Source organism: Mesocricetus auratus, unplaced genomic scaffold (genome assembly GCF_017639785.1).
Source record: "Mesocricetus auratus isolate SY011 unplaced genomic scaffold, BCM_Maur_2.0 Super-Scaffold_6730, whole genome shotgun sequence".
Classification (NCBI taxonomy): Eukaryota; Metazoa; Chordata; class Mammalia; order Rodentia; family Cricetidae; genus Mesocricetus; species Mesocricetus auratus.
In genome coordinates, this window is record NW_024429184.1 from 58,530,139 (window position 1) to 58,818,496 (window position 288,358).

At 38.6% G+C, this 288,358-nt stretch overlaps 1 protein-coding gene across 2 annotated transcripts; it reads right to left on the minus strand.

Moving 5' to 3' along the window:
* Positions 1-52,289: 52,289 nt before the first annotated feature.
* On the minus strand, positions 52,290-192,052 carry Hnf4g (hepatocyte nuclear factor 4 gamma). Of its 2 annotated transcripts, XM_040741404.1 has the most exons (12): positions 191,775-192,052; positions 129,058-129,116; positions 114,605-114,717; positions 74,532-74,703; positions 71,329-71,423; positions 68,604-68,710; positions 66,931-67,086; positions 63,945-64,032; positions 60,129-60,281; positions 59,790-60,026; positions 58,690-58,812; positions 52,290-55,049 (listed from the first exon to the last, which is right to left on the minus strand). In XM_040741404.1, the coding sequence occupies exons 4-12, from the start codon at positions 74,675-74,677 to the stop codon at positions 54,928-54,930; spliced, it is 1,227 nt and encodes a 408-aa protein (XP_040597338.1). In that variant the 5' UTR covers positions 74,678-74,703; positions 114,605-114,717; positions 129,058-129,116; positions 191,775-192,052; the 3' UTR covers positions 52,290-54,927. The 2 variants fall into 2 exon arrangements, with proteins under 2 accessions (XP_040597338.1, XP_040597337.1); XM_040741403.1 differs by lacking the exons at positions 114,605-114,717; positions 129,058-129,116; positions 191,775-192,052 and adding an exon at positions 78,482-78,685.
* Positions 192,053-288,358: the final 96,306 nt, after the last annotated feature.

Below are 288,358 nucleotides of genomic sequence, written 5' to 3' on the forward strand. Positions count from 1 at the left end.
AAAATGACACCAGAAAACTGTTAGGACTGATAAACACTTTCAGCAAAGTAGGAAGACACAACATTTACAAATCAGAGTTTCCTTCACAAACCAATGATGAACATGCTGAGAAAAAAATAGGTCAATCTCATTCACAATAGCTTTAAAAATGGCTGGAAATAAACCCAACCAAGGAAGTGAAAATATATCACAGTGAAATTTTTACAGTGATGAAGAAAAAGATTGAAAAAGACACTAGAAGATGAAAAGGATTCACTGGCATATGGATCAGCAGAACTAGTATCACAAAATTTTTCTCAGACAAATAGTAACCCATAGACTCAGCACAGTATCCCTCAAAATTCCAATGACATTCACCACAGAAGTAAAAATAATAATAAGATTCATACAGAGGCCATAATGCTTTGGAAAACCAATCCCTAGCAAAGACTAAATTTCTTTTAAAAATTCTGCAAGTATCACAAACCTAATTTCAAAATCTAATACTGAGCTTAATATACTACCATGGAAACAGGGAGACAAATGGAATAGATGGAGGACAAACAGAAACAAATCCACAGAGCTACAGACATACAATTTTGACAGGGATAGCAAAGGCACAGTAGGGAAAAACAGTCCCTTCAGCAAAGGATGCTGGGAAAGTTTCCACTTGTGGAAAAAGGAAACCAGATGGTCATCTCCCATTCTCTCCAAAATCCATTCCAAAAAGGCAAAGGCCTTAATGTTAGTCCTGGTATATGAAAGAGTGGAAACACTAAGATGTTGACATAGATAAGGACCTTCTGAAAAGAATCCTGGTAGCTTGGAAAATAATATGAAGAACTAACAAGTGAAATTGCATAAAATATAAAAGCACCTGCACAGCAACGGAGTCTATGACTGAATGAAGGATGCATGTGACATGGAAGACAGTCTTCTAGGTGTGTAAGAACCAAAGAGTAGCATCTGGAACATATAAAGTGTTGCATAAAAAGTAAGTGACCCTGAGACTGATATTGAGGTTCAAGCTGAAGATAATGGAAGCAAATCAGCCAACCTACTAGAGAGCTCTTACCTCTAAAAGGGCTGGGGTGTTCCTATTCTCAATGTGGCTGGAGATTGAATGCCTGGTACTGAGACCTTGCTTCTGTCTTATCTACCTCCCTAATGCTGGGATTAAAGGTGTGTGATCCCAGGTGCTGAGATCATCTTTGTGTGAGCTGTTTCTCTTTAGAACTGGGTCAATTTGTAGATCTGGGTGGCCTTGGACTCACAGAGATTCATCTACCTCTTAATCCTGAGTCCTAGGATTAAAGGTGTGTACCACTACCTCCTAGCTTCTGACTGCTGGAATTAAAAGGCCTGTGTCTGGATTCTATGACTTTGCTCTCTGAATCATCAGCTGAGCTTTAATAAATCATAAATAATACATTGCTACAATAAAGAATTCAAAAATGACAAAAAACAAAACAAGCAATCAGTAAAGATTAAAGACAAGTAGTCAATAAATGAATGAAAAAAATTTATTTTAGAACTCTAAATTAAATACAGCACAGAATGTTCATCACACATAAAAAGAAAAGCACAATGCTTATCTCTTTCTCCTTAGGAGGGATTGTGTAGAGCTAAAATAGTTCATTTGCTGTCTCCATCTCGGCAGAATAAAATATACTATTTATTTTTTGCAAAACTGAGCAGATCAGGTACAAGTACATCCTAGGCAAGTTCTTCAGCACTGAACTATGTGTTGCAACCTGATGGTCTTGAAACAGAGGTCATTTGTACAGCCCAGTCTGGCTTTGACATTTGTCCTGTACCAGCATCCAGAATGCTAGATGCTAAGACTGTATATGTGTGCCACATTCGACCCAGTTTCTCTTTAGTAGTTACTTGAATTCATTCTTGCTTCTTTTCCTTCTTAATTTATCTTTAAGCAGTATTGCTGCTCTTTTAAAAGATATATGCCTTTTTTCACACTTATACTGCCTTTAAGTCCTCATTGTTTAGTCCTCTGATCTTTTGAGAGGAATTTTACTTCTATAAATGCTCCCCTGAAAGACTATCCAACTTTTTCTACTTTTCCATTAATTCTGGGAGGATATTTGAACATGTATCTGGACAGATCATTTTCTTGATAGGTTGTAGCATGACCTCAAATCTGCTCAGTGGCACAGGTGCCTAGAAGCGCCTTTCATTTATCTCACTTGAAAAGACAAGAGGTATTCCTGAAGTGGCGCAAGATGGCAAGCCTCACAGAGTGGATGGTTTCAAGAGTGAAAATGAAAAGCTAAAAATTGGAAACCATTTAAAGAATCACCTACTCATATAACATTGTCTAGGGTCTGGAGCTTACGTTCTCGAGGAGAGAAGAGCAGAGGTGAGGATGTGTATTTCATTAGTTGTTCTGTTCTCAGAAGATGTAGGAGAGCTAGGAATCCCTGGCACTTAGCAATTGTGCTTATTAAAATGGCAAGGCAAGCAGAGGGGACTAGAAGCTACAGAAAGATGCTACCAAGTAGGATGCTTAGGGGAATTTTATCACTAATGCAGACATGTCACATGTTAATAGCTTACAAATATTTTTACAGAAAAACTAAAGGATTGGGATCTGAATAAATGGCCCATCTGTTAACAGCACTGACTACTCTTCCAAAGGGCCCAGGTTTGGTTCCTAGCACCTATGTGGAGGCACTTATCTGCAATTCAGTGTCAAGGAATCTCATATTCTTTTTTCCCCCCCTGGGGTACTGGACACACACTGTACACGGATATATGTGCACACAGAACACCCATACATATAAAATCTTTAAAAATGACTTCAGAGCCTGGCATTGGTGGTGCACATCTTTAATCCCAGCACTCCGAAGGCAGAGGTAGGCAGATCTCTGTGAGTTCAAGGCCAGCCTGGTTTATAGAGCGGGTTCCAGGACAGCCTCCAAAACAATACAGAGAAACCCTTTCTTGAAAAACAAAAAAAAATGACTTCAGAGGTTTTGAATAGTAAGTACAAGACTGTATTTTTGTGAATTGATCATACCCCAAATACAGTTATTTTGACTGTATATACATTGCCAAAAAATAAAAAACTCACAATAATATATTCTAGCATGTAAATTATTCACACATTTCCTATTACTCATATTTGGTTTACACACTAAAATTGTAGTTAAGCTATTAATGACATTAAATGATCTTAGCATATTCACTTCTTTTTAAATTTACCAATTAAAAGGACTTTTGGCAAAGTTTGGAACATCTTTCAAGTTTTTCATAGAGGATAATCACCTTGATTTCTGTGATCCAATACTATAAATTGCATCTAAGATTCCTAGAGGAACAAAACTAGATATGTTAAGATAGCAAAGACTATATGACAGTATTTGGAAATGCTTTTTATTTCTGTTACAATATATTTTTTCGCTTGAATATTATATTTATTCACACATCACATGTCTCACATCAACTATATTTCTAACCAATCAGCATAAGAAAAATAATCATCTAACAAATAAGCAAAAGGATCCAAGGGGCCATGGTATAATATACCATGACCATATAAGTGTAATGTGGGTACCTCTGCATTCAGATCAGGGTTTTGTGTCTTGCTGATAATCTTGATCTGCTTATACAACAAAGGGTAGTGGCCAACTGCACACCAGAGCTCCAGCTCATTTCCAAACAGTCAGTGCTTGCTGTTGATATGGCATGGGGTCTCTTGGTTAGTTGGTGGATAAGAGTCTCCTTCATGACTTGAACAGCATCTCATGCTCAGTGGATTGCAGTGCTCTGTTCTGGTGTCCTCCTTTGTGGATTTTATGTTTGCTCTGAGCTTTCCTCTATGTTTATCTAACAGCCACATACACATCAATTTATCAATCTGTTGCCTTACAAGATTATCACTCCCTCCAGACCGGTTACAACTTCTTTTTAACATGCTCCTTACATTCCATCCCCCAATGCCTGAAATGACCTCCACATTAAAGGCATCGCTTAGGCCACACAGTGCAGGCATGTACAATGTGTTACATTTTCTTCTATTCTATTGGAGTGTGTATTTTCTTTCTTCCTTTCTTTATATATATATATATATATACATATATATATATAATTTTTAAATTTAAATTCGAAACAAGGGTGCTTCACATGTCAATTCCAGGTCCCTCTCTGTTTCCCTCCCCTCCTTCCGTGCCCTCCCACAAACCTCCCTAATATCCCCTCATTTCCCCAGGGAGGATAAGGCCCTCTATGGGGGTGTCCATAGTCTGTCATTTCATCCAAGGCAGGGCCTAGACCCTCCCCCAAGATTTCAGGGTGACAGTGCATTTCTCATTGTTGGATGGAAGTTCAAAGTCCATTTGTATACCCGGGATAAATACTGATCTATTACCCAAGGTTCAATAGATTACCTAAGCCTCCTCACTGACACCCACATTCAGGGGGTCTTGATCAGTCCCATGATAGATTCCCAGGCATCAGTCTGGGATTCAAGAGCTAACCCTTGTCAGCTCAGCTGTTTCTGGGATTAAGCCAGCCCAGTCTTAATGCCTTTGGTCATCAGTCCTCCCCCTCTGTCACTGGCTTTCTTGAGTTCAGCTTAGTGCTTAGCCATGGGAGTCTGCCTCTGCTTCCATCAGCCACTGAATGAAGGTTCTGTTTCCCAGACTCTCTGGCAATGGGATTGTAGGCTGGCACTCCCCAGATCTATGTCTAAAATACATATATGAGAAATTACATGCCATGTTTCTCTTTTTGTGTCTGGGTTACCTCTCTCAGGATGGTTTCTTCTAGTTTCATCCATTTGCTTGCAAATTTCAGGATTTCATTGTTTTTTTCTACTGAATAGTACTCCATTGTGTAAGTGTACCACATTTTCTCTATCCACTCTTCAGTTGAGGAGCATCTAGGTTGCTTCCAAGTTCTGGCTATTGCAAATAATGCTGCTATGAACATTGTGGAACAGACATCCTTGTTGTATGAATGGGCATCTTTTGGATATATGCCTAAGAGTGGAGTTGCTGGGTCTTGTGGTAGGTTTATTCCCATTTTTCTGAGAAATCTCCATACTGACTTCCAAAGTGGCTGTACAAGTTGACACTCCCACCAGCAATGGAGGAGTGTTCCCCTTTCACCACATCCTCTCCAGCATAAATTGTCATTGGTGTTTTTATTTTAGCCATTCTGACAGGAGTGAGATGGTATCTCAGAGTTCTTTTGGTTTGCATTTCACAGATGGCTAAGGATGTTAAGCACTTTCCTAAGTGTCTCTCAACCATTTTAGATTCCTCTATTGGGTATTCTCTATTTAATTCTTTAGCCCACTTTTTAATTGGATCCTTTGGTGTTTTGGAGACTTGCTTCTTGAGTTCTTTGTAAATTTTGGAGATCAACCCTCTGTCAGATGTGGGGTTAGTGAATATTTTTTCCCATTCTGTAGGCTTCCTTTTTTCTTGCTGACTGTGTCCTTTGCCTTACAGAAGCTTCTCAGTTTCAGGAAGTCCCATTTATTAATTGTTGATCTCACAGTCTGTGCTACTGGAGTTATGTTCAGGAAGCTGTCTCCTGTACCAATTCGTTCAAGGGTACCACCCACTTTCTCTTCTAAGAGGTTCAGTGTGGCTGGATTTATGTTGAGGTCTTTGATCCATTTGGATGTAAGTTTTGTGCATTGCGATAGACATGGATCAATCTTCATTCTTCTACATGCTAGCCTCCAGTTATTCCAGCAGCATTTGTTGAAGATGCTTTGCTTTTTCCATTGTATATTTTTAGGTTCTTTGTCAAAGATCAGATGTTCATACATGTGTGGCTTAATATCAGGGTTTTCAATTCAATTCCATTGGTCTACCTGTCTGTTTTTGTGCCAATACCAAGCTGTTTTCAGGACTATAGCTCTATAATAGAGCTTGAGGTCAGGGATGGTGATGCCTCGACGTTGCTTGTTGATCAGGGTTGTTTTGACTATCCTGGGTCTTTTGTTTTTCCATACAAAATTGATTATTGTTCTTTCAAGGTCTGTGAATAATTGTGCTGGTATTTTAATTGGGATGGCATTGAATCTGTAGATTGCTTTTGGCAGGATTGCCATTTTTACTACATTGATCCTACCTATCCAAGAGCATGGGAGATCTTTCCATTTTCTGAGGGCTTCTTTAATTTCTTTCTTTAAAGACTCAAAGTTCTTGTGATACAGGTCTTTCACTTGTTTGGTTAGCACAAGATATCTTAAACATGATGTTCTAACCACCTATAGTATTACTTCTGCCAGTCATTAGCCCCATATAGACCTTCATTGAGCATCTTCTGCAAGCTCTAACCACAGTGAATGGATTGCAGCCGTAAAAATGTATATGTCTCAGACACTGAGATACTTCTTGTTAATATTCAACATGTGGCTACCGTGAAATGTTTGGTGGTGTTATTGTTTTCCCTGATTCTCACGCTTGAATTGATGCCACTCTTAATATGTTTTCATGGGGGTGCTTATTAGTTTATTCGATTGTTAAGAAGGAAATGATCAGTGTGGTAAAGTCATGGGAACCACTGATAGCCCATTCTTTAAAAAATCTTTAAAAATATCATACAAGTACTTCAACAAATACTTATAAATCAGGATGGAAATAATTTGCTAATTTATACTTTTCCTTTGTGTCTCTGATTACTCATCATTTCAGCTTTACCTCTTTTAATTTATTTTCCCTATGTCGAGCTTTCTTTTCTCTTTCTTCTCCATTCCATTTTTATCTTTCTTCCTTCCCTCCGGGCCTCCTATACATCAGTCACAGCTACTGCTTCACACAGATAAAATTGAACTCAATAAAAAGCACAAGCCCTTGTTTGAATCTTGAATATGTGGGTTCTCATGTCTTTTTGTATGCTAGGACCAATCATTATACTTGAGATATATCCTCCTTTGTGTTTTGACAGTTACAAAAATCTAGGTCTATCCGAAGTCTATTTTTGTCATTCCATAGAGTTACTTGATTTTTTTATAATTTAATTCAGGAGATTTGAATATATTTTCAAGTGATATTTTCAAGATTCATTTCATGACCTAAATATTATATATGCAATATATAATATGCAATTTTGTAGAGTCTATTAATTTCAGGAAATTTTTTAAACTTTCATTTGGTTTATGTTTTGTGATATCTTATTTAAAGTCAGGAAGTATGTGTCATATATACCCACAAACAACCTAAAATTATCTTTCCTAACAATTGAATATGTTTCACATTGTTGATTATGGTTTGTTTATTGTTGCTGTTGTAATTGTTTGTTTATTGTTGCTGTTGTAATAACTGGCAGAAGGCTAAAAACAGTTTAGTATTTGGTTTATCTATTTCTATAATAACACTGAGTACAGAAGAATTACTGAAGATGAACAATGACCATAGAGAAAGGGAAACTGACATATTTGTTTATTTGATTTAACTGAAAAAATATTTAATGATTTATATGCCAACATATAGCTCACATTTTGTCCATGTATAACATAAAAGTGGCCCGCACATTTTTTTAAAATGCCACAGTCTTACAGAGAATGTTATTTTTTCCATTAGAACACAAGCTATTAAATTCATTATCCATTTAGGTTTCCTTGTGCATGCAATCTATCTCTTTGTTTTGCCTCTATTAATGCCACATTGAGAAACTGAATCTGTTTTCTAAGTTAGTCTCTAACCTCTTTTATTATTTGAAAGAGAGTTTAATGCTTGGAAAGTTACTCAGGGAAATAGAATTCCCTTCCTAAAATTTTCCATCAAACAAGCATCAGTATTGCAAGCATGTTCACCAGTGAGCCCCTGGCCTACTTTGAAGAATTACACAACAAAATGACTGAGGTCTTCACAGGGCTTCTCTGAAACTCAGTTAATTCATATGTTACAGGTGGCACTGATCCTAAATTAAAAGCCAGTGCTGTGCAACACTCACAGTATACAGTGGGCAGGGAGGGATTGATTTGTCTGGGTTATGAAGTTTAGAGATGTTGGAAAAACAAATTCTTAGAAAAGCAAATCGATTTTAGGTACATTAAAACATTCTCATATAACTCCAAAGCAGACTATATTTTCAGTATTAAACTGTTACTTATTTCAAAGAGAAACTAGTTTATGATACACAATTTGCATATGTTGAAAGAGCTACATGGGTGTTCAGTGTTGGACTTGTACCAGGGTTGAAATAATCTGAAAAATCTGAAAAAGAGAGCAGTGCTGTTTAGATATAAAATGAAGAGAAAGATGCAATATTAAATGTCAGTCTCTCAACCTTCTCCCTCATGATCTGTCTTCTGATTTCGTAACTTAATAACTACCGTGCTCCAGTTTGGATTCTCCTCTCTATACCATTGTCTACAAGACTAGACTCTTCCTCCAGGAAAAATTATGGGTGATTACAAGACTCACATCATATGATTTCCTTTTGGGACATGTTATCCTAAGCTTGCTGCAATTCCATGTCTTAAAGAGCAGTTTTACACATTTTGCCTATGCTGTAGTTCTTCATAAGGGACAAGTAGACCCTTTCCATTGACTCCCTTGTGACAAAATCATGAAGTTTGTGATTGGTTTGTAAACTTTTAAATTGAATTACAAACCTCATATATAAAAGTGTCTGAAATGTAAACACAGATTAATTCTCCTAAATAAAATAGTCATATCAAGAAATAAAACATTAGGGATGTCCCAAGGCTCTTGGTATGTACTATTTTAAATACTACAACCACTATTTTGGCTTCTAACACCATTAATGACATTTGACTGTTCTTCAACTCTCTTCTGCAGAGTATATATCCTTTAGTGCTTGACATATTTCACTCAAAATCATGCCTTTGTGATAAATATGTATCCGTGCATGGCTAATTCATCTTAGCACTGTAGATAAGTGGGGCAGACCCTGGTTTGAAACTATTGCTAATGGTGGTCCTATAAATAGTTTATATGTTTGTTGAAAAACATTTTCTGCATATTCTGTTAGGCTATCTATCTAGAAGTTAAATTATCACATTAAAGGTCTTTATATCTACATATGTATTCATTTAGAAAAGTCATCTTGAAAAATATTTTTCCAAGTAATTTTTCAACAAGTCCGCTAATACTACTTAATCTCTCAGCTTGATCTGCATCCTCAGGAACATAAGATATTTTCAGCCCTTTATTCCAGCTATTCATGTCCATGTGTGCTTGTATTGTGAGGTACTGTGATAGTCCATTTTCCTGATTACTATGGATTTCAACCTCCCCCCAAAAAACTTTTGCCTTGCTTATAAATCCTTGGGTAGAGGAGGGGCCCCTTGAATCCCTCCTCTAATAACAGAATATTACTGAAGTCAATCTTCTGTGTTCTTCTGCAAGTGACCTCAGCTGCTGAAATTGTGAAGGGGCAGTGTCCTTACCTGACTGCTCAGAGTACAGCATTCTATAACATTATCATTTTTCACAATACTTTGATTTGTTTCAGCCCTTTGAAACTATTGAAATATGTTATATGATCCAGGTAGTCAATATTGCTAAATGTTTTGTGTACATTTGCAAAACTATAGATTCTTTTGTTGTTAGTGCTTTTTATGTGTCTCTGGGTTTTTTAATTTCAAGTTAGCTTTTCTTCTTCCCGTATAAGCTGTGTCTTTATTTGTAATCTATGATGTACTGAAAATATAAGTTTTTAATGTGATGGTGGGATTATTTTTCATTCTTTAGTTTTGCAAAATTTTGTTTTATACACTTGGAATCCATATCATCAGCTTCCTATTGTAAAAAATATTAATTATTATCCTTTTCTGCCAAACACTACTATACTTAGGTTTGGAAAAAAATTCATTTTTTCTCACCTTACGTATAAAACCTTTATACAAATCCTTCCATCCTACATTTCAAAACTCGATGGCTCAAAAATGTGACCCTTCCCCCCTTTTCTTTGTGCAGATTCCTCTTTAAATAGAGCAGATCAGGAAAGACTGTGAGGACAGACCCTAGTCAATGAGCAAAAGGTGGGGTCACCATTGGTTTTAAAGTAGAAACCAAGGGCATTTTCCACATTAGTGTGCTCCCGGTCTCGTGTCTGCGCACACTGTATCCTCTTAATCAAGGGGATGGTTTCACTTTGTCAAAACTACTTTGATTGGAGTGGGGGTCTCATTCTATGTGAACATAAACTTGTTCCTTATGCTAGCAATCTAGACTTGGTCGTTTTGATACATTGATTATCTTTTGAATTTGAATGCTCCCTTGTGTCTGTTTCAGACAATAGATTATGCTTAATTATGATACTTTCATGGTATCACTTTCATTGTTTATTTTTCCATGTAATCTCAGTAAGACAGGATAAAATGACAAAAAAACAAAGAAACAACAATATAAAACTTGTGAAAAGAGAAGGGTTCTTTGTCCTAGATTTTGATATCTAAGAAACAAAAACTCCAGCACAATTAACAACATCTGCTATCAAGACTGCTGACACAGATTTTAACATTCCTTCCATATACAGATATTTTCTGCTGTGACCCAAGTTTAAGGTCTGGAGCATTATGATTTTGAGCAGGGCCTCAATCCTTTTCACAACCGTTGCCTGAGAAGCTCAAAAACAAAACTTCACTTTGTTCACAGCAAAGAAGTCCTACCTTCCTACATCCACAAAGGCTATACTTTTCCCAGTCAAATACACCTCAGGAACCACCCATTGATAAGAGAGTAACTTCAAACAGAAGCAGAACCCTATATATGACTGTCATAAAGCAATGAGCTGCTACTGCTCTTTGAGAAGCCCACATGCACTGGGGTGTGTGGATATGTTTTACTTTCTTATGAATGCCTTTCCCCCTAACTCTCATGCTTAAGGCTAAATTAGTACCCAACTGTCTTTCATAACTGAAAAGATGCTGAAAATCTTTTAGCATTTGGTTTGGCCTGTGTCAGTGTTCCTAAAACTCTAGGAGACCTCTTTAGGCAGCTTATGGTAACACTAGAGAAATGTGCCCTACTACCTGTATCACAAAACACTTACCCCAGGATTCAGGAAATTGAAGAAAGTAGGATCATGATTTCAAAGTCAATCTGGAATATAGCTGTATGGTTGCATAAGGAGGCCTTGCCTCAAAAATACACAAAGAAAAATTAACATAAGAGCAAAACAACTTAAGGATATTTTGATATGTCATTGGAGCTGCTGATGCAAAATCTATAGAAATGGGGAGGGGGCTACATTTTTTTGGTTGGTTTTGGTATTACTTAAAGCTTCTTATGAAATAATTTATTTACTTGGGAATATATACAGTAGAATACTTCATTTAAAAAGAATATGTTTTGGAATTCTGTTTGCATACAACGAGAAAGCTAGGCTCACCTTTTTTTTTGCCATGATACGTACAACTCTAACTACTAAAACTTAAATAAAAATTCCAGTCAATGTTACACTCCAAAAGTTTCAAATATATTCAAGCAATTTTCTAGAAAATGAAGCTTATAAATATTTTAGGTAGAAAAATATTTTATATAAAGAAACATATCAGAAATAGAAAGATTTAAAACTATGCATTAAGGAAGTTAGCAAAAAGTGCTTAGTATAATTATTCCTATTTTATAACATGAAAAAGTGTGATTGTTTGATATTATAAGATTTGTTCTGTTTAGAATTTGTCATATTGTTTTATAACATCAGCATGTAATTTTAAAGTATATAATAAAAATCAATATGCATATTTGAAGTTGTAACATTATGACCCTTAAACAGTTTCAAAAATTAATGTAACTTAAGTCCATAAAACATAAATTAATTTATTAGATTATCAGAATTAGTTTAGAGATTAAGAAGCTTATTCAATAATTCAATTTTGTATTAAAAATGTGAGTTTCCTCAAAATGCTCATTAAAATTTGCTAGATTTAGAAGCAAAATAAAATGATGTATGTTGGTCTTAAAAATGAATGAGCTATTGTTTTATTTGTTTATAAGAAAGTCAATTTCAATAACAGTCTAATCCCAAATAATAATGTTCATGTGATTAAAGGTTGTTTTAGTTAGAGTTTCCATTGATGTGATAAATACCTTGACCAAGACCAACTTGTAAAGACAGAGTTTGTTTCTGCTTAATCTTAGTCCATCACTGAGGGTGTAGGGGAGCTTCAAAATTTCAAGATTTCAAGGCAGTAACCAGGACACAAGACCTGAAGCAGAAAACATGGAGGAGTGCTACTTATTAGCTTGCTCTTCCTGGCACACTTGATTTGTTTTCTTACACACCTTGAGGCTGCTCACCACGGGAAGCACTACTCACAATGGTATGGGCCTTCACACATGAGCTATTAACCAAGTAAATGAAGCCAGTGCCCTACAGACTTGCCCACAGACCGATCTTACAGAGAATATTTTTTTAATCAATTAAGAACCTCTTCACCATGATGACTCTGGCTTGTTATCAAAAACCAAGTCAGCACAGGAGTTGAAGCTACGGAATCATAGAGAACTTATTTATTTTCCTTGAATAATTCCTACTTCCAAAAGTGTTAGCAAAGAAGCTTCCCAAGTTTTTGTTATGGAATATGGAAGGCACACATTGAATTCAGGATCCTACAAGCAAGAATGATATATGTATATATCTGCAATCATTTAAAGTGCCCCACATAAGATCTTGAAACTATCTCCCTAAAGCTACCAAAGATCTAAAGCTTATGTCAGTTGCAATCCTGTGTACTGTTTTACATTTTTTATTTTTTTCTCTCATACATCTTGAAGTGGCTTCTCCTTTCACTTCTCCCAGTTCTCTCCCCACCCCCAACTTAGCTCTCCCTGAGATAGATTGTTCCTTGGTGTCCATTCAGAAAACAGGAGGCCTCCCTGGGAAATCAACACAACAGGGCAAAACAAGATGCAAAAAGACTAGGCACAAATCCTCCTACAAAGCTGGATGAGGCAACCCCTGGAGGAGAAAAGGAGCCCCAAGAGAAGGCAAAACGCCCATTGTTAGGAGTCTCACAAAACATAAGTACAGAGGGCCTAGCACAGAACCCTGCAGGCTCTATGATTGCCTCTTCAGTCTGTGTGAGCCACTATGAGCCCTGTTTAGTGGAGTCTGTGGGCCATGAGCTTCTCAAGTCCTCGACAACTCTGGATCCTACAATCCTTCTTCCTCCTCTTCTGTGAAGTTTTTAGCGCTCTACATAATAATCGTCTGTGTGTCTCTGTTTCTGCTCCCATCAGATGCCTGGAGGCCTCTCATATGATTGGACTGGGAGCATAGAAGAATATCATTAGGAATCATTTCAATGACTTTTTCTTTTCTTACCAGTAGAGTTTGGTTCTGCCTTCAGTCTTGGAGCCATCCAGCTTACAGTTGCTGGCCACCCAGGTAGTGTTAGGCATGGGCTCCTTCTGGTGGTATGGGCCTCAAGATAAACTAGTCATTGGTGGGTCAATTCTACAAGTTCTGAGCCACCATTACTCTGGCATATTTTGTAAGAAGGACAGGGTGTGGGTTGAAGGTTTTGTGACTGGGTTGGTGTCCCAGTCCCAACACTGGAAGCCTTGCCTGGTTACAGAACATAGCTGGATCAGGTTCTGTATCCTCCATTACTAATAGTCCTCCACAAGGGTGACCCTCAGAGGTTCTAAGAAGTTTCCACTTTTGTAGGTTTCCATATCACCCCCCCAAATTCCACCAATTCTAGTCGTCTGTCCCCATAATTTCTCCCTGTTTCCTGTTCCCATCCCCATCCTCTCTTTTTGCTTATTCTATTCATTTGCCTACAAATACCATAATGCCATTTTTAAACAACTGAGTAATATTCCATTGTGTAAATGTATCCCATTTTCTTTATCTGTTTTTGGTTGAGGGACATTTGAGTTGTTTCCAGTTGTGGCTATTATGAATAAAGCTACTATGAACATAGGTGACCAAGAATCCTTGTGGTAGGATTAAGTGTCCTTTGGGTAAAGGACCAAGAGTGCTATAGCTTGATAATTGGGTAAATTCTTTACCAGTTTTTTGAGGAACCACCACATTGATTTCCATACTGACTATAAAGTTTGTACTTCCACCAGTTTGAGCTTTCACTTGTGATTAAGATCCCAGCCATTCTGACAGGTATAACATGGAATCTCAGAGTCATTTAGATTTGCATTTCCCTGATGGCTAAGAATATTGGACATCTTCTTAAATGTTTTTGACCATTTGAGATTCTATAGCCCCTAAGAAATTGAAGCAGTGATTAAAATTCTTCCAAGCAAAGATAGTCAAAGACTAGATGGTGTTAGTGCAGAATTCCACTAGACACTGAAATAAGAGTGAAAACTCACACTTCTCCACAACTGACAGTGTAGAGTTCATGAGATTCCACAAGCTTAGTTCATCTGTCTCTAGATATCTCCATCGCGTACTTGTTTGTGTGTAAGAAAATAATAATATTTTAAAATAAGGAAGCATGGATGATGGTGGGAGAACTATTAAAAGATGGGACTGAACTCAAGCTCCTAGGTTTGGCAACAAGCATCTTTGTCTGCTGAGCCATGTCTCTAGGCTCATCTTTTCATTTTGTATGAACATGTATTTCACAAGGTTTTTAATTTTAATACAATCAAATGTATTATTTTGATTAGTATTTACTCCATGCTTCATGTTTCTGGAGTTGGTTTTTAATTACACTTTATGTTAATACTATATGGAATTTTGTTACTTTACATTGTACATTTGAAGTTGTTTTTGTGAAGAATGTAAGATCTGTGTCTAAATGCAGTCTCTTTATTTGCAGGTGAACATTCAGTTATTTCAGCAATATTTTTTTGAAAAGACAGTTTTTTTCTCCAATGTTCTGTCTTTGTTATCAAGTCAAAAATGAGTTGAGGTCATTCAAGTGAGTCTACTTCTGAGCTCGCTGTTCTGCCACATTTGTCTATGTGATGTTTGAATAAGAATGTCCCACACAGGCACAGATATTTGAATACTTGTTCCTCTAATGGTTGAGCTGTTTAGGCAGGTGGTGCACTCTTGGTGGAGAAAGTATGTCCCTGGATTCAGATTGTGAGAGCTTGTGGCCTCATTTTTCTTTCAGATCACTCTTTCTGCTTCATGAGCACAAAATATTTGATCACTCAGCTTCCTCCTCTGACTGCCTGCCGCCATACCATGTTTTCCCTACCACTTGTGAACTTACCTCTGAAACTATCAGCCAAAATAAACTCTATTCCATAAGTTCTTTTGGTCATGGTGTTTTTTCACAGTAATAGAGTACCACTAATACATTCTGTTTACCTGGAATTCCTATTCTTGCATGAATCAGTATCTTGATTGACACCCTTCTGAAGGTCTTCTAATTTCCATGTTGTCTTCTTCCCCTTTCATGTTGGTTAGTCGATCTTGGTGTTTCGTCTCTTCATCTATCTTTACCTTGAATTTTGCCTATACTCACAAATAATGAATTGGAATCTAAGTAATATATCTTTGATTATGCTACCTTAACATAGTCAAACTGACAATACTGAATATTACCAACCACAATCTTGAATATGCTGATATTTACTAATACGTAGATTTATTTACTTTTAAATTTTAATTTATTAGATATTTTTAACTTTTCTGTATGTATTTCACATCTATATTTCAGTCATTTTCTGTCTCCTTTTTAGTTTGGAAAGTTGCTATTGATGCACTTCTGTTCACAGATTCTTTCCTCTGACATACTGATTGTCTTAAGATGTCCATTAAGGACATTTCTCCCCTCTCGGTGTTCTCTTGCTGTCTCTCTCATTTTATGAGATAGAATCTTTCCTGGTATCCCATGATGGCCTAGAATCCAGCCAAAAGTATCCTCAACCATAAAGAAATCCTCCTGCTCATCCTTCTAAGTGCTAGGATTACACCACATGTTAGGTACTTTTGCAGTGGTGTTGATGTCTACAGATTCATGACTAAGAATGGGCACCTCATAGTGATACATTCTGGCAGGGATGGGATTGTGGGAGAGGATTCAGTTTTCAATAACAGACTGACCATTGGGAGTTGGACCATGCTCCAGTGAGTAGATGGGTAACGCAAACTGGACTTGGTGGGCTTGTTTGTGGGGACACAGGTGGAGGAGGGTACACGATGGGTGAATGTCCTTCTGTATATATGTTTCTCTTATTGGTTGATGAATAAAACACTGATTGGTCAGTAGCCAGGCAGGAATTATAGGAGAGCTACCAGACAAGGAAAATTCTGGGGAGAGACCATGGAGAAAAGCTGCCAGGGAGATGTAGCTGAGGAAGGAGTAACATTTCAGGACCTTTCTTCAGTAAGATAAGACCATGTGGAAATACTTAGATTAATGGAAATGGTTTAATAATTAAGATGGAGCTATCCAGTAAGAAGCCTAAGCCATCATCCAAATAGTTTATAAAGTAACATAATTCTTTGTGTGTTTATTTGTGGCTAATCAGCTGCAGGACCAGGAAGAAAAGAAACTTCAGCTACAACCCACAAGATCAATTTTTCAGTAAAACACTTATTCTTCTTCCATGGTAACATCTTAGTCCAATTCCATAGATTTCTCAAAGCCTCTAACATATTAAATAAAGAAAAATACGTTTAATTTTCAAAATGTATAAAAAACAAACTATTGTAAATTTAATAATATATTGTAAATAATATGAAATTTGAAGGAGTATCTTCACTTTCATATTCATTGCTGCAAAATTTTCATGGATTTTAAGTTGTTAGAATACATAAAAGAATGAATTTGTTTCGAAGTTTTGTAAATTACTTTCAAAAGAAGGCTAAAGTTGGCATATGGTTTTATCTGGGTGTACCTAGTAATCAGCAGAGTCTTGGACCCAACAGATTTCGGAGAATCCACAGTCAGTCCTCAGAATCCATAGGAGATGAGTACTCGGAGCTCTCAGTAACTGTAGAAAAGTGTAAGAAATGGAGAGATGCTTGTGTCCGGCGCTCAGAAAACTGCACTGCTCTAATTATTTGTGGCGCCTGGAGTGGCAAGTTCTCAATATGTCACTCAAACGTAAGCATTGTCACTTACGACGTGGTCTGTTTGTCCGGGCTCTTTTTAGCTGCAGGTTTCAGGTGCACCACCACTTCTGAATGGGGATTAGCCACTTCGTTGATCTTCCCAGCCAAGCATTTCTTATTTAATAAAAAAATGAATGGAAGTAGATATTGCACATCACTTTGAAATTATTATTCATATGTTCAAAAGCTTTAACCTTTGCGGCGTAGAACTATTTGTTTTTCATTTCATACTCCAGTAGGTATCATGTTCTTAGTCATGTTTATAAGCTGCTGGCCCATAGGTCTTCAGGGAGATTATGCAAAGACTGCATGCTTCACCAGAGAATACACATAATATTGTCTTATTTGGCCACATATGAAAAAGCATATGCAATATATTTAGGGGTTCCTTCTATACTTTTTTCAGTTTTGATCGATACTTGATTGAGTGGATCATTTTTAAAACAAGGATTCTACTCTCTTTTATCTTATGCCTTGTTGTTCACACCATTACAAATACTTTCAAATATCATTTCTGAGTATTTACTAATCTCCAGATTCCAAGAAAATAATATTTTATCAATGTTCTCAGTTTGTCCTAATTATAATGGAATTAGTTTAAGCAGCATAATTTTTTGTTTTATTTTGGAAGTTAACATTCAGGACAAATTTGCAAATAATTCTATAGCTACTGCACTTCAGACTGCACATTGAGTCTAAACTGACTGAACCCTTAATCTCTGTGGCACAGTGCATCCTAATGCATATCACATTCCATTTTATAAATATTAATGACTTATTAGTCTTTCTCACTATATTTCAAACTCAAAAACAATAAAACTGTCTTTTTGCTTCTGAGTATATCTCCTTAGTTCATTTCTTGACCTGAGCATGTACAAAATAAATATTTGTGAGGTATTATGTTTAAATGGTTAAATTTTTTTTGGTTATAAGAGACAGGGTTTCTCTGTATTGTTTTGGAGGCTGTCGGTCCAGCCTAGCCTCGGACTCACAGAGATCCACCTGCCTCTGCCTCCCAAGTGCTGGGATTAAAGGCATGAGCCACTACCGCCTGGCTAAATGGTTAAAATTTTTAAAATTGCATTATGCACTTTCTTCTAGAATTACTATGATGTCTTTTATGAGCGATTTTCTTCCCATGTATTATAGAGAAATGAGTCAATTCTAAGGATCTTTAATAACAGGGGCTCTTATACTTCTGAAATCTTATTCTGTGTGTGTCTTATGATGCTGTGAGAAGGTATCTCAGAATTTCCTTGTCCAGTGACTGGGTGGGTTGGACTCAGCATTGAAACAACAGCATAATCTCCCTTGGGGAAAAAGAAATTCAACACTGGGAGAAGATCAGTGTTTATTTACAGAAAAGGACATCTTTATACAACAACATCATTAGGAGTCATTTTAGTGCTTTATTCTTTTAGTAGAACAATGGTATTTGTTTTTCCTAGACCCATGGACTATCGAGTGTCATGTTCTTTTCCATCCAAGTAGTGTAGGTATGAGTTTCAACTTGTGGGGTGACCTTAAGTAAAATTAGTTGGTTACCCCACCTAATTGTGCCACGATTGCATTAACATCTCTTGCAGGAAGGACATCTGTAGGTCAAAGGGGGCAAAGTGCCTTCTTATATCAAAGACATTAACCAATAGGAGTGAAGAATTTATGTAAGCAGCAACTCAACTTCTCTTGTTTCAATATATTATGTAAGTGGAGTCATTCTGTAAAAGGTCCTTGCATTGTTTGGAGTGTTCTCAGGGGACTCCTGTAGACAACTACACAATTAAATATAACCCATTCCCAGTACTGGAGGCTCCATTTGGTAACAAGAAATGCTCATTTAGGAATCTGTCTCCCCAAATGTTTGGCAATTTCTTATCAATCAACTCTGTATATGTATATAGTTTAGGAATCTTCTACTGTATTAAGCTTCAGCAATGTTCCTTGATAGTACTTAATTTTAGATTTCTTTCCTTATGTTCCCCCCTGTCCTTTTCTTAATCCCACTCTCCACTGAACTATCCCTTTCCATCTTCTCCATTCATTGCTAACTATTCTATGACCCTTCCTAGATAGATCTGTTACTTTATTCCTTTACTTTATCCTGACTTCTCTTGTTCTAGAGAATGCAGATTGCTTACCATTAACTTAAGAGCTAATATCTAGATGTAAACAAATAGCTACCATATTTGATTTTCTGGGTCTGGGTTACCTTACACGGGGTGACTTTTCTAGTTGCATCCATTTGCCCGCAAATTTCATACTGCCATTTTAGCAGCTGAGTAGTATTCCATTGTGTAAATATACCCCATTTTCTTTATTCATTATACCGCTAAGGGACATCCGGGTTGTTCCCTTTTTCTGGCTCTTGAGTAGCACAGTAATGAACATGATTGAGCAAGTGTTATTGTGGTAGGATGAAATTGTCCTTTGGATATATGCTCAAGTGGTATAGCTGGATATTGAAGTGGATCACATCGCATCTTCCTGAGGAACCACAACACTGACTGGCATAGTGGCTGTAAAAATTTGCAGTTCCCACTTACTCCACATCCTCTCCAGCACTGACTGTCACTTGCTTCATTTATATTAATCATTCTGAGTGGAGTAAGATGAAAACTCAAAGAAGTTTTTATTTTTATCTTCTTTATGGCTAAAGACATTGGATAGTAGGTTTCTATAGGATGTATAGTTGGTAAAATACATATTTTCTATTCTGTAGGCTGTTGTTTTACCCTTTGACTTACAAAAGCTTTTCTGTTTCATGATGTCCCATTCATCATTTGTTGATCTTAGTGCCTGCATTAACAATGTTCTGTTTAGAAAGTCTTTTCCTGCACCAATGAGTTCAAGGCTATTCCCCACTTTCTCTTTTATCAGTTTCAGTGTTCCTGGCATTATGTTGTAGTTTCTGATAAGTGTGGAGTTATTTTGTTCAATATAATAAATATGGTTCTTTTTTATTCTTCTACATGTGGCAATCATGTTTGAACAGCATCATTTGTTGAAGTTGCTGTCTGTTTTCCAGTGTGTTTCTGATTTCTTTATCAAAAATTGGGAATCGAACAGTATGCAGCTTTATACCTGAGTCTCTAATTCAATTTCTTCACTCACTGTCAATGCCTTGCTGTTTTTCTTTCCTAAGGTTGTGTAGTACAACTTGAAATAAGGGATTATGATCCATCCCACAGTTCTTATATGATTCAGAATTGTTTTAGCTATCCTGTCTTTGTGTGTAAATTATCTTTTCAAGATCTGGGAAGAATTGGGTTGTAATTTTGATAGGGATTGCATTGAATTTATAGATTGCTTTTGGTAGGATGATCATTTTTGCTATATTAATCATATGGAACAATTACCATCTGAAATCTTTCCTTCTGATATCTTCTTCATTTTCTTTCTCCAATGACTTGCAGTTTTTATCATGTAAGCCTTTCACTTGCTTGGTTAGAGTTACCAATATTTGACATCATTTGAGATTAGTGTGAAACGTGTTGTTTCCCTAATTTCTTTCTCTGTTCATTTGTCAATTTTTTATTGTTGTTGTTGTTGTTGTTTTGTTTTTCGAGACAGGGTTTCTCTGTAACTTTGGAGGCAATCCTGAAACTAGCTCTTATAAACCAGGCTGGTCTCGAACTCACAGAAATCTGCCTGCCTCTGCCTCCTGAGTGCTGGGTTTAAAGGCATGTAGCACCACCACCTGACTTCATTTGTCATTTTTATAAAGAGAAGTTACTGATTTTGTGGTTGTTTTTTAAAATTAATTAATTTAATTTTTGTTTTCAATACATGTTGACCACAGTTTACTCTCCCTCCACTTCTCCTAGTTCCCCACTACCACCTCCTTCTCCCCCGGATCCACTTTCCCTCCATTTCCTTTCAGAAGAAAGTAGGACTCCCAGGGATATCAACCAACTATTGCACAACAATATGCACTAAGATTAAATACAAAGCCTCTAGTGAAGGCTGGAAAAGGCAACACAGTAAGAGGAAAAGGTTCCCAAGAGCAGAGGAAAGAGTCTGAGACACCTCCCTTCCTATTGTTACAAATCCCCACATTAACACCAAGCTAACAAACATAATGTGATGCAGAGGACCTTCAAAAGACCCATGCAGACTCTGTGATTGCCCCATTTAGTCTCTGTGAACCCTGCTTAGTTGATTCTATGGGCTATGTTCTATTTATGTTCTTGACCCCTCTGGATCCTCCAACTCTTCATCCCTGAGCTCCAAGTGGTTCCCTGAGCTCCAAATAGAGGAACCCAATGTAAAGATCTCCAATCTGTGGTTCTCTGTATCTTCTCCTGTCAGCTGCCAATGAAAGCCTCTCTAGTGACAATTGGACTAGGCACCAATACATGAGTATATAAAAATATGACTAGGAATCATTTCATTCATATTTTTTCTTTTACAGGTTTCTGGACTATCCATTGGTTTGCCAGTCCCACCTCATCCCTCCTGTTCCCATTCTCACATACCCCAGTCCACTCACAAAGTCTATTCTATTTCTCCATCTCAAGGAGATCCATGCAACTCCTTAGAGCCCTCTTTTCTTTAGGCTCTCTGGGTCTGTGTATTGAAGCATGATTATCATTTACTTAACAGCTAATATCCACCTGCAAGTTAGTACATACCATGTTTGCCTATCTGGATATTGTTTATATCACTCAGCATGATTTTTTTTCGAATTTCATCCATTAGCCTGCAAATTTCATATCATATTTTTAACAGCCAAGTAATAATACATTGTATAGATATACCACAACTTTATCCATTCTTCAGTTGAGGGACATCTAGGCTGTTTTCAGTTTGTGGCTATTATGAAAAAAGCTGCTATGAGCATAGTTGAGCAAGTGTCCTTGCGTTAGGATGGAATATCCTTTGGGTCTATGTCCAATATTGGTATAAAACAGTTTTTGGTAGATAAATTCCCACTTTCCTGAGAAGCATCCATATTGCTTTCCATAATGGTTGTACAAATTTACACTACCACCAGCAAAGGAGGGGGTATTTCTCTTCATCCACATACTTGCCAGCATGAGCTGTCACTTGAGAAATTGATCCTAGCCATTCTGACAGATGTAAGATGGAATCTTGTAGGAAGAAGCCGTGTGCCGCCATTAGCCATGTGACTTTTAGAGGCACATACAGATGAGGTAATAAAAGAGTGGTTTACCACACTGCGAACCACAACCACTTTGGGCATGACTAAAGACATATACGGACGGATGTAAAGACGTATACGGACGTAGGTGGTGAACTACGTCACTAGCCAGGCCCACTTTTGGGCATGGCTAGGGGTGTTACAGGGGAAGGTATAAAAGACTGAACAACGGAAGTCTCAGTCTCTTTTTCCGGCGTTCAGCCTCCAGTTCAGCAGCGGAAAACTACTCGGCTCATCTGGGTTACTTGTTTGGTCTCTTGTGAGTAATTTCTACAATAAATACTTAGTTTTACTTTCAGCAAGTGTGCCGTTTATTATTGCAGCATCATTTTGGTGTCAGAAGTTTCAGAATCCAGATCCAGGCCCCCAGAAAAGCGTCTGCTCCTCTGCCAGACCAGGCACATATGGACTCTCCTTTAGGCACGATTCCTGCCACCGGGAACCAGCACCTTCTACCTGCCAGTAAGGTTAGATGGTATTCCGAGATTATTCTCGCGGCCACGTGCTCTTTCACTGGCAGCCTGCTGATTTCGGCCTGAATAAAACTCCACTGGTAAAAAACTTAACTGCTTCATACAATGTCAATTAACATTACGATGCAGGGTGTTAAGAATATTCTTGTTTTTTGTATGGATGGGATTTTAGAAAGTGTTGAGGACCTACCTGAAAGGTACTTCCTACCCACTATGGTGATTATTAGTTTCATAATCAATATAATTTTGCTAAAGAAATGGTTCAAAAATAGGGTGAGACTTATACAGGTTTGACGGTCATCACAGGATGGTAATGAAATCTTAGTACAAAGAATTCGGGAAATGGAAAATTCCTTGCAGGATAGTAAGGAAGGTTTAGTAGAAAATATTAAGGATATTAAAAATGATAATGTAGGTCTGACAAACAGGTTTAAAGAGACAGAACACAAAATTGAATTACTTTCAGGAAAAATGTGTTCAACAGACAGAATAGAAAAAGTGGAACATAATGTTGAAACGTTTAACCAAAAAAACTGTTCCATGTTTGATGATTTCACTAGCAAACTACAAAGACTGGAACATAAGATTGAAATGCTAACAGGAAAGATTTGTTCCATGTCTGAGAGCAATGACAAACTAGCTGATAGAACGTCATTTCTGGAAGGCAGTTTACATGTCATTGAGATAATTTCTAAGGATGAGAATATTAAATATTTGGAATCACATGTAAATGATGAATGCAAAAAAATGAAAGATTCCATGATGTCCTTAGAAAATTATTTGTCCCAAGAACTTCAAGAACTCAGAGAAGCAAACTCCCCCAGGAGGAGTAGACGCCAGGAAATAATCAAATTGAGGGCTGAAATCAATAAAGTAGAAACCAGGAAAACAATACAAACAATCAATGCAATGAAGAGTTGGTTCTTTGAGAAAATCAACAAGATAGACAAACCTTTGTCCAAACTTACCAAACAGCAGAGAGTGAACACGCAAATTAACAAAATCAGAAATGAAAAGGGGGACATAACAACAGACTCTGAGGAAATCCAGAGAATCATTAGATCATACTTTGAAAACCTGTACTCCACAAAATTCGAAAATTTAAAGAAAATGGATGACTTCCTGGATAGCTATCACTTGCCAAAACTAAATCAAGAACAGATAAGCAATTTAAATAGACCTATAACCCCTATGGAAATAGAAGCAGTCATCAAAAGTCTCCCAACCAAAAAAAGTCCAGGTCCAGATGGCCTCAGTGCAGAATTCTACCAGAAATTCAAAGAACAGCTTATACCAATTCTTCTCAAAGTGTTCCACACAATAGAAGCAGAAGGGTCTTTGCCAAACTCTTTCTATGAGGCTTCAATAACCTTGAGCCCCAAGCCACACAAAGATACAACTAAGAAAGAGAACTTCAGACCAATATCCCTCATGAACATTGATGCAAAAATACTCAATAAAATACTGGCAAATCGGATCCAAGAACACATCAAAACAATCATTCACACGATCAAGTAGGTTTCATCCCAGGGATGCAGGGATGGTTCAACATACGAAAATCCATCAATGTAATCCACCATATAAACAAGCTGAAAAACAAAAATCACATGATCATCTCACTAGATGCTGAAAAAGCCTTTGACAAAATCCAACATCCCTTCATGATAAAGGTCTTGGAGAGATCTGGGATAACAGGGACATACTTAAATATAATAAAAGCTATATACAGTAAACCAACAGCCAACATCAAACTAAATGGACAGAAACTCAATGCAATTCCTCTAAAATCAGGAACAAAACAAGGCTGTCCACTCTCTCCATACCTTTTCAACATGGTTCTTGAAGTTCTAACTATTGCCATACGACAACAAAGGGGGATCAAGGGGATACAAATTGGGAAGGAAGAGGTCAAACTTTCACTGTTTGCAGACGATATGATAGTTTACATCAATGACCCAAAGAACTCTACCAGGGAACTCTTACAGCTGATTAACACCTTCAGCAAAGTGGCAGGCTACAAGATCAACTCAAGAAAATCAGTAGCCCTACTATATACAGATGATAAAAGGGCTGAAAAAGAAATCAGAGAAACATCACCCTTTACAATTGCCACAAACAACATAAAATACCTTGGGGTAACGCTAACCAAACAAGTGAAAGACCTGTATCGCAAGAACTTTGAATCTTTAAAGAAAGAAATTAAAGAAGCCCTCAGAAAATGGAAAGATCTCCCATGCTCTTGGATAGGTAGGATCAATGGAGTAAAAATGGCAATCCTGCCAAAAGCAATCTAAAGATTCAATGCAATCCCCATTAAAATACCAGCACAATTCTTCACAGACCTTGAAAGAACAATAATCAATTTTGTATGGAAAACCCAAAGACCCAGGATAGCCAAAACAACCCTGTTCAACAAGGCAATGTCCGGAGGCATCACCATCCCTGACCTCAAGCTCTATTATAGCCCTGAAAACAGCTTGGTATTGGCACAAAAATAGACAGGTAGACCAATGGAATTGAATTGAAAACCTGGGTATTAACCCACACACGTATGAGCATCTGATCTTTGACAAAGAAGCAAAAATTTACAATGGAATAAAGAATGCATCTTCAACAAATGGTGCTGGCATAACTGGAGATCGGCATGTAGAAGAATGCGGATCGATCCATGTTTATCGCCATGCACAAAACTTAAGTCCAAATGGATCAAAGACCTCAACATAAATCCAGCCACACTGAACCTCTTAGAAGAGAAAGTGGGTGGTACCCTTGAACAAATTGGTACAGGAGACGGCTTCCTGAACATAACACCAGTAACACAGACAGTGAGATCAACAATTAATAAATGGGACCTACTGAAACTGAAAAGCTTCTGCAAGGCAAAGGACACATCAGCAAGACAAAAAGGCAGCCCACAGAATGGGAAAAAATATTCACTAATCCCACATCTGACAGAGGGTTGATTTCCAAAACTTACAAAGAACTCAAGAAGAAAGTCTCCAAAACATCAAAGGACCCAATTAAAAAGTGGGCTGCAGAACTAAATAGAGAAGTTTCAATAGAGGAGTGTAAAATGGCTGAGAGGCACTTGAGAAAGTGCTCAACATCCTTAGCCATCCGGGAAATGCAAATCAAAACAACTCTGAGATACCATCTCACTCCTGTCAGAATGGCTAAAATCAAAAACACCAATGACAATTTATGCTGGAGAGGATGTGGTGAAAGGGGGACACTCCTCCATTGCTGGTGGGAGTGCCAACTGGTTCAGCCACTTTGGAAATCAGTATGGAGATTCCTCAGAAAAATGGGAATAAACTTACCACAAGACCCAGCAACTCCACTCTTACGCCTATATCCAAAAGATGCCCATTCATACAACAAAGATGTCTGTTCCACTATGTTCATAGCAGCTTTATTTGTAATAGCCAGAATTTGGAAGCAACCTAGATGTCCCTCAACTGAAGAGTGGATAGAGAAAATGTGGTACATTTACACAATGGAGTACTATTCAGCAGAAAAAACAATGGAATCATGAGATTCACAGGCAAATGGATGACACTAGAAGAAACCATCCTGAGTGAGGTAACCCAGTCACAAAAAGAGAAACATGGCATGTACTCTCTCATATATGGATTTTAGACATAGATCCGGGGAGTGCCAGCCTATGGCCAGAGGGTCTGGGAAACAGAAACTTCATTTAGTGGCTGATCGAAGAAGAGGCAGACTCCCTTGGTTAAGTACTGAGCTGAACTCAAGAAAGCCAGTAACAGAGAGGGAGGACTGATGACCAAAGGGATTAAGACTGGGCTGGTTTAACCCCCAGAAACAGCTGACCAGACAAAGGTTAACTCTTGAATCCCAGGCATCAGCCTGGGAATCTAGCATGGGACTGATCAAGACCCCCTGAATCTGGGTGTCAGTGAGGAGGCCTAGGTAATCTATTGAGCCTTGGGCAGCAGATCAGTACCCATCCCAAGTATACACACAGACTTTGGACTCCCATAGAACAATGTGAGGTGCACTCTCACCCTGAACTCTTGGGGAAGGGTCTAGGCCCTGCCCTATATGAAATGACAGACTATGGACACCCTCATGGAAGGCCTCACCCTCCCTGGGGGAATGAGGGGATAAAGGGGGGGGGTTGGGGGAGGGCATGGGAGAGGGGAGGGAAAGGGAGAGGGACCTGGAACTGACTTGTGAAGCAACCTTGTTTCTTATCTAAATTTAAACTGGGAAAAAAAAAGAACTCAGAGAAACAATGATGAATAGACAGCAGGTTTTAGAAGACATCCAATCTGATACTTCAGAATCAGACATACAGGTAACAGGTCAGGACAGGAGTTTCCCAACACCTCTCAAATGCCAGAAAGATCTCCCTAAGTTTGCTTTACATTCACCTATGGTTTTCCCAGTATCTGTAACAGAAAAACCAGCAACAAAAAAGCACTCATATGGTCTAATTGCTTATCAATGGAAACCTATACAGATGAAGGACCTAAAGGAAATGAAGGAGGCCACTGTTTTGTATGGTCTTAATTCTCCCTATGTCAGAGAGCTCCTAACCTCATTGGCCACTGCAAATAGAGTAACCCAAAAAAACTGGGCCCAATTAGCCTTGGCAGTGCTCAAAATTCTTGTCAAATTCAATGGAGAGCTTTATGGAGGCAAGAGGCGAAAGCCTTAGAGATTCAGGAATTAAAGAAAGGTCATGAAGCACCCCAAGACAAGATTCTTGGGGAGGGTGCTTACCCTGACATGCAGGTTCAGTCTGCATATGACGAGCACATGTTGTCTTTATGCTGTACAGCTGCTTTGAATGCTTTGGATAAGGTTTGTGAAACAGGAGAGATAATGCAACCCTATACCAAGGTGGTACAGGGTCCAAGGAAAAGATTCACTGAATTTTTAGAGATATTATCCAGAGCAAAAGAAGTACAAGTAGCAAATTCAGAATCTAGGTGACTCCTTATAGAATCTTTGGCATATGAGAACGCAAATCCACAATGCAGGCAGGTAATTTAGCCATTAAAAATAAGATCAGTGCCATTGGAGGAATGGGTCTTATATACAGCAAACCTTGAATGTAAAATCAGGATACGGGAGCTTGGGTAGGTGAAGCTATTTCTACAGGCTTGAGGAGACACCAGGATGCCAAATACCCTTCCCGTGATGATATAGAGTCCTGGGTAGGGGAGGCAATCTCCAAAAATTTTAACAGACATAAAGATGCCACATGCTTTAACTGTGGTAAAATAGGACATCTGAGTAGGAACTGTAGACAACGCATTCCTAGAAATAATGATTTCACCAGGAATGCATCAAACAGAAGGCCTCAGCCTCCTGGTCTCTGCAGTAGGTGTGGAAAGGGCAAACATTGGAACATCGAATGCTGATCAACTACACATAGACAAGGTAGACCTTTACAGCTGGGAAACGTGATTCAGGGCCTCAAGCAGGCCCTGAAAAGAAAGATTATCTGGTCATTCACAGTGACAGTGGAGGACAATTAGAAGATCCACTGCCCATTGTAAGTAATGGATAATACATTAGCTCCAGAAGATGAATCAATTATATCAGGAGGAAATACAAAACGTATATTTTGGCAAACTTCTATACAATATCATAGACCCAAGTTACCAATTAAAGTAAATAATATGGTGATTAATGGTATTTTATACACCAGAAGTGATGTCACCATCATTAATCAGAAGTCCTGGCCCCCAAATTGGGCTTTAAAAGAGGTTAACGTTCAATTCTTAGGGATTGGAACCCTATCGCAAGTTAAACAGAGCGTTAGATGGATTGACTTTATTGAGCCAGAAGGACAGAGAGGAAGGTTAAAGCCATATGTTGCAGATATTGCTATAAACCTCTGGAGTCGTGATCTATTACAGCAATGGAATATGCAGATTAACATTCCTCCTGTATCAGCTAGGAATTATAGACAAGCTCTTGGTGGTAGAAAGAATATAGTAAGGCAGTACAGAAAACAGATGCCAAATGTAAAGACTGTACAGAAGCAGGATGCTAGTGCTAAACCTACAGAACAACCAAAAGCTCTATCCTTAAAATGGCTGACAGATGAACCTGTCTGGGTGGGTCAATGGCCTATGACATCTGAGAAGTTAGAGGCTTTGGAGAAGTTAGCTCAGGAACAGCTAGATACTGGACATATTGAGGAATCAACTAGTACATGGAATTCACCTGTTTATGTTGTCAAGCAGAAGTCTGTAAAGTGGAGAATGGTTACTGATCTTAGAGCCATCAACAGGGTAATTCAGCCTATGGGGTCTCTACAACCTGGGATGCCATTACCTTCTCTAATACCTAAGGATTGGCCAATTATAGTTATAGACTTAAAAGATTGCTTCTTCACCATACTGTTACAAGAAAACGATAGAGAAAAGTTGGCCTTCATGGTACCTACCTATAACAATTCCGGACCGGTACAGAGATTCCAGTGGAAGGTACTACCTCAAGGTATGTTAAATAGCCCAACTTTGTGTCAATATTTTGTGATAAACCTCTAGAAATAATTCATAAAAAATTTCCACATTCATTAATATTCAAATAAGGATACTTTGGAAAAGATGTTTGAAGCAGTAAAGGAAACTTTTCCTCACTGGGGATTACAAATTGCCACAGAAAAAAAAATACAAAGAGGAGAATCTATTAAATATTTAAGTTATAAAATAGACGCTCAGAAAATTAGACCACAGAAAGTACAGATCAGAAGAGGTCATTACCGGACTCTTAATGATCTTCAAAAACTATTAGGAGAAATCTCTCAATTACAGACAATTATTGGTGTTGAAGGGAATTATTTAAAACACCTGAAAATGGCTTTAAAAGGAGATAAAGACGTAAACAGCCCACGAGTACTATCAGCTAAAGCTGAAAAAGAATTAGAATGGGTAGAAAAGAGAAAATTAGAAGCACATGTGGGCCGTGTGGATCCAAAGCTGGACTGTATTCTGGTTATTTTACCATCTAGAGAATACCCCTCAGGAATATTAATGCAAAGGGAAGACATCATACTAGAATGGGTATTTCTGCCACCTAAACAGAATAAAAAATTGAAAACATATATATAAAAGATCTCCAATTTGATATTAAAAGGTAAGTTAAGGCTTCATCAACTGACTGGGAAAGACCCAGCTGAAATTATTGTACCTTTAACGAATGAGGAAATTTCCCTCTTATGGAAGGATAATGAGTGACTTTTGGGAACTATTAGTAATAACTATCCCAAAACAGAGAGAATCAAATATATATAAAAAAAATTTGGATTCTTCCGCGTATTGTGAGGCAAACACCTATTTCTGGAGTTCTTACCTTCTACACGGATGCAAACAAATCAGGTAAGGCAGGGTATAAATCATGAAATATACAACTCCATACAAAAGGCAGAGTTATATGCCTTTCGCATGGTACTTAAAGACTTTAGAGAGCCTCTCAATATAGTCACGTATTCTCAGTATGCAGAAAGGGTTGTCTTGCACATTGAGACTGTAGAATTTGTTCCTGATAGTACAGAATTAACCTTATTGTTTTTATAATTAGAGGAAACTATAAGAAACAGAATTCATCCTATATATATAACACACATCAGATTCCATACAGGTCTGCCAGGTCCTCTGGCACAAGGCAATGATGAAATTGATTGTTTTTAGTAGATAATGTGTTGGAAGCTTCAGAATTTCATAAGAAACACCATGTTAACAGCAAAGGCTTAAATAAGGATTTTTCTATCACCTGGCAACAAGCCAAAGAAATAGTAAGAAACTGCCCCAGTTACTCATTCTATAACCAAACTCCATTGCCAATAGGTTGTAATCCTAAAGGCATTCACAGAAATGAACTTTTGCAAATGGATGTATTTCACTTCCCAGAATTTGGCAGTTGGAAATATCTACACCATACCATAGACACGTTCTCAGTCTTCCAATGGGCTACTGCTCTAAGCTCTGAAAAAGCTGATTCTGTTATTTTACACACATCTAAGAGATGATGGCTGTTATGGGTATACCTAAAACAATAAAAACTGACAATGCTCCAGCATATGTCTCCAGTAAATTGAAACAATTTTTCAAATATTTTAATTTAAAACATGTAACTGGTATACCTTACAATCCCACAGGACAAGCAGTGATTGAAAGATCTAACCAAAGCTTAAAAGAAATGCTTCCTAAACAGCCAGGGAGAACAAAGACCCCTAAACACAGGTTACATAATGCTTTACTAACGTTGAATTTTCTTAATGCTGATGAAAAAGGACAAATTGCAGCAGGAAGACACTGGACTACAGAGAAGACTTCTGAACTGAACCAACCGGTGTATTTTAAGGATGTTATGACCTCAGTCTGGAAATCAGGATATGTCTTACGTTGGGGAAGGGGTTATGCTTTTGTTTCCACAGGAGAAGAAAAGCTTTGGGTTCCATCAAAATTAATTAAGATTTGATCAGAAAAGAAGACATCTCAGGAGGAGGAAGATAACAGCTCATCTACAAATTCATATTCTACCATGGGTAAAGTGACCTACTAAAAGGAAAGAGAAGTGTTTTGTTTTTTGTCTTCACAGGTAAACTCAGCAAAGAATACTGGACATATGGATTCCTGAAGAAGAATGAATAGCTACCCTGAGGACCATCAAACAAACAATAACTCACTGTGTGGTATCAAAGTCTAAATCTCTCTCTATTGTTTTTCATAGTACCCTTTTATCTTTGTTTCTTCATATACTTCAGTCCCCATTTATTTAACTGAAGCTGTCTTTGGGGTTCGATTGGCTCTACTACTCTAAATTCAAGCATATTATTTAAATAAATTCAGAATTTCTATATTATATCAAAGAGCCATTGATATAAGACAGAAGAAAATAAAATTAGGGACTGTTATCTGTGGACTTTTTTTGAAAAGTCTAATTTCCTTCATGTTTACCATCTTCCCTATTGTCATCTCTTCCGGCATGCATACATATGAAAGTTAAAATATTTCCTTGTTAACATTAATGTTTGAGTTTTCCAGAGAACAAGGGATTTCCTGACAGCAATCTTCAACTGCTTCAGAAAGAGAAAGAGTATGGATCTACTTCCTTGACTTCACCTGATTCGACTGGAGGCATCTGAACTGCCACACATCATTGACTCCTCTTGACAAGCACTATCCTGAAACTGGCTTGAGACTACATCACTCGACACAACTCCAGACCAAGGAACTGAAACAGCACATCTTCTACAATCTGGCCAGAGTTTCAGATGAGACCTTCAATCAACACTAGAACCCCAGTCAGGAACTTCAATCAAGCATCTCCTGCCGTACAGAGACTGTCTGATCTACTGAGATTTTGTTACACTAACATTTTTCTTCTCACAGGTCTCCATGAGATTATCATCGTCCCATCTCAATAGGAAGTAGTTTTGAGAATTCCATGCCCTCTCTCCCTACTATTGATATTATAGCATAGTTTACCCCTGTTAGTGTTAGTTTTCAATTATTTTAGAGTTGGGATTGGAAGGAGGTGTTCAGACTTGGTTGTTTCTTTCAGATAAGTTTAGGTTTAGATGGGATAGATGTTTGATACATTTTGTTCATTGACACAAGTTAGTTGTTTTAAGTTTAAATATCCTTTTTAAGACTAAAACGGGAATTGTAGGAGGAAGCCGTGTGCTGCCATTAGCCATGTGACTTTTTTTTAAATTTTATTTTCCAGTTTAAATTTAGATAAGAAACAAGGTTGCTTCACAAGTCAGTTCCAGGTCCCTCTCCCATTCCCTCCCTTCCTCCCGTGCCCTCCCCCAACCCCCCCCCGTTATCCCCTCATTTCTCCAGGGAGGGTGAGGCCCTCCATGGGGGTATGCATAGTGTGTCATTTCATATAGGGCAGGGCCTAGACCCTTCCCCAAGAGTTCAGGGTGAGAGTGCACCTCACATTGTTCTATGGGAGTCCAAAGCCATGTGACTTTTAAAGGCGCATACAGATGAGGTAATAAAAGAGCGGTTTACCACACCGCTAACCACACCCACTTTAGACATGACTAAAGACGTATACGGACGTAGGCGGTGAACTATGTCACTAGCCAGGCCCACTTTTGCGCATGGCTAGGGGCGTTACAGGGGAAGGTATAAAAGACTGAACAACCAAAGTCTGGGTCTCTTTTTCCGGTTTTCAGCTTCCATTTCGACGGTGGAAAACTACTTGGCTCATCTGGGTTACTTGTTTGGTATCTTGTGAGTAATTTCTACAATAAATACTTAGTTTTACTTTCAGTAAGTGTGCTGTTTATCATTGCAGCATCAGAATCTCAAAGTAGTCTTGATTTGATTTTCCTGATGGCTATGGTTGTTGCACATTTCTTTAGGCGTTACTTAGCTATTTCAGTTTCCTTTATTGAGAATTCACTGTTTAGATCTGTACCCCCTTTAAAGTGGGCTATTAGTTTTATTGATATCTAGTTTATTGAATTCTTTATATGGTTTGGATGTTAGCCGTCTATTAGATGTGGAGTTGATGAAAATTTTTCCCATTTTGTAGGCTGTTGTTTTGTTCCATCGGCGGTATCCTTTGCTTTTCAGAAGGTTTTCTGTTTCATGAGGTACCATGTATTAACTGTCAATCTTAGCACTTGTGAGGTTGGTATTCTATTTAGAAAGTTGTCTCCTGTACCAATGCCTTCAGGGCTATTCCTCAGTTTCTCTTCTATCAGGTTAAGTTTATCTAGCTGTATGTTGGGGCCTTGATGTACTTGAATTTTTTGTGTGGTGATAAATATGAATCTATTTGCATTATTCTACATGTAGACATCCAGTTAGACAAGCACTATTTGGTGAAGATGCTTTTTTTTTTAAATAGAATAATTCTGGCTTCTTCATAAAAAAATGGGAGGTCTCACCTATGCCTCTGTGTGTATGTTTCTCTTATTAGTTGATGAATAAAACACTGTTTTGCCAATGAAGCAGGAAGATAGGTGGAACTAGGAGACAAGGGGAACTCTGGGAAAGGTAGGCAGAGGGAACCCGCCTCAGAGTTGCCATGCTGCCAAAGGAGTACCAACTTGCTGGGGCATTACTGGGTAAGTCACAGCATCGTAGCAATATGTAGATTGATAGAAATGGGTTGATAATTAAGAGAGAGCTAGACAATAAGAAGCCCTATACTTTGACCAACAGTTTCATAATTAATATAGCATTTGTGTGATTATTTGGGAAAGAGAAGGGTGGTGGGACGCATGTGGACAAGAATCTCCATAACAACCCTCCCTGGGGAGTGGATGGGGGATGAAATGGCAGGATGGTGGGTGCATGGGAGCGCAGGAAGAAGAGGAAACTGGGATTGGCATGTAAAATAAGATTGTTTTTAATAAAATAAAAATTTATTTTAAAAAATCCACAGAAAGAAGGAATTATATCTGTGTCTTCAATTCAATGTATTTGATCAACCTATCTATTTTTATGTAAATACCATTTGGCTTTGTTATTATAGCTCTGTAGAAAAAGCTTAAAATCAGAGATAAGACACCTCATGAACTTCTTTTATAGTTCAGGTTGTTTGGCCATTTTTCTAGGTTGATCCTACTGATCCATGAGCATAGACGATCTTTCCATCTTATGATACCTTCTTCAATCTATTTCTTCAAAAACTTGAAATTTTTATCAAACAAGTCTTTCACTTGATTGGTTAGAGTTTCCCCATGATTTTTGACATTATTTGTGACTATTATGATGGGTGTTGTTTCTCTGATTTCTTTCTCAACTAGTTTCTCATTTGTATATAGGAGGCCTAATGAGTATTTTTGAATTAATTTCCTATGTATCCCCCTCACTGAAACTGTTTATCAGCTGTAGGATTTCCCTGCTAGAATTTTAGGTTTCACTTATGTATATTATTGTATCATCTTTGAATATCAAGACTTTGCATTTTTCTTTCTGATTTGTATCCCTTTGATCTCTGTCAGTTGTCTTACTGCTCTGGCTTGTACTCTGAACACTATATTGAATAGATAAGGAGACAGTGAACACCCTTGTGTTGTTCTTCATTTTATGGGATAGTTTGAGTTTCTCTCCATTTAATTTGATGTTGGCTATAGACTTGGTGTAAATTACCTTTACTATGTTTAGGTATGTTCCCTATATATCCATTCTCTGAAAGACTTTTTATCATGATAGTTTTGAATTTCATCATACGCTTTTTCATCACTTAGTCAGATGACCATGTGTTTTTTATTCATTTCTTTCAGTTTGTTTATATGTTAGATTACATTGGCTGATTTTTATTTTTATGTGTTGAAGCATCCCTTCTTTTCTTGTCATCTTCCTCCTTTGTCATGGCAGATGAACTTTTGATGCATTCTTGAATTCAATTTGCAAGTATCTTATTGAATATGTTTGCATGTATGCTCATAAAGAAAATTGATCTTAATTCAATTTCTTTGTTGAATATTTGTTTCATTTTTATTATCAGAGCAGCTATGGCTTTACAAAATAAAAACAACAATGTTCCTTCTGTTTCTATTTTGTGGAATAATTTGAGGAGTATTGGACTTAACTTTTCTTTGAAAGTCTGGTAGAATTCTGCTAGAATTCTGCATTAAACCTTCTTGTTCTGTTATTGAGAATTTATTTTATATATTTTATTTTACTTTATATTAAATTTAAAATGGCATACCAATTTGAGGTCCCTCTACCTCCCATTTTCTTACTCCACCCAAAATTCTCAACCCCTCATCCATATCTCAGAGAGGGCAGGTCTTCCATTGAGAATCACCAAAGTCTGTCACGTCAGATGGGGCAGGATCCAGGCCCTCCCCCAATATCTAGGTTGAGCCAGGCATCCCTCTATAGGGAATGGGTCCCAAAAAGCCAGTTCACACACTGGGATGAATAGTAGCACCATTGCCAGTGGGCCCACAAGCTCCCCAACTGTCAACTGTATTCAAGGGGCCAAGTCCTCTTCAGGTTTCCCAGGTGTCAGTTCAGAGCCAGTGAATTTCTGTGTGCTCAGGTCAGCTGTCTCTGTGGGTTTTTCCATCATGGTGTTGACCCCTTTGCTTGTATTTTGACTAATCTCTGCCATCATCTGGACTCTGAGAGTTTAGTCCACTGCTTAGCTATGGATATCTGCATTTGCCTCCATCATTCAGTAGATGATGGCTCTATGATGGCAATTAAGGTAGTCATCAATCTGCTTATAGCAGAAAGACAATTAAGGTTTATGCTCACTGGTAATTTCTCCAGTGCCAGATTTCTTCTTAACCCAATAATGGTTCCCTCTATCAAGGTATCTCTTTCCTTGTTCTCCCTCTGTGCCCATTCCCCAACTCCACCTTCCTGTTCTGCTCCCCACTTCCCCTCCTCTCTCTCCTACCACACTCCCCCAGCACTCCCAATTTACTCAGGAGCTCTTGTCTAATTGCCCTTCTTAGGGTAGTGTCTGTGTATGTTTCTCTTCTGGTTCTCCTTGTTTCCTGGCTTCTCTGGGCTTGTAGACTGTAGGCTGGCTATCTTTTGCTAATATGTTTAATATCCATATTTGTCTTTTTGTGTCTGGATTACCTCACTCAGGATGGTTTCTTATAGTCCATTCATTTTCCTCTGAATCTCAAGATGTCATTATTTTCTTTTGCTATACTCTATTTCTATTCAGTCACTCCATTGTATATACATACCACATTTTCTTTATCCATTCTTCAGGGGGCATCCTTTAGTTATATGCCTAAGAGTGGTAGTGCTGGGTCTTGAGATAGATTGATTCCCAATTTTCTGACAAACTGCCATACTGATTTCCAAAGTGGCTGTACAAGTTTGCACTGCTACCAGAAATAGATGAATGTTCCCCTTACTCCACATCCTCTCCAGCATAGGCTTTCATTACAGTCTTTGATCTTAGCCTTTCTGACAGGTATAAGATGGTATCTCAGAGTTGTTTTGATTTGTATTTCCATGATGGCTAAAGATTCTGAGCAATTCCTTAAGTGTCCTTTGGCTTCTTCTGTTGATAATTCTCTATTTATGTCTGTACCCCTTTTTTAATTGTATTATATGGCATTGTGGTATCTAGATTCTTCAGCTCTTTGTAAAATTTTAGAGATTGGCACTCTGTCAGATATCAGATCTTTTCCCATTCTGTAGGGTGCTGCTTTGTCTTGTCAATTGTGTTCTTTGCCTTACAGAAACTTCTCAGTTTCAGGAGATCCCATTTATCAATTGTAGATTTCATTGTCTATGTTACTGTGTTATGTTCAGGAAGTGGTCTTCTGTGCAAATGCTTTCAAGGATACTTCCCACTTTCTCTTCTAAGAGGGTCAATATGAATGGAATTATATTGAGGTCTTTGATGTGTCTGTATTAAATTTTGTGCATGCTGATATATATGGATCTATTTGCATTCTTCTACACATCAGCATCCATTTATGCCAGCACAATTTGTGGAAGATGGTTTTTTACCATTGTATGAATTTAGTTTCCTTGACATAAATCAGTTATTCATAAGTATGTGGATTAATACCAGGATCTTCAATTTTATTCCATTGTTCTGTTTTTGTGCCACTATCAAGCTGTTTTTATTACTAAATCTCTATGTAAGATCTTGAATTCAGACATGGTGATGCTTCCTCTGGAAGTTCCTTTATTATACAGAACTGTTTTTGTTTTTCCTTATGAAGTTGAGTATTGTGTTTTCAAGATTTGTGAAGAATTACACTGGGAAAATTATGGGCATTGTATTGAATCTGTAGATTGATTTTGGTAAAATTGCCATTTTACTTGTTGATACTACCTATCCAAAGGAGTGAGAGATCTTTCCATTTTCTGATATCTTCTTCAATGTCTTACTTTAAAGATATAAATTTCTTGTCATACAGGGTTTTCACTTGTTTCGTTAGAGTTACCCCCCAAGATATTATATGTAGTTTTTGGCTATTGTGAAGGGTGAAATTTCTCTGATTTCATTCTCAATCCATTTATCATCTGTATATAGGAGAGACAATGATGTTTTTTGAGTTAATATTGTATCCTGCCACTTTACTTTAGGTTTTTATCAGCTGTAGGAGTTCCCTCATAGAATTTTTTGGATCATTATTTAATATATCATATCATCTGCAAATAATAAAAATTTAACTTTTATCTTTCCAATTTGTATTCACTTTATCTCCTTTGGTTGTCTTATTGCTCTAGCTAGAATTTCAAGTACTATATTAAATAGATAGGGAAAGAGAAGACAGCCTTGGCTTGTTCCTGATTTTAGTGTTATAGCTTTGAGTTTCTCTCTACTTAGTTTGATATTAGCTGATGGCTTGTTGTATATTGTCTTTATCATGTTTAGATATGTTCCTTTTATCTGTGATCTCTTGAAGAACTTTATTATGACATGGTGTTGGATTTTGTCAAAGGCTTTTTCAGCACCTACTGAGATTACCATGTGTTTTTCTTTTTAGTTTTTGCATAAATGGTAGATTACATTGACAGATTTTCATATGTTGAACCTTCCCTGCAGATCTGCAATGAAGCCTCCTTGATCATGGTGGATGATTCTTCTGATGTATTCTTGGATTCAGTTTGCCAGTGTGTTTGTTTGTTTGTTTTGGTTTTGGTTTGGTTTTTGAGAAAGGGTTTCTCTGTATTGCTTTGGAGCCTGTCCTGGAACTCACTCTGGAGACCAGGATTTTATTGAGTATTTTTGCATCAATGTTCATGGGGGAGATTGGTCTATAATTTTCTTTCGTAGTTGTGTCTTTATGTTGGTTGAGAAATAGGGCAACTATAGTCTTGTAAAAAGAGTTGGGCAATGTGTCTTCAGTTTCTATTCTGTGGAACAATTTGAGGAGTATTGATATTAGATCTTCTTTGAATTACTGGTAGAATTCTGCACTGAAACCATCTGGCATTGGGGTTTTTGTTTGTTTGTTTGTTTGGGAAGACTTTTGAAGACTGTTTCTACTTCCTTAAGGGTTATAGGTCTATTTAAATTGTTTATCTGTTCTTGGTTCAATTTTGATATGTGATACCTATCCAGAAAATTGTGTGTTTCCTTTAAACTTCCAATTTTGTGGAGTACAGATTTTTGAAGTGTGACCTGATGATTCTCTGGATTTTCTCAGTGTCTGTTCTTATGCCCCCCTTTTCATTTCTGATTTTATTCATTTGGTTACTCTTTCTCTGACTTTTGGTTAGTTCAGATAATCATTTGTCATTCTTGTAGATTTTCTTGAAGAACCAACTAAATTCCTTGGGTGTAGTTTTCCCTATAATGCCTTCTGTAGGGCTGCATTTGTGGATATGTATTCTTTATATCTGGTTTTGTCATGGAATATCTTGTTTTCTCCAGATTGAAAGGTTTGCTGAGTATAGTAGTTTGGGATAGCATCCTTGGTATCTCAGTGTCAGTAGAACATGTATCCAGGACCTTCTGGCTTTCAGAGTTTCCATTGGGAAGTCAAGTGTGATAGGTCTACCTTTATATGTTTCTTGACCTTTTTCCTTTGCAGATCTTAATATTCTTTCTTTATTTTATATGTTTGTTGTTTGGATTATTATGTGGTGAAGGAACTTTTTTCTTTACAGTCCAGTCTATTTGGTGTCCTGTAAGCTTCTGGCACTTTCATGGGCATGTCCCTCTTTAGGTTGGGAAAATTTCTTCTATGGTTTTGTTGAATATATTTTGTGCTCCTTTAAGTTGGACTTCTTCACCTTCTTCTATCCCAGTTATTCTTAGGTATTGGCTTTTCATAGTGTACAAGATTTCCTTGATCTTTTGTATCAAGAATTTGTTGGATATAACATTTGCTTGGTTGATGAATCTAATTACTGCTTCTATTTCACTGGAGGGTTATAAATGTTTATCTGATTTTGATTTATTTTGGTAAGTGATACCTATGAAGAATATTACTATTCATTTTAGAAGTTCCAATTTGGTGAACAATAGGTTTTTCATGTATGTCCCAAGGATTCTTTGAATTTTCCTGGTATCTGCTGTTATTTCCCCCTTTTTGTTTCTGATTTTGGATATTCTGTCTGTGTCCTTTAGTTAGTTTAGATAAGGGTTTACCTGTCTTCTTGATTTTCTCAAACAACCAATAGTTGTTTTCTTGATTCTTTGTATTTTTCTCTGTTTATATTTTATTTATTTTTACTCTCAGTTTAAATAGCTCTTGCTGTCTACTCCTCTGGTTGTGCTTGCTTCTTTTTGTTCAAGAGCTTTCAGGTGTGTTTCTAAGTTGCTAGCATTAGATCTCTCCAATTTTTTAAATGAGCTTAATGCTATTATCTTTTCTTTGAACACCTCTTTTACAGTGTCCCATAAGTTTGCATGTGCTATGTATTCATTTTCATTGAATTCTAGGAAGTCTTTCATTTCTTTATTTCTGTTTTGAATCAATAGTCATTTAGTAGAGAGTTACTCATTTTCCATGAGTTTTTAGGTTTTCTGTTGTTGTTGATATCCAGTGTCAATCTGTGGTGGTCTGATAGGATGCAGGGAGTTATTTCAGTTTTCTTGTATCTGTTGAGAATTGTTTGTGACTGTGTATGTAGTAAGTTTTGAAGAAAGTTCCATGAGGTGCTGAGAAAAAGGTGTAATCTTTTGTATTTCTGTAGCTATCTGTTCAGCCCATTGGTTCATTATATCTGTAGCTTCTATATCTCTCTGTTTAGTTTTTGTCTGCTGTCCTGTCCGTTGCCAAGAGTGTGGTATTGAAGTTTCCCACTATCATTTTCTGAGGGACAATGTGTGTGATGTAAGCTTTAGTAATTTTTTTTACAAATGTGGATTCTCTTGTATTTGGGCATAGGTGATAAGAATTTAAACATCAGGTTGGTTGATTTTTTTTCTTTGCTGATTATGAAAAGTCTTTCCTCAATTCTTTTGATTAAGTTTGGCTCGAAGTCTACCTTTTTAGATATTAGAATGGCTCCACCAGCAAGTTTCTTAGGTTCATTTGCTTGAAAACCTTTTTCCAGCCCTGTATTCTGAGACAAGGTCTGTTTTTGATATTGAGGTATGTTTCTTGTATGCATCAGAAAGGTGGATCTTATTTTCAAATCCATTCTGTTAGTCTGTCATCTCTTTTTTTTTTTTTTTTTTTTGGAATTGAGCCTATTGATGTTGAGAGCTATCAATGTCCAATGATTGTTAGTTCCAGTTTTTGGCTGTTGATGGTGTTGTGTATGTGTGTCTCTATGACAGTGTGTGTGTGTTTGTGTGTGTGTGTGTGTTCCTCTTCTAATGGTTTTCTGGTGTGCGATTATTTATTTCCTATGTTATACTGGTTGTTGTTAACCTCTATGTGTTATAGTTTTCCTTCTATTACTTTATATAGGGCTGGATTTGTGGATAGATATTACTTAAATTTGACTTTATAATGGAATATCTTTTCCTCCTATGATGACTGAAATTTTGTTGGGTAGAGTAGTTTGGGCTGGAATCTGTGGTCTCTTATAGTCTGTAGCACATCTGTTCAGGCCCTTCTGGCTTTTATAGTCTCCATTGAGATGTTAGGTGTAATCCTAATAGGTTTGCTTTTGTGTTACTTGTTCTTTTTTCCTTGCAGCTTTTAATACTCTTTGTTCTGTATATTTAGTGTTTTGATTTCTATGTGGTGAGAAAACTTGCTTTTCTGGCCCAATCTAATTAGTATTCTGTATGTTTCTTGTATTTTTGTAGGTATTTCCTTTTTTAACTTACGAAAATTTTCTTCAAGGATTTGACTGAATATATTTTCTGGGTCTTTGAGGTGGGATTCTTCTCCTTCTTCTATTCCTTTTATTCTCAGGTTTTTGTCTTGTCATAGTACCCCAGATTTCCTGGATGTTTTAAGTCAGGAAATTTTTGTATGTAACATTTTCATTGACAGAAGTATCTTCTTTTGTCATAGGTAACTTTTTCTTCTATCTCAATGCCTGAGATTCTCTGTTCCATTTCTTGCAATCTGTTAGTGATGAATGCATATATATTTCCTCCTTGCTTACCTAGATTTTTCGGTTTGAGAATCCCTTCTTTGTGTTTTCCTTATTTTTTCTTTTTCCCAGTCTAGATCTTGAACAGTTTTATTTGTTTCCTTAATCTATTTCTTTTTCTTGGTTTTGTTTAAGGGATTTATTTATTTATTTTACCCAGTTTATTGTTTCTCTTTTCCTCAGTTTCCTTAAAGGATTTATTCATTTCCTCTTTAAGGACCTCAATTATCTTCACAAGTTTGGTTTAAAGGTCTTTTTTCTTGTAATTTAGCTATGTTGTAATATCCAAGAGTTGCTATAGTAGGATAGCTGGGCTCTGGTGGTGACATATTGCCTTGGCTGTTTTTTGATTATTTTTTTATGCTGGCCTGTAGGCATCTGGGTTTGGGACAATTCTAAGTCTAGGTGCAGATTTATTTGTTTGTGTTTGTTGGTGGGTGTTTTTCTCATTATTTCCTTTGTCCTTTCTGACTTTCTGGTTACTGTTGCTTTGACTCATGGGAACCTGTGTCATTCCTGGTAGAGAGGAAATCTGTACCCCAGTTGGGAGCTTGGACAAAGTGATATGGAAGGGGTGTAGATTGGGGATAAAGTTGGGGTGGCCCCAGGGGAGTAGGGAAATTTAGTAGGCAAATGGCCTATCTGTACTTCTAGAGGCCAGAAATTTGCTGATTGAGTTTATTAACTATAAGTTAACTGGTGGAATTATAAGAATCACTTGTATATATCATCTGTAAATAAAGATACTTTGATCCAATTTGTATCACCTTCATCATCTTCAGTTGTCTTATTGTTCTAGGTGAGAACTCAAGTACTATATAGAGAGACTAGACATCCTTGTATTGTTCCTGATTTAGTGGTAATGCATTGCATTTCTTTCCATTTAGGTTATTGCTTGCTGTAGGCCTGTTATAAATTGCCTTTACTATGTCAAAATATGTCCCTTGTATCCCAAGAAGGGGTATTGGATTTTGTCCAATGACTTTTCTACATCAACTAAGGTGATGTAGTTTTTGTCTTTAGTTTGTTTATTTGGTGGGTTTTGCTTCTCAATTTATGTTTGTTTGTTGAACATTTCTGTATCCCTGGGAAAAAGCCTGCTTGATAATGGTGGATGACATTTTTTATGTGTTCTTCAATTTGGAATGGCAATTATTTTATTGAAATTTTTTGTGACCTCATATACTGATTTGGGTAATGTTCTTTCTGTTTATAATTTGCATTGGTATTAACTATTCTTATTAGTCTGATAGAATTTTGTGCAAAATCCATATGTGTCTGGCCTTTTTGGTTTGGTAGACTTTTAATTACTGCTCCTATTACACTGGGGCTTACAGGTATGTTTATATTCCTTAACTGATAATGATTTTGTTTTGATAAGGGGTATGTATTAAAATATATTACCCATTGGGTGGGGGACTGGGGGACTTGGCGGGGAGGTTGGGGGAGGAGGGGCAGGAGAGGGAGCTGGGATTGACATGTGAAACAAGATTGTTTCTAACCTAAATAAAAAAATTTAAAAAAGAATATCAGGTAGAAAAAAATATAGTTTCAAGGAGTTTGAGAAATTCAAAAGTCTTTACAATAGCCATAAACAGCATCAAATATTTGGGGATGATGTTAACCAAGGAAGTGAAAGACCTGTATATCAAGAACTTTGAGTCTTTAAATAAAGAAATCAAAGAGGATACCAGAAAATGGTAAGATGCTCTTGGGTTGGTAGGATCAACATAATAAAAATGGCAATCTTTCCAAAAGCAGTCTACAGATTCAATGCAATCGCTATCAAAATTCCATCACAATTATTCAAAGACCTGGAAAGAACAATAATCAACTTTCTATGAAAAAACAAAAGGCCCAGGATAGCCAAAACATCCCTATACAATAAAGGAACTTCAGGAGGCATCACCATACCTGACTTCAAGCTCTATTATAGAGCTATAGTCCTGAAAACAGCTTGGTATTGGCACAAAAATAGGCAAGTAGACCAATGGAACCGAATTGAAAACACTGATTTTAACCCACACACCTATGAACACTTGATGTTTGACAAAGAAGCTAAAACTATACAATGGAAAAAAGAACGCATCTTCAACAAATGGTGCTGGCATAACTGGGTACTGGTATGCAGAAGACTGCAGATAGATCCATGTTTATCGCCTTGTACAAAACTTAAGTCCAAATGGATCAAAGATCTCAACATAAATCCAGCCACACTGAAACTTTTAGAAGAGAAAGTGGGAGATACTCTTCAATGAGTTGGTACAAGAGACCACTTCCTGAACATAACACCAGTGGCACAAACACTGAGATCGACAATTAACAAATGGGACCTCATGAAACTGAAAAGCTTCTGTAAGGCAAAGGACACAGTCAACAAGACAAAAAGGCAGTCCACAGAATGGGAAAAGATATTCACTAACCCTACATCTGACAGAGGGCTAATCTCCAAAATTTACAAAAATTCAAGAAGCAAGTCTCTAAAACACCAAAGGATCCAATTAAAAGGTGGGCTACAGAACTACATAGAGAATTCTCAATTGAGGAAGCTAAAATGGCCAAGAGACACTTAGCCATCAGGGAAATGAAAATCAAAACAACTCTGAGATACCATCTTACTCCTGTTAGAATGGCTGAAATCAAAAACACCGAAGACAATTTATGCTGGAGAGGATGTGGAGAGAGGGGAACAATCCTCCACTGCTGGTGGGAGTGCCAACTCGTACATCCACTTTGGAAATCAGTATGGAGATTCCTCAGGAAAATGGGAATCAATCTACCACAAGACCCAGCAATTCTGCTCTTAGGCATATATCCAAAAGAGGCAAATTCATACAACAAGGGTATCTGCTCCACTATGTTCATAGCAGCATTATTTGTAATAGCCAGAACCTGGAAGCAACCTAGATGCCCCTCAACTGAAGAGTGGATAGAGAAAATGTGGTACATTTACACAATGGAGTATTACTCAGCAGAAAAACACAATGGAATCTTGAAATTCACAGGTAAATGGATAGCACTGGAAGAAATCATCCTGAGTGAGGTAACCCAGTCTCAAAAAGACAAACATGGTATGTACTCACTCATATATGGATTTTAGACATGGATCAGGATAGTGCCAGTCTGCACTTCCACTGATAGAGAGTCTGGGAAACAGGAAAGAACCTAAAAGATATGCATAGTACCCAAGAGAAGAGGAAGGAGGCTAGATCCTCTGAACATATGGGGAACACAGCGAGGGGTGGGGGGAGTGGGAGCTGGGAAGAAGAGAGGGGGAGAATAGGAAGAGAGAGTAGGTTATGGGGGAACAGGAAGGTTGAGTGGGGGGGGTAGAATAGAGGGAAGAAGGAATCATAGGTTAGAAGACAGATCAGGCACCAGTGTGACCTCTAGTGATCTAAAGGTATGACACCGATTGACAAGCTAAGCAATAGTGCAGAGACCACCTCGAATGCCCATTCCTGATAATGAACTTGATGCCTATAACCATCCAGGAGCCTTCATCCAGTGACTGATGGAAGCAGAGGCAAACACCCACAATTAAACATTGAACTGAACCCAAGGAACCCAGTGACACAGAGAGAGGGGTGATGAGCAAATTGGCAAAGAATGGGCTGGCAAAACCAGCAGAGACAGCTGATCTGAACAGGGGAGAGCTCTTGGACCCCAGACCGACAGCAGGCAGGCCAGCATGGGACTGATCCGGTCTCCCCAAATGTTAGTGTCAGTGAGGAGGCCTGGGCAACCTATGGGGCCCTGAGCAGTGGATCACAGACATCTGCCTGCCTCTGAAGGTGTGTGCCAACACTGCCTGACCCAGTTTCCATTATTTTGTGTGACTTTTTGTTGATATCTAGCTCTAATCCATGATGTTTAGATAGGATGGAGAGTTTTATTTTGATGTCTTGACTCTGTTAAGACTTGCTTTATGTCCATGTATGTAGTTAGTTTTGGCTATAGTGGATATAGTTCCATGAGCGTCTGAGAAAAGGTGTATTTTCTTGTGTTTGGGTCAAATATTATGTAAATATCTGTCAGGTTCATTTGGTTTATAACTATACTCCCGAATTTCTCTGCTTAGATTTTGTCTGGACAAACTGTCTGTTAGAGAGAGTAGCGTGTTGTAGTCTGGCACTATCAGTGTGTGAGGTCAATATGTTATTTAAGCTGTAGTGGTGCTTATTTTATGAACTTGGGAACCCTTATGCTAGGTGCATAGAATTTAAGAATTGCTGTATCCTTTTGGTGGATTTTTCCCTTAATGAATATTTAGGGTCCCCTATTTCTTCTGATTAATTTTGGTTTAAATCTATTTGTTCAGATATTAAAATAGCCACACCAGTTTTCTTAGTTCCATTTGACTGGAAAATCTTTTTCTGCCTTTTTACCCTGAGGTTATGTCTATCCTTGATGTGTAAGTTTTTTTTGATAGAGCAGAAAATGGATAGTGCTAATCATCTAGTTTATTAATCTGTATCTTCTGTTGATAAAATAGAGACCATTGATAAAGGGGTTTAAACCGGTGTTTTTTGATTTCTTTTATTTTTGTTGTGAGATGTGTGTGTGTGTGTGTTTGTGTGTGTGTGTTTCTCCATTTCTCCTCTTTTGATTTGCTGGTCTGGGATTATTTATTCCTTGTGTTTTCTTGGCTATGATTAACTTCCTCAGATTGAGGTTTATCTTCTAGTGCTTTCTGTAAGACTGGATTTGTAAACATGGAATGTCTTATTTTCTCTACCTATTGTGATGGAAAGTTTTTCTGGGTATAAACGTCTGGGTTAGAATCTGTGGTCTCTTGAAATCTGTAGCACAACTGTCTAGGCCCTTGTGGTTTTTAGAGTCTCCATTGAGAAGTAATGTGGAATTCTAACAGGTCTGTCTTTTTTCATTACATGGCATTTTTTCTTTGCGGGTTTTAATATTCTTTATTTGTGGATGAATGAAGGTGAATATCTTTTAAAAGAAAGACATTCTAATGTGCAGGGTCTACAATGATGTTCCAGGGGGTCATAGAAGACTAGAACTGAAGGGCGTTCTTCATTCTTATGGTGCAGAAGAAGAGGGATGAATGATTAGAAAGCAGGTAGAGGGAAGTAGATTCTAGAATCAAATTTGGTGGGTGGGGGAGACAGAAACCAGAAGAAATATATATATATATGAAATCTTAGAAGAGTGAAATCAGCAGCATGCTTTGAAACAGCTAAGTTCCTTGGAAAGAATCTCATTTATACCACTTTTATGGTTTTAGCATCAGGCCAAATCAACAAAAAATAAAAAAAATGAGAACCTGACTGTTGTTAGGTATGGGTGAAGCAGTTTGATGTAGATATGAGGAATAGGTGCTTCATCTGCAAGGATCTGAACCAGGCCATGGGTTGAGGACCAGTTGGACAGCAAGAAAGGAACAGAGAGAGGGAACAAAAAGACTATTTGGGGATCCAGAGTCCAAGAGGCCAGAGGGATTGAGTAACTTAAAAGGCAAAAGCAGCTAGAAAAGGGAAACCTACTCTAGTCCGTGAGTTGGAGAGTCAAGGGTAGGGATGTCTACCAGGATAGCTTTGCAATATAGACGGTTGCTTTCACAAAGAGCTGCAGTCTCGGCTCACCTATTAAAGAACTTTTGAGTTTTATGAGCTAAAGCCTTTAGTGGGAAGATTGATGCCCTCTTGGTTTACTTCACACTGTCCCAGCATAAAAGAGGGGGTTTCCCATTAAAAATTGCTGTCACTTTTCAGCATATGCCCTGCCTGCACTATTCATGCCACTGAATGAGTTGTTTCTTGTGTTGAAAATTCCTTTATCTTATAATTAGATAACTAACTTTAAATTCATTTTTTAAAGTTTTCAAGACATGGGCAGAAAGAATGTAGAATTTTTTGACAAAATATCACAAGAAATGGACCTTAGCCCAGTGTCTGATAGAATTCCTGTTCCTCTCTTGTACTAGATGTTTTCCTGTTGGTGTGATAATACACTGACCAAAAAAGCAACTTGAGGAGGACAGGGTTTATTTGGCTTAGATTTCCATGTCACAGTGCATCATAGAAGGAAGTATGGACAGAACTTCAAGCTGAAGCAAAAAGCAGAAACCATGGAGAAAATCTCCTTACTGACTTGTGTAGGGAGAGGTCTAAGTACCTGTAGTGCTTACCATGCCCATTTGGGTGTGTTCATAAGTATGTAGAATGAACCGGTTCTAAAGCGCTAAAAAGACCTAGGGGGAAGAGACACTTTCTCTTTGGGTTCCGGTTTTGGCCTGGAGAGCAGCATGTGGACCTTTGGTTCTCGGCTTTCTTGGCTTCTCATGTAAGTGATTTCTTCCTCAATAAAATATCATAACATTCTTCTTTTGTGTATCTTAATATTTCTACATTATACTTGCAATTTATAAAACCCAGTACCACCTGATCAGAAGTGGAACTGTCAACAGAGGGTTGGATATCAATCATTCTTCAAGAAAATACCCCACAGACATGCTCACTTGCCATTTTGATGGAAGCAAATCTTCAGCTGACATTCCATATTTAGGTAACTCTTGTTTGTGTCTAATTGACACAAATTAACAAGCATTTCTTGATGCTCATGATCAAGACCTCCAAGGTCAACATTTCTCTTAACATTCTTTCCTTCTGACATCCCATCCAAATGGTCCAATGTGCTCTGCTCACTGTCTATTCAAGTTCTTTGTTAGCTTGATATCCTTGTTAAGGTTGTTAGTATTTAGTCATTTGTGCTGGCCTGCCTTTGGAGTTCTGACAGGATATGACCTCAGATGCTAACACTAAGACACTAAGAACACCATCTGTGCACATTCACTATGCTCCCTTTTACAAGGGCCCTGCTCATCTCCCATCCCCCCTTCCTTTCTCTCTCCCCCCTCCTCTCTCTCTCTGCCTCTCTTTCCTCTCTTCCATTACTCCTGTCTCCCTCCCCCCTGTTCCCCCCATTTTATGATCCCTTTTCCCTAATAAAAAACTCTGTTGCGTGGTGTCTTTTCTCTGGAGTTGCATTTGGTTTGATGAAACATCATGACAAAAGCAAGTTGAGGAGAAAAGGCTTTATTTGGCTTTCACTTCTATATCACTGTTTATTATAAACTGGAGTCAGAACAGGATCTCAAATAGGGTGTGACCCTGGAGGCAGAAGCTGGGGCAAAGGTCACGAAGGAGTGCTGCTTACTCACTTGCTCAGCCTGCTTTCTTATAGAACTCAGGACCACCACCAGCCCAGTGATGGCACTGTCCATAGTGACCACCCTCCATTAATCACCAATTAAGAAAGTGCCCTACAGGCTTGTCTAAAGCCCAATCTTATGGAGGAATTTTTCAACTGAGACTCCCTCCTCTAGCTTGTGTCAAGTTGATTTAAAACTAGCCAGCATAGCGGGGCATTCCAAACTCTTCAGTATTCACTTTGCAAACCAGTTCAAAAGACCTAAGAGCCATATAGCCATTCACTCCCATGATTCATGTCTAAAATCCATATATGAGTGAGTACATACCATGTTTGTCTTTTTGTGACTGGGTTACTTCACTCAGGATGGTTTCTTCTAGTGCCAGCCATTTCCTTGCAAATTTCAGAATTCCGTTGTTTTTGCTACTGAATAGTATTCCATTGTGTAAATACACCACATTTTCTCTATCCACTCTTCAGTTGAGGGGCATCTAGGTTGCTTCCAGGTTCTGGCTATTACAAATAATGATGCTATAAACATAGTAGAACAGTGTGCATCTTTTGGGTATATGCATAACCATGGAATTGCTGGGTCTTTCAGTGGACTGATTCCCATGTTCCTGAGGAATCTCCATACTGATTTCCATAGTGGCTGTACAACTTGGCACTCCTACCAGGAGTGGAGGAGTGTTTCCCTTTCTCCACATCCTCTCCAGCATAAACTGTCATTGGTGTTTTTTATTTTAGCCACTCAGAGTTGTTTTGATTTGCATTTCCCTGATTGCTAGGGATGTTGAGCACTTTCTTTAGTGTCTCTCAGCAATTTTAGTTTCCTCTATTGAGAATTCTCTATTTAGTTCTGTAGCTCACTTTTTAATTGGATCTTTGGTGCTTTGGAGACTTGCTTCTTAAGCTCTTTGTAGATTTTGTAGATCAGTCCTCTGTCAGATGTGGGATTAGTGAATATCTTTTCCCATTCTGTGTGCTGCCTTTTTGTCTTGTTGGCTGTGTCCTTTATCTTGCAGAAACTTTTCAGCTTCAGTAGGTCCCATTTATTAACTGTCGGTCTCAGTGTCTGTGCTACTGGTGTTATGTTCAGGAAGCTGTCTCCTGTACCAATTCGTTCAAGGGTACCTCCCACTTTCTCTTCTAACAGGTTCAGTGTGGCTGGATTTAAGTTGGGGTCTTTGATCCATTTGGACTTAAGTTTGTGCATGGCGATAGACATGGATCTATCTGCTGTCTTCTATATGCCAGAATCCAGTTATGCCAGCACCATTTGTTAAAAATGCCTTTTTTTTTCCATTGTATAATTTTAGCTTCTTGGTAAAAACCAAGTGTTCATATGTATGTGTGTTAATATCAGGGTTTTCTATTCTATTCTATTGGTCTACCTGTCTATTTTTGTGCCAATACCAAGCTGTTTTCAGAAATATAGCTCTACAATAGAGCTTGAAGTCAGGGATGGTGATGCCTCCAGACGTTGCCAATCCCACTGCCAGAGAGGCAGGGAAACAGGAAGGACCCTAAGAGAGATATACATGGTACCCCAGAGAAGGAGGAATGAGTCAAGATCTCCTGAGCATATTGGGAGCACAGGGTGGAGGAGGGGAAAGGGAGCCAGGAAAAAGAGAGGGAGACAAGAGGAAGGGAGAGAAGGACATGGGGGAGCAGGAAAGTTGAGTTGGGGGATGAATAGAGGAGAGCAGGATGAGAGATACCATAATAGAGGGAGCCATTCTAGTTTGAGGGAAGATCTGGCACTAATGAGAACTCCAGAGATGTACAAGGATGACACCAACTGGCAAACTAAACCGTAGTAAAGACTACTTTAAATGCCCCTCCCTAATAATGATTTGGATGACTCTCTTACATACCATCCTAGAACCTCCATCAAGTGACAGATGGAAACAGAGGCAGACACCCACAGCTAAACACTGAACTGAACTCCTGGAACCCAGTGAAAGAGAGGGAGGAGTGATGAGCAAAGGGGTCAAGACTGGGCTGGTGAATCCCAGAGAAACAGCTGACCTGAACAAGGGGGAGATATTAGACTCCAGCCTGATGGCTGAGAGGCCATCATGGGACTGATCCAGACCCCCTGAATGTGGGTGTCAGTGAAGAGAGTCAAGCAATCTATGGGGTTTTGGGGTAGTAAATCCATATGTATCCCTGGCACACATGGACTTTGGGGACCCATCCCACAATGAGGGATGCTTTCTCAATCTGGACACTTTGGGGAGGGCCTGGGCCCTCCCGGGAACAAAATGACAGACTCTAGAAATCCCACATGGAGGGCCTTACCCTCGCTAGGGAATGGGGTGGGGATTGAGTGGGGTGCTGGGGGGGCCTGGGAGGAGGGAGTGGGCGTGGAGGTGAGGGAGAGGGAGCTGGGACTGACATGGGAAGCAATCTTGTTTCTAATTTAAATATATAAAAAAAGTGTAAAAAAAAAAAGAACCATACAGCCAGGCTTGTCACAGCCTGGTGCCACAGCTTGGCACCAGTTTTCTACACCCTCATTGCTGTGCTAATGTACTCTTTCAGCAGCAACTTTGAGAAGGAAGGACTGATTCTGGCTCACAGTTTGTGGTTACAGTTCACCTTGGCAGGGAACCATAAGCATCAGAACGTGAGGCAGCTGCTTACACTGCAACCATTCATGAAGAGGGAGCAAGGAGCGTGCACAGGAAGCCTTCCATTTTGAAATGGAACCCAGGGAACTGTGCTGCCTGCTTTTAGGGTTGCTCTTTTCACCTCAATCAACCTAGTCTAGATGATTCCTCACAGGTGTGTCCAGAGGCTAACCTATTCCGATGATTACCTATCAGGTGTGCAAAGAGGATGACCTATTCCATGGAACCCCTCGTGTGTACAGAGACTAACCTAATCCATGGAATCTCTCTCAGGTATGCCCAGAGGATGACCTAATCCATGGAATGGAGTGTTTCCCAGGTGTGTCAAGAGGTTTGCCTCTTGAGTGATTCTAGGTTTTGTCGATTTTATAATCAATATTAATCATCACATTGGCCATCATAATTTATAAACTTTATACCCCAAATGCATAAATGTAAATACCTCGATGTAATGGTTTGAATTATATGTCCACCCCTTTCCCCACTGACTTGGGTTTTGAATAATGGGTCCCCAGTTGGTGGAACTGTTTGAGTAGGTTTTGAAAGATTTGCTGGAAGAAGTATGCCTTTTGCGCAGGCTCTGAGAGTTTAAAGAGTCTCAGCTTTTGGCTTATTCTACTTCATGGCTACTGTTCAGGATACAGACTTGTTACTAGAGGGTCATGCCTGCCACTATGCCTGCTTCTTCCTCTACTACCATGGTGAAGGACTTTGATCCCTCTGGAACCAAAAGCCCAAATAAACTCTTTCTTCTATAACTTGCCTTGTTTTTTGTGGTTGATCACAGAAATAAAAAAGCAACTACTATGTAAGGCTAGCAATTTATATACTATGGTATTCACCCAGGATATTTAGGTCATTTCAGGGCATCTATGTCAATTACTGGTACCAAATCAGAAATCAAACACAGCTTTACAAATAGAGGTATATATAAGAATTATCTTTTCCCTCAGAGTCTAAGTCTTTCAATACTAGGAGATGAGCTTTTCTTCCTCCAGTGAAACACAATGAAAACATGATGGACAATGTATTTCTAAAATTATGATAATAGTTTTAAATACTGATGAAGCATCCCATTTTAGCTATATTTTCTCAGTTTTTATTTAGAAAGCTCAGTAAAGCAGGCATCACAGTTTAGAAATATTTTAATCTCACTGTAATCCAACATTTAAAAAACTACTCATTTCTGATTTTCAACAATGAAATTTATAAAAATAATTTTTGCATTTATAAAATGAATTGATATATCACAATAAATTATTTATATCTATCACCTGAAAAAGTGTATTATATAAAAGCAATGACTTTTCTTAACAATATCATGATAATACACTGAAAATATCAATTTTTCTTTGTCTACCATTTCTGGTAGCTTGACATATAAAAATACTATAGTACAAATTCCCTGGCCATAGATATTAAGACAAAATTATTAGCAATAATTTCTAATTTCTCCTTAGTAAATCTTTACGAGTACATTATTCACAACAATATAAATTTTATGATTTTTATTCTAAAATTATTTTCTATGGTCTGAATGCCCATATGTCTCCTCATTTATGTTTCAAGGAAGCCAAATGTGTGATGTTATGCAAAGGCGGGATGCTAGCAGGTGAAGAGGTCATGAGGGCAGGCCTTCATGAGTGAGAATGGTGTTCTTGCAAAAGTGGTCCCCTGAGAGCTCTCACAATCGGCATCTACAGATCAGAGAGAGAATCTGATAATTCTTGCTCTTGGGCTTTGTTATGAGCAGAACTATGAGAAATAAATTTCCATTGTTTATTCTTCCCAGCATATGACATTTTGTTATGGTGACCAAGATAGAGCATATTTTTCTTGTAGGAGAATAACATTAAATAAGTAAATAAAAACCTACAGATGATATTTGTACTCATGAAATTTAGTAACTTACTTATTTTGTGAAACAAGAGTAATATTTCAAAATATAAGAATTAAGGAACCTTCCATCTCCTTCTCTCTCTCTTCCTCCTCACTCCACCAACACTATATTTTAGTTTCACAAGGATAATAGCATTTGAAGAAATACAGTTGGCTCTGAGAAACTGCTGATAGTTGTCATATTACTTTACTTTTAGAGCCAAGTTAGTTAATATTAAAATGATCTTTGCACTTGTAGGTAGGTGGAAATTATGACTCATAATCAGAGAAACTGTGAAGGTCCCTGGAAAAACTTTAACCAAAATCTTGCAGCTTCAGATGCTTTTTTCATTTGATATGTGCTCAATTTCGTCTACTTAAAAAATAATATTTACAATTTCATATTCAACAATTTCGACTACTTCTGTAAATATGAGAGGAAAAAACAAGAGAGGCAAGAAGAAAGAGAGTAGGAGCCATTGCTGCTTCATGAGGTGTCCTATCATTGATGATTTTAAAATAAACACAAGGTGTGGGTAATCTTAAGTAGTTGGGGTACTTCTCAGTCTAGAAGTAGATGTTCAATATATTCCTTTGTTGCGAAACTTCCTAAGTCATCAAAACAATCTAGTGTACTTTTCATCATCTTCAGGGTTTTAGGTGAAGATGTGAGGATTGCAAAAGGTACAAAGCTGGTTTCTTGTCCTCGTTGCAAATACTGTAAACAGTTTTGTACTTGTTAGCCTCTACGAGTGCTATGGCAAATACTATTCCATGGTCTGTCCCTGTATATTATTAAAACCACACTGTAGACTTTCATGTGTTGTTTTCTTACCCAGTCTCATTAAAGCCAACCAGAGCTGGGTTGGCACAAATGTGTTCAATATAATTTCTCACAGAGTTGTGGAACTTTAATTAACACAGGTCCCTATAGAAAGACTCTCATGGCTTCCCGGAGAGCTGGTGTGGGGATGCACTAAGTTCTAATGAATGCCCTTTTGGTTGAACCATTGTTTAGTATGTCTTTGTTTTACTTTGGCTTGTATCCTAACTGAAAAAAGCAACATGTCTTCCCTTAGCTTAGCTCTTCAAATAAAGTCACATTGCAGAGAACCAGTCATCCTTAAAATGGCTTTAGTTCTCTACATTTAACATAGAAACATTTTCTGCAGGCAAAAGAAGGCTCTGATGTATTATCCTTCAAAGAGACGCTCTATTCTACAGCTACTGTTCACCTTTTCCAATCTTCAAGTTTACAATTTATTCTTTAAAATATTTGCTTACTTTTTATATTACCTAGTATTTCTAATCTACTTTTATCCAAAAAGAACACTTAATTCTACATTACATCACAACAAAGCAATTATTTACAGATTTAAATTAACATTATGAAAAAAAATGAAAGCCATACATAAGATCCCAGTAGTTTGGGCACAGTGCAGGGATAGTTGGAAACAATACACTATAAAACAACTTCAAATTGAAATATACATACGTTGCATGTGAAAGCTTGACTTTACAGCAACAATAAACATAATGTGTTTACAAACAAGAAAATAGGATACCACCTTACAACAGCACCATGAAGAAGCCTTGACAAAAAGTTGGCAAAAGTACCATCCTGAGACATTTCAAGACCAATGTGTTTCACGTTTACACAGTACCATTCAGAAGCAAGCACATTCTCACAACGGCTTTTGTTTAGAGAGGGGCTGGTGTGAAATGACGGAAGCTTGATTTGCAGTGATTTTGTAGTGTTCTTGTCCAGAGCTCTGAGGTGGGGAAGGGAGTGGAGTTTCTGGAGTTGCTGAAAAGGAAGCACAGAATCGTGTATGTAATAGCAGTCACGCTGCCTCACCACACAAAGTCCTACATAATGGCAATATTCATTATTATATTTTGAGTAAAAGGTTACATGTAGACTATTGATGCTTATAATGAATTATCAGGCCACTGACATACTAATGGCAACGCATCCGCCCTCCCTTCCCAAATACAGCTAACCAATGATAGGTGATCATGCTAAGCAATCTGTTTTCACTTCAAGACGTTCCAAGAAGTAGAAAAAGCAATCTTCATAACATCTGCAGTCAAGATGTGCATAAAACTATAATATAAGGGGCTTGTATTTGACTAGTTCATACATATGAGATGATCTAAAAACTAAAATTCAGTTATTTGCAAGACTTTTGAAAGCCAAGCCACAGTCTGTAGCCTCTCCAGCACCCTAGTTTGTTGCTTCACAATCCTATTACAATTGAGCTGGCCTGATCCTTCCCTTTCAATGCTAAGAGCAAGTCTGCATAATTGAATAGAAAGCAACTAAACATAAAAAAATTCAATTGAAATTTTTTGAAACATAGTTTGAATATTTTATTGTATAGTAAAGTATTCCTTCCTATCATGAAATTTTGCCATATTATAAAATAAAATCTATTATATTCTTAAATTTTAGAAAATAGAATATTTGATAAAGCTAGCAGAAAACAAAACATTTACTCACATTCTGAACTTATAGATTTTTCAGTTCTTAAAGAATGCCTATGAAAACAAGAGCAATCTCCTTTGGGCCTTTGGGCTAGTGTCCATTAATACCTTATATTATTGCTAAGTATGGATTATCAGATACTGCAAAAATGGCATTTTTAATGTTGTTTGGTTGAAGAGAAATAGAGAAAATGGTTTAAAAGTTTTAGGGATCTTCCTTAAAGACCAAGAAAACACTGACTTTTTAAATTGGTGTTTAACCTCTGTCTAGCTTTGCATGTAGTACAAACGGGTTCAAGCAAAGTCAATTTTTCCTTTACAATCAAGTCTCATACCTGTGGCTCTGAACAAGACAGAAGAATGGAAGTAGTGATGAGGCAATTCTTAAATGCTGAACAGCAGCATTTTAAAGGTGAAGGAATTTACATCCAGTCGAGTTTTCAAACTCTGTCACCTGGTGCCTAGGATGCTTAATGTGTTGCTAATGTGTTTTAATTTCTGAGTTTATAAATAACAAGTTTCCAGGGGACAGAATTCTATAGCCTTTCTGGCATTGTGTTGGGCAATCCTTCTCTCTGTCCATTAGTATTTATGAAATGAAATATAGAATTACAAGGGGATGAGAGAGTGCAATAGATGGGTGAACATTATTGAAATTGTTTATACAGATGTGTTTATATATCATAAATACATTATTTTTCAACATACTTTCTAACAAAATGTATAATTTAAATGGATCATATTATTTTTAGCATGTATAGTTTTTCCTGACTTATTTTTGTTTCTGAAACTATCACTGGTGCCAATAAAATATATGATAATAAAATATCCATCAGTGCTTATTTCTGAAGGGCAGAATGATAAGAGACCATTCTGTGACCTCAACTTTCCCTGCCATAGACTAATAGTCTAGAGGAACTCCCAAATGGTACACTAACATTATAATTAGTTATTAAAGAATATGGTATATTCAGTAGGAAATGCAAATATGCATAAATTATATCGCAATAATTAAAGCCAGTGAAGTGAATTAGCTTATTTGGTATTGGAAAAAGATAGATGAAAGGTAAATTATGGATTAGTAGGTAGAAATTCATAAGCAATGATTTTGTTTTGTTATGAGGCATTTCCCTCAGGTTGACAGCTTAGCCTCCAGCAGCTGGTGCTTTGGAAGTGGTGGAAACTTCAGCCTTGCAAGTAGATCTCTGGGCAGTGTCGCTGGAATGTGACTTGTTCCTGTCCTGTTGCTATCTTTTGTTCTCTGCTGCTTGGCTGCTGGGAAAGGAGAGCTCTGCTGCACCAAGCCCTGTCTTGTAGAATTTTCATAAGTAGCCTCATCTTGTACAATTATTGTATGCCAGAATTCTAGTTACCACAGTTTAGTTAAAATGTACTACTCTTTTAACAACATGGTTTAAAAATCCAGTCACCATGGATTTTTATGTCTCTGTCTGTGATGGGTCACTGACATCTTTTATTTAGTCTAGGCAGATGACACAGTGTGTGGTTCTCTTATTTCTTATCCCTGCAATGATAAACTCAGGTATCCATTTACAAAAAAAAAATGTATAATTGACAGGAGAATTGACGAGCAGTGATGAAAATCAATGAGGAAACAATAAAGCCAAAAACAGAAATTCAAATCTACACAGGACCATAGCAGAAATAGCTCTGCAGACACTATTGCTATTCAAAGTATAAACGTGCATCTAGGAATTTAGCGAGAAATACTTGTCTGTGTAAGTGAAGGAAATGCTGTTGATTTACAAAAAGGAAAAAAAAAAGAAAAGAGGAGCCATGAAAGGGAAAAAAAAGTCCTGATAAATAAATTTTCACAGCTACTTCAGAACATTGACCATGGAAAAGATAAGATGCAGGAAGCTAATTCAAGCTTCTGAAGGGGTAAAACCAAACACCATGAGGGCAAAACATTTCCTTTCTGTCAGGACACGGTCCAGGAATAGAATCCAAAGAGGAGAATCCTGAGCATTTGTGAGAAAGCTCCAAGAAAAGAAGACAAGAGTCTTGTGCCAGAGGCTTCTTCAAAAAAGGAAAGTGCTCTTGAAATGTGTTTTGTGCTCTTCCCAGGTGGAGAGGATGCGAGTGAGTTTAGTTCAGATTACCTGTTATTGCTTATTTTTGTTATTCAATTAAACACTTGAACAATCCTTTGTATGACTCTAAGGAAAAAAACATGTATTTGCCACGTGTGATTGGTCCTTGTGACTGTATATGGCTGGAACTCGTGAGAACTTCACTTACCTTTCTTAACTCTCAAGTACAAAATATGCCAAACTCGGAGTAAAACTGGCTAGGGAATGAAGTACCCCACCCCATCTATCAGCTCCATTCTCTCAGATCACCTCGCACCCCCAGAATGGTGACACTCTTCTGGTGCAAGGAGGTAGCAAGGACTGCTCAAACTACTCTGTTATATTTTTAACAGCAAAATTACAATTTGTTACTCTCACTCTTTCTGATACCTTAGAGTTACCTAAGTCAATATCACAAGTTTATTTTATTCAATTTCTTTATACACTTTCAATCTGTAGTAAAGAGTTTTTAATATTTTGCCAATTTTAAAGGTCATGAGCAACCATAGTTGCCCCACTGTTTATTACAATTCGTTGGTATAGTTTAGATTTTTATGGCTGTTTTTGTATGGACCTACACTGACGCCAGCCACCAAGGCAGTAAATATCAGTATGCTTTATGCTTCCCAGCCTTATATAATAGAAAATGTTAAGTTTTTACATCTTCAATTTGGAATCCAAATTCATACATTGAGAGAGTAACTAATGAACTGAGTATTTAATTCTCACACAGCTAAGTACAGTAGAAGAAATCCTACCTAAGATCTGCAGTTCCTGGGAAGTAACAGTTTCCTATCTTGAGTTATAGTATCCCAAAATAACTAAAGTTAAGAGATGTTACAGAAGAAAATTTCCCAAGATACTTACAGATCTGGTCTGAGTGAACCAGTGTGGACATGGGACCTAAAAGTATTGTTTGTCCCGTTAGTGGATCCTGAGACAAATGTGGGTGCATTGGGTGATGGAGATGGCTACCATCATTGGCAGCACCTACAAAAGATGCATAAACGTTTGCATTAGTGACATTTACTATTGCTTTACCTTGACCCATGTTTCCAGTGACAGTTTAAATACTGCTATCTGCAAAGTGCTTTTGGAAAATTCAAAAACAAATGGAGAGAGCTCCCCCCATGTTAAAGACAATGTCAGCTTTCATGGTGAATTGGAAAACTGAACGCTATATCATAATAATGAGTATTAATAATGGACCTTGTGTGCTGTTTCCTGGAATCATTAGGTTTTTCTGCCTGTTGTTAAGGCAATTCCAAGAATCACTTACCTCAAGTTTATAGTATTTGGATTCACCCTAATGGCATGAACAACTTTTATTTCAGAAAGATGTCATTAGGAACACATTAAGGACCAGAAAACTAAAAATAAATACAGTGACTTTACAAGGAAATTTAATCTAAATCAGAACATAAAATAACGATTCCTTAAGTTATTCCTGACATTTATTGCAACCCTGAAGTCGCATTTTCTTCTTCTACTAGTTTATGACAATTAATTGCTTCAGGAGCAAAATGTTCATTTTTAAGCCATGTGATTCGTACATGGGCTAGGCAGCAATTTATTTTTTGTTTTCGAATTTTTAAGAAGCTAAAGAACAAAATGTAAAAAACAATTCTATACTCCTCGGTGCCCTAAAAGCAGGGACTATATCCTATTTACCACACACAGAAGGGTCTGAGACCTGAAGTCAATGGGGCTGTACCCATAAGTGATGCCAAAGGCTGGTTAAAATGGGCATTTGAATCTGTTCAAGACCTTTCGTCTTCCTCAGACTGTGCAGAGTTTCTAAACGTAACAAATTAGATTTCGTGCACCCTGTTAGAAGTCCAAAAGAAAGAACGAATGGGAACCTCTAAGTAATGAAGTAACTAGGCCAAAGGAAATAAAGGGGGCACCTTGTTCTAATGCATGGGCAGTCAAACTCAGCAATTAGAGAAATGTGCCGGTTCACTCACCACCCAGTAGCATTTCCTGAAGGAGGTTGTCAATCTTGACCATGCCGAAGAGTTTGACAAACTGAATTTGCTCGATCATCTGCCACGTGATGCTCTGCAGTGTTGGCAGCAGCAAGAGCAGCTCTCCGAACCTGCCTCGGGAGTCATACTGCCGGTCATTGATGTAGTCCTCCAGGCTGATCTGCACCTGGAACCGCATGTTCTTAATTTTCACGGGGTCACTCAGGCCCTTTGCATCTGGGGAGGGAATAGACACAGGCACACTTAGGGCTAAAGGCACCAGGATGAAATGGAATAGTTTAGGTTTCATGCTACGACTTTTCAATTTTGAAAACAAACCTGGGTCAAAGAACACAATGGCCTTCAAACATGCATACTCATTGTCATCTATCTGGATCTCTTGGAATGGTCTAACCAGCTCATCGAGGACTCGATTGGCCACACGGCTGACTTCAACTTCACAGCTGTTACGGTGGATGACATAGTTGTTTCCTGAGAGAAAATGAAGAATTAACCCCCTTCTCTGCTGAAATGTTGAATACTGTTTGCCTTTTTATGTATCAGCCTTCAAAATGGTCTATTGAGGAAGGGACTGTGTTGGGTATTGCACCTTTCTGTAGCACGGAGTTAGGGAGGCGAGAACATCAGGACACTCAAAGAATCCAGAAAGATAATGTGCCCGCGTGCGTTTTAACAGCCTCAGTCACTGGTGATAACAAAAAAGCACAGACTCATAACCAGCTAATAATTGACAGGGGAGAATCGGCCGATAATGATTAGCCTTCCTCTGTGTCAGGCCTCCATTAGGGCCCCACTCATTAATGAGCTTTACACGGAACCTGAAGAATTCGACTCGCTAACAATGGATTGAAGCCAGCCAGCGTGCTTTGCTGCTCTTAGGAACCGATCAGATGCAGTTTAAACCAGCTTAAGTTGGGCGAAAATTAGCACTTCGGATTATTTCTTTCGCTTTTAATTTCTGTGTGTTGGGGGTGGGGTGGGAGTTTGGGGTTTCCAGGCCTGTGATAGATTACAGTCTATGCATAGAAGTCAGAGGGCAACCTCACCATCTATCTTGTTTAATACGGTAAATCTTTGCCGTTCCGTATTGATGCCAGGATAGTGGACCTATGAGCATCCAAGTAGCCTCCCTCTTTTGTCACCATCTACCAGTAGGAGCACTGAGCTTATACACGCCAACTATAGCACCTGACTTTACATGGGTCTTGGGGATTTATACACAAATCTTCACAATTGTGTGAGAAGAACTTGACCAACTCAGCCATCTTCTCAGGCTGTTCTTCCTTGTTATGCCCCTGGTTTTTTATGACAACTTGATATAGGCTAGAGTCATCTGAGAAGAAGGAACCTCATTTGAAAAGAAATCCATCCATACGATCTGGCTATATACAAGCCTGTTAGGCAGTTTCATCGTTGTTGACTGATGTGGGAGGGCCCAGACCACTGTGGGTGATTCCACTTCTAAGCTGGGGGTCCTGAGTTCTATAACAATGCTGGTTGCGCAAGCCGTGGAAAGCAAGCCAGTAGGCCGCTCCCCTGCAAACCTCTGCATCAGCTCCTGCATCGAGGCCCCTGCCTTGCTTGAGCTCCTGGCCTGACTTCCTTCAATGAAGAACAGTGATGAGGAAGTGTAAACCAAGTGCACCCTTTCTCCCCAAGTGCTTTTGATCAATGTTGTATCACAGCCATGGAAATCCTAACTAAGACACTTAGGGTCTTCAAATAGAGGTGACTTGAGCAATTTAGTCAACTGAATTTAAGGGATTTCAGAAATGTGATACAGCAGGCCCAGTTAATCCATCCATATCTTTTTATCTTAGATATTCTCTGGCTGTAATAGTGAAAATATTTATCATAGTTTCTAAAATAAAGTTAGATTGCTCTACCCTGGTGTCACATGAGAACACATTTTTAATTATCCCACTTAGGTGAAGGTGATCATTATTGTTTGGATGTTGAATATCTCTAAAATTATGTATTAAATTTTTGAACAGCATCACTAGGAAATAGTGAAACCTTTAAAACTGGGGCCCAGAGGGAGGGGTTATTTCCCTGAAGTCATGTTCTTTTTGTTTTTATTTAGATTCTATTTTCCCTCCATGGGTGTTTGATGTCCATGTCTCTCTGTGCCGCACATACGTGCTGGGCCCACAAGGAAGCCAGAAAAAGGCGTCAGATCACCTTGAACTGGAATGACAGATGGTTATGAGCCACCTTGTGGGTACTGGGAATCAAACTCTGACTCTCTGGAAGGACAGTCAATATGCAACCACTGAGCCATCTCTCCAGCCCTGAAGTGTCCCATTGAAGGGATTATACAGACACCGGCCTTCTCGCTCTTCTTGATATAAATAGTGTCCTCTGTAAAACAGGCCTGTGTGGTGTTCTGTGCTGTGACAGACCTAACGCTACAAGGCACGGCACCTCTGATCTGAAACGTCTGAAACTGGAGCCACATAAATATTTCACCATTGTTTCTTTGGTTGGTGGGTTTTTTGTTTGTTTGTCTGTTTTGTTTTGTTTTGTTTTTCCGAGACAGGGCTTCTCTGTGTAGTCCAGCAATCCTAAACTTGCTCTGTAGATCAGGCTGGCCTTAAACTTAAAGATCTGCCTGCTTCTGCCTCTTGAGTTCTGGGATTAAAGGTGTGCACCACCACCACCTGGCTTAACCTTTCCCCTTTTTAAGTTATTTCAGATATTTTGCCAAAGTTCTGTATGTCAAAAAAAAAATCAGATCACTGAAGTGATAACCTTTCTCCCTGCTCCCCTCTCAGTTTTCGTGATATGTGAGGGACAAAAATATTGTATATAGTTAAAGTGTGCAAATGTAATGCTTGTATATACACATAAATGGAGAGAGAAATGATTACCACAGCCACACAAACTGAACAAAACTACTGTTGCATATACTTATTTTTGTGTGTTTTATTCTGTCATGTGAAAATAACTAACCTAGTTATTAAAAAGAAACAATGAAGAATGGGGTATAGAATGTTTACTTTCCAGGGTATATTGTAAAATGGTTTACAGAAAGGACAGGATTTGCAGTGTGCGGTAGACATTCAACCAAAGTGTTTAGCTGGGGTCCAGGGCACTTTCTGTGGTTCCATTATGGTTTAGAATTCCAGGTCTTGGCTGCCTGGCTTTCCATCATGATCAAAACATTCCCTTCCTCTATTTCTTCATTGCAGAACAAGCAGGATAGTAGGGTTTTATTTCAGTGATTAAATGAGAGTGCATGTTAGCACAATGCACTTAAAGCAGAGCATTTAATAAATATTAACCTTCAATAAATATTAGCTACTCTTACACTGTGTCCCATTCGTTTACATTTGGGACCAAAATGTCACTCAGAACCTAATCTTTAGAGTTACCAGGACAGGGCTGAGACAATTTGTAGTGAAAACAATGGGTTTTCTTATGCCTTTTTTACCCTTTTCACTCTGTTCTACTTTTGCTGCTCCTTGCAATTATACTACCAGCATTTTTCAGACATTGCCTAACATTTTAAAAATAATTATCTTATGGTGTGTTATGATCAGTAAAATCATAGGAAATAAATATGTTCCTTGGCAGGCTATAAACTAACTAGCCTACTAAGTAGTCTACAACAGAATGAAAGGACTTGGGGATTCAATACTTGGACATTTAAATGGTTATTCTTTGTCTTCAAAAATTTTAAACAAAAGTCAGCATCAGGCTTATGGAGCAAAACCTCTATTGCATTTTTAAATTTTAATGTCTCCATATCATCACAGCACTCTGAACTTACATTCAATCAAAACAAAGAAAAGTAGGGCCAGCTAGACCACTTAGTGAGTAAAGGGGGTGGAATCCAAGCAGGAGGACCTGATTCCATATCAGGGGCACACAGGATTGAAAAAGAGAACAACTCCAGCAATTTGTTCTCTGAAAGCCCAAGGTACCACACACACACACACACACACACACACACACACACACACACACACACTGCACACACCACACTAGAACTGAATGAGAACATAATGAATGGCATTCCTTTTTAAAATCAGAGCACCATTTCCCAATGGCTGTGTGCTTTATACATGCAGAATAGATCCCACATACTGTACATATAAAATATGCTTGATTTCTTCTTTTAAAAAATCTTACCCAAAAGCAAAATATCTTTATACATCATGGATCTTTTTGTGGCTCCAAGCAGTAAGTGTTCTCCAGCGTGAGCTCTCAACAGGGCCACCTTAATGAAAGTTTCCAAGATGCACAATTAATTATAAAACATAATGATTAAAAGACAGTGCAAGGTGAGTCTGATTAACTTTACAGTCTTCCTTAAGCCTGACTCGTTTTTTGCCTTGTTTTGTTCTGACATACAATATTCATATATACTTAAAATGAGGAGGCTTTCTAGGTTTCTCTCAGCATGTCAGAAATGTTTGCTTTGCAGGTAGCCAAGAAGAGCAAATCTTCTATTTTTTTGAGGTGAGTAGAACAGAACAGGCTTGAGTTCATACCCTAGATTGGTGGACTGCTCCTTGTTTTCCTGTTTAACCTTTCATACATTTGCTAGTAGGTTTGGATTTCACTTGTTTGCATATATAAGATCAATTACCAAATGCACCCCCAAGAATTAAATGTTGTAATGTGTATAAGCATGGTTTGCTGATAATAAATTAAATAAACAAAAGTCCTTAAAAAGAAGAAGGAAATAGTTTTGGCTCCTGCCTGTTTCTAGTTTGGATATCTTACTTATAGCAGTGAACATTCAACAGAGGTTCATTCTTACACTCGGTTGTATGCTGGGCCTCATCAGTAAGAACCAGAGGAAGCAAGACAAGTGTAACATGTCCCAAATGATTGTTTCTCCTATGTCTTCTGCACAGTAGTAGGTGGAACTATTATCCAAATATGATTGTCTGCATCCAAACAGGAGTCTATTTGAAGTGCTCTCCAACTATTCAGTGATGTTTATTAAAGTGTCAGCCAAATCCATCCACTGCCTTTCTTCCCTGTGGATTCCTTCTGGTCCGGGCTGTCACTTGTCTGCTGTACCACTCCAGCATACTCGGTGGCTTTTGCAAAATTTCTTTATTACTTCTCCAGGGCTGACGCATCTTTGTAATAGCTTCTCATATACACATATGAGAACTCTCAAATGAGTTTATGAGAAACTTGGTCAAAATCACAGCTCCACTAAAAATGTTTTGGTGGCTTCATATTGTCCTTCAAATCAAATCCAGATTTCTAAGTTATGGCCTTCCAGGTGACATGAGGTGAGCAGACATTACCTCCTTTGCCTCCCGCCCCATCCCTGCTTTATCTTGCAGCAATTACTGTTCACGCTGCTCCACTTGCCTGAGAACCTTTGAACACAGTGTTGTTCATGCACTCAGAATTCTTCTCCCTTGACTTTGGCCCCTACCATTCCGGTCTTGGGGGATGTCTTCTCTCATTCCCACCACAGTCTTTCCATCCCACCCCGATTCATCCTCCAAGGCATCCTGCTCCATTTTATGCAATTTCGTAGAACTGATTTCCACCTAGAGTCAACTTACTCTTAATTTGTATATTTTTTTTTATTGTCAGTCTCTCCCAAACAGACCACAAAGTTTATGAGACCAGTGAAGCAATCTGCACTTTTACTGCAGGATCCCTTCAGAACATAACTGAAACCAGTAGTCTCCTAATAAATAGTCATCTCATGGATTTATGGATGGAATAAACCAATCTGGGGTCCAGTTTCAGGAACTGTAAAATGAAGATAACACCTACCCCACAGAGCTCCTAAAAAATTAAATGGAATAATATAGTTGATCATACATTTGAGAGAATGTTCCCTAGTATCTTACTGATAAAAGGTATTCACTAGCTATAACTACTAATGTTATGTTTTTAATATTAATGAGCAGTAAACAAAGACTTTTTCACTAGTTACTGATCTCCAATTTCCCAATATTTCAGCCACTGTCTTTATATATATAGTCAGCAGGTTTAAAGAAGAATGATAATAAAAATATAAAGCTGATAAATAACACAGCCCTACTTATATTGCTTGGGGTGAGACTGGCAGGTTTTAGCAATTTAGCATTATTCACTCTGGCCTAATCTTCTGAACCAAGCTATCTTTACGACATGCCAATAACTGTGACTCAGTCCAGGAAGGGAGTTACAAAACACTGTAAGAGTGATTTCAAGTTTCATGGAAACTTTTCCTGTCACCAAGTAAAATAAATACCTTCCTAGAAATATAACTGCTACCTTCCTATGGTGATTCTACTCCATTCTGGCATGTGAATATTTCCCTCTTCCTTATTTTTACACAATCACACTTGGTCTTTCTTCATTTGTGTGGTTTCCTTGTGTCAGTGACTGTACTGGTCAGAGTGTATAGACACACTGAGTAAAACTCTTAGTTTGGTTAATTTTTTCAGTGTGAAAGAAATATGAAATTTAAGACTATTTTCATCTACAAAAAGGTATACACTCTTTAGAAAGAAAAGCTAAAAGTGACTCAAATCCAAGTAAAGCTTTGTTTACTAATGAGGAAATCCAAGGTTCTAATTATTAATTAAGGTTTTTTAAATATAAATATGCCAAGTTTAAAAATGCAAGTATTAGAAAAAAAGACTTTCTTATTTCTTGTAGATTTCAGATGTGGAATCTGTGGACATTGTGCCACATCTATATTTCAAGACAATAACTGCAAGGATAAAACTGCTAGAATGAAAGAAAAATATTACATGTTAATTATATAAAGGATCCACCGGGTCACCAGCACAACCTACTTGTTTCTGTCAAGGGGTTGCCAGACATTTCTGAAGAATCTAATTCAGTGCCTTCAGGAAACTCAAGACACCACAACACACCATCTCCTTCCTCCAGCTTACCCAACATTTACCACTCTAATAGCCAGAAAACCTCAAGAGTGTATTTATTTGCTGTTTATCTTTATTCTTCATCTAAATATTTAAATTTCAAGACTGCTGAAGATTGTCTTGATCAACTCTTAACCAATCAGTAATTTTTCTAGAGCCGGACTATACACAAGGAAGTACTGTCTTTTGACAGAATAAGGACAAGACCTTAGCAAATATCAAAAGCGCTTTGTAAGGGAGCCATGGTTCCTTTTAAATCATACCTGGTCATCCAAGGGCAGTTCACAGAAGGCAGGGATGTACTTGGCCCATTCCACCAGGACTAAGAGCTGCTGCTTCATAGATTCACAAACGTCACTTATGCTTGCAATCTTCTTAACGTTTATGTCAGTATTTGCACTGGGGCTAGGGACTGAGATCTAGTGTTAAAAAAAACATTGTATTAGTTTATCATTGAGACTACTGGATAGCCAACAATCCTTCTCTTTACTGTGACTGTTTTTATAAAGTAAAGAGCATGGAAGCTAAAATTATCATTATCATAGTACTTTCCTATATATTAAACATTTTTTTAATTTGAGAAACAAAATCCTTATTGGCTTAAAGCTAAATTGAAAATATGCATATATCAATCCACACTCTGAGAGCATAATTCTATTTTAAGTACCAAATCTGTAAACCAAATTAGTCTTTTGAAGGAGTTTTGTAGTTCAAACTGGCTACATAACAAAATTGATAGTAACCACAAGAAATAAACTCTGTGATTATTTTTAGCTAAAAATCATATTTTTATTAAGTAAGCCCTTCTTTAATTTTTTGATTTTTTTATGAAAAATTAGCTAGTGAATAAAATTTATAAAAGGTGGGAACATTTAGGGAAGAAACTAGAAATATTTATGTCACATTAAAACAAGGCCATAAAAATAAAATTACAGGAACAAACTTTTGACTCGGCAATGATGAAATGCTTAACGTTTTTAAATTACACTTATCTTTTGACTATATGAAAGTATAAATGAGAACTTAAAATGCTTCCTCCTAAAAAAAGCAAATACTACCTCATTAAATTTTTGTAAAATTAATTTTAACCATAGATTCACATGTGTACGTGTGTGTATGCATGCATATATTTGTCTTGTGAACCCAGATGTTTACTTACAGCTCCCCTTTAAGTCATTCTCTAAATGCTTTATTGGATCATCAAGTAATCTTCAAGTAATAGTGATGATAATAGGATGTTAACCTCATCATATTACTCCTGTGTTATCAAGAATGAAAGTAGACTCACTGCCTCCTTATAGGGCCTGATTAACTATATAGCTATTTCATAATTTGCTTTGTCATTGAAAAGCACCTTGAGTATTTCCAATAAAGGCAATGCTAAAATATAGTTTCTTCAAAAGATTATTATATCAAACTCTTAAATGATTGGTTTTATTTGTAAAATGAATGATTTACCATTTTAACTTTATACCTGATATTCTTACTCTAAAATTGATGATTGAAATTGACTTTGTTTCCTATTTTGTGAATTCTGCCTTTAATTCTTGTAGTAAAACCTGTTCCCTAAGGAATTCATGAATTGACTTCTTGAGTTCAGAAATAATTTTTAAGGAAAGAAACTCTGATAGCAACCCCCCCCCAAATTGCAGCAGTTGACTTCATAGATTTCTACAATAAAATATTGTCACTAAAGCATCATGATGTGTTTTACTTTTACTCAGCCTCTTAATAATCATCCAAACAATTTAAAGATAGGGTCTTGTTCAAAAAACAACTTAAAACAGTTCTCCTATTGCTTTCAAAATGATGCATCTGAATTTGTATAGATGGACTTTAGCAGTGAGCACAAAACAATGAACTCGATTCCCAGCACTTCGCATCAGCAGACACTGGATTCTACTGGACAGAGGCAGTGTTGAGGTGTGGTGGGTACCTGGCGGGACCGAACTTCAGCTTGTGCCAGAGTGTTTATGGAGGGAATGTTACTGCCATCAAACGTGCTTCTTCTGGTGCTTATTCTGTCACGTTCATTTTGAACAGCTAAGGAAGAAAATCACAGGTATTATTAGTTAGATCTCTGATGTAGGCTAAGAGATGGTCTTTCAAAATGCAAAATGTGAACAATAAGACTGCCTTTCTTTAAATTCTTGGGCCATATTCAAAGATAGGAATAGCCAAGCTTGTAACCCAAGCTCAGAAAATACAGTTTCTTGGAATTTGTGATGGGTTGTATGTTGGGAACTTTCAGTTCCCCAGTTTTGACATGCTGTGTTTTTAATAACATGGCTTTCTATTCTCTTACAGATAATAAAACTATAAGTGAACTAGAGGAGGAATATAACCTGCCAGATTGGCCACGTTAAAGATGAAAACAGCCACTGTCAGGGCAAGTGAGTAGTAGATTCTGAAATTCCTATTTTCTCTTAACTATAAAATGCTACCACAATAGAGAATAAATCCATTTTAGTTAAGGTGACCTTAAGCAAATCGTAACCTCTTATAAAGCAATGTTTACAGATGTAAGCTTTAGAATTATTGCATGATTTGAAGTACCTCCCTAGAAGACAGATACCTGAATATCTGCTTCTCAGAAAGATGAAATCATCCCTTACATTATATAAAATATCTCTGAGAGAGGTAGGCCTGGTTCCTTGATTCATAAAGGAAAGAATAAATAATGGACATGTCTAAAACGATTATTGAAAACCAAATTTTTATTCATAAGAATAAAAAGGAAGTGTTAGCACATATATTTGCATAAATACTCATGTAAAAAGGGTCAGATATTGAAGTTATATTGTAAAAATAAGGGCATAAAATGATCTTTCATTAATCAAAGATTAAAAAAAGAGAAAGAAAATGAAACAAGACCTATAGCTCCTCAATTATTTAGGTTAATGCTATAATCAGTTCTGTTAGAAATATGATGATACCAAACCAACAAAATTTTCTCCAGCAATGAAATCCACCAATTTCTACACCAATGCCACAGAGAAAAAGAAGAGTGGGCTTTCATCTAAACAGACATCTTTTGGATGAATCAGATATTTATCATCTTACATTAAAAATCATACTTACTGATAGTTTATTTTTAATTGTTTCAATTTATGTGGAAAAACATGCACAGAGATGAAACACCAATACATTCCTCTGCTTTTCTAAATTTCATTCATATAATCAAACTTTATAAAAAGGCTGAAATATATAGTAAGCATTTACAATATTTTCACTGCTCTCGTTTTATATAAAATCGCATTTCTGTTTCCACTTAATTACTATCGATATTAAGCTCTCTTATTTATTGAAGAGTAAGCTGCATCAATTTTGAAACCTCAAAAATTACTTTCCACTGTACTTTGTAAAATTAAATCATCATTTTATGAACAGTAGAAGATGTAATTTCACTATTTTCAAATGTAATTTTATTTCATAAATTGTAAGACTCGAAAGGGAAATGCAGGCTTGGTGTTGTTTGCAATTTTATAAGGTAAAGATTGGTCTTCAGGTAATAAGGAAAAAGGATACTTGATAAATTATGCAATTATTCCTATCAACTACCTAATGGAGCTTCTAGGACATTAGCTATGTCATTTGCGAAAGGAGAAATTGCCTCTTTAATTTAGTGAATTTTACCTTTGTAATATTCTTAAGATTAGCATCTCAATAAAAGCTAACCAAATTTCCACAATTTTAAATTATTGAATTAAGAGAAAAATAGCTACATCTGAGAGGGATTTCCTGTATTTTATAAATCTGCAGCATCATTATTTAACTTAATGTTATTTTTTTAAGCTTGTAATATACTTATGGAAAACAGTTCTTTGCATGTGACAGACACAGGCAGACAACCAACTACAGGCATAGTTTTTTGGTTTTACGAGATAGGGTGTCTCTGTATTGTTTTGGAGGCTGTCGGTCCAGCCCAGCCTCGAACTCACAGAGGTCTGCCTGCCTCTGCCTCCCGAGTGCTGGGATTAAAGGTGTGTGCCACCACCGCCCGACTCAGGCAAAAAATCTTACAGCTGCTACATCTGCCAGATTTAGAACATATGTAACACTCTTGTCTCTAAACATCGTAGTGAGAAAGGATAGAATGAAATGACTTAATATGATGAAAAAAAACCCAACATACACTAATACCATAACTACACTCCTTATTATTCAGTAGACTCTAAGTTTCTCAAGGAGGATTGTCTTATCTATGAAGTTCACAATTCAAATCTCAGTACCTGAATAGCATTTGAAAAACAGCAAACTCTAACAAATATTTTTAAATAGAGAAATGAATAAAGATGATATGTCGTCAATTTTCATGCGATGAGTTAGTATACTTGGCCGTTATTAAGAATGAAAATTGTACACTTTATAATACATTCACACCTTTAATCCATAGACTTTTTAAGATCTATAGATTTTGCCTATGTAGAGAGTGGTGTCAGAATCAGAGCAGGTGAACTCCAGTTCTGTACTTACTGACTGCACATCCTTGAGCTAAATTTTTTTAACTCTAGGAACTCTTTGACAGATTCCTCATTAATATATTGAGGGAAACCAGAGCTTATTAAGTAGGTTATGTAATTAATGAGAATTCTTGCACATTGTTATCACTTTTCATCAATAATGTTAATCATCATCATGATCATCATTATTGCTATTACCTTCTTTTTTCATTCCTGCTCTAAAACACTTTCGTAATCGACAGTATCTACATTGATTCCTTTTGTCCTTGTCAACAACACATTGGCGACTGAACCTATAACAGGAAGCACACATTAGTTCACAAAACACCACTTATCAAAAAAAGCTCACAAGCAAACAATTAGACTTTAGGCAATTACAGTCAAATCAGGCTCAAAATATAAAGCATGAATAAATCCAATTCCTTAAGAAACTGAACATCTCATGGCGGGCACATACATGGCAATATACAGCACACCTCTCGGTCAATCTTCATAGTAACATAAAACTGAATGACTGCATCATTTGGGACTAGTGTACATGATATGAGTCATGAAAGTCAAACGTAGCTTTAAAATCTTTGTCATATAAATTTTTGGTGTTTATTGCCAAATGATTTCAGGATTGTGGAAAATGTATCATGATTCATAGCTTTTACACTTAGGTGTTTTTTTCTTTAACTTTTTAAAATTCTATTAATTTTAAATGCCTTAGAGTTGGATTGAGATTTACCACAAATAACAAATTACTCACCATTGAGGACAGCACTGAGAAAGTTACTTCTTCTTAACAATGTATCAGTTTATTCTTTTTAAACAACCCAGAATGGGTGGGGAAAAACATGTGTTGCTGAAGATATAAAACTATATTGGAACCATTGTATGATATGGGATAGACTAGTAAATGCTACTGCTGCTTTGGAAGAATGTTTAGTGGTTTTTCAAAAAGTTGAAAACAGAGCTACACCTAGGGCACAGAACTTCCAAGCTGTGTATATACCCAAGAAAAATGAAACCTATGTCTAGAATAGCATTTTCTTAGTGAGCAAAATGTTGCAGTGATGAACAGATAAAAATCCCAGACAATGGCATAGTACTATTTGTTGATACATAGGAATGAAGCACCAGCAGCCATGCTACACTGTTGATGAACCTTGAAAACACTTCTTAATGCAGTATCCAGAGAGGCAAATATACAGAAACAGAAGGCAGATTAACACTTTCCTCATGCTGCCACAGATATGGGAAACTGGAGGACACCCAAGTAGGGACTTCTTTGTAGAGGAATTAAGTGCTGTTCTTAGTGATAGTGATAGTCACCCAGTTCTGCATATGCTAAAATCCAAATTCATAGCTACAGAAGATGCTATTGTCTCATTTCTTACAGTTGATTATTAAATGATGAGGATAATAGGATGTGTTCTGTGATCTATTAAAATTTATGGACAGTAAAATAAGAACAAAGTTACAAGTGAACTGTGCTTTTAGAGTAAGAAAAGTCAAAATACCTTTTTTGTTTAATATGAGATGAATAGACTAAGAGGAGGAAATCAGTTGGTCAAAAACCATAAGAAGTATATATCTAGTTAACATTAAACAACAAAAATAGAAGAAACATGTATCACTAAGCTCCTGACATGTTCAAGATCTTGGTATAGGCACAGAAAAGGTGAATGTTTGCTAATTTTCCATTCAAGGAAATTGCAAACTAAGAAGTACACAGAAACATTAACAAATGTTATAGAGAAAATCCTATCAATAGAATTGAAGTAGAAGATTTACGTCCTTTAGAAAGGAAAGGCCAGCTATAGCATCATAGGATGTTAAAATAGAATTTATTAGTCTAAAAATGGGATACATTTGAGGCAAGCAAACTTTACTGAAAAGACATTATGGTCTCTCAATTTGTACCCATATAATAATGATTTAAAAAAAATAGGTCACAGAGCTTGCTTGGTCACAAAAACTACAAAGAGGCTTAAACGGCTGATGCTACACATGGAGAGAAGTTCCACCTGCCCCTGCTCCTAGGGCACTAGCAAACCTCAAAAATTCTTCCAGGAGTTATTCTTCCTACTCATCGCATAAGGGAAATGCGCAAGTCCTCTGATTCTGAGGTCAGAATCATCTTTTATGTGGATGTGTCTCCCTGTTAATAGTGCACATGACTCCAAACAATGGAACCTCCATGTTGCTTTATTCCTTTAGGTATTAATGTTAAGACCTGTATGCATGTCAGGTAACCACAGTGAAAATGTGTTTGGTGGAGGAGATGAATCATTTTTAGCTGTGGAATGTGCAGGTGTGCATATACAATACCATCTAAATGCTCTTCTCTTTGTCAGATTGCTAAAGCTACATCAAACCTCCTGCAAATATTATGAGGCAACACCAGGTAGATATTAGTGGAGTTTTGTATTAACTTTTATTACACCTTGAAAAGTCAAATGTTCCTGGACTGGGAATTCTCAAATGTCTAAAACTTAGTTTTAGATCAGCATTGCTGGATGTCTCGGCTAGTGTGTGGAAGGCCATGAATTCAATCCCCATTCTAACCAAATAGTAACAATGACAATAAGTAATAATGTCTATTACCAATAGAACAAAATCAGATTTTTCTCTATGAAAATCAGTGAATTGTGTAAAAAGCTCGATCTCAACTTAAACAATCTATATCCAAGAATTATCATAGACATCAATTGGGATAAATACCTAAACTTAAACTGAGTGATGGTATTGACTAGGTAATATAAAAAAGACTAGTAGAAATATATGGACATATGAAGTAATTAAATAAGGTTTAGACAAAAAACTGTCTATTATGTAAAATTTAACATGAGAATTAATTTGAAGTGAAAATCAAATTTCACCCTTTGACTCAGTAAGTTGCAAAATCATTTGTAGTTTTACAATCTTTTCCTGTTAAAGATCTAGAATGTATTGACCTTGATAGAAAAATTAAAATAGAAATCAATCTACACACCTTAAGAAACTACTGAAACAGATTTTAAAAATGTTTAGTAGCACATGAACATGTGATAAAACAATAAAGAGACACAAGGAAAAGATTAACACTAAATTCTAGATGGTAGTTCCCCCTGGAACACTGAGGAGAATTACAAAGTGGCCAGGGAGGTGTCCACTGGACGGTTCAACTATATTGCTCTAAACTGGGTGGTAGGTATATGAATTTCTTTATACACATTTACAAGTTTCAAATTGTTCATAGGATGCAACTACCAGTATGAATGTGAACTGCACATACAATCATACACTTTTTTGAAGCTTCGCAAATTTGTTCAGAGTCACAGAGACATGGAAGTTCTCAATTTACTTTCCTTACATCCCCATGCCATCTGGAGACACTAATAGCAAAAACGTTGCTAAAATGAGCACTCCAATACCTGCAGGAATAAACGTGACTTTTCCGAATGCTGCGCCTGAAAAACCCCTTGCAGCCATCACAGCTGGATGCCCCATAGTGCTTTCCTGTTGCTCTGTCCCCACAGATGGCACATAGACAGTTGACACCACTGTCTGTGGTATTCATACTTGTGGTCTCTGGGGCAGAACTGTCTGTGGAAAAAAGATGAGAAGAGTTAGCACAGTGCTGTACTGCTTACTCCTCCACTCTCTGTCTCGTGGGCGATTCCTTATTGGTGCTTCCCTTTCAGTCACTGGAAGCATCCTCTTGGGGATTCTGTCTCATATTTCTGATCATTTAATTTGTGGTTACAATTGTACTCGATTCCCTAACTTCCACTTTTCTCAAGGGAAGATCATGCAATCTCATGATATCAGATATCAACTGTATGATAGAAAAATCCTCAGATTTTACGTCATGACAATACCATAGAACACAGTTTTAAAGACTTAAGAACCTGTGCATCAATTTCACTTTGAAACCTAGTAAGCATAATAGTTGAAAAGAGAACTTGGATCCCATCTCCACCCAAGTGGGTCTTCTGCTTCATTCAGTCCTCCTCATAAAACCCCACGGTTCCCATCAGAGGTAAAGATTTAGGTGTCTTTCATGAATTCTTTCTTTCGCCACTTATTTATTGTGATCCCATATTTAAGGTAAGCATTCATTCCACTTTTCACCTTCAGCATATTCTTCCTCATCCAATACCATCATCCTTCACAACAGTTACTAGAATAGCGTTCTAAACAATTGTCTTACTGTCATCTGTATTCCTTGTCTCTTTATTTTCTAACAGACAACCGCTTCATGTCACTTTTGTCCATCCAGTACCACTGTGACTCCTCATTAGAAAGCGCAAATCCCAGTATTTTAACATGTGACCTGCACACTGAAGTTCCCGATTCTGGCCTGTTCAGCTTCTCACTGCCCACTATCTTTTCTCCTTCCATCCTGTTCACTGTTCTACATCTCTGAAGCTGTTTTATATACTTTGCAACCTGAGTTCATCAACTGTACTTTTCATAGTTTGCTGGACTTTTCCAAGCTTGGATTTAAGCCAATTTTAAGGTTCCTGATCACTTTTCACATTTAGTGTGAAAGTTTTTTAAGAAATCCCAGTCATCTCCATCTGTACTTCAAGCAAAACCTAGAGTTCCCCTAACTACTATTATTTCAGGTTACATTTTCATTACCTGGAATTGCACCATAGATGGGCTGACTCATGAATCTATCATTAAACAGATTATCAACATCATGATGTCAGAGAATTCATCTGTGTTACTCATCCTACTGAATCCCACTTCTTAGAACTGTTCCCAGCTACAGTGAAATGTCTAATACAGTTTTAAGAGAAAAGACTATGTGCATAGAGGTGTTTTATATGTGAATATTATTTTAATCAATTGATATTGTTGAAAATAATTTATAAATTCCAGCTAACTCAAAGACATCAAATATATAAGGTATTATACTAAAACTTGAACTTGGTTGACAAAACAGTTGCCTAGTAAGTACAAAGCCAGTGATTCAACCATAAAATATTAATTAAATATAGACTGGATATATAATATAGATATAATAATAAACCATTACTGTATCTCTAATATAAATGGATAAATTTAAATGGTGGCATATATTAATTACATTATGTGATATTATATAGATTCTACTTATTAATACACATTATTTTTGAATAGATAAATGCTATGATATGCAATTTCATAAAGTTAAAAAGCTTTAATAAACTAAATTGAAAATTAATTATGTGACATCATAAAATGTAGATTATAAATGCTAGGAAACTTTTGCAACATTAACAAGGTGCCAGTTCAGTTAGAAGTGTCTGAAATCACAGTCAGATATTACATAGAGAATGAGAGAACTTGGAATATTCATCTCTAAGTGGAATGCCTCTGTCAAATCCCTCCTCTCAGAGCTCGGGAACCTCTCAGAAGTGAAGGTGGAGTGTAGGACAGGATGGGACACCAAGAGAAGAAGCCCCATGAATCAACTGATCTAGGTTCACATGAACTCACAGAGACTGAGGCAGCATGCACAGACCCTTCACAGGTCTACACCTGGTCTTCTACGTATACATTATGGTTTCCAGTTTAGTTGTTTTGTGGAATTCCTGAGTGTGAATGAGTGTGTCTCTGAATCTTTTGCCTTCGCTTAAGCTCTTGTCCTTCTGTCAGTTTGCCTTATCCCACCTCAATGTGACCATTTGTTTTATCTTATTATGTTATGTTGTTATATTTCAAAATAATGAAGGAATGAATGAATGAAAAACATAGCCCCTAGTGTAAAGGTTAACATCTGATACACATTGATACTTGCTAGGAGAGGGAAAATCAGTTTTCTCCAATTGAGTTGGGGTATATCAACCACCCCAGGGAAAGCCTCATGTTAAGGAGTAGTTAATCTTACAGTGGATTCCACAGTATTTTGTGTGCCTTTACTTGGTTACAGTTTGTTGTTGTAATATTGTTTTGTTTTTCTTTCAGGGTGCTGTCTTACTTTGATTTCTTGGTTTTGAGGATCTCTATTGTTGTATTGTTTGTTCTTTGGGAAACATTTTAAAGTTGGGAGGGTAGGCAAGGAGATATGATTGTATAGATCTGGGAGAGGCAAAGCATATCATAAAATATGTTTAAATTTAAAGATTGTTTTAAATAATAAAACCCATTTTAAGAAGAAGTATCTGGAATCAACTGCACTCTGTTGGATAACATTAGAATATTAAAAACAAACTTAATTCTGACTTTATTTTTAATGTCATGTTTACATGCAGCTGACAGTGTTGTTATAAGCAAACAAGTTAGACACTACTGTATAAGCAACTATGAATGTGAATTATTTAATATGCACAGATAAATGCAATACACATATATGGTACACCTATATCTACTACTTACGAATCAGTGGTCTGTTATTAAAAACTCAAATTCTACTAGAATAAATACTTTACTCAATATCTTTTATCAAAATTGTTTCTTCTTACGAGTTACATTATAGCTTCACTCTGTATTTGTGTTAAATTACAGAATTGGGGTTTTCAATTTCTAAAAGTTCCCTCACTATTAAGTTACAGCTTATTAATAGTGTAAATGAAGTTCACAGTTCACTACAATATTAAGACAATCATAAGATGATTCCCAAGTCCTGAACTATACAAGCATGCATGGAGGCACATAGACAGACAGATGTACACACTTTTCCCATAGCTTACATAATTATAAGTCATAACAGTTACCACCTACCTTGAGTAAACTTTTTCCTTAGAACATTCAGAGTGAATACTAAACTGTATTATATAAAGACCCAAACCCCAAACAATCCATGTCTTATTTAAAGTTAAAATGTTACAATAGATAAATGCCAAGAACACTGTGCAGCTAAACATTAGCCTGCCTCCTGAGGTTATAATATAAACCTTTATTTCTTTTTATAGTGGTGGCCAACCAAGAGACTGAACAATAATTTTAAGTTTAATTTCTCACAAACAGCAATGAAGTACTGAAATGATGAGAGGAAGAGGAACTCAGTAAACTCCCCAGCATTCTGTGTAAAGATGTTCATAAGCCACTTTAAACACTGTATAGAAAATGTATTTTCAAGGCCAATCTGTCAAAATTACTTATTCCTATGATGTACAGCAAATAAAATAGTCCTTGAAACTATGCTTCTTACCCCAACTGGCCTACATAGAATTCTGAGGTCACTATATAACACAAATATAAGCTGTTCTCCCTCTAATATTAAACACCTATGGCAACCTGAATTTAAATTTCATGATGATGCACAAAGCCTCAGATCTGTGGCCTTAAAACAACTCATGAGTTCCCCAGCAAGGAAGCTAAACCTCAAGGAGCTCCACATCCATCTCCTCTGGGGCAGATCTCTCTTACATAGAAACGTATGAGAACTCACCATTGGAATTATACAGAATCTGCATAGTGTCAAACTCCAAAGTTGTGTAAGTTGGATCCAAAACTTCGCTGTAGTTTCCCATGTCCATGTCCAGTATAGGTTCTGAAACCCTCATCATCGGCTGAGAGACACACATACGAATGGCTCCACACACCCAGAGTGTGGCAACTGTTATGCCTTCAACCCCTGAGTACTAACCAGAGCTAACTGTCACTGGGTGACTTTAGTGCTGCTGTGGGAGGGGCTGTCAAACTGTAACTCCTTCAGCAGGCCATATTCGGCTCAGTGTTCTTTTATGGCACAAGAAGGCAATTCCTTGTGATAATCTTGGAATGCTTCATGGAGTTGCCTCATCTGAAGTGCTTAGTAGATTAACATGATTTTCTAAATTGTTTTCCAGTACACAGTAAATGACGTCACTTAGAGAAGGGTTAAGCACAGACAGGAGTCCCTGTCAGGTTTTTGTCATGGATGCTAGCCCACATGAGGAGCTTCAATGCACAGACCACATATTTTGAAAAGTCAAATTCATACTAATTTTATAATCAAGTAAGTTACAACTGTAGCTTGTCACTTAACACACTGAGCACCTACCGGTGTCAGGTTTCCTTTATATGTACAATAAAAGTGACGTTGTTTATTTTGGAGGAGAACAGATTCACAATTTGTGCGATCAAGGTTTATGATGTGTTCTAGCAGTGGAGAGGCAGCGTCTCAACAGGAGCTGTGTAAAATCCTCCCAGAATATCAGTTTACTGTCTGTGTCACTCCACAATTGCACATTTCTGGTGGGCAGAACCAGAAAAGTGGCTACTATGCTGCCACCCAGTGAATAATGAAGATTCTTTTATTTGGACTTTATCTAACTACATCCTAGGCATTAACCAAATAAAGCTATCCCTAATGTACAGGTTTACATGAGCTGATCAACTTCAACATATATTACACAGCAGGTTTTTTAATATGTCTTTGTGGAAAGAGACAATCTGAGTTCAGGAAATATTTAGAAGTTAGTATTCAGTGTCAATATTCTACTTTTGAAAATACATTAATTGGTTTTATTTTCTAAAAATAAAGAATTCTATGCTTACTTTTTGATTATTTTTGCTTGAAATTTTATATTCTGTATTTGTTAAAGACTATAGTAAATTAATCTCAGAAGTCAATTTCCTACTCCTGTGGATACTCTTAGATATGATTGCATTTCACCACAGAAATACTAATATCAAGACCCACTCAAAATATATGAAGTACTTTGAAGAAAATATGCCATATTAACCAAACAAACTAATTAGATTGATCACTGGAATAGTCTTTTTGCCCTCATAATTAAGATATTTCTAGTTCCCAACTAATAATTACTTTAAAGGGAAGAATTCTTCAAGGAAAGTTAAACACAGTTATTCCACTTTTGAAGACGTAGCGACAAGTGAATACTCTGCTTTTTATTTATATGAAGTAGTCCCTTTTAGTAAGTAATAGAGCTGTATTACAATGGGAACCAAAAGATAGGATGCACAGTCCTCAACCTTTTACATTTACATAGTAACTAAACAACATGGAGGGATGTCAGTACGATAATTGTTTATAACACTGCCCATACTAACAGCAGCACAATTATAGCTCAGCAAAGTAATCCCATAGTTCTATTATTGTTCTGCACTGTCCTGTTCTGATGGTGAAGGTGACAATCAGACCAGGGTATTCCTCTCCAAGTGAAAGTGTGTGAGCACAGGTCTGCAAGAAGTTGCTTCAGTTAGTTGGAGTTGGCTTCCAAGAGAAAATTTGTTTCTCACCCAAGTGATTGTAAATTATTCTTTGCAGTTCACAGCATAAGACAGAAATCTACATCAGATCCAAAATGCTAGGGGCATCTTATCAAGTATCAAGTGCAGTTTGCCTTCCTAATGATGTCAGAGGTGGAGACACTCACAGAATCTAGGCAGCCTCAATTTACAAAAGGAATGATTCTCCAACCTTTTCTCTTTTTTTTCTCAGATTACAACTTTGTACAGAAAATCCTTCTTTTTATAATTCTTGAATTGATAACTCTCTCAAATAAGTAATTGGATAACTAGAATAGAATCAGAAGGAAGGCATAAGGATAAACGTGTCCTGTCTCTTTTACTTATATAGGTAGGCACACTAATGTTGGATTGTAAGATGGAGACTCACAGTAAATGTTACTCCATTGCTAAGCACTCTACTTTTTGAATAAATCCCATGCACTGTCCCCAGTCTCCAGGATTCTTATGAATAGAGATCAAAGACAAAGCAACCAATCAAATAATTAGAGCATAGAAGTCTCACAGTTTTAAACATATTTATTGTACTTAATTCAACCCCATAGCATGTATATTGATTTATTAAGGGGAAAAGACAAAACCCTTCTCGTACTCTTTGTGCAGTAGGCTGAAGAAAATTTACTGTGTTATTAAATGCAAAAAGTACTATAACACATTATGAAATGAAATAACAAAAGAAATGGGAGGACCATGCTAGATATCAAACACAGTCAACTCTCTATAGGTGTGTGAAGTTGTGAGATGCAGCCACCCTGGACAATAATTACTGTGTTCCCTAATGGAAATTAAATGTCTGAGTTAACCATAGGAGTTAATTAAACTGAAGAATTTATTTTGTTTTGACTTTAAATTGGGAATATTTGTATCTATAATTGGTTTTAATCATCTTCACAAATAACCCTTATTCTCTATCTCTAAAGTGTATTTGACGCTATTCAAAATACTTTTATTTCTTCAAAGAGAAGGATGGGAACATGAATAGTGACAGGAAGACTAAGGGGAAATGCATGAAGAAGAAAGGAGGGACTTAAAGGAATAAGAAAAAGTTCATTTTGAGTCGGTGATTATGAATCATAAAGAAAATAAGTATCACTCTGGTTTTCCTTGTATTTTTCTTGCAACAGTGATTGTGGGTTATAGATATAGGAGGGAAGCATGAAAGGAGGGGATGAAAGATGAAAGAGAAAGGAAGTTTAAAGTTATTTGCTTGAGTTGTTAATTGTGCACCATAATCAAAAGCATCATACTCTGGTTTTACTTTTATTTTCCATTCAAAAGTGAATGTGGAGTTCACATATTTCAGAAAACATACTTGTTGGCAAAATGGAAAGATAAAATGTTAAGTTATAGAGACTTAACACACAAGAAAGATGTTTGTTTACATGTTTTCACATTAAAAGTCATTTGTTTTTAGCAAAAGTAGGTTATTTGTGAAGATGATTGATTTTAGCAAAAGTAGCAAGAAGTCATCAAGGCTACATTAGATATTTAAAGATTAAAGATTAAAAGAAAAACAGCATTGTCTTTGAGGAGGGTGGACCAAGCTACTGAACTCTCCATTCAGCTAAGCGGATGAGCACAGCTGCCTAGCCCTGGATGTGTGAAACTCACAAGCCCATACTGATGGTGATACATACATCAGCACTGACACTAGTGGTATACATTTTGTAAACTAGAAATAGACAATAAGTGATAGTGTATCTGCACCCTTCCCACCATCTCTCTGTCTTTAAGGCTGGGTTTGAATGTGACCCTGGCTGATTTGGAGGTCACTAAGTCATCTAGGTTGACCTGAAAATCACACAGATCCTTTTGAGTCCTTTTCTGAATGCTGGATTCAAAGGTGTGTACCACCATACCTGGCCCAAAAACACTTATTAAAGGAATTTTCTTTTCAGTATCTGTGGTAAACCTGAGAAACATGCTCCTGATCCTTAGGGGAATCTAGTGTTCTGACTGATAAAATGTGTATTCTCTGAGCTCTGGTTAGGTCACTCTGAAGGGAATGATATCAGTAGCCAAAGTGTCAAATGAATTAGTGTGATCAAGGATTTTTAAAATTCCCTTTTCAAAGCAATGATTCTACAAACTCCCCTAAAATCTCCATTAACTTTCTTTGGAGAAGCAGAATGAAAATAGGATAGTGCTTACAGAAGAAATCTCTGCTTGGCATCGACGTTTAGAACAATCACAGAAACATTTCTATCTTATCTGTAAGACGATTAAGTCTGTTAAATTGTTCTGTATTTCATATTTGATTTAGTCATTCCTTCATAGTGTGATTTAAAATAAGAAAACAGGCTAATAAAAATCAAGGTTATTTCCATTAGAACATTTTCATGAAAGCAATTTTGATGCTAACATCTACATAAAAACATTTTATTTTCTAGTAGAGTTAGTAAAGTTTGTTCTTTAAATTCAATCCCCAAAGTATACCTGTAATTTTCATTGTTCCCATATTCTATTTTGCCAGCAAGAAAACTACACAAATGCAATCACTGTAAGGTAGGTGAAGGAACATAATAATTCACAGCAAAGCAGTAATTTTCACAATAAATAGAAAACCATCAGTTGACAAAATATGTTCAACAAAATGACATATTAATTAAAAGTAAAACAAACTTCAGCTTTCACTCTTCGTACAAAAAAAAATGGGGTCATTGCACTTCCTTGCTGCTATTGTCTTAATTGAATTATTATCATTCCTTTTTCAAATGAAGAACTTCTCTCATCTTTTTAGGTTTGAGGAAAAGAAAAAAATGTAAATTACAAACAAAGCCAAGACAGATAAATAATTAAGTGTTTATCTTCAAAGCAAATTGCTGTCACTAATACACAAATTTGACATTAGCCGTAATGATGGGCTTAATTCTCAAAAGGATTAATATTTTTCATAATGTCCAGATTATGTATGATTTTTTAGATGAGCAAAACCACCTTTTCCTTCTTATTTTCTTATTCTTTGGTTTACTAGACCAGGTAGTGGTCACCAGATCACATCAACTCATTAGGACATGTATACCAAAGTCTTTCCTAACATTACAAAAAGGGCATTACTGTTTTTATCATTATTAATAATATTATCATTATTCTTATTATACATGTATTATATACTGTATCATATATATATATATATGTAGTTTATTATATACTGATAATTCCTGCATTAAAACTAGTGAATTTTTAAAATTTAAATTCAGCTCTCATAACTTAATTTAAATGTCTTTTAAATTCTTCTTACATTTATAATTATTGCCTAGGTCATTTTTAAACTAATGTTTTGCAGATCACAAGCTTTAGTCTCAGGAACTAACTTAAACCTTTTTGGTTTTTTTTTTGTTTTGTTTTCTTTTTAATTTTATTTTCCAGTTTAAATTTAGATAAGAAACAAGGTTTCTTCACAAGTCAGTTCAAGGTCCCTCTCCCATTCCCTCCCTTCCTCCCGACCCCCCCCCGTTATCCCCTCATTTCCCCAGGGAGGGTGAGGCCCTCCATGGGGAAACCTTTTGGTTTTATACTTAATTTATAGCTTTTCTTTCTACAAAGTGAGTAGTTCACACTCTTCTAGAGAATGTCAGTTAACAGCAGTGTTTTGAGAGATGGGCTGTGGACATAGGTACTTTGTGACACAAGAGAATTGATCGAGAGAGGTAACATTCTGTACTACAGCAGTGTTATGACTCAGTTATTTCATTTTAACAAGATGTTTTACTCATCTGCTTGTGGCAGGCTCCCCCTTTGTAGTCCAAGATAGCCTTGACTTCTTGATTCCCCATGCTTTAGTCTCTCAGTTTCTAAATATTTGTCCTACTTGCCTGTGAAACCATAAAATTATTGTTTGGAACAAAAAATGAAAATACATGTAGAGTTCAAAACTAAGAATCATATGAAATCAACACTCAGGGATTGCACACCGAGACCCAGGTAGAACCAAGAAATCCACTGGAGGAAAGCTCTGGGTGATATACAAAATCTGCGCATATTAAACTTGCCTCCAAGGTCAGTTGCCCTAGTGATTCAAAACAGACTCTCCTTTTTCTGAAGATAAGAGGATGATTAGCACTAAATTATTAACTGGCATACAGATTATACTGGCAAGGAAAATAAAATAAGTGTGGTATAAGGCACAGGTTAGCATTGGCAGGCACTGCTTTGGTACATCGGTTTTCCTTTTTACAATGTGTATTATCACTGTTGCCACTGCAACCTCAGCAGAGCTAGTCAGAATAATTAAGATTATGGTGGCACGCCAATACCAGACTTGTTGAATTATACAGAAGAAGGGGGAGGGAATGACCAGTTTACCGCTGTACTTGTTTTCAAATATATTCCAGAGGATACAGGGTTTAAGAAAAATTAGCAGCAGTTTTAGAATGCTGAGTGTACATTTCCAGCTTGAACATCTTAAACAAATGTGCTATAACAACCATGAGCTTTTGCATCTGGAAGCCAAATAAGTAAATAAGGAAGAGTTACAGCATTTCTTTTAAAATAAAGTAATAGATTATGCATGACCTTGTACACAATCTATTACTTTATTTAATCTCTCACTTATTAAATGTTTAAAAGTTGAGTTGGTATATTGAATAATACACAAGGCATAATTATAATTATTTCAAGAACAAACTTATTAACCTAATATGGACTAATAGTCTTAGCTAAGGTGCTGACTTCTCTGCAAGGTATCACTCTGAGTATTTAGAAACTCAGTACATAACTTACACACCAGTCCCATAGTTTGCAGATTCTGATTCATCCTAGAATCATCAAGAGAATCTTAAGGCCACATAAGGTCCAAGATGCATCAGATAAAATTAAAACAGTGGAGCTAGAGAAATGGCTTAGCAGTTATGAGTGCATGACTACTATTGTAGAGTACCACAGTTCCCAAAACCCACAGTGGGGTGGCTCAGGGCACTCTATAAACCCAGTCCCAAGGCATCTTCTAGACTCCACAGGTACCTGCACATATTCAACACACACACACACACACACACACACACACACACACACAAATTCATCCATACACATACATAGTTATGCATAATTACAAACAAAAACCTTTTAAACATATATTTGTTGAGAGGGGTATAGTACTTGTGTCTTAAAAGAAGTTTATGTTATTTTCAGAGGTTTACTCTCTCTGAGTTTGATTAGGGGAAACACTTTCTATTTTCTAAATTATTGTAGCTCTGGGGCTTTTAACACTACACTTAAACATTCCATAAACACTAAAATGTGTCAATATAAGACCTACACAAATACTTCATTTGACAAAATATCACACTATGTTGAGCACATGAACGTAATTTATGGGTTGAATACTTTCCAATCACTAGATATTTCTACATAAAATATCTTCTTAATAGATCTGTCAATCAAGTAATTATCACCATAATGGTCATCATCCTCCTCATCACCAAAACTATCAATATCCCTATAAGAGACAGAAAGATAGTGATAGATGATAAATGGATGATAGATATACAGACAGACAGACAGACACCATTGTCCCCTACCCACATAGACTTCAGAAGCACTGGTATGCAGGTACATAAGAGTAATAGTCCTCCTGCTGGCTACTGAATGCTGTCTTACATTACATTGTTATTAATTCTTATATAATTCAGTGGGAAATTGAAAATAATGTTTCCAACACTTTAAGTCTAGTGTTAGTTTAAATGGGAGCTGAAAACTGTCCTGAAATTTGATGCTAGAACTAACATGTTAGTGTACATCAGGATACCAATGTTAAAACTTTGCAGAATCCACACATGATTCTTTTAGTCATCTCATTCACTGTGATCAGAAGTAACATTATGGAAACATATTTCATGTATTTTAAGAAATAGAAAATGCCTATATAATGTCATAAAGAAAATCTCCTGAAGGTCAGCAAGGTATCTCAGCAAATAAGAGTGTCCATGACCAAGTGTGATGACAAGCCTTTGATCTACAGCTTCCACATGGAAGAATGCATGAGCTAACTCCTATAAATTGTTCTCTGCCCTACAAATATGCCAACCCATACAAAAATACATATGTGTACACACATACACACACATCACACACCCCACACAAAAGTATATCAAAAGCTTTTCTTTTTAAAGACAGATTACTTAAATTCACAAGTAAAAATCATTAAGACTGTTTCCATAAACCTAAGAATATTATAGGAGTTTTCAACCTCACTAGAGCTAGTCAGCATTTTTCTTTACATTCTAACATTTGTAATAGGTAAAGATATTAAATACTCACTATAAATTTTAGGAAATGATATGAGAATGATCTTTACAAAATAGTGACAGCTAAACTCAGTCATAAAAAGTAAATGTATGAAAAATAACTTAGATGAAAATTACTTTCTTTAAAAATAACACATGCAATTCTGATTATCAGTCTAGGTATATGTAGGTGGGGTTTTATTTGCTTCTGATGATGTGGAAAGATTTTAGAAAACACCATCAAATACATACTAAAGAATAAAATTTCTAAAAACTTGTAAAGAGCTAAAAATAGTAAATTAAATTCAATAGTCTACTAAAAGCATGAATAAAATACAAAGCCATCTGTAATAGGTACCTTTAACAGTCAACTTGAAATAACCTAGAATAAGATGGTAACATAATCCCAAAGAAGGGTTGTCAACATCTGGTTGACTTGTAGAGAGGAATGATTGTGTTAAATCAGAAGTATAATTAAAATGAGAAGACTCATCCTAGTGTTGATAGATCCGTTCCCTAGGTAGTGGTAGCCTTGAACCACATAAATGTTGCATGTATGCATTCATTTCTCTCTACTCTTGACTTCAAGGTGTAATGAACTAGCTGTTTGATATTTGTGTTTTGATTTCCCCACAGATGGTGGTCTGTAATCTTGAACTATAAGCTGGATACATACCTTTTCCCACTAGGTTGCTTTCTGTAGGTTAATTTTATCATAGCAATAGAAAGATAACAATGATGCAACTATAATTGTAAAGCATATGGTAGCACTAATTTTTAAATAGGCAAGGATATTAAAAAGAACTCAAAACAATTTATTTTTCATCCAAACAATTGCTGTAGTATCTTGAGTCTCCTGAGTAAAAGAATGTTGATCTAATTTATCACATTACATCTAAAAATAAATTCCAAATAGGTTTAAACAGTAGCAGCAAACAATTATGTTGTGGCTTAGACAAGTAATATCAGCATTTAGGAAACTGAAGTAGGAGGCTTGCTGCTGGTTGAAGGCTAGCCTTCATTATATAACATTACCCTGTGTCCAAAACCAACAATCAAACAAACGAGTTGACAAAAAATTACAGGAAACTAAGTAGAAAATACCTAGCTTTATTGTATGAAGTTAATTATACCTCAGATGAAGACAAGGTAATATATCTAAAGTATTTTCTATGACCTGGGTATGATGGCATCAGTTGTAATCCCTGTGATTTGGATGAATAACAAACTCATTGCCAGTCTGGGTAATACAGAATGTAGGAGGCAAACGATACATAGTTACCTTTTACATATTTGCATATTGCATACATCTCTCTTTTGTTTTTTATGTGTTTTGTCTGTATGTATATGTGCACCATGTGCATATCTGGCGCCCAAAGAGACAAGAAGAGGGTGTCAAATCCTCTGGAACTGAAGCTATGGGCAGTTGTGAGCCTCCATGTGGCTACAAGGAATGGAACCTGTCAGCAAGTGCATGTCACAGCTGAGCCATCCTTCCAGCACCAAATTCTCTTTAGAAAACAATAAGTAAAATGAAATATCTATCAGTCTTAATCTCATTTATTGAAATGTAAATTTTGAGTGTTGATAGAATTCAGAGAGGTTGTTACTTAGGAATGTACCATTTACATTTTCTCCTTCTTTGTGGAACTTGGTGAATGCTTCCCTTCTGGACTTGCTAATTCTTCATCAAGGGAGGGAGATGTCTTCTATGATGACATCTGTAAGCCTTTTATTGTCCTTCCAAATCTAGGATTATTCTGTGTGATTTCTCTAACATTCCTACCCTGCAGGATGAATGAATGAGAAGCTGATGCACATGGAAAACACCAGGCATGACTTCATGGCTGCCATGTCTCTCTGGTTGGGCACTCATTCAGAAATTGATTCTGCAAAACACAGTCTTCACCATAATCTGCATCTCCATAGAAATCTCATTCTCAGTGGTCTCTTTTTATCATTTAGACTCAAAATCAAGCAAAATTGTTAAAAATTGTGTTTCTTATTAATTGGAATTCTGATGCTCATCAGGCAATGCAGAAAGTCCTTGCCAAATGTTTGCTTCTGTTCGCTTCTGTTCTGACTGTTGTGCCTCTGTTTTCATTCTCTCCTCTGTGTTTGCTATTACTATTATTCATAGGTCCCCTTAATCTGAAGTCTCAAAGCTGTTCTGAGGGCTTAGGAATAAGGAAAATTCACCTTAACACCACAGATCTGCCTTTCACTAAGAGACCTAGAAGATCAGAGCTGTTGGGATGACATGCCATTTAGGGTGGCACACCCTATCCTTGAAAGTAGTGGGGTTGGTCCAGATATCTTGGTCAGCACTCTGATTGCTGCCCCAGCACTGTCTGGCACAGATCCCCAGGCTCATATCTAGATCAGGGACCTGCTGGCCTCTGCAGAGTCTCTTTGCTGTCCTGTGTTCACACCCTGCTGATCCTGCTGCCAGCTACTCTCAGCAATTTCCTCATAAGAAAGGCAAATGGCAACCATATTGAAGGCAGGAGGAGTAGCCAACCTGGTTAAGGATCTGAGCTGCCAAGATCGAGTAAATCCTGCCTGATGATTCTTAGACCACTTAGATTTTATGATAAATTTATGAATTAGACAAAAAATACTAAGCTTCCTAGAAAATTGTTAGGTTTCACTCATATGCCAAAATATTATGTGAAATGGAAAGAAACAGATAATGATAAGTAAGAATTACCTAATCAGTCAAAAATATGATCTGGAGGAAAAGATAATAATGATGAAAGTCAACGGCAATAGAGTCAGATGTTAAAAAGTAGGAAATTAAAATGTACAGGAAATTAAAGACAACTTTAGCAAATTCTGTGATGAATTCAAAATCTTCACTGTGACCAGGTACTGCAGTTTACACCCATAATCCCTGGGTACAAGAGATTGAGGTAAGAAAATCACAATTCAAAGCTGGATTCAATTATATACTAAGCACTCACCCTCTCAATAGTACCCACAAAAAATGGTGCCCTGGAAGGAGTGGAGGAAAAAGAAAAAATGCCATATATAATTGAACCAGTGGTTTAGAGAAGAGCTGCATGTGCTTTTCCAACATAATTTAGAAGACAATTTTTTTAAGTTAGGGGAATGGAGAGATGGCTCTGCTCTTAGAGAGGAACCAGTTTTGATTCCAACTAGTAATGTCCAGTAACTGACCATTACTTGTAACTCCAATTCCAGGGTATTCACCAGTTATGACCACTGCAAACATAGGCACTCATGCATATAACAAACACATGCACCCACATACCCACAGGGGGGGAAAGAGAGACAGACAGAATTAAAAAGTAAATCTTTAAACAAATTAATATTTTATTTCTTTATTAAAACAAATTAATAAAGAAAACAAATACTATAAAGAGAAAGAATGCAAGAGATAGTTGCTAGTAAAAAGCCATTCACAGCCAATGTAAAGTGGATCTCACGATAGATCTCTCACAAATCATATTTTGGGGGAATATTCCCATCTTCAATTAATGTTTTTGTATAATCATTGTCTATTTTGGAAATCAACAATCAACTCATGTGACAAGTAAGAGCTCCTTCTCCACTGCAGTAGACAATGCCATCCAACCTCTACTTCCTAGTTGTCAACCTTAAGGTTTTGTAGGATGTCCTTTTGTAATTAACTCCCAAGAAGAAACAGGTTCTGCAGGTAACATTGCTTACTGACCCTTCTGCTTTTGAATGTAGCTAAAAACGCATGAGGAAAACCTAGGGAGTTGTTTAAGCTCTTCCCTCCCCAGCATCATTCCAAATGAAACTTGAGAAACACACCCAGGGAATAAAGCCCCTATGAGTACTCTATACGGATCCTCCTGTTGGGGCTCTGTCCTCTATGTGTCTCAATTGGAACAATCTTTTTTTTTTTTTTGGATGTCATATGAGTACTGCATTTACATCCTTTCTCTCTCCCCTTCCTTTCCCCAATCCTCCTATGTACTATCCTCAACTTTTTCTCAAGTTCATCCCTTCCAACTCTTCAATTATCACTACTAGATATTTATAAACACAGCATGTAGCTCTTCTAGAGGAGGGGCCTTATGAGATTCCCCCCTATCTATGTTGGTGTGCAAATTGGTGCTGTCAATTTCTCAGGTCTTTTTTAGGTGACCCTATTGTTGAGATTTCATAGATACAACTTTCTTTAACTGTAGAGAAGACATTGTCAGCAGACATCATGGTCATGGTAATCTAGCTTATAAAGTTTTCCACCTTTCAGCCCTCTTCCGTGTTTAGTGTTTTATAGATAGGAGCTGTGTTATAGATGTATCAACTTGGCCTAACATCCCATAGTCAGTTACTCAGTCTTTTGACCAGTTGTGGCTTTATGTAATAGGTCGCTCCTGTAAAACAACGCTTAATGGATGAAGGTTGAGAGATTAATTTACACCTCTCTATGGATATGTGCATAAGTATTTAGAATGTGGTGAGAAATTATACTGGTTTAAGGATGTGGCAGTAATAGAGTCTCCTCTATGCTCCCATGCTTCATCAGCTGTAGATTGTACCATTCTCAGGCACCTTACTGATATGTTTGAGTGAGCTTGGAATTAAAGAATCTTTTTTCACAAGCTAGAAGGAACTCTATTTCATGCATTGGTGGCTCATGCCTTTAATCCCAGCACTCAGGAGACAGAGGCAGATGGATCTTTGTGCGTTTGAGACCAGCCTGGTCTATAAGAGCTAATTCCAGGACAGCCTCCAGAGACACAGGGAAACCCTTTTTTGGAAAAAAAACACAACAACTACAACAACAACAAAAAACAGAAGTGCCTTCTAGAAGAAGTAGTGATACACAGCCAGCACTGGGCTGAGCCCCTGGAGTTCAGAGAGAGAGAGAGGAGGGATCATATAAGCTGGGAGGGTCAAGATCATGACTGGGAAAACCACAGAGACAGCTGACCCAAGTTAGTATGAGTTCAGGGACTCTGAACTGACAGCTGAGGATCCTGCATGGGACCCAACTAAGTCCTCTGAATGTCAATGGCAGTTATGTGGGATGGGGGATGGGAGAAGGGGAGGAAGGGGGAACTGGGGCTCGTATGTGAAATGAAAAACAATTTAAATTAAAAAAGCATAAAATGTTTAAAAAGTACCTTCTGCTTATAGTTTGTTAGCTATGTGAGTTTGATCAGGTACTTTTATCCGTGTGTGTGTGTGTGTGTGTGTGTGTGTGTTTGATAGCTCTATTTCAGACACAGAGAAAGGAGGACTGAAAGTTCACAGCCAACCTGAGCCACATAGTGACTGAGTGAGACCTGGTCTAAAAAAAGGAAGGAGAAAAGAACAACCCAGGCAAACAGTACTGTAACTGTGATATTGAATTGTGACAGTGTGACAGTACATGAAGTGTTTGTTCAGTCACTTAGTTACACCCACATTCATTGGGGCAATTTAATTTGCAGTGATAAATAGACATGTGATAGCAGATACCACGTTCTAACTGTTCACCTTTCAGTTATGGGAAAGGAGAAAACCTGAGAATTAAGACAGAAAGAAGGAAGCAAGGAAGACGGGAGGGATGGGAGTTGGAAGGAGAACGGGCATACAGGAAGGAAGAGGGGAAGAAGGGTAAGGAATGGGGAGAAAGAGTGGAAGGAAAGAAAGGAGGAACAGAAAGAATGAAAATTTATATCTCAGGTCATAAATACTGACCTTTGGAACAGTTTAAGCCACAAATACAGCGAATGTAAATACATTCAGTAAGCTATGTGCCAAAATGCTAGGGCTAAAACTGTTTCTCTGAAATGTACAGAACAAATCAGAACTGAGCACTAGGAAAACACTGTACCAGCTACCTCCTGGCATAACCCCAACACCCTTCCCACTACAAAGGATTGAGAACAGAGCACACCACAAAAGAGCATTTTTATGATATTGCTGTATTTTAAAATAGAAATGAGTGAAAAATAAGAAGTGTAAAACAAAAGCGCTTTCAGTTGCTCATGTAACTTTCTGGAATTGAAAACTTGTACAATTCTCTTACAGAGGCCTGAATGTGAGAAAGGCATTACCATATAGTGACTTACAAGTGTTCAAAGACAAGATGGGCCTGAAAAGTCCCCTCTGTTACCTTCCCTCGAAACTGCCCTTTGACTTAGTTCTTTCAGTGACTTCTATGTGAAATCTTTTTGTCTCCATGTTTTTCTACAGTTCCTTTGCCCATTTTCCTCAACCCCATGAGTATATAACCCCCCCACCAAGCCTCACTCCCCAGCTTGCTGTTGGTCTTTTCTTTTGAACTCTCAGATCTTTAATATAATCATTATTACTTTTAAGACGAGTCCAAAAATCTTATCACAGAGACTGCTCTACTGCAAAACATAACTGTGCACCTTAGTTGTTGAGTTCATAATCTTCCCACCCCAGAACACCTTTCTTTACACACTCTTCCATAGTAATAAAAGTGCAAACCAAAATTTAAAAATATCTCCTCCTCTTAGATTAAGAAAATGACACAGGGCAACATGGGGAAGTGGCTGGATTAGAGGCTGTGGTGTTGAGTGGCACAACCCTTGTCTTCTTGTGTACCAGAGATGGTTTGAAGATGATACCAACTGAGGAGGACAGAAAAGGATGTTGACTTTCTTGGAACTAGAGTTATATAGATGATTGTGAGATCCCATGTGGGTGCTGAGAATCAAATATGTTTCCACTGGAAGGGCAATGCTACTAATTGGTGATCAACCTCTCCAGCCTTTATAATGACATCATTTTTGACTGAAAAAAATAACAATTTCAACATTAAACTCATGCATTATAGGGATATATAAGGTATATTTCAAATCTATGTGCAATATAGCATTAAAAATACATTATTTCTCATGAATGCTATTAGTCAGATTAAGCTAGCAACATTTTTCTTTACATATTATTAAGAGAGATATAGTTGGGCATGCAATATTTTCAAATTATTGGCTAAATCTGCCAGCTATTATTCCCAAACACATATTAATAGAGGTCTTTAAAGGGCATTCATATCTCCGTATTTAAATCCTAGTCATCAGATACATGGGTGTGTAGAGTTGTGAAATTTTATCAAGCTTTATGCTTATAGCTTTCTGTATCTATATTATACTCGATAAAGAGTTCAAAATATTAATCTATTGTGAGACTCGATCTTAGAGAAAAGTCTGTAGCAACTGATGGAAGCCTATATGAAACATATTCTGTTTTTGTTTCCTGTTGTGTTATCTGTATCATTCCAGGGAGATTCAACAGAGATGTATCTTAGCTATCTATTGCTTACTACTGAACTCCAAAATATTAGAATAGTTAGTGTAGTACATATCTAAAAATGTTATCTATGTATGACTGGAGAAAGAGTAAAATTATTTAAATAATTCAAAATACTTTCAGAAGAATTATATGAGCCATATTACTGGAATTTCCTGAGTCCATAATGCTGAATTTTGTGCATCTTGGACAAATCGAAAGTAGAAATGCAGTCAAATAACTTGAGGATGTGACTATCCCTTTATAGCATCTATACAGTGCTGTAACTCAGAAGAGATCTTATGATGGCAAAGGCTTTGTTATTTAATGATACCCAAAATATCAAATTCCAGGGTGTTTGAATCACAAGAGCATGCTATAATTTTGTTTACGCTAACATATGAAACACCTGATCTATTAGGAAAACCATCAAATCACATCACTGGTTGTTATAAAGGAGTGATTTTGACTATCCACTGCTACCTGGGGAGACATGGAATAATATAGAGATAATATGGAGATATTTTGACAACTGACAGGGGTATCCCACTGCACACAATGATGAGGATAAGTGTGTGTGTCCCTATGGAAGCTAGAGGTTGATATCTGGTGTTTTCTTCACCCACTCTGCACTATATATTTTGAGGCAGTAACCTCACTAAATATGGGCCTTGCTGATTAGAGTAGGAATCCAGTAGGAGGAAATCCTCCCACACCAGACAGGCAACAGAGTCAAAGACAGTCTCTGCTTCTACTGTTTGGAGTTCCACAAGAAGACCAAGTTATACAACTGTAAGATATATGCAGAGAGCCTAGAGCAGTCCCATTGAGGCTTCCTGGTTGTCTATTTAGTCTCTGTGAGCCCCTATAAGCTCAGGTTATTTGCTTCTGTTGGTTTTCTTATGGTGCCCTTGACCGCTCTGACTCCTACAGTCATTCCTCACCAGCTTTTCCAGGATTCCCAGAGCAGTGCCTAATGTCTGGGTGTGGGTCTCTGCATCTGGTTCTCAGTTGCTAGGTGAAGCCTCTCTGATGACAGTTGGGATAGGCACCAATAATGTCTGTTTTTCTGGGTCTGGGTTGTCAGTAAGGGGGACCTTTTCTCATCCTATTCATTTGCCTGCAAATTTCATGATGTCATTTTTTTAACAGCTGAATAATACTCTATTGTGCAAAAAAATGTGCCATGTTTTCTTTTCCGTGCTTTGGGTGAGAAACATCTAGGTTGTTTCCAGTTTCTATCTATTATGAATAAAGCAGTTATGAACGTAACTGAGCAAGTGTACTTGTGGTATAATGGAGCATCCGTTGGGTATATGCCTAGTAGTGGTATAGCTGGATCTTCAGGTAGAAGGCGTCCCTTTTTTTTTTTTAAATTTTCTTCTGTACAATGTTGGGAAATAAACCTAGGGCCTCAAGCATTCAAGGTAACTTCTCGACCACCGGGCAAAGGACTAGCCCCCATTGGCATTCTGTTATTAACTAGAGAAATTAAGCTGAAAATCATGATAATCACACACACACACACATACACACACACACACACACACACACACACACACACATTCCTATCTAGGGAAGTTTAAATCTTTCTTTAATGGTGTTATTTTGCTACATTGATCTCCAAGTATTTCCTTTTAGGAATTAGTTTTACTTTCTACTTGTGTATTAATCTTCATTTTAAAATATCTACAGGTAAGGCTGAGCATGATGTTGCAAATCTGTAATCCAAGTACTCAGGAAGCTGATATATGAGGGTCATGAGTTACAGGCTAGCCTGAATTTCATAACAAAATCCCATCCCAAAAAGTACAAATAAAAACAAAGCAAAAACATTATAATCCTAATTTTTTCAAAGAAAACCTTGCAATATCCTTTAAATTGAATTTTGAAGCAAAAACTGTAGCTCAATAATAGAGCACCTCTTAGAACATATGAGGCCCAGAGTTTGACCCCCAGTGTTAAAACAAAGGTTTTTCTTTTCAACACATTACTCTCTCATGATAAGACCATAGAAATAGAGAATATAGCAAAAGTAGTAAGAATATAAGTAAACATACTTGTATATAATAATAGCTTTTAATATATGTATGACTCCTAATATATGAAAAATATTACATATCTTATACGGCCACATAAACACACACACACACACACACACACACACACACACACACATACATGCAATACCTGTGTATATGCATCCTCTTCCTATAGATACACAAATTATCAGCTCAAATAAAATTGTAGTGCTCAATCATCAGAAGCCAGCTGTCACCCCACATTAAAGATGTAAAGATGCACTATACATTTTAGGTACTTTTCATTTTCTGACCAAAACAACGACAGCAGCAAAAATTTTATTTCCCACCTAAATTAGGGGATTCTGTCTTTGAATCCTTTCACAAAATTTACCAGAAGATGACAAATAATCTCTACAGGTGACTTCTTTTTATTATAACAGCAAAGAAAATTAGAATAGAGAGAAATCAGGATATAAACAGCACATTCAGAAAATATTTCAAAGTTGTAATGAAGTGTCACTGAGACTGTTCAAACATCAGCTTTATTAGGCTGTGACTTAGAAAGGAGGTCAAAGGGAATGATATTGTAGCAATCAAGGCACACGCTTCCTTGTAAGAATTAAAAAGGATAAGAATGAGGTGGTTTGTTAATTATTTTCTCTGATTAGGTTACCTATTTCACTGCATGTGCATTTAAATATTAATCAGAGATTCACTTTAGTACAGCATTATTCAAAAGGATGAAATGGGGGAAGAGTTCAAGCCTGATATAACAGCTACTGAGGACGGAGGAGCCGAGTCCCTGATCATGAGAGCTGCTGTTAACGTCTCGCAGAACAGGGACGCTACTTGGTGTTTTTATTATCTTGAAAGGTGAATTTATATTTTTATCAAATTCTTTTGTCAGCTGAACTTTCAAACCCAGGGTTTTTTTTTAACTTTTAGTTCATTATGTCTTAAGATTTTCATACAAGAGAAATGTATTTAAGATTTCCACGCCATGCTCTTTCCCACTCCACCGCCCACCCCCTCCTCAGCCTCCCTTTACTCCCTCTCAACGTCATGACCTGCTTTTCCTTAATTATCAAACAAACCCACATTCTTAGAAGTCAGAGGTCTCTTCGAGGTTTGGTGACTACAATTATTTATTTTGTGGGCTATGCTATACTGAAAGACTGATATGCAGCTGTAGGAAAAATATCTATAATTTTCTCCATATATTTAATATTATGTATATATTTAAAACTTTATATAAACATCTTAAAATTACATGCAGAATTGTTTAAATGCGAAACATATATTTTCATTAAAAAAATAATCACTACACTAACCAGTTTTAAGACTTTAAGTTTCGCCTCCAAGTACATTCTTGATGACAGCTTTTCCTAATAAAATTTTAATTAAAATGTGCTTTGTTATTTATTACAAACAGACTGTCAGGGGTCATTCCACTTCAGTCACTGAGAGGTAAGCAAAGTTAATTATACCAGGCTTGAGTTTCCACAAAGCACTTAAACTCTTACTAGACAGTTAAATGGATCCATCTCCTTCTTCCTCAACAACAACAGAAACCTCAAGTTTTATTTACAAAGTGGGAAGAGGTACCAAATAACTACCAAAAACTAGCGTACCAGCATCAAATTGCATTTTGCAGCTGCCGTTAGACTTGTAATAAGACTGTCTCTATACTTTTCTAAGGTCAGAGCAGTTAAGCCAAGGCTTTCAAAACTCACAAATAAAGCAGTGGTTTTCAACATTTTGCTGCGGCTTTGTTTTCTTCGGCTTTGTTTTCGTCGTAGTGAATGAATGGAACTTGAAAACATCCTGACTTTGAGATGGCCACATTTTTAACTTTCCTAACATTCCTCTTTTGGTGGAAAATAGCGAAGAGGAGGTAGGGAGATGCTAACCAATGAGAGACAACAGACACATTCAGACTCATTTACATACTCCGAAGGTGTACCTGGAACACTGAGGACACAAATCAGAAAGGTCACAAAGTTACCAGCCTGGAGACAACTTAAGCAACATCTTAGCTTGTGACTGAGGAAACAAAGAGGGAAATGTCTTGTCAAAAGTCCACCACCAAGTTAGAAGCAGCAGTGAGTTTACAAATCAGTAACTACCTCAGGTATTTAGCTGCTAAATTCATCTCCTGTCTTGAAAAGCTAAAACATGTTGACAAAATGTAAAGAAAGTGAGTGAAAACCTTTCAAAATTTGAATAAAGTAGCCATAAAATCTTTCAAAAAGGAAATTTCTCAGTGGCAGTTAAAAAAAAATGAGTGTTGAGAGTGGAATACAATCCAGATTTAGGTAAATTTTCACAACCGTCTACATTACTGGATAGAAGAACTAAAAGCTCCCCATCTCTCATTTTTATAATTATTATAGGTCACCATAAACTATAGAATAATGCAGGTATGAGATTCCAGCTCATTTTCATACTTTCAGAAATATCTAAGGCCTGAGGGTTGCTTAGCTGTAAGAAATAATTTAATTTGTAATAAAAACATTAAGGCCATAAAAAACAAATCAGCATAACAATTATTTTAGGTTACAGAGGTAATTTAATATTATGTGTGTGATTAAAAATGATCACACATCTGAGAATTAAAGGTGCCAAATTGCTAAGCTTATCTAAATGTTACATAAAAGTTAAATTAAAATTATTTGTTCCCTTTGGCTCTGACCTCCTTGGTGTTCAACAACTGGCCACAAAGGCCAAAGTCAATGAATATAAAAAGTCAAAGAGGAGAGGTAATATTTTTTTCCTTGACCCCTACCATCATGCACAAGTTAGGTCCCAGGGCATAGAGAAATGCCTCTAAAAGGGTCTTCGGCCTCTGGTAAGTCATCCATCCCCTTTATCAAAGACCCTGCAAAGGCTTCAGGGACTGGAATCTGTGTTGAGAAATGTCTATAACAGGATCATCAATAAGGAGGAAAATGTCCTCAGGGTTTCCAAGGAATGTAACATGTTCCAGAAAGCCTTGACCCATCCCAATAGATGCCAGAACCGGTAGAAGAAAAAAACCTAGAGAAGCCAAGGAGCTTATTCTCCACTCTTAAAAATAATCCCTAAAGATCTTTGACTGACCATAGCAGGAAAAGGCTTATTTTTAACTGCTGATATTCATGGTCTTCAACATCCAACAGGAAAATTCCACAGAAGAGTGAAAGATCTGGTGATAAGTCAAAAAGAACCAGACTGGACTTACAAAGGGATTGGAAACTTGGCCAGCTATCACAGAAGCTCCTCACAGAACATCAGCAGACAAGATACTGAGGGATGCTGACATATTGCAAAGGCTAAACATACCCATGGCATCTTGACTAGCAGCCATTAAAGGTTCTGATTCCCAGGCACAGTTGATATTCAGAACTATCTTTTATCCCTTACAAAGAATTATGAGGCACACAAACTCCTGTCAGTCTCCAGGACATTCTGAAGATACCTGTCCTGTTTCAAACTCCAAGACTTTCTTAACTAAATAAACCCATCCAGCTCCTTTCTTATATTGCATCCTATGAGATCTTAAAGAATTCTACCAGGAGCTGGAACCAACCAAGAACCTGGGTAGCTTCCCAACAATGACCCTAGGACTGAACTTCCTATAAGTACATCTATGGGATCATGACCCCAAAGACTAACCTTCTCGTAAAAACATCTATGGGGTCATGAATCGAAGTCACTAAACTTAGACTTGTTTTCCTGATGGGCTCCTGATAGTGACTAGGCTCATTCTTTAAGACATTCTGTTCCTTTGTCAAGATGAATTGGTCTGCCTGAAAATGGGAATACAATTCTATTTATCATCTCTACTATTATGACTGCTTGAGAAAATACCCATCAGTGTTTGATCTGTTTTACTTATCCTCAAGACCAATCTACAAAGCCTCTATTTTTTTACTCCAGATTTCAGCATACACCCCTTAACTCCTCTGTGAGTTTTAATCTTCAGGGGATGTCGATGACATTGTGGGACAACTGGAACACACTAATGTGCAGTGTCTAAATCTGTCTTCTATTACTTTCTCAAGACATTACTAATACCAGCTTTGGCTATGGCAGCAAAACCAAAGAGATAAATTACACCATTACTCCTATCTCCCCATTCTCTCATGACCCATGGACCTCTGAAGTTTATTTTAATCTTTCAATCCAATGTATAATTTTGCAGCAATTGATAATTGTGTCCTAGATAGATTTGTCCTGCAAATGGTAATTATTGGATCTATCTACTCAGTTGATATTTTGGGAAAAAAATGCTTTCACTGGACATGATTCCTGAACCTAACTATACACAAGTATTCCCTGAAGTTGAGGAAGACCCTTTGGATCCCTCATGCAAAGCTCCTGGTTTATCTCTTTTTTTTTCCTCTTGGCTCAATACTTACTTTGCCTGTTTTCTTTTTTTCTAAGAAAATATTAGCTCTCAGTGCTCCTATAGGTGTACCTTTCTACCAAACCCATTTCCTTGTGGCCTAATCTGGCTTCATGCTTACTATAGTTACTGAGAAACCCATCCCTTGGGACACATAACTCCACTTGGAGTTTCTAGGCACACCACTCCTGTCATCAGCAAAGGAATGAATTAATTTTTGGCTGGAATCTCCAACCTCTTGGAGTAGGTTCATCAGTCATGAAGTCCCCTAATAAGACCCCACAAGAATATGATTACTTAGGTTTCCTTCACTACTGGGGCCATATGAGGTAAAAACACCTCCCCTGAGTCACCAGCCATTGGCATTTTAGACAATCTGCTCATTTTATATTACCACTTAGCAGAGAAAATTGCAGTCTTTGTTCTTATTAACAAAGCTTTTTAGGATGAGTGTGTTGTACACACCTATAATCCCAGCACTCCGTAAATAGAGGCAAGAGGTTTTCTATGAGTTTGAGGCTGGTTTGGTCTAGATAGTGAGTACTAGTCTAGCTAAGGCTACAGTGTTAACCTTGCCTCAAAGCAAAAGCATAAACAAAAATTACTTGTTGTGCTACTGTGAACCATTTATGAACAGGGACTGACCTTCATATTATTATCCAGGGCATACCTCTAGAAACACAGCCAGGGACATGATCTCAGTTACTATTTGTCTGCCTGAGTTTTAACTATAATTTTGCTTGCCATTTTCTGGACTTGGGCCTTTCTGGCCACTATATTCAAAGTATTCACTTCTGAGATCTGGCTTCTCATGATAATAGAAAAGTTTGTTCCTTCCAGAACTCAAAAATTGCACTTGCAGAAGATGATCCGCCAAGAGATTACAATTTCACCAGAAGAACAGCTCATCTTCCAGAACCTTTGAATCCAGAAGCAAGAGTGTAACCTTTGCAAGGCAGTGGCCCACTCTCCTTAGTTAGCAAGGAATATGCCTTTTCACAGGCATTATAATCCTATCCAATAGGAAGCCAGTCCAGAAGAATAACATGTCTTTCCTAATAAGATTAAAGGGTCAATATTCTTTGAAGGGTGGGATCCAAGAGTGTTGTGTGATGGGGGAATCAAGGCAGAGAGGAAATGAAAGGCTATTTGCAGCTGTTGGACCCAAAGCTCCTTGCAAAATTCGAATATCAATGTCAGCATCCTGTGTCACAAAGGCATGGTCAGTGATAGCTAACACTCTTTCTAATGGCTACCATGGGAGACTTTTATGTTGGAGATCCCCTTTGGGACATTTGTAAATTTTTTTTTGGTTTTTATGAGACAGGGTTTCTCTGTGTTGTTTTGGAGGCTATCGGTCCAGCCTGGCCTCGAACTCACAGAGATCTGCCTGCCTCTGCCTCCCAAGTGCTGGGATTAAAGGCGTGCGCCACCACTGGCCGGCCCCTTTGGGACATTTGAATACCAGTATGTTGACATGCACTGTTCCCCTTTTTAAGTGGCTTGGTTAGTGGTAGATCCTTTTGCTATAGACCACAGGTGCTTTCCTAGTCTAGACAATGTAAGGAAGTGCCTGAAAGGGGAAACTAGGTTTTATAATCTAACTTCTTCGATTGTAACCCAAATCCTAAAGGTAAAGAGAAATGATACACATAGACTATGATGAGAGAATGAGAGGGATAATTAATTGTCCCCTCAATGAGATGTGTAGCTATATATGCCAAAGCCTTTTTGCCAGCTAGTGACTCTCAGAGCTGCATGAAGAAGTCACCTGCCCGTTTTCTAAATTTTAACACACAAATCATAGTTGTCTTCCTTCTCTTTCCTCTTTCTCCTCTTATCATCAGCCAAGACCTCCAACTTTCTGCTCTGTTACCCAAAGAGACCATTCTCCATTGCCTTTCTGGGTGTGAAAGACTGAACATAATTGATCCCCATAATCTCACAGGGAGTGGCACTGTTAGAAGGTGTGGCTTTGTTGGAATGGGAATAACCTTGTTGGAGGAAATGTGTCACTGTGGGAGTGGGCTTTGAGGTTTCCTAGGCGCAGAATATCACCCAGTGTTTCAAGATGGAGCACTCTTAGCTGTAGCACATCTTCCTGTAGACCTCCATGCTCCCTGTCATGATGATAATGGACTGAATCTCTGTCACTGTAAACCACCCCAATTAAATGTTTTCTTTATAAGAGTTTCCATGGTCATGGTGTCTCTTCACAACAATAGAAACCAAAACCAAAACACTGGGTCTGTTCTCAAAAGATTTTTATCAATGAGGTCAGAAACCTCCAAGAAACCTCTAATGACAGATATGGTCAAAGGAGCTTCTGTGATTCCATAAATCATACTACAAAATCCTGAAGGTGCTAATAAGTAAAAAGCATTATTTTAATTGCTAATAAAACAACAAAACTTTATCTAATACTACCATTCGAAGAACATAAATGCACATTTAGAAAATTATAAATAAACACCCAGCACTGGAAAATGTTCAGTTTTTAATAATTATATTAATCTCAAACTAAAACATAATGCCATGAATACTCACTAGTTTTTATGTGATGTCGTATGAAGATATCATAGTCTATAGATAATCAAAATAATTTATACAGTGATGATGGCAATATAAATTGCCCATGTCAAAAACGTGTGTGTGTGTGTGTGTATGCTTGTGTACATGTAATGCACTCTTACAACAGTCACAACTTTTGGCATAGTAACCCAAGACTGTATCTTCCTTAAAATTTAATATCCATAACTGTGTTGCTATTTTAAAGGCAGAAATACTGTTTATAATACAAAGGTTAAGATTGTATTTTTTGCTTCCTTTCCTGATCCTGCCCAGAATTTTATTGGCTTTTAGGATTATGGACACAGTTTATATGCATGTATTCTGTAAACAGACTACAGTCATTTCTAGGCCAGTTGCTGACCCGGAAGTTCCTGTTTACTGACTTGAAAGATTTCTCATCCTTAGCAAAGGATTAGAGTAGTCACCATGCCATTGTCATAGATGACCCCCTCCCACTGGCACACCCAAATTTCTTCACAACTCTCAACACTGTTGCCGTAAATGGCTCCAATCCTTACTCTCCTGCTTAAAACACAAAACAATTCTGTAATTCAAAAGAGGGACAGCATTTTATAGCAGCAGCACTAATTGAGCTCAATGGTCAACTTTTGGTAAAGACTCAGAAAGTAACAAACTACTCAATACAAACCACGTTGGTGATACACTTGTTCTCAGGAAAAAGGGACAGGACATTTTCCTTGAGACAGGCAGTCACTACTAGAATATCTTGACAGTGTCTTTCATAGAAATCTGAGAATGTCATAAATTCAAGTATCTTAAGTGCTTGTACATCATTAACAATAAAAATAATTATGCTACATATTAAATGACCTCCCTAAGTCAAGCCTTATGCTACCTAACAGCTTCTTTGGATTTTTACCATTAGCACGTCTGAAGGTCACGACTACCTTTTATCTTTATTTTATAGACACGAAATTAAGACTTAGAAAGTTTAGGTAATTGACTAAGGTGTAGTATACAACAAAACCAAATTCAAATACAGATATCCAATGCCAAAGTCACTCAGCTAACATTTGTCTTTAATAAAGACATTCTCTTTAAATGCTTACAAAACCTGTGCCTAAGACCCAATACTGTCCTTTCTAGAGACATCATTTTGAAAAGTCTCATTATTTTCCAGGTAAGCTTTGTCCAAAGAGTATCTACACATGTAAAAACTGTATTTTATATGTTTTGTATTCTGTATGAACAAATGTATTTATGTGTGTATGTGCTTTGTACTTCTAAAGTATGAATAAACCATTTCAATCTGCATACTTGATTTGAATATATATTCCATAAGTATTTATGTATTGTTGAACAGTGGGCATTTTTATATCCTTCTAATAGATGATTGGATTTTGCTATTTCATATGAAGTCATGGATAGCCTACAGAATCCTTGCTGACAATGTGTGAGAGTAAGAATTAGAATCCTGGAGTAACAAGGTGCTGACTTTATATATATTTTCTTTTATTTGCCAAACTGATTTAAAAATATACATGTACGCCAGGCGGTGGTGGTGCACGCCTTTAATCCCAGTACTCAGGAGGCAGAGGCAGGTGGATCTCTGTGAGTTCGAGGCTAGGCTGGACGCACAGCCTCCAAAACAATACAGAGAAACCCTGTCTTATAAAAAACCAATATATATATGTATATATATGTACATTAATAAATGTGCTAGCAGGTTATTCATAATCTCACAAATAGGACAGTATAATGAGACTCCTTCCTTGCTATATGATTTGAAAATGGCATCTCTGAATTTGTCTCAGCTGTTTTTTGGATTTTTTTTTTTTTTGGTCTCAACTTTCTTGATGTCCCTGTCTAATCCATTCTGTTCTTTTGTTGATGTCCTTTGAATAATGCTCTGTCTAAGGATCAATGACCTTCTCTCAGGTCCCGGCAGCAGTGTTTCCATCCCTCATCACTTAAGAGTTATTTGTACATGGTTTTGGGCAGTGATTTAGCTTCATTCCTTGGGCTGTCGTTTTTCAGGTTTCCTAACACGGATTTTGAAAGAGTCTATTATTTCCAAATTTTATCTTATCAAAATCAGTTAACCCTAAATAACTTGGTTCTAATCCTTTCCATGCATCTATTTTTATGTTAATATTGTACACCTAACTATACATTGTTAATGTACACGAATGTAATGATTTTGATATTGGCTTTGGATCCCACAACCTGTTGAACATATTTATCAATTGTCATTATATACTATTACCTGCAAATGGAAATAGTCTTATTTCTTTCATTGCAACTAAATTTTCCCTTCTTTCTTGAATGCACCATGTAGATCTCTAGAAAAATGTTAAATTGAGGTTACAAATGCAGGCATCTTTACCTTGTTCCTAATCTTTGGCAAATGCTTCCAGTCTTCATTGTTGACATGATTTTAGGTAAATATTTCCTAATAGGTGAGCTTTATCTGGTTGAACTCCTATGCCTAGTTGATAAAGATTTTAATAAGAAAATGTGTTATATTTTGCTAAATACATTTTATGTTTATTGATGAGTCTGTGTGTGTGTGTGTGTGTGTGTGTGTGTGTGTGTGTGTGTGTGTGTGTATAGCTTTATTCTTTTAGTAGCTAATTGGTTGTTAATGCTTTACTTGCATGAAAAAAAATCCTACCTGGTTATGCTGCAAATCCTTTCTTGTTTGTTGGATATGTGACTGTTGTTTTTGTTTTGAAACAATGTCTCACCATGTGCCCTTGGCATACCTGAAATTTACTATGCCAAGTAGGCTGGCCTCACATCAATCTTCTTCCCTCTGGATCCTGAGTGCGGGAATTAAAGGCATTCACCACTACAACCAGTCACAAGCCTTGTTCATGTTGCATTTGGTTTACTAGTATTTTGTAAAGGGCTTTTCATCTGTCTTTAAGGACATGGGTCTGTGGCAGCATTTACTTCTGACATTACTACCTCGTTTTAGAATCAGAAAAACGCAACACAACGTAGGTTAAAGAACACCATTTCCCTTCAGTGTTCTCAAAATATCCCTGTGTCTTATAAAGCTTCTTATGCATCATTAGTGATGTTAAAACCCAAGGTTTTTCATGATGTGAACTTTCAAGTTACTATTGAATAATTTTACTTACTATGCATCTATTCTGATTTACAGAATAGACATCCTGAGTCCATTTTGATAATGTATGCCCTAAAATTTTCCTAAGTCTATTAGGAATAATTCTAATATAATAATTCTATAGTATTTCCAACATAACACGACAAATCTTGGATAACCAGATATATAAAAGTGAGTGGGAAAAAACTAAAACAAAAACAAAATGAAAACATAAATTAAGATACTTTCTTCTCTTGAGTAGCTACAAACGACATTAATATTTTTCTAAGGGTGTGGTTTATCACATTATTATTACTGTGATTTATACCTAGTTACTTTCTCTATTGTTAGATCCTTTCCTAATGTGTACTATGTCTACCAGTTAGCACTTCCTTCCACAAGTAACCAATGTGATTTCCTTGGCCTGGTGAACTTACACATGTTTTGAACATAAGAGCATGTTTTTTTTATACAGCTATAGAAAGTAGATGAATTCAGCAACCATAGTAGTCTATAGCAGAGGAAATTTTATTTTCGTTTTTCGAGACAGGGTTTCTCTGTATTGTTTTGGAGGCTGTCCTAGAACTCATTCTGTAGATCAGGCTGGCCTCGAACTCACAGAGTTCCACCTGCCTCTGTCTCTGGAGTGCTAGGATTAAAGGCATGTGCCACCAACACCTGGCCCAGGTTTGGTGTAAATGCACAAAGGATTCTTTCCTGGTTAATAAATAAGAGTAAAATATGTCATTTGCAAGCAAATGAATGCAACTAGAGATACTTATATTAAGCAAATTAGCACACTCAGAAAATATATATGAGACATATATGTATATATACATATATCATACACAGACAATGATATAAAAATAGGATCACAACTGGCTAAGGAAATAGAAAGGACTAACCTAAAAGCTGGAGAACAAGACGGGAGAGGACAGCATAGAATGGGAAGATATACTCAAATATTTTATAAGTTATCATAAAAGGAGTCATATATTATCAGCAATATATTAAAATAAATGATATTCAAGAAGTTCTGCTAAGCTAGTAATATAACTTCATGGTAGGAAACATAGGTGTAAGTTTCTATCTTGAGTGCCATGCAGGTGAGTACACACACACACACACACACACACACACACACACATATATAAGCACACAAACACATACATACACACAAACAAATTCACACCCACATACATACACACACATGTATACAAACTCTATCTGTGTGTGTGTGTGTGTGTGTGAGAAGAGAGAGAGAGAGAGAGAGAGAGAGAGAGAGAGAGAGAGAGAGAGAGAGAGAGAGAGAGAGAGAGAGAGAGAGGAAACTATTTTGAACGACCTTTGGATAGCTTTAACCACCATTCAACCACAAACTGATATGATAATTTTAACTTTGCTGATTTCGATTTCCCCTAAAACTGCAATTTACAGGGTCACAAAAGTTTATCCAGGTCATCTGAAGAATAGCATAGTCATCTTTTATTGTCATATCATTACACAAATAAGGAGGGATTTGGACCACTCCGTCACAGCAGGTGTTGTTTCTGCGTTTCCTGAGTCTTTTTCTTGTTCTCTAACTGGAGCTACATTTCTATTGTGTGGAATAAAAACACCAATATTTTATGAGTTCTTTCATGATATGAATTACATGTGTTTGAGCTTTGCAGAGGGATCTTCTGTTTTAATGAATTAAATAGTGTAGATGCAGAATTCATCATGCATTCAAATACTAGAGGAAAATTCCCTTATTTTATAAGTATGAAATTCTGAGTTGGTGATATAGCTTGAGGTAGGGAGCTTGCCTACAGTGCTTACAGCCATGAAATTCTACTATTTAAAACAGATGAGAGAGAGAGACAGAGACAGAGAGACAGACATAAAAACAGAGAGAGACAGAGAAAGACACATGGGGGGATAGGAATAATTACCAGGCCACAAACTCCCAGAGAAAAACTGAGATATGGAGAAAAGACATGTGACGAGTTATACATTGAGAACTACAGGAAACACAAAGCGAAGAATAAAATCATCCAAGTGTTAGGAAGTTCACAAACCATGGACTGAGTTGAAAATAAATTACAATGTTTAGACACATTCTAGAAGCTGATAGAGGTCTGCCAGTAGGTGTCAGGTAAGCTTCATGGTAGGAGGGATAGAGTTGGCATTGAACAGAATGGTGCTTTAAAATTTACCAATACCCTTCCAGAAGTATACTAGGGGGACATGAGTGGTGGTGTATGACTGTAATAGCAGCCTCACGAGGCTGAGGAGGAGGTGTGATGACAAGTACGTGCCACAGCAAATACATGCAGCAAGACACTGCTCTCAGAAACCAAGGCAAGAGAGGTCCATTTTACAAAAGATTCTGTTTAAGTTTTTTATCCTCCAAAAACGTTCATACTATTTACAACATTAACATCACATTAAGAATGCTGCAGAGATGGCTCAGCAGTTGACGGTACAGTTTGCTCTTCCAGAAGGCCTAGGTTTGATTCCTTGAACCCACATGAAGACTCATAGCCATCTCTAGTTTCAGGGGATCTGAAGCCCTCCTCTGGCATATATGCAGGCAAAATATCCATATACATAAAAATAAATACAACTGCATTAAAATTTTAAATTATATTGAAGAAGTAATAAATCTTAGATACTAATTTCAGTATTATGTCCTTTCTCCCATGGGTCTTTAAATGATGATCAGAAATATATCTTTACAGATATACAGTTTAAAAAAGTCAAAGATTTTGTTGGAAAGGAATGGGATATGTAACTAGTAATTGACAAAGCAGAAACATGATGAGATATTGATGTCACTTTCCTTTTTCAATAGGACAGTAGTTATATATAATTACTATAGTATCTCTCTTGACACAGTTTACTAAGTGGTAAATTTTACATGACATATTGAATATGTACTGACTTTTGTACACTTGACAAATTTACAACTGTTCCAGACAAGGCTATCAAATACTAGCATCAGGTGCTTCCACACACCAAGAATCCTGAGCACCGTGGAAGCGTTGACCCTACTGTCTGGAAGTCCTATTTTATAATTTCCTCTCAGACTTAGGAACTGAATTCAAAATTAGTAAGGTGGATGTAAACATGAGTATTTTCTAATGATGAAAGGGGTAGGGAGGCTTTATTTGATCATTTAATATTAAAATCTTAACAATAAAATATGTGAATTGATTATAAAAGCTCAAATGGAATAAACGAAGCATTCCTTTTGTGCAAAATTCTTCTATAATCTTCATCATTTTCTGGCTGCACTTTTTATTACTTGATTAGATAAATAACTTACTACTGGCATCAATCACTCCTTTATGGAAACTAAACCGGAAAACCAAGTCATGTTCTTAAACCCCAAAGTGTTACTTTGTATAGAACTGACAGTCCATAATTTAAATCAATTTAAATTTAAAGGATTAATGTTACCTTTTAAAAACAGTTACTTATTAAGTCAAAATATATTTCTCCTATTTTGCACTTTAATATATGTTTGTGCATACACTGACTTGGAACAATGACATGAAACTGAGTATTTTAAAGATGACACTTCATTACTATTCATTCACTCAAAAGAAGAATAATGACCAAATATTCAAAGCACTAGAATCTAAGTAATAGTTTCAAGGGCTATTAAAGCCCACCACCTGCACTTGATAGGAATGTTTCTAAGTGCTTATGGTTCATAGTAATTTTTTGTCTTAGATAGCATTCTGTTTCTTTGTATTTATTTACTTTTTTATTTTAATTAGAAACAAGGTTGCTTCACTCGTCAATCCCAGCTCCCTCTCCCTTCCCTCCTCCCCTGCCCTCTAGGCCCCAGCCCCAACCCAAATGTTCTCCGGTCCCCAGGGAGGGTGAGGCCCTCCATGAGGAATCTTTTTTATTTGTTATGTCCAATAAAAACAAACTGATCTCTGATCAGAAACTGTATTTTCAATGTCACAAATCAAATCCCAACTTGTGCAACTCTAATGAAAGACCTTTTTAGTGTATGTCACATTGTTTCAGGAAGTAAAAATGGCTTCCATTTTCATGTATCTACCATATAAGTTTTCCTTGGACACCTTCTATGCTTTGAACAGAGCATGAAGGAGTTGGAGGGTAACTGCTTTTGCTTATTTTATTTTTTAAACACATTTTAAATACTCTATTTGGTTATATACAGATGGGTGATTTGCCTGCATGAAGATCTGTACACCACATGCATGCCTAGTGCCCACGGAGGCCAGAATAAAATATTCTAGAGCTGGAGTTACAGATAACTTTGAGTCTACCAGAAGGTGCTAGGAATTGAACCTGGGTCCTTGAGGAGATGGCCCATCTCTAGTCCTCCTGTATTTCATTTTCTTTGTCTTCCTGTGGTGTTTATTTCATACTTCCTGCTAAATTATTGAGCACAATTTTGTAAACTCCATTACTATCTTTGCCTTCTGTAAGAAGGCTTGGCATTTTTATCACTCAGATTTTCCCACATTTTAAAACAAAGTATGGAGTCATATTTTTCATGAAAACATAGGTTAATAATTACTTGGTGTGCATGTATATCTGTAAATATATATTACATTTAAGTATACAAATATATACATATATTGGAATATTCTTATTCCAGTAGGCATATGGCATTTTAAAATACCATTTTTTTCTAGTAGTAGAAAACAGAGCAACAGAGAAAATAAGGAAAAAATGTATGACAATTTACCTGGGACAAACTTCCAAATTTAAGAAAACAATAAATCATAGTAAAAACATAAACCAAGCAGAGATGTCTCAGTGTAAAAGCACTTATAGTACAAACCTGATGACCTGAGTTCATCAAAACCCAAAGGGGGAAAAGCAAACCTACTCCTGAGGCCTTCTGATGTTCACATGTGAACTATAGTCTGCATGTGCCTACAGGAGCACAGACACACACTTTTAAGCACACACAGGTGTGTTAGCACACGTACACACAAACACACACAGTTAATCAGAAATACAATTCTAATGACTAAAAGTGATTAATGAGAAGGCTCAGCAGGCATAGAAAACCCTGAAAACTTGACTTTTGACTGTCCCAAAGCTAACCTTTGACCTCCACATGTTTACTTCTGTGTGCATGCCCTCCACATACCATGCAAATCCATGTGTTAATGATACTCCTGCCACTACAAAGAAATTAATAGTAATAATAGTAATCAGGATTCAATACCTTTTTTTAAACACATAACCCGGCCTAGTGAAACAAATCAAAGTTGCAAATAAACATTCAAATTATTGTATGAAGGGGAATAATATATGCTTATCAAATGTTTGAACAGGCAAGAAGAAAAAGTATTATGAAGGTTATGTAAAAATGTTTTAAAAGAACATTGATCAAATAGATAAAACAGAAACTACACGATTCTTGAAAATTTTAATGTGTAAATAATTTCCCCTGAACTGAATACCATATTTTTTTATTTTTAAAATCAACACTTTACTGTTCAACTTTATGCACTCCACACTTGTAGGATACAATAGAATAGATAATCTTGCATCTTTCTCGTAAATTCTCATTACGTATCAACATTTTCAAGATATAACTTCATAACCTTTCCCTTCAGGGTTCATTTCATAAGAAAGAAAGGCGTCGTGACTCCAGAAAGTCTTCATGGTAGAGGAAAAGCTGCAACTCTTAGATTACGGAAGTCTAGTTCTGTCCTGGTAGACCCTTAGCTTCCTAGTTTGTAATGACATAAAAGTGAGAATCATTCAGAGGAAGCAATGGTTTGATTTTGAATTTTGACCTTGAATCACTGTCAGTGCTGAAAACAGTTCTCTACAGCACTTTAGCACACACTCCTGGCGGTTAGGAGAGCCCCCTCCCATCCCCTCCCCTCCCCCTCCCCCTCCCCCGCCCCATCTCTTTGATGGTGGTGGAAGGAAATACACACAACCTGCTAGAATAGGTGCTGTTTTTCCCTGATTTATTTTTCCTCAAGAGAAGCTGCTCTTATTGTTTATGGCTCAATACTAAATATGTATCTTTGGCCTTCCTCTTGTGGCTACTGGGTGAACAGAATGAGCGGGTGTATCAACTGGGGTGGATATAAACTCAACTGGCTTCGGTGTGGCATGGGACAAATTGTATTCACAGGCTTTAGCACTACTCTTGCAAATGAAGATACAAAGGCCATCTCATAAAACTGTTGGGAGGAATACACGAGATACATTTAAGGTAAAAAATCATTTATTCTAGGAAAGGATACAGCTAGTTACATTGTTATTGGTGACAGCCAGGCACATATAACATGCACTCGAGCAAGTGGTCACAATAATGCTGCAAGCTAGTGTGAGACCATAAATCTTATATGAAAATTCTCTTCTTTCTGGGGCACATAGCTTCCTCTTTACTGTGTCATTATGATGCTATTGACAGATGCAGACTATGGCAAAAGCTTTCCTTTCTCTGTATCTAGCTTGATCACTTTAGAGGAAACAATCATAGGACAAACAAATACTCTCTATAGTCTCAGATGCTAGGCCCTGGTTAAGAAGAAGAGGAAGCAAATAACTGGGTGGAAAGTGTGGACTTCCCTTGGACAGTGCAACACGGGAATGAAGGTGAGAAACTAGCTAGCATTCACCTGGAAACAGGGCATTCCATAGTCCCAGCACTGGGAAGACTGAAGCCGGAGGACCACAAATTCAAAGCAATGCAATAGCTACTAAACAAATTTGCATCCAGCCTGCACTATGGCACTTCACAGATTGCCTCAAAAATAAATGAGGAACAGCAAGATGGCTCAGTGGGTAAAGGTACTTGCTGCCAAACCTGATGACTGACTCTAGGGACCCAAGAGGTGGAAACAGAAAACTGACTCTTGTATGTTGTCCACTGGAGAACCCCAACCTCCAATAAATACATGATATGTCATTTTAAATTAAAAATAAATGAAAAAAAGTGAGAAACAGATTTACTTCCTGCCAGGAATTGATGCCAAAATATGTAATAAACTCCTTTGAAAGCCATGTTTGTTTCCAATTTGTTTTCCTCATGCCCATGACTTGGGCACAGACCCTGACTAGAGATAGCTGCCAGTTCTCTACTTATAAGTCTCCATGATTCAAACCTCTGGCCCATAACAGCTGGGCATTCCCCTTTTCATCATAAGTAACAATGATAGCGTTTTACGGATCCAAATTTCTATATGAAAAAAATATCTAATTGTGTACTTTTACTTTTCATCATATATCTATTGTGATTAAATATCAGCAACATGTCACAATCATCATATATACCTAGTGACATGGCCCCTTGATGGGGGAAGTCCTTCTGTGTGTATGTAAATACAGCACTGTTGGCCAATAGGGAAGCAAGATAGGTGGGACTAGGAGTTGAGGAGGATTCTGGGGAATGTAGACAAGAGTGGGTCATCACCATGTGATCCCAGGGCAGAGAGGATGGGTCAGGGTGCTGTCCTTGGAAAGGCAAGTCCTTATAGAAATATGTATTAGTAATTATGGGCTAATAATTAATAATTAATTAAGTCAGAGCGAGCCATTAAGAAACCACAGCAAATGGCCAACAGCTTCATAATTAATATAGTGTCTTGTGTATTATTAGGAGGCTAAAGTCCCAACGGGACCCAGGTGGCTGGCAAGAAGACTGCACATTACAGTTCCTCGCTCATAATTTAGACTTTATAATATGAACTGTTTTTAAAAAGCAAAAAATTAATTGAGCTCAGGTTCTCTGGCTAGATAGAAGGTGTCTCATGCCCATTTACTTTGTCTTTTTGAGACAGTGTCACACTGGAACTTAAGCTTCTCGATCATTCTCTGCTGGCTTGTCAGTGACAAGGATGCTCCTCTAATTCAGGTCTGTGGGTTTGTGCAGCAGGCACTTGCTGACTGAGCCATTTCCCTGGCCCATCCATCCATTGTAAGGGTGGATATAAAGAGTGGTTTTGTGGATTTCCAAATCCTAAAGGCCACTCAGGTAACTCTAGCCTGCATTCACAAAGTTGCACTCACCCAGAGCATGCCATGTAAAAATCTGGTAGAGGAGGGCAGAGAGTTGCCGGACATGAATCTGCTTCTGCGGAGTGTGATGTGTGCATTAGTGTGCTTGTGTGTGCAGGTGCATGTGCACACTCATGCATGTGTGTGAACTTCAAACAGCTAAAAGCAAAAGTCATGATCTGTGCAAGCTGCCCTGTCGGTTGGACATAAAAACATATTTCTTACTATATGAATCATGAATAACAAACCATTCTCGTCCATAGAAACATCACCAAAAAATCACTAAACGATAAAGAATAATTTCTAACAGAACACATTTCTAATTTTTTTAGTGCTGATGCTATGAAAGTTCAAGAGAATTATGTTTCTCTGATAAGCAATTGTCAACAGGAACTGATTTCCCCCACACCAAATAAATATTCTTCCAGTATTTGACATGTTTTACTTTTAAAGTATGCTAATTGTCCAGTACTGGGCTGAAAGTAGCCAGACTGTCTGTTCTGCAGTCTGGCCTCTATGTATACAAATGATGATGATTTTTATAGGCAATATTTTTAAACTAAGAACCTGGTTTGAGATGCAAGCACACTAGTCAGGTAAGTCGTATCTGTAGTATGTGATAGGAAGTGATGGGCACCATATCATTGTGGTCAGTATATGTTTTCAAACCTTTAAATATATATGAGACCCTAGAAAGCACAACTAAGTCCAACAAGAAGAAATGATATCTTTACAAGGTGTCCAAGTAATAAATAATTTACACAGCAATTTAGCAACCGCAGCAGGCACCACTTACAGGCTGTGGTAGGGAGTCGAGTCGTGTTTGTAGAGAAGAGCAGGATCAATACACGGAGTAGGCTGTCAGTTTCTTTCTATAGTGTCAATATCTCACTGCTTTCACTGATGCTCCTGTGGAAATAATTTCCAAAAGCATACTATTGAGTGGCATGTTGCATGGATTAAATGATTTACTTTAATCCCCTACCAGCATGTTGAAAGACCAATAGCCCAAGAGGAATACTACATAGCCGGAGAACAAAGCAACTGGCAATAACCTTGTGATCTGGGAATGGTTTATACTTCAAGAAAGCCCCATTGCAATTACAAGAGCTATCCAAACATTACTCAATGAGACATGGATACGAAAGACATATACCACCTAGCGACCAGCGGGATCAAGCATAATATTGACGGAACTGGTAACTTACTGGTAAACTTCTCTGTCAGTTACTAGATTAAAAGGTGGTCTGATCTTGTAACACTAAGGGGAACTGTAAACTGGCTCTTTGTACCTATGTGCGTGTATGCACCTAGTGAGAAACATGAAGGGTGTGAACTTTAAGCGTGGTCCTAGCACATTATAATTTAGCACAATAAATAGCTTATTAAATAAGTGACAGGCAAAACAACAGGCAGATCCTGAGGTGAACAATAAGAAACAATTCTAACTTATAGTCCTGGAGGCAGAATAAATTTTTTTAAAAAGCCTTTTGGTCAGCCAGATGGCTTAATATGTACAAGCTCTTGATGTTAAAGCCATTGGCCTAAATTCAATCCCCAGAATCCATATGATAGAAGGAGAAAATAGACCTTCTATCTGTCCTCTGGCCTCGAGAGGTATGTGGTGGCACACATGTGTCTTGCCCTGTGCAAAATAAGTAAATGACTTTGTTTTTGTTTATTTTGAATATCACATTACGATACTGTACATCTGACTTGGATCTTGTAAATGGGAAGATGATTGAAACTGAGTTCTAGAGCTGCCAGCAGGCTACTGGATGGCATGAAGACTAGTAGTCATGTAGAAATATTTGCCTTTCATTAGGAAACTGAGACACAACTCTGGTGGCTCATTTAATTCCCCACTGTGCAGTATTGTGACACTTAGGACCCTCATAGGTGGAAGAGGTATGGTTGCTTCTAAGATCCTCAGTGGCAACAGACAACCTGAATCTTGGGCTCCAGCAAATCTGAGATGCCATAGTGGTTTCTGGGTATTTCTCGGTGCTTCTCAGGTCATTTAATCAGCATTCTCAGTATCCTACCTCACTAGACGTGCAAGGAGCCTGAGAGCTAGCATAAAATTAGAGTGCAAAGAGAAAAAAAAAGATATTGGGGGTAGACCCACATTAAAGCCACCCATAAGGGCTTTTCTAAGAAAGAACACTGAAGCAAAACCTTAGAGGTACCATCAAGCAAAGATGCAATGAGAGGATTACTGAGAAACTTGTGAGGAAGGGATGAACTATGTCCTGCACCAGAGAACATGTTACTGGAGATGTGTGTCCTTAAAGAAACCAAAGACTGGACAGGTATGTGTGTGTGTGTGTGTGTGTGTGTGTGTGTGTTTGTGGTGTGTGTCTGTTGTCTGTATGTATGTGTGTCTCTGTGGTGTGTGTGCATGTGTCCTTGTGTGTCTGTTTGTCTGTGTGCTGTGTGTCTGTGTTCTGTGTGTGTGTGTGTTCTGTGTGTGTGTGTGTGTGTGTGTCTGTGTCTGTGTCTGTGTGTACCTCCTGACATTTTTACAACAGGGACTATGAAAGAGAATTCCCGGAAAGAAGCTGTGTCCACGAAGACTGACATTAGAAGTGTGGTAATGTAGAGGGGTTGGGATGCTGCAGCTCCACAGCCTAATAACCTCAACTTGAGCAGGCTTTAACACTCCTAAATAGCTATTCCTTGCCCAAATCTGTGTCAGAACTAACTTCTAGCAACCCCAAAGCTAAACATATCATCAGGTATGTTTAAGCCTTTCCCATACGGCTGTAATGACCTCTCTGGTGTACCACCAACGTACTTTAAATTTGCCTTGATTTATGACTATTCATGTTCTGTAAAACTGTATGGCCTTATGAAATGCTGGGAGATAAACTTTGGAGTAACCTGTGTTCCCAGGCCATGGTCACACAAAATGATTCCAAAATAAACTGTCTCTTATCACCTTTCAGATGACAGCCATGGTTTTTGCATGCACAGGTCAAAAAAGGAAAATATTGTCAGTTTTGCAAAATTTCATTTTGCTAAAGCAATAGCAGTTTCCATTGTAAAAAGTAGCTTCCACCTGACTTTCCTTATTCTTTGCCTTAATTTTAAATATGTAGTGATAACAATAAGGTACTCAAAGTTTGTACCTGGGTAACTCTTGATAAAACATCCCAGTATATAGGAGACTACAAGGTCATTCATCGATGCAGATGCAATTTCTCATTTACAGACATTAACAGAGAGAGATTAGTTGTAAGAAATGAAAACAAACATGATTTGTTAAGAAAAAATCCTGATCTACCCTGCAGTGGATATTATAAAAAGCTTCAGGAACAACTAGTACTTAAAACATTACCCATGCTTTCCTTAAATTCCATCATTAGTTTTATTTAAAGGGAACAATTGTATGATTCATTGCATAAATGCAACTTGAGATTAATCACATTGAACTTTAGTGAAGTGCACAGAAGACAGTGTTCATCTAGATAAACCAAGGTGTCACCTCAGGGCTTTAGACTGCAAAGCCACCTGGTGAGGTCCAGGGGGCAGTGTAATAAAGGCTGAGGGAAGTGGCTGCCTCCTGGGCACTTGGCAGGCTCCAGGGCAACTTCCCATAAGGAACAGGGAGATGATTCTCTTTTTAACAAGACAATGTCAGCAGGCTGGGTAAGGAGAGGGTGGCATAGTCTTGCTGACCAGTAGAGGAACAAAAAAAACTTCTTAAGGCTCAGTGTCTTTTATGTCAGAAGAGGCACTTGACTGATGTGGGAAAGTACAATTAGGAAACTTTTTGCATGAGCTACTTCAAATAAATAAATAAATAAATAAATAAACACCTTAAGTCAACAGTCATTCCTTAGAAACATCATCAACTTCGTATTTTAAAAAAATGTAACATTGTAAGCTATTGAGTATTTTCTCAAAGCTCTTTTTGGAAAATAAACACATCCTTTCTAACTGTAAGATGCATGCTCAGTGTTCACACCACTGACTGTAATATTGCCCAGATATTCAGTATTCCTTAATACTGTCACTTTGGGTCAGACAGAAGGAAAGATTAAAATATTAAACATAAGCCTAAAAGTTACTAGTAATTACTTTCAACAGCAAACAATTATAAGATGATGGTATTCTGTGATGCTCTAAGGATTCAGGCATTATGCTGTCTGCCCCATCACCTGGCAGAATGCACTCAGGCAGGAGCCTAGTCAGCCCAGAGCCCAGGTGCAAAGGACCCGTTTAAAAGGCCTCTAAGCTCGCTTTCCTGCTCTCTCTCTCTCTCTTTCCTGCTGTTCTGCTGGGGCAGACAGGAGTTTTCCTGTCTCCCTCTTCTCTTCTGTCCTCTCTCTGTTTCTGTGTTTCTCTTTTCTCTTTTCTTCTCCCTCCCTTCCCTTTCTAATAAAACTTCTCACTTAAGCTCTGTCTCCCTGGCATGTTTGTCCCTTGACCTTGGTAGCCCTTGCCTGTCATGGAATCCTCCAAGGTTCACCTCCAGCATTATCATAACAGGTATAGTATGTTTAAATTTACACTACCGCTGTTTCATATGGAATCAAAACAGAAGTCTCCCTTATGGCCTCTACAGTTCAAAATTTAAAAGTGTTCTCAGTGGGAACAAAAAGCAAGATGACCAGCCACAGCAATATTTAAAACAATGTTAATTGTTTAATCCACAACCCCACAGAAGCAAGGGAACAAGAAGAACCCAAAGAGAGACATACATGGACCCCTGGAGAGGGGTAATAGACAAGAACTCCTGAGTAAGCTGGGAGTTTGAAGAAGGAAGGAGGGAAATAGGAGAGAGAGTAGGGGAGAAGGGGGGGGCAGCATGACAACTATGACATGACATGGATCAGAAAGGTCCAGTTGGGGGAAGGATAGAAAGGGAGAGCAAGGAAAGAGATACCTTGATAGAAGGAGCCTTTATGAGGTTAAGGAGAAACCTGGCACTAGGGAAATCTCCAGGTTTCCCCAAGGATGACCTGAAATAAAAATCTAGGCAATTGTGGAGAGGCTATCTTAAGTGTCCTTCCCCTATAATTAGATTGATGATTGCCTTAAATGCCATCATAGAGTCTTTACCCAGTAGCTGATGAAAACAGAAGCAGAGATTCACAGCTAAGCACTGAGCTGAACTCCTGGAATCCAGTTGTAGAGAGGGAGGAGTAAAGAACAATGGGTGAAGACCATGCTAGGGAAACACCCAGAAACAGGTGACATGAGCATGTGGAAGCTCAGGGACCCTAGTCTGACAGCTTGGGAATCAGCACAGGACTGAACTAGGCCCTCTGAACGTGGGTGTCAGTTGGGGGGCCTGGGCAGTCTATGGTGTCATTAGTAGTGGAACCAGTATTTATCCCTAGTACACCAATGGGCTTTGGGAACCCATTCCCTATGGAGAGATGCTCTCTGAGCCTAGATACAGAGGGAGGTCCTGGGCCCTGCCTAAATGGTGTGACAGACTTTGATGATCCCCCAAAGGAGTCCTCACCATCTCTGAGTAGTGGGGTGCGGTGGGGAGATGATGGGGGGAATGGGAGAAACAGGGGACTGGGATTGATATGTAAAATAAGACTGTCAAAAAAAACCAAAAAAATATAAAATGACCAAATAAGCTATGAACAGCTAATTTTTTTACTTAAGTAACTAAGGAACTGAGAATTGGTCCTTAACTGCATTGTCACTCAGAGAGGTTTCTGTAGTATAATGCCAAGAACTAAGTAGTGGACAAGGTACAAACACTCACAACACATACACACACACACACACACACACACACACACACACACACACAAACACACCCCCCATATCCCTCCCCCAACACAAACACACACACTACACACAACACACACACAACACACACATAACACACACACATACACACACAACACACACACATGCACTCACACACATACACAGACCACAACCCCCACCACACCCAAAAACCTTGTCTATGAAAATAAGTCACAATATCTGTTATCATGTTGAGGACATTGTTACATAGCTACTAGTAGTACTGTTTTAATTCAACTGACTCATTTCATCCATAGTTACATAAAACTTCTACCTATCATATTTAGAAGACTCACCAAATTTTGTTGGATAATGATGGATTGAGACACTTTTTTCATGCTAGAGGACAAAGGCATGCATTGCTTAGACAGTCCAGAATTCTAGACAGGTAACTATTCCTTACAGGTTACTTGGGAGGGTTGTTTGTTTTGATAGTTTGTAGGTTATTTGCATTTAAAACTTGTAATATGTAATTTTTATTTATATGAAATTTGGCAACATTGATGTTAAATTTCTCTGTGATTAGTATCTGTGAAGACTGTGTTTCTTCTTGATGGATACTCTCAATTCCCACCATTGTCATTTCTCTTCGTCCCCTGTCTAGCCTCTGAAGGAATGAGAAATGGCAATTCCTCAAACACATCAAGCCAGGATGGTGACTATCAGTAAGCACTTCATAAGTAACGCTGACACACTGTCATTACAACTCCACTGAAGAAGTCTCCCCACACACCCCAGTTTATGCCTATTCATGTCTGAGACAGTCACAAAAGTAAGCTTTTCTAAAGAATTCAGTGTCCACTAAGATCAAACAGATGGTGATTAGGAAAATCCTCCAGTGTTGGCAGTGTCAGAAATGTGAAACACACTTGAGTGTCAACTCGCAGATCTGGCTCAATCATAGGGATCATAAAATGCCAGAGGTGATGGAATTTTGTAAATGATTGCGATCAGTAACTTTACAAACCTTTAAGGAACATTCAATAATGTAATCCATTCATAATTACATGGAAGACTAAGTCTGCCTTGATCTGAAGGACCCCCAGAACACTGCTTGAAAACCACTGATCTAAATCTATCCTCTGATATGAAGAAGGAAAACAGGGAAACAGAGTTACACACTAGAGGTAACGACCACAGCTGGAAACAGAGTCCTTTACCTATTTTCTTTGTAATAACATGTGAAGTAGTATGAGTTGGCTTAAGTATGTTTTATATCAGGATTCAGAGAAAGAAAAACCAAGTAATTTTAGATGTCATACTTTGTTGTGAATAAGTCAGTAATAGATTGTTATAAACTGCTTGATTTGGTTTTATTTTATCTTTACTATTCAGTCTTGGCTTACCTAATGAAAATTATGCCTTCATTGAAAATTAATAGTGAAATGATTTTCTCAAAATTTGTATTTTATTTCACTGCACATATTAGATATTATCCAGTTAGCCAAACTGAAATTTTATGCTATGATTACTTCCTAATAAACATTTTTACTATTTACATAAACACATAGAAATGAATAAAATACTACTTAGTGAGTGACTAGGCATATATTTATTAAGAATTACACCACTCTTCAGTACCCAGGATTTTCATCCTAAAATAAAACTTCTATAAACACCAAAAATTCTAAAAATTAGAGATTTTAACTATGAGACTTCACGATTTGTTTTGATTTGTTTCCTTTTTCAGGTAATATAATATGTACCCCAATCAATTAAAAGTAGCATAAGCCGGGCATTGGTGGCACATGCCTTTAATCCCAGCAGTTGGGAGGCAGAGGCGGTGGATCTCTGTGAGTTCGAAACCAGTCTGGTCTACTGATTGAGTTCCAGGACAGGCTCCAAAACAATACAGAGAAACCCTGTCTCAAAAACCAAAAAAAAAAAAAAAAAAGTAGCAAAAAACTGTTTCCTTGGAATTAATGCAAATAAATTTGAAAGCACTGCAAAGAGTAAACTTCTAGAATCACATTATTGATCAAAACTCATTACAAAGGGGACAGAATCAGGAGTTTTACCTTTTCTTGTCTTATTTTTACTTGATTTTTTTCTTCCCTTTGGCATCTGATAAGATATTCTTTTCACCGACAGTAAGTAAATAAGGAACATTTATGGTATTCTTACTTCCTATCAGTTTCTAATAAGAAAAAGATTTGTTCAACAAATTCTCTCTCTCTCACACACACACACACAGAGAGAGGGGGGGGAGGGAGGGAGGGAGGGAGGAAGAGATTCAAAAGTCACTTAAATCCATTGCGGAATGATAATGCAGCCTGACAATTATTTCTGTGCTAGCCTCACTTCTAACACTTGCTGTGTTGTGAATGACAACACAGCTAGTACAGTTCCAAAGACAGTGTTCCCCAGTACAATTTCCCACTCTGCTCAGTTGCCTCCACAGAGGCTGTGAAAACCTTATCTTTCCTAAAGAGATACCACTGATCCATCTGGTCAACAGCATCTGATAATCACACAATCAGCAAAAATGCAAGAAGTAAAAGGAGGCCATGTTTAGGTGCAATAATCCTTGGACTGTTCAGGAGAAATTACTTCTACTCAGGGTTAAACAATTAATTTTCTACCATTCACAAGTAAAGCTTCAAGACACAGACAAAGAAGCTGATGAAACTTTATTTTTAATTCGCTAATATATTACAACCCAACCACAGTTTTGCCACTCTGCCCTCCCCTCCCCAATATCCACCCAGATCCAGAAAAGAGCAGGCCAACCAGGGACAAAAACCTAACATGACGTAATAATTCCAGGTACATGCAATCACATCAAGGCTGGAAAAAGCAACCCAGTAGGAGGAAAGGGGTCCCATATGTAGCTAAAATAGCCAATGCCCACTCTTGGTCCCACTGTTAGGAATCCTGCAAGAACACCAAAGTACTCAGCAGTAACATATATTCAGGGGAACTTGGTCAGACCACACACAGGCTCCCTGATCTTTGAGAACTCCCATGAGTCCTGGTCAATTGGTTCTGTGGACATTGTTCTCTTGGTGTCCCTGACCCTTCTGGATCCTATGATCCTTTATCCCCCTTCTCTACAAGAAGAACTCCATCCAGCTCTGTCTAATGTTTGGCTGTGGGACTCTGCATGTACTCCCATCAGTTGCTGTATTAAGTCTCTCTGGTCTCTTTGATGATTAATTACTCTGTTAGGCTCTGCCCAAGAACACTCTACAGGCAGGAAAAACTTTAGATCAAAGGTTTTATGGCTGAATTCATGTCCCAACCCTTCCAATTGAGGCCTTGCCTAGTTACAGAAGATGGCTTGTTCAGGCTTCATGTCCCTCATTCCTAGGAGTTTTTGCTAGGATTACTCTTGTAGATTCCATGGTGTTTTCACTGCACAGTTTATTTTCTACTATGCACTAGTAAAACTTCAAGACATAATCAAAGAATCGGACGGAACTCTGAACAAAGGTTTTCGCTTGGTCAGTAATCTCAAGAATTCTATTGGAAAGAAGTAATACTGTGTGGAACAAATATTTAGGACCACTTCTGTTTCAGGTACTTTGCATGACCTTTCAGCCCTTTCCTCAATTAATTGCCATCTTATGAAAAATATATTTTAAAGTAGAGAAAGCAGAGAGATAAAATTCTATAGTAACTTTAGCAACAACACACATACTGCCAACATATATTTCTCTTTTGATCACATTTTAGAATGGGAATTTACCATTCAGGGGGAATCCGCAACTCCTATGTTTCTACATTTGAGCGCCTATCTCTTGAATTGATATACATTTTAATATTTTCATAGAAAATGTATTTAGTAATGAAATATATAAATGATCCCTGAAAGTATAGTCATTTACACAATGGAGTACTACTCAGCAGAAAAAAAAATGGAATCTTGAAATTGACAGGCAAATGGATGCAACTGGAAGAAACCATCCTGAGTGAGGTAACCCAGTAAAAAAAAGACATGCATGGTATGTACTCACTCATATATGGATTTTAGACATGGAGCAGGGCATTGCAGGCCCACAACCACCACCAGAGAGTCTGGGGTGCAGGGAGGACCCTAAGAGAGATATGAATGGTAACCCGGAGAAGGGTTAGGGGATGTGATCTCCTAATTGGATTGGGGGGGGGGGGGAGAAGGGAAAGGTAGAAGGAGATGGGAGAAAGAGAGAGAGAAAGAGGATGGGAGAGGAGGACATGGGAGAGCAGGAAGGTTGAGCCAGGTTAAGAATAGAGGAGAAAAGGATGGGAGATACCAGAAAAGAGGGAGTCGGTATAAGTTGGAGGAGAGATCTGGCACTAGTGAGATCTTCACAGATCTACAAGAATGACACCAACTCGCATTAAGGCTACCTGAAATGCCCTCCCATGATAATGAGAATGAAGACTACCTCATATGCCATCCTAGAACTCTCATCCAATGACTGATGGAGGCAGAGGCAGACACCCACAGCTGTGATCAGAATTGAACTCCTGGAACCCAGTTGCAAAGAAGAGTGATGATCAAAGGAATCAGGATCAGGCTGGCAAATCCACAGAGGCAGCTGACCTAAACAAGGGGGAACACATGGACCCCAGACTGATGACTGAGGGGCCAGCATGGGACTGATCCAGACACCCTCCCACTGAACCTAGGTGACAGAGAGGAGGCCTTGGCAATCTGGAGGACCTGGAAGAGTGGAGCAGTATTTATTCCTGGCATACAGAAGGACTTTGGGAACCTATACCACGTGGAGGGATGCTATCTCAGCCTGGACACATGAAGAAGAACCTGCGCCCTTCCTGGGATGATGTGACAGACCCTGAAAATCCCTCATGGAGGCCCTTGCCCTCCCTGGGGAGTGGAGGGGGGGTGGAGTGGGAGTGATGGGCTGGGAGGATTGGGGGGTGAGGGAGGGAGGGGAGGGAGAGGGAACTGAAAGTGACATGTGTAAAAAGTTAAATAAAAAATATATGAAAAAAGAAAAATGTATTTATTAGAAAATCCACTGTATAAACACATTGATTTTAGTGAGCATATACGTGTGTGTCAAATGGTTTACTCTTTCATAATAACATGGCTTTTACTACCTTATATGCCATCCTAGAGCCTTCATCCAGCGGCTGATGGAAGCAGAGACAGACACCCACAGCTAAACACTGAATTGAACTCCTGGAACCCAGTTGCAGAGAAGGAGGAGTGATGAGCGAAGGAGTCAAGATCTGGCTGGAGAAACCCACAGAGGCAGCTGATCTGAACAAGGGGGAGCTCATGGACCCCAGACTAATGGCTGAGAGGCCAGCATGGGACTGATCCAGACCCCCTAAATTTTGGTGTCTGAGGAGGCCTCAGCAATCTATTGAGCCTCAGGTAATAGATAGGAATGGATTCTGGGAGCCCATTCTACAGCCTGGAAACATGGGGGAGGGCCTAGGTCCTGCCTCAAAATTTATGACAGACTTTGGCTATCCCCCATGGAGGGCCTTACCCTCCCTGGGAAGGAGAGTAGGGATTAGATGGGGGGTTGGGGGAGTTGGGAGGTAGGGGAGGAGGGGAGGGAGAGGGAGCTGGGATTGACATGTGAAGGAAGCTTGTTTCTAATTGAAAAAAAATATTAAAAAACAAATAAATAAAATATTTAAGATTCTTCAAGCCAAACTGACAAATGTTCTCTTTCACTCACACTAACTCGGCTGAAGATGCTATCAGTGAACACGACATGGATAAGGAAAGGAGTTTGAAGGAGCTGGGCTAATTTCGACACTCTTCAATTTTTAGTTGTACTTTAAATCTAGGCAGGCCATATTATCGATCACTACACAGAATCTCTGTTTTTCTTCTTTGTTGTTAGGATGAATGCTTTCTTGCCCAAACTGGCCTTAAACTGTGAACACAGCAGTCCAATCCACCTTAACCTCGTAAATTGCTGAGTTAATAGGGGAAGGGCTAAGGTTCCTCGCTAAAACTAACTAGATAAAACAAAACAATATTTCATGCTTATTTTTCAAATTCAATCTACTCATGAGCAATAGAAATGCTAATACTTGGTGATGGGCACTTACTCTTATTCCTGTCCTTTAGCTCATGAAAATCGAGGTACTCTCTGACCTCTGTTCACTCATCTATTGCTAAGACACAGAAAGGCTGAAAAGACTTAACCCACCAGCCAAATTGGGAAGATTAAACTGAGATATATACTTCTATCCCAACCTTGTTTATTTGGGGATGAAGCTGCATGCACACTTGCAAAAACAGTTAGAAACAAAGGAACCCTTACCATGGAACTGTCCACAGCATGAAATATGATGCGAATAACCCGTAAGGAAAGCACATGGAATATCAACTGTTGAAAGCAAGCCTTCAGTTATATTAGCTCATCACAAATGTAACTGACCTCACCAGGTAGTTTTTCTAGTAATTTCAGCCTAAAAAGTGAAAGAAGCAAAATAAATCTCATATTGCATAGTTGGTGGTAAGACACACATTCATGCTTAGAAGCACAATAATTTCTGTTGGAAATTAAAAGTAATTTTGAAAATTATGTACACGCTGCTTGTTGGATACATACAACATATTTTAATTCCTTCTCCCTAATAAAAAATTATACTTTTGTGGTTTACTGTAAATGGAAAACAAGACTGGGAACTAAGCATTTTCTCGGCATTTAAAAATAAAAACAATGAATGAATAAATTTTAAAAACCAACCTCATTGAAGCTGTAGTTTTTTAGTGTTCATCAATTTAACTGCTCCATGAGCCATTAGTGGGTCATAAAATAAGAAAGTTCAATAAAATAACTATAACATCACATGTTTATTTTGTTCTAAGGCTTAAATGAGGGACCTTTGTACCAGATAACGCCTAGAAACAGAGGTGTTTTTGCATGTATGTGTGCATGTGCACACACACACACACACACACACACACACTGTATATATACATGTGTGCTCAAATTTTTCTCTTAATTCTATGGACTTTCATATAAATGCTTCTGTGACATTTATAATGCTGGATGTCACAGATTTCTGTAATAAGTAGAAAGGTGTTATTTAGTCTCTCTTTTAAAAGTAAATAAGTCATTTTTCTTAAAATAATAAGTATAATTTTTAAAGTTCTTCACTGCTTTCTTAATTTACTATGAATATTGAGTAAATTCAATCTAAAAAGTAAAGCTCAATTTGTATGTGGACATTGGTCCTTTGTGTTTGATGTTCTAGTTTACTGAAAAGGTCTCCAACCCATTTTAAGTAGAATATGAATCTAAAATTTTCAACCAGTATTCAGTCTTCCCATTTTCCAAATTTTCTATTAAACCAGAAACAGTCATATAATTTCTCAAGCAGACGTAGTATAGTCAAAACAGATATGGTCAATAAAACATATCTTCCTTCATGGCAAAGAAAATGTTTTACGCACAGAAAGCATCAGGTGAATGCCACTTCATTTGTGCGAGCTGCAATTTTACAGCCTTCAACTTAATGATGCATGATGCTGTGTTGGACAAGCAATGTCAGCTTCACTCCACACCAGCCTTGATCTGGGCTGTAAGTGGAAGGGACTGCTTTTCTTCCACAGGCTGCTTCTCCACTAATAAGTTGACGCCTTCAGAAGGATTCTTTCTACTTCATGTCCACTGTTCCCTGCTGGCCGTCCCTCCTCGCTACAGAAATTCTCCCAATCTTCACAAAGACTTTCTCCTAGCTTCTCTTCTCTTCCTCGTCATTGAACATTTTCCCCTTAAACTGACTAACCTCTTTTACAAAATTTTATGCAATTTTTAGTTGGCATATTGTTTTAAGGTTACTGGTGCTGTGATAAACACCATGGCCAAAGCAACTTGGGGAGGAAACAGTTTATTTGGTTTATACTTTCATGTCACTCACTGTTCATAGCTGAAAGAAGTCAGGGCAGGAAATGACCTGGGCCCACCTCCGTCAGTTACTAATTAAGAAAAGGACTTACAGCTGGAGATTATGAAGACATTTTCTCAACTGGTGATCTCTGATAACTGATATCTCTAGGTGGCATCAAGTTGACATAAAACTAGCCAGCACACATGCAAAGTAACCCATTCCCTTATGGTGTTTTGCTGCACACCTAATTTTAATTGGTCCACCCCCTGTCCTCTTTGCTTTTCCCATCCCCAATATCCTTCTCCTCCCAGGAAGCCTCTTCTTACTCACTGCCTTCCATATCTTCTGAAAACCATCCCCTTCTGTATCATAATCCACTTTCTAGAATCATGGCCTCTACCCTTGTGGATGACCACACAAAAACACATAAAAAAAATTAGAAGCTGAGATATCTTCACAGTTCTTTCTAATCTTTTCAATTCCAATCCAATGTACCTATACCTGACAGGTTAATGTTTTAAAATAGATTCAGTATATCATTTTACCAAAACATGATAAGCATCAACAATTTAAATGTTCTCATCTCATGTTCTAAGGCCTTTCTCATTTCCTTGAACTACTCTAAAGCCTCCTTCAGCTATTGCTTTGCTCAATTAATTAAAAAGAAGCTATCAAACAAAAAATGTAGATTCTGCATTGAAAGTGAGGAACAGGAGCAAAGGAAGCAAATTGTTGCCCTCTTGTGGTTTCCAGTGTAGATCCTGTTTAGTGTGTGTGTGTGTGTGTGTGTGTGTGTGTGTGTGTGTGTGTGTGTGTGTGAGTAGTAGTAGTAGTAGTAGTAGTAGTAGCAGCAGCAGCAGCAGCATCCTCTTGTAGCCAAGTTGCTTACAAGATGTGAAGAGAATTCTCAAGAAGCAAGTATTGTGAGTGGTCATCCACGATGGCACATTGGGCTTTTCATCCATGTAGCCATCTTTGGGGCACCTCTTCTCTGTAACTCCTCACCCACAGGCCTGTAACTAATCTCAGTACATTTGTCTCCTCACCCATACAACTGCACCTAAGCCCAGTATATTCTCTGCTTCACAAAGTTATAAAAATGGAAAACTTACCATGATTTTGATTTTGTTTCATGTTTTTCAAATTATCCACATGCCTCAAACTTTAATATTCACCTTTACTAGGTGCTGTGGCTGGAGTGAACAGACTTCGATTCACACATTCCCCGGGAAAGTCACAAGATACTACTCTATAGCAGCGGTTGCCTTGCTCTTCTCAAAATGTCAAATTTTTTTACTCATTTCGCAGCTACTCTAGGCCCATTTCCCTTCCCTCATCTTTTACACGTTCCATTGTACACTAAGGAACAGTGTGCTGACTTTCTTTTTTTTTTTTTTTTTTTTTTTTTGGTATTTACGAGACAGGGTTTCTCTGTATTGTTTTCGAGGCTGTCGGTCCAGCCTGGCCTCGAACTCACAGAGATCCGCCTGCCTCTGCCTCCCGAGTGCTGGGATTAAAGGCCTGCGCCACTACCGCCCGGCTGGTGTGCTGACTTTCAGGTGTGGAATCTTAGCTGTCCACATCAGCACTGTGTCCTTTCCGCTACTAAAGGAACCAGTCAAGAGAAACCCAATTGAGCCGCAGGCATGGTTGTTCACTCACCAGCTCTGTGGGGTCAGGCACCCAAGTCTCTTCACTTCACTCAAACTCAGGTTCCTCCTCTGTGAAAAGAAGGGATTGAGCTATGTCAGTGACCCTACCAGACAAGGTCTGAAGTGGTAAGCCAGTGCTTCCTAATATGACAAGCTCCTCTCTCTAACAAGCAATTCCTTACATGTCTTTCTGCTGCCACAATTAAAGCCTATAAATGGCTTTGAAGGAAAAACAAACAAACCTCAGTGCTGAATGTGTGGGCATGCCTGTGTGAATGTCTCTCTGTGTGTATGTGTGTGTGTGAGTGTGCATGCATGTGTGTGTGCAAATGTGCATTTGCATGAGTGTGTGTATGTGTGTGTGAGTGTGCATGCGTGTGTGTGCAAATGTGCATTTGCATGAGTGTGTGTGTATGTGTGTGTGTGTGTGTGTGTGTGCATGCGTGCAGGTGTGAGTATCCATGTTCACACCTGTGGAGGCCAGAAGAGGGTGTCAGGTGTCTTCTGTTGCTCATCACCTCATGTTCTGAGATGTAGTCTCGTACTGAATCTGAATCTTGCCATTTCACCTACACTGACTGTCATCAACATCCTAGGACCTACTGGTCTTCATCCACCAAACCAGTGGAGGGGTAAAGGAACATGAAGCCTCCATGGCTTTTTGTGTGAGTACTGGGGATTTAAACTCAGGTCCTCTTATCCATGAAGCCATTTGCTCTCTCAGGACTTCTTTTTAAAGCATAAAATGTCAGTAGTCTTCTGACTTCAGACAGAGTCCTACCTTCTATGCCACACAGTTTCCAAATGTAAAGAAGGAATAGGGGTGGGGTGAGGGGGGGATAAAGAATACAGAATAAGGTTAGAGCACTCTTTTTTGGTGTATGGAGCTGTGATAAGATCAACACATGTGTAATGTTTTCAACAGCTACAAAAGACACATAGAATTATGTCCATTTTCCATACAAGACAATGAAGCTGAGAAAACTTGCCTGTCTTCATAAATCTGTAACTCAGAAGCAGAGACAGCAAAGTCTGTTTTCTTTCTAACACTCTAGTTTCCCTTGAAAGAAGCAAACACACCCATTGTGTCCTGTTCATGGTTTCCAGTCTGTGCCTGACCTAATCTTAGAAACTTGGGGAATACAGTGCATCATTTTCCTATTTTGTCAATTAGAAAGCCAAGGCATAGAACAGGGAAAATGATCCCTAAGTCAAGTTAATTCAACAAGACAAAGGTGGAGTTCAGTATCTGGATTCACACACTGTGCTCTATCCTACCTCTGCACCAAACTGACTCCTCTCAAGGAAGGAAAGGGGAGTAGTGAAATGACAGAAGCAGAGCGTAGGGCAGGTGGGGTAATTCTAAGAGCCCCACTGTTTACTCCCCAGTGAGACAATTCCATGGAAAGTACCTTAAAGATCTGAACCGCTGCAACACCAGGCACCATTAAATCATCACGTATCTTTACCAAGTCCTACATGGTGATTAGAATATAAAAGACCCATACAGCAAATTAATTACTTAGAAACCTTACAGAAACTTAAACAAAAGGACAGACAGCTTATCACTCTGCACATCACGATACAGACTTGGTGACAAAGCCTGGCTTTCTTTTCATGATATACAGTCTTTACTGGCAGTGGAATAATTCAAATTTTCATTTTTTTTCTTGGATTTCATCACGAACTCAATCAAAAGTATGAAATTCAGTATTTTAATATCCTTGCACGTAGTGAAAAATAAATAGTATGCCCCACTACCTGAACCCTTCAAGCATTTTTTATTTTGATTGTCTTCCCATTATATTGAGAGGCTGTCGGGATTTTATCAGGGAGATCACCCACACAAGCTGGAGCGTTATTGTGGTGCCTGCAGTGCTGTAAGTCACAGGACGGATGAGTGATTAAAAGCCACGGACTTGTGACAAGGACCATAAGGAGATCAGACAAGAAGCTACCCTCCTTTAAAAGAAGGAGAAGGAACAAAAAAGACCATTGTGACTTAACCCCTGGCATCCCTTTGCAGGGTGAGCTTATTTGCAGCATTATTTGGTTGATGTGTATGGTTCTTTGGAATTGGATTCCTGATGGAAAATAACTTACAAAGGACAAAAAGAAGAAAACAGTATCTACATAAAGAATGACTGTGTAACTGCTATGTTGACATCGGGCCAGTTAAGACAATGCCATTTAATATCCTTAGCACAAACATTAGGTACTGATATTAGCAAAACACTACCTGCTTTGTGGTTCTTTTTTATTGTTATTAACTGTAGTTACACTTTTCTTGTTCATTGGATAATTTCAAAATAAAAATGCAGTTCTATTACAATTATGTTGCCCATAACTTAATTTCATAATGTATATTTTGTGAGCAAGATATAAGGTTTGAAAAATGACCCTCAAAGACATGCAAGCTCTACAGTAAGAGAGAAGTAATGAAATGAATTTCTATAATTTAGTATTTTTGAAAAAATACCCCTTAGACTTAAGGAAGGAATAATTATTTCAAGACATAAACACAAAATATGAGCAATATTCTTTTAAGAAAGGGAAAACACTATTTACCATAGATCTACTCTATTTTTAGTAGTTCTTAACACATCTAAATTTTAAAAGTCTTTTGATGTTTACAATAAAAATAAATATTCATGAAATACATATTTACATGTACACACTGAGTATTTGTAGCATACACGCACACACACACTCACACACACACACACACTTATGCACTTACTGGGTAAGGTGCTGGGAATTTACTGAAGATGTTACTCAGGCCTTATTTGTATTAAAGGGGGGGGGGCTTTACCACAGAGCAACATTCCCTTCCCAATGAAATAAATTCTGTAAGACATAGTTGGATAGCATACTTTGAAACACCCAGTGGAAGGCCATATATAAGATAGGTAAGGCCTAAAACAAAGCTAACACTTCATCTAGTTCTTAAAGATTTGCTGAATATAGAAGACAGTTTATGACTCTCTAAAGGCTGTGAGTGAACAGGTGGCTCAGCAGCTAAGAGCACTGACTGCTCTTCCAGAGCTCCTGGGTTCAATTCCCAGCATCCACATGGCAGCTAATGACTTTATATGACTCCAACATCTAACACCCTCACACAGATGGGCAAAACACCAATGTGCATAAAATAGAAATAAATAAATTATTTTTAAACAAGAGAAAAGGGGGATATGATTCTTTTGTTTTGATGTTTCTTATTCAGTATCTGATGGGAAATGTCCTGTATGCTGTGAATATATGTTTCACTTATTGGTTGATGAATAAATGCTGATTGACCAGTAGCCAGGTGGGAAGTATAGGTGGCGCTACCAGTCTAGGGAAATTACGGGAAGAGGGAAGACAGAGGAGGAGTCGCCCAAAAGACACCATGTAGCCACTGGGAAAGTAGGATGCCTGGGCATTCTCCAGTAAGCCAAGACCATGTAGAGATATGTAGTTTAATAGAAATAGGCTAATAATTAAGAGAGAGCTGCTAATAAGAAGCCTGAGCCACCAGCCAAACTTTTTATAATTAATAGAAGCCTCTGTGTGTTTATTTGGGACTAAATGGCTGTGGGACCAGGTAGAACAAAAACTTCATCTTCAAGTATCTTGATAGGTAGTACAAGTTGTTCCTAGACTTACAATCTACCCATGTTATCCTTTGAATATTAGGATTCTATAAACATAGAAGGTTGGCTGGGGAAAGGACGCAGGAAATTGGAGGTTCCCGAAGTAAGAACTTAATGAAATAGAGGCATAAAGTACATAGACCTTAACTACAGATAGTTGAGTTTTACCCTCTTGTCAATGGCAGCCAGAAACTCAGTATCTGGGGCCTCTAAGCACAGACACACTCAGATTTCCCTCTTAAAATAAGATGCTTCTGCCTCCAGAACTTTGTGAGAAAAGTTTTATTTAAAAATCAAATTGGTTTAGTTAAATTTAGGAAATTTGAAAGGCAACTTAAGTTGAATCTAACAGAAGCTTCATAATCTAGTGGTGTAAACCTGTAATCCCTGCTTGTTGGAAGATTGGGGCAGGAGGATCATCTACTTAAGGTCTGCTTGGGCTACAAAAAAGATTTGAGGCCATCTTGAGAATCACATGAGATCCTACTTCAAAATCAACGTGGAAAGAAGACTAAGGATACAGTTGACTGGTAGTGCACTTACCCAGCCCAAGGGCACTAGGTTCAGTCTCACGATATTAATATATATTGATTTCAGAATTACAAAGAAGAAAAACACCATTGTAATCCAATGAGAAAATGATAATGAGACACTAAGGAAAAGTAGGTTTTATTAAACAAAGAATTTGTGATAGGACTGGTATTTGTTGAGAATCAGGAACTTCGGGAATATTCAATGACAAGTATGAATCACGGGCCTGATATTTAGGGAGAGACTGTGGTTATTTCTCCTCTTTCTCTATTGCCACTAAAGTAAGATATTCAAGAGGAAGAACCAGCCAGTGAATGAGTAACTTTTTCATTTTAATAAGCTGAACTCCTTTAAAAAGCTTAAGTCAGCTTCCGATAATGACCAAATAAGCAAACAAAACATCTGGTTCAGTAACAACACGATACGATAGGCCATTCTCATACTTTCCTTCCCATAGAGATTACATTATCATCCCAATTATTCAGTTCCTTATGGGTGGACTCCATCCCCACACCCTGCGCTTGCTATATTTTACAGTGCCTTTGCCATGGGTGGAGTGTGTTTCTCCAGAGCAGGCAACTGCATTGAGTGGAAGAGTCAATGTGATGTAATGACTCACTTGGCATTTACCTGAGAATTTAACAGAGTTTTCCTGCTCCTTCAGTCAGCACTTAAATCTGAACCCCAGTCAGAACTCTGTGCTTTAATTTGAATCTGGATAAATCTAGTCTGAAATAAGCAGATTACAGCCCTGTGAGTATAAAGCTGGATAAATAGAGTAAAACAGTAAGAGGTTTATGTCCATTTAAAAAATAAGTGGCATTATTACTGTAATAGCTGACTACTGTAGCTCTTTCCAAATAAAAATATTTTTCTTAAGATAGTGGATTGTTATGAAGCCACCACTGTCCATCTTAAGCTGCTTTCTCAGTGACAGGAAGGTGATAACAGATAGGAAGGGTTGCTCACCAGTGAAGAAATTATACTGGGAACGTGGGACACGCTAACTTTTCAGATAGTTATATCATTGAAATACAGTGCATTCTATGTTACTTTTTAATTCATAAAAACCACATAATCTGGAACACGCCAGTTGCAAGGGAGTACTTCAGAGAATCAAGTCTCCTCTTTTAGTGGTGGTGGAATGGACCAAAAGGAGTCCTGTCTTGAAAACAACAGCACTCAGTGATTCAGGAGAAAGAAGCCAATGAATGTGATAGAGCAGAAGTGGTCACAAGGAACCCATGTGACAAGGAATCCTCAGTATGTACAAAAGAGATTTAAATGTACAAAAGAGTTAAAGGACTGATGGTTGAAAAAGTAAATGCAATTACAAACTACTCCCTTCAGGCACCTGAGAAAGACATAACTATTCCCCCAGGAAAGATAAAATCATTTTTTACTAAGTAGGCAATATTATATTATATCATATCATGCAATTATGTAAGCTATCATCTTCATAAAGTGGCATAATTATAAAATATTATATACTGCTGTATACAGACAGACTCATATATATATCAGCATTTTTATTTCAAGAAAAGGAACCAGTTGGTAGCCATGGTTTTTCTAATGTGTGCGTTCATTCAAGTGTGAATGTACATCATCTACAGCATCTCTCTTAATTTGTATTCTACAAATCCGCCCAGATTTGGTAGAATGTAACTAAAAAATTGGCTATGTTTTTGTTTTGTTTTGTTTTTCCGGTGCTGAGAGTTGAACCAGGAGTTACACAGGCACTCCACCACTGAGGGACATTCCTAGTGGAATTTCTTTTTAATATGTATGGATATGTTTATTTTCATGTATATATTATATATGCACACACATCATGTATGTGTGCATTACCTGCAGTGGGCAGAGGAGGGCATCAGAATCCCTGGAACTGGAATTACTAATGATTGTGTACTGGTATGTGGGTGCTGGGAATCAAAGCCAGGTCCTCTAGAACAGCAGCCAGTGCTCTTACTTTCTGTCTATCTGAATTTTAAGGGCTCACAGGCATGTATCTAATGAAAGTGAATGAAGGTGACACAAGAATAATGCATATTTTTGAAAATCTGCTGATATTTTGGTCTTCTTTACCATCATATACCAGTTACACACTGTGGATTTTATCATGACAATTTCATTCGTGTGAATTTTGGCCCCATCTGTGGTTCCCTTCTCATCTCTCAGATGCTGATCAACTTGTTCTTCCTATCTGTCTCTCTTCTTACTCTAGAGCAGGGAGGGAGGCAGGGCTGGAACTCAGTGGGGGTACACTTACCTCTCTAAAGCTCCCACAGCAGCTACTAGAAGACCCTGCATCCACCTCAAGGTCCTGGGCTTTCTGTTGCCTTACCCTTTATGATATACGCTTCATGTCTCACACCTATTAACTGTATCAGATAGCCCTTCCCCTGTTTTCACTTCTCTGTCACTGAGAAAGCAGCTTAAGACGGGTGGTTGTGTCTTTTTATCCATGCAACATTGGGGATAAAAGGAAGAAAGAAAAGAAGGAAGGGAGAGAAAGAGGTGGGGTGAAGGAGGGAGAGGGGAAGGAGGGGAGAAAGAGGAGAAGGAAAATATGAGGAGAAAAAGCCGGGAACCCAGATGCCTGTTAGAGAAGAACCATTAAGTACTGAATGACCATACACCATCCCCCAAAACCAAATGCAGGCGATGGGGGATGGAGTAAGCCACTTGCTGCATAATGAGTACTATGCATTTCATGAGTAAGAGACTTCTGGCCATGGCTCCAAGAGCCATGCTAAGCTAAGACTGGGAATTCTCATTATTGACTTTCTTCTAAGGAACTTAATGAAAACAGGGAAGTAGGTAGCTGCTGTGACATATTTGGATAGGTAAGTGTTCTCCCACTGAGCTCCAACCCAGCATCCATCTTGCCATGGCCTCTGCATCAGCTCCTGCCTCCAAGTTCCTGCCCTGCTTCAGTTCCTGTCCTGAATCCCTTCAGTGATGAACAGCAGTGCTGAAGTGGAAGCCAGATAAACCCTTTCCTCCCCAACTTGCTTTTTGTCATGGTGTTTCATAGAAGCAATAGAAATCCTAACTAAGACAAACATCGAATGTAAATGTCCCTTAAAATCTCTTTAAAATCACTAAATAGACATTTTAAACACACACACACACACACACACACACACACGTGTGCTCTCTCTCTCTCACACACACACACTGGAGTTAGCAAATACATAGTAGCTGTTTTCTGATCTATGTACACACTCATTCTGCATGCAGTACACAACTTCTTAGGAGTGTGAGCTACTGCACATACTCCCAAGGAAAGGACAAGAATGTAGTCACACTGTGCCCGCTATCTCGGGCTGCTTTCTTTGGTCTCAATAAGATGGGGCTTCTCCAAAGGTTTAAGAGCAAAGTCTGTACTAGACAAGATCAGAGATCAGTTTTGAGCCTGAATCCTGGTTTGCACTGAGGATATTCTCTAGTCTCCTCCTGCACTTTACATCCTGCTTTGCAGACCAAAGAGCTGAACGGAGCTCCTGGAGGATCGGTACTAGCTTTGGGTTTTGGTTGCTTGTTTTTATTCTCTTTTGCCTTTTCACAAAGGAAATATTTTCATTGCTTAGTTTTCAGGCTTCAGGTGAATTTCACATTTTGATTATTACATTCTTAGGCTCTAAGACTTTTTAGTTCTGTAATTATTTGTTCAAACTTATAAAAACTATAAAACATCATACATTATGCAATACTGTCATTAAGATCTATTTGGAAAATTTTGGTTTTGGTGTGTGTGTGTGTGTGTGTGTGTGTGTGTGTGTGTGCTGTAGTACATGACGCTTGTGTGTGGTACATAGACTTGTTAGCATTGATGTGTGCATGTGTGTGCAGGTATTGGTTTTGGTGCATGAATAGGTTTGCGTTTGTGAAGGCCAGAGATCGACACTGGGATGCCTCCACCATCGCTTTCCCCCTTTATTCTCCAGAACTGCGTCTCTTAGAGAACCTGAAGTTGATGGCTTCATCTTGGCTGTCTGACCAATGAGTTTCAGCAGTCCCCCAGTCTCTGCCACCTGCCACCAACAACACTGGGGTTACACAAGCATGAGGCCAAGGCAGATTTTTGTGAGGGTGCGGAGTGTACAAACTCAGGACTTTATTATTTAAAGGCGGGCACTTCAGGGGCTCAATCATCTCCACAGCCCTCCTTGGCTATTTTTATTCCTTTGATTAGTATAGATATTTAGACTGAATTTATCAATATCAACTAAGCTATTTGGTTTTTACTAAAATATTGTCTTCATTGATAAAAGCTGATAACCTTGAGATCTAATTCATAACCATGATGTATGTGTTTGGATGTGTGTGTGTGTGTGTGTGTGTGTATGTGTGTGTGTGTACGTATTGACATCATCTTTATTTAGTTTTGAATTTTATTATAGAAAAACATACATGTGTACCATACACATCTTAACATACACACACACACACAACTCACATGCACATACATGCACACTGTATAGAGCTAAATATAGACTCCCAAGCTATTTAAAATATATACCAAATATTAAAATTCTACTTAGGATAGGCAAAGGAGCAGTCCTTTCTACTCTTGGTTGTCTTGGAACATAGTGGGAGACTTACTGTCTTTCCCTTGTGCCCTAACCGAGCCAAAGATTAGAAGGTAAAGTCTATTTTCCTTCAGAATTCCTGCTTTCCCACCAAGTTCTCCTCCTCCTCCTCCTCCTCCTCCTCCTCCTCCTCCTCCTCATCCTCATCCTCATTCTCATCCTCCTCTCTCTCCTATTTGCACCATCTTAGTGAACTCTCTTCACATGATGAAGGATCCTTTTGGACCAAAGAGTAATTTAGGAACATCGGCAGTCTTAGGTCCACTTGGGTGGGTGGTCAGTTGGGGGTGGAAGATAATATTTCAGATTACTAACCTGTAACCTGATGGCCTCAGGAGCATTCACAGACTGAGTCAAAATTACATGGACTTGAAGAATATAAGACTTTCATTCAAGAATGAAATACAGGGATGTCTAAAATGAGAGCCTTATGTTAGGATTACACTGGAGAGGCAGCCAGTTCTCTGACAGATGCTTAGAACAGCACAGAGGGATCTTGGGGTAGGAACAATACAGTGATCTCTCAGCAAGAGAAACCACAAAACAATGAGAATACAAAGAGTACAGGCAAATTTAGTTAGGACACGTTAACAGTTTAAAATTTCAAGACTAAAAAACAAAACTGCATGAATAACCCAAATAACTCAATCAAAACCAATTTACTCTGATTTTTTACAAAGTAAATATAGAGTCAAAGGGAATTTAAGTGTGGAATGATTTAAGCACTTGGGATGGAGAGGGGAAAAAAAGGCAGTACAGTTCAATAGATGTGGTGACCTTTCCCCCACGTGTGTCCTGGGCTTAGCAAGTGAACCAGTGCCACAAAGGGTAGTATACTGTGACTCATCACGGGCCAGTATTTGTAGAGTGTAAAAGCGTCTGCACATTCGCAACTTCAGAGTACATACTTAGTAAAACTAAATAAAAGAAAAAGAAAGTGATTACAGATAAAACATGGTAAATACAAGCAAAAGCAAGCCACAGAAAGGAGCGTTCAGCAAATGAGGTGTGTCTTTAAAGGTTCACAGTGGTTGATGCTTTCTAGGAGGGTTGTGAGGGTCAGGTGGTGAACTTCATGACCTAACCCCACTTCCTGTCTTCTCTCTGAGTACTGACTCACCTGATTCCTGACCCAGCAAGATGGGAGCAACAGCTACTTCACATTCCTGCTGTCCATAAAGTCGTCACTGTCATACCTTCTCAGCCAGGATGGGGCATATGTCTTTATGGGCCAGAAAAAAATCCTTCCTGTCCTAAATTGCTTCTCGTCCGGTATCTGGCCCCAGTGACAAAAAAAATGTAGCTAGTACACTTAGAAAGTAAAGAGAGAGTATGGATTCCATTGGAGAAAAGAAATGAGCTTTTGTGAAAATAATCAATAAAATAACACCAAAAAAAGTAATTGGCAGATATTAAAAGGAGAGCGGGGACAGATGGCAACTCAGGCAAATTGGACAGCCTCTGCTTTCATATCAGGAGGCAACGATGCTTCAGAGTGGACAGGCATGAGACCAGGGACTTCAGAGCAACATTCCCAGGAAAAGGAATTTTACAATAACACTGGCATGTTGCTCAGTTATAACTCATCAGAGTTATCAAATGCCTAAATATAAGAGATAGTATAACCAGGATTTAGTGGTGCACACCTATAATCTGAGCACTCAGTAGTTGAAGCAGGAGAATTAAGAGTTTGAGTCTAGCTTGAGTTACAATATGAGACCATGTTTTAAATAAAAGTCTGAGTGAAAAAGATGAACAAATGAGGGACTGAATTACTAGATTATATATATATATATACATATATGTGTGTGTGAGTGTGTGTGTGTGTGTATGTGTGTTATAATTTGTTAAATAAAAACAAGACCTGCTGGGTGTTTTTTTCCATAGTTACAAAGCACAATTCAGCAACTTTCTCAATAGTATTTACCCAATACATTCTATAGCATATTATCAGCTTCTCCTTTATTTTTATAAAAGAAACAACCATTTACTGAATACCTGTCAGGTCAGTATTTAAATATGGTCCTGCTCATAGGATTTGAAATTTGATATAACTCACTTCAGTGTCCATTCAAAAGAAAACATGGTGAGAGACTTATCTGTTTACAAAGATGGTTATTCCTGGGTAAGAACTTTTCTTAATTTTACTGTTATCACTTTATTAATTCTTAATCTTAGTGATTATGTTTTTCATTTCATGCAATTATCAGTATTAGTACTAAAATATACACACAACTAACTACACTACAATTAGCTCTTCAACATCTAGGTAAATAGAACAATGGGTGGCACAGACATCCTACATTTGGTGACTGTATATGCATAAAGTGACTTTGTAGCTGTGATTAAGGATGTTTCTTTTATCAGGGAATGTTCTGCATAAGGGTTAGGACCCTTAACATATGGGGGAGAGGCAGAATAGTCAGAAAGCAGAAAGAGATGATAGAGTCACCTTTGAAGACAGAAGGAAGGAAGGCTCATGAAGCCAGAAACAAACAAAGGGAAGGGTTTTCCCCTAGTCTTCAGAAAAGGTAGCCCTGCTGACACCTTGATTTTAGCCCAGTGAGACCCCTTCTGAACTTCTGACCTCCAGAGCTATAAAATGATGAATTTCTGTGATTTCAGGACAACTCTCAGTATTGTGGCAATTTGTCACCCCAGAAATAGGAAACTAGTGCAAAATTTTCTTCAGAATTGAAATGACATAAGCTTAAGACTTGTTTCTGCTGTATGATTTGGGGCAGGATTCATAACCTCTACCAGTCTCTGTTTCTTTATCTGCAATGTTGAAATCATAAAGACATCTATTGACACAACTGTGGTGATCATTAACCTACAGTCAGAACTATTAAATGTAGAGATTATTATCACAAACTGCTATAATAATAAAAACAAAAATGGAATATAATCTCCCAGAAAATATCTTAACCCTTAGCATTATTTTTATTATTTCTACTTCTCAAACTTAAAAAGTAGCCAGTGATTCTTCATAATGTATTGGCTACACGTTGAAATATGAAGGGAATCTGTTCCAGTATTGAAAGCACTTCATGATTTGAGCTCATTCACTGCACTCCTTTAATATCCAGCCTCTTTGGGGGAAGAGGCAATATCCTTGACTGGCTATAAATTTATGAGTGTAGTTGCTTTTATGGCTCTGAATGTAATAGAACCTAAGTAAATACTGATAAGGTCCCTATTCTTCTGAGAAGTTTCCACCCACATAATATTGCCCCATCATTGGAAATCCCCACAGTTTTGATAAGAACTAAGGCAAGAGCTCCTTTATATATAACACTTGTCAATTAGAATCAGAGAAGCATTCATCATTTTAGTTGGAAAGGCTATGGGTTTGTGAAAAATCCCACTTGAAGCATGTATAATGAAATTTGGCCTTCCATGTCTTTTGCGTACCTTCAACTGGTTTGGGATAGTAATGTTGGCTTTCAAGTTTATCTTCTTTTTTTCCCCAACCATCTTTAACTTAACATGGTTTACATTTATAGATTAGATGGAGAAGTGAATTAAAGTCAGTATTTCTGTCACGAATGAATATAAAGACACCTGGAATAGAACTGAAAATGTTTTCTTTCCACAGCAGGAGTAGCTCATGTCTTCATTAATTTGGCCTGTGGGGAACTAATTAGCTCCCTGAAACCACTTAGTTACTACATGTTTTTAGGAACTCTTTGGGTCTATGGTTCCTTACAATTTTTTATCTTCTTATTTATGATCTGTATTTTGACTTATGTTTTCTGTATACAGAATCATATCACAGAATGGATCAGTTAGCATTCATGAAGCTTCGTAGTTTGGTATAAAATATGACTAAGGGAAAATCAGGCATAGTGGTGTACACACATAATCTTGGCACTTGGGGAGGCCGAGAAAGGAAGATATGAAGTTCAAGTCAGCCTTGGGATACATGGGAATCTGTAACACACATAGACATACACACACACACACACAGAGAGAGAGAGAGAGAGACAAAGATACACATATGATATGCCATGTAACTCTTCCTCTGACATCTATGTGGTTTTTTTGTTGGCATGTGAGTTGCTTTTAAACACAACTTGTGTTATTTAGAAATAGTACTTTTGTAATCGGCACAATCTAACAAAAAGACAGTGTCTGTACGTGGATACTATTCTACAGACAAGTGCACCTCCATGACGATCAGATTGTGGGTCAGTCCCATCAACGATAGGAGTAAGTGAACAGATGCCTTTATGATGAAATGCCTAAGAGAACAAATATTTCCAAGATTCATGTATGTATGCATGTGTGTGTTTACCTGTGTTTCACAGGAGAACCTAAAAGTATTTATATCTCTTTGATACAATGAAGACAGCATACATGTCATTTATAAATACAAGCAATATATGAAATCAAGTCTTAAAAAGTCTTTTATTTCCCAGCATCTCATCACTCAGTAAATCCGCTATCCTTTTTTCAGGGTCCTTATCCCATAAACATATACTATACAGCTAAAATATTCATACTTGTTGAGAAACAACACCCCTTTCTTGCTATTCTACCTACAAAATAATAGTTACAATTACAATCTAAAAAGATTATTAGGAAAACATGAAAGAGCAGAGGGGTTGTTACTGTCTTTACATATTTGCTTTTTATCTAGAAAGCCTGCTGGAGATGAAAACTGTGTTCTTAACTTTGACCCATTTCCGGTGGTGAAGCAACATGAACTCTGCCCCTGAATGCCAACACACAAGAGAAGATTACGGCTTCTTCCCACGAGGCGTCAGTTCAATTTGATAAACAGACCACGTGTATCGGGCACATAAGAAACAAAGACAATAAGAAGATGAAATACCTGTTTCCCAGGAACTCACAAGACAAGAGGGTCACATACATCTTTTTTGTCCATGCTCGGAGCTAGTTTTTCTTTATTTGATATTATTGTTTGAGGGGAAATTATAAAACATTAGCCCCTTCTTCATCTGGGGACAGGAAAGCATTTAAAATCAACCCTTGTGCATGTTCTTAAGATTTTCCCCATTTTGATAACTCTTCTTCCATGCTGAGGAGATAAGGGTTTGCAGTCTTGCAAACACAGAGTGGGTTTCTTCCTCATGAGTACTTTCTTCCTTGCCTTTTTCCTTAGTGGCAAGTGAGTTCAGGATTCTTGTGATCCTTACTGTAAAACCTGATGGCTAACTACATATTTTATCTATATACACTCAATCTTAAGGATCTAAAATATGTTTTCTCATCATCTACACGTGAGTGGATTCGTTTATGGAATAGGCATGGGTTTGCGTATGTGTATACATGGATGCCACTGCATGTGTGTACACATGTGTGCTAAGGTAAGAGGTTGTCCGGTATCTTCCTCAATCACTTTCAGCCTTATGATTGGTATAGGGTCTTACACTGAACCTGGAGCACATTTGTTAGGCTAGGCTGACTCCTGTGGGGATCTGCCTGTCTTTGCCCCTCCAGCATGGGGATTACAGATGCACATCACACATGTGTGAGTCTTAAAGATCAAACACGAGTCCTCATTTCACAGCAAGCGTGTTACATACCAAGCCATCTCTCTATCCAAGAGATTACTAATCTTAAAAAGTCATTTAAGATCTCATTATATTTTATTCAAAATAGTCACTTTTCTCCAGTCTGCCTTCTACTGTAGAAGGTGATCAGTATTTGCATGTAGATATGCATTAGACACATGTTTGTGTACATAGACATGTATACAGATTATGTTTACATTTACACATGTATATGTATTTTTTTACTTTTTATTAATTTATTTTTCTATATTCCAACCCAAGTTTCCTCTCCCACCTCTACTCCTGCTCCCTGCACTCACTCCCCCCCACCTCCGATATGCTCGTCAGAGAGGATAAGACCTCCTCTAGGAAGTCTACTCAGTCTGTCCCATCATCTCATGGAGGCAGGAACAAGGTACCTCTCTACCCCCCACACCCCTGTGTCTAGGCTGGGCATGGTATCTCTCCATTATAGAATGGGCTCCACCTCCACTAAATCAATTTGTGCATTGCCAGTGGCCTCATATATTGTCCCAGCTGCACCATTGTCACCTATATTAAGGGAGTCTAGTTTGGTCTTATGCAGGTTCCCCAGTTTTCAGACCTGAGTCAGTGATCTCTCACTAGCTCGGGTCAGCTGATTCCCTGGGTTTCCCTGTCATGGTCTTGACTACTTTGTTCGTATTATCGTTCCTCCCTCACTTACATTGTACTCTAGGAGCCTGGCCCATTGGTTAGGTGTAGATTTCTGCATCTGCTCCCATCTGTACGGTTATGCTCTAACTTGATAATTCTAACTAAAAGCAACTTTTTTAAATCATCTTCAGAATTCTAACTAATGAGAAATACTGCCTCATTATGGCCCACTTGCCTTTTCAGAGGTTTTTCCTACAGTATCTGACAAAAGATTCTGTCAACAGTTATGGCACTTTGGACACTACTGTGTCACTTTCAAATAGCTCACATTAAAATGGAAGTTTTAATTTTGACTCTGCTACATCCTGTTCCACTCTGGACCACATCAGTTTATTAATGTGGACAATTGTCATAAAAGATTTACCTTGCGGTTGTAGAACTGGCAAACGCAAGTTGTATGATACATGATTCATGGCCAAGACCCCTCTGTTTAAATACAAGGAAGGAAACAAAAAACGAAAAACAGCTACTTGACAAGGCAGTATCTCATGTGCCAAATAAGTAAGAGAAGATCCATGGCGTTATCACACACATCTTCACCTACTCTTAGATTAGGGGCATCAAAAAGTATCATTAGTTCATCATGAAAACTGAAAAACACAGGCCAACAGCCCCATCCATAGCCACAGAGCCTCCAGCTATTCTCTGAATGCTTCTGATGACTAATAGGATGCCGAAACTATAACTCAGTGGGTGTGTTCTGTATATGTGAGGGTCTTGACAAACTTCAAAGCAATTCAGATGGTTAGAACATTATGTATTCTGATGTGTTTATATAGACAGCTCATTATGTCATCTTCTGCATACTGAGAAGAGATGTTAGTTGCCATCCTTAAAAGAATTATTGCTATACTTTGTGGGGTGCTTTAAACGACTAATGTCCCCCACAGGCTTGTGTACTTGAACACCTGGTCCCCAGTTGGTGGCACACTTTGGGGAGTTTGTAGAACCTTTAGGAGGTGCTGCCTTGATGGAGGAAGTATTTCACTGGGGGAGTTGGCTTTCAGGATTTATAGCTTTGCTCTACTTCTTGTTCCATTGCCCAGCTTCCTGTGTGGAAGCAATATGTGATTGGTAAGTTTCCTGCTTCTGTGGCATGTCTTCCCCATGATGACAGACTCTATCACTCTGGGACTGTAAATTAGAATAAACACTTTCTCCATAAGCTGCTTTTGGTTATAGTGTTTTATCACAGCCACTGAAAAGTGACTAATACACTTCCTAAGGAGACATTTCTGGGTAAATGTATTACACTTAACTTTTAAAAGGGAGGCAGAGGTAAGCGAATCTCTAAGTTCAAGGCCAACCTGGTCTACACAGCAAGTTCCAGAACAGGCACCAAGGCTACTCAGTGAATCCCTGTCTCAAAAAAAAGATCCAATAAACAAACAAATAAATCAATAATCAATTAAAAAAATAAATGGAATTAGGCAGAAATCTACTCAGATAAAACATATACCAACTTGAAATAAAAACTAAATAACTAGAAATACACACAGAGAAAGATCCACATTTTTCGAAGAAATATACTTTCAGAAAATGATCCACTCGGTGTCACATTCTCAGGACTCTCTATTTGAATTGTGTTGTATCTCATACCCTGCACAACCTTCAAATACTTTAAAAATCTGTCTTCTAAGTCTTCATTTGCTTCTTCTGTAGTGATACAATACATACATTGGATTTTGAATGATCCAATTATGATTTCATACAGAGCGTAAGATCTCAAGCAAGTAGAAATGAACCCTGGGGCTATAGGAAGCTCTGGAGAGGCTTATAAAATTGTGTGTCCTTCTGAATAAAGACGTTCCCAGCTATATTTAGATAAGGAACATATTTTATAGCTCTTATGATGACTTAGTAATTCTTGATAACAGCAAAGTTCAAACAAGTTAGGAAAACTAATTCCATAAGATGATTATTCTATTTAGGCGAAGATCTTTTGATTTGACTTTGGTTGATTTACTCTGGAACAACTCGTTTTTGTTTGATTGATTGATTTTTGCTTTTATCTGAAAGCTATGAGATGGAATCACTCCTCTTCATATAGAATATATGCAAAGATTGTAACTTCCTATATTTTAAAAGATGCAAAATAATTTACAGAAGACTTTATGTTCATAGCTCCTCTCTGTTGTTGAATTTTGTTTTAATATTTTTTGATATCCTGTTGAATATACATGGTCAATTGTCACTCCTGTGCTATTTTAGAGGTATTTCACTGCCATAGTAATTTGAAGATGTTTAAAAATCAGCAAACATAGCTCATAAGGCTAAGTATTAACTTAGCTATGTCAATTTTTCTACACATTTCACTTAGCTTAATTATAAATTGCATATTCCAGAAATCCGTAATTAGCTGTATTCATGCAAGACAGAAAGAGCATACCAGGTTCCAGGTTCCAGTAATTGATCTAATTGTCTGCTGGGTCATAGATATCATGCTATGTTGATTATCATTGTTGAGAACATACATAAATAAAGATATTAACACTATGTTGCTAAATTTTCAAATATTAGTCATTTCCTATCTGTCTAAAATATATGTAATTAAACAATTAAAAATAAATATCTCTAGATGTAAGACATCTAAAAGCTATGTAGGTGGGGCTTGGTGACATATGCCTTTAATTTTATCACTTAAGAAGCAGAAGCAGGAAGTTCTCTGTTAGTTCAAGGCCAGCCCAATCTATGTAACAACTACCAGGACAGTCAGAGCTACATAGTGAGTCTCTGCCTCAAAAAAATAATAAAACTAAAACGTATACCAAACCAAGCAAAAGAGGACATTGATACTTCTAGGTATATGCTTCAAAGTGATTTAGGCTTCTGTTTTGCTTTGAGATGAGACAGAACAGTAACAAATGGACCCACTTCGTGCTTCTAGGAGATTCGACTGATAGTAAGAATCATAAGCACTCATGCTTATTGCAGTCACACATGACTATAATAACAGTTGGTGGTGATCAAACAATGGAAACCAGACTGAGCTACACAGACTAAGTCTGTCTCAAAAACTAAGGGGTGGGCAAGATAGATCAGAAGGTCAGAGCTCTTGCTGTACAAGCCTGGCACTGTTAGCTTGATCTCTGGAAGCCAGATAAAGGGGGAAAAAAGACCCAACTCTGCAAAGTTGTCTATGACCACCATATGTGAACCGTGGCATACATGCCCCTACCGTGTATAAAAATAATAAAACTCAATCACACATTAAGCACGTATGACATACTTGGAAATGTACTAAACACTTTATAATTACCTTGTTTAACTTTCTTTTCCATTAAGTAATTAACTTATTTAAGCATCTATTTTAGTCAGCTTGGCCTGATATGGCTAAAGTGACAATTAGCTCTCCATATTCTAGAGGCTACAAGTCTCAGATTGAGGTGCTACCATGTCTGCATTCCCATGGGGTGGTTTTCCAGCTTGCAGATATCTATCTTATCTTCTCACTGAATCCTCCAATCACCTTGGCCCTGGGCTGAATATGGTGTTGTACAGTGGTTCTCAACACTGCAGCCCTTTAATTCAATTCCTCACACTGTGATGATCCCCAAATATAAACGTATTTCATTGCTACTTCATAAATGTAATTTTGCTAATGCTACTAATCGTAGCATACATATATGATATGCAGGAAACACTTGATTCTCAAATGGGTCTAGACCCACAGGTTAAGAACCACAGATGTAGTGTTAGCAAGATCTGGAGAGGCAGAAAAGAAGACAGGATATTTTTTCCCTCCTCTAATGCCACCATTCTGTCTTATGAGGGCTTTATACAAATCCCCAATACAACCGTAACCTTTGGGAGAAGGGTTTCAACCTTTGGAACAAAACAGCCTATAACACTAATTCTGTCTGATACCTATTATTGCGTTCATTTTACAAAGTGAAGCAAGAAAGTTCAAAGATCCAGGCCAACTAAGGATCTAATCCTAAGAGAGAAAATACTATTCCTCTGCTTCCCTAAAGAAACAGCACTGGCATTAACCTCAGTCCTGAAGTCAGGGGTTGGCTTGTGGTACTTGAACATCCAGGAGGAGGGTTTGGAAAGCCACGCTGAGAAAGTCCCCCATGGACATTGCTGCTCCCTGAGCCTCGTTGCACAATCATTTCATCTCTCAAAAGTTCACTTATTGAGTCATTCCTCACCTCATTAGTTCATTACAAACATGAAGTAATACACCAGGCTATGTGTCAACAAACTACAATGAGACTCCCTCACTTAAACGGAAAAGGAAAACCCACTCTCCACAGTGGAGTCCCTGTTTTTTCTTTTTTTGTTTTATATGTTTGTTTTTTGTTTTGTTTTGTTTTTAAGAAGGTTTTCTCTGTTTAGCATCCTTGGCTGTTCTAGAACCAGCTCTCTAGATCAGGTTGGTTTCGAATTCACAGAGATCCACCTGCCTTTGCCTCCTCTGATGGGATTGAAGGCATGCCTTGCCACCACCCAGGAGGGTTCCTGTTTGTTTCATTATCTGGTGAAGGGTTTAGGCTTTCTCATACAGGAAGGCTAAGAGATTTCCCCAAAAGCCAGTTTTCTGTTAAGTCTCAATGCTCTTTAGAATTATGATACAGACCTGGAAAGTGTTGGAAATACCTGTTTCCAACTTGGGATTCTACTAAGACTAAAAGACATAAAATACAAAGCACATTTATGATGGTGTTTAGAACATATTAGCATTCCATTGATTGGCTATTGTTGTGTTATTAATAGGAATGTCCTAACCAGAGATCATGGGATGACGCCAACACTGAATGTTTGGTTCTTTAGCAGTGTTCATTTCTATAATTTAATATGAAATTGCAGGGTCTCTTTGAACTTCCTTTGAATCAGTTTGATAGAAACAGCCAGTAGTTCCCCTATGGCATGCTTTTCCTCCCTCCACAACAGGAACAGTAAGTGTTTTGAGCTAGAGCTGCCCTTACAAAAATTTCCCCAGCTGGGTGTAATCAGAAATGGAGTCTTGCTACTTGTGTGCCTGGGTCCTTGGACAATGTGTATTGAAGTTATGCTTTTCGGTCCTAAAGCCTGAGGTAGGGATACAAACATGCCTTCAGTTAGGTTTCAGATGAGCAGAACACAGAGGATTACCACGAAAAAAAGTCATAACTCTTCAGAGATGTCAATGGATATAAGTAAAGATTTATCCGAAAAGCATATCCAAGAAAATTGTATTAAATGATTTCAGTGTAGGCTTTTGTCTCCACCATGATCCAATCAGCATGGGCCTGAATAAAAAGACACATACAACAAAAGAATGTGTGGAGAACCCAGAAATTAATCTACAAAGGTGGGGGATGTTGAATTTTTGACAAAAGTGCTAATAATACACAATGAAGAAATAATGGCCTCTTCAGTATAAATGTCCTAGGAAGCTTAGTTTTATACACACACACACACACACTCATGAAATTAATCCCACATCTCATACCATACACACAAATTCATTTTACCTGGACTACAGGCATAAACATAAGTTCTGCAATTATAAATATTCTAAAAGGTTTATATTGAAAAATGAGTAAAAATTTCATAATACAAATATGGATATGATGTTTGGCTTTGACCCAAAAGTATGGGCAACAAAAGCCAAAAATAGGTAAGTGGAATTATGTCTACCCAGAAGAGTTCTTGCAGTAAACAACCACAGAGAAGACAAAAGCCTACAGTGTAAGAGCATACATTATAAACTATAAACATCTTAAAGAAAAATATTGCCAAATCTAGATTAAAAAATTCAAATACTTAATTTAAAAATGACATAACTTAATTTAAAAATGGACAAAGGGCCTGATTAGACACTGCTCTAAAGAAGAAATAAAAATAATCAGCAGGTATGTGAATTCAGATAGATGAAATTTCCTACTTTACTAATCATCAAGGAAACACAAATTAAAACCACAATAAGGTACCACCCACAAGGATGGAAAGTAAGCATTGACCAGGAGGTGGAAAAAGGAAATGCTTGTACATTATTGTTGGGAATGGAAATTAGCACAGCCACTATGAAAATGAGTATAGAGAATATTCAAGAACTAAAGGTTATTGTACAATGCAGTGGGAACAATCCCACTTCAGGATTTAGATCAAAAGGAGTTGAAATCTGTACAATGAGAAAATAATTGCAAACCCCCATGACCACTGAAGGATCATTAGCAATGCCAAATTATGGAATCAATCTATGTATCTTCCAGCCAATGAATGGGTAATGAATATATGGCACCTTAAAAAAATAGGCAATGTGATACAACACAGATGAACCTAGAGAGCATTATGTTAACATAAAGAAACAGATCACCATCTCTTGTCACTAAATGAAGCTTCCAGTTTGGGATTGGGTTACATCTAATTGAGTTGTTGGCCCAAGGGGTTCCATGGGAATCCCCAAATATCCCAGGCTATTGTCAAGAATATGCATTGCTGTCCACAAAGTGACAGCAAGACCCCACTGATGAAGACAACACCCACACAACTCACTGAACATGGAAATGTAGAGCCGGTGCCTACATAGACCCTTCGCCCCTGGGTTCTAGTGACTTTGGTACAGTGTCTTAGGGTTTCTACTGCTGCAAAAAAACACCATGACAATAAAGCAAGTTGGGAGGAAAGGGTTTATTCAGTTTATACTTCCATGTTGCTGTTCACCACTGAAGGAAACAGGACAGGGCACAAACTGAGCAGGAACCTGGGCGTAGGAGCTGATTCAGAGGTCATGGAGGGGGGCTAATTACTGGCTTGCTTCCCCTGGCTTGCTCAGCCTGCTTTCTTGACTATCAGCACAGGGTTACTACCCACAGAGGGCTGGGCCCCCCCGAAATGATCACTAATTGAGAAAATGCCTTATAGCTGGATCTCAAGGAGGCATTTCCTCAACTGAGACTCCTTCCTCTGATGACTCCAGCTTGTGTCAAGTTGACACATAATGCCAGCTAGTACACACAGAAATGTACTCTCACTTATCAAAAGAGAAATGTAAACACCAAGCCAGATAGTATCCTGTACGCAAGACATGCTAGCGAAATAATGGGACAAAACCGTTGGGAATAACCAACCAATGTGTGATTTGACAGAAGGATAACTCCACAAGATGGAGCCCATACCTGACACTGGTTAGGTGAAAAAGAACCTGAGACTAGATAGCCTAGGGCCCTAGGGAGAAACCAAATACAATTGCTCTAGAAAATAAGGAAGAAATGAAGGAAGGAAGGAAGGAAGGAAGGAAGGAAGGAAGGAAGGAAGGAAGGAAGGAAGGAAGGGAGGGAGGGAGGGAGGGTTCTGGAGGGTGGAAGGAAAGAAGAAAGGGTAGAAGAAAAGAAAGTGCACCAATAAAATGACTTGTAGTGGCATTCTGCTGTATTCACAGGTCGGTGCCTTTCTCAGCTAACATCAGAAAAGCTTCCTTGTGTAACAGACAGACATTATGCAGAGCAAAACCTTGAAACACTCAAGCCTAGCTGGAATGTCTCCATCTAATCCCTCCCCTGAGGACTCAGGGAGCATCACAGAAGAGGATGCAGAAAGAATTAAGAACCAGAGGGATGGAAGACACTAAGCAAACAAGGCCTGTAAGTCAATGTGGTCAAAGCTCACATGAACTCACAGAGACTGGCAGCATGCACAGGGCCTGCATGAGTCTGCATCATGTCTTTTCCGTGTATTTCATGGTTTTCAGTTTTATGCTTTATGGAATTCCTGAGTGTGTGAACAAGCGGGTCTCTGAGTCTTGTGGCTCTTCTTGGGCTCTTTTCCTTCTGTGTGTTTGTCTTTGTCAGTCTCTCATGTGTTAGTTTTTGTTTTTGTTTTAATTTATCACTATCCTTCTGAAGCCTGTTTGCTTTCTTACGATAGACACAAACAGAGTGGATTCAGACTGGAAGGGAGGAGGGAAGGGAACCCATAATCAGGATATTTTATGGGAGGAAAATCTATTTTCAGTAAAAGATGGTGAGATAAACTGGTCATGTTTATCTGTATTATGGTCTCGATATGGAATGCCCCCTTAGGACACATGCTTAAACATTTGATCTCTAGCTACTGGTGCCGTTTTGGGAGGTTGTAGAAGCATTTGGGTCATAGGGCCTAATTGGGGTAGAGAGGATTGTTAAGGGTGGAAGGGAGATTAGGATCTACAGTCCAGCCCCACTTCCTGTTCTGTTTCTTTTTCTTGATCCTCTCAGATTTTATCAATAGCCTTATGCTTCTGCTATCACAGTCTAGAGCAGTGGGCTTGGATCCCTCATCTATTCCATAAGAAACTGTGCCCTCAAACCATAAGTCAAATCAACTATCTTCCCTGTAGTAGCTTCACCTCAGATATCTGGTCACATAACAAGGAAAATGAGAAAGACAATGAGTAATTTAAAAAGCCAAACTGCTGAATACAGAGAGCAAAATAAGATTACCAAAAACTGATTATTGCAAGCCCGAGAAAATGGTGGTCAAAAAAAGACAATATTTCAGTTTGACAGGAGGAGCAAGTTCCAGGAATCCAAAGTATATGGATATTATAATCAGTAAGAACACACTGCATAATTAAAAGCTGTCAAGAGAGTAGTTTTGAACTACAAAGGAAGATATGTATGAGGAAATGCTGTGTTAAGTGACTTGATTGAGTCATTATGTTGTGTAGACATATATCAAAATATCACATTATGCATGCAATTTTACTGTCAGTTGAAAATAACTTTTATAATGTTATCAAAACATGCCCACATTAATTTCTTCTAATCTAATTTGATTGTACAACTAAGTACTTCAATAATTGTCAAATAAACCATATAAATCCAATAATTTATTTTTTAATCTTCTAGACCTATACACCTTTCCTCCCAAGAAAGCCAACTCCTATATTAACAAAAGCAAAAGCAAAATGGTAAAAGAATCTCTGTTTTGGAATAATCATTTGGAACAAAATAGCATCCAGCTTGGGTTCATGAGATGACTTTAGATACAAGCCTGATGACCTGAGTCTTGAACCAAGAACTAACATAAAGGAGAGAATCAACTCCGTAAAGTCATCCATTAACTAACATCCCCGCAACACACAAGTATGCTCACACATGGGCATGTACATCCCCCCCACATACACAAGCATGCACACACATGGGCATATACATCCCTCCACAAACAATCAAGCACACACATGGGCATGAACAACCCACACACAAACAACAATAATACAATAAATGTCTTTTAAAATCACAGAACAACATCCGATGCAGAGTAAGGGCATTGTGGTTATATGAGGGAAAAATAAGGACTGTATTGAAACAACTCTTTGGGGCTTGTTAGAACAATACAGGCAACCCTCAAACTTACACATGAAGAACAATGCAGGAACTGGAAGGGGGTGTCAGCTGTAAAGAGCACTGGCTGCTTTTCCAGAGGACCTAGGTTTAATTGCCAGCACTCACATGGTAGCTCACAATAATCTGTAATTCCAGTTACAGGGATGAGACGCCTCTCTCAGCCTCTGCAAGCACCAAATACTCAAGTGGTTCACAGATAGACATGCAAGCAAAATGCCCATACGCATAAAGTAAAAGAAAAAATGCTTCAAAGAGGAGTCTGTTTTTGATGAAATTATACTCCTTAAATTCTTCTTATTTTTAATGTGGACTGAAAATGTATTTCTATTAACTTTGAGATTTAAAACTGTCTGCAATACACATGGGGAGAAATGCCCAAAAGTAAGTTGTTTAAGTTGTTTGCTTGTACACCTTCCCACAAATCTCATAAATTATTTTAATCATTGCATTGCTTTTGTATGTTAAATGATTCCAATAATTTAAATTAAATATTTTTAAATTCTTTATATCTTACTCACGTTTTAGTCCAAATGAATATTCCATAAAATATCCAGCAGTTCTTATTAACTATTTTCTTCATTTATGTCATATAACATAATCATGTATGTGTTCATATTTATCACGCAAAATCATATATTACAAATGTATAAACATTCAGATTATTTTGGAGTTTTCACAGTATCCCACTGATCTAGTCTTTGCTTTTCAAACCAATGTTATCAATATATATGTGGCAAATAATTCATTACTTCATACCTTTCTCATTTTTGTGGTAGAACACAATGTCCAGTGCATTTTTATTTTTCAAAAAATCAGCATATTTACTAGCTGTGGTAATACAGATCTGCAGCCCTAGGTCTTTGGAGACAGTAAGGCCTGGAGTTCAAAGCCACTTGGCCTTTGTACTTAAATACTATAGTTTGGAATTCAAACAAGATTCACTGTGAAAAATATACCAGCCATACTTGCGACTTAGCTTTGAGGGAAACAGAACAATATATGCTGTACAAATCAAGTTCAAATATGAGTCGAAATGATTTTTTTTTAGCTTATTACCTTACAAAGGAAGATTGACATGTTCTATGGCAGACACATATACTACCCAGTAAGGGAGAATCATCACATATACAACTCACTTCACCTGCAATTATGTTTATGCTTTTGAACTCTTTGTTACAGTAATACAATAAGCAATTGTCATACAGTGATGAACTTACCACACTTTATATATATATATATATATATATATATATATCATACAATTGCTGCTTTTTAATATGAGCTTCCTTGTAATAAGTAACACTTCCGTTATTTTCAGGCTGAAAAAATCAGATAGTACAATTAAGTTGTTTGATTGTAATCTTAAAGTCAGTGCCTTTGACACTGTTTGACATTGTCGAGAAAATTAGCATAAACCCATCCAGAGAAAAACAAAGGGAGACTGTTTGTTTTTCACAGTTCTTAGGACAAATTCAATTAGTGGTAAAGTCAGCTTTTAGTTCTTCATGGTGCTTTTGGTGCCTTCCCATGGATCAAGAAATCATCCTCTAGCTCACTGGGCTGTTGAAACACAATCTAAGAATGAAGTCATGTAGGAAAAATTCTGAGTGCTTGTGAGAAAATTTCAAGAAAACAGAACAGAAGTCTTGTGACTTCAGTTTCTTCAAAAACACAGAATTGATATAGGAATGTGTTCCTGTTCACTTCCTAGGTGTAGTGAATAGGAGAGTTTCCTTTGGATTATTCATTACAACTGACTATTGTTGCTTATTTACCTGTCTCTGTGGAGAAACAAGTTTTTGCCACATGCACTTTGCCCTAGGAACTATACACTTTACTCATGTGACACCTCTTGACACTCAAGGTATAAATTGGCTGCTGCTTTGAGTAAAATTGTCTATCCCGTGCATTCTTAGTCCACCTCATTTTTAGACTTCAGTCTCCATGTCCCATGGCCTTTAGAGAAGTAAACACCGGGCCTTTGTTATGAAACAGTCAGTCCTTAACTGAGTGGTGTACACCTTTCATCCTAGCACTCAGGATGCAGAGGCAGACCAGTCTCTGAATTCTAGGCCAGTCTGTTCTAAAGACAGAGTTCCAGGAGAGCCAGGGCTACACAGGAAAAAACCCTATCTTGAAAAGCACTACCCCCAAAAAAACAGGAGTGACTCCCAATTCATGAGGCAGAAAACCTCACAACTGTATCATCTCCAAAGAACAGTCCCCTGCTAGTACTGTTTCTTTTGCTGTTACGATTCAACATAAGAACTTTATGTGCCCACAAGGTCACAGATAGAAGGAGCAGACACTAACACTGGGTCTTCGGCTCTCCATTGCATCCAAGCACTGTCATTCAGGCATTCATTTTAAAGAGTGTCTGGAATTTGGGACATTTTGCTACATCTGTCTCATTTAGGATTCCAACAGCTGTGACGACACACCATGACCAAGGCAACTCTTATAAAGGAAAGCATTACACTGAAGCTTACACTTCAGAGGTTCATTATCATCAGAGTGGGAAGTAGTAGGTGCAGGCAGACATGGTGTTGGAGAAGTAGCTGACAGCCCTACATCTTGATAGGCAGGCAACAGGAAGTGGTCTGTCTCACTGGGTGTGGCTTCAGAATGAATATATGTTCTCTCAAAGCCCACCTCCACAGTGACACACTTCCTCCAACAAGGCCACAACTCCCAATAGTGCCACTCCCTTTGAGAGCCATTTTCTTTAAAGCCACTACAATGTTACTATGTTTTGTTATGATCAGATACTTAAATTAGAATCCACTAGAGAATAACTGTACATTTTGTAGATCTTGGGGATAATTATGGGAGATAATTTTGACTATATCATATGTATTTACAACTTTATAACTCTGTGTTGTGTCATTCAGGAAAGTCAATTATTCAAAAATAATTATAAGATTTTCAAAAATCCTTAATTAATTATATCTTTCTTATATATAAATTCAGTTAGTTTTTTATCAAATGTATTGCTCATTCAAAAACTATATACTATCTTCTCAGTTTATTAGTTGTGTGATATGTGCTAACAATGGCTAGTTCCTGGTTTATGACATATAAGATGAACAATAATGTTGAAGGGCCATGAGTACCTTCCCTTGACTGAACCTCCACTCTCGGAGTTATCATATGATAATAATTGCTGATATTTCTTTGATCTTTACTATATATTTATGTACTATTCAGATGCTTCTCTTTGGGGGACTTGATATAAATAAAATACTATAGTAATATTTTCCTCTTTGAATATTTCTTCACAGAACATTATATTTCAGAGATTATTGAGAGATATAGAATGTTTATTTCTTTTATCTTCACTATAGCAAGGTAACCCATGAATACAACACAATACTTTGTTTATTCATTCTCATATCAATGTACATTTGGAGCATTTGCAGGCTACTATACATAATATTCCTCTACATAGAGTTGTGTATATTTCATATCAACATGTGGTCTGTGGATCACTTCCAGTTCCTGTATTGTTCATTATAGATTTGTGATGGGTTGAGCAGAAAATTGGAGGCTACACATTTAGAAGTTGTGACATTGATTTTGCTCTTCATGGAGCCCATTAATTCATCTCTTATGAGGCATTTACAACTTTTGTGGAGGCAAACGTGTGGTGAGTCAATATGACAAAAGTCAGGACTCAAGGTATACAGTGTCAGTTGTTCCTGCAGTCAGGCATGCTGGGCTGCACAGTCAGAATGTGCAGTCTAAATGGCAGTCTCATCTAAGAAGTATTATGATGAGAACAAGGAAATTACAAAAATAATAGGCCAGGTATGTGGGCACATGGATGTAATCACAGCACTCCAGAGGCTAAGAAAGAAGGGTCTCACCCAAAGCATTCTGGATGATGCAGTGTGAGCCTTTGGCAAAACAAAACCAAGCAGAAAGCACCTCCAAGGCATTGCAGTAGGGTTCTGGGATGCTTCAAAGGCTGGACTGTGGTTATCCCCAAAAATATAAAAGTACAGGCATGTGTACATATATTTGTTCAATTCTCCATGTGATTTTTAAGGGTTAAGAGCCCATATGGTGACTATAATTAGTGATAATACATTGCAAAGTTGTTTGTTCTTTTGTGTGTTTCTTGAATATCAGAGTCAATATAGATCAGGCCAAGTGGGTTTGAACTCCAAGTCTTGCTGTCTGCTAAGTGATAGGACTGTAGATCTGCATTATCACATCCAGTAAATATGCTGTATTTTTGAAAAATAAAAATACAATTGATATTGTGTTCTACCATAAAATTGAGAAAGGTATGGACTACTTGACTTACCTAAATTACTTGCCACATATATTGTATGCACTGGAAAATGAAACATTGTGTTTTACCTGATTAATAACAAAACATATCTATCTATAGTTTATTTTATAATTAAAGCTGCATTTAAAATATATAATTTAACAGGACAAGGTAAGCATGGGACTGTTTCCCACCCACCTTCCAGTGCCTTGCTTGGAGCCATCTGAGCTCTGGGAACTACACACTGAGGAACCCATCCCAACAGTCCAGCCCACCCAGAGACTACCAAGGCCCAGGTACCACTCCCGCCTCTGTCCATGGTAAGAGGAGAGACATTGGAGTATTAGACCTGCTTGTATCCACTAGAAGGAAAGCATGGACCCATGTGCACTATGAGAAGAAGAGACTCCTCCTGCACCCACTGGAAGAAGGGATGGGAAGAAGACAATATAAAAACACATTAAACAACAGAAAAACTAATACAACACCACCAGAATCTAGGGACTCTACACCAACAAGACCTGAATATCTGAACACAAATGAAGCAGAAAAAAAATGACCTTAAAATAACTAAATGAAAATAATAGAGGCCTTCAAAACCATATGAGAAAAATCCTTTAAAGAAATGGAAGAAGAAGAAAAACTTACAAGAAATCAACAAATCTCTTAAAGAAAGCCAAGAAAAAGCGATCAAACAGACGAAGGAAACAGCCCAAGACCTGAAAACTGAAATAGAGACAATAAAGAAAACGCAAACTGAGGGAATGCTGGAAATACAAAAGCTGGATAAATGATCAGGAACTACAGATGCAAGCATAACCAACAGAATACAAGAGATGGAAGAGAGAATCTCGGCCATTAAAGATACACTACAAGAAATAGATTTATTGACCAAAGAAAATCTTAAGTACAACAATTCCTTAACATGAAATATCCAGGAAATATGGGACACCGTAAAAAAACCAAATCACAGAATAGCAGGTATAGAAGAAGCTGAAGAAACACAACTGAAAAGTGCAGAAAACACATTCAACAAAATCATAGAGGAAAACTTTCCCAACTGAATGAAAGACATGCCAATTAAAGCACAAGAAGCTTACAGAACACCAAATAGAGTGGACCAAAAAAACTCTCATTGCCACATAATAATCAAAACCCCAAATATACAGAATAAAGAAAGAATATTAAGAGCACTTAAGGAAAAAGGCCAAGTAGCATATAATGGCAAACCTACCAGAATTATAAATGACTTCTCCATGGAAACTTTGAAAGCCAGAAGGTCCTGGATAGATATTCTACCAACACGAAGAGACCATGAAAGCCAGCATAACTACTATATCCAGCAAAGCTTTCAATCATTATAAATAGAGAAATTAAGATATTCAATGACAAAACCAAATTTAAACAATCCATATTCACTAATCCAGCCCTACAGAAAGTTCTGGAAGGAAAACCTCAACCCAAGGAAGTTAACTACATATAGAAAATCATAGGCAAGAGATAATCCCACTTTACCAACAGCCAAAAGAAAAAGGTGTTGGAATCCATTCACAATTCTACCAACACCAAAACCAAATGCAAATCCAAAACAAGCAAGAATGAACAAGCAATGGTCATTAATATTCCTCAATATCAACTGTGTTAATTCACTTAAAAAAAGACACAGGCTAAGAGAATGGACACAAACACAGAATCTATCCTTCTGCTTCATACAAGAAACACACCTCATCTTCAAAAGCAGATAGTACCTCAGAGTTAAGGGTTGGGAAAGGATTTTCCAATCAAATGGACTCAAGAAACAAGCAGGAGTAGCAATACTAATATCTAACAAATTAGACATTAAACTAAAATCAATCAAAAGAGATGAAGGAGGGCATTTCATATTCATCACAGAAGGAATCCATCAATATGAAATCTCAGTTCTGAACATCTATGCCCCAAATACAAAGGCACTCACACACATAAAAAAATTACTAAAATGCAAATCACACATGAAACCTCACACACTTGTAGTAGATGATTTCAACACCCCACTCTCACCACTAGACAGGACCACCAGACAGAAACTCAACAAAGAAACAAAGAAACTAATAGAAGTTATGAGCCAATTTTGTTAAACAGGTATCTATAGAACATTCCATCCAAATACAAAAGAATATACCTTCTTCTCAGTGCCACATGGAACATTCTCAAAAACTGACCACACAACAAACCTCAACAGATACAAAAAAAAAATTGGAATAACCACTTGAATCTTAGCAGACCACCATGCTTTAAAGTTAGAATTCAACAACAGAAACTGCAGAATCCCTAAAAACTCATGCAAACTGTACAAAAATTAAAGAATTCCTAGAATTCTATGAAAATGAAGATACAACATACCCAAACTTACAGGGCACTTTGAAAGCAGGGCTAAGAGGAAAGTTCATAGCACTAAGTTCCCACATGAAGAAACTGGAGAATAGTCACACAAGAGAATTAACAGCACAATCGAAAGCTCTAGGACAAAAAGAAGCAAATTTACTCAGGAGGAGTAAATGCCATGAAATAATCAAACTGAGAATTGAAATCAATAATGTAGAAACTAGGAAAATAATACAACGAATCAAAGTAAGGAAGAGTTGTTTTTTCCAGAAAAATCAGCATGACAGAAAAACCTTTATCCAAACTTACCAAAAGGCAGAGTGAGCATGCAAATTACTAAAATCAGAAATGAAAAGGGAGACATAACAACAGACACTGAGGAAATCCAGAGAATCATCAGATCATACTTTGAAAACCTGTGCTCCACAAAATTCGAAAATCTAAAGGAAATGAAAAATTTTCTGGATAGATAACACCTAACAAAATTAAATCAGGAAAAGATAAGCAATTTTTTTAAAAAAAGGTATTACCCCTAATTAAATAGAAGCAGTCATCAAAAGCCTCTCAACGAAAAAAACAAAAACAAACAAACAAAAAAAAAAACTCCAGGGCCGAATGGTATCAACACAGAATTCTACCAGAAATTCAAAGAATTCTCCTCAAAGTATTCCACACAATAAAAGCAGAGACATCATCACCAAACTCTTTTTACGAGGCTTCAATTACATTAACACCAAGCCACACAAAGACAAAACTAAGAAAGAGAACTACAGACCAATATTCCTCATGAACATTGATGCAGAAATACTCAATAAAATTCTGGCAAGCCAAATACAAGAACACATTAGAAAAATCATCCACCATGATCAAGTAGGCTTCATCCCAGGTATGCAGGGATGGTTCAACATATGAAAATCCATCAATGCAATTCATGATATAAAAAAACTGAAAAAGAAAAACCACATGGTCATCTCACTAGATGTTGAAAAAGCCTTTGACAAAATCCAACACCCCTTCGTGATAAAGGTCTTGGAGAGATGAGGGACAACAGGAACATACATAAACATAATAAAAGCAATATACAACATACCAACAGCCAACATTAAACTAAACTGAGAGAAATTCAACGTGATTCCTCTAAAATCAGGAACCAGGCAAGGCTGTCCCCTCTTTCCAGACCTCTTCAATATTGTACTTGAAGTCCTAGCTAGAGCAATAAGACAACAAAAAGATATCAAGGGGAAACAAAATTAGAAAAGAAGGAGTCAAACTTTCACTATTTGCAGATGATATCATAGTTTACATAAGTGATCTGAAAAATTCTACCAGGAAACTCCTACAGCCAATAAACACCTTCTGCAAAGTGGCAGGATACAAGATTAACTCAAAAAAATCAGTAGCCCTACTACATACAGAAGATAAATGGGTTGAAAAGAAATCTGAGAAACATCACTATTTACAAATACCGCAAACAACATAAAATATTGGGGTAACGCTAAGGAAACAAGTGAAAGACCTGTATCACAAGAACTTTGAATCTTTAAAGACAGAAATTAAAGAAGATACCAAAAATGGAAAGATCTCCCATGCTCTTGGGTAGGTAGGATCAACATAGTAAAAATGTCAAATACAATCTACAGATTCCATGCAGTCCCCATTAAAATACCAGCACAAATCTTCACAGACCTTGAAAGAACATTTCTCAACTTTATATGGAAAAACAGAAGACCCAGGATAGCCAAAACAACCCTGTTCAACAAAGCAATGCCTAGAGGCATCACCATCCATTAATTCAAGCTCTATTATAGAGCTATAGTCCTGAAAACAGCTTGGTATTTGCATAAAAATAAATAGGTGGACCAATGGAATTGAATTGAAAACCCTGATATGAATGTACAGACCTACGAATACCTGATTTTTCACCAAGAAGCTAAAATTAGACAATGGATAAAAGAAAGCATCTTCAACAATTGGTGCTGGTATAACTGGATGCTGCCATGTAGAAGACTGCAGATAGATCCATGTCTATCGCCATGCACAAAACTTAAGTCCAAATGGATCAAAGACCTCAACATAAGTCCACCCAAACTGAACCTCTTAGAAGAGAAAGTAGCCAGGCATTGGTGGTGCACAACTTTAATCCCAGCACTCGGGAGGCAGAGGTAGGTGGATCTCTGTGAGTTTGAGGCCAGCCTGGTCTATGGAGCGAGTTCCAAGACATCCTCCAAAACAATACAGAGAAACCCTGTCTGGAAACACCAAAAAAAAGAAAAAGAGAGAGAGAGAAAGTAAGTAGTACCTTTGAATGAACTGGTACAGGAGAATGATTCCTGAACATAGCACCAGTAGCACTGACACTGAGATTAACAATTAATAAGTGAGACCTCCTGAAACTGAGAAGTTCCTGAAAGGCAAAGGATACAGACAACAAGAAAAAAAGGCAGTCCATGGAGTGGGAAAAGATCTTCACCAACCCCACATCTGTCAGAGGGCTGATTTCCAAAATATACAAAGAATGCAAGAAGATAGTCACCAAAACACCAAATTTTCCAATTAAAATTTGGGGTGCAGAACTAAATAGAGAATTCTCAATAGAGGAATCCAAAATAGCTGAAAGACACATAAGAAAGTGCTCAACGTCCTTAGCCATCAGGGAAATGCAAATCAAAACAACTCTGAGATACCATCTTGCTCCTATCAGAATGGCTAAAATCAAGAACACCAAGAGTATTCTGGACAATTTATTCTAGAGAGGGTGTAGAGAAAGGGGAACACTCCTCTGCTGCTTGTGGGAGTGCAAACTTGTAAGGCCACTTTGGACATCAGTATATCAGTTCCTCAAGAAAAAGGAAATCAGAATACTACAAGATCCAGAAATTCCACTCTTAAGCATATACCCAAAAGATGCACATTCATACAACAAAGACATCTGTTCAACCATGTTCATAACAGCATTATTTGTAATATCCAGAACTTGGAAGCAACTAGATGCCCCTCAATCGAAGAATGGATGGAGAAGATGTGGTACATTTACACAATGAAGTACTGCTCAGTATAAAAAAAATAACGGAATCTTGAAATTTGCAGGAAAATGGATGGAACTAGAAGAATCCATCCTGAGTGAGGGAAACTAGTCACAAAAAGACAAACATAGTATGCACTCACTCATATATGGATATTAGACATAAAGCAAAGGATTGGGAGCCTACAATTCACACTGCCAGAGAATCTAGGAAACAAGCAAGACCCTAAGAGAGACATAGATGGTCCCCTGGTGAAGGGGAAAAGCCCAAGATCTCTTGAGGATCTTCATCCAGTAGCTGATGGAAGCAGAATCAGATACCCACAGCTAAACACTGGGCTGAACACCTGGAATCCAGTTGCAGAGAGGGAGGAGTGATGAGCAAAGGGGTCAAGACTAGGCTGGAGAAACCCACAGAAACAGCTGACCTGAAATAGGGGGAGCTCAAGGGTTCCAGACTGCTAGCTGGGAAACCAGCATAGGACTGTTTCAGACCCCTGAACGTGGGTGTCAGTTTGGAGGTCTGGTTAATCTATGAGGCCTCTGGTAGTGGATCAGTATTTATCCCTAGTACATGAAAGGACTTTGGGATCCCACTCCACATAGAGGGCTACTCTCTCAGCCTAGACACATGGGGGAGGGTCTAGGCCTTGCTCCATATTATATAACTGACTTTGAAGATGCCCCATGGAAGGCCTCACTCTTCTTGGGAAGCAGAAAGGGTATGGGATAGGGGGGTCAGTGGGGAGCAGGGGAGGAGGGGAAGGAGAGGGAACTGAGATTGACATGTAAAACAAGCTTTTTCTAATTTAAATATAAAAAGGAAAAAATAAAATATATAATTTAACATTAAAACTTGTAGCTTTATTGTTAATGCTGAATTTGCTGAGAGGATTGTAATGGTCACTGTATTTTTGGTTTGTGAAGATAGAACATAAGAACAAAGTAATAATGACCCAAATAATGAAAGAAAGATGATTTCAAATAAATGAAGAGACTGTGTATATTAAATTTTACTCAGAAATACTGTATATCATGTATTTGACACAGGTGGTTAGCTATAATTGTTGATAATTTATAAACTACACATATTAAATATTTTTCACCTAAGTATTAACATTTCAATTTTTTAAAACACAGATCTCATTATGTAACCATGGCTGGCCTGGGTATCTTGCTTTCAGCTGTTCACTAACGTAAAAATATATTCTGTGCTGCAAGCTTTGCAGTCTACACACAATGGCTTAACCTTTAGTGCAATTCTGAATCAAAAATGTAATGTGTGCCAAGTCTGCAGGAACATTTTGCCAACTTGACAGACTAACGCCATCTGAGAGGAGGGGACCTCAACTAACCAAATGCGTCCATAAGGTCATATGGATATCATAAGGTTGTAGGCATGTCTTCTGTAGGGTATTTTCTCAATTAGTGATTGATGAGGAGGGTGGCCCATTGTGGGTGGTGCCATTATTGAACTGGTGGTTCTAGCTTCAAAAAAATGCCAGCTGGATAAATCATGAGGAGCAAGCAGTACCCCTTCATGGCTTCTGCATCAACTCCTGCCTCCAGGTTCCTGCCCTGTTTGAGTTCCTTTCCTGACTTCCTTTGATAGTGAGCAGTCAGTGATGTGGAAGAATTAGCCAAATAAACCTTTTCCTCCCACACTTGCTTTCTGGTTGTAATGCTGTATTGCAGCCATAGAAACCCTAAGATACAGGCATGGTGGCACAGACTTTAAAAATAGCAGTTTCTGGAGCAGGCTGTTGTCTTAATAAACATTGTAGATACAAAAGCATAGCTCACACCTCACAGGGGAAAAGAGTTTGTCCTGAAGCCAAAAAAATAAATACATAAATAAATAAATAACTGAGCATGACAGGGAATACAGATTTGAGTTTCCCCAGATTCCATGTTCCAAAATGGTAACAGTTTGATGATATTTTTAGAGAAACAGAAAAAAAGAAAGTCATAAATTGAGGTGCTTTCCAAATATATTGATAGGAACATTAGGTCGGTGGGTGTCTTGTTTAAGGTTTTATTGCTTTGAAGAGATACTATGGCCACAGCAACTCTCATAAAGGAAAAAATTTATTTTGGACTGGCTTACAGTTCAGAGCTTAGTCCACTATCATCAATGACAGGAAACATGACGGCATGCAGGCAGACATGGTTCTGGAGAAGGAGCTGAGAGTTCTACATCTTGAGGGGCAGCAGGAAGAGAACTAACTGACTTAAGCTTCTTAGACCTCAAAGCCTGCCCCAACAATAGCACGCTTCCCCCAGCAAGGCCTCATCTCCAACAGGCCACACCTCCCAACAGGTGTTACAGACTTTTAATCCCAGTACTTTTGAGGCAGAATCAGTAGAATCTCTGTGAGTTTGAGGCCAACCTGTCCTACTTAACAAGTTCCAGGATGGCCAGGAATACACATTCAGATCCTATCTCAAGAATTAAGGACAATAGTTAAAAAGAAAGATGCAACCCTAAACATAGATATAAGTCAGCATCTGGGAATCTAAGGAGGGTCAGCAAGTTTGAAGCCAGCATCTTGAGCAAAGAGGTTAGTTCACATGCAACTTTTCAATGACATCCCAGTTCAGTGCACCGTGGAAACCAAAGGGTCGACTTGGCAAGCAAATGCAGCTAATTCCACGGTGAATGCAAAACACCTTGTACCTGGAAATTCTTTGTAAGTGTGAAAACTGTGCAAAATACTAATACCAGGGAGTGATCCTTTTGAAGTTTTATTGATGACAGGCACTAATAATCATGAAATTGTAAAACCATAACCAATTTCAAGGGTGCTTTAGCAGCTGGGAGTTTAGCTGTTCTAGGGAGTGTGTTCTGATGCACAGCTGTGAGACAGGCAGATGTTCTAGAGTGGAGATCCAGAAGAAGAAGAAGCATTTGTAGACATTGCAATTCTCCACCAAGAAAGATTTGCTGCAGAAAACACATCTGGGTGACACAGCAAACTCCATGACCTCTTCAAGAGCAACTGTTTACGTTAGACTGTTTTTATTTGAAGTTGCTATGGAAGCTTGCTATTAAAAGCAGCTGCTGTGCTGTGAAAATACAGTGTTCAATGACAGCAACTTTCCAGAGGGAATGCTGGGTACCAAAGTTCATATATGAGAACTGCCCCCTTCCTATGTTTACTAAATCACCTGATCTGGACTCTTTACAGATGTTACTGAGAAACCAGACTTGCTCAGTTACTGTTATCTTGCTTATATGTTATAGTCATATTATTTCTATTTAAGAAAGGAATAAGTGTGGTTTTTTAAGGTCAAATAAGAAAAAAATAGAAATTGCCAACCAAAACAAGCTATGAGTGTAGATACTTGTACTTTGAACCCACTATCAATAAAAATTAAAACATCTGGATATTGCAATAACACATTGTTACTATGTCTAAGGAATTTGAAAGAACAATTGGAATATCTTTTTCCATCACAAATATACACCTACAAAGTCTGGAGATATTGCGCAGTGATTAAGAGCTGGGACTGTTCTTGCAGATCGGTTCACTTGACAGCACATCAGGCACCTCACAACCACCTAATGAGGACTGCTCTAGATGATCACAAGTCCTCCCTGACTGAGGGTGGCACATGCATGCACATGTCCCATACAAATCATACAAATAAATAAAATAAATTTGTCTCTCTGACACACACACACACACACACACACAGAAAGAGAGAGAGAGAGAGAGAGAGAGAGAGAGAGAGAGAGAGAGAGAGAGAGAGAGAGAGAGAGAGAGACAGAAAAAGAGACCACCCCCTAGGCCCTTACAAGAAACTGGTAGAGGCTAAGCATAGTGTCTCAGGCTGTAATTCCCACATTCAGAAGGCTAAAGCAAGAGAATTGGGATGCCATGACCAGCCTGAAGAAGAAAAACTAAGTCTTGGAGGAGGAGGAAGGAGGGAGGAGAGGAGAATAAAATTAATAAATCAGAAAGCCAACAGAGGTCTGGAAGTAAATTGGGCTAAGTGACTAGGTTCATGTTGAATAAAAGCTAAGGAGTACACTTACAATGTCAGTTTCTGTGAGTTTACTCAGAGGGTCCACTCCTCATACATGCATAGTGTTGCTAATGAGTGGAATCCTTTTTAAACACTGCTGCTACTGCTGCTACTACTACTACTACTACTACTACTAATACTACTACTAATACTACTACTAATACTACCAGTGCCACTGGTTGTGGAGCTGCACACACGTACCACGGCAATGCCTGTGTGGAATTAAGAGAGCAACTTTCGCTGTCAGCCCTCTCCTTCCACTGTGGTTTCCAGGAATCCAACTGGAATGATCAGGTGGCAAGAGCTTCTACACTCTGAGCCATCTCGCTGGCCAGAAAGGAGTCTTTCTTAATGATGCATGATTGAAGCTCCACAGGCTTCTGAGCCTGGCATGGCGGTTGAAGGAATTACGCTATGTACACACAGAGAACACTGAGTGTAACCCCAGGAAGAGTAGTGACAGTGCCCGTGAAACAGCATGGCATGCTCCTAGTAGTTACAAAAGATAAGACGAAAATCAAAGTGAGGAAAGCATACCAGAATAACTCCCACTTAGAAAAGAAAGAGCAAGGAAACCTAGTACACTTATGGCTGATCTCCGGTGCAAAATATCTCCAGAGAACTTAATCAAACAAAGGAGAGGATTATAGAATGGGAGGCAGTACTATTTTTATTGAAATTCTTTTTATATCATTTTATTTTTGAAAATATACCTATTAAAACAATCTGACTAAGTCAACTGCAAGATAAATAGCCACCAGAAAACTGGAAACAAATTACCAATAAAACAAAACAAAATAGGTTGGGGAGTGTAGGAAGAGATCTTAGGCATCTGCAACAGGGACCACACCCGTTTGGGAGTGGTCACAGGTACTTCACAGAGGAGAGATAAAAGGAAAAGAGAAAGGGGCGCTCACTCTGTTTTTGGGGCTGCGAATGAGGTCGATGACAAGAGAGCACTGAGCTCTGTTCTCGGCATCTCATGTAAAAGACTTCTCTCTCTAAAAAAGTATCTTACGACCCCCTTTCCCGGTATCCTTGGTGTGGCTTGTTTACCATTATCAGGGGATGATACAGAATATAGTCATTGGACTTCTTATACATTGCTAATAGGAATGCAAATTTTATAGCCACTATGGGGAACAGGAAGAATGTTTTCCCCAAACTCTGAAAAGTAGACGCCATCTGACCCAGCTTGTCCAACCCAATTCAAAGTATGTAGTCAAGAAAAGTCAAATCAGTGTACCAAAGAGACACCTACATCCCATGTTTATTATTGAGGAGCTAATCACAATAGGCAGGATAGGAACTAACCTGGTTAACCATCAACAAATGAGCAGAAAAAGAATTACTGCATGTGTAAACAATGTCATATTAGTTGGAAGCAATTTGGATACAACTTAAATGTTAATATATGGCTAAGTTAACACATGAATGATTTGGGGTTCTGGTGAAAGAAGAAAGATAGGGAGGGGAGAGGGATGAAAGAGCCTTGAGAGAACAGGTATCAACCACTTAAATGTGCATGGTTCACTGTGTACATAATTATGTATAATGCCTGTCAACTAACCAATCTCACAAAGATATGGTGACACAAGCCCAGAGGAAGACCCACTCTAAGCTGAACAGAATGATCCTGGTAGAAAAGAAAATGAAAGGTCAGCTCTTAGTTAACATACGTTGTTGTTGATTCGTCTGGAAGCACCACAAGCAGATTCCACAGGCCCTGAACGCAGCACAGACAGCAACAGCACTCAGCTCTCCAGCTTCAGCCTAGGACTGGAGCTGCATCACCAGTCCTTCCTATTTTGAGCCGTCGAACATCTCACTGGTTCTCTGACTCCCATGCCATTGTGGGACTATCCAGTCTTTGACCATGTGAGCCAATTTACCTGATAAGTCTTATCATTGCACAGACATTCTATTGGGTGAATTCCTTTGAAAATTCCCATACTAAATGCTTAAGTGCAATGAGTACCACTCAATATTTATTGCAGATTTGTGTAAGATGCTTACAAGTGGTTTTGGCTAATTTGATTTCTACAAAATAACTGTTATACCTTTCTATCAGTTGACTGTTTTGCTTGGTGACTCAAGGTACTTGAAATCTGTTGATCACAGACAGTTAGCATGCTTTTTGTCCAGCCTTGAGATTGTCATGTACTCTTATTTTTGTGACTTTCTATTAAGAAAATGCTCCATTTTAATGAATTATCATTCTGTCTCTTTCTGGTTGTACTTCGTTTTGAGAAGAAATCCTTTCGTGGAGAACTCAGAAAGACATTTTCTCCTCTGCTCTTTCACTTACTTTATTAATTTATAAATTCAGTTTGCATCTAATCTCATACTGAGCTGGAGAATGAAGCTCACCATAGTTAGCATTTGACTGGCATGTTTGAAAGCCTGGGTTTGCTCTCAATAACTGGTCCAAAAACCAATGAGATATTCGAGGTCAGATCCAATTTCTTTACCTTTTCTCTGTTAATTATCAGTTCCCCCAACACATTTCATCCAGGGAACCCATCTCCCCATCTATTTTTTAAGGCTGCTTTAGAGTATGGGTGTATGTTATGAACTAAGAATTTTGCCCAGCAATGTTTTGTTTGTCTTTCTTTCTTAGACCAGATCCTGGCTCTGGGCCAGGCTGGTCTGGAACCCACTGTGTAGACCAGGCTGTCTTTCTGTCAGGTGAACCTTCTGCCTTAGCCTCACAAGCTCTGAGCTTACAGGATCAGCTCCTTGCCCTCTGTTTCAACACCAAGCACAACGAACATAACGAAAAGCACACCTTGGTACTTGCCCAGGCAAGAAGCCCTTTCTTCCTGTTTTCTCGGGAGTTGTTTTAGGTTCATGCATTGGACCTAGTAGATGCTGTCAAGTGAGCCAGTTGTTTTCAGCAATCTTCTCCAGGAGATTTTATAGGAATTCACAGTCATAAACCGATTGATCAAAAGCATCCTTTCTGAAATGTCTTCCCGGCTGAAATAGTGCTATTAGCTTATTTGACTTCTAGTGGTTTTCAGGATAATTTTAGGTTTTTCCTCATTTAAAAAAATGCATTTTCCCATTGATGAATTTGAGGTACCTTGTAGCTTATATCATTATTTTATAGACTATTTTACAAATTAAAATAAATATTTTGCGTTAAGTATACCTATGACTTTTTTTGTTTGCTTTTGGGGGTGGTTTTTGGTTTTTCTTTTTTTGGTTTTGGCTTCTTGAGACATTTTATTATTTGAATTTTGAGACAGAAATTCACTCTGCAACCCAAGGTGACCCAGTCAAAGGACCCTTCTGCCTCACCTCCTTGAGTGCTAGATTAGCTCATGTACCACCATGCCCAGCTGGTGTTTGTAAGTTATATTTTGTGGATATAATTACATTTTTTCATTCATAGCTATAGAGAAACCTCTGATGTTCTTGCCTTATCATTGCAATTTCTACTGCATTGTAAGTATACCCAACTTTTATTCTGTATGTGAGGGTGTGTGTAATGTTGACAATATTCATTTTCTTGAGGCATTTGGTTGGGAGATTTTAAATTTCTAAGTTTTTTTCATTGTTTATTCTTTAGGATTATGTTATAATTATTCCTTGCTCATGAATTTCCTATCATTATGCTTTTTTTCTTTTGTCTTAATTTATTTTGTGTTCTATTTCTTAGACCTTACCTGGATGTTTAATTTCATCCCTATTCACTACATTATCTTATTTACTGCAAGAATATTAAACTTCCCTTCAAATTGCTTAAAAATATTTACCTATTATACTTTACATGTGTGTGCTGCCTGAGTATATGTGTCTATACTATAAGCATGCAAGAACCTTCAGAGGTCAGACAAGTTGGAGTTTCTGGAACTGGATTTACAGGTTATAAGCCACCATGTTGGTGCTGGAAATCCTTTGCAAGAGCACTAAGTGTCCTTTAACTGATGATCATTTCTCCAGCCATTCCCTTTGTTTTTATGTCAGTTCTATCCCAAAGTCTTGGTGTGTAGCATTTTCATAATTTTTCATTTCTAAATATTTTAACTTGTTTCCATTTCTTCACAAAGCATTACTTACTTAAGTGAACGCTTTTATTTTCTTTTCTAAAATAGGATACGTTTCTTTTATGACTGAATTGTTTTAAATGAGATGGTCAGGAAATATGTCTGTATATTAATTATGCTTGCAAAATTGATAAGATCATCTGTATCTATCCACTTATTTGGATATTTGCCAATCATTATTAGAGTTGCCATATGTTTCTTTCATTAAAGTGGTATTGTAAAATTTCCTAAAATTGCCTGGTTATTTTTAAATGTGGATAGTAATGTAAAATTACATCTTCTTACTGATTTGAAATTCTGTCTTCAGTGTATTAGTTAGCTATTGTACAACAATGGCTTTGAGGTGTGTTGGCTTTAAGTTGTGTCCTTTGAAACTTTATCTGTGAAAATTATTCAAGATCTTAAAGTGTTTTTCTTGGGGGCTGAGAATGTAACTAAGTGGTAGAATACTTCTTAGCAAATACCCAGCCTTGGGTTCAAAACGCAGGGGCATCAAAAAGGAACAAACCAATGAAGAATGAGAGCAAGAGTGAAAGCAAGTCTTTGGTAAGATTTTTCTTTACAAAATACTTGGTGAAACTAAGTATCATTTAAAACTGAACTCTCCCCTTTAAATGTTTTTAAGGGTGAATCTAATCTAAAGGAGAACGACTTAGGGTTTTTATTGCTGTGACAATGCCCCATGATCAAAAGCAAGTTAGGGAAGAAAGGTTTTATTTCCAGGTAATGGTCTATGACTGAAGGAAGTCAGGCCAGGCAGGAACTCAAGCAGGGCAGGAACCTGGAGGCAGGAACTGATGGAGAGTCCATTGGAGAAGAGCTGCTTTCTTGCTTGCTCTTTACTGTTTGCTCAGTCTGCTTTCTTATAGAACCCAAGACCACCAGCCCAGGAGCGTGCTCACCCACAAGGCACTGGGCCCTCTCACATCTATCATTAACAAAGCAACTGCTGCATAAGGCTGAAATACCTCAGTTGGGAGTGTTACACTGAAAAAATTGCCCTATAGAGTTAAGTGGCCCTATCTTCTGAAGAAAATTTCTTAATTGAGGTTCCCACCTCTGAGATGACTCCAGTTTGTGGCAAGTTGACTAGCCAACACAGAGGATGAGATGAACTATTTTCTTTAGATGGACTTTCCTTTCCTTACACTATACCCAGACTATATCTTTGCTGCCTGATTCTTCTCCACACACCTATTTCTCTGTTCCTGTTTACATGAAGGGGTTTGTAGTCCAGCTTGACAAATGTTTTGTTTAAAATAATTGTATCTTATCCAGGCAGTGATGGTACATGCCTTTAATTCCAGCACTTGGGAGGCAGAGGCAGGCGAATCTCTGTGAGTTTGAGACCAACCTGGCCTACAAAAAGAGTACCCGGAGAGGCTCCAAAGCTACACAGAGAAACCCTGCCTCAAAAAGCCAAAACAATAAGTAAAATAAACAAATGTGTCTTAAAACATAAAGCTTGTGTCATGAAGAACTGCCAGGTCTCCCCAGTGAAAAGATCCTTCCTTTCTGTATCACTGTATCACTCACTTCCTTGGTATGATTTCATGGTGACTACAAACTATGGATTCTCCTACATTTCTGCCAACTCAGTCATGGATCTCACTTTATTTTATTTATTTTTAAAAAATTTAAATTAGAAACAAGCTTCATCTACATGCCAATGCCAGTTCCCTCTCCCTCCCCTTCCCCCTGCCTCTCACCCATCCTCCAATCCATCGCCCCTCTGCTCCCTAGGGAGGGTGAGTCCTTCCATGGGGGATCCCCAAAGTCTGTCACATCATCTGAACCAGGGCTTAGATCCTGTCCCGTGTGTCCAGGCAGAGAGGAGAGAGCATCCCTCCATGTGGAGTGGATCTCCCTTTGAAATGAATGCATTCTGTCCTGTCTTGTTAGGCTCTGCTCACAGGAGGGCTTCTCTAGATGCAACTCTAATACCATCAGAGCAGAGCTTAGCCATGGGAGTCTGAATTGGAAGAAAACAGTAAAATGTTGCACTTCCAGATTTTTTAGACTCACCATTTGGCCCTGGTCAGCTTTCCCTCCTTAAAGAAAACAAAACGCAGAGCACCCTTCATGAATCTTGGAACATCTCTAACAGATACATCTAGTCACTATGAGATTAATATTTTAACCACAGTGAGGAAAGAACCACTACTCATCTACCATGGTGGCTCTGAGCCATAGACTTCTTCAGTGGGTGGAAGGTCAGAAACCAAATTAGAAAAGAAACGGATATAGAAAGGCTGCCTTGACAGTCTTGTGCCTGTATATTGTCCCAAAATAGTAAAAAGGAAGCATGGTCTCACTTCATATGATCTAGTCAGTCTTAGATACACAAAATACAAACACTGCTAAAACAAAGTTTTGAAGAGCCAGGCATGGGTATTGGGTAGTACTACATAGAGATAATCCTAAGCCTTTGGGGATTGAGGCAGGAAAATCAAGATTTTAAAGTCAAATTTAGCTACACAGTGGGCTACATGAAACAATTCCTCAAACAAACAAACAGAAAGAAGCAAAGTTTTGGGATGAGGAAAGAATGTGTGTTCTCAAAACCTAGAATGCATAAATGTTCATTGTTCAAATCTAATAGACAGTGCACCCAATCAAGACCTCTGCCCCGTGATCTTCCTTTTTTCCCTGATCTTGGAAAAGATCCTCCAGCTGTCCATTTGGTGTGTTAGTGGGCATGTGCATAAATGAAGATCAGAGTACTATTTGCAGAGTTAGTTCTCTCCTTGCACCATGTTGGTCCTGGGCACTGAACCCAAGCTTGGTGAGAGGCCTCTATCTGCTGAGTCATCTCACTGACCCAAAGACCCCCGTGAGGAATACTTTTCACATTCATCCCATCTATTTCGCTACCAGATCTCTGTCCTTCTGGGCTCAAAATTCCTCAGCTACCAGAATATTATCCTCAGGATTCACATTTTGTTCTCTGCTGTCTCTCAGGTAAGGCTTTGCACAATATTTCATTTTGTCTTTGCATGACTATGTTGGCTTAGTCTTTATTTTCTTCTATCCATAGAGTTACTCCAGCCATGTGGCCGTGTACCATGGCCATGGTGATACCAGTTTCCCTACTAGGAATGTTCTTTGTCTGTTCTTTTCCACTTGACATTTAGATAGCAGCCCAGTTCTCACTTTGTGAGTGAAGCTCCTTCTGCCCTGTCAGAATCAGATCCTATCGCTCGTTGCTACTCTTCTGGCATCACAGACTTCTCATCCAATAAGCCTGAGTAAATGCAATTACTAAATAAGGATTTACCTTCACTGAAATCTCCAGGAACACAACACCAGTGCCCTAATAAATATGCTATTAACATTTTAACTGTAAAAGACATAAAGATGGGAGTATATGTATGTTACATAATAAATAAAACACCAAGTAGCTTTACCCAAGTGAAGAAAGACCGATTCAAGGTCAATTTATGCTTTTTTTCAACTATATACGCATGTCAGGCATGAAACAAATCACACAGCATTAATATAAAGCTTCTTACTCTTTATTTTTAAATTTGTACTTTATTTTTAATTGTGTGTATGTATGTGTGCTGGATTCTGAACCTCCTAACTTAGGTTCCTGAAACTTAACTCTGGTTGTCTGTAAGAGGAGCACACATTCTTAAGCTCTGGGCGATCCCTCCAGCCCCTTACTTACTATAATTGGGGTGGGGGCATTTTGTAGCAGCAGTGGCATTCACTTGCTATAGCAAAAGCTCATTTTTATTAGTCATCTCCCTGGACACTTACATGGATTCTGAGGCACAAACTCGGACACCAACTTTTTATGACAAATGACAATCACTTTTCTCTATTGAACCATCATGTGGGCCTATGCCTACTCTTCCCTTTATAAATCATAAATCATGGGCTGAGAAGATTCATCATCAGGTAAGGGAATTTGCTTTTAAGACCAGAGTTCTTTTACCAGGATACAGATGAAGGAGGGAAAGTTGTTTTCTGGTTCCATATGTGTACAAACATACACACACACACACACACACACACACACATTCATACAGCAAATAAATATATACAATATAAAGAGCTTAATATTTTTAATTCTATAAACAAAGTATCTCTGCTTTCCAGCTTTTTAAATTACTTGAAAGGGGCCACACCCATTATAGTCACTCAGTATTCTTTGATTCATTCTTTTCAGCTGTTGTTGATTCTAAGATGCAGCCATGTTGATGCGTGAATTCCCAATTCATTTCTTCTTGATTCAAGGCTTTACTCCATTGTGTGTCCATAAAAACATATTTTCCTCATCCATTGTTAAACATTGCTGTAGTTTGCCAATGTCTTCTATAACAGACAATCATGCCCTGAACATGTCTCCTTCCATTCATGTTCAAAACCTCACCTAGAGTACATACATTGCAAAAATAACTGCTCACTTAGAAAGTACAAGCTCACACAGGTAAATTACATTAGTGAAGTAGAGCTAGTGTATGTGCTATAGACAGGCATGTTTACATTCATAGAAATTTTGTATTTCCTTATTTTCCTTTCTTCTTAATACCCCCTTGCCATTACCTATGTCAAAAAGCTTACCCTTTAGACTTGCTACCTATTTCATTAAAATAAGTATTCACTCAACCATTTATCATGTAACCCATTGTGTTTCAAGAGATACACTGAGTATCGAAATATATTCAGTTTTATAGACCTTTATTCCAACAGTTGTTTAGCAACCAGACACATGCTAGATCCTCAATACCAAAGCTCACCCAGTAATCACCAGAATGTGAAAATCATTTGGATAGATTTAAAACCAAAACAAACCGGAGGGAGCTGGGGATGTCGTTTAGTAGTAGATACCTGCCCAGTAGATGAGGACATGGGTTCCCTCATCTGGGTACAGAGATTCAAAATATTAATAATAATAATAGTAGTAGTAGTAATAGTAATAATAATAATAATACCTGTAAATAGTCAATGCATGGCATGTTGTAAATTGTTGATTAAACTGTTATAAAAAGAATCTTTGTTGTTTTCTAACTGCTAATGCTGTGGCAGTATCTTTGAACATTAACTATCATACTCTTTTTCTTTTTCAAAAACACATTCCCTTGGGACTGGAGAGATGACTCAGTAGTTACATGCTCTGGCTACTTTAAGCCAGGTTCCATTCTCAGCACTCACATGGCAGCTCACATGTCTGTAAGCAGAAGATCCAAAGCCCTCTTCCGGCCTCAGTGGGCACTAGGTACACACACTATGCACAGATAGTTGTATGCTAAGTACCCATGCACATAAAAAATAATTTTAAAAGAATTTTTTAGTTTAGTCACTTACATAGTAATATGAAAAATGTTAATCTGATTATTGTCTCACATTAAGAACTAATCACTCTGCTTCTCTCTTCCATTTTCCTTGGGAATGGCAATATAATGCTGTCTTAACTCTGACACCTTCAAGGCCTACACCAAACACTGAGGGAGTTCCATTAGCCAGGGAATTCCCCAGAATAAGTCAACAGTTCTCCTGCCATCTACTCTTCACTAAACAACCTTATATCCTCCACTAAGCAAGAGCTGTAATAATGGAAACATTATCCCTTCTGCCTCACCAAGATATTGTTAAGTTTCACACCTTGACTATAATGTAGGTGCCCCAGTGAGAAAATATTTATTGTTGGCACACCTTGACAAACAAAAGCTGCTTAATGAGTATGCATGACACCCTGTTAAAGGAATTTTTTGAGCTCATTTCCTGGTTCAAAAGCACAGGACAGGATGTAAAAGAAGTGTCAGATTAATGCAAAGAAAATTATACTGAGATGATCTGAATGGTGAATTTATAGGAACAGGTTGAATTCCTTAAAACCTTGTGTCCCTCATAAGAGAATTTGAAAAATGCATGCACTGGATTATCACAGGGCGCTTGCGTGGACATTTGCATGAAATGCATGGTAACCGTCTTGGCAAGGTATGTTCTCACTTCCTTCTTTAGCATAAATACCTGCTTATGAGTGAGTCATGTGTGCTCAGTACTTACTGAGTGAGGAATGCCACAGCCTGTTGGGGTGGGAAGGCGAAGGTGAGGAAAGAGATCAGGCAAGAACAAGAAGAGCATGGTTTAGGGCAGAAACAATGTCATAAAGAAATGCATGAGAAATGGAGGTGAAAGGCATCAACAGCTGAAATAGGGATTATGATAATAAAAATATAGCACTTCAGAAATATAGTTATGTGAACAAATATTACATAGTTGGGGTGGATAGTAAATCTCTACAAAAATCAGTGATCAAAGTAGGAAGGATGTGTTCTTTGCATTTTTAGCCTCAACTCTGGTTCCACCTCCTTAATTCTTTAATCTCCCTCCCTTTTGAATGATAATATGTTTTTATTAATTCATAAAATAAAAACATTCATATTTAAATCGCGTTTGAGTTTCTAAATACAATTTTGACATCAGCTTCCTAAATAACTTTCTCCCCTGTATCAATACCAACTCACAAAATAGAAATATTTATATTCATACTTCAAATTGCTCTTAAATACTAACAAATTAATATTGGTGGAATATAGGTATCTCAGTAGGACATACAATTTCTACTCTTCGGTACACAATAAAATTAGCCTTAGTCCATGGGAAGAAAGTAATATATGCTCAGGATAGCTTCACTTCCAACAACATAAGTGATCACAAGTACTGGTTTGGTAAATTATTTCATATATAGTCAAACAAAGTTATACCATAGGAAAAGGAGAACAAAATGCTACAAAACATAGTACACTAGGCAAGTTAATCTGTCTGGACAGGGGTACAGTAGCATAACTTAGAAAGCTAGACATTTGGTGGGGTATGCCAATATGAATATATGCATGGATAAAATACCAGTGTCTAAAATATTTAACATAATACAGTTTTAAAACTTCTTCATTTAGCAACTTAAGAGAAGGCTCAGTGTTTAAAAGCATGTATTGTTCTTAGTGAGGTCAGAATTTGGTTCCCATAACATGTATCTGGGAATATGCAACCACCTCTAACTTCAGCTCCAAGAGATCCAGTGCTTTTTCTTTGGCGCGCGCACACACACACACACACACACACACACACACACACACACACACACACACACACACACAAAGAGTGTTTTCTGTTTAAAAGTATAGTTGTGGGGGTTAGTTCGATGGCCTCCACTTGCCTACAAGTACAAGGCTCTGGATTTGGTTCTCAGCTTAAAAAAGAAAATCTTCACTTAAGAGAAATATAAAAGCAATAGATCAAGACTTGACAGCTAGCTCGAAACACCTTAACTACAGTTCTTAAGTTATTTCTTGTAGGATCCCTAAAGACATACACACCCCACCGCTCATCTATCTTTCAAACACACTCCTGAGAGTGACCAAAGGGCTTCAAACACCCATGATTCCCAGTTGCCTTTACTTTTAACAACATTAAACTGTTGGAGAAAGAGAGTTGGGGAGTTTTCATGACTTCTGAACTGTCAGAATTCTACTTGAAAAATACTGAAGCAATCTGCTTTACCCCCAACTTTAAGCACAGAAAGTGCCCTCTGTATCTTTAAAACGTTCTCTCTCTTAACCAGAGCACAAGAGATACCACAAAGGGAGCTTACTCCTGCCATTAGTGGATGATCTTGGCTTTTCTCTCTTCACAGATGATGGTCTTCTGTGGATCTAACTTCCCATTAGCTCAATAGGGATACAGTTGAGCAGTCTGAAAAAAATTTGCATACCTAAATTCAACACTTTTTACTTAAACACTTTCTTTTAGAAGGTGAAAGACCTGTCTAAGGACCCAGAGCCCGAAGGGAAGATCTATTTCATATGCTTGTCCAGAATGTAAGCATCCTGTCAGTCCTACTTTGGCACTCAGTTTGTGTTTTGGTCCGTGTCTTAAGCACATCTATTCCAGCATTACCTCCTGCTGCCGCTTGATTAAACGCTGCGCCCTTCACACAAAATCCAATATGAAAAAGAGTTATTATACAGAAATGGAAGTCGGAAATATTAGGTAAATCTAGCAGATACCATTGAGTTGGTGACTGGATACTCTTTTTTTTTATATCTTAACAATGATGCCAACTCTGGGTTTCGTCTTGAAAATACATCAGCTTTGCCTTTTAAAATGCAAGAGGTCCTGTTAAAAAAGAAGGGCATAGAAGGAAGTGGTGAGGGGCTCCTGGCTGTGGGAGGGGATAAAAGAACAGGAATATCTTCCATCCAGAGGCAAATGTAACTTGTTTGGGATTTAAATATTTAAATTCGGCCGACTTGATTTATAGTCTAAAACGAATACGTGCATATAGCCTAAGAAATGTTAAAATATCTGAAGTTGCACTGAGATGAACTCACCTTATGGTTATCCTGTAGTCATGGGCAAAGTTTCTTCTGTCCTGTGTCATCTGAAAGTGGGAATGGGTATCGTTCACATGAGGAAGTCCTAAGCCCTTTTTTTGTGGAATAATACTTTAACTATGTAAAGATATGCTATATTTGTTTACATTTCAGAATATTACTTTAACTATGTAAAGGTTTATTACATTTGTTTATGCTGCATTTGTTTAATTATATAAAGGTATGCTTTTTTGTTAATGCTATATTTGTTTAATTATGTAAAGATGTGTTGCAGTTTCACCTTTCCTGCCTAAGGCACCTGATTGATTGATCTAATGAAAAGCTGAATGGCTAATAGCTCGTAGTAGAAGGATAACTGGGGCTGGCGAACAGAGGGAATAAATAAATAAATAGGAGGAATCTAAGCTTGAGAAGAGAGAACAGGAGGAAAATGAGGGAGAAAGAGAAGGAGACATGTGGGGCCAGCTAGGCAGTCAGACATAGAGCAGGACATACAGAATGAAAGACAGGTTAAAAAAAAAAACAGGCAAAACGTAGATGAAGAGAAATGGGTTAATTTAAATTACGCATTAGTGGGACAAGCATAAGTTAAGGCCCAGCATACATAACTAAGAAATACCCTTGTCAAGATTTGCGAGCTGGTTGGTGGCCCAAAAGAAAGCCTGCTACACCCTTTCCTCAAACAGTGACTATCCTTGGAGACAGGACCTTTATCAAGGTAATTCAGTGAAAAGGAGGAGATATGGGTGAGTCCTATTGTCTTTATAAAAGAAGATTAGGACACAGGCCCGAGGCAACTTTGTGAAGACACAAACCAAAGGCAGTCATCTTCAAAGTCAGGACTGTGGTCTCAGAAAAAGCACTAATCAGAACAATTGCTTTGGCTGTGAACCTCTAGATTCCAGGACTGTAAAGAGGTGAGATTGTGCCATCCAATACTTGGTAATTAAAAGTGACTCTGGGACCTTTTTGTGTTGCTAGGTGCACACATAGTCATTCACATCTCTCAGTCAGTGTCCCCATGATGACCATACTTTCGGGTAGCTTAATTCTTAGTTTGGAAAAGTGGTAAAGAAAATAAATCAGTCTTCAGTATCCATGGACTTCTTAAATTGTTTCCTAAGAAGTTTCTTGATTAAGTAGTTACTAATCAAAGAAAGTTTAAAGTAATCATTGAGATCCCCGAGGATGTGATCATAGTGTGTACACATTTATAATTAAATGAATATTCAAAATGTTTCAATTCGTTGTATAAAACTATTAATAGACCACTTTTCATACCAGAAACATCAGATTCTATCAGATTCATCAAGCGTACAACAGTATGCCTTTTATTATTGATATAATAAATTGGTCTTATTAAAAACTTAAAATTGGAGATTTGCAGTCTATGTTAACATGTCTCAGAAGCTAGTCTTCCATAATTTTGTTTGTAAATGACATTCCAAAGCCAAGCACAGATGATTCTGTCATAAATCCCAATATTTGGGAGGCTGAGGCAGGACAATTGTGCATTGCTATGAGTTCTAGGATAGCAAAATCCTATCTCAACAAGCAAACAAAAATGTTTGAAGGAAGGAAACAGAAAATTAATATACATTCAAATGAGAATTGTAAAACCCTCCATATTTCAGATAAATAATAGGATACAAAGAGAAAGAAAATAAAATTATCTTATTTCAGTCTTAGCTTTAAAAGATACTGTACAAAACTGAGAGGACATGAACATTTTCAGAACACCTTAGGTTTTAAAGTCATCAGATGAACTTCAGGAGCCCTGGAGCTGTAGGGCCTTGACCCATGTTTACTTCTGATACTGGCTATGAGGTCCCAAATAGCAACTGAAACTATCTCTGACTCAGTTTCCTCATTTGTAACATGGAGATGATAACCGTTTATTCTATGTAAACTTGACACAAAGATTACATGAAGGCACACATATGCAGATTTTACTGCATGACACACAGAAAATAATTAGTCGCAGTAGTTGATAATTATAGTAGTGTGTTTGTATATCAAATCGATGGAAACGGGGATACATACATGGGAATATTAACTTAATATAAGGAATCAAGATAGCAAAGAGTCTCAATATTTGTTGAGTATGTTTGCTTTGAACCAGACATACTGGGTGCTCTAAGCGCCCAGTAAATCTCACCACACTGCACTGGGCAAAGCAATGCTTAGTTAAGTTAGCTGATGTGAACAGAGCCATACAGGCTAAGTCAAGTCTTCCTGATTCCAATGTCTGCATGGTCCCAATTGTCCAAGTAATACGAATTTAATCCACAACCAGATTTAATATACATATACTAAATGATTTCTCAAAAGGTATGAATGATAAATAGCATATGGAAACACATGTGCACATAATCAATTTCTAATCTATTTTTATATGCTTGGTAATTGATATTTATTTTATGGGTATGGATATTTTGACTACATATATGTCTGGGCACCACTTGTGTGGCTGGTGCCCTGAGAGGCCAGAAGGAGGTATCTGAGGTCCTGAACCTGGATTTACGGATGCCAGTGAGCTGCCATGTGAGTGCTGGGAACTGAACTCAGGTCCTCTGGACTAGCAGTCAGTGCTCTCTTCACCACGGGGACATCTCTCCAGACTAGATAAAGTGTTTTGATATGTACCAGTGCTACACCTGAGACACAGGAGGTTATCACCTTCTTGTTACATTACCTTGAAAGAAATCTATGAACATTAATAACATGAAGAAAAATGGTAAGTAGCAAATGAGAAGCCTTCAAAATTTCCAAGTGCAAGAAAGGAAACACAGAAGAAGAGGGAAAGATGAGGGAAGGTCAGAGAAAGAAAGAAGGAAGGAATTAGGGACTGAGAGCAGAATGGAGAGAGGTTGGTTTTGAAAGTGCATACACTTTTTCATCTTTGTGAAGTCAGCTAGCAGAAGTACAAGTGTAGTGGCCCAATATGGGCAAAGAAATCAAGGCCCTGGGCAGAAAAATGGCAACAACAATCTATTGAGCCAAACGCCTTTTGAAAAAGTGAGGTCCTCAAACTCCATGTGAGATGCAAAACAAATAATGCTTTAAAAACAAAAGATTTGGTCATACTATTGCTTTTCTCCTCTTCACCAATTAACAAACAAATTTGATTTCACTTTGTTCCTCAATAGTTAGTTTTAAAAAAAGAACAACAAAAAAGAAGATTCACAGCATCTAAAATATCTTTAGGATTTGAGATTTTTTTCTCAACATTCTATGATAACTCTGAATTTTCTTTTTTCAAAAACAGCAGTGCACCTTCTTGAGCATGGACAGTAGAAGTCATGTCACTCTTCCTTACGTGTGCTTAAAGGGTTTTACACACACACACACACACACACACACACACACACAGAAAGAGAGAGAGAGACAGTCATGGAGACACAGAGAAAGACAAGACAAAGACACACACACAGAGACAGAGACACAGAGACAGAGAGACAGAGAGAACACTGGATCAAAAAGTTGTTTAATATTGACTACTGTGCATTTGAAAGACTTTTTAAAGTTTCAAGCTCAATTACTGTCATCAATACTGTTATGTTGATATGTTTGTGTTACTGCTCACTAAAACAAGTCTATATTCTACAGGATGATGTTCAAAGGTCTTGATATTCAGTCTTATGTTTTTAAATATGCTATCTAGTACTACTTACCACTTGACTGCATCTTGGAGTTTCATAAAACTTGTATGTGTTATTCACACTTGTAATGGTGATACTCTTTGTTCTCTTTTTCTTTAGGTCATATCCTAAATTTTTATTGAAATTGATTCATGGGAATAGAAAATATTTTCAAAAACTCTATCTTACAAATAACCTGTAAGATACATAGATAGATGATAGTTGCATTATAGATGATAGATAGGAGACAGGTAGATAGCTAGATACATAGATGATAAATAGAAGAGATAGGTGATGATGACTATGATAGATATAGAGATAAATATACAGACAGTTGGATAAATAGACAGACATACAGATAACAGATAGCAGACAAACATATTACAACTTAGTGAAAGAACTCAATTTAAAATAAAATTTGAAGAGCAGTTCTACCAGAGAAAAGCTATACTAGCTTATGAACAGACTCTCTGCCTCATTAGCCACAGGAAAATGAAAATTAAGATTGCATTTTGTACCAGACCATGATTTTAGAATATCTGAAGTCAAGGGCATCCATAGCCGTGGTTGGTAAGGATGTGAAGAATCTTTACTCTCCAATGATGCATAAAACAGTGTACTCACTCTGGAACCCAGTGCAGGATTTGTTCTGTGAGACCCACAGTCTACTCCTGGGTAACTTTATGAGACAAACAAAAGCATGTGGGCACACAAAGACTTTGTACAAGAATGTTCACAGTGGTTTTATTTGAAGTAGCCAAGAATGGGAAATGAGCCAAAGGTCATCAGCAAGTGCATAACAAACAAATTGTGACATTTCCACAGGTTGTCATCATGCTCTTCAGCAAAGACTTCAAGACTGAACTACTGACACTTGTAGGAAAAGTAGTGAACTTACTGACGTGAACGAGAAAAACAAGGTACAAGCAACACAGTAGGATCATATGAGTGCAAGATCCTAGACCAGGCAATTTTAGGGTTGACATGTAGACGGACTAGGAGACGAACAGGAGGGAGCGTTTACATGGGAAATAGCATGAAAGCGTTGAGTGGGTTAGATATACTATCTTTATTGTGGTGACAGTTTCAATGAGCATATTTTTCAAACTATGTACTTTGAATACATATACACTTTATTACATGTCAATTATACCTCATAAATCTGGGCTTTTGCTCCCCCAAAGTGGAAAATGCTGCCAGATATAACAACATGAATGAATCTCACAGTTATTGTCCTAAATTCAAACAAACAAACGCAAAAGTCTATAAACCCTGTGATTCCCTTTTTATGGAATTCTGGAGGAGGCAACAATGGACTGAGTTCAGATTAAGTTTCCTAAGAGTGACAGAGGACACTGACTGCCTGTGGCCACAGGGGATGCATCTGAAGGCTGAGGATGCAGAAATGTTTGTTGTATCCCTTGTGTGAATGGTTACAAGGTTGTGTACAAATGTCATAATTCATAGAAGTATAGTAATAATAAAGGATTTTAGTGAACACAACCATATATAACTCACACATCATTTCTTTGTGAAATTTTTCAAGAAAAGTTACTGGATCTCTCACCAGGTGTCCATAATATTTTCCTAGTACTCAACACTATTAGTAAATAGTAATTCTTGTATGTGTATTCTTCCCAGACATGAGAAACCTAGAGGATAGCCATGACTTAACCCACATCACAGAAGGCAGTGATTTAATGTAAGGCTCTCCATACATGTTTCAAAACTGTGACCAACATGTCTTTTCACTTCTCAGTACAGTTATACATTCAGCCAGTAAATTCATACTCCTCAAGTCTCAAATAAGCGCCCATCCCAAGGAGCAGGCATTCCTAATGCTAGTCCCTACCATCAGAGACCCAATAATCAAATGATGGCCATCAAACATGTAAGCACCATGCTTTGATGAAGTTAAAAATTAACAGGCCAGAGAAAGAACAAGATGCAATTAAAATGACAAGTGTGGAGCCAAGAGGTTGGGAAACAGTTTTAAAGTGGCAGTAAGTGAAGACTTGAAATGTAAGTAGAAATTAGCTTGTGTGGATGGAGTCTGAAGAAAACAGTGGCGACTGTTAAAAGACTGTTGCAACTGGCAGAAATGCCACATCTGATGGCACATAGATAACATGGTACATTTGAGGGACTAAACGAACCATGCCACCTCAACTAATTGATATCAAACAGAGAGCGTTGGACTTGTAATGAATCTGACTCACATTATGAGGGGTCTAATGATGGAAAGACAACTTTTTAGTGAACTCATTAAGAAATGAACTCATGGTTTCTAGTAAGGGAGATTTGTCCCTGCATAAAGCTGTTACCTTAGAACTGGAAGGGCTTCTGGGGTTCAGGAAAGAGAGTCCTTGCCAGTTATGAAAACTTGTTGGAAATAAAAATTACTAAGCTGAAAATTAACCAAAAAATAAGCAGCAATGTTCTTTGAAACATCTTTCCTGAACAAATCATATTTTAACATGAACACATGTAGCAAAACAATAGTTGAAAAACTACAAATTTGTGATGGCCACAATCAAATAAAATTCTTTACCTCACCAAAAGCAGGCCCACATTGATATGGCAAGCACTAATTTGCAGGTGCAGTACCGACAGCATAGAAGGCATGTAGCAAAACTCGGTGCTAGAAGGCAAGCAGAAGCCAGTACCCAAGCCCTGTACAAGCCTAGGGAATTCGGTTCCAGGGGGCTTCAGCCTCTCCTACTCTCTCATTGTTTAAATGCCACCCTTATCTCTTAATCAGCAAGACACCACTTTACATCTGGTTGAAGCTTCACTCTGTCTCTCATACACCCCCCCACACTTTTTAATCCACACTCCAAAATGCTGTGGATCTAAAAGCTAGTCTAGTGGAACCTACTCAAATAGTTTGATGGCTTCCCTTCCACTAGCCAACTAGTTACAGTCACTGTCACCCACACACTCCCTATAGCCACCCCATGGTCCTAGGCTCCTCCCCACTAAGTCTCCCCTTCCAGGTGAAGTCTTCCTGCCTCCAACACCTTTCTGATTCTCCCCAATAGATTTCTGATCAGAACAGAATTAATTCTTCCGTGAAATCTCTCTGGGTGATTCAAGCTGAATTCATCTGTGCTTCCGTTTTTCCGTAGCATTATGGCAATTACACCCTGTAGTCCATCCTGACTACTGTATGTGTTTGTCTTCCCAGTAGATTATTTATGTGTGAGGGTGGATACCGAATTCGGTTTACCTTTTAGGCACCTATTCTTCCTATTTGCCTTCTATGCACTTGGTAATATCCCTAAAATTTATTTTTAAAATTAATACGAATCAGCTTCATTTGCAAGCCGTAACCATGATAGCTAAAATAAGGAAGTATAGTATTTCTTTACATTTTTATGACTTATTCATTTTAATTTTATGCGCTTTGGTGTGTTGCCTGAATATATGTCTCTGTGAGAGTCCTGAATCCCCTGGAGCTGGAGTTACAGCCAGGTGTGAGCTGCCATTTGGGTCTGGGAATTGAACCCAGGTCCTCTGGAAGAGCAGACAGAGCTCTTAACCACTGAGCCATCTCTCCAGCCCAGGAATTATAATATTTTTAAATTACAGATTCCATAAATTTCAGAAGAAAAGAAGAAAATCTATGAAGTAGAGTTTAGTATGTAATCACAGAAGTTGCCAAATGTTTTCAAAAATGAAATAACCAGGTTCAGATGATCTCAGCCACATAAGAGCAAGTGGAGATACACTTCTTAGATTTGTGCCAACCTTTTTGCTGTCATAGAGAAGTATGGCTCCTCAACAAATAAAGTGTCTAATATAAAGAATGTAAGAATCCACACATGATTTGGGAGTAAGAGAATATGGTTCCGATCACAGCTCTTTAAACTGATGCACACATACATGAAGGGACTTGCCATCTATACAGCTGACATTTGCACACAGGTCCTGCCAAAGTCCAAACACGTGTTCCAAGCTAATGATCTATGCTGGGGTAAATGTCTTTCACACTTGAAAACTAAAGTCTCTGTGAAGTTAGGGACAGTCTATGCAGGCATCCCTAGAGATCCAGGGCTGGTCAATGGGCTTGGCCAGGTTTCTAGGGGTCCAAAGATTGTTAAAGTCATGCCTTTTGCTTACTTGTGTACATGTAACAATCTCTGAAGTAAGAGAAAATAAAAGTATCTAACATTTAATGATTTAATATAAATCAGGGCTGGAGAAAGCTGAGCAGTTAAAAGAGCACACAGCTCTTGTAAAAGACCAAGGCAGCGTTTGCTCTCCCACTACCAATACTAGAGCGCTCACAAGCTGTAACTAGAGCTCCAGGAAGTCGGACACCCTTTCCTAGGTTCCACATACCCACTCACCCCAACCGCAGCCACATGAATATATGTAACTGAAAAATAAAAAAATAACAATTTTTAAAAAGCATTACAAATCAAAGCAGTGGCACATGCCTTTAATCCCAGCACTTGGGAGGAAGAAGTGGGGGGGGGGATCTCTGAGTCCAAGGCCACCCTGGTTTACAGAGCAAGTTCCAGGACAGCCAGGGTTACTCAGAGAAACCCTGTCTGAAAAAACAAAACAAAAAGGTATTACAAACCATTTTGTACTACATTTTGAATGCATTTGTGAATGGATAGAGCTCCATCTTGGAGGAAGGACTTGCTCCAAACCCTGCCCAGTCTCAGAAAGCCCTACCATGGTGGCTCCTCTCCCATAAATGCTCAAGATCATGTCTACAGGGTATTGAAAAGGCCTCTTCTCCTGTCTCCTACATCAGGGCGCATTTTCTTCATTAAACCTAGACTTTTAATTCATACTTCATCTTGGTTTGATTGACTGCATCGGCGGAGAGGCTTAATATCAGAGTACAGAATCCCTTAAATTTGTAATACATTTTGAACTACGTATGAATTTTACAGAAATTACCATGATGTAATGAAAGATCATCAGAAAAATGTGGCACTCACTCTGTGCTACCATGTAGGGAACACAGTTCACCACAGTATCTTAAAATACAAGCTGGGAAGTATGGCAGAGCTCCTCATCATGGTGTAGTTGAAGAGAATGGATAAGAACATGTTAGTTACTTGTATCAGTACCAAAATATGTCAGCATGGGCCTTTGCTCATCAGACATGATTGTTGCTAGTTCACATACTTCATGACCTAGGAGAACCTTTCCAGACCTCTCAGAGCAAGGGAACCTGTTTTTGCCTGTGGTAGGAAGGTTTCAGCTCTCATTTCCCCATTTAAGGACAGCTGTGGCTTGAACAACTGAAGGTCTAAAAGGGACATCCTTGGCTGCATTTTTGTCCCCAGAGCCACATGGTAGCACCTGAATACCCAGCTTTGACCCCTGTGAACGTCAAACTCTACTTATTGCTTTTTTACTTCATGTGTATTGTTAGTAAAATAGAATATTAATACTTATTATGTAGAATTAATATAAAGATCTAAAAAAGAAACACATGAAAATTGTTTAGAACAATATCACCTATATGTTAAGAACTCAGTATTAGCTAAAATGAGTGTGTGTGTGTGTGTGTGTATTTGCTTCCTTAACTGCTGCAGCTATGAGAGTTAAGTCATATGTGTAAAGCACACATACCTGTGCATGAATGGCAGGGTTGACAAAAAAAAGGTAATTCCCTACAATGAGAGAAGTATTTGTATTTGCAGGTATGCATTAAAGTATAGCCAACTGTTGCTCCCCACAAGGGGTAGCTTCTTTTTAAATATGGAGTTGTTATATATATCCACCTGTGTGTGAACGGAAGTCAGGGGCAAACACTGCTGTTGTTTCTCAGGCACCATCTACCTTGTGTTTTTGAGACAGGGTCTTTCTTCAGCCCAGGGCTCAGAGATTATGGCTGACTGACTGGCATATAAATGCCAGGTATCCATTTTTCTCTGCGTACTGTGTTGAGATTCCAAGAGTCTGCATCACCATTCATGTTTTTTCAACATGGGTTCTAAGGAGCAAACCCACATCCTCATGCTTGTGTGGCAAGTACTTTACCAATAGAACTATCTTCTCAGTCCCATATTTATTTATTTGAATTCAAATAGACATAGTGGTACAATTTATATAAAAGGTAACAATAACCCCAACATACATGCTCTGCCTAGGTTACCAGGGAGGTCATTCCATAGTTTTGAAGCAGTCAGCTGAGGGCTTAGCTTTTTTTGTCACTATCTCCTGGGGTAGGATTATCAAAGACATTCTGGCATGCCAGATTTGGAGGCTCCCATCTTTTGATAATTGTTTACAGAATTTTAAAGAATCTAGCAGGACATTGTGGCTGCAATACCAGCACAGGAAAATCTCTACCCTGTGTGTAAAAGCAAAGAGAGCTGAGAATATGACTCACTGTATAAAGTGCTTGCCTAGCATGCACAAAGCCCTGAGTTTTATCTCCATCATCACCTACATCGGGTATGATGGTACAAACCTGTAATCCCAGAATGGGAGAGATAGAAGCAGAAAGATATTAAGTTCAAATTCATCCATGTATACAAAACAATCTCAAGGCCAATCTCAAAATAAATAAACAAACAAAGAAAAATGAAAAAAAAAGTTGAAGATGGCAAAGTAAACAAAAGTGGTACTTTGATCCTAGGATGAAAATCTTCTTTTAGGAACATGGCAAGCATAGTAATTAGTTGCTACACAGATCACAACTACTTCCAGGTCATCGATGAATGGCACCTGGGATACAGAAATTCTCACATACCAGGAACATGTATCTGCAGCCATCCCTGGGTAAATAGTAGTAAACACAGAAGCATCTTTCATGAGCTCAAAATACAATGATGATGCTGCCAAGACAGGGCATGGTAGGCAAGTGAGTGCTCTACCACTACATTACAGATATATCCTATGACAGTCCTATGACAACATTCTAAAACTTTGTTAATTTATTTTCCCCTGTAAAACAATATTTTCAAACTCCTGAACTTACTCACCCAGGTATGGTTTATATAGTCTTCACTTGGTAATCTCCAAACTGATAAGCAATTTTCAATTAGATTTTAAAAAATGGTATCCAGTGCCTTAGGCATAGTTAGTTTAGAGAAGGTACCCATTCATGGGCTGTACAGATGAAGATGACTGAGACACAAACCCAATGTCAACAAAGGCTCCATACACAAAAGGACAGAAATTCTATGTATATTTAACTATAAACTGCACATTGTTTTACTTCTGGAATTTATGGAAATAACAAAGAATCTCAGAGTAATGAAACACTCTAATGGAAATATGCTTACTGAGTTTGCAACACTATATGTAGGCCAGTGTTTAAGATGCTGCCACTCTCTTGTTGAAAATCTATCAGTTTTGAAGTTTTAATGGAAGATGATGAATACAGTTATTATTTGCATGCTGAGTATGTTTTTTTAAAAAAATAACAATCTGTAAAATTAATTTGTGTTATTCCATAAGCTTATAGCCACAATCTCAGAGCAAATCATCTCTTGAAATCTTTTTAGTGACATTTTGGTTAGAGGTTGAACCTTCCTAGGGCTGGCTGAGAATGTCCCAAAATTTGTAGAGGAAGGGGACCAGCAAGAAGAATGCAAATTGCTATAAGTTTCCACCATGCTTGGAAAAACTGTCAATGGCAAGTTTATCAGCAACCCCTATGCCAGTGCAACCAAGGGAATTCAACATTGACTTGGTCAAGGTCTTCAGACTCAGGATATCAGGTGACTTGAGTCAGAAGTGTGAGAACAAAGGGAGGCTGATGAGGGTAGGAGCAGGGAGACAATTATTGAACAAATAGTGATAGCCAAGATGGAGGAATAGTACATGCTTGTAAAAAGAAAACAAGAAACAAATCTCGTGTAAAATAAGCTGTCAAGCTGGGTGAAGAAACTAAAGCCAAACCAGGAAATGCTGCCATCACTGAGGTTTTCATTGCAGACTATCCCACAAAATCTTGAGCTCCTGTACTTGTATTCTCCAACCCTTATCTTCAGATGAAAACCAGGACTGTTTTGCATATTTCAGAGGAGTATGTGAATTAAACACATTCCCTCTGATAGGGCTCATCATAGTCCTTCTAAGATCTTATCACATACTGATTTATTCCCATTAGACACTGAATGACTGTCACTTAATCCAAATGCGGTTTAACTCGACATCCACTAGGACAAATCTTCCCAAAGAAATTGACATGTCTACTAACTTGCCCAATGGTTCTCAGCAGCATCATCAGAAGGTGCCTAGTTCCTAAAGGTACCAAAGAATATATGGAAGCAAATTTGAGCAAAGGTCATGGGACCAGGTGATGCTTCTGCACCAAGCCTCAACCTCACACCTCTATTGTCATTCAATACTCAGTCACGTGTTCTAGCTTGGACCCAGAGCCCCCCAGACCTCCAGGGAACTCCCCCAACACCACCAACAGGTCTTGGAATCATGTGACCAGAAACAGTCACCAAAGCTTTCTCAACACCCAAACAAATGCAGCTTCTATTTTCCTTCTCCGAGGAGGAAGGGGTTGAACACTCAAGCTACAGCAGCCTCCAGCCTTTCTTCAGCCCACCTGGGCTGTAGGAGGCCTGGGGTGGTCTGCTTTCTGTAGTATCAGGCCTAAGGGGTCAGGGTGCTTAGCCTCTCAACTGCTTTCTCCGGGAAACTGAGACTCCCGGTGCCAGACAGGGGCCGGGCATGGAGTGGGTCATTCCCGGACACCAGGCGCGGGCGTAGCGACTCACCCACGCCAGCGGCTCCGGAGCTCCCGCGTCGCACTCAGCTGCGCGGCTGGAGCCGCATCCCAGCAGCAGGTCCCCGCCCGCCCTGACCGCGGTGTCCCGCGGTGCACCGTCCGGGGGCCAGGAAGTTTGCAGCAAGCCGGGAGGTGGGGTGGGGCTCCGGGAGAGGTGGCCCGGGGATTTTGTTGTTTTGTTTGTTTGTTTTCCTGGATCTTTAGCAAAGATTTTGGGGGACCATATGCCGGAAGAATATTAGCTTTGCTCAATGGCGACAGGGCCGGGGCCTGACTCTCGCAGTGAGATCGATTTACTAAACAAACTGAAACGTGGGTGGGGATGTTAAACAGTAACCAGAGAGCCTCAATGAAAACTGAAAGCAGCGAGGCAGCCTCCTCCCGGGCGAGATCATTTCCCGGTTCCCAAGCCCTGGGGCTCGCGGGCCAGCGACCACCACCGTGGCCGTCGGGGCCTTCGCAGACATCCCTCAGTGACTGCCACAGCCGCATTCTGAGATCCAGCAGGTCAAGGACCCGCGTGACTTGACGCCTTCAGCTGGAGCTGATCGCTCTCCATCTCCCTGACATTTACTCGGGCCAGAAAGTGCTTTAGAGCAAGTGGCAAGGAGAAGCCTGTGTTCCGAGGATGCGAGTCTAATTCAGTGCTCAAGAGGTCCAGAAAAGGGCGGAAGTATCATTATAAGGAATTAAATGGGTTCCTGGGGGCAAGACTGCAGTGATACCACTAGGGGACCGTAAGGCCAACTTCTTTAAATTGCACCTTGGGCCTGTGATTGGGAACGCCTCCTGGGTGCTCTGTTCTGCTAGAGTTCTAAGCAGAGACGGGAGAATGCATTTCTCTTTCAGATCTAATCAATAAACACTTTTTACATATGTATCAGATGGAAAACTTCTCTCTCCCTTCCCTACTCACTGCGCCTTCCAGAACCTTCTCCTTATGAAATGATACCTGACAAATCCGTGCTACAGCTGATCATCTTGGCCAGGAGTTTGTGACAGGAACAGACAGATCTGTGATTTTCTTTTTTAATCTTATCAGTTTAACATCATGGTCGCAGGAATGAAAGGGTTTGGGTCCAACAAGTAATTATACTCATGAGATAAACAGCTCCTTAATCCACAGGATTTTCTTTTCTAACGAGGGGGATGGCTGTTATTTTAGTATTGTAATTATGCCAGAGAGTTCAAAGAACTGGGAGTGTTTTTCTTCTCTTTCTTTTAGATAGGATTTACTAAACTTTCTCAGTTTCCTCCTTCTGAATATCTTGCTGAAAGACACTTTTAAAAACAAGGAGTTAGCCTTTGTAGAAATCCGAACAAAGCAGACAGATCACATACAATTTTCTTTACACGGAATTTGCAGAGCAAAACAAATTCTTTGGGTGCTCATTTCCCATGAGACCTTGCCAACAGTGTGAGGAAAGCAGGAGGCTTCCCTCCAGCCAGGGTCAAACAGAGAGGAAGAGTTAGAATTAATGGGTTACATTGATTATGCAAATCGCCCACAGGTGTGTTGTTTACAGCTTTCCTGTGGCCGTTGTTTAAGGAAGAAAGAAAAAAAAAAACGTTTTCAGACATTTGGACCGTGAGGATTGTCTATAATATACTAAAATGTAAATATATAATTAGCATAAAACCCTGAAAGTTTGGGGATGAACTCCTTCCCTCTCAGATCACAAAGGCTGAGACCTGACACTCTTGTGCCCAGCAAGAAAATCTATTTGACTTGAAAAGACTCCTTTATTTCACTGTGGATCCACAATATCAATAGGATTGGTTTTGCCTGATCAATGCCTGCTGGCTGCCTGGTAAACTCTCCGATCTACCAGGAAATAATCATGGGATCTGTTCTGTTCAAAAGTATGCTGACAATTTGTAGCACTTTGGCCAGAGAATTTAATCAACAGCTTTTTGACCAGCGAAGATAGACACAGTTAAGCCAAGCACTCAAAAGTGTGTGAAGTCTTAGATACCATGGAAGAGAAGTATTGTATTTCGTTCAGTGGAAAACACACTGAGCAGGGTCGACGTCTGGGAGACTATATGAACGCAATCTATTAACAGGTAAAAAGACAGTGAAGAGGTCTCCTGGGCTCCGGAGTTTGGCAGTTTTACCAGGTAAACCAAAGGACGAAACCTGAGATCATCATGTATATCGTTACGGAACCTAATTTATTATGATTCTCCATGGCATGGGTTTTAGTTGCTGAAGGTCACAAATCTCCCGTTATGCGGAGCTGTTCCCTGATGCTCGGCAGGGGTGGAGCGTGGGCCCACAAAGAGCAGGAAGAGATCGCGAGAATGTTTCAGGGAAAGGTTCCTGGAAGACACTTGAAGCTTCGTTTCGCTAGCGGTTGGCAGGAGGAAAATTACACACGCGTGTTCATGCCCTATCTGCCCTTTAACCTAACACTGAACGCTCAAAATGGGGCTTCAAAGCCCGCCTCACTCCGCTTTCTCACTAAAGGTTTCTCCTGCAGTCTGAACGTATTCTTCCTTGTTTATAGCAGTCTTCTTCCCAATGCCACGCAGATTATCTAAAAATTCGAGTTTCTAATGCAGCTTTTTACAAATAGTAGCCTTGTCAGGAGAGTTGGTGACTTGTGGATGGACGTGAGGGTGCAGCAGAGAGGAAGTCGGTCTCCTTTTGCGCACCCACAGCTGAACCATGAGAACCATGGCTGCTTGGGCAATCCCGCCCCACCTGCTGAGAATTTAAACCCTTCGTACCACGTGATGGGCAGAAGTAGGCTTCTGACTGAGGCCAGCTGATACCACCACCACCTTTGCCGGCTAGATTAAAAAATAAAAAAGATCCTCTAAGCACTTTCTGTGATACCCAGGCCTCAGTAGGTCAACACCACACACAGGGACTCAGGGGAAGGGAATGACAGCCCAAGCTTGCTGACATTCACCTGCAGCAGGAGGAAATACATAGAAAGTATGACGCTCAAACATTTCTACACACACACACACACACACTCCTCTCTAGATTTGGACAAAGCCTAGGAATATCTTCAAAGTCACTTGCCTGCAAAAGACCTCTGTTGAAATTAGTCCTGAGCTGTGCTGTGTTTGTGAGGACGCTCAACTGAGGAGGTTGTGCTTGACCCTGCAGCAAAGCACTGGATAAAACAGCATCCGCTGGAACTTCTAATACTCCCTGGGGACCTACGTATGTTTTATGCATCTCAAGGAGAGGCCAGGTCTTAGGTCACTGGGTTTGGGAGGAAGAGAAGGCCAGGCTGCAGGGTAAGGATGAGGATAAATGTGGCTCCTGGACAGTCTGAAGAACAGGATGTTTTCTCAGGTGATCCCAGCCAACTACTAGGGGATCCCCAATCCTTTAGCCGCATAGTACAGCCTAAGGCTAGCCCACAGCCTGATAGCTTGGGGCCAGCCCATTTCGCTGCTGCGACCTACAAAGAGGTCAGTCCTTGGGTCTGGGGCAGTAGCAAGGAGCATCTCGTCTTCATCTAGTGTGTCCTCACCTGCTTTTTATCTGCTGGAGCTTTCCACCTGCTCCCATCTTTCCACGGTTTAAACTTAGTGATACAACAAGAGAAGAAGAAGGAAACAATGAAAAAGGGAGAGAGGCAAAATAGGAAAAGAAAATCAGTCCACCAGGCAGATTCAGTCTCAGAACACTGACTCGGTCACGCTATCCAATATAAAAAGAATCAGGTTATTTTTCCGGTCTTTGGGGTGGCAGGATGGATCAGAGGCTTAAAAACATTAAAGCTATAGGCATCACATTAGGGACCAACCTGCCATCCAGTTTGGCTCCAGTCTGACTCAGATTAAAATTACTTTATCGTTGGCAATCAAGTCACAGCTCTGGAGGACCAGTTTATGTAAGGAAGACCACCAGCCTGTTTCCAAAGTTCTCCTACCTGTTCATAAAAATGCAAAGCCAAGATTTCAAATTGAGCATCTAAATTGAAACCACTCTGACTATGTTATGCATCTGACAGAGACACTGTGAAAATCGAACACTTAATAATTCTCAATGTCAGCACACAGTTCTTGTGCCAAAAAAGCAAATTACTAGGCTGGACTCCTCCCCCCAGCCTCTTTGTAAATTTCCTGTTGAAGTATTGATTGCCAAGGGCTCTGCAAGATTTGCAAACTTTTACAGTCATTTATGGTGCATGCAATAAAAGAGGTGATATGAGCAAGCTAGTTCAAGGTGTAATGCAAAGATGTGTTCCGTGCCCTTGGCAACTATCTGTGAGACCTGTTTGCCTTTGCAGAACACACCCTTCTCTGCAATGAGCCCCTCTGTAACAAAGATCGGCCCTTTACATTTCCAGAGCCTCGGCCCCTTATTGGAAAGGAACACACCCTTCAAAACAAAACCCAGTTCCTTCACATTGAACTGTGAGAAAATTAAGGCACTGAGATCACACTGAGGCAACACACTATTTTGGACTGTATACGTTCAGAGGAAAAAGAAGAAAGGAAGGAAGGAAGGAACAAGAAAAGAAACACCTAGAACGTTTCTCACGGTGACATGTGACTGTTGCTAGATTGTAGTTTCACAGTTTTTCTAAAGGAACTGAATACTCACAGCTGCTCCTCTTTTTACACTGTAATTCTATATAGAACTTAAATACCTTATTTGAAACCTTACATGCTTTTCCCAGTTTTACTGGTCTTTCTTTCCTTTGCATTTTCTTTAAAAGACAAATAAATAACTAGGTGGGGGTAGGCTGAGAGGAAAGGAGAGAGAATTGCTTCTAAATTTCACTCCTTTCATCCTAGTGGGTTTTCTCATTTAGAGGTAATGCAGACGTGAATGAAGACACAGGAAACTTCAGTAAGGCATTCCAAATCCTATACCTGCCATCTAGTGGGCACAAGAGAAAATGCCCGCTCAACCAAGTCTTTTCTTTCTTTAGGAATCAAGTCTAAGAAATAAAATAAAAAGCACAACAACAACAACAAAAATTAAAGCTAAAACAAAGGAAATAAATAAGGATATGAGGGGCTTTATACTGTAATCACCAATTTTCCCTCAGTTCCTTCTGTGTGTAGAAACCATTAATGTTTCATTCTTGCTCAGATAACTCATTTGCAATTTCACTACTTTTTCCTCCACATGTCTTCATCATGTAGATTTTGTTCTGTTTAACTACTTTTGAATTAAATTCAGTTTCTATCCTGTTGCTATGGAACTTTTCAAAGAAAGTTGATTGGGTCGTTCTGTTTGAACTTCAATTTCAGCACACCAGACTCACTCATCACCACCACCACCACCACCTATTTTTGAGAGAGAATTGTTTTTTCTTTCTTTCTGTTTTTATTTGTCTGGAAAGGGTCCTGGTACCTGTGGCCCAGGTTGGGCTGGAACTCATGGAAGTTCAACTCTCTCAGTCTCTGTAATACTGTGATAATAGTATTATATTAGTATATAATTATTATATATTTATTATAAATGTGTGAAATTATATGTATTATGTAATTAATATATACACAATAATATAGATAATCCCAGCAACACACTAGCTTATTTGCTGTTAGAGACAAAGTTTAACCTGATTTGCAAGGCTGACCTTGAATTTTCCATATAGCCAAGACTTGTCTGGAGCGTGGCAATCCTATTCCAACCTGTCAGGTGCTGGGATAACAAGTATGAGCCACCAAGCTCAATGATTTCTGATACCCTGCTATAAGTATTATTTTCCTCCAAAATCTGACCTTATAATTAAAAGCCGGTTTAAACCTATTTGCTATGACAACTTGATTTTTTTAAAGTTCACATCATAAAGTAATAGCACGTGAAGGAAGGTTTGTAGAATTCAACAGCTCTTTGAGAATTATGCCATATTTAAAGCTGGCTCACCTCCCTCAACTCCCATTATCACTGCCACTTGCAAAGATTTGCTCATGGGATTTTAATTAGCTAGCACATTGAGTATTTACAACATCCCTAGAAAATTTGCACCATTAACACCATTTTATAGGTGGAGATGCTGAGAGCTAAAGCTGGGAAACCCGGAGCTGCTGAGCTTGAGATCAAGGTCTGCTAAAATCTCCTATGCATTCTGCCTCCCACAGAGAAAAGAAACAAAAAGACATTATTGTGATTCATGTGAAGACAGAGACATGGTGCTTCCAACAGAAACATTTGCTTCAAGGCACACAGTGTGCAAAATCTTAGACACCCAACTGAAAAGAAAGGTAATCCCTCGTCTTTGAAAAATCCCATACTAATCAAACATATTGCATAAAGCAGTGACATATTCAGCCAGCCTGAGTGTTCAGTACTATTTTTGACAAATATAATGTAACCTTTTATCATGGATTGATCTTATAATCTGTGCCAACTTTTGCCTCCATTACAATTAATGAATTTATTTATTATAGGACAGATGTTGAAAATTCTGACATGACAAAGATATACTCTAGAATTCATCTCAATTGCTTTCCTTTGTTGAGTCTTCTAATTTCATGCCTCATTTTCAAAATGCATTTATGTTCCCAACAGTTTTCTATTCTATATGCAAGATATACATCCCCATTCAAAAAACAGTTACTTTATAAGTATAAGTAAAGTTAGACATTGAAAAAATCTTTAATTACTATAGTTAATACTTAATAAATTTGATTTTATTTTTTGTGCCTTGGGAGTCAGTCCCCAACCTCACCCTCCCACCCCCAGTTTGGATAGGTGAGGGATCAGTCAATGACAACAGGTATTTTTGTTTGGTTATTTGGTTGGTTTGACTTGGTTTGGTTTGTTTCAACACACACACATAGTAGAAACATTGGCTTCTAGGAAGCACTGTATTTTGTAGGAATCAATTTAAGAGTAGAGGCTGCCTTCTAAAACTTCGAGCAGGTAGGTTAGAATTTCTGCCAAGGATGATATTCCTGGGTGAATCCACCATTTCTGTCTTCCTGATGTCCTGCCACCTTCCAATCAAGATCAGACAGCAGATAAAAGCAAAGACTAGAGCCCTCAGACCCTTTGTATCTCTCCTGTGTATCCATGTAGATCTAAGTGTACCTGCCCTTTTGCAGGAAAAAATACTGATGCTTTCACAGGGAGAGGAGAGTCAATGTCTGTTTAAGGTTAATCCCTCCACCTGTGGTCTTGATCCTGTCTCTTCCTGCCAGGCTTGGCCTTGTTCTATCAATTATTTCTTTTTCTTGTATCTTCAAATGCTCTCTCTTCAATAGCATCTTCACTGTGGGCTATAAATAAGTTCAAGTCTTACCAACAATCCAAAAGGTGTTTAAAAAGCAAAACTAAAATTTGCTGTTTCTGTTGCGTGGACGCCCCCCCCCCTTGGTGTTACCTTGTTTTATCCTTTACAGCCAGGGCTCACAAGGCAAGGCTCTGTACTGCCTCCTTTTTATCAGCATCTTCCACTCACTTCTCCACCTCAGTAATCCAGATTCAGCTGGCTCTACTCCACAGAGGCTGCTCTCCTCCCAACAGGCCTGAGCGGCTCCTCATTGATAAATCCAGCAAAGACATATTCAATCCTAACATTAAGCCCAACTGGAGTTGATGTTTAACCTTCTTAACATTCTTTTGTCTGTGTTACTTATTTCCTCCAACAATCTCACAACAGCTAGCATCACCTAAGAGCTGTGTTACTCTTCCTGCAATTTTCATGCACACTTAAGAAAAAAAATTGTCAATTGATCCCTTAATTTTTTTTTGCAAACTTAAATCTTTCTCCAAAGTGTACTACAGAAGCTTTGGTTACTAACCACCTAAATACCTTCCTCTATTTTCACAAGTAATTTAGAATCAATTTTTCCAAAAATCTTCTTCTACCAAAACTTATTTTTCTTTTTCTGTAACTGGGGAAGGACACCTAGTGCCTGGTACATAAGTTGTGAGAGTTCTCGCAGTGAGCTGTGTATGCAGTCCGCCCCCTTCTCTTCCAGTGTTTTGTTCATAGACAAATAGACAGTCAGTTATTTCTCCACACATATTTGGATTTTTCTATTCCCTTTGGGAGTCTTTGATCATACACAGTATTCCTGAGGTCGAGAAGCCACAGAAAAGATTAGAAACTCAACTGTTATCTGGGAATGCAAAACAATGATGCTGTATCAATTGGGATAAGTCCTGATCGTCTCAGTGGTGGCTGGGTCGAGCCTATGCAGAATTGGCCATTTGAACAACACTTGTCAAAGAGAGCCAATCCAAGAATCGTTATGCTTAGATGTAATATAACTATTTTTACTTTATAATGCTAAATTGAGTTTGCTAAAAATATCTGTCTGCCAACATGGAGCACAATTATGGATGTCTGTAAAGACAGCACTTGGAGGGCGGAGGGTAGAGGAAGGAAGATTAGGAATTTAGGATCAGCCTTGGTTACACAGCAAGTTTAGCCTGAATTATATATTACAAACTAAAATAGAATAAAGTAATAAAATAGTGTACTGTCTAGGGTTTTGAAATGTAAATATATAAAGTAAGTTTAAAAGTAGAGACCTGCTGGATGTCATAAGGTCCGTTTTCAAGCAGGTGCTAGGGTTGTTTAGTTGAGAAAGCTTTTGTTTTCTTATTCGTCTTTATGGTACAAATCCTATTCATGGAAATGTCACACACTACCTAGAATTGTTCATATTATATTATTATAGTCATTATACTGTCATCCCTTGCCATATACGATGCACAGAATGCTGACTCTCTCTAGCTCTCTTCCATTCTCTGGTAGCATTAGTAGAACATACATCAGTAATTGTGTGGTAACTATGCAATTAACTCTTGTCACCACTGTACCTTTTCATTAGCATCACCAAGCTCAGCATTACCCGCGGTGTGACCTCAGTGTAAGTGATAACATCCTTAGCTGTTAATGTGGAGAAGAAAAGGGGAATCTAGTGCTATGAAGGGTAATGGAGTGACAGCCTTGGAGGTGGAGCATTTTTATTTTATTTTTTCTATTCATCACAGGGTTTGAATTGTGAATTTCAAACCTCTCTAAGCTGCCTCATTAGAACATCTCAACTTCTGTCTTCAAGAGTAGAAGTTTGGTTTTTAGGAACATATTCTTTTGCCTGTAGAAGAGTCTTTCAATTACCCCCTTGAGATTAATGCTCTCAAGAGCTTTATCTGTGACATGAGCAGGAATCAGACAGAAAAAAAACATTCTACACAGATATACTAAGAAAGTTACCTGAAAAAGACACACACAGAGAGAGACAGACAGAGAGAGAGAGAGAGAGAGAGAGAGAGAGAGAGAGAGAGAGAGAGCAGAAAATTCAGAGACAAGTGACCTATTCATTGGAGGTTAGCATTGCATTGATGGGTCTCCATGGATTAGCAGAGATGGAAACAGAAAACCATCAGGTTCTGGAGAAAACAGTGCTGTGGTGAGGCTCACAGGGAATGTTTGAATGTGTATGTGTAGATTGAAGAGTGAGTGTGTTTGTGTGTGTGTGCCTATGTTAGAATGTGCACAGTATGTGTATATAGTATGTGAAATATGTGGGTTGGATGTGTATAGTATGTACAGTGCAGGTATATGTAGCAGGAGACATGTTGACATGCATATGTGGTGTGTGGTATATAGTATATGTGTGGAGTATATGCGTGTATGTCTATATGTGTGTATATATACAGAGGGTATTTGAATTTGTGGGTTTTGTGTGTATGGTGTGTTTTGTGTTGTGTGAGAATAGAGGAAGGATATATGTGTATATGAATATGTGACATGTGTATGTGTGTTCATGTACTGGATGGACATGATATATGGATGTGTGTTATATGTGGCTTGTGGTGTGTATGTGTGTTATGTTTGAATATGTGTATTACGTATTTGTGTCGTTTGCAGTTTACAAGAGAAATGCGATTGGAATTCTGACCTATTGAAACCTAAGATGACACACATGTTATTTGAAGGCATTAAGTTTGTGCAATTTGATATAGCTACAATTGAAATGAATGTAGATATAGCTATGAATTATGTTTACAATACAGGTTATTCAAATTATACCCATGGTTCATTAGTTTTCCAATTTAGAAATTACATGTCAGGATGTTGAATCTCACAGAAATACAGCATTTTAAATTATCAATACAAATGTTGTATTTAACTTTGACCTAGTTAATTGAATCCATAGTAGCATTCATAGTAACATCTGGTGTTTCACTTCAGAAAAAAATTAAATCTTACGACTGTATTGATTCCATAAATTGTACGGCGAAATCCTTGAGTCATTGTTGCAACAGACTTCGGTGATGATTTCTTTCAACATTTGAGATCTCTGATGTAAATGCACATCATTTAACTCTATAAGTTTCTTCTTTTGCTAATGAATCAAACCTAAGAACGATAATCATTTCACAATTCTATGAGAGGTCATGAAATTAAAATGAGAACAGCTAAATGTACCTCAGCCCTTGCTCATTTTTGTCTCCAAGTGTGGTCTCTGTAAGTAACAGCTGCTTTCTGGAATGGCTGCTGTTTCTTCATCAGGTTTCTCTCTTTCGCCCTTCAGTGAGTGGGTCAGTGATAGCATGACACTCTCCCTCCTCACATAGCAGGCCGCAAAAATCAGCACGTAGGTTGAACATGTGAAAATGATTTTGCCACTGAGTTTGTTACTATATGTGCATTTTCATTTTCTTGCCCAAAGTGTTTATTGGAAACACATATTTGTAGCACCTTTCAGAACTCAACTGCTAGTTCTCACATTGTCTTTCATATAGGACTCTCCCATAAGCCCCCTTGTAATCACTGGCCCCAGTGGCCACCGTTCTCTGAAACTGAGGGTAGAACACCATGTGCTCACCAGGGAGGGCAGGGTCATTTTCCCTCCTTCAGGCAGACCAGAAGGAGTTAACTTCCCTCAGCCATGTGCAACCCATCAGGGAGTCACACAAAACACCCAATTTAAGAGATCCTCAGGCACCCCTCCCCTCAGCCTGTTCCATGAGGAAGGCTCTGACTGTTTTCTTCAGATGCACTTTTGAGGGAGATTCTCCACTGTTTCCCTCCACATTGAGGGATGTAATAAAAACAAGGAGCAAGGCATGCCACTCGGTCTGGACATATCTCTTCCAGACAGCATGTTCAGACCACCAGTCATACAGACCTGAGAGTGTCTGCATTATGTGAAGGGGGGGATGAACTCCATTCTGAGGAAGCCCTGCTATCTAGTCACTGTGTTCTAAGTCATATTTCAGACTAATAACTCTCAAAGTTCAAACACAGTCCCTAGTTGAAGAATGTACTTTGGAAGCCCATTCTCTATGGAGGAATATTCCCTCAGCCTAGATACACAGGGGAAGGGCCTGGGTCCTGCCCCAAATGATGTGACAGACTTGATGATCCCCCATGGGAGGCCTCACCCTCCCTGAGAAGTGGATGTGGGGTGGGATGGGGGATGGGGGAGCATGGTAGTACAGGAGGTAGAAGGAACTGGGATTGATATGTAAAATAAGATTGTTTTAAAAAAACTTGAAATATCTGGAATTACTATCATTTGCTGATTTCTTAACACAATTTTGCCTTTCAAAATTGTCAGTTATGTTCAGTTTACAACCATGTGTTTGCTACACCTCATCTCCAGGTTGTCCTCAACAAGGTATTTGGCGAATGTACTTATTTATGACTGTCACTTGTTCTGTGGCTAGAATAGTTCAGTATCCTCGTTGGCAGCTGAAAATGTCATTTAAGGCAACCAAAAATCTGTTTTTGCTCCTGGAGGATGGTCACTCATATTTGGCTCAGAACAAGCTGTTGCTTATTTCCTTGGGAACAAATGATGTTTTCCCTGCCTTTCTGTCTCCTTTGCTTGTTTAATGAAGCCTTGGCCCCTTTAGTTTAGAACAGCAATGCTGAAAAAAAGAGGTACTTGTCTCTACTTCATCAGAGTGAAGATGTGAGAAGGAACTCCCCAGGACAAGCAAGGCATGCTTTTCTTATTATGTCTAGCCATGAAGGACCATACAGTATCCAAAGACAAAAAAATGTACAGAGATCTTATGATAACTTCTTGTACTGATTATGAATGATAAGCTTACATCAGCTAGTATGCATGTCCCTAGCCCCATCTTCCCATCTCAGGACAAAAGCCCTTATAGTTCTAGCTGTGTATTGTCAAAACTGGATTCCAAATTATGCCCTAATATTCCAACCACTAAATAATAAGCTAAGACAAAACTGACCAGACCAGGTGATGCACAAATCGTCCTAAAAGAAACAGTGAATAAGCCTTTCAGGGAAGTATCAAACCAAGTTCTGACTTTAGGGGCCCTCCTGAAAGCCTTCCTTTTCCCTTTGTTCATGAGGAGAAAGAAATACATTAATAGTAGAAAGTTAAAAATAGAAATACATGGACGCTGAGCAATTTCTGTCATCAGTTAGACTCAGGAGCCAGAGGACATCTGCCCTGTTGAGGACCATCTCTGCCATTACTGTACTGATAAGAACAGTGGAGACTAATCTTAGGGTCCCTCTCATCATGTATGTACACCATTCTGTTGAACTGCTAAAGTCACACCACATCCAGCACTATTCAGTATGCCAACCAACTCAACTCATAAGCTGCCTTTGTTTCATCTACTCATATGTCCTGGGCATACCGCACCTCTCCTGATCCTGCTGCTTAATGTCCGTCACTGGATGAGCTAGAAGAGAATAAATGTGACTGTACTCAGTTCACCTTCTTCCCTAGAGGGCATCCACTAGAGACATCCGCAAGAAACGCAGGCAGTTCATTTTACTGGTGTTCTGATTTAGAAGACAAGCAGGGATGTACTCATGAAGAGTGTGCATTTATTTTCACTCTTTCTCCAATGAAAGGAGCTCATTTGCCTGGGATTAAATCTGCGAATGTTAACTGCAGCTTACTATACTGAAGCAGAAAAATGTTTAACATTTACACAGACAATCAGTGCATATATAGAATAGGTTATGGCTATAGGAGGTTGTGGGAACAAAGAGGAATTAGACTTCTAATTACTTCTGGCCAATTTGTTTGAAATATTCATCAGTTCTCAGGACTGCTATGCATTTGTTCAACAGCTGTCATTAAAACCCAGGGCATCTTAAGATAAAGGATAATAAAGAAGCAAAAGACAATAATCTGTGTGATGAAGTGACAGAATGTACTATACAGATGAAGAAAGTTTAGAGTGTTTAAAGATTTCTAAGTTTAGGGAATGCATAAAATTATAACTCAAAGTAGTATGTTAGGCATGGATACTTTAATCCTCGGAAAACTCAATGAAAATAGAGACATGTAGTCAAAAACCCAATAAAGAGACAAAAAATGAAATGGTAAGAAAAAATGTTTTGTAAACTCTCACCTCTTTCCTCGAAAGGGAATTTCATCTGAACCAAGAATGAGTGATCATGACCTGGTAACTGGACTCTCATCAGTCTGGCTCACATGCCCTGCTGGGAAAGAGGTTTTGTGATTTTTTTATAGTCATAAGATAAAAAGGAAACCACAAACACTTTGTTTACCAAACTCCTTTGTGGGAATGCCATCGGGAATGGCTTACAACAAGGTAGGGAAATCTTGGGCTTCATGTGCTCTCTGATGATGTTCTTTGCTTCAAGATTGGTGGGAACTAGCAGTTGGCTAAATTAGTAATACCTTCCAAAGCTTTAACCCAATGTTCAAAATGACCTGCGGGCACACCAAGAGGCTGTAAGGAGGTAATAAACACAATTCAAGATAATTTTGACCTTCAATCTGCAGCATTCCAACACTCCACAATCACAAGATTCTAACCAGCCAATTAGTAGGGTGACTCTTCAACACAGATGTAGGTCACAGTTGCCTTGCTGGCAGAGCCACACATTTTGTGTACATAGAAGCCAAATGTTGTGCTGCTCATATACTAGCTCTTTCCTAGGATCCATGAAGGATGAAGCTAAATATGCAGGAAGGCAGATGTCAAGAAGGAAAAATAGACATTAAGGTCAACATGGAAGAAGCTCTTGGATCATGTTGGCTTCTGCGTCTAGGCCTAAGAGTTTTTTCCTTTGTGCTGACACAACATTTGTATGAGACTAATGACAGAACTGTTATACCTAAAATTGGAGTAATCAGGAACAAGAATGTGCTGGCTAGTTTTATGTCAACTTGACACAAGCTATAGTCATCTGGAAAAAGGGACTCTCATTTAGGAGAATACTTCTGTAAGTTAGGCTTGCAGGTAAGCTTTGGTGCATACTCTCAGTTGATGATTGATGTGGGAGGTTCCAGTCCATTGTGGGTGGTACCATCCATGGAGTGATGGTCCTATAAGAAGGCTGAAAACGACATGAAAGAGCAAGCCAGTAAGAGACACTCCTCTAAGGCCTTTGCATTAGTTCCTATGTCCAGGTACCTGTTCTGACTTTTCCTGATGATGGACTGAAAGCAGTGAACTGAAATAAACACTTTACTCCCCAAGTTCCTTTTGATCATTGTGTTTTATCACAGCAAAAGAATCCTTATTAGGACAAAGAGCATTATTTGCACTCCTTCTGAACAACAGTTTTCCTGCCTTATGGACTAGTTAATTTAAAAAAATAATAAAGAGAAGTAAATCCAAGTAACACACAGGGAAAAAATAAACAAGGACCAAGATGGACTTAAATTAAGTTATAGCGATATTCACATTTAATATAGTGTATTACACATACGAAATAAGATGAAAGACTGTCCAGTGGCAAAATAACAAAGCATCCAATGTATATAAATTCTCCTGGATTAATAATAATAAATTAGAATAAAGAAAATGGGCATCTTGCCATATATGCAATATATCTCAATAAAACTAAATTTTAGTTTGGTAAGAGATGCCAAAGAGAATTATAAAAAAGCAAGTCACAACATGCTATAAGACGTTAGCCACACCAGTAGACCATAAAACTCTAGTATTTCACTATATAGACCATCTCCATATATCACTAAGAATTAGACAGCTGGAGAACCAGCTTAAGACTGAACCTGGCCCCCTTAATGTGGGTGTCAGTTGTGGGGCTTGGGCAGTCTATGGAGCTTCTGGCAGTGGAGCCAATATTTATCCCTAGTGCACCAATGGGCTTTGGGAGCCCATTCCCTACTGAGGGATACTGTCTCAGCCTAGATACATGGGGGAGGGCCTAGGTCCTGCCCCAAATGATGTGACAGACTTTGATGACTCCCCATGGGAGGCCTTACCTTCCATGAGGAGTGGATAGGGGGTAGGATGGAGGGTTGGTGAGGGAATAAGAATATGAGAGGTAGAGGGAACTGGGATTGGTATATAAAATAAGAGTGTTTGTAATTAAAATAAAAATTAACCGAAAAATAAAAGGAGAGATATAAATGGCCAACATACAAATAAAAAAAAAGCCCAAAACAATTTGTAATCAAGAATATACAACATAGCATCAATTGGATAACTTTCAAATAAATAAGACTTGGACATTTTGACTATAAACATTTGAAATGTTTGAAAGCACAGATGGAACTACACACTAGAATAACTTCTTTGGGAGAAAAATTCTGGCCTTCCAGTGGAACATATACATGAGGTAACCAATCAGTCATATTCCTAGATACATGTTAGATGTCTTAGGGATCATCATGTAGCCAACAAAAATGTTCATCAAATTCATCTATTTTGAAAAAGTGACTTTAAAATTATTCTGGATAATGATTTGTAATCCAAAGTTTGCTTTCTTGTTCTTCTGTTTATAGTTATAGCAAATCATTCTATAATAGTGTTATTTTAAAATACAACCATATTGCTATATATAAAGCATGGTTTTAAAATAAAAGAGCCAGGCACATATCCAGTGTGGTATGTATAAGAACTTTATCCTGATTTTGTTTATGATACATCTTCCTGGGGGAATAACACAAATGCTCCTTGACAGAATAGAGACAAGGTGTTTGTACATTTATTCAGTCTGTGGTAATGAACATTAGTAACTCACTGAAGAACAACACCTGTACCCAAATACACAAATATAAGGCAAGAGAACGAAAATATACACTAACATGAAACAGGACTCCAGAAAACCTGAAAGTACATTGGGAATGTTCCTGTCAGAATGGCAAAGGTAGCAGGGATTGTAAGCATTCAGTGTAGGAGGGTAGAATGATGGAGCATTGTTTACAGATAAAATCTCACTTATTAACCTTTGTGGTAGTTGGTTGTTCATGCAGAATTCCTTACCTGTGATGATGAAAATATCTTCAGCACTTCTAATTTTATAACAAAATAGAAGTAATATTTTTTCCTGTTTTCAAAAAGTCATACATACAAAAGACATTTACTGTTTGGAAGAGGAGTGTGTGAATAGACTCTCTCCTTGTTATATGTTACACGTATAGCTCAAGATTCTGAGGAGGGAGGACGGTCATCAGTGTACAATCTTGTCATATGTTATCCATACCTGCACTCTAGGTAGAAAGCAGGAACACAATGATAATACATACTGTTTTAGTTCTCACCCCCCCACTTGCTTATACTTTTGTATCCTTTAATGTCTCACCTATAGTTGCCTTGGCTTGAGCAAGATAAATTTGCATGTTGAAGTTAGCAGCATGGGCCTGTGAGAATGGCTCAGTATGTAAATGTGTTAAGCTTAATGACCTAAGCCAGTCCCTGGTGGAAGGAGAGAAAAAAGTCCTTCAAGCTGCCCTCTGACATTCACGTGCATGCCATGTCATTCATTTGCCTATATACACATGTGCTCAGTAAATAAATAAGAAGCAAACAAATAAAATGCTTCTTTAGAAACATCGTTTTAAAAGCCTCACATACATCACACAGCACATACGTGGCGATCAGGTGACCACTCATAGGAGCTGGATTTCTCCTACCATGTCTATCCTGGTGATTGAACTCAGTTTGTTGGGCTTATTGGTAAGTGTCTTCCCCCTTTGAACCTTCAGCCAATACATCTGCTTTGTGAACAAAACTTCCATTTGATAAGCTGACAGTATAGTTGTCTTTTTTTGGGAGATGGGTGTACCACATAGATTATTTTCCTTATCTTTTTATCTGTGACCTGGCTTTTCTTTGTTTAGGCAGTAAGTCTCTTCCAATACACTTACACATTTATTTTACCTGTGAATGCTTTTTTAAACCTTTAATTACAGTGGCATTAAATTATAAAATTACTTTGATTTTAATGTTTAGAAATACCTGAAACAAATAGAAACTTTATAATTTCTAAAAACATTGGGTATTTATAAGCTTTACAATTGTGATATAGAACCTGGAAGTAACAAATAATTACATTTTGTGCAATTTGTTTCTTTAAAGAACATATAACCTTCCTGTCCATAGGCCTGTTATGCTTCATATAACAGCAGACTCCCGGATTTAGCAATATGTATGCATTAATATATGCATATCCATTGAAGGTATACAATATTAACATCACTGATTACATATGAGTACTCACAAAACACCCGTCTGCAATTACATGACTTCATGTTTAGTTCACTCAAGGCTTACATTTTGACACACCTATTATCTTTAAACCATGATGACATCCTTTACAAAGACTGTCAAAGTCAGTTTCATGCATTGCCTAGTAATGAGCACAAATGCATACAAAGCTCTTAAGTTAAAAAAACTGACAGCCAATATAAATGTATAAAGAATTAAATTATCTGACCTGCTTTTTGTAATTAAGCAGATACTATATTAGGATAGGAGTGATCCATTTCTTTTCTGAAATACACCTTTCTGTGATTTGTATAGAAAAGCACAAGTGTATTTTCCTAAGTAGCCACCAGATGGCTATATGGGCCCTGTCTCCATTGTGGAGTTTAGTTTTAGACTTTGGCTATTTTTCCTTTCCTCTTAAATAAGGCTTCTTTGATTCTTTACACATTTTTATGGAAAATTGAAATAACTAAGGTATGAATATATAACAGATAGAGCTTATTGCTGTTTCTTCTGATTTTATTGTAGATGATAAAATTAATATGGATTAATTTTGTACACTGCCCAGGCGACAGAACTTTGAATCGTTGACATTTGTAGCTATCGTTTTTGTCTAAACCCCTTACTTTACAGTATAAGAACATGAGATCTGAAAGATGTGACCCATTCTGCCATTTGGGGTTTATTTTCCTGGCAAAGTCAAAGAACATTATGAAGAGAGTTCAAAGACATTAGGAAAAGCCACCAAAAGAAGAGTAAAATTGTTCCATGAATAAAAATAGCATTCCTTTACATTATTCCAGAAGTTCCATCACACATTTCGCTTTTATTCCAACAGTACATTTATGTGTTTATGAGGACAACCAGACAAAACATTTTTGATGATTACACTTTAACTGCATATTTTTCTCTGGAACATAATAGCCTTTAATACAATTATTTTCACACCACCATAAAAAGTCACAAACAGTACCACAACTCTCTCTTATATTGCTATGCTTTTTTTTTTAATTTACAGTTTTCTTTTTCAGGCAAAAAAATAATAGTGCATTATGAAGTTTCCATTTAAATAAAATTTCCAGACATTTAACACATGAAAGAAAGATTTTACAGTGTAAATCCAGATGTAGGCCTCAACCATATCAAGATGTGAGAGGCCGCATGATTGAAGACGGAGAAGTTTGGCCCTCCATTAATCTGAAGATTTTGTGTTTTCAGGTAGATGACTACTGTGTTGATATGAAAGCCAATTTCTCTGGACTCCGGGGATTTTGAAGTCATTCAACCTTGAACTGACTCAATGAAATCTGTATTGTCAGTCACTGAATACTGTCAATAGAAGTCAAAGTTGGAAAACAAAACAAAATAAAAAAACAACCAATCAACGAACAAACAAGTAAGCACCCCAGAAGTTTACACTCCCAGAGCGCAAGCCCTGCTTTCCCATCTTTCATGCTCCCTTAGCCGTTCTCACAACACTTGAACCAGTGACCTAGACACACTGATATTTCGAAATTTTTAATTGGAAAATTACACTTCTCTACCTTGAAGAATTAGCAACTCTAAGGCAGAATTGTCTACCTTTGTGTCCTCTTAAACAAAAGACATAGCTCTCTACTCTATTTCCAGCTCTCCAATGGCACCGAGGAACTGAATTTGTCCTTTGTGGACAAAATTAAGACCTGATAGGGAGCACCTCAGCTGTACTGTAAACATACACAGTTTTTGAAGCAATCTCTCATGGTTCACATTTATGCTGCTATGAAAAATCTTGAAAACGTAAAATAGTCTAGACATTTTTATTGTCCCCACTTTTCACAACACTGCCCCCAATTTTACACAAAGCAATCTTGCCCAACCCTTTTCCTCCCTGCCTCATGGCCCATCTCCAATGAATAGACCAGTAATAGCCAAAACCACTCACACACTTCTCTGTAAAATGAAGTTAATATTGTTGGGAATGTGGCTGTTGGGGGTAGAGATGCTCTTTGACAATCAACAGTATCTTTTGCTCCCACATAGAGATAATGGATGTGCAGGACCTGTCTCTCATGGAAGGGCCTTTACTCCCTCAACATATTATAGGATGGGTTGCCTCTTCCTGGCAATGAAAAGGGTGTGCAAGCTGTACAGCTTGGAATGTTTCAAAGGGCTTGGGCTGCTTCAGGATGCAGAAATATTCTGGTTCCTCACAGGTCACCATCTCAAGTCACCTGCATTGTGTCAAAACATTCCATGGCATTCCTACCCCTCAGAGGATAAGGACTGAAAAGACATGGAGGATTAACTCTTGAGTACCAGCTCCAGTCACTTCTGCTGTGGGCTTCAAGTGGTGAAAGAAAGGAATTATAATAGCATTGTTTTATATAACATGTTTTTATAATTAATTTTATCTTAACATTCTATTATTAAAAACCTTAACTTGTTATACTTTTTAAGCAATTTCCAAATATTTGTACTTACACATTTTAACGTATGGCTTTGAGTTCATACTTTTATAAAACTTTTCTGAGGATTATAATCAATATTACTGAAACAAATTAGCATGATTGACCCCTATGTTCTTTTCTATGTGAGAAAATGTGTATTTTTACAACTGGGAACAATTTTCTTCCTATCCCAAATTGATTATTAACCCATGATTGGTTATATCACTTTGCTGAGGTCTCTAGGCAATAAATGAAAGCTTTCTCTCTCTCTCTCTCTCTCTCTCTCTCTCTCTCTCTCTCTCTCTCTCTCTCTATCACTCTCTCTCTCTCTCCTTCTGTGTGTGTGTGTGTGTGTGTGTGTGTGTGTGTGTGTGTGCTGGAATTAGTTGTCTATGGTCTGAATTTATACATATAACTTAGAGATACTAAATTTGGCATTATTTTTTCTATAACATATTTTATCTTGACTTCAAGTACATTTTCTTAGTGATTAAGTAAAGCAGAAAGAAAAAAAGGGGAAAAGTAAGACTTTCAACGTCTTAACTAACATTTATTTCTATTGTTGTTAGTCAAACTTCATATTTCCTGCAAGGATCTCCTCTGCCACTCTTACCCCGAGTGCCCCATGGTAGATAGACACACACACACTAACATACACACAAAGCATGCCACTATATGACTCAGGCACCAACCCTCATTTTCCCTGTTGGGCACAAAGGCTCTCTGAGTATCGCTCTTTTCTCTCCATGGAGTTGTTCTAAGGCCTCTACATCACTGGCAATCCGACCTAGGCCACTCAAGTGGTCTAGACCTGCTAGACCTTCTCATCTCCATGTCTTCTTGTTCGGCCATCTAGAACCTGTTAGTGTACAACGTAAGTGGAGGTGAACTGTCCTCTGTCCCATGGCTTGAAACATTAGGGAAGCTTCAGCTGAACCAAGAGGTTACAATGTTTCCTGAAGGACACTTGCTACTAAGCTTGCAGGCCTGGGCAGGGCCTTGGTGTAAGCCTCATTGGCTGCCTTTGTGTTTTGTCACTCACTGGATGGCCAGCCTTCTCTTTTCAGTTGCCTGAGTAAGGGGAGGTGAAGTTACAGCTACATCATGGTGTTCTCCTTTCTGATTCCAAGCTGATACTAAAATCTTATCTTTTCTATTTGAATTACACAACTTTATTTACATATCTTCTCCATCAGTTCCTTTAGGGAAACCCTACCTTCTGAACCATTACTCTGGCTTTGCTGTGGGGTGTGAACTGAAAACAAGATTGTCTCTTTGAGCCTTGCTTCCAAACTGTCATTTCTCAGTGGAAGCGTTTGAATCTAAAATTTGAACAATAACCACTTATTTGAAAAGAGTTTGCCTTGCATATGTGAAAGAAGGAATTAAATAAATAACTAGATGGAGAAACATGGAAAACCAGAATTTATAGTAGATAGACTATCAAAGTCTCATTGTTCAGACTGAGTGGAAAACTCCCACAGTTAGTCACTGTGTTTTGCTTCTGCACCACAACTCTCAGCAGTAAACACTAAAACAGCCGAAGATTGGTATTTGATTACCTCTGCTGCTTGTTGCTTGCTCATTTGACAAAGCAAAGGAAAGCAAAATAGCTTGCCTCATGTGAGAGCTCATTCACTTATTTATTCATAAATTCATTCATGCAGAGCTAGATGGATCTAAAAAGAACTACGGTAATAACAATAGCGATGTAATGCCTTCCTTAACACAGACTCTCTCTAATACATTGTTCTGTTAAAAGTTTTGAGGACACTAGAAGTGCAGGATTAGGAGGTGTGTGTGTGTGTGTGTGTGTGTGTGTGTGTGTGTGTGTGTGTATACATACAAATGTATGTGTGTATTAAAGGCACAGTTAACTTGGGAGAATCCTCAGTGAAGGAATAGGTTCTGTTATACTTGGTATTAATTTATAATCAGAAAAAGGAGTATCATAAAAGACATGATTTTGACCTCACACTGGCCTGGGGTTTGGCAGCTCTAATTAAAAAGTGAATGTACCCAATGTCTCACAGTATAAAGCCCTTTTATAACAAATAACCTTTTGATGGGGAAAGCACACTGTTTGTACACCAAAAAGTAATTTTCAGGCTTATGTTGAGTTAATGCCAGGGTAAATAGAAGCTGTGGGTTCCTGCCCTTCCTTTCTCTTTACCAAGGAATCAGAGTAGATCTGTTTCAGCATGCTGCTTTACAAATATTCTACTGTAAATTTTATGCACTTTGCAAGGACCAAAATCCTTCCCAGTGACATTTTGGAACAAAAATGAAAATGCTGGATCTATGGTTGTTTGGTGACTGGGTTTTAACAATTTGGACAGAAGAAAGTTTATTGTGAGGGAAGCCAAATTTAGTCCTGCAATGTTCCAAAGTCATGTCAACAGTTCCTTTAAGGAAACATCTCACTCCCGAAGTTAAATTTTGACCCATTTTACAAAAGTTGGAAATCTTGAGTGTTTATGTTTCTGTTAAGGAACATTTGAAGAAACCTGAGTTTACCCTGCAACTTCATGTATGAAACTATGGTTACACTAAAGTTGTGTTTACTTGAGCAGGGATTTCAAACCATGTGACTCTTGAAAACTAGGCAGTGACAAATTAACAAATAGGAGGAGTTTCAGGACACCATACACCAAAATAAAGTCCTGAAGGTACAGCCAATTTTTAACAGTTGTTCATTTTAATTTGGTAATTAAATAACAACGCAGCAAACAATTTGCCAATCCATATTCAATGAGCACATGCCTATGTGCAGCTCATTGTTGATGAGTTCTCTATAAAGTACCTTGTTCATCTGTCATCTAAGGTGTCCATAGTCAACCATAATTTATACAATGCTTTTATGCATTTTATCATACTTTCTTTTAACTTTATGTTTGTTTTGGTAATTTTGTCAAGTAAGGATTGCCTCTGTTACATTGCCTATAGGAAAGTCCATGAAGCATTTTGTTGATTGATGAATGATGTGGGAGAGCCTAGCCTACTGTAGTTGGTGACATTCCTGGAAGGTAGTTCTGGGTTATGTAAGAAAGAAAACTAAGTAAGCCATGGGAACAAGCCAGTAAGCAGTATTCTTCCATGACCTCCTACCTCTGCGTACCTTCCTGGAGTCCCGTTCCTGGCTTTCACTAGTGATGGGCTCTAATTGTGATGTACATACCAAATAAACCATTTCTATCCTAATCTATTTTAGATCATGGTCTTTATCACATCAGTAGAAAGCAAACTAGGAAAATGTTTATTCTCACTTTGCTGATAAGGGAGATCACGAGGAATACGTTGGCCAAGGTTCAGAAGAATGGGAATACACTCAAGAAGAATTTCTGATCATAAATTCTTTGCAAATATCTAATTTTCTCTATGGGCTTGAACATGACACCCATTTATAAATGTGTCTTACTTGTTCTTATTCAGTTCTGGTTTCAGTTTGATTAGGATGGTTGCGTATGTGTGTCCCTTTTCAGCTGTTAGCTAGAGATCCTCATCTATTAATGTTATCTCTGAGCAGGAGTAGCATACTCTGGGGAATAGGGATTCCACATGTTTCTGCTCACATAGAGTCTGTACTTGCTTAAAGGCCTGATGGATACGGAATACTCAATAGCCAGGTGAACTCGATAGTGAGTATAAAAGTATGACCACTTGTTCACATGGAAACAACTGATGGTACTTGCTTTCTCCAATGCCTGCTCTCAGTTCTAGCAGTAAGTTATGGAGCACCAGAAGATGGCAGCTTTATGCTTAAAGATAAAAGAAGTCAGGATTTTTCAAGACTGTGATGCTCCTACTTTTTAATGTTTGAAATAAATTTCTGTTTAAGCCTCGATATCTCAGAATTGTTTGTAAACATTAAATGAATTACTTTAACAATTGTTACATAGAATTTTATTGTTTTATAAACTGATAGACTAAGTATCAGTTCATGAAAAGATGATAAACATTCTCCTTCAGAGGTACAAATCATACATAAATGGTAGTGAGATTTCTTATCTGTTTTTTTCTTTTTCTTTTCCTTTTCCATTCTTAAAATTTTGAGTTGCACCTTGGGCCTTTTTTTTCTCTCATGGAGGCTATAGCCAATATTTCGTCGTGTGCTCCTTTATAGATTTGGCTTTCATATATATCTCAATTATTATTCCTCAATTCCTTCCTTCTAAATATATTATTATTGTTGCTATTATTATTGTATCTGTGTGCACATATGGATGCATGCATGCCTCAGCATGTCTATGGAAGTCAGAACAAATTGGCAAAGGTGTCCTCATTCTGCCATATGATCTGTAGATCAATCTCGTCATCAGGCTTGCATACAAGCATTTTCACATATTGAGTCACGTCACCAGATCTGTTTCCTTTTTTTTTCATTTTTTAAATGTAAATTTAAATTAGAAACAAGGTTGCTTCACATGTCAATCCCAGGTTCCTCTACTTTTTCCTCCTTTCCTTCCTCCCACGCCCTCCCACAATTATCCCAGTACCCCTTATTTCCCCCAGGGAGGGTGAGGCTCTTCATAGGGGTGTCCATAGTCTGTCATTTCATCCAGAGCAGGGCTTAGACACTCTCCCAAGAGTCCAGGCTGAGAGAGAATCTCTCATTGTGCAATTGACACCCAAAGTCCATTTGTATGACAGGAATAAATATGATCTACTACCCAAGGCCCCATAGATTGCCTAGGCCTCCTCACTGACACCCACATTCAGGGGGTCCTGATCAGTCTGGGATTCAAGAGCTACCCCTTGTTCATGTCAACTGTTTCTGGGGGTTAAACCATCCCAGTCTTAACCCCTTTCCTCATCAGTCCTTCCTCTCTATCACTGGGTTCCTTGAGTTCAGATCAGTGTTTAGCTGTGGGAGTCTGCCTCTGCTTCCATCAGTCATTGGATGAAGGTTCTGTTTCCAAGACACTCTGGCTGTGGGATTATAGGTTGGCCTCTCCAGATGTATGTCTAAAATCCATATATGAGAGAGTACATGCCATGTTTGTCTTTTTGTGACTGGGTTACCTCACTCAGGATGGTTTCTTCTAGTGCCATCCATTTGCCAGCAAATTTCAGGATTCCATTGTTTTTTCTCCTGAATTGTGGAGAGCTGCTCCACACTTAAAGATGGTGCCGGCTTCCGCATTCCACCATCCTGATGGTGAGTGCTCTCGGTAACAAACAACTCCTTATTTGGCGTGCTCCTATCCGGGCAGGGTCACGCCATGATCATCAGATTGGTTACTCGCGCTGTTGCACCAATGGCTTATGCATACGTGGCAGTTCAGGGTTGGCTGGCCTCGGCTATTTAGGGAGCAGGAGGGGTTTCTCCCGCGGCTGCCTTTTTGACTGTTCATCAAGGTCGTGGATAAACTGTCTGCAAGAAGGGTTCCTGAGTCGTGTCTTCCTTGCTGGTCGAGGTGGTCGTGACACTGAATAGTACTCCATTGTGTTAATGTACCACATTTTCTCTATCCGCTCTTCAGTTGAGGGGCATCTAGGTTGATTCCAAATTCTGGATATTACAATAATGCTGCTATGAACATAGTGGAACAGATGTCTTTGTTGCATGAGTGTGCATCTTTTGGATATATGCCTAAGAGTGGAATTGCTGGGTCTTGTGGTAGGCTGATTCCCATTTATCTGAGGAATCTCCATACTGATTTCCAAAGTGGGTGTAGGAGTTGGCACTCCCACCAGCAGTGGAGGAGTGTTCCCCTCTCTCCACATCCTCTCCAGCATAAATTGGCATTGGTGTTTTTGATTTTAGCTGTTCTGACAGGAGTAAGATGGTATCTCAGATTTGGTTTGATTTGCATTTCCCTGATTGCTAAGGATGTTGAGCACTTTCTCAAGTGCCTATCAGTCATTTTAGATTCCTCTGTTGAGAATTCTCTATTTAGTTCTGTAGCCCACTTTTTGATTGTATCCTTTGGTGTTTTGGAGACTTGCTTCTTAAATTCGTTGTAAATTTTGGATATCAGCCCTCTGTCAGATGTGGGGTTAGTGAGTAACTTTTCCCATTCTGTGGGCTGCCTTTTTGTCTTGTTGACTGTGTCCTTTTCCTTACAGAAGCTTCTCAATTTCAGGAGGTCCCATGTATTAATTGTTGACCCCACTGTCTGTGCTAGTGGTTTTACGTTCAGGAAGCAGTCTCATGTACCAATTTATTCAAGGGTACCTCCCAATTTCTCTTCTAAGAGGTTCAGTGTGGCTGGATTTATGTTGAAGTCTTTGATCCATTTGGACTTAAGTTTTGTACAGGGTGATAGACCTGGATCTCTCCACATTCTTTGACATGCCAGCATCCAGTTATGCCAGCACAATGTGTTGAAGATGCTTTCTTTTTTCCATTGTATATTTTTCGTTTCTTTGTCCAAGATAAGATGGTCATACATATATGGGTTAATATCAAGGTGTTCAATTAGATTCCATTGGTCTACTTGTCTATTTTTGTACCAATACCAAGCTGTTTTCAGGACTATATAGCTCTATAATAGAGCTTGAAGTCAGGTATGGTGATGCCTCCTGAAGTTCCTTTATTGTATAGGGTTGTTTTGGCTATCCTGGGCCTTTTGTTTTTCCATATAAAGTTGATTATTGTTCTTTCCAGGTCCTTGAAGAATTGTGATGGAATTTTGATAGGGATTGCATTGAATCTGTAGACTGCTTTTGGAAAGATTGCCATTTTTATTATGTTGATCTTACCAAACCAAGAGCATGGAAGATCTTTCCATTTTCTGGTATCCTCTTTGATTTCTTTCTTTAAAGACTCAAAGTTCTTGATATACAGGTCTTTCACTTCCTTGGTTAACATTATCCCCAGATATTTGATGCTGTTTATGGCTATTGTAAAGACTTTTGAATTTCTCAAACTCCTTGAAACTGTATTTTTTCTACCTGATATTCTTTTTTTATTTTTTTATTTAGGTTAGAAACAATCTTGTTTCACACGTTTGGTTCATGTTGTTTGTGCAATTGTATAGGATAATGTTTCTCTGATTTCTTTCTCAGCCCCTTTAATTTCTGTATACAGTAGGGCTACTGATTTTCTTGAGTTGATGTTGTATCTTGCCACTTTGCTGAAAGTATCAGCAGCAGGAGTTCCCTGGTGTAATTTTTTGGATAACTTATGTAAATTATCATATCATCTGCAAGTAGTGAAAGTTTGACCTCTGCCTTTCTAATTTGTATTCCCTTGATCTCCTTTTGTGAGAATTTCAAGTACAATTTTGAAAAGGTATGGAGAGAGTAGATAGCTTTGTCTTGTTCCTGATTTTAGTGGAATCACGTTGAATTTCTATCCATTTAGTTTTATGTTGGCTGTTGGTTTGCTGTATGTAGCTTTTATTATATTTAGGTATGTTCCTTTTATCCATTATCTCTCTAAGACCTTTATCATCAAGGGGTGTTGGATTTTGGCACAGCTTTTTTTTGCATCTAGTGAGATAATCATGTGATTTTTGTTTCTCAGCTTGTTTATATTGATGGATTTTCGCATGTTGAACCATCCCTGGGATGAAACCTACTTGATCGTGGTGAATGATTGTTTTGTGTTCTTGGATCCGATTTTCCAGTATTTTATTGAGTATTTTTGCATCAATGTTCATGAGGGATATTGGTCTGAAGTTCTCTTTCTTAGTTGTATCTTTGCGTGGCTTGGGGAATCAAGATTATTGAGGCCTCTTAGAAAGAGTTTGGCAAAGATTCTTCTGCTTCTATTGCGTGGAATACTTTGAGAAGAATTGGTATAAACTGTTTTTGAATTTCTGGTAGAATTCTGCACTGAGGCCATCTGGACCTGGGCTTTTTTTGTTTGGGAGACTTTTGATGACTGCTTCTATTTCCATAGGGTTTATAGATCTACTTAAATTGCTTATCTGTTCTTGATTTAATTTTGGCAAGTGATATCACTCCAGAAAATTGTCCATATCCTTTAAGTTTTTGAATTTTGTGTAGTACAGGTTTTCAAAGTATGACCTGATGATTCTCTGGATTTCCTCAGTGTCTGTTGTTATGTCCCTCTTTTCGTTCCTGATTTTCTTAATTTGTGTGCTCATACTCTCCCGTTTGGTAATTTTGGACAAACATTTGTCTATCTTGTTGATTTTCTCAAAGAACCAACTCTTTCTTGCATTTATTCTTTGTATGATTTTCCTAGTTTCTACTTTATTGATTTCATCCCTCAGTTTGTTTATTTCCTGGTGTCTACTCTTCCTGGGTGAGTAGCTTATTTGTGTTCTAGAGCTTTCAGCTGTGTTGTTAATTCTATAGTGTAAATATTCTCCAGTTTCTTCATGCGGGCACTTATTGTTATGAACTTCCCTCGTAGCAGTGCTTTCAAAGTGTTCCATCGGTTTGGGTATGTTGTATCTTCATTCTCATTGAATTCTAGGAAGTCTTTAATATGTCTTTTTATTTCTTCTTTGACTCAGGAATAATGTAATTGTGCATTATTCAATTTCCATTATTTTGTAGGGTTACTGCAATTTGTGTTGTGGTTGAATTCTAATTTAAACGCATGATTGTCTGATAAGATGCATGGAGTTATTCCAATTTTTTTGCACCTGTTGAGGTTTGATATGTTGCCAAGTATGTGTAGATTTTTTTGAGAAGGTTCCATGTGGCACTGAGAAGAAGGTATATTCTTTTTTACTTGGGTGGAATCTTCTATAGATGTCTGCTAATCCCAATTGGGTCATAACTTCTATTAGACCCTTTGCTTCTTTGTTAAGTTTCTGTCTGGTATTCCTGTCTAGTGTTCAGAGTGGGGTGTTGAAGTCTCCCACTATAAGTGTGTGGGACTTTATATGTGATTTGAGTTTTGGCAATGTTTCTTTTATGAATATGGATGCCTTTGTATTTGGGGCATAGATGTTCAGAATTGAAACTTCATCATGGTGTATTTCTCCTGTGACGAGTATGAAATGACCTCCTTCATCTCTTTTGATTGATTTTATCTAAAATCTAATTTGTTAGATATTAAGATTGCTACCACCGCTTGTTTCTTGCATCCACTTGATTGGAAAATCTTTACCCAACCTTTAACTCTGAGGTAATGTCTGTCTTTGAGGCTGAGGTGTGTTTCTTGTATGCAGCAGAAGGATGGGTTTTATCTTCGAATCCATTCTACTAGCCTGTGCCCTTTTATGGGCGAGTTAAGACCATTACTATTAAGGTATATTAATGACCTTTGATTGCTCATTCTTCTTTAATTTGGAATGGTTGGTGGTGGTAGAATTATGTGTGGAATTCCACCCCTTTTCAGTGTGGGGACACCAGACCTTGAGCAGAGACCCACTTCCCCTTCTGCCTGGGTGTAGGCAGCTGTAAGACAATGTTTAGTAAAAACATGTTTACTAAAAACGATACAATAAGTTCCTGGCCACTTCCCCTTCTGCCTGGGAGTAGGCAGCTGTAAGACAATGTTTAGTAAAAACATGTTTACTAAAAATGATACAATAAGTTCCTGGGAAAGGCCTTCCCACGGAAACCGCCCTGACCTCGACCTTGTCCAGAGACTAACTGCACTTTCAAAAACCCACACACATCCACCTCTGGTGTCAGAGCAGAACCAGCCAGGGTAGAGGAGAGAGCAGAAGCTTCTCTGGTGGGAGCCTTTCTTAGGAAATTTTTCTTGAACCTTTTTGGAGCCTGTTTAAAGTTTTCTTTATATCATTGAACGAGTCTCTGTGTTTTCAATACCCGACACCCTCCGCACGTTCTCGGACACAGGCCGCGCAGCAGACGTGACAATTGGAGGTCCCACCGAGATCGTGAAATCGAGGTAAGTGGACGGGGTTAAGAAACTATGGGGAATAGTTCCGGGAAGCTAGAATCATTACAGTATCAACTAAAAAAGTTACTTAAAGAACATGGGACTACAGTCAAGCCTAAAACCCTAGAAGGCTTTCTAAAATCCATCGAACGAGCCAGTCCATGGTTCATTACTGGGGGAAGCTTAAATATTCCAGATTGGGAGGAGGTTCGCCGTGATCTTCATAGACTTTTACGAAAAGAGGGATCTGAGTCCTTGCCCCCTACGACATTCTCCTTATGGAGATTAGTGAGGGGAGCACTTTTGACAGATAAGGTTCGTCACCGCCAGGTAGTTCAGGACACAAAAGAGGCTTTTTTAGAGTTACAAGAGACTGAGACTCAAGCCTCCTTGAGTTCAGGGGCAGAGAGTGATGATGAAGAGACCGTGACTGAAACTAGAGGCTCCATTGTTAGTGAGGATGAGGAGGAGTCTCTTAGTAACAACAAAAAAACGGGTAGAGATCTCCGGGCGCGACCCAAAAAGAAGGACTCCGGTCAGAATCGGTTATATCCTTCTCTATCAGACCTAGAAAATGGAAGTAGCTCAGACTCAGACTCGTCACAGTCTGAAAAGGAATGGTTACTTGCTGAGATCGCGGCCCTTAAAAAAGAACTAAAACAGATTCTAATTAAGGAAAGACAGGACAGGGAGAGAAACCCTTCCCCATACTCTGAAAAAAGGGACTCCTCCTATGAGATAACCCAGTCCTTCTCAGACCTGGAGGGAAGACCCAGAGGAGGGGTCCAATGCTGCCCGGTGGTGGCCCCAGTAATGGAAGTTCCAGATCCGAACAATTCTGGACAGGTCATTCGGCATCATAACCCTTTAAATTTTAAGGATATAAAACAACTTAAAGAGGCAACTTTAAATTATGGAGCACAGGCTCCCTTTACACTTTCCTTAATGGAATCTTTTGCGTCTCTTAATTTGACACCTGGCGATTGGCAGCAGCTTTGCAGAGCAGCTCTGTCGGGGGGAGATTATTTGATTTGGAGAGGTGAGTTTCAGGAAAGATGCAGCCAGACAGCCCAAAGGAATGCACAGGCCGGACAGCCCCAGAGAAATGTGGAGATGCTTACCGGGAGTGGTCAATACGCCACCATTCAGCAACAAATGCAATATGACATCGCAGTCTATGCCCAAGTGGCAGCAGCGGCCCAAGGGGCTTGGAAAGCATTGCCTTCCAAGGAAGGAGGGGATCATCTGTCCAAAATCCTTCAAGGACCTTCTGAACCTTTTCAAGACTTCGTAGACCGTCTCAGTCAGGTAGCAGAAAGAATATTTGGGGGCATTGGGCCTGTGATGCCAGTCATAAAGCAGATGGCATTTGAAAATGCAAATAAATATTGTAAGGAAGCCCTTCGCCCCTATCGCAATAAAAGTCTAAATGACTATATCCGGATCTGTAGGGACATTGATGGGAACTTCATCCAGGGCCAAGTGTTAGCTGCTGCTATTCGGCCCCAAGTGGGGAAAGAAAGACCTACTCTGGGAGGGAGAAAAACATGTTTTAGCTGCAGTAGGGAGGGACACTTCCGTAGAGAGTGCCCTCAAAATAGTACTACGGGTCTCAAGAGACCTGGTTTATGCCCCCGTTGTCGAAGGGGATATCATTGGGCCAATAACTGCTACTCTAAAACTGACAGGGAGGGAAATTTCCTTTCTGCTAATAATAATCAGGGAAACGGGAGGAGGGCCCCGCCCCAGGGCCCCAAAACCAATGTGTACGGGGCAATGACCCCTGCTCTGGGCAGTGGCAGGACTCATTTTCTCCCCCAGAGCAACCCCTTCATATCTCAGACCTCCTTAGAGCCACCTCGGGGAGTGCAGGATTGGACCTCGCTCCCTCTGCCCGGGCAATCCTAACACCAGAAATGGGGATCCAGGCCGTCTCGCCAGCAAGAACGACGCAGAACACTCGGATCCTTCTGCAGTAAAGCTTTAATGCATCTTGAGAGATAGATGATTAGCTTCTTAGAGGGAGACCCCAAGCTAAGAAACCCAGCCCCTTATATAAGCCTAGGAGCTCCGAGTGAGACGTGTAGAGCCGGGATTGGTGGTTTGCACATCACCCCAGATGACGCCACGGGAGAGGCACAGCTTAAACGGTTAACTCCAACTGACAGCAGATGTCAGCGCCATCTTCTAACGGTTAACTCCAACTGACAGCAGATGTCAGCGCCATCTTCTAACGGCAATAGCGATAGCGAGGGCGGCTCCTCACATCTCCCCCTATTCATTTATTTTTGAAGCAATAGGACACCCACAACTTTGGAGTGGAGATAGAGGTCAAATCCCCATGTGCAAATTCGGAACATGTACAAAGCTCCTCTCCAGGGTCTTATCCCCAGAGAGAGCCCTGACCAGTCCGATGTCGTTTTTCTGGGGGAAGGAGATCATGACATAGAACCTTCATGCAAGATGACTTATCTCCCAGGAGAAAGTCGTTATACCGCAGACCTCTCCTGTGCAGTGCTTAGCCTTGCAACTCCTTGGGCTGCTGAAGCCTACCCACTCTATCCCGTGCAATGAGACTAGCCTCGTGGGGTGCAAGAGCTGGGAGGCCAGCGACCTATTGCTTTAACATGGTTAACCAAATGTCAGGGGAGGCTCCGTGTTCTAAGGCAGCAAGTGCTTGTGCCACCACCACTTTGTCTCTTTTGTTTGGGCTCTGAGCTTACACACCATCCAAAGCATCAACACTATTCCACAGCAGAGAACTAGGCTAAATGATCCTACCCCCACCCATTCCTTAAAATAAGAAAATGCAGATGAAATCCAGGAGGAGAGGCCTTCCATCAGAGAAAGATCCAGATGCGTCGAATTCACTTGCAGGATCGCCATTCTCAACTCACGGAGTGTCTGCTCAAACTCAAAAGTCCAATTCTGTAATAAATGTTGAGACAGAGCTTGTGACAGGTTAGCTGCTCTTGTAAAATTCTCATATTGTACTGAAGTGACACAAAGGCCAGGCAACTTTTGTTCACATCCCAATTGGGCCATCTGCCACAATATATCCAATTGTTCCTGAACCAAATTAATCTGTTGGTTTACCAACATCAGGCCTCCTTGTATCTGAGAATTGGCAGTGGCCTGTTTATCTAGGACCATGGTCACAGTGGCCTATAGTTCATTAATGGTTTGAGTTGTCTGCACAGTGGCAGAAAGTGCAAGGGCCGAGGCGGTAACCGAAGCAGTAACCGCGGCGGTGGCTATCAGGCCCACAATAATAGCAGAGATCCCAAAAATCTCGCTTTTCCCTAAACAAACTCAAATTACTTGGCGTCTCAACAGGAACTGGAACAAATCGAGGCATGCGCATTACCAAAGCAAAAGGGTGCTTAATAGCATCCCAGCATAATGCATAAAAACAATTCTAAGCAGAGCAATTTATTTCTTTCTGATTCTTACCTAAGGTATCATTACTCACAACCCAAATAAAGGGCAGCTGAATAATTAGTTCTCTTAAAAGGGGTATACTTAACATTGGAGGAGGACCAATCAGATGATCCATAGCTCTGTCCCTCACTCAGACTGTTGCCTAATGCCCCTTTCCAATCAAAAGTAATCTGTCCCTTCTCACTATCATAGGAGAAAGATCAGTACAGCTTCCATTAATTCAAAAGGATTAGCATTAGATCTTTCTGGATCCATATGAATAAAATTATCCTTTAATGAAGAAATCACAGTAAAGCACAAGCTTCCTACCAATGACAAGGTTCTCTCATCCTGAAAACTCTGTATCTGAGGATCTAAAGGCAAAAAGGCAAGCCCCAACTCTCTATTAGTTGTGAAAAATCTAGGGAACACCTGGGCATTCTGCATCACTTGCATACTAGGAACCATCATCCCGAGTAGGAGAGTCTTCATCACCCACTTGGCCTCCATCCTTCTTATTCTGGAGTTGTGAAGGAGCTCTTCGAGTGAGTCTTTCAGGGATCCACAGGGGGTTTTCTTCCTCCTGTGGAAAAACACACACAGCTCCCCTGGATCTTATAAGAATAGGATCCGGGCCTTTCCAGAGATCAGTCAAGACATCTTTCCATTTTACCATTTCTTTTGGCCTATCAGGCTCTAAACTGTGGCGATCGGCCGCAGTGTGGCCTTGGGCATCAGAGTTCAAGAAATTAAGGGTAAAAAGTGCCATGGATACAGCAACTCTTGGTACCGAGGGTAGAACATCCTCAATACTCCCCTTTTGTTTAATCAGATATGATTTGAGTGTACGATGGGCACGTTCCACAATGCCCTGTCCTTGAGGGTTATAAGGTAGGCCAGTTAGATGGGTAACATCCATTTGCCGACAAAACTGTCGGAATTTTTGAGAGGTATATGCTGGTCCATTGTCTGTTTTTAAAATTCTGGGTTTTCCCCAAGCACTCCAGGCCTCAAGGCAATGTTGAATCACATATGAGGCCTTTTCCCCTGTTAGGGGTGTGGCGAACATTACGCCAGAACAGGTGTCAACAGAAACATGAACATATTGAAGCCTTCCAAAAGAGGGAATATGAGTAACATCCATCTGCCACATCTGCAATGGTCTAATGCCACGTGGGTTTATTCCCATGTGGGGAGTAGGTAAGAATTCGCAGCAATTCTGGCATTGAGTAACAATTTCCCTAGCCTCTTTCCTGGATAGAGCAAAACGACGGCGCAAGGTCTCAGCCGTCACATGAAAGCGCTGATGGAATTCTTTTGCTGCTTGTGCATGGGTAGACAAGGCAGCGGCCACCAGCTTTGTAGCCTTGTCCGCTAAGTCATTCCCTAAGGACATGGGACCTGGGAGTCCAGAATGTGCTCGGACATGGGTAATGAAAACAGGAAATCTCCTATTTAACAAGGCAGCTTGTATCTTTTGAAAGATGTTAGCAACTCTGCTGGAGGATCTTATTATTCCAGCTATCTCAAGGAGATTAACTGCATTAACCACATAAGAGGAATCTGATACAATATTGAGGGGTCCTGGAAAAGCCTCAAGAACCTCCAGTACTATCAGACATTCTACAACTTGAGGTGAAGTTTCATTATATTGTTTAGATATAACCCTATCCTTGACCACATAAGCTCCCATACCAGTTTTTGATCCATCAGTGTACACCACAGTCCCATCTGGGAGTGGGTCTTTAGCTGTCACTTGTGGAAACACTATAGCCTGGTTTAGGGCAAACTGTAAAATTGGATGCTTTGGAAAATGATTATCAATTTGTCCTGAAAAGGAAGTAACTAAAACTGCCCAATCACTAGATGTGGCTGCCAAGGTCTGAACTTGTGCAGCAGTATAAGGCACAATCAAGGAATCAGGATCCCTGCCAAAATGTGTAACAGCTGCTTTTATTCCGCGAAGCGCGAGCTGTGCAACAGCATCAGGGTACCAGTCAATAATCTTAGCAGGGGAAGCATTTGGATGAATCCAAAGTAATGGTCCATGTTGCCACAGGACTGCAGTTGGCAATTGAGCTGTCTTAAAAACACACAGATTAAAAGGTAGTGACTCCTCAATACGTTGTAATTGTGCTTCCTGTAAGGCCTCTTCCACCATCTGTAAGGCTCGGTGGGCGGCAGGGGTAAATTTTCTGGGTGAGGAGATATGAGGCTCACCCTCCAGGAGATCGAAGAGGGGTTTTAGATCAGCAGATGGAATTTTTAAAAAGGGCCTCAACCAATTTATATCTCCCAGAAGTTTCTGAAAATCATTTAATGTTTGTAAGTGGTCTTTGCGAATTTCTATTTTCTGAGGAACTATATTTTTGGGAGTAATCATTGAGCCCAAAAAGAGGCCTGTATCTGCAATTTGAACCTTTTCTGAGGCAATCTCTAATCCCCACTGTTTTAATTCAGCCACCAGCATGGGAAAGCCTTTTGTAAAACATCTAACTCTTTGTGACAAATAAGAATATCGTCCATATAATGGATCATGATTAAAGATGTAAATTGCTTCCTAATTGGCTCCAAAGCCTCCTGCACATACAGCTGACATATTGTTGGGCTATTGGCCATGCCTTGCGGCAGTACCTTCCACTGAAATCTCTTGTCTGGTTCCATATGATTAAGAGAAGGGATAGTGAAGGCAAACCTTGGTCTATCCCGTGGGTAAAGTGGAATAGAGAAGAAACAATCCTTAATATCTATAATAATAAGCTTCCAATCTTGAGGAAGTGCAGAAAGCAAAGGAAGGCCTCTTTGAACAGGGCCAAAAAGATGCATCTGATTGTTAATGGCCCGCAGGTCGTGGAGTAATCTCCACTTCCCAGATTTCTTCTTAATAACAAAAATTGGTGTATTCCATGGGGAGGTAGAAGGCTCTAGATGCCCCAGCCGTTCCTGTTCTTGCACTAATCTTGTGACAGCCTCTAATTTTTCAGAGGATAGAGGCCATTGAGAGACCCATAACGGCTCCTCTGTTTTCCATGGTATGGGTCGTGAAGCCTCAACGGCCCCTAAATAAAACCCAGTCCTTTTCTACCCCGATTTCCGTGTTGCGTAATGGGTGTTATTCTGCCTTGTTCTTGCCTACCCAAGCCTCTACCCTTTGTATACCCCATCTTTGCCATAATGGCTGATGCCTGGGGGGAGTATTCATTAGTTAGGGTCATGCCCATGGCTTGTAACACATCCCGTCCCCATAAATTTACAGGGAGTGGCAACACATAGGGGGTAAAACATCCCTGTTTGCCCTCAGCATTCCGCCAGGTTAAGGCTGAGGCACTGATGGCAGGAGAGGACTGGTATCCAAGACCTTGTAGAGAATGAGATGAAACAACAGTGGGCCAAGACTTCGGCCACCAATGGAGTGAAATAATGCTTTTGTCTGCTCCCGTATCCATTATCCCTTCAAATTCTTTTCCATTAATTAACAATTTTATTGTAGGTCTCTCATTTAGGGGTATAGCCAGATAGGCTGAATCACTTCCAGAAGATCCCATAGCCCTTTTTTGTAAAGTGTAGGTTTCTCCATCCCCGAGGGAGGGCAGCAACACCAGTTGTGCAATTCTATCTCCCTGCTTTATAGAAAATACACCCCGAGGGCTAGAACAGAGAACTTGAATCTCCTCTTTATGATACGGGTCAACAATTCCAGGATATATAATGAGTCCCTGTAAAGTTAAGGAGCCACGGCCCAGAATAAGCCCAATGGTGGCAGGGGGCAAAGGTCCAGGGGAATGGACTGGGACCGGTTGAACATTCATTTGGGGCATGAGTAAGAAGTCGGAGGCAGCACGCAAGTCCATTCCGGGGGTTCCTCGGAAGCCTCTACTTCCTCTTGATTGCTTTTCTGAAATTGGTTCCCATATTTCTGAGGGCCCTGGGACCATGGGCCCCGTGACCCGTTTTTTGATTGGGGTACCTTGGGTTCTTCAATAGGGGGCAGAAGCCTCCCTTTTACATCCCGGACTGACCTGCATTCGCTAGCCCTATGATAACCTTTACCACAACGACGGCAAAGCTTCGATTCTCTTGTTCTTTCAGGGGCTTGACAATCTTTCTTAAGGTGCCCCATTCTCCCACAATTAAAACAAGCTTTTCGACTAGATAAATCTCTACGCCTGTGCGTTTGTAAAATGGCGGCAGCTAGTCCTGCATTGGTTAGGGGTCCCCCAGCTCCCTGCACACTCTGAGCCAATCTTGTAAACCTTTGCTTTTGCGAGGGGCGATAGCCGCTCGACATTCCTGGGTTGCTTGTTCATACACAAGTTGCTCAATCAGGGGCATAGCTTGTTCTGAATCACCAAAGATGCGACTGGCGGCCTCTGTCATTCTGGCCACAAAGTCTGAAAATGGCTCTTGGGGTCCTTGGACAATCTTTGTAAGGTGTCCACTGGACTCTCCCCTTTTTGTGAGGGCCTTCCATGCTTTAATAGCGGCGTCCGACACCTGACCATAGACACCCCAGATGTAGTTGGTTTGATTAAGGGCATGTTGACCCTGACCTGTCAGCATTTCAAATGTCCACTGCCTCTGATTCTCATCTTCAGCCGTGGCATTAACTCTAGCTTGTGCCTGGGCTGCATCATACCAGAGAGCCTTCCATTCCATGTATTGTCCCATGTTGGGAAGCACTGCTTTCACTGTCGTCTGCCAGTCAGTGGGAGTCATGGCAAAATTAGCAAGCCTTTCCACCTGTAATGTGGTAAAGTTAGCATTGACCCCATAATTACGAACGGATTCGGCCAATTCTTTGATTTGATTGTAATCTACAGGGGTATGTACTCTTCCGCCTTCCGCATTCTCGAATACTGGAAAAGCTACTTGTATTTTTCTCCATTCCTCTAAAGGTAAAAAGGAGTCAGTACCAGTATTCAGCCGAAGCTCATACTGCGGAGGCGCTGAGGGGCGTGAGCCCGCCGGATTTATAGGTGGTGGCCTCACATTCATTTTTGTTTTCAGTGGCCGGTGTCTATCAGGGTGATATCTTTCTTCCTCATACCGTGCCACCTCCTCCTCTAGACCACCTTCTTCGCTAGAATACAGAGTGTCAGAATCAGAGTTATCTAGCTCCAAGGCTTCTAGCTCTACTGTAGGGTATAGACTAGATTCTGGCCTTTTCTTTTTCTTAGATTTGTTAGGGGGTGAATGATCACTCCCTTCTTTCTCTCCCCCTTTCTTAACTTCTTGGGGAGGGCCTTTTTTCTTAGACATGTCTTTCCTTTTGCGAGCTCCCATTCTCTCACTCCGTTCAGTTTCTGACATGCTATCCTGAACTTCCTCTAAGGTTCCCTGACTTTCTATTATAGCAGGGTGACAGGCCTCATCCTCCAAGCAGTTTTTAACTAGCTTCCAAATGGCTTTGGTACCTAAGTGGAGATCTCCTTCTGCATGCTTCCTGTCTAGTTCTTTACCTAGCTTGTTCCATGAGGCCACAGTGAGGGACCCGGAACAAGCATACCATGGTGCCACTCTATCTACCTCCTTCACAAAATTTTGAAGTGTTCGTGGTGCAATTTTAAGATCTCTTTGTTTTAGCACAGTCTGTAGGGCAGTAACCACTGACTGTGACAACCCCATCGCGCTAGCGGCTTATCTAAAAAACGGCGCTCAACTCCGTTACCAGACTGACAGCTCCAGACTGACAGCACCAGACTGACAGCACCAGACTGACAGCACCAGACTGACAGCACCAGACTGACAGCACCGTTCTGTCAGCACCAGCCACGATGAAGGAGAAGGACAAACAGGACTAGCACCAAAGCCTCCACTGACCCGTCCCACGGTGATGACAAACTAAGGCCAAAGTCGAGAAAGGGGGTATTCAGGATAAAGCATACCTCTCTGAACTTACGTCCCTGCAGTTCTGAATCCGCCCCGTCTTCCGAGGGGTCTCCCGCGGCGCTGGCGATGTTGAAGAGTTCCGGGGTTTCGGCACCAGATGTCCCGCGCTACCGTCTCGCCAGCAAGAACGACGCAGAACACTCGGATCCTTCTGCAGTAAAGCTTTAATGCATCTTGAGAGATAGATGATCAGCTTCTTAGAGGGAGACCCCAAGCTAAGAAACCCAGCCCCTTATATAAGCCTAGGAGCTCCGAGTGAGATGTGTAGAGCCGGGATTGGTGGTTTGCACATCACCCCAGATGACGCCACGGGAGAGGCACAGCTTAAACGGTTAACTCCAACTGACAGCAGATGTCAGCGCCATCTTCTAACGGTTAACTCCAACTGACAGCAGATGTCAGCGCCATCTTCTAACGGCAATAGCGATAGCGAGGGCGGCTCCTCACACTCCCTACTGGGGTGCATGGGCCATTGCCCCCAGGCACGGCCGGACTACTTTTGGGACGGTCCAGTACTATTCTTCGAGGCATCCAGGTACACCCCGGTGTTATAGACCAGGATAGTGAGGGGGAGATTAAAATAATGACATCAGTGGGCAGTGGGGTTGTTGCCATCCCTGCAGGAGAACGGATTGCTCAGATACTCCTTCTCCCTACAGCTCCTTGTGAGGCTAGAAAAATTAAAGAGAAAAGGGGCAACCAAGGTTTTGGAAGTACCGGCCCGGCAGCATTTTGGGTAGCCACTATGGAGAACCGCCCCCAGCTTACATTAAAGATAGAAGGCAAGTCCTTTAGGGGCGTCTTAGATTCTGGGGCAGATTTCTCTGTCCTCTCAGATAAATTCTGGCCCCCCGCCTGGCCGAAAAAGGAAGGGACAGTGACCCTCCAGGGAATAGGACAGGCTGTGCCCCCAAAAAAGCCTCAGAATCTTAAAGTGGCAAGACTCTGAAGGCCACACAGGGCTTTTCCAGCCATATGTTTTGCCTGGCCTCCCTGTTAACCTCTGGGGACGGGACCTCATGCAAGAAATGGGAGTGGTCCTCACCACTCAGGCACCCAAGTCCAAAAGCAGGGGCCCCCAGATGATGCAAGGGAGGGGCTGGAGCCCGGGGAGGGAACTAGGTAAACTAGAACAGGGAGAGGTTTGCCCTGTGGCATCCCTCCCTTTGGAGACCAGGGCCCCAGGGGATAGGAAGGGTTTTAGCCATTTTTGATGAGGGTCACTGTTGCGCCGCCAGCCCCCATACCCATCACATGGGTATCAGATGATCCAGTATGGGTGGAACAGTGGCCCTTACCAGTGGAGAAACTAAGGGCGGCTCACCAGCTAGTTCAAGAACAATTGGAGGCAGGTCATTTGGTTCCTTCCACGTCCCCTTGGAATACCCCTATATTTGTAATAAAAAAATCTTCAGGGAAATGGAGGTTACTACAAGACTTGAGGGCCGTGAATGCGACCATGCAGCCTATGGGGGCTCTGCAGCCTGGCTTGCCCGTGCCTGTGGCCATTCCTAAAGACTGGCATTTGATTGTTATTGATTTGAAGGATTGCTTCTTTTCTATTCCCTTGCATTCTCAAGATAGTCCTCGGTTTGCATTTAGCCTTCCTGCGATTAACTTTAGGGAGCCTGCCCTTCGCTTCCAATGGGTGGTGCTCCCCCAAGGGATGGCTAATAGTCCAACTATATGCCAGATTTATGTAGCTGCCTGTTTAGATCCCCTCAGACGTAAATTCCCTGATCTTTACATTATCCACTACATGGATGATATTCTTTTGGCCACGGCCGAAGAAAGACAGTGTTACATAGCCTTTGCAGAGCTACAGGAACTTCTGGAGGCCCGCGGATTTATTTTGGCTCCTGAAAAGATCCAAAAGAGACCCCCTTATACTTATTTGGGTCATCAAATTCAACAAACTGGCCTCCGGCCACAAAGACTCCAAATTGATTGTTCAAATTTAAAAACACTTCATGATTGGCAAAGATTCTTGGGAGAGGTGCAATGGTTTCGCCCTTCTCTTTCTATTAAAACAGGGGCTCTTAAAGCGCTTTATGATATTCTTCCTGGAGATCCTGCTCCAACTTCCCCTAGACAGATTACCCCAGAGGCCAGGGAAGCCCTACAATTGTTGTTAAGAAGTATAGAGCAAGCCCACCTTCGGCATATAGATTATGGGCAGTCCCTTGTTCTGGTTGTACTTTCATCTAGCTTTTCGCCCACTGCCGTGTTTTGGCAGACTGGTCCTATTTATTGGGTACATTTGTCAGCCTCCCCTAAGAAGGTAGTGACCCCTTACTATGATCTCATTTTACAATTGTTGTGGAAGGCGCACAAGTTTAGCATTCACACCTTTGGAAAGAGTCCTGATAAAATTATCCTTCCTTATGGTAAGGAGGAGGTGGAACATCTACAGATCTTCCATGATGGGTGGACCCTGTTTATTACATCTACAGGCGCCCAGTTTGATAACAATTATCCCAATAGCCCCTTGATGTCTTTTTTTAAACAACACCCTGTGATCTTTCCCAAGATTTTAAAGGAGAACCCTCTAGTTGGAGCTCGCTCAGTCTTTACAGACGGCTCCTCCAAGGGTTTTGCGGTGGTGGTTTCTTCTCAGGTACGGAAGAGGGTACCCATAGGGCAGATGTCAGCACAAGCTGCCGAGTTGTTTGCATGCTTGATGGCTTTCCAAATGTTTGAGGGAGAGCCCTTTAATTTATATACTGATAGTGTTTATGTTGCCAACATTGTTAGACCTTTAGAAACTTCTCCATATGTTCTTCCAACCTCCCAGGTTCGTTCCTTATTAGTTCAGCTCCAACATCTTATTTGGCAGCGCATCCACCCTGCTTATGTGGGATTTATTCATGCACATACTAACCTTCCAGGACCCCTTGCCCAGGGCAATGAAATTGCTGACTCCTTGACCCGCCCTAGGGTCTTATTTACTCAGGAGCAGCTTGCCCACCAGCTCCATGAGCGGTATCATCTAAATGCCCGCTCCATTAAATTTCACACTGGGTGCCCCTTATCCATAGCTACACAGATTACCTCTCAGTGCCCTGATTGTGCCCCTTATCATAATTCTCCCAATGAGGGGGTAAATCCCCGGGGCCTCAGGGCCAACCATCTCTGGCAAATGGATGTCACTCACCTGCCGCAGGCAGGGAAATTAAAATACATGCATGTCTCAGTGGATACGTATTCTAAACTGATTTTTGCCTCTCTCCACTCAGGAGAGAAGATTAAAGATGTTATTTCTCATTGCCTACAGGCCTTTGCCTACATGGGCATACCCAATGCCCTAAAAACGGACAATGGCCCTGCCTATGCCAGCAATCGCTTTGCTGCCTTTTGCAGGGAACATCACATTGTCCATTCTTTTGGTATTCCTCACAAACCCACGGGACAGGCTATTGTGGAGCGCACCCATGCCACTCTCAAACAGTATTTTAAGAAAATAAAAAAGGGGGAGTATGTTACCTCCCCCAATATTCAGTTATCCACCATACTTTACATTTTAAATTTTTTGACCATAGACCATAATAATTTGTCTGCTATGGAGAGACATTGGAACAAACCCTCCCAGTCCTTGGGATGGGTCAGATGGAAGGATTTGATTACAGGAAAATGGCAGCCACCCACTCCCCTACTAGCTAGGGTCCGAAGGGCTGTTTGTGTTTTCCCTCCAGGAAGTGAGAAGCCTATTTGGGTCCCTGAACGGTGCATCAGGCATGTCGACCCCAACACTACTCCGGATACTAGTAATGCTCACCATGCTAAAGATGATCCAACCATTGCTGAACACTCAGGTAAGGGAAATATGGGCGTTGGTGAGGATTCCCCCCCATGTTGATGCCAGTTAGTCATTCCAGCTCCCTGTTCATCCATTTTATAACACCAATAATACATTGGAAGCGGCTGCTGCCAATGAGATTAAAAAGTCAGAAACTAGACATTCTGAGTTTCCCCCTCCTAAGCCTGATACCAGGGTCAGGAAGTAGGGGAATCCAAGAGATTCCCAGCAGCATACGCCTTTAATCCCAACACACCTTTATGCAAGTTCCAGGACAGCCTCCAAACAATACAGAGAAACCCTGACTCAAAAAAAAAAATTGGTAACAGTAAAGAGGTACTGGTATTAAGTAAAAAAAAAAATAGACAAAGGTATATGGAATGGAAAATTTTGTTTACATTTAAGTTCTATTTTGTGAGTCATCTCTAAAAATTTTTGGCCAAAAGCCTGGCCTCTCCACCTTGCATCTACAGAATTACAAGGAGTAGGTACGGCTATACCCCATGACTGTAGCTCAAATGGTGGAATGATAAAGAACATACAGGACTTTTTAACCTTTTTAGTTCAAGGATTGGCTGGAGTTGTTCTTTTACATAGATTTCAATTAAGGAAGCTTCATTGCAACAGACTAATCATGACCTAGGGAAAAAGGATGACTGAAAGATGCATGTATGTTCTGAATGTATGGTGTGGCCACACCGGTATGTATGAAATGTGATTGTGAATGCGTGAGTGTGAACTGCTTATATGATTAAAAGGATACTTAAATCCCTTCAAAAATAGTTCAGAAGCTACCTAGATTGCTTTATATATAGCCAAAAGGAACATCCAGCCAGTCTGTTAATGTTTTAACAGAAAAATTTAAGATGCAAATGAGGCCTTGTCAGCTAGTGAGAGCTCTACAGGTTAGATTGGGAAAGACTGCTCACATACTTCAATAATTTTCAAAAGTTATTTGGACACAGTATAGTTTACAATCTTTGAGTGATTTTCAGAAGTTTTTGGGAAATATTTAATGGATATGTCCCTTTTAATGGGCATCTACAACTAATCTAAGTAGTAATCCCAATTTACCTAGATAGTTAACCAAGGAGGGTAGACAAATCCTTCTACTGTTATGGTCCAGCTTCAACAGTTCAAAAAAGAAATTTTTTTATAAAATAAAAATGGGGGAATAATGCCCCCGGTCCCCACATGACTCATCAAATAATACACTCCTCATTTAAAAATTTTATAATGTGAATGCCAGGGAGCTTCAGACAGATTCTGGCATGATGGAACTTGAGCAACCATTGCTCAGGTCAAATGGAGACATCCATGAACTAGACAGTGGAGAAGACCCAAATTTGGGGTCGAGGGCATGTTTGTGTTTTCTTGTAGGAAAAGAATAAAGCTTCGGCAGCTGTCAGACCAATTAGTGAGATGCATGGAGCAGAGAAAAACTGGACCTGAGACCATGGGAGCCTACCTAAGCCAGTTTGAGTGAGATCTCCTAAATCAGTGTTCTTGACCCTTGATGTCATCGAATCTAGAGCCCAAGAAAGAAAGAAAACAGTCTGTTCGAGATTTCCAGTTTCTCAACAGACCTGCTGCATTAACCTTCCGGACCCGTGAGTTTTCATCCCGAAGCCAACAGAGAACTGGAAAGACTAACTGTCTGCCCTTGACACACCTTGAAACAACAGAATTCATTTTGCCAGTTTTCCCTTTAGGGGAAAAAAGGACCCACTTAAAATATTTGGACATTGGTATGAACTATGATGAGTGGCAAAAGCCTCTTTTCAGTATTTGAACAGGACATGGTCACTTGAAATATCAGACTTGATGGTTCCTATTTCTGGAATCATGACTAGGCCAGTGTATTTTTCTGGAGAAATGCAACTTGTCCTAATGTGACAACTATTGTTCATATTTTTCATAATGCTACATGTGTAACATCAATGATTGTGCCCAATGTATCTGTGCAAGTGCACTCTCTAAATGCTTTCCTGAGCAGATCTTAAAACGATTGGAAACTTTATCAAATTGTAAATGTAAATCACATGCGGGTTACCCTTGTAACAGACGAAGGCTGGTAGAATGTTATGGCCCAGATATGGTGTGGGTATGGTAATGGAGAGGCGCTATGTCAATGGGGGTCCTGGAAATGGTGGCAGTGGCGGTAGGCATTCTGGCTTTATGCCAAGCTCAAACGTGCCTTGTTCCAGAGACAAGAGATCCGTAACTAAGTATTGCTTAGCTTAGCCCATGGCAATCCCGATAGCCATAAAGGTTGGTTACAGATGATTTCAGGTTGGGGTATCTCCGATGACGGGCAACCTGTGGGGAAGACCCCTCCCACCTAAAACAGGGGTTCAAGGTCCCCCAAAGATGGGAAAGGGAGGGTGACCCTACTTGACCTAAGCCAGGAGTGCCTCATTTGAAAATAAAAAGGGGTGAATTGTGGGAACACCAGCCCTTGAGCAGAGACCCACTTCCCTTCTGCCTGGGAGTAGGCAGCTGTAAGACAATGTTTAGTAAAAACATGTTTACTAAAAACGATACAATAAGTTCCTGGCCACTTCCCCTTCTGCCTGGGAGTAGGCAGCTGTAAGACAATGTTTAGTAAAAACATGTTTACTAAAAATGATACAATAAGTTCCTGAGAAAGGCCTTCCCACGGAAACCACCCTGACCTCGACCTTGTCCAGAGACTAACCGCACCTTCAAAAACCCACACACATCCACCTCTGGTGTCAGAGCAGAACCAGCCAGGGTAGAGGAGAGAGCAGAAGCTTCTCTGGTGGGAGCCTTTCTTAGGAAGTTTTTCTTGAACCTTTTTGGAGCCTGTTTAAAGTTTTCTTTATATCATTGAACGAGTCTCTGTGTTTTCAATACCCGACACCCTCCGCACGTTCTCGGACACAGGCCGCGCAGCAGACGTGACATTTCAGTTCTTAGTTTATATCTTTTCAATGATACCTTGATTAATTTTCTCAAGGTAGATGAATTCATACTAAATACTAGTGATCCTTTGTTCTTAGGCTGATAGTAACTTCTTATTTTCTAAACCAGTTGTTTTAGATTTGGTCTGAATCTGCTGGTATAATATTAATCAGCTTACACATGATGTCAAACCATGCTGCTGTGCAAGAGGAATTGTCCTGAAGAACAAACTCCTTGGAATGAGCAAAGTCTGCCATGGCCTTGGACACTTAGATACTCTACACTTCCATCACTCTTGTCAACTCTGACATCTGCTTCCCATCATATAACCTGTCTTCCAGTGGAAATGCCTTCTTGAGTGTAGTAAGACTTCCAGCCCAACTGAGTCATGTGTTTGCATCTGAAGCAGTGTCTGCTTAAAGTTACTTGCTACCAGAATTGCTTTTCATTATCTATTCAAGCTTTCCCTAGTACACTGTAGAATGAAGGAGAGATAACAGAGGTAAAATAACTGCTGAGTCTGAATGCTTTCTTTCCTCCAGAGACTTCTTCAGCTCTGAATTAAATGTACTGAAGTTTATACCAAAAAATACTTCACATAGTCATACAGTTTAAACATATTCATGTTCTTTCAGACATTATATTTGTCTTATAAGATCAAACATTTGAAGCCAAAAGATAAGAAGCAAAAAAGAAAGATTTTAAAAGCCAGAATAGAACTAAAACCTCAATGAGTGTGCATTTTTCCTACTGGAAATATCCAAGCATAATTTAAACAGAATTAAAACGACTTGTTTAATCTTCTATACAGAATAAAATTTAAATAAGGGGGTTTTATTAAAAATGCAGAAAATATCTGGGTGGTAGTGGCATGCACCTTTACTTTCAGCATTTGGAAGGTAGAGGCAGGTGGATCTCTGTTAATTTGAGTTCAGCCTGGTCTACAAAATCTAGTTCCAGGACAGCAAGGGCTGTTACATGGAGAAACCCTACCTCAAACAAACAAACAAAATGCAGAAAAATATATATTTCCCAACTATCATTATAGGTATAAGAATTGAGAGCCAAAAAGGAAGAATTACTTTTTTTCTTTGGGTCCAGTTAGCCAAGCCAAGGGAATGCATGTGTTGTGTAAGGTTTGACTACTCTTGAGCTATGCCCCATCCTGAGGAAGTAATCAGAAACAAGGAGGATCTCAGAAAATTCCACAGTGCAGTAACTATCATTATAGTTTTGGGAGATGATTCTTTGTTTCCAACCTTTAGTTTCAGTGCTTGTGTAAAGCTTGATCGTGGAAGTGTAAAATCCTAAGCAAAGCTCCATTGCTTCAGAATGCCCACTCTGAAGTGTTTGAGTGACTACCTTAATCTAGCTGAGTGATAGTTTTGATTAGTGAGATCATTAAGGCACAGTGATTTCATATTAAAGCATTTTTGTTTACTTTAATTTGAATAAATGAGTAAAGCCTATGTCTGTTTATCAAGCAAGCTGGGTTCTGTAATTATATCAGTCTTCAATACTGCTTATGTTGATGATGCTGTTAAGAAACATTTCACCTATGCCAAACATCTTCTGCTGATGAAGTCAGGAAACTCATACATTTAGGGAAGACACCTAATTGAAGTAATTTAAATAATAATTTTAAAAACTGAAATCCTACTGTCAGGATTAGATTTTTCATATCCAGTTTCTGTATGTCTTGCTATTACTTGGTGAAATAAAGGCCTCTTTAATTCCTAAAGCTCTGGGTTATAGCTGGAGATCCGTTATATGCTTTTAAACTGCTAGGCTAATTACATCACATAGTACTTCAAAGATGGATTTAAAATATTCAAAGATACTCTTTGGATTAGGATAATCATTATAAATACGCTGTTTTGATTTGAGAGTCTTGTGTGGAAATGAGGTGAAACACGTAGTTCCACCTCATAGAACTAATGCTCACTCCATGGGTCTCTTCACATGGCTGTACATCTATCTCATTTATTATATCCTTTGTCAATACAATAAACCAGTATGTGTCTCCCCATGCTCCATGAGCTGTGCTAGTGTATTAATAAAAATCAAGGAGGTTGTCATGGTAACTCCAATTTACAGTCACCCAATCAGAAGTAGCGGTAGCAATCTGCTAGTTACAACTGGAATCTGAAGAGGATAAAACTCTTAGGGTACTGAGACCGTAACCTGTGGGATATAGTTTTAACTCTCAGTCAATAATGACAGAACTAAGTGGACTTAAAATATCCACTTGGTAGCCACACGAGAATTACTTGGTGTGTGAAAATTTTTTTTTCAAAATCTTGTCAACTGTGTTCTGTATTGTGTTCAGTGCTGACTGTGTAAGTAATGAATATGTATTTGCTTTTATGACATACAAACAAAAGGTTCAATAGCAGGAAAGGAAATTTGTGGTAAGAATATGGCAGAGTGCTTAAAATTAACTTTAAAATGAAGTTAACTGGGAGAAGACACTGGAGCTATAATGTAGGGTTCTCTAAAAACACACTAACATTTTCTCTTACAATTTTAGATTATATTAATATTTTGTATTTCACCCTGCTACCCCTGGTTAGATAGCCAATACAATATCAACATATTATTTTACTCTAATACAATATTATTACCTCTTCAGTTTCTCCTCAGTTGTCTTTCTGGGCATGAGTGATAAACATAAGTTAATTTTGCAGACGTTTATCCCATGGCCACCATGTGTTGAACACCCTCCAAAGTTGGAGATTAGCTCTATTGTACAAAACAGTTGTTCTCATGAGGCTGATGATACTGCATATGGAGGAACAAAATGATTAGAATACACCGTGTTTTATGACAAAGCATGGAGTGCTTTGCTCTTAATCAAATTTACTGCTTGTTTTATGCTGACATTAATTTATGCTGATGCTTCTAAAGAGCTTTTCAATTGCCTATAATTTCTCTAATTTTTACTGCTTTTTGTCATTTCTCTAGTCCCAGATATCCAATTATACCAGAACACTGAAAGATATGTTCATCTTTTTTATCTTTCTGATTGTTCCTAAAGTTTTAAAATATAATATCTCCTTGTTGTTGCTTAGGAAATCTACAATATTCTATTCCAATTATTTCCTTTCATTAAAGGATGGCATTTATGCTATTTATGAGACTCAGTTCCACTCAGACTAGCTGGAACATTACCTGATGTAGCAGAACCAGGTCCTGGCTGCCATAGGAGATGGCTCATGAGAAGATTTCAAAGTGACATTAAGATAGTCCATGGCATAGACAAGCAGAGTATTTTGGTTTATTTGCAAAAATAACACATATTTTGACTTTTCCCATTCTGCTCATGAGCTTTCTGTGTTTACAGTATAAACTTTGGAGCATTTCCAAGTTGGGAAATGTCTCTGTTTCTATCTCTAAGATGAAAATGAGATTGGTGTAAACCTGGAATTTCTAATGAGTTATCCATGTTTCAGAACCCACATTTAACACTGTGATCACAGCACAGGCAATGTCCTCAGAAATAGGAGTGCAAGTGTGGTCTACAAGTAAACATATGTAGCAAATGTCTTAGGAGACTACACATCTTTGCAACAAATTGTACATTCAAGATATATTGAATGTTGAAATTCTTCTGCCCTTCTATCACAATGTCACAGGACTGGAAAACAGCAGAGAGCTCCAAACAATTTATTTTTGCAACAAATGTGCCATGAATTGCAAATGTAACTATTTCCAAAGTTGTCTTGGTAGTATAATTTTCTGTTTAAAGATCACAACTAGGCCTTGGTTGTTTTAAACGTTTCGTTTCCTATTTCCAGATATCACAGTCCAGTCTTCTTACCAGGTGAAATCAACTGTAAAGAAAAGGAATATTAATGTTGGAAACTTCATTGAAAAAAAAAACATCAATGTAGAATGTTGATTTAACATTTATTATCCACCAGTATAGAATATCTTTTGAGTGAGCTGGGAAGTGTCTCAGTAGGTAAGAATACTTGTTCTCCAAGCAGAAGGACTTCAGTTTGAATCACCCACAATGGTTGTGCATTCTTGTAACTCCAATATTGAGGAGTAGTGGCAGACAGACCCTGGGATCTTGCTTGCAGACCAACTTTCTTAGCCAGAATGGAGAGCTTCTGCATTAGCAAGAGAAACTTCCCCCCAAGACAAGAAGTTGTAGAGTAGTGTAGGAAGATATTATATTTACTTCCCTTCTCTGACCTGCATAAGTATTCATGTAAATGTACATATCTAGATACACACACACACACAAGTATATCCTTTGATCCCATGTACTGAAATGTAAATAATAAATTTTAATGAAGACACTATGAGATGAGTTTTTAAAAATGAATGAAACATTTAAAATGCATATGAGTGTGCGAGTATTAGCGTTCCAAAGAACTCAAGAACCTAAACTATATTTGGTGAGATACCAACCTTGAGCCAAAATGTATTAGGAAAAAGAGCTCAAATCTTCTTACAGCAGGCACTTAATTTTCTTATAAAAATAATTTAAAACAAATACATAACCATTATCATATGCATTGTATAGGAAGTACAGAAAACCTCTAAATTTTAAAAGTGAAGGGTGAGCCTTGGGTTTCCGTAAGTTCATTGTTACAATGCTGATTCCAGGCATTGTCATAGTTTTAATATCGTATGTCTTTTGAGAAGTACAATTTTATAATTGTCTTGAGAAAAATACTGCTGTATGCATATGGATTCTTACACTTCATGCACCACTACAATTCAAAAGGAATAATGAATGAACAGTGATTCCATTTAATTCTGCATGGCTAATTACTTGCTCACCTATTACCACCTGAAGTCTTAATGCATACTATAAAAGGTTAAAACTCTGATCTATGCACCTCTAGTTAAGAAGGAAGCAATAATTCCCTTGCAACTATTTTTACAGGACAATATTTTTAAACATGTACAGATGTAGATTTTTTTAACTGGAAAGAGCAAATTTAGCCCTTTTCAGTTAAAATTTGCATCACATTTGCATATACAAAGATAATTTTTCATGTAATTTCATGACCATAGTTCCCCTAAAGCTAAGGTATTTCTTGGCTATAAATTTCTGTGGCAACAATTTTGGACTATATGTACAAACATAACATGTTACTTATATTTGTACTGTTTTATTTCCCTTACCTGTGTTTACTAGAAAAAGTGCAGATTCATCTCTTGGGGTTACATGAGGATTAATAATTAATATATGCAAGAAGTTAATCTTTTTTATTTTTATTTTATTTTATATTACAGTTGCTTTAACTACTGTAGTTGGAGAAAAAGGTAAGAGCAGCTTTTTGTAAAGATGTGACATTTGGGATGGCTGAGTGGTTTCAAAACACTAAGATAAAATTTTGGAAGCAGGGTATTTCTGTGGGTAGTCAATAAAGTACATTTAAAAGCAAGACATTCCTGCTAATGAAGACAATGGGTATAGTACCTCTAGCAGGTGGTGAGTATTTAATACTGCATTGAGGGTATTTAACATGCCCATCAAAGATATTTCCTTTCCTTTGCACACACAGCTTCCTATTCAGCCACAATGAGGGGGCAGAATGCTTAGTTTCACAACTGGTTGAAGGGAGTTGAGAGTAAGTGATAGTGTGGAACTAGTATTTTGAAAGCAACATCTATGAACCTGTGAGGTACTACTTTAAAACAATGCCATCACATGGAAGAAGAAAATAATAACTAAAGGAAAAAAGGGGCTAACTGTAATGAAAGCATTTCGTCTCACATGGAAGTATGAGGTCACAGGAAAAGTGTAGAAGAGTCCTAAGAATAACCTGTTTTGAAGGTGTATTGCCTTTTCATACTTCAAACTGTGAGGAAGTAATGCAATGAAAAATGTTAACATATATTTCTCTTTGAGATATACTGATGCTGGCAAACCCCAACGACATTTGTCTTTGAGGTGACAGAGGTGACTGGACGTGGAGGAGAGTTATAAGTTCTTCTCCAGAAAGGATGAGGTTATATTATATATTGTACAGTTGTATTTCACTCTCCAAAACATATTCTCCCAGAAGTTTTCTTTCTCTTATCAACAAAGAACCCCAAAGGACATAGCTCTTAGAACCATCTCACAGTACAGAAGACATATCTTGTGTCTGTGACAACCATGTTACATGTAAGTACAGTCTGACAGAGAAGCATAAAATGGAAAAGCATAAGAGGGAAAAACTCCCCCATACATGCCTTGCATTACAACGGGTGAAAAACAAGAGAAGAAGGAAGATAGTACTTTACTTACTTGATGTTATTTTAAATATTTATTTTTAATTATTCTAAATTTTATGAGCATGTGTGAGTTGTCTCTTTGTGAGTGAAGGTCTCCTGTGTGTGTGTGTGTGTGTGTGTGTGTGTGTGTGTGTGTGTGTGTGTGTCTGTAGAAGTCACTTTAAGGCACTGGATCCCTTAGAACTGGAGTTACAGGTGATTGTGAGATGCTCAACTTCAGTTCTGGGAACCAAACTTGGGCCTTCTGGAAGAATGGCAAAATTCGTAAGCTCTAAGCTACTACTCCAGCTCACTGATTATGATGTTTTTTATAGAGACAACAGGTTATGAAAGGCAAGAGAGCTGGAGAGGGGAAGAGTTGGGGTTTTGTTTGAACTTCTTGTTAGGGTAAAAAGGGGGACTCCAGTTTCTGGTTTCTCCCAGTGCATATCAGTGGGCTGAGAGGCTGATTCTTCCATCATGGAGTACGGGCCCTTCCTTCGACTACTCTTGTGGTCAGATACAGTTTGAGTTGAACTGACATTTTCATTTTAAACTTCTAGCTAGTGAGTAGACTCGGGAATGAAGCAGTTCCTGTGAGACTAAATGAAAAATATGAGATAAGACCTGTACATGTTTGATTATTGATATGAGATCAAGTCACTCAATCTCCTTTTCTACACTGATTTACAATTAGAGGTGAAGATTTTCATATGACTGTGATGTTTCTATCCCATGTCCCACTCCTGTGAAATCCTAAAAGATGGATACTTCTGCTCAAAAAGCTGATTTGAGTATAAGTATGTTTATGCAACATCCAAGCACTGGTAACAAATACATTGAGATGTGTTGAGTTCAATTTTGTTTATCTCAGTTATTTTGGTTACAAAGAATTAATCAGAGCCAGGCAGTGGTGGCACACGCCTTTAATCCCAGCACTCGGGAGGCAGAGGCAGGCGGATCTCTGTGAGTTCGAGGCCAGGCTGGACCAACAGTCTCCAAAATAATACAGAGAAACCCTGTCTCATAAAACCAAAAAAAAAAGAATTAGTCAGAGAGAAATGCATGTTATTCTTTCCAGATTGCACAAATTTCTATGTCAGTAGAAAAAGTATTGAAATAAAAATTTCTGATATGATTTTCAATGTATTTCACCTTACGAGTAAAGTGTAGAACATTTTCAAAAGAAATAGAAGCCATTGCACTGCCCTTGAATGGGTAAATAATTGCCTACTCATACCCTTGTTAAATGTAGTAGGGGACACACACACACACACACACACACACACACACACACACACACGACACACACACTTACACACACACCTGGATTTCCTAGTTTCTTAGTCAGTAACTATATAAAAGAAGCAATGTTGTTATAAATGTGTGAAGATACAGTACCTATCATTTTGACCTACAAAGAATTTAATTTATAGCTAGAACCAAATGGTAGGTGTTCACACTATTTCATAGACTTGTTTTGTACAGAGTAGGTCTTAACTAATATTTGCTGAATGGATCAGTTACCTTGGAGAACTCATGGAAGTGGTCACCTCGACATCTTTTTCTGGGAACATTTTTCTAGAATTGAGGAGATGTCTGCAGCATTTCTCTGATAGGGCTGTCCTAGAAAATCTTCAGCTGTCTGACAGTGTAACCATGAGCTGATGTGTGCCAGAAGAGGCTATAGCTGTGCCTCTGGCCTAGCTCCTGGGCCTAGAGTGGCTGGAACATTCAATTCTAGGGTTAGTCTTAAACATACCTGACAACATCACACTTACAATACAATGAATTTTCAGATCTTTCCTTCTCCCTTTTAAAAACTGTTTTCACTACTCGTTCTGCTATTTTTAAGAGCTTACATTCTACAAAATGCTTCCAAAATAAAATTATTCAATTTGGTTTATCAAGAAAGAATTAAAAATGAAACTGTTGTTATTTTTATTTTAGTTTATTTTTGTTCCTGTTGTTACACAGAAAGATCTCATTATGTAGTTCTTAGGGTAAATTGTGTTGAAATTTTAAGTAGGGCTTGTGTATATAAAGTCAGTCTCTCCTTCAGCTTTCCATTTTAAAATTAAAAACAGTGTATGTTTGGGTGCAGCTCTTGGTGCTCTTCTGCAAAAGTAGTAGCTATGGGAAAGTTACTGGAAGTTTCCTGTTCCTACTCCCTTCCTCCTTCCCCCTCTCCTTACTGGACCTGTGTGTGAGTGTGCGCCTGTGTGCATGTGTGTGTGTGTGTGTGTGTGTGTGTGTATCTTCCTTTTTCTTTCCTTTCCTCCCTCTGCTCTCCCTCCTCCTTCTTTCTTTCAAAGGATTTTACATTGTAAAACAGACTGGCCTCACCCGCAAATCCTTCTGCCCCAGCCTTATTAGTATTGAGTCTAATAACAAACATTTAATACCTGACTTTCCCTTCACCATTACTATTAGGAGAAAGTGAATATCTGACAACTGATAATGTATCTCAAAATGACCATGAATGCTCCCAGGTGTGACTAGAGTAGACTTAACTAAATGTGCCATGGCATGGGTGGAAATATTTATACCTGCAGCCATTACATTTCTTAAGCTCGTATGTCAGCTGGTAGCCATTTTGGTGATAATTTTTTTCAACACAGAGAGATATGTAAGAATTTTGGTCCTACTACCAACTAGCTGTCAGCTATAAATACAGCCCTTAACCATTCCAAACTTCTGCTTTTTCATCTGTACACGATGATGACACTTCCATTACAGATGACTGTGGGGAAAAAAAAATCAGAAGGCTACTAAGTTGTTCAGTGTATAGTAAGCTCCTTCCCTGTGGTACTTATTATGAAGATCAGACATCTCAGAATTAGTAGAGATTGTACTGTCGTTTATCTCATTGAGAAATTGAAGGCTGGAAAACACAAATGATTAGGCCAGTCACATTAGTGACAAAGGCTGCTCTGTAATCTACTTTCCTTAATAAAATGTGATGCCATTTTTACCTCAACTATTACCCTCTTATTAATTGAATACTATCAAGATTATGTTTCTGACCTAGAAAATGATTACATTTCTCATTATAGTAAGAACATATCTTGGTAATCTTATTTTACATAGGAGATTTATATTAGTATCCTCTTTTGTCTAGACTGAAATTTGTTCAAAAGCAAATGCATTAGCAAGGCATAATTGACTTAAGGGCAAGATAACTAAGTTCAAAACAACTTGATTTCCCTAGCGTACACTCAGAGCTCCACTCTAGCAATCAAGGGTAGTATATTTAAATGTGATTTAATAGTACTTACTTGACATATTATTTAATTTATTGCATCATGCACCCACAGAGTTCCATCACTGTGGTGCAGATGTACATCTACTGACAAAGTGCCACTATGTCCGCTCTTCCTGTAGTTTGGGGACATGTTTTCCCAATTATTTATATCTAGTTCATTTGATACCATGTTAGTTTTGAAATAGAATGACATTTCTTATTTTCCTGTATGCAAAGACACATGTATTACATTGTGTTCAATGTCATCAAGGTAAAGTAGAAGTTAGTGTAAAAGTCTTCTCAGACTTAATATACAAGTCAGTTCAGAAGGAACTCTTGTGCAGAGTTAGGGTCTACAGTGAAGTCATACCACTATGTGTGTGACAGCTACTGGCTTCCTTAAAAATACTTCTGACAGTGTTGGTTTAAAAAAAAACAAAACAGAAATCCAGTCCTGTAAAAGGATCTGCATGTCAGAAAAATATCAGCCTTTATAAAATACAGAGTGCCTATTAAAGGAATTTTTTGGCCTTACATTTCTGTGGGGAGGTGAAGTATTTAAAACGAAATATAAACAAGGGAGGGTGAGCCTAAAAGTCTAGTGTCTTCTTGCACTGAGTAGCCATTGTAGCTTTGAGTAAATAGCTTAACCTCCCTGAAACTCTGGCTCATTTTCTCTCTCACTATAAACTGTAATATCTATCTAAGCATGACGAGATATTCATGGTTTTGTCATCTTTTAAAGACAATGGTGCTAAGTTCATTTTTTTTCTTGCCCTTTGACCTTACTCTACCATCAACACTGTGTTTGCCTACTGTTTCCTTATCAAAACTTCTGTAGTTCACCAGTCATAGCATGACCTTCATGATTCCTTCACTGGCTGCTACAGAGCCACTTTTCCTTTCCTAGGTAATTGATCTTTCCCACTTTTTTTTGTTTGTTTTTCGAGACAGGGTTTCTCTGTATTGTTTTGGAGGCTGTCCTAGAACTTGCTTGGTAGACCAGGCTGGCCTCGAACTCACAGAGATCCGCCTGCCTCTGCCTCTCGAGTGCTGGGATTAAAGGCGTGCGCCACCAATGCCCGGCTGATCTTTCCCACTCTTATGGGACCACATGTAAGAATTCAGCAGGTTAGAAAGCAATCCTTTAAGTTCAGACAGAAAATATGTGAAGTTAAAGGCATAATTATTTCCATGGAGGGAGTGTAGAAGAACACCACCCCAACACCCAGCAAAATGCTGACCAACTTAAAAAACAACTCTTCTTAGACCCATAAAAGACATGAAGTCAAACCATCGTTCCTTCATATTATGGAGATAGCCAGGTGGATGTGGATCACCACTGATGGGAACAGAAACTGTGGATCCAAAACTTGAGAGGGCCCCAGTCTCATGAGTCTGGATGGTGAAGGCTGTATTGCTGGTGGGTCACACTAGACATGTGTGAGAGATAAGAACTTCAGCAGAACCCCCGTTATGGGCAAAGGCTACACTCTCCTGTGCTCAGTCACCAGAAGTTCAACTAGCATCCCAAAATAAATGCTACCAAGTCTTGCTTTATATTGAGGAAAAGAAAAGGAAAAGGAGCCATTTAGAAATTCCTAAGAACACCCTGTTCTCAGTAAGGGTGGCTTTTAGGATAAACTACTTAGCCAGAGCCTAACCTCCTGTGGTTTCCTAGAGTCTGACCCAACCCACAAGGAGGAGGCAAATGCCCAACTCTAGTCTCTTGTCACATTTTACTAACTCTAAAGTGAACCAGACTGAAACACTTTCATGATGCCCTCAGTAAGTCACAGGATCTCCCTGGGACCGAGACCTACTGCAGTCTGGGTGAACTCCACAGGACTATAAACTGTGTCCCTTCCCCCCAGATCTGAGCATTTTACTCCTGAAGGCTCTCCTGATATATTTTCTTTTATCCACTGTGCTGTATCTGGCCATCAACACAAATTCAAAGTCACACTGAAAACTGAACCAGTGTTGGAATCATCAGACTGGATGTTAGCACAGAAAAATAGCATAGAAGTAGAGATGGGGATTTCATAGAAAATTTTTGTTGTTTAGTTTGATGTTTTTTTAGAAACAGGATCTCACCCTGGGGAGCTTGTACTTGCCAGCCTTTACTACTGAGAGCTGGAATAATGTTAGAGCCACCATAGCTGTTGTTGTCGTTTTTCTTTAACTAAAAGTAGTTTTTTTTCCATACAGTATGTCCTGATTACTCTTTCCCCTCTCACTACTATCCCCAGTATCTCTCCACCTCTATCCCATCCAGATGGATTTCCTTTCTGGCTCTCATTAGGAAACCAACAAGATGTTTTATTATTATACAATGGGATATAATATGATGTGATATGATATAATGTAGTATGATAAAAACAAACACAAACACACCACGACAGGAAAAAACAAACAGAAAGACAAGGGCCCCTGAAAAGGCATAAGAAACATATTTAGACTCAGAGACCCACTGAAGCATACACTCAAGAATCCCATAAGAACAGAAAACCATAAGCCATGACAGAAATACAAAGGACCGGTAGGGTAAATAAAAGAGAAAAATAAAAGTAAAAAGATGAAATTGAAAAGAAAAGAAAGGGCCCTGACATTATAGGACAAGGTCCTCCAGAGAACCACTGAATTTGTTTTTCATTGCCTATCCACTGTTGGGCATGCGGCCTCCCCTGAAGAATAGTTTTCTTCCTCAGTGAGACTCCCTTGGAGAAAACTGTTTTCATTTACAAGTGGTTATAAATTGGAGCTAGCTTCTGGGTCAGGAATGGGGACATGTGTCCACTTCTCCTTTCATCTCTAGGATCCTATCTGGTGCAGACCTTTACATTCGTATACATGCTCCCTCACTCTCTATGAGTTCATCTGTGCTTCAGTCCTGTTGAGGTTAGAAGGTTTTGATGTCCTCCATCCCTTCTGAACTTTAGTCTTTCTACCTTCTCCTCTGAAATGTTCCATCAGCCCTAAAGAAAAGGATTTGTTGGAGACATCTCACTTAAGGGCTGGGTGTTTCAAGGTCTTTGACTCTGTATATTATCTGGCTGTGGTTCTCTGTATTCATTCCCATCTGCTGCGGTTGGAAACTTCTGTGATAAATGCTGATCAAGGCATCAACCTATGAGTATAGCAGAATGTCATTGAAAGTCATTCTATTGCTATGTACTTTACTATAACAGTAATATTTGGATTTACCCTATGTCCATGAGCTTTCTATTCTCAGGATTTTGATCACTCAAGCAATGTTGAGTATGGGCTGAATCTCAAGGAATGGACCTTAAATCTGATATTGGTTGGTTATTTCCACAAGCTTTGTGCCATCGTTACCACAGAATTTCTTGAAAGCTGGGCACCATTGTGGATCAAAGGGCTTGTGGCTGAATTGATGTTTAAGTTTCTCTTTTGACAGTATGCAGAGTTCCTTCTGGTACCAATAATACTAGCCCACAGAAGTGAAGACTCTATATAGGCACCAACTTAATTTCTTCATGTTCAGTGAGTTGTGTAGGTATTGTCTTCAGCAATGGAGTCTTGCTGTCAGTTTGTGGAGAGCAACCTATAATCTTGGCAGTGGCCTAACTTGTTTAGGGAGTCTCATGGGACTCTTCAGCAAACAACTCAATGAGATGTAACCCATTCTTGGTACTGGAAGCTTCATTTGGTAACAACAGATGCCCTTTGGGGACTCTGTCTCCCCCAGTATTTTATAATTTCTTTTAAATGACACTCACATATGTATATATTTTAGGAAGTTTCTATTGTATCGGGTTTTCATCCTATACTTCAATGGTCTTTAGTTCTAGCTGTTTCTTCTCTCAATCTCTCACTCATTCCCCTCTTTCCCACTCTCTGCATGATCTTCTAATTCTGGTTTCAGCCCCCCTGACAGTTGATCCATAATTGTCTATTCTATTTCCCTTTCCTATGAAGATCTATCCAACTTATGGAGTCCCTTAACCTGTATCGAACCTCTGTGGTTCTACAAACTGCAGCTTGGTTATCATTGACTTAACAGTTATAACCTCATATAAGTAAATGCATAGGATATTTGTCTTTCTGGATCTTGGTTACTTCAGTCACAATGATTTTTTTCTATCCATTATCTGTAAGTTTCATGATTTTATAAAACAATCGAATAATACTCCATTGTGTAAATATAATACAATTTCTTTAGCCATTTTTCTGTTGGGGGACATCTAGGTTGTTACCAATTTCTGGATTTTGTGAATGAACAGCAATGATCATAGTTATTCCTGAGGCTCTGTGGTTGGATGAAACATCCCTTGGGTGGTATACCTGGATCTTAAGATAGATTGATTCACTTCTTCCTGATAAATCACTACACTGATTTCTGTAGTGGTTGTATAAGCTTACATTCCCATTAGGGATGTATGAGTGTTCTTCTTACTCTACATTGTCAGCATGAGCTGTCATTTATTTTATTGGTCTTAGCCATTTTGGTGGGTATAAAATAGAATTTCAAAATAGCTTTGATTTATAGTTCCCTATAGAGAATTCATTGTTTAGATTTGTACCATCTTTTTAATTGTGTTATTTCTTTTCTTGATTACAGTTTTTGAGTTCTTTAAGAATGTTTTATATTAGCCCTCTCTCAGATATATAACTGATATTTTTTCCTATTCTTTAGCCTGCCACTTTGTCCATATAAAGATGTCCTATGCCACACAGAAGCTTTTCAGTTTTATGAGACCCCAATTTTATTTATTTATTTACTTATTAGTTTGTTTGTTTGAGACAGGGTATCTATGTACCTGTAGTTGTCCTGGAGTTCACTTTGTAGACCAGGCTGGTCTTGAACCTTGAGATCCACCTGCCCCAGCCTTCTGAGTGGTAAGGTTAAAGGCATGTCCCACCACTGCCCAGCTGAGATCCTATTTATTAGTTGTTTATCTTAATGTATATACTATTGGTGTTCTCTTCAGAGAGTCTTTTCTTGGGTCAGTGACTTCAAGACTATTCCCAAAGTTCTCTTCTCCAAGTCAATACCTGACATTTTTTGTTCACTTTTTGGAAAATCTCCATAAAATGCTAGATGAAACCAATATATGAAAATGACAAATGTGTCTGACAAGCTCTGTAGTGCACTGCTGGGGTTCTTTAGAACTTCCAAATCAGAAAAAAAAGAGAAGGAATAGAATTGTTTGTGCTGAAACTATCATAAATTTACAAAAGTAATGGGACAAGTATGATGAGAAAACTGGACTGACAGACAAAACAGAAGAGAGAAAGGGTAGACTGACAAAGAAAAACAGGAGAAAGAGAGGGGGAGAAAGAGAAAGAGAGAGAGGGAGGGAGGGAGGGAGGGAGAGAGGAAAGAGAGGAGTTATTTGAGGCAGTGACTCAGAATTTTCTCAAATTGATATCAGGAAACAATACTCAGATCCAGGAAGCAAGCAGGATAAACCCACACTGCACTTATGCTTGTCAAAGCAGCACTGCAAAAAGTGGAATATAAATAAAAGACCAGAGGAAAATGAGCTTACCCCACACAGAAGCTAAGATCATAAGCTATCCAACATCTCAGAAGTAACACAAGCATGAAAAAAAGAGCATCAGGGCAAAGATAGGTGGTTCCGCAACTAAGGGTACTTAATGGTTTGCAGAGGACTTGTATTCAGTTCTCAACACCCACACCAGTCAGCTCTTAGTTGCCTATAACTCCACTATTAGGAGATTCAGTGCACTCTTCTGGCCTTTGCAGATGATTGCTTATATGCCATACACAAAAACGTTCATAGGTGCATACATACACACATAAATAATAATGTATACTACTAAAAGAAATTCCTGAGAGAGTCTATTATCTCTTCAATACTCAGATCTGTATTCCAGAAGGAATGGTTGATAAGGAGCAAGTGAACACAAAATAAAAGTTTACTTTTTGCTATTAATGAAAGTAATATCAGCCGTTATGTATGCTTACTTTTATGTGTTTGTGTGTAAGCATATGTTTAAATGAAATAAGAGAAATGGTATAAAGACAAAAGAGAGGAGATAAGAATCTTTAACTATTAGAAAAGAACACCACTGTACAAAAAGCAGTATAATGTGACAAAGGCACACTTCATTTTCTTGTAAATGTCTATGGTAAATTTTATAGAAATTATGAAAATACATTTTGTTTCTTTGGTTATAAACTTAGCCTATAATGTCTGAGCCATCTCTCCTTCCCCAAAATATATTTCAAGAAAGCATAATCAACATGTTACAAAAGGTCAGAAAATGGAATTCAAGAAATGCTTAAGGAAATCTGCAGAAATAAAATCCAGCATGATGAGGCATGCCAGTAATCCAACACCTGTGAGTCTGAAGCAGCAGGATTATGGGAGTTTCAGCTAACCTGGGCTGCAGAGCAAGATCTTTTTCAAAACAAAAACACACAGAGAAATAATAAAACACCTAAAATTCACAAAAGGCTAGCAAAGAAGAAAAATGATAGAAAATATTAAATTATGGCAAGAGCAGAAAGAGCTAGGGTCACTCCCTCATTTGTGGTGAGTATCCACAATTTTACAAATGGTTTGAAATAAGCTTTAAAATTTTAATACAAAACGAAATGCATTTCTAACATGTGACCTAGTGATGATGTAAAAATGTGACTGTTAAAAGCTATTCTACCACAGCAGGCCCTGAATATTCCATCACAGCTGAAGCACAAGAAATAGTTCTTAAAACACCCTATAAGCATACGATAAAAGTCTTTAAAGATGGCATCAATAAATCCCTTAAAATCCAGGAAAACACAAAAAATATTCAAGAAAATAAACTGTTCAAGACCTGAAGATGGAAATAGAATCAATAAAAAATTGAGGGAATTCTGGAAATGAAAAATTTAGTCATTCAAACAGGAAATACACATTCTAAGAGACTACAGATGTCAGCCAGACTATTAAACAAAACAAAATTTTCAATAACATTCAATTAGGGAAACAAAATATTCCACAAGAAAGCCAAATTTAAATAATATCTATCTGCATATTCAGCCCTACAGAAGGTGCTCAAGGAAACTCAAATGTAAGGAGGTTACATACTCCCATGAAAATGCAGGCAATAAATACTCTCACACCTATTCCTTAACACACACACACACACACACACACACAAAACCATCACCTCCATCAACAATCAAATAACAGGAGTCATCAACCATTAGTCATTGATGTCTCTCAATATCAATGGTCTAAGTTCCCATATTCTCTGCTGCATCCAAGAAACACACCTCAAGATCAAGGATAGACATTGGCTCAAGGTAAAGTGTTGGAAAAATATATTCCAAGCCGGTGGACCTAATAAGCAAGCTCATAAGGAATGAGAGAGTGGCCCTAGTGCTTTCTACCCTTGCCCCCATTTAGTATTTGCTCTCACTTGTCTTTCTTCTCTTGCCTTTTGTGAAATTTTACGTGTTCTATTATTGCTCTGTGTGTTTTTTTAAACACGAGAAAAAGATGTGATTTTTATTGAAGCAAACTCAAAGATCTACATAGCAAGGAAACAGGTTCAGACACGTGGGACAGTATTTTGCAAATATCATGAAGCAGAATACTCGTCTCCTCTCTATCTATCCATATCTATTTTGAGACAGGGTCTCACTCTGCAGTCTAGACTGGGTGAAACGGCTATAATCCTGCTGCCTCAGACTCTCAGATATTCAATAACCAGCATGACACATTGTGCTCGACTTTACTTCAGTTTCAGCATATCTGGTTTTATGTTGAGGTTTTGATCCACGTGGACTTCAATTGTGCAGGGTTATAGATGTGAATGTGTTTGAATTATTCAACATGCTGACTTCCAGTTTGAGATTCTATCTTGCACCTGTCAGAATGGCTAAGATCAAAAACACAAGTGACAGCTCATTCTAGAAAGGATGTGGATCAAGAGGAACACTCTTCATTGGGAGTGGGAGTGCAAACTTGTATAGTCACTGTGGAAATCAATATGGGGGTTCCACAGAAAGGCGGGAGAAAATCTACCTCAAGACCCAATTATACCGCTCTTAAGTATCTACCTAAAGGACACTTGCTTAACAATGTTCATTGCTGTTCTATTCATAATAGCCAGAAACTGGCAACAACCTATATGTTCCTCTACAGAATAATGAATAAAGAAAATGTAGTACATTCCCACAATGGGGTATTAACTCAGCTGTTTAAAAATGGCATCATTCAATTTGCAGGCAGGTTTGGAGAGAAAGAGAAGATAGGGTTGAGGGAGAGAATTCAGGAAAACACAGCTAAAATGGAGGGACATTTGAGGGATGGTATGGAAACCTAGTACAGTGGAAATGTCATAAAATATGTGAATGTGATTCTAATGAGGTCTCCTAATAATGGGGGTGACAGATTCCCAATTGGCCGTCTCTTGCCACCAAACTAGGTTTCCAATACACAGACTGGGTTCTCAATTAAGTTGTAGGCCAAGAAAATTGCAGGGCTGTTGCTAAGGCAATGGTTTGTTCTCTGCAAAGTTTCTATTGAGGACAATACCCACACAACTTATTGAACACAGAGAAGTTGAGCTGTAACCTACATGGAACTTTCATCCCTGTGTTCTCTTGCCTTAAGTGTGGGAAAGTATACTGCAGACTACCAAAAGAGAAACTTAAATACCAACCCAGTCACAAAACCTTTGACCTACAATATATCCTACCAGCAAAATATGCTAGGACAAAGATGTCCCAGAACTTTTGGGAGTAGGCAATCAATGTCTGACTTGACTTAAGGTCCAACATTGTTTGGGTAACCAAAAATTAGAGATTAGATATCACAGAGACATAAGGTAAAACTAAGTACTACTAGTCTAAAAATACAAAAACAAACAATAACAACAACAACAAATCAACAACAAAATGACTCCTAATTATAGTCTGCTATACTCATAGATTGGTTCCTTATTCAGCCATTATCCCAGAAGCTTCCTTCTGCAGTAGATGGGAACGATACAGAGACTCACAGCCAGACATTAGATAGATAGAGAGATCTTGGGACACATGGCTCTGAATGGAATGTCTCCTTGAAATCATTCCCCTGAGAGCTCAGGGAACCACTTGGAAGAGGAGACAGAAAGAGTATAAGAGCCAGAGGGTATGGGGGAAACCGAGAGAATAAGGCCCACTGAATCAACTAAGCAAGACTCATATGAGCTCCCAGACACTGAAGTAGTAAGAACAGAGTGGACACAAGTCTATATCAGTTTTTCTGCATATGTATTATATAGCTTTTAGCTTACTAATTTTATGGTCCTCTTGAATGTGTGAACAAGTAGGTCTCTGACTCTTGTGCCTGCTTTGGGGCTCTTTTCTCTGTGCTAGGTTGTCTTGTCCAGCTCAATGTGATGGTTTTTGTTTCACCTTATTATATTTCATTTTGTCATGCTTCTCTTAAAAAGAGAGTGGATCTGGAGGGGAAGGGAATGAGAGGAGCAGAGGGAGGAGAAACTGCAATCAAGATATGTTGTATGAGAAAAGAATCTCTTTTTAATAAGTGAAAAAATCATAAAATGCAAATGTGATGTATACTAAGAATGAGAATGCTAGTTAGTGCTAGGCAAAATGAGGTTATTGCCTATATATGAAGCAGCCTCCGTAGTTATGGAAGAGATAAACACAACAGTTCTTTTATTCAGCTTCAACTTGAAGCCCATCAATCCTCAAATGAACCAAGAATTATTTTGCACTCCGTTTTTTACTCACACCCGAGGCCTTAAGAGAAGGCTTATTTGCTTTCTTCTGGGTGGTAAGTTTTATTTATTTATGTTGGCAGCTCTCTAGAGGTATCATAGTGAAATTTACTCAGAAAATCAATGCTTAGGTACACATGGGGACATTTCTGGAAAGATTTTGTCTGTGTTCTCATATATGTGCAGATACATGTGCTCTGTGTGTGTGTGTGTGTGACTGTGTGTTTGTCTATGTGTGTATGTGTGTATGTAGTCCAGAAGATGACATAGGAGCAATCCACTTTGTCATTTTTGTTGATTGTGTTTCTTTTGGCTTGGAGCTCACTTAGTAAGTAGGAAAATCTGGCTGTCCTTGAGCCCTAGAAATCTGCCTTTCTTTAATTCCCCAATTCTGTGTGTGCCACCATGCCTGTCATCTTACATGGATGAGATTAAATTACTGTCTTCATGATTGCATGGCAAGCCCTTTTCTGACTGAGCTATATCCCCACTTCTCTTATAATCTTGGAATCATTTAGTTGGAAGGGAGTTTTATGTGTGTAAGGGGAAGAGAAGTGTGGAAGGAATGGTGATGCTTATTCCTCAGGCTGAAAGATTTGTGTGAGGTGTGATACTGTGGCAAAGCAGGCTTGTGTAATTACAGGGAAAACAGGTTTTGCACAGTAATGACCCAGATAAAACTTATACTGTTAGTTGGGTACAGTGGCATACTCTTGTAATACAGACATTCAGGAACCCAAGTCAGGATAGTTAAGAATCCAAGTCTAGACTGAAAACACAGACTTTGTCTCAACAATGAAATAAACTAGAACTATTCTTAGCACTTTGACATAAATCTTTTGTAAACAGGGAATTAGTTTGTATCTAGAATTTTCTCACATTCCTTCACCTCTTTAACCACACCTTTTTAGTCCCCCCACCTCTAAGCCTTCCTTCTGATTTTATGTATTATCTCTATTGCTTTCTTTTTAATTCTTAGTTGTTACTGTCATGTATATACATATATTTAAATATGTGAAGATAACCTTCTTTATCACTGTAGTGTTAGTATGTATGTGGGTTAAGTGTTGACTAGGAAACTGAGTCTAAATGGTATGGATTCTGTTGTAGATGTGGCAACTGAGTACCCTAGATTCAGTTTTTTCTCTGCATTTTGATCAACTGTGACTTTCTGTAATTGTCTCCAAATATTATGATGAGAAGTGAGGGATAAAACTATCTGTGTGCATAGGAATATGTATTCAGAATACAGTTAGAAATGATACTATTTTAAGAAAGTGAGAATAGTAGGTTCTTCTCTGTGTCCCATGGCCCCACCAGCCATAGCTTGTTGGCTAAGGTTACAATATCAGGCATGGATTTTCTACTATTAAGTAGCACTTGAATCCAATTAGACAGCTTCTGGCTACTAAGTACCATTAGTAGACCTTTGTTGATATCTTTCTCTCCTGGTCATTGCTGTCAACCATAGGCTTCACAGATAGATCAAGTTATTGATTCCTTTTTTCCCTTGGTGGCTTGAGTAGCATCTTCTAGTACTGTGAGAGGAGGCTCCCTGCCATTTCCAGTTAAATTCTTCCAAATCCTGTGTTTAAAGACTGTGGAGGTCTTTAGCAATAGCGATTTACATTCAAATTCTGGGACCAAGGATACCAGCAATAGTCTATATTGCTTTGGAAGTCTCTTAGACTCTTCTGGCCAACAACTTAAAAGGAAGTTTCTCATGCTTGGGTGGTAAACTCTTTGTAGGACGTACTCTGGCTTTTATGTGTAGCATTATCACCTCTAACGGCATAATTTCATTTAAACTACATACACACAATTATTTAACATACTTGCTATACTAATAGAGAGGTAATGTATTGTGGTAGTTTGAATGAGAATGTCCCCCATAGGTTCATATGTTTCAATGTTTGTTCCCCATTTAGTGAAACTGTTAGCAAGGATAAAATTGGGAGGTATGCCAGTTAGGAGGCCTAGGCAGTCCATGGGACCTCTAATAGTGGTGCCAGTGTTTATCCCTAGTGCACAAACGGACTTTGGGAGCCCATTCTCTATGGAGGGATACTATTGCAGCCCAGATACATGAAAGAGGGCCTAGGCCCTCTCCCAAATGATGTGACAGACTTTGATGATCCCCTGTGGAAGGCCTCACTATCTTTGGGGAGTGGATGAGGGGTGGGGTGGGGGTCGGTGGTAGGCATGGGAAGATGGGAGGGCAAGGGAATGATTGATATGTAAAATAAGATTGTTTCTAAAATAAAATCAAATAAATAATAAAAAGGGAGGTATGACCTTACTGGAGAAGGTGTGGCCTTATTGGAGAAGTGGTGTCACTAGGGGTAGGTTTTAAGGTTTCAAAGCCTATTGGAAGTCCCAGTCTCATGTGGATCAGTATGTAAGTGCTTAGCTACTGATTGAGTACCATGTCTGTCTGACTGTTGTCATGTGTCCTTAACGATGGTCACAGACTAATCTTCTGAAAGTATAAGTAAGGCCCCAATTAAATGTTCTCTTCTATAAGTTGCTTTGGTCACAGTGTCTCTTCAAAGCAATAGAACAGTGACTAAGACATGTATATTACTAATTCACACAACTTTCATGCTCACTTGTACTTACATCTCACATTCTGAGACAATTTTGCAATCAATTTCATCTCTCTTGTCTAACATTTTTGAAACTTTAGTTATCTGTTTTATAGAATTTTTCTGTAATCTAAATTTATCTTATTGTATCATCATTTAATTTGAGTTATATATTTGGAGAAAGAATGGCACTGATACAATGTGCCTTTGTCAGTATTTCATAGATGGTTGCATGATGCCAACAGGACACATTAATGGCAATTTAAAAACCATCACTTGGAGTACTCTAAGACTTTGCAATTTATAGTGAGCATTTTCCTTGATAACTATTAAGTGTTGGGGGAAATATACAAATAATTCTTTTTCTTGTTCATTTGCCCATGAAATGTAAAACCCACTGATGATCTGATGATTCTTATTTGCAATAACAATATTTTGAGCATTTTTTTCCTGAAACATTTCTGACCCAAAACTGGAACCAACCACTTGACTGAAGTCCCTAATACCTCATATTGTTGAATGAAATTTAGAAGCTAAGGTCTGAATGCCAGATGTGCTCACTACTATGGGATATCATTGTTGATAGCTCTTCCTACTGGACAGATTCAGTGTGTGTATGCCTGTATTTTCACAGATATATATATATATATATGTATATATATATTTGTTATCAGTTTATATATTTATGTTTTATTATACTATATGATACTGTACTTCCACAAAAGCATATATATATATATATATATATACATATATATATATATATATCAAAAGCCATGAGTTTCTAGTTCTTATTTAAATCTCTGTCTGGCATTAACCTTGATTGGCATCTATCCCAGCTGTCTTTACCTTCTTTCTTCGCAGATGATGTCTGACTCTTATTACCTACAAAGTCCCTTCTTGTAGGACTTCAATCTACATAAAACACTTTTAAAATTGCTAATATATACCTCAAGGAAAATGTATTAACTATTGAACAATATTATTATACATTTTATATAGTCTTACTACATTTAATCAAACACCATTTCCAAAGTTATTTAAGAAGTATCCCAATCATTCCACTCCATGGTATCCTGCTCTAAAGGCCTGATTTCCAATATAAGTAAGCAATGTGTAGATGTGGGTCTTTTAGGAAGCGACTACATCATCAAAGTTCAGCATTTATTAATGGATTCACATGTGAACTAAAAATCTGAATAGACTATTAGAGGTGCTTAAAATGAGGAAGGTGGCAACTAATTAGGAAAAACAGGTCCATTACTCTTTGCTCTTGCTCTTCCCTGCATCCTGCCTGCCATGAAAGGAGTTGTTCTTCATTTCGCTCTGCCCCTTTATTATGATATCTCCTCCCAAATAGGCTGATCAACCCACCTTTAAGTCATTTATGTCCAGTATTTTCCATGGTGGTGAAAGAGTTGAAGACTATAGTCCTCAGATGCTATTTCCTTTACTCTGGGTATTTTATTTATTTTTATTGTTGCTTTTTTGTGTGCTATTTGTGTCATATCTGAATTTCCCTTACTTACTGGCTGATTTTCTAATCATTGTATAATATTTATTTTTTAATTATCATTCAACATAACAAGCTTCAGTTTGACCTTTTATACACTCTTGGTTTTGATTGAACCTCCTCTCCAATCCACTCCATATCCTTCCTCCTCCATCCTTCTGTCCTACTTTCTGGGTCACCCTCTCCTAGACTTGTAACTTTCTGTTTCCTACGGGCACCTTTCCATTTTCATGTCTCCTGTATTATCCCCCCAAATATTTTCAATGTTGGGTTATTTCTTTGCCTACATCTCAGCAGATATTTTGTCTATTTCCTACTGAGGGCTTTAGAGTAAAAAACAGAATAATGTCAACTTATGGATGCTCTTTCTTATGAATTTGTAAATATTTTTCTCCCATAATATTTTAATTGATGTGGGATAATGCTTTTGTTCCCTGTAAAGTTTTGTTACTCATATTGGTTTAATAAAATGCTGATTGGCCAGTAGCTAGAAAGGAAGTATAGGTAGGACGACCAGACTAGAAGAATTCTGAGAAGAGAAAAAACGGAGACACAGTCAATGGCCAGATGCAGAGGAAGCAAGATGAGAAGGCAGGACACAAACCTCCATCTATATTTAATACCTTTTCTTTTTCTAAACTTTGATTTCTTTCCATCTTTTTTATCATTTACATCATGCTTTAAAAATTTTCCAACCTGCTACATTTCTTTATGGATGATTTTCTGTATGACTTAGAAAAACTATCTACAATAAGATAATTAAAATATAAAGAAAACACTTAAATTTTTGAACTTTCTTATTATTTGTCTTTGTCCCTTTCACTTCATGCTTTCCAATCCTACCCATTCCCTCCCCAAATAAAATGAATTAAAATTTAAGAGAAAAAAGGGGAAAAGGCAGAAAGGAAAAAAATCTAATCATGCTTCAGTATGACACAGTGAATCAGGAGTAAACCCCTCTATCTATATATGTTTAATATTTTTATTTATTCATGTTTTCTTTCATTTTACATGTCAACTCCAGTTCTCCCTCCCTCCCCTTCTCCAGTACTCCACCTTCCCCCCACCCAACCCTCATCTACTCCTCAGTAAAGGTAAGGCCTCCCATGGGAGTCAACAGAGTCTGGCATATAAAGTTGAGGCAGGACCAAGCCCCTCCCTGCTGTATGAGACTGAACAAGGTATCCCAACATAGGGAATGAGTTCCAAAAAGCAAGTTCAAGAACTAGGGATAAGTCCTGGTCCCACTCTCAGTGACTCCATAGACTGCCCAAGGCACATAACTGTCTCACACATTCAGAAGACCTAGTTCAAACCTGTGCAGGTTCCCCAGCTGTCAGTACAGAGTCAGTGAGCTCCCACTGGCTCAGGTCATCTGTCTCTGTGGGTTTCCCCAACATTATCTTTACCCTCCTTGATCATATGATCCCTCCTCTCTCTTTGACTAGACTCAGGGAGCTAGGCCCACTGCTTAGCTGTGGATCTCTGCATCTGCTTCCACCAGTTACTAGGTGCAGATTTTATGACAATTAGGGCAGTCATCAATCATTTTAATTGAGGTGTTCATCACAAGGAATCATTGGTCTGGTCTGAGACCCTTGGTCTCTGCTGTATCATAGATGCTGGACCCTCACTGGGACTCTTTCTGGACATCCTGTTGCTGCCCTGTGTTATAGAGAGCCTGTAGCCCTGGGTGCATGGACCATCCTCCCCATGCCCGATCCAGCAGATCATAGATGAGTTAGGTGTTGGTGTGGGCCTACCCACAACCCTGGTTCTGGACCTGGGTAGTTGCAGGGTTGGTTAGCCCCGCAGCTCTCCATACTCTTCAACACCAGGGTGATCTCTCCAGCATTCCCCTGGCTGGTTCACCCATTGCAGTGATGATCAAGGGAAGGGGCCAGTTCACTTTCATGTCCTCAGGGATGGCTCTCCCACACCTGCATTTTCAGGGCCAGCTCTACTGTGTTGCCCAGGCAAAGTGTAGGAGCCACTCTCCCAAGTGATGCAGCTGATAATGGGTAGGGGCAGCTCTCCTGGTCTTATAGCCTTATGGCTAGTTCTCCTACATGTTTCCAGTATTATGTAGGGTAGGGAGACTTAATGCTATTTTGTCTTAGTGATTTGAAAATAAATGTTTGTATCTTATTCTGGATATTGTCACAACCACGTTTTTAAACACATTCTGTTGGGAATTTTCAGTGCAGTATGGGGACAACTGTGAGTCTATTGGACCTTTTAATACATATCCTGGATCAAAACTATTCTACTAAAAATACCACTATGCCATTTATTTTGTTCACTATCCGGAGCATTCAATATAATTTGCGGAAACTATGAACATTACATACGATATCTTAATAGCTTTAATGTACGAGTAGTGTAGGAAGTGCCTTCCACTGTTAGTCTACATGAGTAAATATTAATGCAGACACACATACATGTTACACAAACCATTCAATTGTTGTAGTTTTTCTAATGAGTTGCATATTTATTAGATGATTTATGTTATCTGTTTACTTGTTTTCTAAGGCTTTTATCCATTAATTGGGTGAAAATGTACCAAAAGTTGTATGTTTTGCTGCTGTGAGTTCATGAGTACAATGGTCCTGTCCTGTCAACGATACTACATTTTGCAGGGGTCTTCCTTGGTATCTCTTACTTATAATTCTTCTAGCCCCTCTTCTGTACTGTTCTCTGAGCCTTGGGTATAGTGATACAGATGTCCCTTTAGGGGATGAATATTCCATTCATTTATTCTCTGCACTTTGAGGAGCTACGAGTCTTTATGTTAACTGCTATGTGCTAAAGAAATATAGCAGTGGCAAGTAGTATTTATCAAGTTGATCAACAAGATGTATAATTCCAGTTGTGGGGGCTCTACTTGGAAAAGTCATAGGGTTATTAATTGTAAATGACTGGTTGTTCATGTCCATAACTTTCTTAGGTGTCTATCTCCATAATAAGAGCAGTTATGTAGTTCTCTCCAGAGCTCTTTGGTTGTGTGTTTTACACTTATTGAACACACATATAACTGTGAGATCAGAAAGATGATTTCTCATTAGCTGTATAATATTGATATATGGAAAATACACTAGCATATGCTTCATAAACTAGATCTATTGTCCCACAAAGGCTGTAAGACACATAAAAGCCTCCTTTGTTCCTTTTACTCAGACTAACACAAGAATCCTGGAGGAAGTCTTCAAATCTGGACTCTGCAGGCTCCCATTAGAAATATGCTTCTCTGATGAAGGGTGAGTATGGGTTCTATGGGTATACAGATAAGTTTCTATGGGTATACAGATAAGTTTTTAGCAATAAGCTTGTATGACCTACACAGCTACAGATTCTTGTTCAATGTTACAGTAACAGGTATGTGTTTGCTACTGTAGAAATGGCCTTAAATCCAATTAGGAAGCTGTTGGTTATTCCTATAACAAACACACAATCATTTCAACCATGGACATATCTTGCCAGGCTGGTCATTACTGAAGTTTGCAAACTTTACAACTGAGTGAGACTATTGATGGCAATTCCCCATCAATGTGCATATCAATTTCTAGAACAATGGAAGCTATCCAGTAGGGAGGAAGCCTCTAGGTCAGTAATAGCAGACGATGTTCTTTGGCCAATGTGTATGCTGTAAGAATCTTGGGTCTAAGAATATAGATTAGTTATAGAGTACTTGCCTAGAATAAAGGGAACCTCGACTGGTATCACACATGTACACCAAAAACAGTTTATAGATCCATTTTTGATCTTTCTACTAAATTCTAAAATAATATAATCTGAATGATTTATAGCAAATAGAGTTCATAAAACTGAAACAGAAAGATGTAGATCCCTTTTATACATAAATACATTTTAAACTACCATGAAGATGAAGTATAGTCTGCATTAGATTTGATGACTGACAAATTTGTGAATATCTCCATTTTTTATTTATTTATTTTATTTAAATTAGAAAAAAGCTTGCTTCACATGTCAATCCCAGCTCCCTCTCCCTCCCCTCCTTCCCAACCCCCTCATCAGGCCCCCCAGTCCCCACTCAATCCCTACACCTTTACCTTTCCCCAGGGAGGGTGAGGCCCTCCATGGGGGATCTCCAGAGTCTGTCATTTCATTCAGGGCAGGGCCTAGGCCCTACCTCAAGAATCCAGGCTGGGAGAGCATGCCTCATTGTGAGATGGGCCTCCAAAGTCCATTTGTATGCCAGGGATGAATACTGATCTACTACCCAAAGCCCCATAGATTGCCTAGGCTTTCTCATTGACACCCACATTCAGGGGGACTGGATAAGACCAATGCTGGCCTCACAGCCATCAGTCTGGGTTCCAAGAGCTGATGACTAATCTCCAAAATTTACAAAGAATTCAAGAAGCACATCTCCAAAACACCAAAGGGTTCAATTAAAAAGTGGGATACAGAACTAAATAGAGAATTCTCAATAGAGGAGTCTAGAATGGCTGGGAGACACTTAAGAAAGTGCTCAGCATCCTTAGCCATCAGGGAAACACAAATCAAAACAACTGTGAGATACAATCTTACTGCTGTCAGAATGGCTAAAATCAAAAAATACCAATGACAGTTTATGCTGGAGATGATGTGAAGAAAGGGGAACATTCCTCTACTGCTGGTAGGAGTGCCAACTCCTACACCCACTTTGGAAATCAGTATGGAGATTACTCAGGAAAATGGGAGTCGGTCTACCACAAGACCCAGCAATTCCACTCTTAGGCATATATCCAAAAGAGGCAAATTCATACAACAAGGACATCTGTTCCACTATGTTCATAGCAGCATTATTTGTAATAGCCAGAACCTGGAAGCAACCTAGATGCCCCTCAACTGAAGAGTGGATAGAGAAAATGTGGTACATTTACACAATGGAGTATTACTCAGCAGAAAAAAACATTTGACTCTTGAAATTTGCATGCAGATGGATGGCACTAGAAGAAACCATCCTGAGTAAGGTAACCCAGTCACAAAAAGAGAAACATGGCGTGTACTCTCTCATATATGGATTTTAGACATAGATCTGGGGAGTGCCAGCATACAATCCCATGGCCAGAGAGTCTGGGAATCACATACAGATGCTGAAACACACACATTCGCATACATAGAAAAATCATAAAAACAAAATTTGAAGCCATAATATATAAGCAAATTGTCTGTATGTATCAGACTTTTTTATTTAAACATTGTAATTTCTGTCTGCGGAGAAATAGCTGTGAATGTCTCATCTAAAGAGAATGTCTCTTTTTTTCTACGCTTTAGTTCAAATGGGAAAAATTAGAACTTTTAATTTTACAGGCTCCAAATTATTAATATCAACCTCTGTAATGAGAAAAAACATAATGACAATGAATTCAGGAATCTTTTTTCACCAACAGTCAAGGGTTTGTGTTAAATTTACATAGGGAATGGTGGTTAGTATTGAAGTCAAGACCTCAGCGTAAAACAATTTTTGGTCAGATATACATTACCTTAGAATATGGAAATTTTAAGGTCAGATTTTCTTTTTAGTTGTTGTTGTTGTTCTTGTTTCAAGACAGGGTTTCTCTCTGTAAGAGCCCTAGCTGTCCTGGAACTTGGCTCTGTAGACCAGGCTCTGCCTCTGCCTTCGGAATGTTGGGATTAAAGGTAGGTCCCAACACCACTCAGCTAAAGATCAACTCTTCAAGTTACTAAATTCAGTGTTACCACTTCCTTATAAAAGATCTGCACATGGGCTTCAATCTGGAAAAAATAAGGTTTTTTTACTTTTGTCTAAATGGCTGCAGGGAAGTATAATGCAAATTTTAAACAAGAATTGATATGGAGATATGCAGTTGACTATCATACCATCTGAAAAGAAGAGTGTCTGTAAGAACAGGCAGGCTCAGTGAATTGTGCAGAAGAGGAGCTTGAAAGAGTGTTAGAGTCTGAGGGGATGAAGGAAACAAGAAATAAGGTCTGTTAGACCAATGATGACTGGAACACATATGAACTTACAAAGACCACAGGAAGCATGTACAGGAACTTAGGGTCCCAGCATGGAGAAAGGAAGGAGACACAAGCCCCTATCCCTAACCCAGAAGCTATCTCCCACTGCCTACTTCTTGCAAAGTAAATATTAGTTTTCTTCAACTAAGTCTCATTGAGTACACAGACCATACTTAAGGGCATGACCCAGTGGCAGATTACAACACAAAATGATCTCAATGGTGTATTTGGGGGCTTTTGGCTCACAACAGATTTCCTGGGCTATTTTTTTCTTACAGACAATTTGCTTATATATTATGAAATCAAATTTTGTTTTAATGATTTTTCTATGTATGCGAATGTGTGTGTCTCAGTACCTGTACGTGTTTCTTGGGCTTTTTCTTTGGTTTTTATTTTCCAGCTTGTTTTGGTTAGTCCTATTTTGGTTTGGTTTCCATTATTTTATATTATTTTTATAGCCTGTTCACATTTTAATGAGAGAAAGAAAGGGTGATTGGGGGAGTGGTGAGGATCTGGGAGGAGAAATTGTAATCAGAATATATTACATGAAACAAATCAATTCTTAAAAATTCTTTTTCCTATAATTATAAAAGAATAGAGCAAGTTTCAACTAGATGCCAAGGTTTTATAAAAGACAAAGATTTGTTTGTTCTCTTAGATCTTCCTCAGATAAAAACTTATTTCAAATCAATTAAACTGCTATTTGAGAGACTTCAATAGAATACTAGATAGACTTACCAAAGAGAATGCATAGTGGAGTAGTGGTGAGAAGTGATTCTCACTACCCTTCTATCTGGTTATAAGACAACCCAAATAATATGGGCTTTTGTATTTTACATTCTCAACCAATAAACCACTTATATTATTTATCAATTAATAAATGTTACACCTCTTTTCATTGTGTTTTTTAAAATTTTCATACCAATTAGAAGTAATGACTATTATGGGTATGCCTGCACAAATAAAAACTGACAGTGTTCCAGCATATGTCTCCAGAAAATTGAAACAGTTTTTTAAAATATTATAACATAAAGTATATTACAGGTATACTACACAATCCTATAGGCCAAGCAGTTGTTGAGAGATCTAATCACATCTTAAAGGAAATGCTCTATAAACAGGTAGGATGAATCAAGACCCCCCAAAACAGACTGCATATTGCTTTACTAACTTTGAATTTTCTTTTTTTAATTATTATTTTTTATTTATGTTAGAAACAATCTTGTTTCACATGTCAATGCCAGCTCCCTCTCCCTCCACTCCTCCCTGCCCTCCCCACCATGTCCCCTAGTCCCCCACCCAATCTCAACTCCCATCCCCAAAGATGGTGAGGGCCTCCATGGTGGATCTCCAGTATCTGTCATTTCATCCAGGGCAGGGCCTAGGCCCTCCCCCAAGAGTCGTGGTTGAGAGAGGCTCCCATATTGTGGCATGGGCACTCAAAGTCTATTTGTACGCCAGGGATAAATACTACACAAGGCCCCATAGATTACCTAGACCTCCTCACTGACACCCACATTCAGGGGGTCTAGGTCAGTCCCATGCTTTCCACACAGCCATCAATCTGGGGTCCAAGAGCTCCCCTTGTCCAGGTTAACTGTTTCTATGGGTTAAACCAGCCCACTCTTAACTCCTTTGCTCATCAGTTCTCTCTTTCTGACACTGGATTCCAGGAGTTCAGTTCAGCGTTTGTCTGTGAGTATCTGCCACTGCTTTCATCAGTCACTGGATGAAGGTTCTGTTTCCCAGACTCTCTGTCAGTGGGATTGTATGCTGGCACTACCCTGATTCATGTCTAAAATCCATAAAAGAGTGAGTACAAACAATGTTTGTCTTTTTGTGACTGGGTTACCTCACTCAGGATGGTTTCTTCTAGTGCCATCCAACTGCATGCAAATTTCAAGAATCCAATTTTTTTCCACTGAATAGTACTCCATTGTGTAAATGTACCACATTTTCTCTATCCACTCTTCAGTTGAGGGGCATGTAGGTTGCTTCCAGGTTCTGGCTATTACAAATAATGCTGCTATGAACATAGTGGAACAGACATCCTTGTTATATGAATGTGCACATTTTGGGTATATGCCTAAGAGTGCAATTTCTGGGTCTTTTGGGAGACTGATGGCTATTTTCCAGAGGAATCTCCATACTGATTTCCAAAGGGGCTATACAAGTCGGCACTCCCACCAGCACTGTAGGAGTGTTCCCCTTTGTTCACATCCTCTCCAGCATAGACTGTCATTGGAGTTTTTTATTTTAGCCATTCTGACAGCAGTAAGATTGTATCTCAGAGTTGTTTTAATTTACATTTCCCTGATAGCTCGGGATGTAGAGATTTCCTCAAGTGTCTCTCGGCTATTTTAGTCTCCTCTACTGAGAATTCTCTATTTAGTTCTGTACCCCATTTTTTGATTGGATCCTTTGGTGTTTTGGAGACTTGCTTCTTGAGTTCTTTGTAAATTTTGGACACCAACACTCTGTCAGATGTGGGGTTAGTGAATACATTTTCCCAATCTGTGGTTTGCCTTTTTGTCTTGCTGACTGTTTCCTTTGCTTTACAAAGCTTCCCAGTTTCAGGAGGTCCCATTTATTAATTGTCGATCTTAGTGTCTGTGCTACTGGAGTTATGTTCAGGAAGTGGTCTCCTCTACCAATTCGTTCAAGGGTGCCTCCCACTTTCTCTTCTAACAGGTTCAGTGTGGCTGGATTTATTTTGAGGACTTTGATCCATTTGGACTTAAGTTTTGTGCATGGTGAAAGACATGGATCTATCCACATTCTTCTACATGCCCGCATCCACTTATGCCAGCACCATTTGTTGAAGACACTTCCTTTTTTCCATTGTATGGTTTAAGCTTCTTTGTCGAAAATCAGACGTTCATACATGTATGGGTTAATATCAGGGTATTCAATTCGATTCCATTGGTCTACCTGTCTATTTTTGTACCAATACCAATATGTTTTCAGTACTACAGCTCTATAATAGAGCTTGAAGTCAGGGATGGTGATGCCTCCAGATGTTGCTTTGTTGAATAAAGTTATTTTGGCTATCTTGTGTCTTTTGTTTTTCCATACAAAGTTGATTATTGTTCCTTCAAGGTCTGTGAAGAATTGTGCTGGGATTTTAATGGGAATTGCATTCAATCTGTATAATGCTTTTGGTAAGATTGCCATTTTTACTATGTTGATCTTATCTATCCAAGAGCATGGGAGATCTTTCCACCTTCTGGTGGCTTGTTTAATTTCTTTCTTTAAAGACTCAAAGTTCTTGCTATACAGATATTTCACTATATGGTTAGCATTACACCTATGTACTGTATGTAGTTTGTGGCTATTGTAAAGGGCAATGTTTCTCTGATTTCTTTCTTCCTTTTATCGTCTGTGTATAGTAGGGCTACTGATTTTCTAGAGTTAATCTTGTATCCTGCCACTTTGCTGAAAGCTGCAGCAGTTCCCTGGTAGCGCTTTTTGGATCACTTATGTAAACTATCATATCATCTGCAAATTGTGAAAGTTTGACGTCTTCCTTTACAATTTGTATCCCCTTGATCTCCTTTTGTTGTCATATTTCTTCAGCTAGAACTTCAAGTACAATGTTGAAGAGGTGTGGAGAGAGTGGACAGCTTTGTCTTGCATTGAGTTTCTGTACATTTAGTTTGATATTGGCTGTTGGTTTGTTGTATATAGCTTTTATTATGTTGAGGTAAGTCATTGTTATTCCAGATCTCTCCAAGCCCTTTATCATGAAGGGGTGTTGGATTTTGTCACAGGATTTTCAGCATCCAGTGAGATGATCATGTGATTTTTGCTTCTCAGCTTGTTCATATGGTGGATCAAATTGATGCATTTTCATATGTTGAACCAACCCTGCATGCCTGGAATGAAGCCTACTTGATCATAGCGGATAAGTTTTCTGATGTGTTTTTGGATTTGATTTGCCAGTATTTTACTGAGTATTTTTGCATCAATCTTCATGAGGGATATTGGTCTGAAGTTCACTTTCTTAGTTGTGTCTTTTTATCAAGGTTATTGAAGCCTCATAGAAAGAGTTTGGCAAAGACCCTTCTGCTTCTATTGCATGGAATACTTTGAGAAGAATTGGTATAAGCTGTTCTTTGAATTGCTGGTAGAATTCTGGACTGAAGGTATCTGGCCCTGGGCTTTTTTAGGTTGGAAGACTTTTGATGACAGCTTCTATTTTCTTAGGGGTTATAGGTTTATTTAGATTGTTTATCTGCTCTTGATTTAGTTTTGGCAAGTGATATCTATCCAGGAAATTGTCCATTTCCTTTAAATTTTCGAATTTTGTGGAGTACACATTTTCAAAGTATGCCCTGATGATTCTCTGGATTTCCTCAGAGTCCGTTGTTATGTCCCCTTTTTCATTTCTAATTTTGCTAATTAGCATGCTCTCTCTCTCTGTCTTTGGTTAGTTTGGACAGAGGTTTGTCTATTGTGTTGATTTTCTCAAAGAACCAACTCTTTGTTTCATTGATTCTTCTCAGTGTTTTCCTGGTTTCTACTTGATTGATTTCTGCCCTCAATTTGATTATTTCCTGGCGTGTGCTCCTCCTGGGTGAGATTGTTTCTTTTTGTTCTAGAACATTCAACTGTGCTGTTAATTCTCTAGCATGACTGTTCTCCAGTTTCTTCATGTGGGCACTTAGTGCTATAAACTTTCCTCTCAGCACTGCTTTCAAAGTGTCCCATACGTTTGTGTATATTGTGTCTTCATTCTCAGTGAATTCCAGGAAGTCTTTAATTTCTTTTTTTATTTCTTCCTTTATCCAGGGATGGTGCAATTGTGAATTGTTCAATTTCCATAAGTTTGTAGGGTTTCTGTGATTTGTGTTATGATTGAATTCTAATTTTAATGCATGGTGGTCTGATAAGATACAGGGGGGTTATTCCAATTTTTTTTTGCATCTGCGGATATTTGCTATGTTTCCTATTATGTGGTCAATTTTAGAGAAGGTTCCATGTGGCGCCGAGAAGAAGGTCTATCCCTTTGTTTGGGTGGACTGTTTTATAGATGTCTGTTAAACCCAGTTGGGTCATAACTTCTATTAGTTCTTTTGTTTCTTTGTTAAGTTTCTGTCTGAAGGTCCTGTCTAGCAGTGAGAGTGGAGTGTTGAAGTCTCCTACTATTAGTGTGTGAGATTTTATGTGCATTTTGAGCTTTAGTAATGTTTCTTTCATGAATGTAGGTGCCTTTGTATTTGGGGCATAGATGTTTAAAATTGAGACTTCATCTTGATTGACTTTTCCTTTGATGAATATGAAGTGCCCTTCTTCATCTCTTTTGATTGATTTTAATTTGAAGTCTAGTTTGTTAGATATTAGGATTGCTACACTCGCTTGTTTCTTGGGACCTTTGATTGGAAGATCTTTTCCCAACCCTTTACTCTGAGATAACATCTGTCTTTGATGTTGAGATGTGTTTCTTGTATGCAGCAGAAGGAATGGTTCTGTCTTCATATCCATTCTGCTAGTCTGTGTCTTTTTATAGGCAAGTTGAGGCCATTGACATTGAGGGATATTAATAACCATTGATTGATGATTCTTGTTTGTGCTTGATAGTTTGTTAGTGAAGTTATTTTGTGTAGTTTCTCCTCCCTTTTTCTTTTGGTGTTTTGTAAAGTGGGATTATATATTGCCTGTGTCTTTGTGAATGTAGTTATCTTCCTTGGATCTAGGTTTTCCTTCTAGCATTTTCTGTAGAGCTGGATTTATGGATACGTATTGTTTAAATCTGGCTTTGTCATGGAATATTTTGTTTTCTCCATCTATGGTAATTGAGAGTTTTGCTGGATATAGTAGTCTGGGCTGGCATCCTTGTTCTCTTAGCATTTGTAGGACATCTGTCCAGGATCTTCTGGCTTTCATCGTTTCCATTGAGAAGTCAGGTGTAATTCGGATAGGTCTGCCTTTGTATGTTACTTGGCCTTTTTCTTTAGCTGCTCTTAATATTTTCTATGATTTTGTTGAATATGTCTTCTTCCCCTTTGAGGTGGATTTATTCACCTTCTTCTATACCTATATTCTTAGGTTTGGTCTTTTCACTGTGTCCCATATTTCCTGGATATTTTGTGTTAGGGATTTGTTGGACTTAAGATTTTCTTTGGTTAATGAATCTATTTCCCTAGTGTATCTTCAACACCTGAGATTCTGTCTTCCATCTTTTGTATTCTGTTAGTTATGCTTGTATCTGTAGTACCTGACTGTTTTCCCAGCTTTTCTATTACCAGCATTCCTTCAGACTGTTTTTTTATTATTGTCTCTATTTCAGATTACAATCCTTGTACTTTTTGGATTGTTTGTTGTAATTTTTGCTATGTGTTTTCCTCTCTTTCTTACATTTGTTGAAGTTTTTGGTTTGTCTTTTCTTCCATTTCTTGCAGTTTTTGGATTTTTCCCTCCATTTCTTGTATTTTTTGGTTTGATTTTTTTCTTCCATGACTTTAGGGGATTTTCTCATATCTTTGAGGGCCTCTATCATTTTCATGAAGTTGTTTTTAAGGTCTTTCTCATCTGCTTCTTCTGCAATGGATTGATCAGGTCCTGCGGGTGTAGATTCTCTTGTTTTTGGCAGTGTCATATTGTTTTTTCTGTTCCTGGGTGTGTTTTTGTATTGTCTCCTTCCCATCATTTCTTCCTGTGGGTGCAGATGGAGTCTCCTCTTTTGATGGTGGGTATGTGACCACGGTTCCTTTCCAGTGGGTGGGAGTAGGTCCAATACCCTGGTGGCTTTACTCTTGCCTGGATGGAGGCCGTCATAATATCAGGACCTTAGCAAACTCTGGGTACGCTGGACCCTCACATGTCCAGTGGGTGGAGACTAGGACTTGGAAGCTGGCAGTCTCTGGAAGGGCTAAATCCCGTCCAGCTGGGATCCAGATCTGCTGTGTGCAGTTCTCAGGTCTCTGGTGGTTCTGCTCAGGCTACCCGAAAGCAGGCTGGGGACAGACCCACATTTACCTCACATAACCTTGAATTTTCTTAATACTAATGGAAACAACAGACACAGAAAGACTTTGGACAATAGAAATAGAAAAAAAATTCTGAGCTAAATCAGCTGGTGTACTTCAAGGATGTGTTGACCTCAAAATGGACACCAGGATATGTGCTACATTGTGGAAAAGGGGTTTGCTTTTGTATCTACAGGAGAAGAAAAGCTATAGATACCATCAAGATAAGGAAGTTTCAATTTGAACAAGAGAAACCTCTTGATGAGGAGAAATGATAGATCATCCACCAAGGCAAATCCCACAAGTTGTAATGAAACCTCACAAAGTCAGGTCAGGGTTCTGTTCTTATCTTAGCAGGAAAAAAGAAAACACCAATCTTCAAGAAGCCAAAAGACATTGGGCATATAGAGGCCTAAAGAAGAAAGAATAGCTATCCAGAAAGAATCACCAAACAAAGAAGAATCTGACCTATAGTACCAATATCTATATGGGGTAAAAATCTCACTACCTAAACACCTATATCTCCTTACTTCTCAGTACAATAATAGTCCCAATTCACGTAAAAATCAAAGCTAGCTTTGAGGTTGCACTGTGGCTCTCCTTCTCTAAATCGAAGAATGTTGCTAAAAGAAAAATTCAGACTTTTTGTCTCATATCAGAAAAATCAACTGATGTGAGACAGAAGAAAACAAATATCTAGGAACTATTATTGTTGAAACCTTATTATCTTTCAAAAACTCCTAATTATCCTCATACTTATTTTCATCCTTATTGATACCTTTCTCAGTATGCATACCTATAACATTTAAACTTTCTGCGTTGATAGTAATGTTTAAGTCTTCCACAGTGAACAATAAAATTTCCTAACATCAATCTCTAAAGTCTTGAGAAAGAAGATGGGGCCCTACAACTTTGATTCCACACAATGAACTAGTAAACACCACTCAAAAATCAGTTTTGGACCAAAACTGCTCTAAACAATTCCAGATTAGCTAACTGAGATGATCTACCTTCTTTTAATACTCTGGGCAGAGCTTCAAGTAAGAACTTCATACAAGCATCGCCTGCTACTCAGAGACCAGCTACAAATGTTACAGATTGTCCTCTTGAGACTTCACAATTACTTTAGTGTTTTTTTTTTTTTACAGGATCCCATAGAGTCACCCTCACCACCATGACAGCTGGAAGTAATTGTAAGAAATAAACACCTCCTTTCCCTACAGTTGACTTAGAGGGTGTTTTGTTTTTTTTCCCTAGAAAATGGATAAATGTCACCTACTAAGGGTTGGCTTTAAGTTGTGTAGGGTTGGGAATGGACTATGACATTAAGATTCTTTTAGAAAAGTATAAATGGAGTGGATGGGATATAGGTAGATCAGTATATATCTTCTTGACGACTATTTTAGCAAGTATTAACTATAGACAACTTACCTTGTGACAAATTCTTGCATATTGAAACTTATGCCAAATTAATTTTGTATTCCTGTCTTGGATAATTTGTATATTGTTTCAAACTTGAAATTATATTTGTCATACTGATTAGGCTCTTCTTTTTATTTACAATGCTTTTGTACACAAATGTAAAACTATCTTTACCATATTGTATGCATGTATGTCTCTATACATGCCTAAGATATTTTGTATATTGATATAATTTAGGATATTTTTATCATGTTTTTCTATACAGTTTTACCTCTGATATAGAGATTTAGTGTGTGTGTGTGTGTAGTTGCAATTTTGAGGTCTCTGTCCTTATGCTGAACATCTGCTTAAAGATTTTTTAAATTATATTTGGGAAACTTCAGTCACCAAGAAATATGTTTCTGAGAATTGTACATTATAGTTTCAATGTTTCTTATACCTAATGATGTCAGTCAGGTTCTTTCTGTGTTCAGATGTACCCAACATAGATATTTGATCTTCAAATACTTCAAAGACCTACAGATTATGGCATTTAAATATTTTAATAATTTAGAACTCCGTTGACATGAGACACAATTGCTTCTGATAGCATGAAGCTACTCGAGAGTGTGATAGGAACTGATGACACTCCATTTCGAGTTTGGGTTCTTCTTAGCTATACTGGCCTCTTCAGCAAAGAACTGCCCCTGCCTCAGCTACTGACTTTGAACACACTGTCCTAACTGGGCTTGCAGGAGATAAACATAAAGAGACCACTGAAACTTGCCATATCAGGGGAGGACAGTCTTTCAAATTTTCCTGCTGATGAGATGGTCTGTGAGATACTCTAGGCCTTAGTCAAAATTGGTTGCCCCAATGTTGCGGATTATAGGTCTATATTTGTAGGTTTCTTTTTTACCTTTCTTCTTCTGGACTATACTTGATATTTGTTATCATTGTATATAGTTTTTGTATCACACTTAAAACATTCTTATTTAAGCAAAAAGTGTAAATGTAGTGGCATCTTGCTTTGCCAGTGAACTTGTATTGGTGGCCACACCCTATGGGTACGGCTTTAGGTATTCAGACATGACCCCTTATAAGATATAGGAGGGGCTGGATCATGCACTTGGGTTTTGGTGAGAGCATCAGAAGGGCAGAGACTTCATCCTCTGGAACAGGAATACCAAGGTAGTTATTTACTATTATTTGTGTAACTGCTTCCCTAATAAATATCTGTTTTTCATTTATGGCGGCCTCACTTGGACCCTGCCTTCTATAATAAGATTAAAATGATGCATTTCCATTTAACCCATAAATATGAGTATCATTTTCATTTACTTAAGTAGTTATATATCATTTGTATACTCTCTTAGTAAAGGTTTACTATTGAGCTGGCTGGTATACTGTATTCTCTTTATGCAAGTGTACTCTAGAAACAGAGCTCTCTGTCTTCATCCTTTCTCCTTACCACTTCCTTTTCCCAGGCTGTAGAAGTAGATGTTTGGGAAAGGAAGCAGAGCAGGTAGAAAAATCATTTGTATACACAAAACAGCAGCAGTTGGCAGTTTGAAAACTGGAAGCAGGAACTCTACCATCTGAGAAGGCAAAAGACGAGACCAGAGCTGAGGAGTCAGCAACACTCTAAAGAGCCAGAGTTGCTGTTAGCAAGAAGTCTGGAAAATGAAACATTGGACTCAACCACTGGACCTCTTAGGAAGTGAAGAAGGCACAATGCATATCCTTTGTTTGAGGCGAATGAATTCTCAAACATACAGATTTCAGAAACTTGAAAGGTACATTATTTGGGGGATACGTGGAGAATTCCTAAGGGTGCAGATTAACAGAAACTGGCATAATTTATTATATTCCAGCTGACAGAATGAAGAATAAAGACAATTCAGCAAAGGCTCACATGAAAAAGACGTCACGTGTGAAAGAAATCTGAGCTTATTTTTCCCTGATCTTGAGCCAAATATTCAGTTAAGATGTGGACTTTTCTTTCAGCAAGAAATGTTTCTTGCCAGGAATGTGGAGGTAAATTCTCTTATTCCAGGCCAAACTGAGAATGACAAAAACTTCTATCTTTTGGGAAACAAGATCAACTAAAGATCGGATGCACAACATTAAAAGGAAATTCAGGAGGATCTGGATTCTAACCCCTTCTCAGAGGGATTCCAAGGACCTTGTGGTTTTCTCCTTTCCTTTTTTTCTCTTTCCTTTTCTTTTCTTTATTTTCCTTCCTTTCTTCTTTCTTTCTCTCTTTACTGGATCCAATGTTAGAGTTCTACTTGGAGGAAAATATAGTTTTGAAGTTCACAGATGCACTGTGCATGCCTTGAACACTGTTTCATTTAAACAATAAATGGTGAATTAATTTCTGGCAAGTCTGCATTCCTTGTGAGACAATATTGTACCATGGATGTTGGAGTCACATCAACAATTGCACAAGCCTACTGATTAATACTACCATTTGGAAATATTATCAATAATTTGTATCAAACAGAATGAAGCTGTTAATCTCATGTTAATAATAATGATTCTTACAATATAAACATGATATATTTATAACTTCGGCATATTATTGTCCATGGCTATTTTATGATTTTTAAAGGAAGTGAGTAAAAGACTAGGAAGAAAATAATTGTTGTTATTTAAAACTTGTTTACTTGTGCTTGCTCAGTTTAGATTGTTTTGAAGTAAGGGAAAGCAAATCAACAACCAAAGTATTAGCCGATGTGCACAACATAAGGCATCATGCAGCAGAGTTTTAAGATGACTTTTTTCAGAAAATGAAAATCCCAGATTTTTAACTTTAAAGTGTTTTATAGTTCATAGAATACACACACACACATATATATACATATACACATACATATACATACGTATATATATCCATCCACTCATGCTCAGCCATTACTGCCGGTATGATGTCAAAAAAGTCAGTCAACATAACGAGCAAGGATGGAGTGGCAAATAGAATTTATTTCTGGAGCACTGTTTTTCTCTACACATGTCAGTGCGTCTTTGTATTTTGGCGACCCAGAGGCTTTTCTATGAAACTTTATGCTATTAAAAATAAAACTCTACATTCCTCATAACCAAGGTAAAGAACAACACAGGGTTGATTTATTAATGAATATTAACTATTTGTTTTAGTTTTTCTTTAGGATTCTTTGAGAGAGGGTGTTAGTAGCCCAGGTTGGCCTTTAATTTGCTATGTAGTTGAGGATGACTTTGGAATGCTGCTCCTCCTGCCTTTACCTCTCAAGTCCCACACAGTCATATGCTGGCAGGCCTAGTGGACTATAACTGTCCAAATGTTTCAATATGTAATGTCCTCAATGAGTTACCCAAATCATATTCTATGTATGTTTGTTTAGGTGTTTCACAAGAACTTTAAGACATTCAGATTTCCTATTAACCAGCAGCCCTAAGATTCATTTTACTCTGATGAAAATCCTTTAAAAATCTTACAGTAAGAATGCAGTTGAATAGCAAAGAAGGGCTTCTTTAAACTACTTATTTCTTTTTCCTTTGGCATTTACAAAATACAGAAAAATGAGAACTTACATTACCAAAAATTCTAGAAAAAAATGTCAGATAATATCAACTCCATCTTTCCAAGTAAAGGCTGAATTTCAGCATGAAATTATTGTGGAAACATTTTTGGATTATATTTTCCCTTTTATTTACATTTTTTGGCCTTGATGAGAATACACGGCCAGGCACATGCTAGGCAAGTGCTCTGCCACTAGGCCATCTTCTTGGCTCTGGCTTCGACTTTAATTTCATTTATATTTTACTACATTGTGCTCCATAAAATGTATTCTAGCCCCATAAAATGTATCCTAGCCTCTGCTCTTGAGAAACTTCCGGGCTGAAATGATTCAGATCAAAACTAAATCCTTACCATTTTATAAAGTATCACATGTTTGGTTTACTTTGTTCATCAAGACAGTGATGAAAAGGACCTGTATGCCCTGGGTGTCTTCCACTTGTAGACTCATTGGCTCTGTGCATTTCTGTAAGTTCAAACGTTAACTCAACGCTGGTCTGCAATGCCAGTGTCTAACTAGTCAGATAAGAGAGACTTTCTAAACACCTGCTACCATGTTTCCAGAACTGAGAAAATTTTCAATCTCATGAATACAGCACAACACTTAATACAAGGTGAAAAGTACAAAGAAGGAAGGCAAGCAAGAGAGAAGATCAACAAGATTATACCCAGAAAGCGACTTCCAATCAGCGCCTCAGAAATGCAACCTTTATTACAAGAATGCTCATTATCTTTTCTGAGTATTTCTAACCATATGATAGAAATCTGCGCGTTATAGTGATCATCACTAAAAAGTGGGGGGTTCCTGGAAACATTTCCCATTCAATTTGGAGACATAGGCAACACATTTTGAATGCATTTGTGACAACCAAGAAATTTTCCTACCCTCCCTCCTTGCTTTGATATATATGCAAAGCCTTTTGTGGACTTAGTCTTGATGCAGACCATGACGTGAATATTTACCAGTGCTGCTACCTTCTACCCTACATTTTGAAATTAGAGGCGGGAGGGGGGTTCACTGATGATAGGAAAAGAAAACCCCATGAGCTTCTTTCTTTCTGTCTCTCTTTTTCTTTCTTAGAAGTAATCACCTTTCCCCATCTGAAACAAATTAACTCCTGGGGAGGAGATGTTCCAAGAGCTTTCACATAGTGGTTGTCAAGGAAACAGCTTCTATTGTCCACATGTGTCCTGCAGCTCAGACACTGAATTGCTTTGTATCATCAGACAGCAGTCTGGGAAGCTGGCTAGTTTACATATGCTCAGAGTATAGAGCTTTAGACTAGGGACCAGGGTTGGAGCTAGCTCTCTCTCTCTCTCTCTCTCTCTCTCTCTCTCTCTCTCTCTCTCTCTCTCTCTCTCTCTCTCTCTCTGTGTAATTTTTACTCTCATTATAATGTAATGCATCGTGAAAAATACTATGGCTGACTTTCAAAACACTATTTATTGTCTTGTATATAATCATAAAATGGCTTCACTTGAACCTCATCAGAGCTATGGAGAAAAATATCCTCCAGTCTTGTGGAGCCCTCTGCTGGATAGCTGTGTATGCAACTCTGAAGAAGAAAGGCACTTGGTTTTCTAAAAACCTATCAGTTTCCTTGAACGAATCAATATCAGTTTACTCATTTTTACGTGGGACCTTTTGAGGCTTTTATGTTAATTTCCATAGCTTGAAGTTGCTTTATCCAAATGGTTCCTCTTGTATACTGTTGATTCTCTTGTTTGGGGGAAACAATATTCATCTTAGTACTTGATCCAGAATCCTCCATCATCATATAAAAATCACTCTAATCTGAAGAACCCAGTATTTCTCGAATACAAACTCTGTGTTTTTGCTATCCTATTATCTTCAAGAACGTTTTCAACAAACCATATAAAATAAAGTATATAAAATAAAATAGAGAATATAAGGGAAATGTGTAGTATTTTTTTTAATTTTCCAGTTTAAATTTAGATAAGAAACAAGGTTGCTTCACAAGTCAGTTCCAGGTCCCTCTCCCTTTCCCTCCCCTCCTCCCGTGCCCTCCCCCCAGCCCCCCCTTATCCCCTCATTCCCCCAGGGAGGGTGAGGCCCTCCATGGGGGTGTCCATAGTCTGTCATTTCATATAGGACAGGGCCTAGACCCTTCCCCAAGAGTTCAGGGTGAGATTGCACCTCACATTGTTCTATGGGAGTTCAAGGTCCGTGTGTATACTTGGGATGGGTACTGATCTGCTGCCAAGGCTCAATAGATTACCTAGGCCTCCTCACTGACACCCACATTCGGGGCGTCTTGATCAGTCCCATGCTGGATTCCCAGGCTGATGCCTGGGATTCAAGAGTTAACCTTTGTCTGGTCAGCTGTTTCTGGGGGTTAAACCAGCCCAGTCTTAATCCCTTTGATCATCAGTCCTCTCTCTCTGTTACTGGCTTTCTTGAGATCAGCTCAGTACTTCACCGAGGGAGTCTGCCTCTTCTTCGATCAGCCACTAAATGAAGTTTCTGTTTCCCAGACCCTCTGGCCATAGGATTGTAGGCTGGCACTCCCCAGATCTATGTCTAAAATCCATATATGAGAGAGTACATGCCATGTTTCTCTTTTTGTGACTGGGTTACCTCACTCAGGATGGTTTTTTCTAGTGTCATCCATTTGCCTGCGAATCTCGTGATTCCATTGTTTTTTTCTGCTGAATAGTACTCCATTGTGTAAATGTACCACATTTTCTCTATCCACTCTTCGGTTGAGGGACATCTAGGTTGCTTCCAAGTTCTGGCTATTACAAATAAAGCTGCTATGAACATAGTGGAACAGACATCTTTGTTGTATGAATGGGCATCTTTTGGATATAGGCCTAAGAGTGGAGTTGCTGGGTCTTGTGGTAGGTTTATTCCCATTTTTCTGAGGAATCTCCATACTGATTTCCAAAGTGGCTGAACCAGTTGGCACTCCCACCAGCAATGGAGAAGTGTCCCCTTTCACCACATCCTCTCCAGCATAAATTGTCATTGGTGTTTTTTATTTTAGCCATTCTGACAGGAGTGAGATGGTATCTCAGAGTTGTTTTGATTTGCATTTCCCGGATGGCTAAGGATGTTGAGTACTTTCTCAAGTGCCTCTCAGACTTTTAGACTCCTCTATTGAAAACTCTCTATTTAGATCTGCAGCCCACTTTTTAATTGGGTCCTTTGATATTTTGGAGACTTGCTTCTTGAGTTCTTTGTAAATTTTGGAAATCAACCCCCTGTCAGACGTGGGATTAGTGAATATTTTTTCCCATTCTGTGGGCTGCCTTTTTGTCTTGCTGACTGTGTCCTTTGCCTTACAGAAGCTTCTCAGTTTCAGGAGGTCCCATTTATTAATTGTTGATCTCACTGTCTGTGCTACTGGTGTTATGTTCAGGAAGCTGTCTCCTGTACTAATTCTCAAGGGTACCACCCACTTTCTCTTCTAAGAGGTTCAGTGTGGCTGGATTTATGTTGAGGTCTTTGATCCGTTTGGACTTAAGTTTTGTGCATGGCAATAAACATGGATCGATCCTCATTCTTCTACATGCCAGTCTCCAGTTATGCCAGCACCATTTGTTGAAGATGCTTTCTTTATTCCATTGTATATTTTTAGCTTCTTTGTCAAAGATCAGATGTTCGTACGTGTGTGGGTTAATACCCGGGTTTTCAATTGGAAACCTGTCTATTTTTGTGCCAATACCAATCTGTTTTCAGGACTATAGCTCTATAATAGAGCTTGAGGTCAGGGATGGTGATGCCTCCGGACGTTGCCTTGTTGAACAGGGTTGTTTTGGCTATCCTGGGTCTTTTGTTTTTCTGTACAAAATTGATTATTGTTCTTTCAAGGTCTGTGAAGAATCGTGCTGGGATTTTAATGGGGATTGCATTGAATCGGTAGATTGCTTGTGGCAGGATTGCCATTTTTACTACATTGATCCTACCTATCCAAGAGCATGGAAGATCTTTCCATTTTCTGAGGGCTTCTTTAATTTCTTTCTTTAAAGATTCAAAGTTCTTACGAGACAGGTCTTTCACTTGTTTGGTTAGCGTTACCCCAAGGTATTTTATGTTGTTTGTGGCAATTGTAAAGGGTGATGTTTCTCTGATTTCTTTTTCAGCCCTTTTATCATCTGTATATAGTAGGGCTACTGATTTTCTTGAGTTGATCTTGTAGCCTGCCACTTTGCTGAAGGTGTTAATCAGCTGTAAGAGTTCCCTGGTAGAGTTCTTTGGGTCATTGATGTAAACTATCATATCGTCTGCAAACAGTGAAAGTTTGACCTCTTCCTTCCCAATTTGTATCCCCTTGATCCCCCTTTGTTGTCGTATGGCAATAGCTAGAACTTCAAGTACCATGTTGAAAAGGTATGGAGACAGTGGACAGCCTTGTTTTGTTCCTGATTTTAGAGGAATTGCGTTGAGTTTCTGTCCATTTAGTTTGAAGTTGGCTATTGGTTGACTGTATATAGCATTTATTATGCTTAAGTACATTCCTGTTATCCCAGATCTTTTTATCAGGAAGGGGTGTTGGATTTGTCAAAGGCTTTTTCAGCATCTAGTGAGATGATCATGTGATTTTTGTTTTTCAGCTTGTTTATATGGTGGATTACGTTGATGGATTTTTGTATGTTGAACCATCCCTGCATCCCTGGGATGAAACCTACTTGATCGTTGAATGATTGTTTTGATGTGTTCTTGGATCCGATTTGCCAGTATTTTATTGAGTATTTTTGCATCAATGTTCATGAGGGATATTGGTCTGAAGTTCTCTTTCTTAGTTGTATCTTTGTGTGGCTTGGGGATCAAGGTTATTGAAGCCTCATAGAAAGAGTTTGGCAAAGACCCTTCTGCTTCTATTGTGTGGAACACTTTGAGAAGAATTGGTATAAGCTGTTTTTTGAATTTCTGGTAGAATTCTGCACTGAGGCCATCTGGACCTGGACTTTTTTTGGTTGGGAGACTTTTGATGACTGCTTCTATTTCCATAGTGGTTATAGGTCTATTTAAGTTGCTTATCTGTTCTTGATTTAGTTTTGGCAAGTAATAGCTATCCAGGAAGTCATCCATTTCCTTTAAATTTTCAAATTTTGTGGAGTACAGGTTTTCAAAGTATGACCTAATGATTTCCTCAGAGTCTGTTGTTATGTCCCCCTTTTCATTTCTGATTTTGTTAATTTGCGTGTTCACTCTCTGCTGTTTGGTAAGTTTGGACAAAGGTTTGTCTATCTTGTTGATTTTCTCAAAGAACCAACTCTTCGTTGCATTGATTCTTTGTATTGTTTTCCTGGTTTCTACTTTATTGATTCCAGCCCTCAATTTGATTATTTCCTGGCGTCTACTCCTCCTGGGGAATTCGCTTCTTTGTGTTCTAGAGCTTTCAGCTGTGATGTTAATTCTCTGGTATAACTGTTCTCCTGTTTCTTCATGTGAGCACTTAGTGCTATGAACTTCCCCCGTAGCACTGCTTTCAAAGTGTCCCATAGGTTTGGGTATGTTGTGTCTTCATTCTCATTGAATTTGAGGAAGTCTTTAATTTCTCTTTTTATTTCTTCCTTTATCCAGGGATGGTGCAGTTGAGCATTATTCAATTTCCATGAGTTTGTAGGTTTTCTGCAATTTGTGTTGTTGTTGAATTCTAATTTTAAAGCATGGTGGTCTGATAAGATGCATGGAGTTATTCCAATTTTTTTTGTAGCTGCTGAGGTTTGATATGTTGCCAAGTATGTGGTCGATATTTGAGAAAGTTCCATGTGGTGGTGAGAAGAAGGTATATTCTTTTTTATGTGGATGAAATGTTCTATAGATATCTGTTAATCCCAGTTGGGTCATTACTTCTATTAGACCCTTTGCTTCTTTGTTGAGTTTCTGTCTGGTATTCCTGTCTAGTGGTGAGAGTGGTGTGTTGAAATCTCCCACTATAACTGTGTGGGGCTTTAGATGAGATTTTAGTTCTTATAATGTTTCTTTAACGAATGTGAATGCCTTTGTATTTGGGGCATAGATGTTCAGGATAGACACTTCATCTTGGTGGGTTTCACCTGTGATGAGTATTTAATGACCTCCTTCATCTCTTTTGATTGATTTTATTTTAAAGTCCAGTTTGTTAGATATTAGGATTGCTACCCCTGCTTGTTTCTTGGATCCATTTGATTGAAACATTTTTTCCCAACCTTTAACTCTCAGGTAATGTCTGTCTTTGAGGGTGAGGTGTGTTTCTTGTATGCAGCAGAAGGAAGAGTTCTGTCTTCGAATCCATTCTGCTAGTCTGTGTCTTTTTATGGGTGAGTTAAGGCCATTAATATTGAGGGATATTAATGACCATTGATTGCTCATCCTTCTTCGATTTGCAATGGTTGTTGGTGGTGGAATTATGTGTGTAATTTCACCCCTTTGTTCTTTTGGCTGTTGGTAGAGAGGGATTCTCTAATGCCTATGTTTTTCTGGTTGTAGTTAGCTTCCTTGGGTTGGAGTTTTCCTTCCAAAATTTTCTGTAGGGCTGGGTTAGTGGACACATATTGCTTGAATCTAGTTTTGTCATGGAATATCTTGTTTTCTCCGTCTATAGTGATTGAGAGCTTTGTCGGGTATAGTAGTCTGGGCTGGCATCCATGGTCTCTTAATGTAGGTAGAATATCTATCCAGGACCTTCTGGCTTTCAGAGTTTCCATGGAGAAATCAGGTGTAATTCTGATAGGTCTGCCTTTATATGTTACTTGACCTTTTTCCTTAGCTGCTCTTAATATTCTTTCTTTATTCTGCATGTTTGGGGTCTTGATCATTATGTGGCGAGGGGATTTTTTTTGTGGTCCACTCTATTTGGTGTTCTGTAGGCTTCTTGTACCTTCATTGGCATGTCTTTCTTAAGGTTGGGAAAGTTTTCTTCTATGATTTTGTTGAATATGCCTTCTGCCCCTTTGAGGTGGATTTCTTCTCCCTCTTCTATACCTATTATTCTTAGGTTTGGCCTTTTCATGGTGTCCCATATTTCCTGGATGTTTTGTGTTAAGGATTTGTTGGATTTAAGGTTTTCTTTGGTTGATAAATCCATTTCTCCTAGTGTATCTTCAACACTTGAGATTCTCTCTTCCATCTCTTCTATTCTGTTGGTAATGCTTGTAGTGCCTGACTGTTTGTCCAGCTTTTCTATTTTCTGCCTTTCTTCAGATTGTGTTTTTTTTAAATGTCTCTATTTCAGTTTTCAACCCTTGCAGTGTTTGCATTGCTTCTTGCAATTTTCTGTTTATCTTTTCATCCATTTGTTGCCTTTTATGAATTTTTTGGTTTGTTCTTTCTTCCATTTCTTGCATTTTTTGCTTTGTTTTTTCTACCATTTCTTGCATTTTTTGCTTTGTTTCTTCTTCCATTTCCTGCCTTTTTTGGTATGTTTCTTCTTCCAATTCTTGCATGTTTTGCTTTGTTTTTTCTTCCATTTCTTGCATTTTTTGCTTCATTTCTTCTTCCATTTCCTGCCTTTTTTGGTTTGTTTTTTCTTCCAATTCTTGCATTTTTTGGTTTGTTCTTTCTTCCATTTCTTGCATTTTTTGCTTCATTTCTTCTTCCATTTCCTGCCTTTTTTGGTTTGTTTTTTCTTCCAATTCTTGCATTTTTTGGTTTGTTTTTTCTTCCATTTCTTTGAGGGATTTTCCTATATCCTCTTTTAGGGCCTCTATCATTTTCATGAAAGTGCTTTTAAGGTCGTTCTCTTCTGCTTCATTCACATTGGAATGTTGGGGTCTTGCTGGTGTGGAGTCTCTAGAATCTGGCGGTGTCATATTTGTTTTTCTGTTGCTGAGTGTGTTTTTGTATTGTCTCTTTCCCATCTCTTCTTCTAGTGGGTGCAGAAAGAGCCCCTTACTGGTCTGGGGACCAGAGTTCCCTTTTGGTGGGTGCTAGCAAGTCCAATAATCTGGTGGTTCTTCTATTCCTTGTCCAAGTGCTGGTTCTGTGGGTGGAGAAGAAGAACAGGAATCTGGGGCACTTAGGCTCCTACCTGGTCCCCTGGACCCTATGCTGGGTCCTGTTTTACCTGATCGGGAACCACTACTCCCTAGGTCTCCTTGGCTCCTCTGGTTTCCTGGTCTCATTGGCGGGAGAGAAGACCTGGAGTCTGGGGTGCTTGTCTCCCGCCGGGATTGGGAGCTCTGTGCAGTTCCCAGGCAATCTGCAGGTACTGGAACACAGGCCGGGAAGCTGGCCTGTTTACCTGATGCTGCTGCATGAACAGTTGCTTCCCTGGACTCCCAGCCTCCTCTGGTTTCCTGGTCTCGTTGGCGGGAGAGAAGACCTGGAGTCTGGGGTGCTTGGCTCCCACCGGGATTGGGAGCTCTGTGCAGTTCCCAGGCGATCTGCAGGTACTGGAACACAGGCCAGGAAGCCGGCCTGTTTACCTGATGCTGCTGCAGGAACAGCTGCTTCCCAATGTGTAGCATTTTTAGTAGGACATGATAAATCTAAACATTATAAGACTATTTGAATTGCCATTGACAACAGAAATCCTGTGTTCATTATGTAAGTGAAAAGTTTAAAATTTAGAATAAACATTAAAGTCAAAGAATGATTTTCAGAGTGCAAAAAATGTTAGAGTGGCAACATTTTCCTTTTAAAAATACTTTATTAGGATTATGTCACTCTAGGTAACTAGGTAGTAAAAACTAACCAAAAGGACATTTTATATGATCAATAAAATATTGTGTTGAGATTGCACCAATGTGAGAAGGTAGGATTACACATTATATTCTTTCTAACTTAAGTTTTCTATTTTTTTTTCTGAAAACTAACCTGACTATCCGAGACACATGTAGACTTCAGGGCTCTGTTACTAAGTCCTGATGGATTCTCACTGACTGGTTGAGTGCAAGTAGAGTTGCCTTAGGTGTGAGAAATAGGAAGAGCTAAGACTTTAGGGTTTAGTGAGAAGCATACACTGTTTACTGTCCAAAGCAAGACCCTTTCAAGAGTAAAAGTTATCGGATATTTGCCAATTGTTGAGTGTCCTATTGGCTTTGTCAACTTGACACACTCTAGAGCTCCGTAAAAGGAAAGCCTTGATTGAGTAATAACTTTGAGCAGATTGGCCTGTGGGAGAACGGTCTTGAGTATTAACTGCTACCGGAGCCCCCACCACACGATGGGCTGATGTGATGCAGAAGAAAGCTAGCTAAGAATGAGCTAGCAGGCAAGCAGCATCCTCCATGGTTGCTGCAGTAATTCTTGGGAGTAGTTCCTAGGTCAGAAGCAATGCTGCATGGAACAGCAAGCCGTCTTATGTTCAAAATCCTCCTGTCTTGACTTCATTCAATGTTGTACTGAAAAGTGTAAAATGAAATAAATTCTTCTTTCCCCAAGTTACTTTTTGTCAGTATTTTTTCCCCATAGCAGCAGAAAGAAAACCATAGTGGAAGGATAAATCCAACTGTCCTTCAAATCTAGGACTTGCCATTATTCAGTCTGTAACTTTATGCCAATGGTACAGGGCTTTAGTTCTTTTGGGCTGAGATAAATATGTCTATAGCATAACACTGTAGAAAAGGGCTGTTCTAGGCCATAGTAGAGTTTTCAGTTTTTAGTTTGAATGTTCTACTCTGCGACAACGACTCAATAATTTTCTGTTATACTCAAATTTCCACTGAACCAGATATACAAATTCCATGGCAAAGACACTTCCAAGTAATCTAAACTTTAGATCTCTTAAGATAGAGCAACTAAAATGCAAATCATTGAATGATTCTGCTTTTGCGGTTGATTTTTGAATTGGATACAGATGATCACCCTGAATCCTATGCTTTTCAGGCAAG

Excerpts from the sequence above, each read along its gene's own strand:
- Hnf4g (XM_040741403.1), bottom strand. The coding sequence starts at position 78,617 with ATGTGTGTCTCTCAGCCGATGATGAGGGTTTCAGAACCTATACTGGAC. Across the intron at positions 71,424-74,531 it reads AGTCACGTTTATTCCTGCAG|GTTCAGTCGCCAATGTGTTG; the intron begins GTATTGGAGTGC and ends TTCCTGTTATAG. Across the intron at positions 55,050-58,689 it reads GGTTCACTCAGACCAGATCT|CAACTCCAGAAACTCCACTC; the intron begins GTAAGTATCTTG and ends CTTCCTTTTCAG.